The following is a 288,358-nucleotide window of genomic DNA, read 5'->3' as shown; positions in this document are numbered from 1 at the left end:
TAAAGGCACAGAGAAGGTATAAAGAATTACTTGAACTCAGTAGGAAATTATTCTAAAAAATAAACAGGGCTTTTGCCAAGAACCAAAAAATACAAAGCGTAATATAAATATTCTGTGTCCTTTTCAAGAAATGGCTTTCTGTCCTTTTATTCTTTTAATGGCTTCTACTTTCTATTCACTCAAAATTACTCATACAAAATCCTCTTCATATGGGGTTGTTAATAATGTTGTCCATCTACAAGCAAAAACCTCCACATACAAATATACGCATTTGGCATTTCCTCCTGGTCTTTGCTGGATACCTTGTGTGGATAGATGTCTTGATGCTACACTGCTGGGATCTAACACCAAAGAATATCTTTGTTCATGTACTTTTTTTTTACTTCTTCTTTGAGAAAGATGGTAAAATATGCTGGAACCACTATGGTTTAAGTTTGTTTGAAATGGTATGAGAAAGACAGATATGGAACGTTGAAAATAGCCGTGTTAATTAAGAAACACACCAATGTAAAGAACTGATCCTACAACCTACAGAGATACAAAAATAGTACCATTTACTTCCCTGCTTCACCCCAAATTTTTAAAAATACTGTATTTTTTAATTGTATTAAAAATATAATTTGTGTTCTATTAAAAATATTGATCAAAGGCCTACCTGTCCTTCTTTGGTGTTGTCTCAACCTTCTGCATAGAAAACTATTGTTGAACATGTGGCTTCCTGTACCCTCACAGGATTCTGAGACTGAGATTTACGGATGCATTTGCTAAGCTGAATATGCATGCATGTATTTCATATGATGAGATTTAGGGCTTGTTGAAGCATAGCTTTCTCTCTGCAAGTGCTAACCTAAGAAACTCTGAATATTTGAAGTTCATTGTAGGTGGGCCTTTTCTTCACTTTCAATGGCCTTTCTGTTAAGGAGCTTCCTGGTCCTCTTTCTGCCTGGGTCCCACGGTAAATTAAGAAAGGGATGAGGGCAGGGGGACACACACCACCAACTCAGCTAGTGAAACAGAACATGGTGCAAAGTCTACCAAGAGACACCTCTTTCCCATAGCCCAGACAACATTTTTCTATGCAGAAGGTTGAGGCAATAACTATAACACTTTTGATATCTGGAATGTCAGGCGTCCAAGTCTGTCATTCTTCAGAATTGCTTTGGTTATTTCTGGCCCTTTGTACATCTCTATGAATTATAGAATCAGCTTGTCATTTTCCACAAATAATTCTGTGCTTAACATTTTCAGGAACTGCCATACTGTTTTCCAAAGCAGTTGCAACCTTTTACATTCCCATCAACAATGTATAAGGGAGCCAATTTCTCAATATCTTCATCAACACTTGTTATTGTCCTTTTTCCTTATTGTGATTTTTATTTGCATTTCCCTAATGACTAATGATGAGTTTATTTGGCTATTTATATTTCTTGTTTGGGGAAATGTCTATTCAAGTTATTTGCCAATTTTCAATTGGGTTATTTGTCTTTTTATTGTGGAGATATAAGAGTTCTTTATATAATCTGTATACTGGACCCTTAATAAATATATGATTTGCTAATATTTTCCCTCCTTCTCACTTTCTTGATAGTATCCACTGAAATACAAAAGTGTTTAGCTTTGATGAATTCAAATTTATCTTTTTTTTTTTTTTTTGGTTCTTTGTGCTTTAAATTTCACATCTAAAAAAACCATCCAAGGTCATGAAGATTTACGCTTATGTTTTAAGCATTTATAGTTTTAGTTCTTATATTTCGACCCATTTTGAGTTCATTTTTATATATTATGAGGTAGGCATCCAATGTCATTCTTTTGTGTATAGATGTAAAAAAAAAGATCAGAAAAGACATACTGATAGAATGATAAATACAGCACAGGAAACTTTGGGTGATGGGTAAAATAGAATAAATAATCCCACTGGAGAAGCTAAAGATATCACAATTTCACTATTCTGTTGAAAGATGGTCAATTAAAACATGACTCACAATTAGTGATTTTAAACTAATTTTTGTAGAATTTCTGATATTATAAATGTGATATAAGCATAACTCACATCCTTTTCAGGTACACAAGGAAAATTTCCCATGCTGGATCATAAATTGAGTTTCAATAAATATCTAAAAATTGAAATCATATACTATCTATTCTCTCACCACAAAAGAATTATGTTAAAATATCAATAACAAGTAGGTATTAAGAATATCTCCCCAAATATTTGAAATTTTAACAGTAGAGTTATGAATAACCAGTGGCCTAAGAAGAAATAACAAGATGAGAAAATAAATAAACACCCTATCAAAATTATTGGACGCAGCCTCACCAATACCTGAAGGGAAATTTTTAACTTTAAATGCCTATGTTTAAAAAAAGGAAGAAAAGTATAAAGTCAATAATCTAAGCTTGATCTTGAGAAGCTAAAACAAAGTAGATAAAATAAAACCCACAGTAAGCAGAAGGATGGAAAAATGTGAAAATAGAAATCAATGAAATAGGCCAGGCAGGGTGGCTCATGCCTATAATCCTAGCACTCTGGGAGGCCAAGGTGGGAGGATCGCTTAAGGTCAGGAGTTCAAGACCAGCCTGAGCAAGAGTGAGACCCCATCTCTACTAAAAATAGAAATAAATTAGCTGGACAACTAAAAGTATATAGAAAAAAATTAGCTAGGCATGGTGGCGCATGCATGTAGTTCCAGTTACTCGGGAGGCTGAGGCAGAAGGATTGCTTGAGCCCAGGAGTTTGAGGTTGTGGTGAGCTAGCCTGATGCCATGGCACTCTAGCCCAGGCAACATAGCAATACTCTGTCTCAAAAACAAGAAAAAGAAAGAAAGAGAGGGACGGAGGGAGGGAGGGAGGGAGGGAGGGAGGGAGGGAGGGAAATCAATGAAATAAAACCTATCAGACTAACAGTAGACTTCTCAGCAAAAACTTTACAAGCAAGAAGGGATAGGGGATCTTATTGTTAGACTTCTTAAACAAAATAACTGTCAGCCAAGAATTTTATATCCTACAAAACTAAGTTTCATGAATGAAGAATAAATAAAGCCTTTCCCAGACAAGCAAATGCTGAGGGAATTTGTCACCATGAGACCAGCCCTACAAGAAATGCTCAAAAACAGCAGAACATAAAAGTCAGTACTCACCAATATGAAAACACTCAAACATATAAAATTCACAGGACCTATAAAGCAGTAACACAATGGAGAATACAAACCAACTAGGTAACAATCAACATGATGACTGGACCAGTATATCACATATCAATAATAACTTTGAATGTAAATGGTCTAAATGCCCCACTTAAAAGACATAGATAGGCGAATAGATTTAAAAAGCACAGTCCAAATATCTACTGCCTTCAAGGCATGCACTTAACTTATAAAGATTCTCATAGACTCAAGATAAAGGAGTGGAAAAAAATATTCCATGCAAATGGAAACCAAAAGCTAGCAGAAGTAGCTTTCTTATATCAGATAAAACAGACTTTAAATCAACAACAGTAAAAAAAAAAAAAAGACAAAGGTCATTATATAATAATAAATGGATCTATTGAACAAGAAGATATAACAATCATAAATATCTATGCACCTAACACCAATTGTCCCAAATTCATCAAACAAATACTACTAGACATAATAAGAGATAAGTGCCAATACAATAATAGTCGGAGACTTCAACACTCAACTGACAGCACTAGATAAATCATCAAGGCTGAAAGTCAACAAAGAAACACTGGACTTAAACTGGACTGTAGAACAAATGGACCTAACAGACATTTACAGTACATTCTATCCCAAAACTGTAGAATATACATTCTTCTCATCCACATGTGGAACATTTATATAAAAGGTTTAAATAATCCAAAAGTATTAAGAAGAAAAGAAAAAAAGACAATTGGGACAAACACAAAACAAATAGCCAGATGACAGATTTAAGCATAACCAAATCAATAATCACATTAAATATAAATGGTCTAAGCACCCTAATTAAAAGGCAAAGATTATTAGATTGAATACAAAAAAGCAAGACCTAACTGTACTCTACCTATAAAAACACACTTGAAATACAAAGTCGCATATAGGTTAAAAATAAAATGATGGAAAAAGATACACCAAGCTAGAATGATGATGTTACTATCAAAGAAGATTTTAAAATAAAGAATATAGGTCTATGGGGATAACTTATCAAGACAACATAATAATCCTAAACTTTTATTCACCTAACAACACAGCTTTAAAGTACATGAAACAAAAACATGGAACTACAAGGAGAAATAGACAAAGCCACAATTTTAGTTAGAGATTTCAATACCCATCTCTCAATAATTGAGAAAACAAGTAAACAGAAAATAAGGATACAGAAAACTTGAGGCCCGAGCCGGCGCGGGCCGGAGGCGGCGGCCGCCGTGTCCTCGCCCTGGCGCAGCCAGGCCCTGGGCCACAAAAAAAAAAATAAAAAATAAAATAAATAAAAAAAAAAAAAAAAAAGAAAACTTGAACAACAAAATCAACTAGCATGTCATAACTGACTCCAACCGTATACATTCTTTTCAAGAGTGACCATATTTGGGGCATAAAACAAATCTAAATAAAATTAAAACAATTCAAGTCATACAAACTATTTTCTCTGGGCCAGGCACGGCGGATCACACTTGTAATCCTAGCACTCTGGGAGGCCGAGGTGGGCAGATCGTTTGAGCTCAGGAGTTCAAGACCAGCCCGAACAAGAGCGAGACGCCGTCTCTACTAAAAATAGAAAGAAATCAGCTGGACAACTAAAAATATATAGAAAAAATTAGCTGGGCATGGTGGCGCTTGCCTGTAGTCCCAGCTACTTGGGAGGCTGAGGCAGGAAGATCGCTTGAGCCCAGGAGTTTGAGGTTGCTGTGAGCTAGGCTGATGCCATGGCACTCTAGCCCAGGCAAAAGAGTGAGACTCTGTCTCAAAAAAAAAAAAGTATGTTCTCTGACCACAGTGAAAAGGCATTAAAAGGGACACACAAAAATAGGATGGTAGGGGTTAACTGTAACAGAAAATTTAACATAACTTAGCCTGACATACCCCCAAGTATAAGTTAGCAGTGAGTGTTGTGCAATACTATACCTAGTATTATGACATGCCAAATATTTGTCTCCCTAAACCTCCACTGCTAAAGACTACTTTTCACTCTCGCCCTCAACCCCTGACATTTCAAGCTTACAAGTGAGTTCTTCTCCAGGTCTGTTCCTCTTAGGAGGACAGGAAGGCATTTCTTTCATGTGCTAGTTGGCTCTCTTCATAGTTCACTCTTGTCTACAGTATAATTTGCAAAAACTTTCCAACTTTCTGAATGTCAGTAGCATTGTAGCCTAGTTTCAGCACTGGCGTATCATTTTCCTCTAATTTTATATTCCTTTGGTTGTTTCAATGAGAATTTAAAATGAGTAGCTAAATGCGTACGCTCAAATCACTTCCTTAAGTCATAACCCACATGTCTTTTCTAATAAATAGGGTTTTTTTTTTTTAATTTCAAAGCACCAAGAAATATAGAATTTCACAAACTTTTCCTGGCTCATGAAACTGCATATTTAGTTTTTTCTTTAATCACCTCCAAAAATATAGCTAAAATAAAAAGGCCTCCCAATATATGTGTACCAGAAAAAAATATAACCGTGGAGTTAATAGGCATATTCTTCCTACATTGCCTTAATAAAAATGGAACTGAAGGATTTTTAGAATCATATTATTGTCTGGGAAGCTGAAAGGTAAAGAAAGAAACTTGGGGGAATGGAGGGGGGAAAAAAGGATGAAATTGGTGACAGACCAAATAGCTAAAGTCCTTGTTCAATCACAGCCATAAAACGTGTGCAAGCGCGCGTGCCACACACACACACACATACACACACACACACAGCCTACTTCTTTATTAAAATGCATAAAGCAGCCAGAAGCAGGAGCACCAATAAATTCTTCTGTATAAGCAGAATTTTTTAATGGCTCCCTGAACACTAATAACCACTGCTCTCTTATGTGTATTTGACTCTGTTTAACCTTTTTCTGGTGCTTTTTAACTTCTCTAAGTCAGGTACTAATATGGAACTAATGTGGGGTTTATTTTCCCTATAGGAATAGCAAAAAGAGCAGTGCACATTATCGTAATCATACAAGTCCTCCTAGCAACGGTAGGACTTTAGATCAAAGCCCATACATTATAGCCCAGGAAAAGAATTTAATAACAATTGCAAGGCTAAGCAATCTTGTTTTTCAACATCAGATATTTTATTGAATATTAGTCATGGAAAAAAATACTCTTGGCAAGCAAGTGACCCAGCAGGAGAGAGTACGGACATCCTTTCAGTCCTGGCTGAGTTGCTGTTGGCCTCTTTTGCAAGGATGGCCGTGTAATGACCGACCATCACAGCCTGACACTGATGAAGGATGGCTGGAAATGTGAACCCGTTTTATCTTTGGAAGATGAATTTTTTGGTGGTTTTCACTGCTGGAAATAATAAAATGTAAGTGGAGGGGGAAGGGACAATGTCACATTTCTGATCACATCAAGCGTGCACCTCAATATTCCAGGTTCACTGGGAGCTGCTAACTTGAAATGTATTAAAACATATCCTAGACTCAGCATTTCTGCTTGTTTCATTTAAGGGGGGTGTGTGTGTGTGTGTGTGTGTGTGTGTGTGTGTGTGTGTGTGTGTGCGCATGTGCTTATGATTTTTCTCTTTCAAGGTACCTTGGAGATGCAGCAAACACTTCCACAGTGGAAATGAAAAAGATGCATCAAGATTTTTTTACCCCTGACTTTTAGCTGCTGGATACTTTTCAATTCTTTTATTTTTCAAATACAGAGGTCACCCCAGCATCCTGACAGTGCGGTAGTTGTGTTCCAGCTGCATTAATCCATTTCCTGCTGAGCTTCTACAGAAAGAGGAATTCATTTGACACCAGCAGGGAGAAGACAAGGGAAAAATTAAGAGAGAATGAATAAATATATAATTTAACAAAAGAGAACAGCCAAGAACAAAGTAAATGACTATATGTGGCTATGGATAAATGGGGAGCCCTGAGTCAAATTGTATAGAAAACGGGTACCAGGATCCAACATATATTCTTTGAAAAAAAAAAAAAAGAAAGAAAATAAATGAGATTTTATGGGTCTTCAGTGAAATGTAGCTACTGTAGGTTTTTATCTGGGTCCAATTTAAATACCACCTTGAAATAAGAACTGGCTTCATCACTTCTCTCCGCTGAATAAGGACATACCTACTGAGCAGTCTGTAGCAGTAAAATTCATTGTTTCCACTATTAGCCCAGTTTTTTCCTCAAAGCTGTAGTCAGACATGTGACTGAGCCAGCATGGTTTTAAACCATCACTCTGACACTCTAAATATGTTCTTCCTATTTAGAAATGCAGAATGTTTGCACTTATAATTATTTTCAGGTAGAACACATAGACACAGATGAACTTGGGTAATATCTACCTCTTTTGTCTAAAGCTAGCTGTGAATACTAAAATACCCTCTCCTAAGATACATATCAGCAAGAAGAAAAGTTGAAACACATTCCCTTTTGATTTATAAGATAGCTAGAATATCTGGCATAAGCAGATTTGCCTGGTAAATAAATACTGAAATACTGCTAAAGCAATTTTGAAAATACAGACTTAAAGATATCATTCACAACATGACATCCAAGAAAGAACTTGGAGCTATAGCATTCAGCACGATGCAATTAAAAAGATGCAGGCACATGGCTAATTAGCCAATATGATTTTAACATATATATCTCATTTTCCTTAAATCATATTTATCCAGTAAAAACTTACATCAAAGCAACATATTTATTTTATGAATAACTCCTCTCTCACCTGCACAATTGGAGATTTAATTTCTATGACCTTTCCTTTCTCCCTCCCGTTCTCTAAGAGATCAACAGCAGAAAGGGCTAGAGTGCCATGGCACCAGCCTAGCTCACAGCAACCTCCAACTCCTGGGCTCGAGCAATCCTTCTGCCTCAGTCTCCCAAGTAGCTGGGACTACAGGCATGCGCCACCATGCCTAGCTAATTTTTTCTATATATTTTTTAGTTGGCTGATTAATTTGTTTCTATTTTTAGTAGAGACGGGGTCTCGCTTTTGCTCAGGCTGGTTTCTAACTCCTGACCTTGAGCGATCCTCCTGCCTCGGCCTGCCAGAGTGCCAGGATTACAGGCATGAGCCACCGTGCCCAGCCTATTTTATTATCCCTGGTTTATACAGGAAGAAACTGAGGCTTGGAGAAATTAACAATTTTTTTAAGGTCACATGACCCGTAGTCAAGATTTGAATGGAGACCAGTCTAACTTCAGAGATGATCTTCTCAACCACTCACTTAATGCCTCTCCGATACTGACACATTCTAAGTCAACATACAGGAGTATATGATTCCTACTCACAGGTGTTCCAACATTAATATAAAACTGTATATCCTTCTGTGCATTCTAGAGTCCGTGTTCATCTAAAAAAATCCCAAGGGTCAGTGTGTTACAAATCCTAACTTAAAGAGAATCATTATTTCCAATTTGACCACAAATACCTTCAACCATTGAGATTTTCACTTTCACGTCCTACCTCGAAAATAATCACAGATAGTATCAGTTTCAAAAATGAAGAACAATAACTAAAAATCTACACGAGCCATTTTCTTTGAGGGGAAAAATGTTCTAAAATTTTTCTACCACATAGCTAAATACATATTTCAAAATACGAAAGTCTTTCAATTCCTGCGATGACAATTCTGCATTCCTTCTTAAATGGCCCCACTTTTACAAAGAGCAGATGGAGCAGACCAGCACCATACAGCAATAATAGTGATAATAACACCTTGTGTTTCTATAGAGCCTTTTCTCCAAGGAGCTCCAAGTTATTGGATTAACTCTACCAGTTTCCCTTGCCAACACAATTCCAAATATAATATTACCTTTTATTACTGTGCATTATGAGGAGAGAAAAAGCATTTGAAGTGCAAATAGTATGCTAAAGAACCAACAAATACAGATTATCCCTAATGCAAACACATTTCAAGAAAAATGGACATATTTTAACACATATTCAGGCCCACTATTAGGAGAATTCTTAATTTTTCTTTTTTTACACTTAACTGGATTATTTTTCCATGGCTAATGGTTACCAGTCAAGTTTTAACTATTTGAATGTCTGGTTAAAGCATAAGGAGATCATCCATTTGGCATTTGTCTACCTAAATGTTTTATAAAATTGAATCTTGAGAAAGATTTCTGAATGTGGACAAGCTCTTTTCTCTTTTAATTCAATAGCATCTTAAGAAAATACCCTGCATAAAGGGGAAAAAGATATCCAAGGTAACTGTACTTCCTGAGATAGCTAAGCAACGGTTTTCTTGCAGTAAGCCAAGATTGTAATCCATGAACCAAATAATTTCATGTTTGCTCCTACCACAAGTACTCTATATCATACTGATATATCCAGACATTTAATTTGCCTACACTGTGCTGATTCAAACACAGGGACTGCTCACTTATCCTGACAGCGAAAGCTATTCAAAGAATCAACACCCCACCACCACCACCACCCAAGTTTTTTACCTTTTAGAAAAAAACAGTATAATTATGTGGACAATATGATGCTGTCTGACCCACATGGCTTCTTTCTTCCCAGCAATATCCATGCAAGTAAGAATCCAGACAGCCAGATGTGGAGTGTTTACTTTTGTGATCTCATTGTTTATGACAGTCCAGTCAAACAGAAACTTTTCTGTGAATCAAGCCCAGTTTCCCAGTTACCGAGTATGAATGCTCCTATGGACATCCACTGTAAATAGTTTGACCACATCTGTCACGTGTCTGGAACCGACTTCAGAAGCAAAACGGGGACGTCCAGCATATGGGCTCAGAATTCACAGAAAGTTGTCTCGTGAGGGGAAAGATTAGAATTTCATGATCACAGCAGAGGAAGTTGTTAACTCAGCAATTCCAGACAGAGTGTCCTGCCAAGCAGTGGAGGGTGAATTGGGGGAGACAGAATAGGGTACGAAATGAAAACATGAGACCAGAATGTCAAAAATCAAAAATTAGAGAGGTAAAAGTTAAGACAAAGACTAGATATGCTATATTAACATAGTTTGCATATGCCTATAAAAAAGGAATTACCTGGTAAGACTTTATAGTTAGTTAAGTATCTGAGGGTGGGACCGTGTTCTCTGTGCCCAAGGACCTGCAAGGAGGCCCGTGCAGCTGGGATGGAGGCAGCCCAGGGAAGAGTGGGGGGAGATGAGGATAGGATCTGGAGGGGTCTAGACAGAGTCAAGCCTGCTGCACCATGGCAACAACTCTAGATTTTACTCTGAGAGAACACAGCAAAATAAGCTTTCAGTATGGAAGAAACAAACCTGATTTATCTTTCAAAGAGACTGGCTGCAGAACATCTAGTGGAAGGGAAGCAGGAGCCTAGAGAGAAAGCTACTGCAGCAGTCCCAGCAAAGATGATGAATCTTGGACTCCGTCATCGTCATCAGGAGGTGAGAAGCAGCTGGATCTTGCATCTACTTAAAATTAGACCCAGTGGATCTGCAAATTACTAGGGGTAGTGGATGGCAAGAAAAGAGAGCAGTCAAGAAAGAGATGGAGTGTGTTGTTTCCAAGAAAAAAATAAAATAAAAAGGATAGTTTTAGGGTTAGATTTGTAGAAAGATGACCCCAAAATAGGAACTTACTGGCACCAAGTTTTCAATGTCTTGGCCAAAAAAGAAAAATACTGATGCCAGTAATCTCTTTAGAAATTATTTAACTGCTATATAAATGTACTGATTTGGGAAAATATTATGAGATGCATAAAAGCAACTCAAATTCTATTTTCTTTAGTTAAAGCTTTATAACTCAGCACAGCTGCAGACTGCCCAGGCATAATTATAGCTCCACCTGGCAGGCAGGCCCCTGGGTTGGAACCGTAGCATTTCATTAATAAAATCAAAGAATGTGTGAAATTGTATTTTTAAAACAGTGGAGATGGAAGGAGGCTAGTAGGTGGCAGGCTCTCTTTGCTAGGCCCCAACCACGTGTTGAAGTGTCACATGAGCATCGCCTGTCACCGATGTCATCTTGGCAGGAGAGAGACTGCCCTTACCATGGCATGTTCACGTAAGGCCCTGGGCCTTCTTAAGGTGGACACTCTTGTAATTTCACAGCATTCCAGGAAAAGAAAAGGCACAACCCACAAGCACCTTTATTGCAGTCATGTTCTGCAAATGTCTTTGGTTTCTTCAGACTACCCAGTGAGTGACCAAGGAGCAGCATTAAAAGAACACATGTACAACTGATAACAACTATATTGACCACTATCCAACAATTTCTCATTTATTTCTTCACCCAACTATTTGCATGTCGCTAGACTATTAAATTATTGCATCCAATAACTAGCAATCTGACTCCCAAAAATGACATCTTCAACGACTCCCAGAGCTACCAACAAAATTCAAATGCTTTTTAATGAGAACAAAAAATCTATCTTTATGTTCTGTGGGATCTAATCCTTAATAAAGAGAAGAAAATTTAATTGTATGTCGTTTTAAAGCATCCATCTTACAGATGAGAATAATTAGATTTTGTACCGAGACTCTAATATTATAAACCCAAATATCATTCCTTCAAAGTAAGCAAAGTAAAATATGTTTTTAGGAACAAAAGAATTGATAAACACTATTATATAAAATTATATAGTAGCAGTTGTTAACAGAGCTCTCTTAAAAATCTACAGAATAAGTAAACAAAAATAAGTAATGTTTATGAACAATTTAAAAATTGATTTAATAATTCTATAGAATTCTTTTCAAAAGCCCATAAAACATTTTTAACTAATCCAGTAATAAGTTATAAAGAAAATCATACAACCACATTCGCCAACGAGGCAAAAAATTTAAAAAGTAGCAACAAATGGAAAGGAAAAAAACCTAACCACTTAGAAATCTTAAAACAATTTTCTGAGTAACTCAACATTTAAGAATGAAATTATAGACTATTTAGAAATTAGTGATGTCTCCCACTAATAAGAATCAGAACTTTTTGGAGAAATAACAGATTCCATTTCTGAGGCAGGAATTGTACGAGATAAGCCTGGGACCTCTTGCTGCAGCAGAAAACAAGAAAGCTATGAAAGACTCCAAGAATCACATGAAAAGGACCTCCCACTGGTCAAAGCTAGGACAATGTGAACATCAAAAAAGTCCTGACTACAATAGACTGAAATACATCAAATACAATAAAAATCTATGTATTTATAATAATATTTTAAAAGAGATCCATTCTGGAGGTTTCTAGAGCACAAACTCATTCTGGAAAATGGTAAATAAATTATACAAAAATGTATTATCCCCTTCTCTATGAAATTTATTTCCAGGTAAACATTTAGTTGATATAAAGAAGTAATAGAAGTGAAACTCACCATTTTGCAACCCCTAATATAATGAAGTATCTGGGCAACTCTCATGGCTGGCTGCTAACACCTTTAGATAAGATTGATGAGGGCCGGGCGTGGTGGCTCACGCCTGTAATCCTAGCACTCTGGGAGGCTGAGGCAGGCACATTGCTCGAGGTCAGGAGTTCAGAAACAGCCTGAGCAAGAGCAAGACCCCATCTCTACTATAAATAAATTAATTAACCAACTAAAAATATATAGACAAAAAATTAGTTGGGCATGGTGGTGCATGCCTGTAGTCCCAGCTACTCGGGAGCCTGAGGCAGGAGGATCACTTGAGCCCAGGAGTTTGAGGTTGCTGTGAGCTAAGCTGACGCCACAGCACTCTAACCCCGGCAACAGAATGAGACTCTGTCTTAAAAAAAAAAAAAAAGACTGATGGGAAACCTTATATTGGATGGATTGGGCTGGAAACATCTAAGCCTATGATCAACCTTAATATCATGAGAAGAGAAACAATCAAACATTGTGAGCCTCTCGATATGATGTAATAGAAAGTATACAGAACCACCTATGAGAGATTCTTGCCCCAAATTCTAACCTCAAACCGGAGTCTGATCAAGCCTTTGGTTGTAATCACCAGTTTGCAGCAAGTGCAGGAATAGAGGAACATGTTAAACAACACCACGTGGATACAATCAACTGAGTCCAGAACTGGGAAATTTTACAGAACAAATACTTCATTTATTTACCAAAAAAAATAAAAACGAAGAACAAGGAGGAGGAAGAAGGACTTCTACAGATGGAAAGAGATTTGTCAACCAGATGCCACATGATGTGCTTTATTTGGGTATGGATTCAAATAAACCAACCATAAAAGATATTCAGGAAATAAGTGGGGAAATGTAAACACTGGCTATTAAAGGATAGAAAGAATTTTTGTTACTATGCCACTTGGAGATGAAGTTTATGTAACAGTCTATATCTTATCTTTCAAAGGTACTTTGAAAAGATATAGAATCTGTTAAAGATGTGAATAGAAGTATTCACAGATAAAATGATAAGTCTGGCTTTGCTTTAAAATAATCCAGAAGGCTGTGGGAGTAGGATAGGGATAAACAAGATTGACCATATCTGTTGAAACTGGTGGCATAAAACTAGGGCTTCATGATTCTAATTTCATTATTTTTATATATGTTTAAAAGTTTTCATAATATAAAGGGTTTTTTGAAGACATAAATGACAATGACAATACCACGTATCAAAACAAGTGTGAATAGGCCAGGTGCGGTGACTCACACCTGTAATCCAGCACTCTGGGAGGCCGAGGCAGGAGGATTGCTTGAGTTCAGATCAGAAGTTCCAGACCAGCCTGAATAAGAGCAAGACCCCATCTCTACTACAAAAATTAGCCAGGCATCATGGCATGGGCCTGCAATCCTAGCTACTCAGGAGGCAGAGGCAGGAGGATCACTTGAGCTCAGGTGTTCAAGGTTACACTGAGCTATGATCATGCTACTGCACTCCAGCCTGTGGGACACAGTGAGACCTGATCTCTTAAGAAAGAAAAAAGAAAAAGAATAGTACCTGGCATTTTTGTATCAATAAAAGAAAGAAGCAATAAATGAATAAAACTATCTGGACTGATGCCCTTTTGGGGTTACATCTCAAACTATCTTTTTAATAAATAAACCAACCTCTATTTATATTGTGGCTATTAGTATATTTATATTTTTTCTATGTTTCCTGGAGTTAATCTGAGTCATTTTTATTATCCTAAAAATCATCCATTTTATCTATTTTATTGCAACCTAATAGTATTTCATGTTTAAAATTTTGGTCATGTTTGTGAGTGGGGCCTTTTTTTCAATTTTTTTTTATTTCGACATGTTACGGGGGTACAGATTTTAAGGTTTCAATAAATGCCCTTTTCCCGCTCCCCCCACAAGTCCAGTTTCCAGCATGACCATCCCCCAGATGGTTTTATTTCTTATTTTCTTAGTTATACTTACCAGAGATTTATCTTGTTAATGTTTTAAAAATGCAGATTTTGGGTTTATTTTCAAGTATGTTCTTTGTAAAAAAAAATAATAATAACTGATTTCTATTTTTATGCTGATTAATTTTTCCCTTCCTTATTTTGACTAATTTTGTTTTTATTTCTAGCTTTTAGAGTTGTACATTTATCATTTAAAAAAACAATAAGACATGTTCAGCTGAGTACCTACTAACACTCTTTTTTTTTTTTTTTTGAGACAGAGTCTCATTTTTTTTGCACAGGCTAGAGTGCTGTGGCATCAGCCTAGCTCACAGCAACCTCAAACTCCTGGGCCTCTCTGATGGCCCCAGTGATTTGCATAGCCACACTTTTGTGAGAGCCCCACTCCTCCTGAGTATTGGCTGAATCTAGTGATTCACTTGTAATGAATCACTTGAATATGGCAATAGTGATAGAAGACTACTATTTTTTTTTTAATTTACAAGGTACAAGTGTTTTTTTGTTACATGGATGAATTATGCTGAAGTCAGGGCTTTCACCTGTCACCAGAATGGTGTACATTGTACCCAATAGGTACTTTTTATCCCTCACCTCCCACCCTCCCCCTTCTTGGTTTTCAATGTCTGTTATACCACGTTATGACCATATATAATATATCTCTCATTTAGTTCCCATTTACTAGTGAGAACACGTGGTGCTTGTTTTTCCATTCCTGAGATACTTCACTTAGGACAATGGTCTCTGGTTCCATCCAAGTTGCTGCAAAAGACATTATTTCATTCCTTTTTATAGCTAAATGGTACTCTGTGGTGTATATATACACCACATTTTCTTTATTCACTCATCAGTTGATGGGCACTTAGGTTGATTCCATATCTTTGTGATTGTAAATTGTGCTGCAATAAATATTTGGGTGCAGGTATCTTTTTGACAAATGACTCCTTTTCCTTTGGGTAGATACCTGGGTATTGCTGGATCGAATGGTAAGTCTACGTCTAAGATTAGGTTACAAAGAGATGGCGGTTTCCTCTTGCTTCCTGTAATGGCAGCCAGCCGCCATGTTGTGAGCTGCTCTACTGACAGGCCCCTGTGGCAAAGAAGTGAGGGAGGGCCCTGTCCAACAGGCAGCAAGTGCCTGAGCCTTCAGTCCAACAGCCTCACAAAGAAGTGAATCCCACCAACAACCACGTGAGTGAGATTGGAAGCAGATCCTTCCCCACAGGAACCATCAGATGAGACCACAGCCCTGACCAACACCTTAGTTGCAACCTTGTGGGAGATCTTAAGGCAGAGGATCCAGCCAAGCCCCAGCCCAATTCCTGACTTGAGGAAACTGGGAGATAATAAATGTTTGTTGTTTTAAGCTGCTACATTTGAGGGGAACTGATTACACAGAAATGAATAATGAAGACAGTCCCATTGTTATCAAAAAAAGAGTTAAACTCTATTATGTAAGTGTGTGTAGAGAGAGGGTTGGGAACAAGGACACACAGAGAGATGTCTGGAAGGAAAACCTCCAACTGCTAATGGAGGTTATTTCTGGGGCATGAAATTCGGAGAGAGGGAAAATGAGAATTTTTACTTCCATGTTGTTTGAATTTACTCCAAGAAGCCCTGACTACTCAGTCTACATACCTATGTTTTTGAAAATTTTATGCATAATTACTTTTACATCGTATTCTCGACTCAGCAATAGTATGGTACTGCTCTGAGCTATTTAGCTAAGAGTAGCGGTAGATTTTCACCAACTCATTCACATACCTCCACTCTTGTAGCAAATGGCCTGTTTCCTTCTGCAACACAGACTTCCAGCAATGAAACAGAGCAAAACTAATTAACCCTTTCAGGAGCTGAAACCCTTGGTTTTATCAGATTAAGGAATAAACTTTTGTAAAAAGTGGATTGTAACTACCATTACCACCAATTCCAGTAACCCCAAGTCTCAAATGATCAGAACTCCTTCCATATTCTGAAAAATTTCAATCTTCCCATCTCAGGAAATGCATTAGCAGAGCAAAGGAACCCCTGGTTCATATATTGCTCATTTCTTTCCTTCAGCAACCATATTATTCATGAACAAGTCCAAGAAACAATATGCATCTTGAATTGGATCACTTTTTTTCCGACTGTTATTGCTACTGCCTGAATCCAAGCCACTCTCATTGTTCTCTTACACCACTAAATAGACCACTGCATAGCCCACTATAGAGATCACAGCATAGACCACCATATATACCATTGCATAACCCACAGTACAAACTACTGTATAGACCACTACATAGACCATAGCACAGATCACTGCCTAGCTCACACTATATAGACCATTGTATAGCCCACTGCATAGCTCACTGTATAGACCATTGTATAGCCCACTGCATAGCCTACTGTATAGACCACTGTATAGCTCACTTTATAGACCACTGCATAGCTCTTTCACTGGTCTCGCTCCTTCCACACGTCTCACTCCTTCCACATTTGCCTGCCTATAAATCATTCCTCACACAAAAGCCAGCATGATGGTTTTTTTTATTTTTTTACTTTTCATTTTGAAATGATTTTAGAATTATAGAAAAGTTGCAATAGTACAAGAACAAAACAAAGAATCCTTGTACACCTTTCTCCCAAATTCTCCAGAAGTAGTAACACTTATCAAATTTGCTTATCATGACTCTACATGAAAACACACACACTCACATACATGTTTTCTGAAGTATTGAGGCATCTCCTCCTTTTACCCACAAATACTTCCAGGTATATTTCCCAAAAGCAAGAACTTTCTCTTAATAAAGCTCTATTATCAAAATCAGGAAATTAATATTGATACAATTTCATTATCTACAGGCCTCAATCATATTTCACCAACTGTCCCAATAACAAAGTCATCTTTTAAAGTCAATCGAATCATGCCACTCTCTTGCTTAAGATTCTCCAATGGCTGCCTACTGCATTGTAAGAATATCCAAATTCCTTACTATGGCCTACAAGTCCTGCTCAAGCTCCTGCCTACTCTCCACCCTCGTTTCCTAGCATTTTCCCTGTTCCTCACTTTGATCCAGCCCCACAGGTCTTCTCTCTAGTCCTCCAGCACATCATCTCGTTTCTACCCCAGGGATTTTGCATCTACCATTGCCTCTATCTGGAATGATCTTTCCCACAAATCTTTAATGGTGGAGCCCTTCTCATTGACTTCATGTTATATTGATTTCTGCTGGCATGATTTTTAGGAGGGTAGATGGAGATATTCAATTCTAGATTGATCCTGTGTTCCCACAAGAACACAGTAGGATTGAATTCTCTATACTTTTGTGAATATTTTATTGTATTCAAATTATTTATGAATTGTTAATCAGTATATGGTACATACAGAATATTCAAATTAAATAAAAACCCTCATCTTAAATCTCTCTAGATAAACAGCAATGTGTACTATTATATTGTTGCTCTTAAATATTTACCACAAGTTGGTATCATTAAGTAGCAATTCTTTGTTTCTATCTCCAACATACTAACAGTGTAAAAAATTATGTATGATAACCCAAATGCGAGCTTATCTACAAGTAATTCAACAGTGAAATTTTTCTGATTGGAAGATGTGATTCTAAGGACACAGATAAAATACTTTAATAGTCCTACAGAACCCATGTTAATGTGTACATAATGCCTCTGCATAATGAGGTGTGCTCTAAACGTTGCTCAGAACCACAGCAGCCACCTAGAGTCATAAAGACAGTACCGTAGGAACCCGAAAAGCATGTCAACTGTAAAAATGAAATGACAAGCAGTGGAAAATGATTATTGTGATTATTTGGGGCTTTATGTCATTTCTCTGTAGTGCCGTCCTGTTGCTGCCCTACTCCAGGTAGCAATCTCTCTCCTTCCCACGCTCAGTGACAAGGATTACATGTTTGAATAAAATGTCAACATCCCACATTATGCAGGGTAACGGGAATCCATCATCTAAATATCATTACAATCAAGGACTGTCATGTTCAAGTTCTCCCTCACTATTCACAGCGGAAGGAAACAACATCTTTAAGACCTTGCCTGAATTTTGCAGCTAAAACCCACTTGATTTCAAGGTGACAGAGTGTGTTCATAAGAGCTGTTACCCCCTTGGATAATTATAAAGCTAGAGAAAGGCTGCGAGAGGGAGCAAAAGAAGATTAACACCTCTGCCCACTGCTGCAGTGTCACCGAGACAGGGACACCGGCCACCCAGAAGGAAGAGAGCTGCTGCGATCCCTGCCGACTGGGAAGAAAAATGGAAATAAGGTGGAAGTAAGGAAAGCTTTCTCAACAATTAAAAACACAGAGCTTGCTTTATCTTTTGGAAAGCAACAGCTATTTGTGTGGCTAAGAACAGAGGGTTTTGAATACTGTCAAGGGCACAACTGCAAATTGTGAGTTGGTTGGCGACATCAAAAGGTACAAAGAACAAAGGGATAAAAATAAACAAAAGGATGGTGGAGATGCAAAACACAGGGGACCAGGGATAGGATTCACATCTGGCGTTGGCACATGCACAAGCAATGGAGAAACTGATTAATTACTAAAGGTCTGCCACTCTGTTGTCATTGCAGAAGATCTCGCTCAGCCGGTGGAATTCAGAACTGCTCCTTTCAGTTTAGTTCAACTCAGAGAACACATTCTAATCCATTGACTTCTGAATCCTAACCCACTGGGATATGGGAAAGAGACAAGCAAACTTTTTGTATTTATTTTTTTATCTCACTCGTTTAAAATGTCTATCTTGTATATGTTATAACATGTATGCACTCTATCAAAACGATATGTAGATGGCTAAATACATAGTGAAAGTAAGTGATCAAAAACTATTTATTAATAAGTGGGACTCTGGAGGACATGTTTTACCTGTATTAATTCATTTTAATCCTTACAACAGTCCTATCATTAGAATGTATGACCTACTAAGGCAGGTATTATAACTGTCCCCATTGTACAGATGAGAAAAACTAAGGCACAGGATGGTTAAGTAGTTTTCCAAGTTTCCACAGCTATGAAGTAAGGCACCAATGCCAGACTCTTAAGCACTCCATGATATAGTCTTAAGAAGTCAGGCAACCATGATTGACCCAAGATAAAGTTAAGCAGAAAAGACTGGAGAAGTTAAAATTCCAAGGTCTCCAGTGGGAAGCTCCATCAGTCTGCAAGGCCCCTAACAAAGGGCCACCTCACCCATGAGGGCCAACGTAGACTCAAAAAACCAAAAAGAATCTCTCACGTATGTTAGTCACATTAGTTTGGTTTCATGAGATGGGATTATTCTAGGAAGACAAAGATAGGAAATAAGACACAAAGATTGCTTCAATAAAATATCACCCAACCTGAGCAGCTCACTGTCATATTTTTTTAAATAGAAGCCTTTCCCCGTATGGAACTAATTATCGCCATCTGCGGCTCCATACTTCTATTTCCTCTCTAGCAGCTCGTTCTTCAAAAACTCAGTAGCTTCCTCTCTTTACATTTGTAAATGCTATTGACTATGGATAAAATCCATGTTTACTTTCTATTCAAAACCCCATAGGAAAGCTTGTTTTAATCACCCACAGATGTTTCATTCAGTTCTGCTTAGCTTGGCACAGGACTTCAGAAGGGAAGAAAAGAAAAATCTTTATTTTATATTTCAATTGTAGATTGTTACAGACTAAATAAAATGCCAAATTGTTATTGGAAACAACACAGCCACTGTAATAACGATAGTCGACATCTCATTTTTACAATTATAATTTTTTCTGGCATGTGTTTAACTCAAGATGGTTTCCATATTTTACAAAGGGCTTTCTCCCCCCTTCTCCCTGAATGAACCTTCAGTGAAGCCATAGAACTTTGTAATTTATTTTTAAAATGTATTCTTGTACATTTGAGAAAAATTGAAATTATTGTACAATGTATCATGATTAGGCTTTAAAATAATTTCTACCCTTGTGGTGTCATGTTTTCATATGTATTATCTTTTTCAATTCCTTTAAACTAACCCCTAAGACCATTTCATACACACCTAATACTCTACAGGTCAGTTCTTCCTTGTTTCCCTTTTATTTTTTATTTCTTAACTAAAAAACATTAATTACATAAACATTCTCCGTGAATTATACCTATACTTCATAGTTATTAAATGTAAGGTGGAAAGGCATCTTTCTGGAAGAAAGAGTATTTCTATGAATTTCTGGTAGATTCTCTACTTATCTCCAAAAACTGTGACATGAAAGGTTAATATTCCATTTCTTTATAATTCCACCCCCCTCCAATCACCCAAAGCTCACCTGATTCACTAAAACCCAGAAACTTTTAATGAGGTTCTTTCTGATTTCTTTTCATGCCACTAATGCAAAGAATCAAACTACACTCCACAAGCCCCAAGTCCAAAATTTACCAAATATTTACTGCTTCCTAAGTCCAGCCAATCACATTGCTCCTTTAAAAGCATCTCATTTAAATTAGATTTACATGGCAGAGCTAATAATAAACTTTCTTCTCATTCCAATGTGTTAAAATATCATGGACATTAACTCTGATTGTTTGGTTTTGATTCAGTACACATGGTTTCCATTGAAGAAAAGAAAAAAAAATCTTCTCCAATAAAGATGACCCCAGAATGAGTCCATCTGGCTTAAAGAGGGGTCCAGTTATGGCTCCTTGTAATGGTTTCAATACACATGTCAAGACTCCAGTTTCAATGAGCTGATTTTGCTCTATCATAATTTTGTCTTATTGTTCCTTTCCATCTATCTTTTCAGAATACCTGGGAGATGTTCAAAGAATGTGTGCAATCCTGGCAAGAAGAGAGCATAGATGAGGGGCAATGATTGAGATTGTGTCTGCAAGAAGCTACCAAATCAAATGTTTTGAGTCAATGTAGGGAAGGAAAGAGTTTTCTTTACACAGCCATATTTTTCTGTGTACATGACAGCTCTTCAGAGAACAGCTCTGCAATTCTATACTGACAGTGAGAAAGAATATTTTGCTTTCCCAAATTACCTGACCTACCAGCTATATACATTTAGGATCCAACATCAAAGACAATTAACAAATCCTTTAAAGACCTAAGTGTACTTTTTGATGTCAAGGTCATGCATATATTATGTGTAACTGAGATTATCTGCCTTTAATTAATTAAAGCTACTAGTGGCTATGAATACCAAGTTTTTTTTAAGTTATTGTAAGTCCTTAGTTTCAAAAAAGTAAGTAAAACTTAGTCATCCTTTGGTATCCAGGCACTGCAATCAAGACAAGTGCATTCCTATGAGTCAAAGACAACAAATTGTAACTTACCACACCAGAAGAATAAACAAAATCCTAATTTACAAAGTAGCTACAGTGTTCTTTATGCTATAGACTTCTGCCACTGTTTCCATGGTGATGACACTAAAGTCTTGTCCTTCTGACACACGTGTCCTCTTTACAGAAAAAGGAGAGCTGCAGGACCAAACGCTCACAGTTTCTCTATGCAAATATATAATGTCAGATAACACTTTTACGAACAACAAATACAGGCAGCTAGTTGCTGTGGGAATGAAAACAGAGTGGTCCACTTTCTAAGAAGATTAAGATGAAAAAGGCTAAAATACAAATACTATAAATATATAGGAAAAAACACATTTAGATTTTATGCCATAGTTGGAAGTTGGTACAATTTAGTTCCTTTTTTAAATCCAAATATAAGGTTTTTAAACATCTCAAACCCTGGCACATCTCATTCCTGTGGGTGGATCATTCCAGGAAATGTCAAGAAAGCTCCACCTACTTCTACCAAAAAAAAAAAAAAAAATAGGTGGTTATTAGTTTCTTAATCTGTGAACTTAATCCGTGAAATCACCTATGTAATACCATGCTTCCTTTAATCTAAGATTCCATCAATTATAAGATGCACTATTATTTTATTTATCAAGAAAAAGAAAAACCATGCCAATTAAGCTATGCTAAACAATGAATTGTAAAACGCATCCCAATTTCAGAGATATTAAAATGTGGAAAAAAAAATGTTCGACTTGGATTTGAAGAAATTCAGTGAAATCCTTTCTATACATATATTCACATAGAAACAAAACTCTAGTGCTGGAACTCAATAGGATATTTGCTTCTTAAGAATATCAAATGCATAATAAATGTAGAAAGAAAGAAAAGAAAGAAGGAGGGAGGGAAGGAAAGAAAAAAAAAGAAAAGGCAAAGCAAAGAGAAAAGAAAAGAGCCGGGCTTGGTGGCTCACGCCTATAATCCTAGCGCTCTGGGAGGCCATGGCGGGAGGATCATTTGAATTCAGGAGCTGGTGCAAGAATGAGATGCCGTCTCTACTAAAAATAGAAAGAAATTAATTAGCCAACTAAAAATATATAGAAAAAATTAGCCAGGCATGGTGGCACATGCCTGTAGTCCCAGCTACTCGGGAGGCTGAGGCAGAAGGATCACTTGAGTCCAGGAGTTTGAGGTTGCTGTGAGCTAGGCTGATTCCACAGCACTCTAGTTGGGGCAACAAAGTGAGACTCAGTCTCAAAAAAAAAAAAAATCTCATAGGTAACATGTAAAATTAACTTGTCTATATAGGTTCAGAAATCCGTTTGCATTTTTGAATACATTTTTTTATTATGGCCTTACATGTTTATTTATTTTATTTAGTTGCCTTTTCACTGATTACATAAGTAAGCGGTGCTTATAATTTAAAAAGAGAAACTTTAGAAAATACACAAAAATACGATTATGATAAAGATCTGGCCTTATTTATTTATTTATTTATTTATTTTTGACAGAGTCTGGCTCTGTTGCCCGGGCTACAGTGCCATGGCGTCAGCCTAGCTCACAGCAACCTCTAACTCCCGGGCTCAAGTGATCCTTCTGCCTCAGCCTCGCGAGTAGCTGAGACTACAGGCAGGAACCACCATGCCCGGCTAAGTTTTCCTATATATTTTTAGTTGTCCAGCCAATTTTTTTCTATTTTTAGTAGAGACAGATCTCACTCTTGCTCAGGCTCCTCTCTAACTCCTAAGTTCAAATGATCCTCCCACCCTGGCTTCCCAGAGTGCTAGGTTTACAGGTGTTAGCCACCGCACCCAGCCATGGCCTAATTTAGATCTGTAATGATGCAGGCACAGTTTACAAAAAATAAATAAATTCTCTCCTTTTCTCTTGTCTTGCTCCATAATTCCAGATAGCCTCTTCCCACTCACACAGGTGCTGCTGCTGTAGTTGCTGCTAGAAGCTCCCTCAACCCCTACAATGCTCACCCAGCTTGTAGAGCTTTTGCTCAATTTGCAATGGGAGACATGCAGCCTCAATCCTCTAATTTGATTCCTCTAGAGCAGGCATCCTCAAACTATGGCCCGGCCTGTGGGCCACATGCAGCCTGCCGAGGACATTTATCCAGCCCGCCGAGTGTTTTTGCCGCCACTGCCTGTCCTGCTTAGCAGCTGACTCGTCCCGGGCCCACAGTGCGCATGTGTGGAATGTGCGCCGCACTCTCCAACGGCCCTCCAATGGTCTGAGGGACAGTGAACCGGCCCGTGCTTAAAAAGTTTGAGGACCCCTGCTCTAGAGGAGAGGGAATCGGGGCTGGTTAGAATTCAACAGCATTAGTACTCAGGATTGAGAAATTGCTTCTGGGAAGTTCAAGGTTGACACTTAATATTGTTTCAACTATTTCAACTGCCTTACAGACACAAATGAGAAGAAAGTGGTTATGTTTCTCCTCTGTGTTTTTTTTAGCACTTTCTGGTTGATCCCAAGATTTCACTTTGACTAGCATGGTAATACACATGCACACCTATTGACTAAAACAACTTGGGATGATGAATGTCATAAAAACTCTAAAAACAACAACAAAAAAGTCGGATGATCTGCAAAATCATAACAGTTCTTGAGCCCATCAGAGAGCTGAAGTCATAATGCGACCAAGAAGCCTTTCCAAAGAAAGACTGGACACACAAACCATCTAGCTTTTGACAGAGCAAAGAAGAAAGAGGTGGTCACCATATAACAAGGTAAGAAAAAAATCAGCCAGACCATTAATGAATTCCTAAAGGGCAAATGTGTGCCGGTGTGTCGACTGGAACAGCTTGGAGCTCCAGACACAGGGAAGTTTCCACTCACAATCTCAGTTTCATGAGCCTCTACTAGGTACTTATACTCAGGAGAAAGATGGGGGTCAGGGGCAGGAAACCTGAGAGAGCTCCCCTTCAAGGACACATGTGCTACTGATAGGGATAGGCACTTCCATGGACCCTTTTCTCTTATGAAGCCTTAAGCCACTCAAGAAGGGACAATAAACTCTTTTTCCCCCAGACTCCAGGCAAAGACCCATTGCTTCTGGGAAGTGGTAGAAGTAGAAACTCTGTGTCTATGGAGTAGGGAAACCTTCTTGGGCCCAGGACTCTACAGTGATGACAAACACAGGTCAGCTAATACTAGGAAAGAGATAAGAAATTGTCTCTCACCTAAGACCAAGCACAGATACAAGGCAGAATTTAGCCATCATAGGGAGCAAATGAAGGAATGCTGAGAAAACCCTAATCCTAAGGCCCAGGCATACAGAACCTGCCTAAGACTAAGGCTGGACCACCACAATGGAGAGCCCCTCTGCCCCACCACAAGCCCAATACCAATGAACACGCAGCAGTAGATTAACACTGGGAAGAGCAAGAACATGAAGAGAGACCTCCCCTGTGGCTGAGGCTGGCAGGTAGAACAAGAATACTGAGGAAAAGCACCTAGTACTCCAGATCCCACGCTAAGCACACAGTAATAAAAGCCACCACTGGGAGAATTTGAATCATGTGATAAACCGAAGATAACCATAGCAACAAAAAAACTCAAACCCAGCCCAACCCCTGAGCAGACTGACTCAACCTCCACACTAATGGCATGAAAGAAGCAACAGCATGCCCCTTACCAGGCAAAAACAAATGTCCAGCATTCAATTAAAAAAAAGTATGAGACACACAGAAAAGCAAGTTAAAACATGCCATTATCACATGATCAACCAAGCCAAAGGAGCAACCACAGAGATGGCTTACATGTTGTAACTCTTAAGCAGAGACTTTAAAGTAACATGTTAAAGGAAATAGTGGAAAAGATGGACAATATGCATGAACAGATAGGAAATTTAAGCAGCAACAGATAGGAAATTTAACTATAAAAAGGGGCTAAATGGAAATGTTAGAAATTTTGTAAAAACACATTGTTAGAGATGTAGAATTCCTTTGATAGGCTCCATGAATCTAAAGATTGATAAATAGAAAGTTCCAAACTAAACCATAAAGAGAAAAAAAAAATAATGAAAAGAAGAAATTAACAAATAAGAGAAACAGAGCTATGGGACAATATCAAATGACCTAACACATTTGTAACTGAATTTCAAGAGGAATAAAAGGGAAATAGAAATATTTAAAGAGATAATGGTCAAGAATTTTCCAAAATTAATTAAAAACAACACACCACAGATCCAAGAATCCCTGAGAACCCCAAGCAGGACATTTTTACAAAGGAATAGAAAACAAAAACAAAAGTACTATACATTGTATAGTGCGAATGCTGAAAAAAATATTTAGACAAAGAAAAAAAGAGATACTATATGGAGAGGAAGAAAGCAAAGTAGAAATCTAAAGTTAGCATCACTTACATCATTTAAAACCATAAAAATAAATTGTAACCCTCATCTTGGCATCTTATATTATGTTTTTGATGTTTCCTCAGAATTGTGTCACTCTGATTTGAATGTAGATATTAAGGAAACAGATCTACTCTTATCCTTACATTAACTTTACCTTATTCCCTTGCACAGCATTAGACAAAGCATGGGTAGTCATTCAATAAGCACTCTTGACTTGAAGCAGATTTACTTTTTGTGTGATTTTGTTGTATAGTATCAGTGAACTTTTTTTAAAAACAGGGCATATTTAGTCTTCAAACATACAAGTATTTTTAAATTAACTTTATGAAACTTTTTCATCTTACATTCTCAACTTTTTTATTTTCCAGAAATAAGAGATAAACACATGTGGGATTGGCTCTGCATTTAGCAAAATAAGATCATGGGTCCTTACCGCTCTGATGCTTCCTTTGCCCAGCACTTACATATTGAATTTTAGATCATGAGTACTGCATTCTTCAGTGTATTATCTTGTTCCCTACAATGTCCTATGTGTGCTATGTCTTTTCTTCCACAAGCAGATTACTGATTCTTCAAAATAAGGTATACAATGTCTGTATTTTTTCTTTTTTTTTTTTTTTTTTTTGAGACACAGTCTCACTCTATTGCCCGGGCTACAGTGCTGTGGCGTCAGCCTAGCTCACAGCAACCTCAAACTCCTGGGCTCAAGCAACCCTTCTGCCTCAGCCTCCTGAGTAGCTGGGACTATAGGCATGTGCCACCAAGCTCGGCTAATTTTTTCTATACATTTTTCTATATATTTTTTAGTAGACCAATTAATTTCTTTCTATTTTTAGTAGAGACGGGGTCTTGCTCTTGCTCAGACTGGTTTCGAACTCCTTGAATGATCTGCCCACCTCGGCCTCCCAGAGTGCTAGGATTACAGGCATGAGCTACCACGCCCAGCCACAATGTCTGTATTTTATATCTCCATACACAACAGATGCATAATAAAATGTGTGATCACTCATGTTAATGTGATGAGAAGATCTAGGAATGTCCAGCTCTGCCCTGCTAGGTTTAGGTCCCAGGCCCAAGAAGAGGGAGCCTACAATAAAAGACGGAGTCCATTGCTGATCTTTATCCCAACTTTCATTCATACTCTCAGCTGCTTGCTCCCTGCTGGCCTCAGTGTCGCCTTTCCAGCCTCACTTCTGTGCCAGCCCATGGCTAGATTTGCAGTTCTTGCTGTATTTCCCTCTCTGATTCCCCAACAATCTCTTTATTCCACACGTGATAGCCTATTCTCTTCTCTCTCTAAGCACTATGTTTGTTCAGATATGCTTTCTAGAAACTTCTTTAATCCCCTCAGGACCCCCTCTTGTAAACTGCATACTCAGTTCTAATGCTAGCCCACAGGAGTCAGGCTCTGGACAAGGAATAATCATAAAAGGTTTGAAAACAAATCTCTATATTAAAACCAAAGTAAAAAGGTAATATTATTGGCCATGTAACATGTAAGCTATTCTTCTACTAGGATTATATGTCAGGGAAATGCAGCAAATTTTCACACAACAAATATCTATGAAATCAAAGAACCTAATTCCGAAATTGTTAGTTTAACAGAATGTTTAAATAAATGGAATGTTTAGCCTGCCAACTTCCCATACAAGTAGAATAATTATTTCACAAAACCTAGCAACACTTTAAAGACTAGGATTTGCCAGTGTGTTCTCAAAAAGATGTTGCTCCTAAGAAAATGCCAAGGATCTGAGCTTAAAAGATGAGAAGCACTGAAGTGGCCACTCAATTTCTTTGATTCACCCAAGGCATTCTAATTATTCTTGGTAGTTTATGTTCTGTAAGTCACTGAAAACACTGAGTTAATAAATACTGAACCATTGCCCCTAGGGGAATAAAAGAGTTGGGTTCCTTCAAGCCTTTGGTCACAACTTTTTCATCAATCAATCAATGCATAACCTTATTTTATGTGCTTCTGTTTAAAGACATCTTATTTAATATATTGTTGATTCACTAACATTGAACTTAGAGCCAACAGCACTATAACTCATGCCTAAACTAACCTTATCTCACACAAATATTTTCTATATAAGGCACATCACTGCCTTCTTGTTCTTAGCACCAGATAGCACTTCAATACTGTGATTGAAGGGCATTTTAAGTAGTAAAACCACTAACAAAAAGCACAAACATGTGACAAATATGGTACCAAATAGACCACAAATTTAAAAAATACTTGTTTAGGAGAGTAGAAAAAACAAGGCAAAGCATCATCTTGTTCAACCTCAACTAGGAACAATTCCTTTTATGATGTCTTCATCAGGTGGTCATACAGACTCGGTGATTTCCAAATGCTGGTTCGTGAACCGGCTGCATCCGAACAACCACAGGTGCTCATAAAAATGCAGGTTGGACAGTCCCATCCAGACCTACTAAGTCAGAACCACTGGGATATTTTTAATGAAACTCTCAGCCAGGTTTTCTGATGTATACTAGATTTGGGAATGTAGTGTTAGATCTGAATTATGTATATTTACTGTAGTCTCCAACCTCCCGGCCACGGACGGGTACCAGTCTGTGGCCAGTTAGGAACCAGGCTGCACAGCAGGAGGTAAGTGACAGGTGAGCCATGGAAGCTTTGTCTGTACTTACAGCTGCTCCCCATCGCTCACCATCCCCCCCACCCCAGCCCCCCACTCATGGAAAAATTGTCTTCCATGAAATTGGTCCCTGGTGCCACAAAGGTTGGGGACCACTGAACCCCTCCAAAGATTAGAAAGTCCTCTTCTGGGTTGGCCCATTTCATTCTTGAAAAGCACTCTTTGATTATTTTTTTTCCTTACATCAAATTAGATTCTGCCTCCCTGGGATCTTCTACTCACTTCTTATTTCTTCATTATTTCCCAATACCAAGTGGTCAAGATACCTTGAACTTTGATGACGTCATGATGTGACTTTTCAGCACCCTCAGCATCCTGTTCTGAGAGTGGACACAAAGTGAACTTCAGACATTGTCCTTTGCTGTAAATGAGTTTGCCTGATGCTTTTCTGGAAGTACGTCTGAAGAGAAACACATACCAAACAACGTAGAAAACAGAGTCTGGAACCAAATGGAAAGCAACTTTTGCCTACTTCACATTTCTGCCTAACACCAGCCCCACTTAAAAGAATATGTTTCTCTATTCGGTTGAATAAAAGATTTCAAGTGATGTGGAAACCACAGTTTCTACTATTTACATTTTAGATGTGTTTGACTGAAATTTAAAATTAATCCTTTCAGCTGCCATATTCCATGAGCTAAAAAAATATTTGTATAATATCTCCGTGTAAAATAATGTCACCTTGAGGTCTGTTTAATGTTGCTTTTTGAATAATATGTTCAAACATTCCTGCTAAATGCACAACTTTAAACAGGCTGGATTGAAAGATCTTTTAATATGATTTGGAGGATGAAATCACCAAGTTACCTGTTTTTTCTTTCTTTTTCAATAGCCCACTTGAGATTTACAACTTTTAAATGGAGTATCATTGTATTCTGCTATGAATCAGATGGACAGTTTAACTATTTGGGTGCCATCAGTCTAACCTTTATAAATGCTGGCATTCATGGACGTGACACATTTTTTCATGAATGTGATATTAACATATCCGTAATGTGTTTTGTTAATGTATCCATAATGTTTCTTCAACCCTAATTTCAAAATTTCAGTTTTCTAAATTTCCAGCATATTTAGCTACTGTTAGGTTGACCAAGAAATTCCCATTTTTCTTGGCCAAAATGATCCAATCTAATACTCACTTAATTTGAATTTTAAAAGATAAAGCAGAAGTGCTACCAACTAGCAATTTTACTTCTGCCTTTGGCTGGAATAATTCTCAAATGCATTCTCTACTCTACTAAAGTATAATTTTGTACTATGTATATTATTTTTCATAATTTTGAAAACTTGCACCTATATCTGCCTCTAAAACTATCTTTGCACCTTTTTGACTCAGCTATCCTAAAATAGCCTCCCATACCAACTTTGGAAAACAACAACTTACATGCAAAGTTAGGATAACATTCAAAGGTAGGATGGAGATAAAGGTGTTTTCTATTCTTCTAAATATTCTTTAAATTATACTTCAAGCAGCTTTAGGAATATTTATATAAAAGTACTTACAGTTTTCTCACAATCTGGCATAGGGCCCTAAGGAAGCCAGAAAAATTCATGCCATAATTGAACTATCAAGGTCCAGAAAAATGGCAGTAAAGGGGTAAGGGACAACACGCCTCATTTATGCTTTCTTTATTTCACTCACTGAAGAAGGTATTATTTGAACGTTGTCTAAGAGTTTTGTCAGACATCAACTTTGAAAACCCAAGTCAAATGCATTTGTACCAACATCGAAAGAAAATAAAATCTAAACTAGGGCGAGAAACAACCTTTCCCCCACAACGCTGGAGATGTGTCATTTTTCAGAGTATTATCTGCATGTGAGGTCCTCGCAGAGGTGACTCTATTAGCTCCCCTCACTGTGGTCCAGCAAAGCAAACAACTATCCCATTATCTCATGGCACTTTCTAGTTTGTGTGAAACCAGGAAAATGCAGTTTTGAGACACAGAACATAGCATTCATTACAGGAGAGCTAGTTAAAGGCTGCTAAGGGGCCCTTTGGCTCCTGGGGCTGCCGAGGTATTTGGAGGAGGTCCACGTGCCTGCCCACATCCATTTTGGATGAAATTCTCATTGCAAATACATGTTACCTAATACCCCCAAATATATGAAAGCCTTCCTGGTTTTTACAGTTTATAAGCCCACCTGACAATGAATTCTGTGTGGAAATATCAAAATTCAAGTAACAAAGACAATTTTTGAGACGATCAAAAATAGAAACCATTATCGGAGTATAAAAACATTTTAGTTACTTAAGAATCCACATTTCTAAGAAAAGCAGCCTTATTAAGCGACATTTGCTCAATAGGCAATTTTCCCCATTTAATTTTCATAAATAGATCACTTTGAAATGTATTTCCCCTAACAAAGACTGCATATTAACAACAAATGATACAACATCTTCAAATTTTAATTAATGTCAAGAGCTTTATTTTGCTTCCAAGCAACTTACAAAGACGTGTTATTAATATAATTTCATTTAAGGGGATAGGCATTTGTTTTCTATTTTTAAAAAGGTGGTTCTGAAACTCTGGCCCTGTCAACATCATTTAAACATTCCTGTTCCCTGCCTCAATATAATAAATTGAATCAGCATTTTAATCGTGCCCATGTTTTGTGGTTCCTGGCAGTACAAAAAGATTCTCTGTAAGCACACGACTCCCCCTCCAAAACACCCCACTGTGTGATTAATTACTAGTCTGGAAGATATAAATATGTCTCTCAATAAAGACAGTATAGACTGCTAGAAGCTCTGGCCTTAAACATCTTGGTGGGGAGCCTTAACTTTGCAGACATCTTCCTAATTCAAACAAGATTCTGGCTCCAGCATTCACGGAAAGCTCCACCGTGATACACTGTTCCTTCATTGAACAGCATATTTATTTTAATTACCAGCACTTTGTACATGTACAAGAATCAGAGGAAATCAGGCTTTTTATGTATAAATATATAGAATTCTCAAGGTATCTCTCTGTTTCTTAAGAAAGAAAGAACTGAGAACAGTAGAAAATAACCTTGAGTTTTTTTAAAAAGCAATCTTTATATAAAAGTATTTTAGGTTACACCCTGATATTACTCATGCTTCATTGTGAGTTAAAGATCTGGCCAAGAGACCATAACTTTATAAACGAAGACATGAACCAGCAAGTATTTGGCTATGCATAAGCCTCACATCTAGTGTCTGAACTGAGAAGCCACCATGATTGCTAGAAATGAGAGAAGTTTACAGAAGTTTACTTGTTGGCCACTTCCCCTCACCTCCACAAAGTGAAAACAAGAAGTGACGGAATTCCTAGGACTGTTACTAAAAGTCAAAATAAGGTTAGGAGGACTTATACCAATCATTTAACCAGAAATTCCAACCAAAGTCAACCAACTGGAAAATAAAGATTAATGTAAAAAAAAATCAAGACTAGAAGCTGGCTCTTTTAAACTGGATAATTCTCAAGTGTAAATTTTTGGTTTAATAGTTTGCATTAATGATGATAGCATTTATTGCCACAAGTGAATACCACATCCTCAACAACCTTTCAATATGTTTTTAACACAGGGGGTGAAGGAGGATAAGATCATCATAGATCATTCTGGCCAGTCTAGAAATCGAGGCATCATGTTTCTAACCATTCTATTTGAAACAGAATGAAAGAAATCCATTATATGTTCTGCCATGGAAAAAATACTATTTGTACTCAGACTTCTACTCTCCTACTATTTATATTTTTACCTGACCCTCAAAGATAGATTTTTTTAGCACAATCATCAAATGTAAATGAAGGATTAAATTACTCAGCAAACATGAATCTGAAGTGGAGTTATGCAGTAGACTGCAAAAATGGCCATAATTTCCCAGTCTTTAAATCTGGGCTGGTCTTGTAGCTTGCTTTGACCAATAAAATGTGCAAAAATGGCAGTATATCAATTCTAATCTTAAGCCTTAAGAGATCTTGCAAGCTTTCACTCTCAAATTCTTGGAACTCTGTACTCACCATGGGAACAAATCTAGACTAGTCTCATCCAGATTGAGAGCCCATGTGGAGAAAGGCCCCAATCATCCCAGCTGTCCCAGACGTGGCCATCATAAACCAGTCAGCCCTCACAATCTGTCAGCAGACAATAAGTACACAAGCAACCCCAGACAAGATTAGCCAAGGTTGGCCCACACCAGAAGAACCACCCAGCTGAGCACAGCCAAAATTATCAACCTAAAAATTAAGCGGGTACTTTTTTAAACTACTAAGTTTCAGGGTGGTTTGTTATACAGAAATAGAAAACTGACACAGGTTCTATAACCTGTAAGCTAGTTTAAGTTTCCCATTATGCTCATAGCCTTTACCAGGTACTAGCATACATACTCTGTTGACCTAGTTTCTTTGGAATTCTGATACCACTTTCTTTCTGTAACAAAATTAAGCACTTAGCTAACTTATGCCCTATATGATTTTGTAAGGTATATCTAAGTATTTATGTTTCATATACAAATTCCCCATGTTTTATATTAATTTTTTATTATCCAACACATTAAAACACTTGGCTTGATTTTTAAGTAGCTAAAGTTTGTAATAAGACCTTTAAACTTCATGTACTAATATTTTCTTATTTGTAACATATAAATAATATTGGCCTGTTTCACCACAAGGGAGATTGAGTAATTTTTAAACTTTCACAACCCTTTACAAAATAATCTATAATAAATTTTATAATAAGAAAACAAAAAACTAGATAAATTTTAAAATTTCTTTGTATAGCAAAAGTCACCGAAAAAACACAATTAAAAGACAGTGTCTGGGAGAAAATAGTTCAGATATACTTAACAGAGGAAGAACTAAAGTCCATAATATACAAAGAGCTCCTATAAAGTAATAGAAAAAGGCAAACAACTCAACAGAAAACTGAGAAAAAGATATAAATTGACAATATTCAGAAGTACAAATTTAAAAAAACTGAAAAGATGCATAATCTCACAGATAATCAGGAAAGTGCAAATTAAAATAATGATATGTTTTATCTATCAGATTATTAAAAAGTAGAAAGCTTAAATAAGATTCAATATTGGTGAGTATATATGAAATTAGGTTCTCTCACACACCACTGATAGGAGTATAAAGTGGCATAGATTTTAGGAGGACAGTGGGCTGTATCTATCAAAATTTTAATTAGGCACAGATCTTTTAACTCAAAAATATGTACTGAAACCTTGTTTTTAGTATTTAAAAACTAGAAACCTGAATATCCATCATAGTAAATATTGACTCATCCATTTATAGAAAACGCAAAAATTTAAAAAAATTGTTATGAATTTCTATGTACTGACACAAAAGATCAAGAAATATTAGGTTTAAAAGGCAGTTTTCCAAAGAATGTGCACAGTACAATACCATTAAAAAAAAATAAATAAGTATATAAATACAAAGAAAAAAGTCTAGAATTGTACACCCTAAAATTGCAGCCATGACCAGTTAACGGGATGTGGTGGTGGGGTGTTTAGGATAGTGAAGGAAAACAATAATTTTTATATGTTTATGTACTGTTTGAATTTTCTATAAGTATGGATTTATGTGATATGTATGTAATGTATTTATATTGCACTTACCTAGGCAGCGGAAGGAGGCAAAGGAAAGATGGATTCAACTAGAAAGACCCAAAGAAAGAGTTGGGTCTTCATGGAGAAAGTCTTCACTTTTACCCTGGTTCAAACCAGGGGCGCAGTGGGCGTTGCACTTGGATACAGGCACATACTAGCATTGGGCGCTCCTGTGATGTGACGTCCTCCATGGCAGAGAAGAGGAGACACCAAGCAGCAAGCTGTGCCAGGGAGCCCATGTTTGGCCTCTCAGGAACACAGAGGAGCATCCTCCAGGAGTCTGGAATCAAGAGGAACAAGATGAGCCTTGGAAAATTAAACTTGAAGATGGATACAAACTGGATCAGAGGAGAGGCCACCTAAATAATAACAAAGCTAGCAGCTACCCACTACCAAGCAATCTCCCTGTGCCAAGCACCGATGTCTTCCACACTCTATGTCTCACTTCATCTTCACAACAACTCTAGGGTGTTTGCATTTTATGAAAGGGCAAAATAAACTTAGCGAGGTTAAGAAAATGAGCAAGGGTCACAGCTTATACATGGCAGCACTGGGGATTTGAACCCAGTTCTGTTTCATTCCAATGTCCATGAACATGGTATGCTCTCTCCTGCAAGAGAGGCAGAAAGGCTGCTGGGTTGGCAACATATGACTATATCCTTGCTGTATGTATTAATACAGCTAAAGATATAATAGATCAATCAAAATGTGGAAGTCTATGGTCCTTAAGGGATATCTCCACTATCTTTTGTTATTTTGGGCCTGTTCTGAATTCATACAATCTATATGATTGATACAGGCATTGTTGAAGAATATATTTATTACAAATCTGTTGCAAACACAGGCCAATTGTATTTCCCCTACAGACTCAGAGTTAATACATAGAGAATTAGGGCAAGTGGAGTGGGAGGGAGGGTACTGTGTCCTTAAGGTTGAGAAAGAGATTTGAAACAAGACTGATAAGACACACTGATGGGAAAATCATGTCCATGTTTATCTGTTGTATATTTTGAGGGTCTATGTAGAATTTTTTTGAAGAATGGGTACCACTGCTTTAAACAAAAATGTTTGGACCCCAATGAGGTAGAAAGTAACGCTCTGTTCAGCTGTGTAATGACTATTGAAAATAGTCTTGGAATTCTTTGGAAATCAACTACAGGCATTTGTGGCTCCAGCTGACTGAGACATGTGGTTGGGAATAATTTCCAAGGATTTCTCCAGAGTGGCTCTATCTAGTATTCTCTTAAGGATTTAACTTATAACCATAAAAGAGCCCTTATAATTGAAACCATCACCCCTAACTCCAATCCTAAACTCCAATGCATTTAAGCATTATAAAAGACATAAAAGGAATATAAGGTTTTCTGGAAATGCCAAGCAATCCTTTGGAATACAGGTGTGTATCAGGGTGCAGAGGTAGTGGTTATCAGTGTAGCTCCAGACCCCAGCCATCTTGGTTCAAACCCTTACTGCTGCTCCTTACTAGCTGTGTGGTCTTGGGGAGGTTACATAAAGCTCTCCAAGCCTCGGGATTTTTATATGTAAAATGTAAACCACATAGGATCATGGTGAGCATTAAATGCCGGTGCTTGGTGCCAGCTAGCACTGAGTGAGCCACCTCAAACGTTAGCTTACACGTTATCCCAGTGGAAACAAAGTTTCGAAGAACAAATGGAAAGTGATTTGGAGAACAGAAAGCAACACAATGCAGGGAGGGCAAGAAGTGATCAGAAAATAGGGGGAGTGAAGAAGGGAGATGGGGAACTGAAGGGGCTTCACGATCTGCTAAGGTTTGGGCTTCACTCTGCAGGGCATGGAGATCGATCAAAAATTATTTAGTAATTCACTTGTGTGGAAAAATATACATTAAGTGCTTACTCTGTGCCAAGCACCGTGGTAGTGGAAGAAATAAGAAGGTAAATAAGGCAGGATTCCTGCCTTCAAAGAAGTCAATTTAGAAACAGAGACAGAGACAAATCGTTACAGTCCTAAAAGATGGGGATTATAATGAAAGAATGCACAAAGTGCTACGAGAACATAGAGGCTAACGTGACCAAGTTTGGCAGAGAAGGGAGAAATCTTCCTGAAACTATAACTGGTAGGTCAGAGAGGGTATTGTCCAAAAAAAAAAAAAAAAAGAGGAGAGATGTTTAATAAATCTAAGATGAAGAGAAGAAATATTTTCATCCAGTGAGGAAGTTTAGAATAGCTGGGACTGTAACATGTTTGCACCTTCAGGCATCAGGCTGAGCCTAAAGTGATAAACCTTAAAACTCTGCTTCCTCAGAGTCCCACAGGCCTCTGAAAGACACAGAGGAAACAGCCCCAGTTGCTTACAGAGCCACCGCTGGAAGAAGTTTGCTCCCCTGAAGCTGATCACTGCTTTGACTCTTAGGGAAACCTTCAGAGAGGATGTGAACAAAACTTCTCTCTTAAATCCTGTTCATTTGAGAAGTTCACCATCACTACCACATGAGGATGGGATGATCTGCACATCCGCAAATGGAAAGAAATAGAATGAGGATTACAAAAATTGTATGTGGCATATTGTTGAAGGGGGTGGTAAGCTGAGTAACACTCCTCCCAAAGATGCCCACAGCCTAACCCCAGGACCTGTGAACATGTTACCTTACATAGTCACAAGGACTTTGGAGATGTGATTAAGGATCTCAAGAAGAAAGACATGAGATGACAAAAGCAGAGGTCAGAGCGATGCACTGTGAAGATGAAGGAAGGTACCAGGAGGAAGGTACCACAAGCCAAGGAACACAGGCAGCCTCTATAAGCCAGAAAAGACAAGGAAACAGATTCTCCCCTGGAGCCTCCAGAAGGAACCCAGCCCTGCCAATACCTTGAACCCCGTGAGATGCATTGCAGACATCTGGCCTCTAGAACTGTAACAGAATAAATTTGCCACTAAATTTATAGTCACTTGTTATAGCACCAATCAGAAACAGATATGGGGAAGAAAGGTTTCCTCCAAAGTCCTCAAAACCCAAGCAAATATTATTTCATCAATCCTCCTAACATTCTAGAGAGGAGAAAGAGAAGATTAGAGCAAGTCGTTCAAGAAGAAAGCAAATAAATATCAGAACAGGGAAAAAATATCCAGCTTAATACCCAAAGGGAGACGTGACTCTCCCAGCTCCAAAAGCACAAGGTCTCTGGAGGACTCCTAAGCTTCATCTGAGCAAGAGGTTAAGATTCAACATGTGGGGAAGGCCAGGAATTTCATTTTGGTGATTTCCGAGGATTATAGTGAGAGATGCCCCACGTTCGGTTAACCTCACTGCCCATGGAATAACACCCAGAACACAGGAGGTAGTACAAATTGACTCCACAGCAAGGAGGACCCAGCTCCTCCCCAGATAAAGAGAAAGCATACTGGTATTAGCCACAGAGATGGAGAGAGAAAATCCTCTTCCCCACCCAGAGCAGGCAAAGTTTGTGCTAACGTTTATGGGAGAAGAGGGAAAAAGCAAAGTCGGGAAGAAAATGCACCTACATCATTCACATCCCCAAGCAAATAAACAGACTAAGGGCTCTAGGGAATGCCAAATTTAGTTCTTTGCTTCATTCCCAACTTGCAGAGCCCTTGAAAATACATCTAAATGTTATCATCAATAACATCACCTTCTAAAATCAACACCTTTTCATTTGTGAATTTTCTTCCCCATTTGACCACGTGAAACCTGCAAGTTTAACATACACCAGGAGAGGAAGGCAACAAGGTAGACAATCTCCAGCTAAGAAATTTGAAAAAAAAAAAATATATATATATATAAATAATAGAAAAAAAATCAACCTTTGATGAAATAATTGCTTCTGCTGTTATTTTTTGCTATTGCTTCAGAAATGTTCCCTCTCTCTCTCTTCCTTTCTTGTCCCTATAGCGAGGTGCCCTGCTGTTGTGCAGATGAAAGGTCCAGACTCTTTAAAATTTCATGCAGAGCTCTTCACAACATCGAAGCTTTAAAGGCCCTTGGCAAATTCAACATATTGTTACACTTGATGGAAGGAGATAAAAATTACATGCAAAATATACTGTATATTCATTGTCTAGAAATACTATAAAGTTACAGCTTCCTGTATTGCACTAACAGACACAGACATGTATATTCTGATTTCAGTCTTTAGAAACACAAAAGATGCACATGGAGTGAGTATTGTGGCAAAAATAAGAATGAAACTCAAATCTTCCAAAGGTTAGATTAGGGTCCTAGGATGTGTGAACAGTTTTGTTCAATTTTCCTAAATTGCTTTAGATACGTGAAACATATTTAAAAGACACCAAAAGATAGAAAGAGAGAGAGAAAGAGAGAAAGGATTTTCTAAAACTTGTATATATCATGGGGTTATTTGCCCTAAGTCATCTTTATTTTTATATCTCTGTAAGAAAAATATGGGGATAGCTGATTTATGTATAAAATTATCTTTAAAAAAAATAAAGAGCTAGAACTGTAGACATTGGAATGAGGGGACACGGTGACTCAAAAGCAAGTTTGTCAATCACGACTCTTTGAGGTTTTAACTGTAATGGGTGAACTGTATTTTAAAGTTTATTTTAAATTCACAAGTCAGACATCATTAACTATACATCTGAGTTTTCGGTTTGTGCTTTATTGCAGCTATTTTTATGTGGCCCCATTGAGCCAGACTTATTCATTTGTATTCATTTATTCTCTTCTTTCAAACATGCATTGGCCACCTGCAACATTGCCAGGCACTGTCCTAGGTATTAGGGATGAAAAAATGTGGTCCCCACCTGCGGAGGGACTGCGATACAGTAGAAGGAGACAGACACAGCAAAGAGTACGTACAACAAAGACTTCGTGGTCCTACGGCAGAAGTAGGTGTGAGATGTCACGGTGGGCACGGGAAGTGTTTGATTTGTTCTTTCTGGAGGAAGAGACAAAAAACATCTCTAGGGGTCAGCCCTCGACCACAGACTTAAAAACCATCTAGGTGTTGATGAAATAAACCAAGGCAGTGGCAGTAGGTAGGGAAGAGAAGACAGATTTCGGAAAAATCAAGAGTATAAAATCTACAGGACTTGGCTACTGATCAGAAGCAGAAAGGAAGAGGAGTGAAGGATGAATCCCAGGTTTCCAATATTGGAATCATTCACCAATTCATTCATCGTTTCTAGTTATTTACTACCTAATATGTGCCAGGCCCTGTGTTTCTAAATACTGGTGACACAACAGTAAACAAATCACAAAAGAACCCAACTCTCCAAACATAACAAGGACAAACAGAAAACTAACAAACAAACTAGTAAGGAATATTAAGTGCTCTGCAGAAAATAAAATAGGGAGTGTGAGAAAGAGTAACCCAGGGTGGGAAGGCTGCTTCATATTGGGTGGTCTAGAAAGGTCTTCTCTAAAGAAGTGGTGCCCAAGTCAACACCCAAAGGCTGGGGAGAAGAAAGCCGTGCAAAGATCTGGGGGAAGAACATTCTGGAAGAAGGAATAGCCAGTGCAAATACATGAGGAAGGGACAAGGCTGGAGGGTTCAAGGACCTAGAGAAGGCCAAGTCTGCCAGAGCAGAGAGGCAGGATGAAATTACAGAGGTGGGCGGGAGGGCAGAGCCAGATCATGCCTGTTTTGTTTTGTTTGTTTGTTTTATTTTGTTTTGTTTTGAGACAGAGTCTCACTCTGTTGCCTGGGCTAGAGTGCCATGGAGTCAGCATAGCTCACAGCAACCTCAAACTTTTGGGCTCAAGCGATCCTCCTGCCTCAGCCTCTTGAGTAGCTAGGATTACAGGCATGTGCCACCATGCCCAGCTAATTTTTTCTATATGTTTTTAGTTGTCCAGCTAATTTCTTTCTATTTTTAGCAGAGATGGGGTCTTGCTCTTGCTCAGGCTGGTCTCAAACTCCTGAGCTCAAACAATCCATCCATCTTGGCCTCCCAGAGTTCTAGGATTACAGGCATGACCCACCGCATGACCCACCGCGTCCAGCCTATGCTGGTTTTATAGGCCAGGGAAGGCACTTGGATTTTCCTGTAAATATAATGGGAAAATATTGTAGGTTTTAAGTAGACGAGTGTCAAAGATCATTGGGGAAATAGATTAGGAAGTAAAAGGCATCAGAGAGGCCAGTTCAAAGGCTTCCAGTGACCTAGACTGGAGATGACAGTGGCTTGGACCACCGTTCAAGAAACAAAACCAGCCCAGATTCAAGGGGGTAGAGAAAGAGACTCCATTGCTTGATGGGAAGAGCAACGATATCACATTCCAAAGGGGGCGTGGATGCAGGGAGGTGTGATTCACCGGGGGCTGTTATTATAAGGATCAACTACAGACACCCACTAAATTAGACTAGCAAAGCCCCACCTTAAATAACACAAGCTTTTGTTACACCATAATTATCCTGTCCACGTGTAAATGGTTCCTCTAAAACTGCTTGAAAACAATTCATTTCCTTAATATCACAGAGACTCGCAATTGTATGACGCTATTCATTCGTTCAGTAGCCCAGAAGCATTACGGAAGTAAAATTCAATATCTCCCAGCAAGTCTCAGTCTCGGAGATCCAGATTTAGATCACAGCAGTCCTGTAAAACTCAAGGACAAAAGAAGAGGTTTCAGAAGAGTCTCAGAGAGTTCTCAGCAACTTCACAGAGAAATGGAGAGCACAGCTGGGATGGGACAGTCTTCTCATGTAGAGAATAGCCTGTCTGTCCTCATTCCCACCCTTTGGGTAACAAGACAGGTGGCACCTACGACCTCTCCTTCAGGAACTTTTCAAAGGTTCATTAGCTGCTCACCTTGTCAACAGAAGTGGCCAGGCCTTCTGTGTAGGATCTGGAATGGGACGCCGAGGACGGGGCCAGGACTCCTCAAGGAGAAGATGGAACCCTCTACCTGGCTTTTGTCTCCATTTCGACAGCTTCTGATGTAGTGGAGTCAAGTTAATGTGATTTGTATTCTGTGTATTTGTGAGATGTACTAAAGCAATACATATACATACATGTCGCTGTCCAGAATGGCTCTTAACACATAGTCCTCACTAGGGAAAAATTCTATTCATGTCAGGCCTCAAAATCAAAAAGTGGTATTTGATAATACTTCTAACCAATTCATAAGGCATGTGAGACTGACCTCATTGGTGTCTCTTGTTAATGTAGGCCCTATTCACAGAAGCTACCTTGTGTCACTGCGCCCCCTGGAGGTGTGCAATGTGGCAGCCCTGAGTGTCAGCACTAGATTTAAACTCCAAGTCCATCTGGCTCTAAAAGCCTAAGTTACTTGTGCTACATTAAACAGTGATAATAAAAAGAAAAAACAAGGCAAAAAAACTGAAGAAATGAAAAAAAAAAAAAAAACAGTGATAATAAAGCCAGAGGTATGAATCTCTGATCACAGAAACTGAAGAAACAATTAGCTGATTCAAAAAGCATTTGACTTTCTCAAGGGCTCTGAAATCACCCCCTGCACATCTCTTCCAGTTCCAACTCTCAGAGGAGGAGCACAGCAGTGGAAACTGCCTGACTATGCTGTGTGGCCTTGGGCAAGTCATTTTACTTCCCTGGGCCTCCATGTCCTCAACTTTCATGGGGAGAGTTTCATAGTTGACAACTCTTAAGACCAAGAGTGTCTATATGAACTTGTGCATGTTTATATGAAAAGCACTCTACCAAATATGTACACTCTTTAAGGATAGATAAATATTTACAATGAAAACATGACCATCAATTTCAATGCATTTTAAGAGCATACACCTCATGTTCATAAATTTTTACTTTGTTCTACTGTTTCTCAACAGCAACTTCCACTTGACAATATATTTAGCTTAATTTCAAACATATTTTAGTTTCAAATTTGTATGTTTAGTATCTTGGCGTCTCAGAATTTTTTTTCTTCATTTTCCTATGAGACTTTAAAACTTTACTTACATTATCTAAATTATGAGCTGTTTCTGCCATTTTTTTTTTACTCTTTTTTTTTATCTTTGTTATAGTTACGGAAGGAATTACAGGAACTATTCTCAATGTCAATCAGTAGTTTTATTATGCAACAATGCAAATTATTACATCTCCATCAACGTTAATAAGTATCAGTATCTAAGCAGTGAGCATTGTATATGTTTTGCTGACACGCTCTACAAATGAGTTTTGTGTGTGTGTGTACATGAATGGCCTTTCCATGAACTTTCAAGATTTGATCGTTGATCAAGATAGCTACAAGATAATCAGTTTAGGCAAAATCAAATGTTAAAATTGGTCATAATCAGTACTAACCATATACTAAAATGATAAGATGATATGGAAAATTTTCATGAATTGTAAAATATTATACACGTTCAAATACTATTATGAAATTTAGGTAACTGCCATATGTCTCCAGTGTTTAGCTGATGAATAAATCTCTACAATATGAAAAATTCCAGGGGAGAGGCAATTGAATAAAAGACAAAATAATCTCTAAAAGAAAACTTAGATAATATCTGAAAATTTGATGGGTTTTCATCTGCAGTGAGTAATAAGAGACACGCTGGCTTTTACTGAACTCTGAGGTCCCAGGTACAAAGCTAAAGGCTTTACAGCCATCATAGACTTTTAATTGTCACAACTGGTTTTGTCATTTCAACTTTCCTACTCCTTAACACATGTGGAAACCAATGAAGTTTGTCCCACTGCTAAAGGCCTGGAGTTACAGAGTCAAAGAGATCAATATCTCAGACTTTTTGCCCAAGAGGCTCACGAATTGGGGAGATTTTGCCTAGGAAATCAGTGATCTCCCCATTTAAGAGATGAAAACACTGAGCCTTGAAGCATGAACCAATCTGTCCAAGATGGTGCGGAGACCAGAAGCCAAGAAGTCCTCAAAGTTAGATTTTAATCACTCTCCTGCAGTGGCTGCCACTGTGAAAGTTTATCAAAAATCTTGCCAGCAATAAATGAGAAATTCAAGGAACAACTGTTAAAATACTCAAGACTTTCCTAAAATGAAGCCTGTTGAGAAAGCCAGACCATGTATGTTGTTTTTAATCATTGCACTTGTAAAACTATGCTAGTGTAACTTCTCCGGCTCAGGAATCAGGCTGTTTTAAAAGCCTCAGGACTTGTCCTGAAATATTCCATGGGGTCCTTCTCTGCCTAATTCTTGCCAAATCTTTCTTTGTTCCTATTAGTATTAATAAAATATTAATATTAATGCTCTACCCCATATACTGCTAACAACAGAAACATATTATACAACTGATACATGCTGCAAAAAATAATATTCACATGCAAATATACAGAATTATAATTAACTTGGGGGGGCTGAATAGATACTCTGTATTCAAAAGTCTCCTTTCAGTTCATCAGATAATAAAGAACACACACTGAAAGAATCACAGAAATAGAATGTAGCCTCGAGTTATATCACAAGGAGACAAAAAAGAAAACTCTCCGGATAAGAAATTCAGGTTTATTTTATCTTAAATCAGACCAAGGGGATTTAGGTTGCTTTTTTAATCTACTTGTGCATAATGATCTCTCAGATTAATCATACTGTTTAATAGAATATTATTATTAATTAGACATGTCAGCGCTTCAGGCAGAAAATTATTGGGAAGTAAAAAGGTCTATATTCCAAAGGCTCATAAGAGGAAGATTTCCACTTCTATCACTGCACATCTCTTTCAGTTCCAACTCTCAGTGGAAATTCCTCAATGAATTCAGTCCTTGTAACAATAACATTTAGAAGTGTTTCCCATTTAAGAGCTAGCTGAGCTAGGGTTTGCCTTGTAAAGATATTTTCTATGTTATTTATAAGCCAATTACATGTTCTTAGGGCATGTGGGTTCAAAAGAAAGCCCTTCAGTGTTGCCAGGATTTTTATCATCTCCCACTAGGGGTTCTTAGAGACTGAGACATGGAGGAGAACACTGGGGCCATCAGTTTTATCCATCAGGCTGACATCCTCTAAGTCGTTCTCATTTCCATCTGGTCAGCTCATACAGGTCACTACTGCTTCCTCCCCATACGCATAAACACTCTAGCCCCAGAAGAAAACTCTACTGTTCCCCCAATAGGCCAAGATCTCATGGGGCTCTCTCTGTACCCAAGCAGATATTTCTTTTTAGGCTACCTGAAAGACACTTCTAGAATCATATTGCTTTCCAGGGCTCCAGTGTAAGAACGACTCCACAGGTATCTTCTGTCCCCAGATTCCTCAAACTTATGATTTGATTCTATGATCCACCCACCTACCCCTCTATCCTCTCTTCCATCTTTAGCACCCTAGAAAATGATCAAGCCTCCCATTTAATGGTAAAAAATAGAGGCTAGAAGACCCAAACGTCCTCATCTTCTGCCACACCGGCCAATGGGTTTCCCCAGCTATAAAATCCACCTCTTTCCTCGTACCCTACATCTCATCTCCACCCTGCTCTTCAGGAATCTCACCTCATCCACTGTCTTTCTCCTCTGTACCTTCCTCCTCCTGTCTCTTGACTCCTTCCTTGCAGATTATAAAGTACGTGGCTGTCATTAAAATACACACACAACGTCAACAATAAGAAGCAGCACACACAAAACTCTTCCTTTTCACTCTTATCTTCCCTTCCTAGCTATACTTCTTCAAAGAAAACAGCGAGACAAAAAAATTATAGACGAGGACCATGTGTGTAGACCCTGAGATGAAAAAGAACAAAGCCCTTCAAGAAGCATAAAAGGTATGGCTGGGCAAAACATGACGGGCAAGTGGAGGGAACAGACAGGAGCTAGATAATGCTGGTCGCATGAGCCATGAAGATGTTTAACTACTTTGTGAGTTTCTTTGGAAGACTAACTAAGACTACATATATTAAGTGCCTCATGCATGCAATAAAATGTAGCCACTTTTATTATACGACCCTGAGTGTCTTCTAACTTCATTAGGGTACCTCCAAGGACACAGAAGTGAGAAAAACCCCTCTGCTACTTGGCTTGAAGTCTAATTGAGGATGCAGGCTCAAGACAAAAATCTCTCAACTCTACGGAGAGGGCTCACTTGGAAGTGTTTGGAAACAGTAATGGCTACACGGAAGATATATATATAGTACAATCAACATGTATCACACATAAATAGGCACAAATAAGAAAAACTAAAACTTGCTCTGAAGCTCCTATTCTGGCAGATGGAGGCTCAGTGTGTGGAGTGAGAAGAAGTCGGGCCAGAACTTGTCAATTAACCATGACTCAGGCTTACAGGACAACTAAGGTGATCCTTAGGTGATCCTGACTGAATCCTGGACTGGTGGGAAAAAAGCTAAAAAAAAAAAACATTGGGAGAATTAGTGAAGTTTGAATAGGCACTGAAGATTACACAGAAGTCATGTGTCAATGTTAACATCATGAACTTGATGTGATTATGTAAGAGAAGATCCTTGCTCTTAGAAAATACATACAAAAGGCTAAGGGCGTAGGGGGTGCAGGCACGGTGGCTCATGCCTGTAATCCTAGCACTCGGCCCAGAGGCCGAGGTGGGTGGCTCACTCAAGGTCAGGAGTTCAAAACCAGCCTGAGCAAGAGTAAGACCCCGTCTCTACTAAAAATAGAAAGAAATTATCTGGACAACTAATACATATATATGCATATATAAAATTAGCCGGGCATGGTGGCACATGTCTGTAGCCCCAGCTACTTGTGAGGCTGAGGCAGAAGGATCGCTTGAGCCCAGGAGTTTGAGATTGCTGTGAGCTAGGCTGATGCCACGGCACTCTAGCATGGGCAACAGAGCCAGACTCTGTCTCAAAAAAAAAAAGGCTAAGGGGGGAAAGGGCATGATTTATGCAACCTACTTTCAAATGGTTCAAAAATTAATAACGTGTGCATATATAAAGAAAGATAATGCTAAAGCTAAAGAGGTAAATTGGTGTATCTCAGGATATATATCCCCTATATCTTAATGATATAGGGGAGCTCTTCATATTATTTTTGCAACATTTGTGTTTCAAAGGTTAGACCCTGAGCTATCCTCTCGGTCCTCAGTGCCCTGTTGCCCCCTTGGAGCTGCCTCTTCCCATGCTGACTGCTCTGCACTGCCACCTGCTGGAGACCTTAGTCAGTGGGAACTGTGGTCTGTTCTCAGACTGTTGGGGTCCAGTGGGGTTTCCCCATCTTTGGTCCCATCTCAGCACTTGCCTTTTGCCTGTGGATCATGTGAAAGGAGCAATTGGGACAACCGAAGTCTCTTTTCTCTCTACACAAAGACTGGCTCTCAAGATGACTATCTCACTGTGACTTCCAAGAACCTAACTTGAGAGTCAGAACGAAGCAATGGCTTGGTTGTTCTAGTCTTTCCCCTTTCCCCTGGGACTCTCAAACCTGTGCTTCAAAGAAGGGTATGCCTGGGGCATCTTGGTTTTCAAAAATAAAAAAAATACCCACTTAATATTTTCATAAAGAGAGCTCTTACATATATTTACCATTTAAAGAAATGAATTAGTCCCAACCCTTATTTTATACCTCTTCACTTTATTTTCTACTTCCCTAGATGGTACAACCACAATTAACAGTGAGAATAAAAACCCTCAACACTTCAACAGTCATCAACTACAATCAACAATGGCTATACTAAATACAAAGTGCAAAGTTTCTTCTGAAAGGGGTGAATTTTATACATATAATTTTTTATAACTCTATTTGATAAATGGCATGGTGATTCTTTATATAGTTACATTTTTAATTAAAAAACAATCCTACCTTGCACATGCGTATCACTCATTTTCACAATAACTAAAATACATAAGCCACAGCTATGGCACCAAAGCAAAGCATCAAATTGTAGCATGAGTCTATGAGCCTTCCCTCCACCATAATAATGGGATCAGAATCAAAATCTTCATTTCCTGCATAAACTAAGTGATTGTCACAGTCCTAAATGTGTATGGAAGTTGTCTACAGTGTTCAACAATAATCAAATAGCCTAGAAAGAATTTAAGGTGGTAAAATTATAAGAATGTGCATAAAGAAGTTCAGCTGCCCCAAGAAAGCATCCAACTCTCTCACAGGGGAAACAGATCTGTAAGACTTTCATTTGTTAGAGTCTTGGTTGGGTATAAAGTCACAACAACGGCCTAGATGCTGAGAAAATGAACATGGATGACAACTTCTCTTCAATGTGCTTGGTTTGCGTTGGTGGTTTAGTGGTGAGCAAAGTTGCCTTCCAATGTGCCTGGTTTGGGCTGTTCACCTCTCGAGCCCCTCTTCTGGGATATATTAATATTTTTAAGTGTCATTTTATGCTTACAAATCCCAGATGCAAAGAGAAAACTAAGAATTTAAAACCTTATTATTTTTGAGTAATAAATTTTGAGGTCTTTGATTTCCTTGAAAAACCTGAAAAAAAAAAAAAAAAAGATGACCTTGCTTGATTTGTGTTAGGTGTGCTATTAATGTTGTGAGAAGAGCATTTATCCTTTGAAGCACTGTAGATGCTTCTAGAAAAATGGACTTAATAAAGGTATAGAAGAAACTTTTAGGTTAACTGGAAATATTCCATGGCTTCTCTTTTTGTATCCTACTTATATGAGCAATTTTATCTAAGTTTATTAAACATTTTTCTTATGAACTAACATAAGGCTTGAAAAATCTTATAGAGCAAATAAAAATTCTCTTCCTCTTAAACGAATGCCCAGAGAAAGCAGTCTAATATTCTCCAAATGATAATTTTTTCCATAAAGAACAAAACTGTGAACTTTTTTTATTGAAAAAGAAAATTTTTCATTATATTTTTGAGCAACTAGGAATAAAGAGTTATAATGAAATTTTCTTGGTGCTTTAACATTATAACTTATCATGACTCTAAAAATGTACCTATGTATATTAAGACCGTATTTTATAGGATTATGTATTTTAAATTATACACAAAATAGACACAAGCACATGCCCTAAGATTATTAAACTTTACAAATCTACTCGTATGTATTTTCTCTTTGTCTTTTTTTTCTTTTATAAAATTTCCTGGTTTTGTGTTCCTACTATACCTGATCACAAGGTAACCTAAAACACGTTTAACTTTAATAACTTTTACACATTCATAAATATTTTTAAGCCCCATAAATGTTTAACATTAGTATAGTATATCAAAGTACCATGCTTTTCTCTGTAAATAAATCATTTCTAATCTAAAGACTTGAGGGCAGGGGGTGGGAGGGAGATAGAACACCACAAATCCCTCTGGCCAGTGAATCAAAAGACATTCCCAGACATTAACTTTTCTTTCCAAATGTGAAAAACATATTCAATATATATCTTATAATAAGATGTTTTCCTCATGTTTCCTTTGAGTAAAGTCTACCCGGTGCATTCCTCTTCACATTGTGCTATGAAATTCTTAGTCAACTTTGTCGTTTTGGGGGGGTTTTTTTTCCCCCTGCAAAGGGCCGCCTGCTGGCAGGAAGCCAAAATTTCTGTGCTATCACTCACTCCACCAAGACTAACCATGCTAAGATCAAGCAAAGATGAGTTATAATGTAAAAGAAAAATGAAAAAAATATAAATTATACAGATGGATACACACACACACACGCGCACACACACACACACACACTCTGCCCATTACACTACTTCTAAAGAAAAACAGGTAACTCCCACTGTGTTTTGAAAAGAAGACAGATTGTGAAAAAAAAAAGATGTAAGGCAGTCACAGGATTACAATGCACTTTGAGGACTGCTAAATGGTCTATAGCTTAAATTTTTTTCCCCCCAAACTCATGTGGCCATCTGTATCTGTAATTAGGAGTGAAAACAAGAAGAGATTTTCCAAGTAAACCTTTCCTAAAGTCCCAAACTGTCACAGTACTTAAAAGAAAAGGTGCAAAATGACCTGTGTGTTTCTGGGTAGCAACAAACAGCACATATGGGCGGTCACGTTGCTTATATTTGCAGCATGCAAGTTACTGATGTTAGTTACACTAGCATCGCTCCAGCACAGGGAGCCGCCATGTTACCACCGTGATATCTTTCTTGCATCTTTTTGCCTCGCTCATCACCAACTGACTATGCTATGTCCACTGATGATGTCTGTAGCTGTCAATCATTTTTCTGTATAAACATCCTCTTTGAATCAATATTTTGCCACCTCAAGTGTTGCACCCCACATCTTTTGAGCAGCACTAACTACTACTTCAAGAGGACAACCACCACTACAAACACGGTACTGAGGCAATCATTTGATTCTAAGCACACATTTTAATTTCATGCTCTACAGGAGGGAACCACTATCGACCTTAAACAAAAACTGAGTCTTTAATGTTTTATTGATAGGTAGGTAGGTAGGTAGGTAGGTAGGTAGGTAGGTAGGAAGGAAGGAAGGAAGGAAGGAAGGAAGGAAGGAAGGAAGGAAGGAAGGAAGGAAGGAAGAAGGAAGGAAAGCAGGCAGGCAGGAGATATTCAGTTGATACTGGGTATTCAAGGTGCATTCAACCTCCAAATCTCAGTCCTACAAGTACCTCCCCAACTGCATTTTTGTGAAAATAAACTGAATTTGCCAAATGTCTCCTCCTTCCCTCGCATATCCTGTTGTTATCCGGCACAGTGAGACCTCACATGTTAAGCCAACCCTGTTGTAATTGCCAGAAGAGAGAAGCATTCTGTTTTTGATATCACAGATTTAGATGGCTTTTGTAGCACGGCCTATAATTTAAATCTCACAGAACAAATAAAGGACAAAAGAGGGGCGGGGGTGGAAAACCAGTAGGAAGCAGTGAAGAATAAAAACTAACGTGGGCAGAAAAATGTGTGAATGTGTATGTATGATCAGAACTGGCCTCAAATCTGTTATGATTTTTGTTTTCCTTTGACACGGGCATGCTTTACTCATTGGTGGAAACATCTAGTGAAACGTTGGTCTTTTCCTTTTCCCTGTACATAGTAAGGGTCTAAAGCCACTAGTCAGCGAGGACAAGCCGCTTCAGTCACTGCTAACAGTAGCACAGCCACACTAAGTTTGGCAATTAGAAGCTCTGATCTAGAAGCCAGAGGAGCAGAAAGCAGCAAGCAATGCTGAAGGACCACCGCCCAGAAAAATCAGAGAAACTAAAACTCATCCACTGCTGGAACTTTATCTAAAGGAGAACAATGTTTATATTTTTAAAAGCATGTATGGTAAGGAAGGTCAAACCCTCCTTCCAATAAAGACTTTTTGTGGAAAATGATATTTACATCCAGACTTTCCTGCCCTCTTGTGGAGAAAATACAGAGCTCTCTATCCATACAAATGTGACAACGGCTTTCCAAAACTTGCAGATGGCTTTTTCCATGGTAGTTGTGATTTACTGTCATGGTTGGATCCTCTGATGTTCACAGAACTTTATTAGCTATGAAATGTTTACCAAAACAAAACACAAAATCAGAATAACAAAATAGAGCTAAATCAAGTGTAACACTAATGAGAAACTATCTAATTTAGGACAAGGGAAAAACTGCATTGATTAGAGGTTTTTTTGAGACAGAGTCTCACTCTGTTGCCCGGGTTAGAGTGCCATGGCTGCAGCCTAGCTCACAGCAACCTCAAACTCTTGGGCTCAAGCAATCCTCCTGCCTCAGCCTCTCGAGTAGCTGGGACTACAAGCATGCGCCACTATGCCTGGCTAACTTTTTCTATATATTTTTAGTTGGCCAATTAATTTATTTCTATTTTTTAGTAGAGACATGGTCTTGCTCTTACTCAGGCTGGTTTCAAACTCCTGATCTTGAGCGATCCACCCACCTCGGCCTCCCAGAGTGCTAGTATTACAGGAGTGAGCTGCTGTGCCCAGCCTAGTTATTAATAATACTTACACATATAAATAAATATATTCCAAATAACTAGCAAAGTAAAGAGAGAGAAACAGAAGAGTTTTCAAAGTGGCCATCCAAAAGTTCTGGTCCCAAAGAATGGCCCAGCGTCTCTCTCTTGTAGGGGACGTGGCATACTGTCACCCAGGCAGGGCCAGCCTAGGATAGGAAACACACAGATGCCATCAGCAACTCCTGTGAAATCAGAGAATTACCAAATTTCTTTAGGTTGCTTTGTTTTAAGAAAGTTGGTTAAGTTGATTTAAATTGACACAAGGAGATGGGCTGACGGTCCCAAGACACACATGCAATGCCTAGCTCCAATTAATGGGCAACTTAGGCTGTGGTTTCGGCACAAATCTGCCCTGGCCATCCACAAGAAGATGCTACATTTCAATTTATTGATCATATGTTCTGAAATTATCATATGAAAGGTGCTACAGTAGAACCCAAAGGTTTTCTTTAAAAGGTCTTATGGCCGGGCGCGGTGGCTCACACCTGTAATCCTAGCTCTCGGGAGGCCGAGGCGGGCGGATTGCTCAAGGTCAGGAGTTCAAAACCAGCCTGAGCAAGAGCGAGACCCCGTCTCTACTATAAATAGAAAGAAATTAATTGACCAACTGATATATATATAAAAAAAATTAGCTGGGCATGGTGGCGCATGCCTGTAGTCCCAGCTACTCGGGAGGCTGAGGCAAAAAGGATCGCTCGAGCCCAGGAGATTGAGGCTGCTGTGAGCTAGGCTGACGCCACGGCACTCATTCTAGCCTGGGCAACAAAGCGAGACTCTGTCTCAAAAAAAAAAAAAAAAAAAAAAGTCTTATAAGTTGGTCTTATAAAAGGTCTTATACGTTTTTTATAATAAATAAAAAATTTATTATCTTAAATAAAATTATCATGGAAATATCTTAACTTCTGAAAGGCAGAGTGGTTTATTGTAGATAGAATTTTCCCAAATTAGAGACATTAAGATGGTCACTGAGCACCTGTAACATGGTGCTAATGGCCAGGACAACACAAAAGAAACACAAATCATGTCAGCCTAGATACCACTGAGGATTAACTGTAATAAAAAAGAAAAAGAAGGAAGAGGGAAGAAGGAAAAGAAGAAGGAAAAGAAACACAAATCACGATTCCTGCCTTACATCACTAGATATTTACCCAAGAACCAACCATGCGCAAGGGCTCACTCCATCTGGGGAGACCAGGTCTACACAACAGCTGGGCAGCACAGCCCAAATGGGCAAAACACAGAGGGGATCAGGGATTCCCCAGTAGGAAATAGGACCTGGTGGGAGAGTTTGAAGAGGGAGGAGGAAAAGAAAAGCCTGCTGCATGCAGTCCAAAGACGGCTAAAGATAGAGCATGTTGGATTTGAAGGACGCCCAAGACATGGTTCTCTAAGTAAAAAGTGCTTGTCTCCAAAGACAGCAGGACAGGTTGCACAGGTAGCCTGGAACCAGGCTAGCAAGAGCGTGGGCTGCACCATTGTGATCTGGATCTCATCAGCAGGAAGCCACAGTGATGACTGGGTAGGGGTCTACTGATGACATTCCTGCAGATGAATCTGAAGGGAGTGTTTCTAGTGCCCCAAGTGTGGAGATTCGCAAGGAAGGGAGGCTGCCTGGGTAATGATTAGAGTTATCAGGGCTGAGCTAGAGGAGAGGCAATGACTCCACAGTGGCTGTCTTAAAAGATGAATTAAGCACGGTGACTTCTTGCCGGATTCAAAGAAAACAAAAAAAATGTCTAAGGTTCAAATCCCAAGGGGATAGTGGGACACGACAGTGACAGAATCAAGAAACTGGGTGAGTAGAAAATTCATGTACACAATGTTCATGGCCATTTCTAAGGTCAGACCTAAATACTGCTGTATAACAGTGGCAACATTCCCTCCAAATTGTTTTTTTTTTTTAATAAACTTGAAGTCAGATTATAGTTTTTAAAAAATAAAGTTTTTCAAACTGTTTTCTCTTTTTAAAAAAGAGACTCCACAAAGCTGTAGTCCCTATACCCTCCAAATTTACCATTTATCATAATTAAACACCCACAAAATCATATTAATAATATACCAATAATTCATGAATACTGTATCTTTAGTTATTTATTGATAACCTAAGATATGCCTAGCGCTGTATGGGTATAAGGAATTGAAAAAATAAAATGCAGCCCCTGACTCCAAGCAATTTTTAAGCTGAAGAAGAAGAAGACAGGTACATAAACTACTATAAATAGGGCAGAATGTAGTCAGTGCTGTCTTCTTTTTCTTTTAATTAATAATTTTTCAAAAAAAGAAACATCCACCTCTACATATCTATTTTTTTTTTTTTTTTTTATGAGACAGAGTCTCGCTCTGTTCCCCGGGCTACAGTGCCATAGCAGCGTCAACCTAGCTTACAGCAACCTCAAACTCCTGGCTCAAGCAATCCTCTTGCCTCAGCCTCCCAAGTAGCTGGGACTACACTCAATTAATTTTTCTATTTTTAGTAGAGACGGGGTCTCGCTCTTGCTCAGGCTGGTCTCAAACTCTTGACCTCAAGCAATCCTCCTGCCTTGGCCTCCCAGAGTGCTAGGATTACAGGTGTGAGCCACCACACCCAACCTCAATTCTGTCTTAAAGGTAGTATGAATAAAGCACATAGGAAATCAGAGGAAAGAAGTCATTCCAGCTAGAAATCAGAGACAAGAGTGTATGTTCTGGATCTTGAAAATGAGAGAGCATGAATGTCTCTCCCAACCCTGATGGCCCAAGATTCTCTGTACAAATGAAGGGAAAGCCCATTCCAGGTTGACAGAGAAGCTTTTTAAAGATAAAAAGGCAGGAAAGAAAGAGTTCAGGGTACAAAACACGGTAGATAAATCACGAAAGATGAACCTAAAAAGGTAGGCAATGACCATGATGGTAACAGGCTTTGACTGGCAGATAAACAATCACTACATAATTCCACAGGCCAGGACAGCTACTCAGGAGTTCAAACAGGATTTGGGCATGATGGGATATAACCTGTATATAATTCAGCAAATTCAACGTTTCTTAGTACACTTAATCTAGCAATAATGCATTTGAAACAGGGGGAAAACAACATTTGCAACAGGTGAGTAAAGGTAAGAGAAATAATCATCTTAAGGAATCACCATCAGAGTCTTAAAACAAACGTGATAAATAAACTGAATAATCTAATATCATTTTTCTCAAATAGCCATCATGGTCTCAGTAATAAGGATGAAGGACTGCAGGCAGACTTCTAGCAGCATTTAAATCAGGAGAAACAAGCAGGATTGCTCCAGGCTACAATTTTTCATTGGAATTCCCAATACCCAGGCTGATCTTCCAACTTAAGCTGCCAAAATAAATGGATATAACCTTTTAGAAGAGTTCAGAATTGAGCCAGTGAGGTCAATTCACGTGCACATTAGTGAACTTTTATTAGTGAATATCACAGCCCAAACTAACATTTTCATTGCTACAATAGCAACTCGTCTGGAAGCATATAAATACTGTTTATTGGTTGGAATATAGTTCTTTCATGCTCTCTGGCATTCTCTCCACCTAGGACTAAACTCAAAAGATGAAAGCAATCTACTTATTCTTGGTGAGCCCATGCCCAAGGCCACCCGTTCAATTCTTAATTATAACACCAAATCACACTATTGCAGTCATTAGACTCATGGGATAGTATCGCTCTACAAACCCACAATTAATTCTTTAAATGTAAATTTTTTGGAGTATGTACAGGTAAAATCCCATCACAATGAATTTAATTATAATAAAAAGATGTGGGGAAAGATCTGTGTCTCAAGAGAGTGATGCCCCTACCAATGGAATGATTTCCACAACTACAGAATGATTACTAATCCTCGACGTGAAATAATCATTTCTTTTGAAGGGATTCTATCTCCTTCCAGTATAAGGGAGACGAAGATTTTTCGTTTGCTCTTTTATTCTTCATCGAGAAATAATTGCCCTTAAAAAATACACTCCATGTGAGATTAAGGTAGAATTTTAAATCGGTTAAAATTAAAATCAGCAATAAGTTACTGGCTTTTCCCCATAAAATTTGCAAATATATATTTTGATGGTAATAACAGGCTTTAGAGAAGATGTGGAAGCGTGAACTGGAACACTCTCTCTGGAGGGCAATTTGACAGTATGGATCTCAAGTGCTAAAGTGTACATAATTCTGATTAAGCAATTCCATTTCTATGAATTCATCCTAAGAATAATAATAGATATCAGCAAAAATTTCGTTTCAAGGATGTTCACTGAAATGTCATTTATAACAACATAAAATGAGAACTACCCATCAAAAATGTCTAATTGCTTAAATGAATTGTAATACATCCATATAATACGCAGCTACTTAAAATGATGTCAAGAAAACCGCCAACACTGTTGAAATATAGATTACAAAACAGCGCAGTGTGACTCTGCTTTTGTAAAATATACATATCTGACTTTTTAATATAGAATAAAAGACTGAATAAAATAAACTAAAATGATAGCACTGGTTTTTCCCTGGCAGTAGGTTCAGAAGTAGTTTTTATTTTCTTTTTATTTATCCATTATTTCTAAGTTTTATTCGATGAATACTTATTATTCTTATAAAAAAAAAAAGGAAAACAATTTTTTTTTAAAAAGCTATCCTTTTTCCTTTGACTCTTCATATACCCCACCGTTTCAAAAAACCCCTCTGGACTCTCAAACAAACCACCAAAAAACAAAATACAAATATTATACAAATAAAAACGTATCAGAACAGAAACATAACTCAATATTATTTCTTCATTACTCCTGCTCGATTTAGAGTACTTGATTTCATTGTTCATCACGGTGAGTCTACCTTCTCTATAGTTTCTATTGATAAGCATTGTATTCTTCTGACATAGACTCTTGATAACAAATTCTAATACAACAAAAGTAAGTTGGACTGCTCATAATTCTACAATAAGAATTAACCTTTAATATTATTTACTTGTCAAAGCTAGATAGACAAGAGGTCACTGGTGAACAAAAACAACGGTAATACCTTTGTAAATTTGGCCCATCATATGATGGGAAAAAGCAAAAAATTATCTGAGTCTATGAGTTCTTCTTTTAGAGCTTTAACCCAAAGAGCTCATCTTAATAATGCCCCTGGTGGCAGGTAACATTTAATTTTTCTGTGTCACTGAAAAAGAATTAGATGTAAAACTCAGGTAAGAGATTAATATTTCACACCCTGAGGCTAAATACTTCCACATGAATATTCATAAAGGCCTAGTCTGAGTGAAATCTCATGTGAGTGTAGATTTAAAATGCTTCAATCTTTTTACATAGTTCAGAGACTGGACATTCCAGAGAGAGAGGCAAGACTTTGGTCAATTAACAGGCGACTTACCACAGATCTAAATATGCAACTAAGGCAAAAAGCATGTCTCACCTACACACATACACACAGAGCCCACATACCTACAGCCTCCTTCTGAAAGCCAAAACCAGGCTTTCTTTTCTCTTGGGCTCATGTTGGTAATGAAGAGAAGTGTTGATGATCACTAGGAACAGAAAGTGTGGGTTACTCCCTGAGGCTTCTGATGCCTAACTATGTGCGTGTCCTCTCCTAGGTTTCAAGGGGACTTGGGAGGAAGCTGGGTGCTATGGATTGAATGTGTCCCTTCTAAAGTTCAGGTGTTGCCAACGTGGTAGTATTAAGAGCAGAGGCCTCTAAGAGGTGATTAGGCTATGAGGGCTCCTCCCTCATGAATAGGGTTAGGTGCCCTTATGAAGGGCTGGATGGAGGGAGTTTGTCCCTTTTGCCCTTCTGCCTGCTGTCGCGTGAGGACACAGCAGCCCTCCCCTCCGGAGGATGCAGCTTTCAAGGTGCCATCTTGGAAGCACGGAGCAGCCCTTACCGGATAGATCTTGGGCTTCCCAGACTCCAAAACTGTGAGAAATAAATGTCTGTTCTTTATAAATCACCCCGTCTCAGGTATTCCATTATAGAAGCACAGAATGGACTAAGATGGGGGAGAGGTAGTAGGGACAGGAAATACAGAAAAGGAATAGTAGGCAGGATCATCTTGGCTCTGGTTGGATTCACTTCCTTGTAGGTCCCCCCCACCCACCCCAGCATGACTGTGGACTGGTGCCCACTTAAGGTCCAAGGCGTCAGATGAATGTCCTAACTCATCCTCCCCCGTGACAACACTGCTCTTGGTCCCCAGTAATAATTCATACCTTAAGAAAAAGGAAAACCAAACAGAGTTGCTATGGTCTGAATGCTTGAGTCCCCTCAAAATTCGTATGTTGAAACCTAATCACCAAGGTGATGATGGTGTGAGGAGGTTGGACATTTGGGTGATGACTGGGTCTTGCAGATGGAGCTCTCATGAATGGGATTAGTGCCCTCGTGAAAGAGACCCCAGAGAGCTGCCCCATCCCTTCTGCCACCTGAGGACACAGCTAGAAGATGCTACCTATGCCCTAAGCAGACACCGAATCTGCCAGCACCTTGATCATGAACTTGCCAGTCTCCAGAAATGTGAGAAATCAATTTCTGTTATTTATAAGCCACGTGATCTATGGTATTTTGTTACAGCAGCCACAAATGGACAAAGCTGATTACTCAAAGAACTCTCTTAAGCCTTCTGGAACAAAGCCTGACGTTTTATAAACATAAGCCAGTGAAAAGAAAAAACAAAACTAGAAATAATAAGGACAGAACTAAAAAGGTAATGAGTAAAAATAAAAATTAAGAATAAACTGCCTGGCCAGGCAACAACCAAGGCAGCTAGGGAGCCTGATAACAGCCAAAGAGTGCCTTCAAAGTGTAAACAAAAGAGGAGAAAAGTTCAGAGTGCTATCCAGAGTGGTGAAGTAATAGAAGGAAATTTAATCAACATAAAATGTAGGCCTAGGGTAAACTTCCCAACACATCTAGGGCTCTATAGCCTATTCTCCCCATGGGGTAAGGAGTTTTTCCCTCTGAAGAACAAAACATAGCAGGACCAATCAGTAGATAATACTCTTCATGGAATGATCCTGCCTCTCATATCCAGACTATATGGCTAAATAAATACATATACTATGTGAAGCTTCTTCCCTCATCTAAGACCTGAGATGCAGTTCTCACATCTGGCAAGACCATAGGCAATGCACAGCTTCCCTGCGTTAGTGCTTTTATTCCTCCGTCATCCCAGCCTTGCAAAGTACTCCGTTATCACCAGACACATAAATGTCTAGGTAAATCAATTTCAACAATGTTCAGAGGGTCAGATGGCAGAGCAATATGCCTCTTCTCTGGAGACCTGCTTGAGCCCCGAGTTCTGTTCACTTTCCTAGTTCTGACGTCCACCATGGTGCACACCAGCAGAGCAGAGAGTCTTGTGGCTCTGTGTCCACGTATGAATCTAGACCAATAGGAATGAGGTCAGGTCACATAGAAACACAGGGAAGCGGCCGGGCACAGTGGCTCACGCCTGTAATCCTAGCACTCTGGGAGGCCGAGGCAGGCAGATTGCTCAAGGTCAAGAGTTCCAAACCAGCCTGAGCAACAGCGAGACCCCGTCTCTACTATAAATAGAAAGAAATTAATTGGCCACCTAATATATATAGAAGAAATTAGCCAGGCATGGTGGCTCATGCCTGTAGTCCCAGCTACTCGGGAGGCTGAAGCAGGAGGATTGCTTGAGCTAGGCTGTGAGCTAGGCTGATGCCACGGCACTCACTCTAGCCTGGGCAACAAAGCGAGACTCTGTCTCAAAGAAACACAGGGAAGCAAACTGAAGTTCAGGGCTGGGGGAAGATGGAGGAACAGAGCTTGCATTCATTGGGCAAACATTTATGACATTTCTACTACAGGCCAAACTCCAGAGAAGCAAAAGTGAGTCCTCATTCATCTAGCAAGAGAACAAGTGAACACACAATTAACTGTCACATAATGTGACCACACTACAGTGGAGGTAAGAAGACAAAAAGATATGATACATAAAATAAATGCTAAACAAAGAAACTAATAAAACTCATAGTTCAGCCGGGTGCCATGGCACAGGCTTGTAATCCCAGCTACTTAGGAGGTTGAGGTGGGGGGACTGCTTGAGCCCAGGAGTTGAAGGTTGGCCTCGACAACATAGTGAATGAAACCTCATCCCTCTTAAACAACAACAAACAAAAACTTATAGTTCAGTGTAAATAATTATTGATTTTCTTTTTTTATTTCAAAATATGAAAGGGCACAAATGTTTTTGTCACATGAATACCTTATATAATGCTTAAGACAGGGCATTTGATATGCCTACCACCAGAATAGTGTTCATTGTACCCAACAGGTAAGTTTTTATCCCACACCTGCCCTCCCACCCTCCCTGCTTCTTGGTTTCCAATGATCTTTACATCTCTTTGTGCTGTTGTATACTGATTCTTTAGCTCCCACTTATTAATGATAACATACGGTATTTGGTTTTCCATTCCTGAGATACTTCACTTAGGATCATGGTCCCCAGTTCGATCCAAGTTGCTGCGAACAACATTATTTTATTCCTTTTAATGGCTGAGTAGGACTCGATATATATACCACATCTTGTTTATCCACTTGTGTATTGATGGGCACTTAGGTTGGTTCCACATCTTTGCAATTGTGAATTGTACTTCGATAAACATTTGAGTGGGTATCTTTTTTGTAAAAATGACTTATTTTCCTTTGGGTAGATACCCAGCAATTGATTACTTGACCTAAATGGTATATTTATTTCCTTGAGGAATCCCCATACTGCTTTCCATAAAGGTTGTACTAATTTGCAGTCCCACCAACTGTGTAAGTGTTCCTTTCTCTCTGCTTCCATGCCAAATCTATCGTTTTTTGACTTTTTAGTAATGGCCATTCTGATAGGGGTAAGGCAGTATCTCATTAAAGTTTTTTTTTTTGTTTTTGTTTTTGAGACAGAGTCTCACTGTGTTGCCCAGGCAAGAGTGCCGTGGCGTCAGCCTAGCTCACAGCAACCTCAAACTCCTGGGCTTAAGCGATCCTCCTGCCTCAGCCTCCCGAGTAGCTGGGACTACAGGCATGTGCCACCATGCCTGGCTAATTTTTTTTTCTATATATTTTTCAGTTGGCCAATTAATTTCTTTCTATTCTATTTTTTAGTAGACACAGAGTCTCACTCTTGCTCAGGCTGGTCTCAAACTCCTGACCTTGAGCAATCCGCCCACCTCGGCCTCCCAGAGTGCTAGGATTACACTCATTGCAGTTTTAATTTGCATTTCCCTGATGATTATTGATGTTGAGCATTTTTTCATATGTCTGTAAGCCACTTCTCTATCCTCTTTTGAAAAACTTCTGTTCCTGTCTTTTACCCAATTTTAGGGGGATGTGTGTGTGTGTGTCTGTGTGTGCACCCGTGCATGCACTACAGGGGTGGAATGGGAAACTAGAGAAATCCTGATAAACAGCAAATGGACATGGATAAGGTACTAGAGAGGGCAGCCCTGAGATGGATAATCCCAGAAACCCACTAAATGGACTGGGTGAGAGCAGAGACCACAACGACTGAAGATGCTCATAAGGAGAACCAAAAAACAAGATGGGTAGGTAGGATGGGCTGTGGGAGAAATGACAAGAAAAGAGAATGAGACCCAGTGTATCCATTCAACAACATTACCAGGTGCCTGCCAACACCCTAGTTCAGGGGAGAAGTTCCTGAGAGCAACCAGGGGTAATCACTATGGGCTGGGGCTCCCCGGGATGAAACTGACGATCTTGGAAACAAAAGGAAACTGCAAGAGTGACATGACTTTAACACGGGATTTTGATTCAACATGAAAGGGATGCTGCAACAGGATGCAGGAAAACAAACTGATCGTGGCTTGATTTTTTTAAATATATTCTTATTCTTTTTAAGCTCAAAAAGATAGAACCACATGGTCAATTATATTCATGTCATATCTGTATTCTTGATGATGCAGTAGCTTGCAATTCTGATCTCAAGCTAAGAGACTATGCATTAGGCCGGGCATGGTGGCTCACGTCTGTAATCCTAGCACTCTGGGAGGCCAAGGCGGGTGGATCGCTCAAGGTCAGGAGTTTGAGACCAGCCTGAACAAGAGTGAGACCCTGTCTCTACTAAAAATAGAAAGAAATTAATTGGCAAACTAAAAATACATAGAAAAAATTAGCTGGGCATGGTGGCACATGCCTATAGTCCCAGCTACTCGGGAGGCTGAGGCAGAAGGATCACTTGAGCCCAGGAGTTGGAGGTTGCTGTGAGCTAGGCTGACACCATGGCACTCTAGCCCGGGCAACACAGTGAGACTCTGTCTCAAAAAAAAAAAAAGAGAGAGAGACTGAGCGTTAGCTATATTAGTGTATAGTTTTAGTGTTGTTATTTTTTCAACATTGCATTTACAAACTACCAAAAAAAAAAAAACCATTTAGCCAGATATTCCATCTTATGATTCAGATCTTTTGTAACAGAAAAGCCCACTACACCCACAAACATGTCTAATAAAATATATCATGTCGTGAGAAAAACACATTAGAAAGGACATGAGCATTTTATTCATCACCCAAGAAAAAGACTTTTTTGAAAATGCAGAGATGGAGGGTACAGTGGCTTCCTTTTATACATGTGCTGACTTCTGCTGTCTGCTGCTCTCATTTGTCAGGTTTCTTAACGTTCCTCTTAATACAGTATCTTTATTTAGTTCTCCCAAAGGAATATCAGCAATTTGTGGGAGCAGGAGGAAAACTTTCTGTCAATTCTGCATAATGACCAAAACAGAGTGATTGAATTACTTAATTGAAGCTCTGTAGCTTGTAATGAGATGCATATTAAGCCATGTGCATTGCGGAGCCAGCAGTGGGTGGGTGTTCGTGCAGACAGTATGAACAGAAAGCCAAATCATTTTCATCTTTCTGTTTGCTTTATTTTTCGGAGGCTCACACAATCCACAAGGGATTCCCTCCTCAACTCTGTCTTGGTCAAAGGGTGATGGGGGGAGGAGGGTAGACGTAACTAAAACACAAGCATGTAAAAGCTTTGCATATAGATTAAGAGTTTTATAAACCCATGACAATTTTTATTAGCCCACAAAATCGCTAGCATTCCTGCCCTGGCCTGTTGGCCTCATAGCAGAGCTACAGCTGAGGAACGCACAACTGTACTTCCAGAGTGTGTGGTATGGCGCATTAGTAAGATTCTAGAACACGGCTAATGTTGAGCCTGTCCCCAAAGCTTCCTGCTCCAGAGTCTATGGGTCCGTACCTAGTTGGCTGGCTGCAGTAGGAAGTGTCCCAATGCAGTCTAAGGGATGTGAGCCAAGACCACAGATTCAAGTCAGCTACACACTGAGATGGTCACACGTGCTCTTGGCCTGGGACAAAATTACTGTGTCTTTTGGAAGATGCTGGGGCTGAACTCCCTAACCCTGGATGCTTCTCAACCCTCCCGTAACACCAGATAGGCAACACTTTCATGTTATCGTATCCATTTTGAGAAGACTCAAGTGCAGAATGGTAACAGCAAAAACTTAGCGGAGATATTTAATTTAGGAATACAGTAGAAATCCTATTATCTGATTCAGAGCTGGTGTCTGCCAGGTTAACTAAAAAATAATAATAATAATGATTAAAAGGAGGAAAATAACTTTTAAGTAAGTCCATAACTTAAATATTTTACTTTAGCCTAAAATGTAAATATACACTCATTTAAGAAAATCTAATGTTGATTTAGTAGCGGATGGAATACTATTGTCCTCCTATGGTTCCTCCATTGTTTAGTTACCATATTTTTGTCCCCTAGATTCAAGTTGTTATGCAATATACTGTAAAGTGGGAATTTTCGAGCCACAATGTGAGCAATTTCTATCTCTGTATCGTTCTTATCTTCTTCTCCGTGTCCAACTCCAGCTTTTCTTGTTGTGGCATATATGATTTCTGCATCACCCACAAGTACATTTCCAACGAGTTATCACTCCCAATCATTTGTCGTACACTGTCTCTCCCCCTCCACCAAAAAAAAGAAAAAAAAAATCACCAGAACCTTTGATATATTTGAGATCATCTAGCTTATTAACTGTGTCCTTTATTTTCTTCTGCTACATTTGGATTTTCTGCAGTAGTAGTCAATTTTAGGCCAGTTTTCTCCAAAATGCAATATATGCCGAACTAGTAACTATCTCATTCCAACACTACATTATAAATAATGTCTATTACATTGGTGATTCTTGATAATTTTGTGTTACCTACACTTTTAGCTTTTTTTGTTTCCAAAAATGAAGTCAAAGTTTTACTTGTATTATTATATAAACCGTTCAAGAATTTCTTAACCCATGGACTAGATCAAGAATATTACATTTGTTGGGGAACACATGGCATTTATATCCTTTCCAGGATCCTCAAAATTGAGATATGAAGGAGGGACAGCTAGAAGGAGCATAGGGATTTTTTTAGTATTTTTTTCCCCACATACGATGTTTTTTAGAAAATATACAACTTCATACAAAAACAAATTCTTTGTCCAGAGTTCATCCACGCCATATTTTGTGAGTTGCAGTAAAATGGTAAAGACAATTCATACTTTTAAACATTAGGATTTGATGGTTGGTCAATAACTTAAAGTGGTAATCTTTTATATTTTAGAGATAGAGTCTCGCTCTGTTGCCCAGGCTGGAATGCAGTAGTGCTATAATGGCTCACTGCAGCCTCAAATTCCTGGGCTCAAGCGATCCTCCCACCTCAATCTCCCAAGTAGCTGGGACTACAGGCACACACCACCATGCCTGGCTCTAAAGTGGTCGTTTTTTAAGCTCCACATCCAAGTCTGCCAGCCACTGCTATGATGTCATTTCTTTGGATCTTGATGACTCATGCTCTGCTTTTTGTATCATTGTTTTTGTAAGTTAGCATCTAACACCTCAAGCCTGTTTATCCATATTATACATATATTTATTACTAAAACATTTTGATAAATGACTTGCTCACCTGTAGATAACTGATCAACGGGTCATTCAATGCCTAATTTGTCCTCTCTACTGCCCAACCTGTGGATATCTTGATATTTTCCCCACCAACCAAGCCATCTATCATTATTTTCTACCAACAAACTTCTTACATAAAACCAAAGACCTTCTCTTTCAGTGTAAGTCCACCAACTGTATCACACTATCTTGCTTGTGTGAGCTGCATCTAGGATACATTTTCTATGACTTGTAGTTCATTTACTTAAAGTACATTAAGAATGTAGAAGGCATTTGCACAGTGAATTAACAACACAATACTTTTGAATGTGTGATGTATTCCAATGTTAAACATCTCATTTGACAGTATTTTTAACATCGTCCCTTCATTGAGCTTTTCTAAGGTTACCCAAGGTAATTTCCATAGAAACAACGACCCTTGTACACTCATAGTTCATCGACTTACATAACATTTAACTAACTTGCATAATTATAATGTCAAGTAAAACTAGCATAAAAAGGTGAGGGAACAGACTTGACTCTGGGCAAGTAGAAAACTCAAAGGATGGGCACAGAAGTGCATGAGAGTGGAGCTGGAAAATTCAAAGGATGGGCACAGAAGTGCACGAGAGTGGAGCTGACTGGCTGCAAACATGCATAGGTGAGCACTAATCAACACGCTTTAAGGAGAGAATAGTTATAATGGGATCAACATGCAATACTGTGATTCCTCTTAGTAACTAAACTGTTTCTGCAAATATGTCACTATCCTGAAGCCAAGTCATGTGGCACCCCAAGATGACATTCTGGAGCCTAAGTTATTACTTGGGAAGCTCCAGAATTTGGGGTCTAAACTACAGTATTCAGGCAAACCCTGCAATAAAATACTTAACCCTGGAGCTCAGCCAAAAGGTAGTTTTCAAAAGGAACGGGGTATATCAAACATGTGCTGTTACAGTACTTAGAACACAACCCACAAACAAAGCTATCTTGGAAATAATGCTGGAATTGAAATTACAATTAGAGGGAGAATCCATGCTTCCAGATTAGCCATTTAAAGAGTTGAAATAAACAGTGGAACCATAGGCTAGTCCATTGAATTAAGGAAGTCTGAAATGCTCCCATGCAAAGTTATAAACTCAAGACCCACATTTCTTTAGAAATTAGCAATGTTTTTACATGAATAGAAATGTAAGAGCCACCCTGCTGATTACTTCAAGGTTTCTGCCTTACAATAAGTTAGCATGTACAGAACTCTATTATGTGACATGTACTCTATTTTGAACTTCATACAGATTATCTCATTTAATCCTGATGAGGATTCTGCAAAGTGGGTTTTCCCCATATGAAAACAGCATTTGCCTAGGTGTTCACAGTTAGCAACAGGCTGGGGTGGAGACTTGAGTTCAAAGGCCACACTATTTTTAGCAACATTCCACTCTGTTCTCCTGTCCCTCCATCATACATGCTCCGACTCACTCAAAACTTCCTTCCAGTATGACCAACAAGGAAATCTCCAACCACCACCAATCATTTAGGGAAAATCAAAGCTATTTGTACACACAATCAGTTTAAATTATTTTCAACTTTGGGAACTCTTGAATGAAAGATGAGTTTGGGTTTGAAATCATGGGCATAAAGAAAAGACCACCAAACTAACATGCAAATGAAAACGTTTCTGTCTCCCAAAACAAAATATTGAAGAAATTAAACAAAGAAAAATAAACATATATAGCAGACAGAACCTTTATGAACATTAATCTAGCCTTCTTTTTCTCACGTATGAGATTTGAATGAACACTTACTCATTTTCTCACCTTTGAAGGCAGCAATAATTACCTCACACTACCACGCCTGCATCTGTGGAAATTTCTAGAAAGATTTATCACTTTGCTTTCGGGGTCAATTAACAGAATAGTTTGAGATACTTCTAAAACATTTTAAGAGACAAAAATTGAATTAAAAATATCAGCAAAAAGCGACAAAAAAAAAGGTAGCTTTCCCAGCACTTTTCTTCTTACATTTTTTTCAAGTAAAATAGATGACAAAAACACCACACTTAAATCAATCCCAAATTATCAAGAAGCTCATCTCTTTTTCTTTTCTTTAAAGCTAAATTCAAAGAGAAGTTGCTCCTATATTTTAGCAAGGAAAGCTCACATGGAGGATTCTTTGGCTTAAAAATCCATGGAGGCTGATTCCATTTTGGGGGAACTTCAAAAAAAAGTTTATGTCTATGCAGTGGTTCACCTAAAAGCAGATCCCGAGAAAAGGCTGCAGGTGGTTTATTTGAGAGGAGGCCCCAGGCCTATTGGAGGGTACATCCATGAACAGGTTACCTCTTAGACATCTGGAGCATCATCCTGCTGGGACCCTCTGAGATATTCCACAGCAAACACCTCAGAACTGACGCACGCAAGGACAGGGAAGTGGAGCAGTTGTCTATTAACTCTCATCGCTCACTGGCTGAGGATTGAGCGCCAAATCCACTCCACCCCAGACTTCTTAAAGCCTACACCTGTACCCAGCCTGGTTCCTACAGGGAAATGTTAAGGAGCTGAGAAGCTCAGCGTGCCTGGAACCCGAGCTCAGCTGCAGGCTGATGCCAAGGGGCTGTGGATGGGGCAGCAACAGTGTCTACCATTACCTGTGAGTAGTTTCTCTTGGGCTTCCTCATCTCGAAGACGGAATCTGTTTTTCCACTGTGCATCACAGACCCAACTGTTTACAAACTTGGCCTACCTAAATCAGATTCCTTGCCAATAGAAAAGACTAGAAACCCTGAGTAACTCTCCCACTGCAAACAACTAAAAACGATGGGTATAATAATTGTAAACAATTATTATATGCATACCTGAGCTGATGAGAAAAATTAACTGTACTGATCTTGAGGTTGGGAGTATCTATTCAATATTTGAAAATAAACACAATGAATTAATTAATAAATTAGTTAAGCCCTGGAAAGCCACATAATAATTTCTGAGAACATTCACACAATCCTTCTACTTTCGTTTTAGACATTCTAATTAGGTCCAGTTAGAGTTGTTCACCATCCAAGATTTACAGGGACACCCAAGCAGTTAAAATTGTACTCAAGTACAATTTTCAGAATGTATCCTTCAAGATAATGAAAGTCTCCACTTTATTACAAAATGATCACTTAGTCTACCATGAAATATCACAGATCCGTGCATAGCCACTAACCCAGACTCCTGATCTTGAGCTCCTCTCTCTGTTGCAACTACATGTTCCCCACCACCAAAGTTGCTCCAGATCATTTTCTCCAGAGAAACCGCCACTCTGCTGAAAGGGGGGAGAAGGAGGCGCTACCTGGCTGACATCTGGGGGTGAAGGGTCTAACTGCTCCTTTGAAGGACTTTTAACAAGTCCCACTGCCCCTCCCTGCAGCCTCACACTCAGGGGTTCTTGCTGCCTCAAGTGCCTGGCCCCTTCTGTGGTTCCTGGTGAGAACTGACTAGAGTCCAGCTTTCTCTGTTCTTTTAAATTAATTACCACTTTTCCATTAACTTTTTAGCCTCGATGTTGAGATGACAACTGCTGTCCCTGTTGTTCTCTTTGTCCTTATTTATTCTTTAATTGTCATTTTAACAGGGCTGAAGAGGGACCTTTCTAACATTCCAAAAATCCTGAGTTCTCATCTGGCCCCAAGAATCAGGAAGGACATTACAGTCCCATGATTTGCAAACATGTTCCCTCCCACAGTCACACTACTATCCATGAAAGGGGGGGCTCATAGGAAACCCCTCAGATGTCAGTCCTTTTTCTGTCACTCATTATGTGATCTCATCAAGTCAATCAAACTTTTCTCCCCAGTGTCATCGCCACCCATCAAATGAAGGCAAAGGTCAATAAAGCAAAGATTTCATCAAGAATCAACCTAGGCCAATAGAATTTAGAAATGAAAATATATTTGAATTCTAAAATTCGAGAATTTCTTATTCTAAGACCCAGGTCTAAAACAATTGGTGCTAATTTTCCCCCAAGAATGCAATACAGACAATTAAAATTAATGGAAGCAAGAACAGTATCATGCCAATCAGAAGGTTTTGCCCAAGGTCATTCAGGATGAACTCAAGGGTCTTTCTTGACTAGTGAAGCTCATTAACATTGGGAACAGCTGTTGAGTACAGAACCAAATGGGAAAGGGCCTCCCGGAGCAGAAGGACACCCATCTATTGTATGGGCGACTTTGCCACACTCTCAACAGTCTAGGGGAAAGACAAACTGAGAGAGCATTTGATATAGAAACATTACTTCTTTTTTTTTTTTTTTTTTGACAGTGTCTTGCTCTGTCACCCCAGGTAGAGTGCAGTGGCGTCAGCCTAGCTCACAACAACCTCATACTCCTGGACTCAAGCGATCCTTCTGCCTCAGCCTCCCAAGTAGCTGGGACTACTGGCTTTTGCCACAATGCCCGGCTAATTTTTCTGTTTTTAGTAGAAACAGGGTCTTGCTCTTGCTCAGGCTGGTCTCGAACTCCTGAGCTCAAACGATCTGGCCACCTCTGCCTCCCGAGTGCTAGGATTACAGGTGTGAGGCACCGTGCCCGGCCATTACTTCCTATTAATTGAACTTTATTTCCCTACTTTCAACCTCTTTTAAATGGAAGAGGGAGGAGGGAGATTTTTGATGTAAAATTCCCCTTAAAAGTCTCGCTATTTACAGAGCTTATATAACACAAGGAGTATCTTAAATATCTTTATAATAAAATATTTTCTTTGGAAAATAAATCCCTAAAAAGTAATTTTGTTCTACCCTAAGAAAAAAATAGTCATTCTACATTTCTGTAAAATATAATTCATCATTATTAAATTACCAGATTACATGCACAATTAAACTTATTTATTAAACAAGACATATGCCAACAACTTTGCAATAATCCCTTAAACCATAATAGCAGATTTTTCAACTTTAATAACAACATCATGCAGCTAATACTCAAAAGACTAATTTTAAAAGTAAGGGCATTTGGTAATTGAAACTGAAATTATACAATTAAGCACTTGAGTAATTTAAACATGAACATAAGTGTCCTGACTGTGTTGCTCTTGGCTTTTAGTCAAATTTACTAGTGCCAGTTAGACTTTATCACTCTAATTATTTCTGCTCTGTATCAGATCTGGCTAAATAGAAATGGAGAATTATTGGAAGTACTTTTTTTATTACTCTGTCTTTTCTGCTTCGAAAACACATAACTATTAATATAGTCTTCTTCTAATTAAAGCGTTACACAAATAATCAAGAATAACCCCATGATTCTTAACAGGACTCCACAGAAATTCAAAAAGAGATATTTTATTGGTATACTAATTTCCAGAAAGAGGTGCCAAAGAAAAAGTTTTAATATAAAAAGAAAAGGTTCCAGTGAGTATGTTTGCCTTTAAAGTGTTTTTAAATAATCACCTCCCCCATTCTATCCATCTTCCTTTCTTTCCACTTTCTCTATCAAATATAAAACCATGTGTTAGCCTCATCTCCTCACCCCTAGGAACACTCTAAAATAAAACAGCCTGTCCCCTTGACAATGAAAATGAGAACCTCTCACCTGGTAGAAATCATCTCTGTGGTTTTTATTATATGATTAAGACTTTTGAGATCACAAAATTACAGTGGGTTTTAGAAATGGTATTTCTTAAGTGAATCGGCAAAGTTGTTGAATTTTTAAAGGTGGCAGATCAGAAAACAAGAAACGTTGTGACTATCCCAAAACAGGGACAGGGTTTGAAACAGGAAGAGGCAGGCAGACTTGCCTCTGAGCAACGGAGGGAATGGATAGAAGGCACTCAGGCACCAAGGAGAGAGGGTGCCCACATCAAGACCTCGTCGCCGCAACCATGTCTAGAGGCACAGGAGTGGGGGGAAGGATATTCTGGGCTCAAGGAACTGCCCAGGTAAAGGTACAACATGGGATAAGAAAGGATAAGCCTCGCAATATGGAGCCGGTGTCTGGGGCCTGCGAGGAGAGGCTGTAATGGGGGAAGCTAAACACTCAGGCACAGTCTTGATCACAAAAAGCCTTGGATTCCAGGCGAAGGCATTGGGGTTTTATCCTGAAGGCAGTGGGGAGTCACTGTGGGGTTCTTTAAAACAGTAAAGAGCATGATGGGATTTGCACCGATCCTTGGGGCAGCAGGGTAAACGTTCGATTGAAGCAAACTAGATTGGGGAAAGGGAGGACGTGTGTTATTATAGAATAGTCCAGTACTGCACTTGGCTGTAGTCCGGGCTGCAAAGAGTGAAAACCAGACCCAAGACAGCAGCAGTAGAACAAGACCCAAGACTAGAGTGCAAGATATGTAAGCAGCAGACAGTCCAGTCGTGTGTGGCAGATAAGGGCAGGGAAGGATCTAGTTTCTGATTTAGGAGATTCTAGATTCTGATTTAGGAGATTCTAGATTCAAGGTTTTCCTCCTTCGGCCTTGTGATGCCAACACCATGACTAACTGCCTCCCAGGGCCCTGCCCTGTCAATTACCCTTTTTCACTCCTGTGACCCTTTTGCCTATAAGATTCTCAAGCTTCTCCCATCCCGAGAAGCAAAGATTTGTTGCACACCTACTCTGCGCCCATTGGTCCCCAAGTTAGCTGGAGGAGTTAACAGTGAGCAGAAATTGTTTCCCCCAAACTCTGCATTCATCATCAGGGCTGATCAAACAACATCAGGCCCTTTCAGAAATGAAGCCTTTTTGTTTAGAAGTAGTGATGGCAGCCACCTGTATGAATATTCCATCTAGCAAGGGATAAGGCTAGGGACAGATGACATGTCAGGGATCCTCTTGAGCCATGACAAGGTGGTACAGGTCCCTGTCAAAGGTGCTTGTTCCAGAAAAGGCCCAGGGATCAAAGGAAGTCATCTGAACATACAGGGGGTGTCATACAATAGTCCCTCCCCCCATGTCTCAGCTCTGCTTTACATTCAGCAAATACCTCCTATGGGCTTTTCACGTGACATGTGCATTGCCAGGCTCTGGGGAGACAATAGTGAGCAAAACAGACCCAATTCCTGCCACCACGGTACCTAGAGTTTCTACACCAGTACTTTCGGTTTCACCATCATAAGCAAATGCCAGCTCGCCACAGTGGTCTCTTTCTCGTGCCAGTGTGAGACATCAGAAGCAGGAATTTTTCAACAGCTCATTCTCTCCCACCATCCACTCATTAGAAGTGAGGTCCGTGATAGTAACATTGTTATTTTTTAAAACGGATTGATCCTATACATGCTGTTTTGCAATCTAGTTCTAGTTAGCCATAAAGATACATTTATATTAAAGCCTAACAAAGCCGGGCGGGGTTGCTCAGGCCTGTAATCCTAGCACTCTGGGAGGCCGAGGCCTGCTTGAGGTCAGGAGTTCGAAACCAGCCTGAGCAAGAGAGAGACCCCGTCTCTACTATAAATAGAAAGAAATTAACTGGCCAACTAATATATAGAGAAAAAATTAGCCGGGCATGGTGGCGCATGCCTGTAGTCCCAGCCACTCGGGAGGCTGAGGCAGTAGGATTGCTCGAGCCCAGGAGTCTGAGGTTGCTGTGAGCTAGGCTGACGCCATGGCACTCACCCTAGTCTGGGCAACAAAGCAAGACTCTGTCTCAGAAAAAAAAAAAAAAAGCCTGCTTTGTCGAAGATTAGTTAGCTATATGAGGATGGTTTTATATCTGGGTTCTCTGTTCTGTTCCACTGGTCAATGTCCCTGTTCTTGTGCCAGTAAAAAGCTGTTTTAATGACTATAGCCTTGTAGTATAGTTTGAAGTCTGGTAAATTGATACCTCCTATTTTGTTTTTATTGCCTAGGATTGATTTTGCTATACAGGGTCTTCTCTGGTTCCATACAAAGCATAAAATCATTTTTTCTATATCTGTGAAAAATGATGATGGTATTTTGATAGGGATTGCGTTGACTCTGTAGGTCACTTTGGGAAGTATAGAGATTTTAACAATGTTGATTCTGCCGACCCACGAGCATGGTATATTCTTCCATCTGTTTATGTCCTCTGCTATTTCCTTCTTCAGTGTTTCATAGTTTTCCCTGCAGAAGTCTTTTACCTCCTTAGTTAAATATATTCCAAGGTACTTTATTTCCTTTGTTGCTATTTTGAAGGGTATTGAAAAGAATTCTTATTCAATAAATGGTGCTGGGAAAACTGGATATCCACATGTAGAAGACTGAAACAAGACCCACACCTTTCACCTCTCACAAAAATCAACTCATGGTGGGTAACAGACTTGAACCTTAGGTGTGAAACTATTAGAATTCTAGAGGAAAATGTTGGAAATACTCTTCTAGACATTGGCCTAGGCAAAGAATTTATGAAGAAGACCCCAAAGGCAATCACAACAGCAACAAAAATAAACAAATGGGACCTAATGAAATTAAAAAGCTTCTGCACAAAGAAACTGTCAAGAGAGCAAACAGACAACCCACAGAATGGGAGAAAAATTTTGCAAGCTACACATCTGATAAAGGGCTGATAACTAGAATCTATTTAGAACCTAGGAAAATCAGCAAGAAAAAATCAAACAAACCTATCAAAAAATGGGCAAAGGACATGAACAGAAACTTCTCAAAAGAAGACAGAATAATGGCCAACAAACATATGGAAAATGTTCAACATCTCTAATCATCAGGGAAATGCAAATCAAAACTACAATGAGATATCACTTAACTCCAGTGAGAATGGCCTTTATCCAAAAGTCCCCAAACAACAAATGCTGGCATGGATGCAGGGAGAGAGGAACACTCCTACACTCCTGGTGAGACTGCAAACTAGTTAAACCTCTGTGGAAAGCAATATGGAGATACCTCAAAGCGATACAAGTAGATCTACCATTTGATCCAGCAATTCCACTACTGGGTATCTAGCCAAAAGATCAAAAGTCACTTTACGAAAAAGACACCTGCACTTGAATGTTTATAGCAGCACAATTCACAATTGCAAAGCCGTGGAAACAACCCAAGTGCACATCAATTCATGAGTGGATTAATAAAATGTTGTATATGTATACTATGGAATACTACTCAGCTTTAAGAAACAATAGTGATATAGCACCTCTTGTACATTCCTGGATACAGGTGGAATCAATTCTACTAAGGGAAATATCTCAAGAATGGAAAAACAAGCACCACATGTACTCACCAGCAAATTGGTATTAATGGATCAACACCTAAGTGGACATATAGAAGTAACATTTATCGGGTGTCGGGAGGTTGGGAGGGTGTAGGAGGGGATGGGTATATACAACCACAACTAGTAAGATGTGCAACATTGGGGGATGGACATGCTTGAAGCTCTTATTCGAGGGGGGAGACATGGGCAATATAAGTAACCTTAACACTTGTACCTCCATAATAAGCTAAAATTAAAAAAAATTAAAAAATAAAAATAAATTTAAAAAGCCTAACATAAAAGTCCAAAAAGAAAGAACGATTCTCAATGAGTCAACAGTTAGTAACACCAGGAACTCAGAAACAAGGAAAACCAGTCCAGGCAGGATGATGAAAAATGGATGAATGGATGAGCAGAGTTCAGATACCGATGTGACTCATATGGGCATTAGGAAATCAGGCTAAGAGAGCAGGTAACAGAAGGAAATGAGCATGAAATAGTACAAACTAGAAGAGATCGAACTTAGGCAAATGATTTCAGAAGAAGGATGAGGAATAAACAGCCAAGAAGAGAGTATGATACCAACAAAAACATCATATGAAACAGCTGCTGCTGCCCAAGATCTGAATCACTCTAAGGGCGGAGGTAGGTCAGGGCTTTTGGGTGTAGGAATTCCTTGCTGGAGATACGAAGAGGAAAAGGAAGGGAAAAAAACCTTTGCCAAATTATGTTCTTAAACAGTCATGAGCAACCTTTTATAGGCTAGGATAATTTATGAGACATGGAAAGATTTATGGGCTCCTTTTACAAAATAAAAATAGCTGTATTTAGTCTGGGTGGGGGATGGGTAGAGTGCATAAATTCTTAAAACCTAGGTTGTCTACTTTATTGAATAGAATGTCATGAAAAATAGTTCTACTTTTCAACCACTAAATTCTAATATTTGTGCATATTTGAGAAATGCAGATACAGAGGTAGTTTTCTAATCTTGCTTTTTGCAGTGAGATTAAGAGGCACATGACAGAGCCTGAGGCTGTGGGTTGCCTTTGTGTCCTACCTACCATGCTAGACAGTTTATATTATCTCATTTAATCTTAGAATAATACTAAATATTGGTCCATCATCATCTCTATGCCACTGGCTATGTGACAAAAGATGGAATACCTATATGTAGTGTGTAAACAATTGTTCTTCCACAAAGATGAATCACTAGCTTATTTCAAATACTCCTGGATCCACCTTGCTCAGCTAATGAGCAACATCTGCTAAAATTAGCATATAAACACATAGAGTTCCAGGATATTACATACTTTTTAAAAATCCTTTGGCCATATAAGCACCTTCAAAGATTTCAGATTAAATAAAAGAATTGTCCAACCAAGAGAAACCTCAAGCCATTCAAAGTTATTACCAAGCAAAATTGTAGAATCACTTTCAATGGCACATTGAAAAACTAAAGTCTTCTACAATTAAATATCCTTTCCCCCCAAAAAAATCCCTTCCGGGATTAACATACTGCAACATTTCTGTGTAGTAACACTAAGAAAATTAAGATCTGAAGGCTTGATCCCAGCTATTTTTAGAGGGGAAATCAGGGAGTTAGTTTATTTTAAGAATTCAGATCAGGAACCACACAATTCGACATTCACTTCTTCATCCAAAGGTCACTAAAATGCATATGTCAGACATCCGCTGCTTTCTTTTTAAGAATGCTGAATTTGAAACCCAATAAGTCTAAATGCAGCTCTAATATAATCTACAAATGACCTTACTAAGTCTTTCTACATCCCATAAAAGTATATTAATTGTATCATTTTATTTAAGTTCCCAACTTGCTGTGATGTATTAGCATATTAAAATTAACTCTGCAGGCTCTAATCATTTCACCTTCTGAGCCAACTTACCGGGACAAATTTGATAAAATTATAGGACCCTCTTGTGGTGTTTCCTTCATACCCTACTAGGATGGTTTGTAATATTACATTTTTTTTTAAAATCTCCTTCCACTAAGATCAGTGGATAACTAATTAACCTTTTCTAAACCCTAATAAAATGATGGAGAAAGTAACAGGGCTACCACCAGATTGTGAGAACCAATGAGATATGTGGCATTTTACCATAAATTAAGACTATTTGGGGCCATCCATATTATTTTTAATGGAAGGAAAACATTTCAAAGAAATATTTTCTATAGATTGGTCTACATAGCCAAATTAAAGTACACAACTCTGAAATTACTCACTGGGTTTTTCATTTGCTTTGCCAGCAAATTCAGATAAATGAAGAGGGAAAATGGTGTTTTTTGAATGGTAAACCAATCGTAAATTCTTCTCAAATCAGGAAAGAAAAAGAATGTAGGTAAAATTTAAATGCAATGATTTTTTCCCTTATAATTCATCCAGCTTTCTTCTAGCAGATCCAATTTAACTGTACACAACTGTCATTACATCCAAATACCTACCTTTTCTTTATTTTTATGATTATTTTAATTTTATTAATGTTTATAATATAATTTAGCAAAATGAGTAAGACTTTTGGGCACACCGACACAAACCTCTTTCTGGCTTTATTTCTTTTTTCCTATCTTTGGTTTGCTATTCTACACCTCAAAAAAAAATCCCCTATTCCCACCTCCCAATTAGTGAGGACACTAAGTAATTTTCATCTTGTTCTAGAATAAGCTTTTGTCAATAAGGCAAGGAATCGTGGAATGGATGAATAAGTGAGACTACCCATAATATTTTGGAGATCCCTAAAGTAATTCCACTTAGGTCAGAAGATCTCATAATATATCCTGTGATCTCACCGGAAGAAATATTAATAGAAAAAGATCTCGCCTATGAGTTAATATATCCACTGTCAACAAAATGGTAATTTCATATTCAAAGAATGTCCAAGTACCTCAGTAAATAACTAGAGAATCCAACCAGGATATTTTTCAGATTCGTTCCCCTTTGAGCTCAGTAGCACTGCAGTCTAGCTCTGGTTCAAGCCAGTAAGCAATTCTAACTGATTTACAATGAAAATATCAAGAAGCTTTGTTTCAATTTAGTTCAGGTTCAGGTTCAATAAAATAACAGTTCTAGTTCAGTTCTGGGAATGTGGGAACATATTTACTAGTTTCTGATTCACATTCCATTGGCTTCCTGATTATAATTTAAAATAAAGAACATTGGATTGTACTCCGTAAGTTATTCGGGCAACATTTTTGGAGCTCTTATTCTGTTCCAGGAACTGTCTTGGATGTTGAAATACAAACACAAATAGAGCAAAATTTCTGCCTTAAAGAATATCATAGTCTAGCCAGGAAACAGTCAACTAAACAGGTGTAATGATATGGATCCAAGTGCATTATCCTAAGATTGGCAATAAGAATTTCTTTTGAGGGGATAACGCCTGGGTTTAGAAAATGACTCAATGAGCCCCTAGGGTTACAAGTCCACCAAAAGGCATCCTAAAATAACAAAAAGTGGTCATTAAACCTTCTGAAGTCAGTGGGTCCTAGTTTCCCTCTTCTGGGTTGAGCTCACTATGCAGTTGGAGGAGCTATCCAGATTGTTCTGCATAACAAAGACCAGCATTTTAGGGTCCCCAGGGTGCAGGCAAATGTGTAAGAGAGAAGATAGGGCCACAGTGCACAACTTCAGGGAGCACCAGGTATCAGACTCTAGGAGGTGAACGGCATCCTATCCCATACTACCCAGCAGCCCCACAAAAGCCAGAGCAAGTGGACATTGCTGAACCATCAAAGAAACCCCAGTGGCCAAGAAGAAATTTGGGGAGAGAGCAGAAATATAATATCTAGAAGGGATTTTTGTAATCATTTGCCTTGAAGGATGATATAAACTCTTCTTCCACCTCCCCACAAAAAGTCAACGTCTTTCCTAATACTTTCCTATACTTGAACTTGACTTTGTACTATTGGTTTTGTTTCAGTGTAGCAGGCGACTGGGGTGGTATCATCTGGGGCTTTGTGGAGGTGACAAACCAGAGCTGAACCTCACGTCCTCTCGGGCCCATGGCAGAAACTGATCGTGATGATGCTGGACCCAAAGGACGGGGGGGAAAGTGGATATCTGAGTTACACAAAGTCATAATTTAAAAAGTAATAAAAGCTGAAACAGAGGAGCGTTGAGAGAACAGAAAAGGAAGTACCTGCTTTGCCACAGGGAAAAAGCAGCATCTCGGGGAAAGTGACCTTTAAACTGAGTCTTGAAGGATGAATAACAATTATCCAAGAAAACAAAAATGGGGAAAGGTGTCGGCAGAGACAACAGCATGAGCAAGGGAGGTCATTTAGGGATAGCCAACAAGCCCAGCGTGGCTGGAGGACAAGGGACCTGCTGCTCCATTCTATGCCATCGGAGGGTTTATTTCAGCAGACTGTCATCACTTCCCAGCTTTTGGCTAAGATCAAGTGTATTTTAGCAGACTGTCAATAACCCTCAGTGAAACCTTTCGTTACACACCATTTACATGCTGATGGGAACAGGTGTCCCTGTGTAGCTGCTACCCCATGTTTCTACTTTTACAAAACTTCTTGGGAAAGATTTGCTTTCTCTCTGCAGTGGACTGTACTGCTTGTCTCTCTCGATACTCCCTTCCCTTCCCCACTCAACCCATGGCTCCCCTGCGGACAGAGGGACAGCCTGTCCCTGTGGACAGAAGGACAGTTCCATGGAATTTGAGCTCACTTGGGTGATGTGTCTTAAACAACAGAACGCGGACAGAGGGACAGCAAGCCAGTTCCAAGCCAAGGCCGTGTGAGGCATCATGTCTTTTTTCCTGTCCTTCTGCCCTCTGCCATGAGATGAGAGTGTTCCACTCAGCCACAAGTCCCAGGAGGAGACGACACATTGTTATGGCTGAATTGTGTCCCCCTAAAATTTATATATTAAAGTCCTAAGCCCCAGTAACTCAGAATGTGACTAAATTTGGAGATAGGGCCTTTAAAGATATGATTGCATTGAAATGAGGCCATTAGCGTGGGCCCCAATCCAACCTGATTGGTGTCCTTATGAGAAGAGGGAAACGTGGACACGTGCAGAGACACCAGAGAAAAGACCACATGAGGACACAGCAAGAAGGCACCATCTGCAAGCTAAGAACAGAGGCCTCAAAAAAACCAATCCTGCCTACACCTCCATCTCAGACAGCGGAAGTAACTTGCTCAAAGTCGCACAGCAGTAAGTGGCAGAGACGAGACCCATTTCCCAGCAGTCTCCTACCACCGTCCATGAGCTTAACCACTGTGGCCTCGAGAGGTGAGGCACTAAACTGCCTCTTCAGTGACTCTGGTATTCCCTCCCTGGTGCAGAGCACCAGCAAGGCAAACATCACAGGAAGACGCCTCCCAGTTCCAGCACCGGCGAGGCCCTACCCTGGGCCTGACCCAGCCACTCTCTCCATCTGCCTCTGGGACTGCACAAGCCCCTTGTCACTCAATCTCTGTGCATGGCTTCTGCTCCACCTCGACTTTAGCTCCCATCTGCCTTGGGCTGGCCACGTGCTGACTAGGCTCCCGCAACCCTTGACCCTTTAGCTCAGCCTCTTCCCGATAATGACTACGGCTCTGTCTCGAAGTCACATAGCCTTGGCTTGGTCGCTGGCCAGCCAGAGGAAGGCTGGCCTCGATGAGGTGTCCATGTCGGAGCCAGTTACCTGCTCTGGGTGGAGAGTTAGGTTCACATTGCAGAGGAGATTAGAACCACTTAGGCTAGAAAAGAGAAAATATAAAAGGGAAAGTGACAAACTATGGAGTAACCATCCAGGAAGAGACTTTTTACTCTCTCCCTAGCTTTCTTTCCCTTAGTGGTCAGATGAGACGGCCACATCACTGACTATTGGCCCAGACGCAATCACGAAGGTGGGCAAAAGATTTCTTCCCAGGTGAGGTGGTGGCTTTAAATGATCTCTGATCCCTATGAATATGTGGAAGACTAAGGATTAGTTGAAAATGTATGAAATGCACCTTAGATAAGTATTTTAAACATTCTCAAAAATACCAGCTTTCAGATTGTTGCAGTTTCTTTTCCCCATCACAAAGTGCACTCAGATGGTATTTGCAAAGGCACCAGAGACAGTAAGGGAGATATTGTACAGCAGAAAGAACTTCACCAACTCCCCCATTCAGTGACACTTGTCACTCTAAAGGTCATGAGTCCCTCCTAATAAAATAAAATTAAACTCCACCCACCAGACTTACAATTAAATGACTTATTAATAATTTCTGGATTCCTTGAATGCCTCATGTTATAAGGGATCTATGATCACCTGTGATTGAATTCCAATCAATGAAATTTATCTACTATGGATAACCAAGTTAGATGCTATATGACACCATACACAGGATACAAAGATTAAGAATCACACTAACTTCCTAACTTCCAGGACACAACATCCCTAGAAATAAGGCATGTTCATGAATAACTAAATAAAGAATACAGGCCAGGTGTGGTGGCTCACCCCTGTAATGCTAGCACTCTGAAAAGCCGAGGTGGGAGGATCGCTTGAGCTTGGGAGTTCAAGACCAGCCTGAGCAAGAGCAAGACCCTGTCTCCAATAAAAATAGAAAAATAAACCAGGCGTGGTGGTGCAAGCCTGTATTCCCAGCTAAGTAGGAGGCTGAGGCAGAAGGATACCTTGTGCCCAGGAGTTTGAGGTTGCTGTGAGCTAGACTGATGCCACGGCACTCTAGCCAAGGGAACAGACCAAGACTCTATCTCAAAAATAAATAAAAATAAAGAAAGAATACACTGTAACACATAGGGTACAGTAGGAAAGAAGGAGGAGTTTATTCTGTGGACTTGTACTCAGGAATTTGAGAACCGTTCTCTAGAGTGATACAATATGATCTGAACCTTACAGAGTGGTAGGAATTGGCATATTCCACGCAGGCAGCTTGAGCAGAGGCACAGGGTCAAGGTATTGGAGGACACGTTTAGAGAACAGCAAACAGTCTGGCATGGCTAGAAGATGGAATGGGTGGGAGAAGAAGGAGAAGGAAGGAAAGATTGATGGATATAAATTTTAAACGCAGGCTGGGGGACCTTGACTTAAAGATGTTATAATTCCAAATGAAAAAGGCATCTATAATCATAATAATGAACTTCAAAGCAAGTCTACCAATCACTGAGGTTAAAAAGTGCAATGATGTGCCCAATATTTGGGTTTAATAACCTATTTCTAAAGTCAACAGGGAAGACCCTTGCAAGATCCCATCCCTACCTTCAAAAACACCACACACAACCCCCCCGGGGAGAAGGACGGAAGTGGGCATCCAACGTAAAGGCAATAGGTTAAACAAACCTTTTTGTGGCCAGGAGCAATGCCCTTGCTTGCCAAAAGTGCCTCCCAAACGATTTCACCCGTCCCACATGTGACCTGACCCCAAATAACGGTCTCTTTCTCCACTCTCATGCACAAGCAACAATAAAAATGTTGGGCACACTCAGTTCAGCGGCAGCACCTAAATCTGCCTCTCATTTTCCTACCGCTTGCCTGAAATTCCAGAGGAAGGGGTTATTGTTAAACAGCAGCAAGCGGTATTCTCACAGCAGTGCACATTAATAACAATTCAGTGTGGTGTCATGGCAGCCTGAAGGCTCTTAGCTGAATTTATTTGAAAAATAAAGTTTGTTTTTTTTTCCCCCCAAAGATCTTTACTTAAGTCAGCATGGAACTCTTGTAAAGATAACTACCAATAAGTCACAACTACCCAAGGAGCAGTCTAGTTATTTTTTTAATTCACTGCTCACCATGACAACATAATAAACACACCTTTAGAGCCTCATACATGCCCAACTATTGAAAATGTCATAGTTCCTCCTTCCTGGTGCTCCCAGGCATAAACTTCAACTTCTTTTTTTTTTTTTTTTTTATTCTATGAAATGCTAGTGGGTAAAACATCCATTTTCAACTGCACGTTCCTACTAACACTTTTGTGATAAGTTAGCAAAATAAGCCTTATTTCGTAATTCACTAATCATTACTAAGCTTTCTTTTTATTTAAAAAAAAAAAAAAAAAGCCATCAAGCCAATATGGTTTCCACATCTGTTTTTTCAATTCTTGTTTGGAGCTCTGTTAGATGTTCCTGCATCCTTTCATAAATGACTAATAGGAAAGATACAAGACTAATAGGAAACACAACTTTATGCAACTTCACTGACGGTTGGTTTCAGTTAACAGCTGCTCTTTAAACTACCCAACATAAAAGCATACATTTTAGGGAGGAAAAAAAAATTGACCCCGAAACTGCTTCATAAAATAAAGTATTTCATTTTTCAAAGCTTTAGGATTATTTGAGAGGCTACAGTACTAAAATGCCCCTAGAGTTCTGTTGTTTTTTTTTTTTTTTAAAGAGAGAAAGTTAAAAGTTTCCACCTTTAAATATCAGAGACTAGAGATTTTACAATACAATAAGTGTCAGAAATAAAATGAAATTCCCTTCAAAGCCATATAAAAAAAAAAGTAAGCCTCTGTAAAAAGTTTTCCTTCCAACAGTGAAGTATGAACTTAAAATCAGAGCAAACAGTTATGATCGTCTCTCTGCAAAGGTGCCCAGACGTCCACATTTGCCAAAACTTTAGGCTTCAATGTGCTCAAGTTGGTGATCATACTTTCTTCTGCTACCCAACAGATGTTCCCTTCTGGTTAAGAAAGTACTATAAGAAATACACCATGATGCACAGTGTCCAATTTCCCAGCATCCTCCAGGCAGATACAGTCCCTTGCTGATGTGCAGTCTACAACACAAAATACATAAATGCCTTCTTTATTCAAATTAGCGGTTTTTTTCCCCTTCTCCATCCTGTATCTTCTATAGCAACGAATTTCTTTTAGAGGCAGGGGTGGAGATGGAGACTAACTTTGCTCCGAGAAAATGTTAGGTGGGTTTAAGAAGAATGTCTAATGGTCACTATCTCCCGGAGCATAAAAACCCATCTCTCACTAGAAGCTACTTGGTTGACGCATCTCTCTCCATGAAGCCTGCCAGGGCCTCACATACCAGGGGTGGTTTGCTGTCTCTCCAACAGGGATAATGGGCTTTGCAGCACTTTCGCCAAATTACTGACAGAAGGACCTATTTCCCCTTCTGTGAAAAGAGACTGATAGTGACAGAAGAAAGAGAATAACTTTAACTGCTAAATTATACATTGCAAAGAACGAGGAGATAAATGAAACTCCCACATAACACGGTTCCAAATTCCTTCCCAGCTAAAAGTTTGCAACAATGGCCAACAAGTCACAAAAGTACCCGACCTGAATTTTTTTTTCTTCCTGAATTTGTTATAGTCTCTGCCTTACTACTGTCTTTTGAACATACTATTTTTCATCAATACATCAACAAGGATAATAGTTAATTATTGTACAATTGGGAAATGTCAATTTTACTTGAGCACACTTGTCTTTTTCGGAGACCAAATTAACTTCGTAATTTGATCCATTAGGAATAACATTCACAATTTAACGTTAGTATTCATTTTCCCTTAAATATAAACATTAACGTTGTCTCTGGTTCCAAATCACTGGCATTTTTTCCCCAGTAATCTTTATGCCCAATACATTGTCATGCACAGGTGAGTGGTTAATAAATACTATTGCATGATGGATGTACTCAATTATAGAATATTCAAAAATGCTACATTTTTTAAGTCTCTCACACAGCAAAACTGTCATAGTCTTTATGTCCAGCTTAGTTCAACGCCTGAATAATTCATTTCAAAAATCCACAAATGTGTAATCAAAGCTCAGAGATAGCTTACAAGTGTCTCTGTGTATCATACCTGCCTACAACGTAAAACACAAAATAAAAGTGAATTGAAAACAATGCATCCTGGAACTTGTTCTGCTTTTCAGTCTCAAAATTCAGAGGAGACATTCTTTGCTACCACAAGAAACCTAGGATTCCAAATCCAAATTTTATGATCATTATTAAAGAAAACAAATAAAAACAAAAAACAAAAACCCTACATTATTTAATATTCCTTTCCATTCTCTTCCAAAACAAAAGAGAGAGCACACACATACATACACACACACACACACACACACAATGTATTATTCCAAGTAAACTGGGAATTAATTCTATACATAAATATGTTGGCAGCTAATTGTTGTGTGTGGAAGGTAAACACGTAGCACCATTCACAACCAGGTGTTCCAGGTGTATAATCAATGTTTTCATGTTAACAATTTATCATTAAGTGTGGACGGGCTAGTGCCAAGCTGCCACCGGAGAAGCCTGGTGTGCCCAAGTTTAGAGGACAGGGAACAGGGAATGTGTCTTGGTTATAGAACAAAAGAATTCGTTTTATCACTTGCCTTTACCGCTGGAGAAAATGGCTCCCGGTGTGCAGAACTCCATGATAAATATACCCCCTCTAGTTCTTTATTGCCTCTGTAAATCACAGGACTGACAGCAGTTAATAAGAAAAGCTTTTGAGTGGTTTTGAAGTTTTGCTTTGTACAAATAAAGTCTCATATTAAAGATTTTGCTAGTCCTCAAGGTGCAGAAAAAGCAGCACTGGTAGACCTTCCATACTTTTAACCGTTTTGTCTCCTTTTTTTTTTTTCTATTTTGTAATTTTCAAAACAAAAAGAAAAAAAAAAAAAGAAAACCTTTCACACATGCACATTGGAAAAATAAAAACAGATCGTAGTCAAAATGGCTTTGTAGACTTTCAGAGTGGCTGGCGCAATTGAAATTACAATCTCTGCTAGTTTTTATAAGCTGGATATTCAGAAAAATACCAGAAAAGATATGTGGTGGAAAGAAGGTTGTTCCAGTAGATTTATTATTACGGTTCTGACCATAATTGTATGCTTTCCCTCTTTTAGCCAAAGCAAATTTTGGTTCAGTGCCGAGAACGAGAACTCTAAATTCCACAGAATCGATCGGCTGCCAGTTCAATCCTGGGTCCCGGGATCCTGAAATTCTGAAATCATATTTCAGGATATAATTGACGTTAAAAGGACTAACAACGCTATCTCACCGAGTAGCCCTTTTTCTTCAAGGAGTTCAAAATACTTTGCTGTAAGAACCTTACAAAATCCTAAAGGACAGGTTTTATTATTTGTACATTCTTGGGGACGAAGCTGAGATACAAACAGCAAGGACTGTCCTTTTCTGGTTATTGCTAAATCCTCCACTGAGCCAAAAACAGGACGAGAGTCAGGAGGCTTCTCACAAGACCCCACTTATTTTACGGTCCACAAAATAAGAATTTTTGAATGCATTTTTCTGACAACCTCTCCATGGTGGAGTGAAGAAGGGTTGGTAATTCATACACATCGGCTGACTAACTGTCTGTGCTCCAGAAATTGGCCAGTTTACAATCTGGGGTTCAACTTCACTTTGCCTCAAGCAACAAGAGCAAATAAAAATCGGACTTTCAAATTATCTACTTGTGGCAATTTGCTGCTTGCTAGGCATGAAGTTAAAGGGGCATGACACGAGCTAATTTTAATGTAGATTTTTTTTTTTTTTTACAGCATTGGGATTAAGTACACGTATCCTAGCAGTGTTTATCGAGGGCCAAGATTTAACATTAGGATTTCATTAAACAACCTTTTACTGAAACAAATTAGAACTAATGTTCCGGTGGTTTTGTTTCCTTTCCATGGTTTGCCTTCTCCTAGTCTAATTCTGTCCAATTCTTTCCAAAGCAGATTTTCTTAACCCCTCTCCCATCCCACATGAATAGGCATGAACAAGGAATGCATATTCTTCCAGGCCTCTCTGCTGAGATCTCCAATCTGAACAGGTCACCCTGGGAGTAATCGGAGGCAGTCGGCAAAGCAGAGCTTTAGTGGCTCAAATGCAGCGACTATTCCTGAACCGCTGGAGGCAAAAGACAGATGTGTGGTTCTCTCCCCGACTCTCCTCTCCCTCCATCCAGAGATTATTCCCTGAGGCCCAGGACTCCACTCGTGCCATGAACGCCTACGAAATACTGCGATATTTCTCTGGAAGGAAAACCCATGTTCTGTCTGGATTACCAGGGTGAATTTCCTTGAACATCTGATTGGGTTCACTAGCAGAAATCTAGTGACCCCTTGGACCTCCGGGGACCTAAAGGATTCATAGAAGAAGTCAGGTCTGTCCACATGTCATATATGTATGGTCAAGGGAAAGTGTTCAAGGGAACTTCCCTGTAGCTTGATAGCACACTTCACATTCAGGAAGCTGGCAAGAGAGAATGGACGCTAGGAACCATGGGTATTCGTCAGATTTCCTGGGGTTTAGAACAGTAAGACCCATGTCCAACGAGACTTTGGTGTTAGACAGACATAGGTGCAAAACCAAGCTTAGCCACTTTCTAACGCTGTGACCTTGTAAATAACTTGATGTATCTCAGTCTCTTTAAATCTATCTCATGGGATTGGTATATGATAAGGTTTATAAAGCATTTGCAAAGTGCCCAACAGAGAAGGTACCCAATAAATCGCTCATTAATGTATTCAACAAATATATGCCAGCAAGAGTGCTTTACGTACATTGTTCCATATCATCCTCACAGCAATTATGTGATTGGCCCTTATGTAAAAGAGAGGTGGGAGGTGCATTTTAAAAGAGATCCCACCCAAAAGGGTCAGGGTATGCCACTAGGAAGAGATGGACCCTGGGATGCAGTCAGAGTAGAGGCATGTGGCCTGCAGTCAGCCATTCTGCCAGGAGGAACCCCAAAAGTGCCTCCCCAGAGTCAGCACTGAGCATCTGCCAAGCCCAGAGAACACCACCAGCAAATCAGGACAGGATCTGCCGAGGAAGACGTCCCCATCCCTTGCCCCTTCTTTCTTCCCCCTTGAAGCTCCCAGCTGGAGTGAGATGGGTAGAGAGGAGAAGTACCAGGAAGAGAAATGGAGATGTCAGCTCAATCCCACTCCTACTGCAGGCCTGTCTGCCTGGAGCAAGACTGAGCTGGGGGAGAAGAGTGGATTGAACTTTGAATGAAGGTCAGCATATTACATTGGCCTGGTCATTTCTGTTACTGAAATTAGATCATTCTTATGACTAGAAATAACTATTCCTATGACTAGAATAATTCCTGATTTACTCAAATTATACTGACAGTCACTTAGATTATCTGGGATGCACCTTCTTTCCCACAAAAAAATAATAATAAAATAAAATTTTTTTCCAGATAATCTGAATTCACCCCAGGCAAACATCAAGCCATGCCTTCACTTCATCTTGCATGGATCCAACCAAAGATAATAAAAGTGTTGTGGGTCTTGAGAAACCCAAATGTTCCTGTACTTTGCAACTGGGTATAAGGATATTAAATATGGCCGGGCCCAGTGGCTCATGCCTGTAATCCTAACACTCTGGGAGGCCGAGGTGGGGGGTATTGCTGGAGGTTAGGAGTTCAAGAATATTGAATAATTTCAAGTATTTGCAGGTCAGAAGGGAGCAATTCAACAAGAGCCCACCAGGGCTTCAGAGGTGTTGGTAATATTCCATATTTTGGCTGGGAGGCGAAGATATTTTATGCATTTCATTGTTCTTACACACATATAAGGATATATTAAACAGTTCATAATTAAAATGAAAAAAGAAGGAAACAAAACAAACAAGACCTTTATTTTTATAGAGCTCACTCACAAATTTCAAAAGCAGCTTATGCTTTTGTATTGCTAGTCTACTTCTGAATGCCCGTCTCTATAGCTGTTCAAGCTCTGTTTCAAAGGGTACCTCCTTGAGGCCTTCCCTGACATCTCCTCTCCCCTGTCCCGTCACTCCTGTGTACCTGGCCACAGCCCTTCCGTGGGACATGTACTGTACACGTCCAGCCTTCACTGAGGGAAAAGACATCATCTTGGTGTTCTTTATATCTGGGACACCTACAACAGTGTCTTGCATATAACAGACACTCAACACAGCTTAAATGGTTTCATATTATAACATATTTACATAATTTATAAAATAATATGGACTAGTCATTAATGTTAACAGCCATATCTGGTTTTCAGCTTCAAACAGATTAATCCTATCCAGATGCTTCCAACATTGCCAATATATTCGAAATGATGCCTATCAGCATTTTAACTAGTTTTCTTTCCTTGCCAGTGAGTAATTGCCACAACTGTAGATATGAGCTCATTTGAAGGAATGAAAAGAGCTCTCCCTAAGATCATTTAATAGACCCATGCATAATTATCAATTTCCTCTCGAAGCTAACATTTGCTAAAAGAAAAGGAAAGATTCTATTAATGATCAAAACACTTGACTTGCTGGACCTATTCCATTTAATGGGGAAAACTCAGTTCTCTGCTCTTGGGTTACTGCCAGGTACTCTTTTACTGGGAATCATTCTAAACTTCTAATCGCCGTTCAACTACCATCTGCCAAATCATACACAGGTATTGATATTTGCCGCTCTACAGTTAAATTACATCCAACGTCAATGCAATCAACTCATTAGCGGGCTTGTATGAGCTTCAGCACTCACTGCCCACTCCTGCACCTCTTTGATTAAGCGGTGTATGGACCATATTCCCCATCTACCCGCTCATCGGCTCAGTAATACTGCTAATATAGAATCAAATGAGCAGAAGAAGAAAGTGGTGAAAAAAAACCCGTGAGCTCCTTGGTTCCCTCTTATGTGGAATATCAATATACTATAATCTAGCAAGAAAAGCAAATTAAATTACAAAATTGCTTAGAGAATCATTTTCACTGAAAGTCACAAGAGGTCGTTCAAAAACAGGGTAATCGCCCCTGGATCACATTTTGCTAGCATTCTTCCACCTTCCCTGCTACCTGAGATTTTAAATCTTTCTTGCTGATGTGAAAACCATAAGCAGACCTGTAGTGTGAATGATACATGAAGAATCTGAATGCTAGAGGTCAGCACCGCTTACTGGTACGCTGCCCACTGCTCCCAATTTTATATCTCTTCTGTCCCTCAGTTATTGCCTGACATGATTTAACAACTGTAATTCCTTATTTAACGATGTCAAAGGTTTTTAGGAAATTGACTGTATTTCACCAACGATATATTTCTTCTTGATTACGGAGTGGTTAAAATGATTTTAAACCAAGACAGCAAAATAAAGCAGTAATAAAATCAATAAAAGGTGCTTAAAACATTCCTTCTATTAGGTAATGGCATTTAAAATATCCGTAGCTTGTAATGGCACTTAGGATATGCCCAAAAATCAATGAGCTAAATTACTTATTGAACTAGTTAATTTGAACATTGAGTTTTTTATGTATATTGATAAAATGGGCTTACAGAATACTCCTGGCAAGTGGCAATACGACGTTCATGGTCAGATGTCTCCCTCTGCTGGAAAAACAAATGAAACAATTGCTTCCAGCTGCAGAACAAAAAGATAAAAAATTAACAGATGTAACCTCAAAAAGTCCACAAGAAGCTTCTGAATCTTAAAAGTCCCCAGAAATCCAAGGGAATAATATGAAATCATTAAGAATTTAAAAAAAAAAACCACACAGCTTATAAAACTGTGGTCATTAACCTGGAATGTGGTATTTTATATTCAGTATCAAATAGTGGATGAGAACAGAAATTTAATTATTTCTAAACTTTCTTAATTTTCTAAACATCCTCCTCGTGGTTTTGGGGCAGTATATTATTAGAAATAAGATTCTAAAAGCCTAGAGGCCTCACTCTTTGATGTTAGAAAAGGGTTTGAATTTTAAACGAAAAAGTATAAATCTCTGCTCAAGGAAAAGTCCACTTTCTTAGCAGTTTCATTTGATCAAAATCAATTTAGAACTATCTTTGTAAATGAAGGATTTTGAGAACTCAAGGTATGAATCCACTAAACAGCTTCACATGCCTCTTCCTGCGTGGGGTGGTGTAAAGATTTCCAATATTATTGTTACCATTTTTTTTCAGACATCCACTATTTAAAATGCTAAGTACTTTGTTGAAAAGACTCTTTGCTGCTTTTCAATTTCTCCCCCTGCCAGTTAGCTCTAAGCAGGTGTTAGAGTTCTGAAGAGCTTGCCTCTAGACTTTTAACTCGAACTGCAAAAGGGAGCTTCAGAAATTATGATAAAAGGTATTAAGAAAGAAATGAGGGTGAGGAGGTTATCTGACACACACCTAAAATTGTATATAGTACCATTCAGAAAAAAAAAAAAATCACAGCTACCCAGAATATACCATTTTGGTTTTGAATGGTTTCATTAACAGCAACCTATATATTTTTCACTCTCATTTCCACACATTTCATTATATCCAAAACAATGGACATGTATAAAATTATATGCTCTGACAAGAGAAATTTTTAATCAAGGAGCTTTTCTCATTCTATGAATATATGAGTTTGGTTTGGTTGTGTGTTGTTTTCTCTTTGTGTGTACGGAGATGAACCAGGAAACTAGGAGAATATTAATTTTTTTTGCATGCTGAAGATCACTGACCAAAGCATTAGGGATATACTTGTGAAACATAGTTCCCAAATTTCATAATACAGCTAACCAATGTCTGACTCTTGTTAGGTGCAGACACTAAAAAGATGACTAAGTTATGGTCCTGGCCTTTACATAAACCCCAGTGCAGAAGAGGTACACATCAAACAGACCGGTACTACCAAGCATGGTGAGTACTATAACAGAAATAAGCACGAAGTGCTCTCAGAACCCAGACGACAGAGGAACCAACTCCACCTGGGTAGGGCAAGGAAAGCTCCAACAGAAGAGATGACTTTCTGGATGGGTCCTGGTACATAAGGGCTTCAACTAAAAGAGCAAAGAGAAAAGCAAATGGTCGAAAATAGCTGAGATGGTTGGAATTTCAGGTGGGTTTGGCAAAGGGAGAGAGCAACAGGAAATGACTTTCACAGAGGTTGGTTGAGCCTAGGTTGGGAAGAGGCTTGGACACCTTCCTAAAGTTCAGATTTTATCCTGCAGGTTGGAAAGGTTTTGGAGGATTTTAAGGAAGTAATCCTAGCACTTCACTTTGAGGGGGGAAGGAAGGTGAGCAATGTGGAAGACAGCTTGAAGGTCTCAGCTGGAGGCAGGTGAGAGGTACCTGCAATGCTCTAGTTGAGAACCAATAGAAGGCACTGCAGATGACCACTGAGATAAGGAACAAACTGCAGATACTAATATTTATAAGACTTGAGAGGATGTCAGTGGTAACAAAGCATTCCTACAAAGACTTTTGCCCTTTCCTATTCTTGCAAAGAGCAAAAAATTACAGTTTATTGGTAAAAGCATTGCTCTCTTGCTTTTTTTTCAGCTTTACTGGGGTATAATTTTTTTTTTTTTTTTTTGAGACAGAGTCTCGCTTTGTTGCCCAGGCTAGAGTGAGTGTTGTGGCGTCAGCCTAGCTCACAGCAACCTCAGTCTCCTGGGCCCAAGCAATCCTGCTGCCTCAGCCTCCGGAGTAGCTGGGACTACAGGCATGCGCCACCATGCCCAGCTAATTTTTTCTATGTATATTAGTTGGCCAATTAATTTCTTTCTATTTATAGTAGAGACGGGGTCTCGCTCTTGCTCAGGCTTGTTTCAAACTCCTGACCTCAAGTGAGCCACCCGCCTCAGCCTCCCAGAGTGCTAGGATTACAGGCGTGGGCCACCGAGCCCGGCCACAATGTAATGTTTTAATATGCATGTATATTCACAATGTATATTGTAAAATAAATACCACAACCAAGCTAATTAATACATCCATTACCTCATCTATGTAGCTACCTTTTTGTAAGTGCGGTGAGAACACTTAAGATCTACCCTCTTAACAAATTGCAAGTATACAATACAATGTTGTTAACTATATTCTCAAAACATAAAGTAGACTAACTTCAAATTGCATTGACTCCTTCTCAGTCGTTTTTCTGATTGCATTAAAATCCTTCTTAAGTTTATACTCATCTTCAACCAGATCAACTATGCATGCATGTGCTCAAAAATGGAAGGTACATTTGAGATTAGGATTATGATTGATTTTTTTTCTTCCAACAACTATTACTGAATATCACTGCCTTGGCTTTACAGATTAAAAATAAATGCTTCTTTGGCTTACTGATTTGAAAAAAAAAACAGGAAAGAAAAAATATCTCTGTCTTTAAAAAAGATGAAGAGCTTTGCCTGTTTTCAAACCTTACACTTGTTTTGATATCACATCCATAAATCTGCATCTAAAAGTCAGGTAAAACTGAGAAGGGAAAAAAAAATGTTTGATTTTACACAGTCATTAAGAGTGGCCCTGAAAAGAATCAGAATGGCATGGCAATGTAAGGGCAAAGGGAATTTTCATTCTACCTTCTGAAATTGTGATCATTTGAGTTACTAGAAGAAACTGACCATATAGACAGATCAATAGGAGAAAAAACATATGAATTTATTACACACACATGTTCGGGGATCCCACAATGTATGAGACTCCAACAAGCTCCAGATGGTTGAAGTTAATGTCGAGTCCTGAGCTACAGAAAGATACAGGGGATTGGAGTTTCTGGGGGGTAATGGCCACAGGTTATGGGAAGTTGAGGGGAGAAAACATGGGGTGAACAAAGCCCATATTGTTATGTAGATAAAGACTTTCTGGTAGCAGTTCTCAGAATAGGTGATGCCCTTAAATCTCCTTTCCTGTGAGTTAATCTCTCCTGTTTGATGAGATTATAGGCAGGGGGCTCATGACAATTGCATTCCTTCTGGAGGAACGTCCCTTAGTCACCTAAGGGAACTTCAGAGAAAGCCCTTCTTTGAGCTTAGAGAAGGAAAGAGGAGCAGACACAGGGAGCAGCAGAAGGACAGACAGACCTTGGTTCTCCTGTGGTTCAAAGCGCTCAGCGTGCGGGAAGCAGGAACACCATACATTTCCTGAGTCCCAACAGCAACAAAAACAAAAGCGACTTCTAGACATTTTGAAACCTTTAAAGAGACTAAATTACTTGTTTGCTTATTTATGTTAATTTAATGAATTCTTTTTATTAAAGCAGAAAGCATGCATAATCAAAGAGAAGGTAAATTCAAAATAAAGGGTTGGGGAGGCTCAAAGCAAAGTGGCTCCCAAGGCTGCCTCTGACCTCCTGGGTTTTCTTTTTGTAGTCAGCGGTTATAAGTGTTCCTGTACCAATCTTAAAGTGTCTTGTTTTAATCTCAGCAGCCTCTAACACTGATTCAGGAAGAAAATTAACTCTTCAGATGGGGGATTTCCTGCGGTCTGTGCGCTGTAGTCTCTCTGGGTTGCATCCAAGAGAGGTGAACTGCGCTCCATCGTGGCGGCCTTATAGGCTCTCGAGGCACAATGGAAAATGATTTTCTAACATAATTTTACCATGCAAGGGATCCTGTGGAGAGTTCTATTTCCTGGATATGAACTAGAAATTGCTGTAATTTTTTTAGTTCTTTTTAATTTGCAGTTAAATGAAATATGACAACAGCGAGAGGAATAACAACTATGCAGGTATCCAAGGCCAATGTGTAGGGTCGGCGCTTGTGTGAAGCAGAAAAACAAAGGAAAACCTCTTTAAACAAACCAAGTTTGTCTGCAAAAATTAGCCACTGGAAAATCAAAATGGTCGTAAATATATTTTTAAAAAAATAAGTAAATAAATACCTTTTAGGAAAGGAATTTTAAAAAAATACAATCTTCATAGACTGAAAATACCTGAGGGAAAAGATAAGGTGTAAAGAAATACTCAATACACACAAAAGTGAATTTCAACTCTTATTCTGCTAGGTTACTTCAAATATAAATACTAGGTAATAGAAACATAAAATTCTTAAGAACTGATAAAAAATGTAATAATGACAATATCCCCACACTCTAATGACTGCCATGTCTAGTATCTATTGAGTTCTTACTATGTCCCAAGAACTATGCTAAGTTCTTTATATCACAGGATGGACTTTTTTTTTTTTTTTTTTTTGAGACAGAGTCTCACTCTCTTGCCCCAGCTAGAATGCCGTGGCCTCAGCCTAGCTCACAGCAACCTCAAACTCCTGGGCTCAAGCGATCCTACTGTCTCAGCCTCCCAAGTAGCTGGGACTACAGGCATGTGCCACCATGCCCAGCTAATTTTTTCTATATATATTTTTTAGTTGGCCAATTAATTTCTATTTTTAGTAGAGATGCGGTCTCGCTCTTGCTCCGGCTGGTTTTGAACTCCTGACCTTGAGTGATTCCCTCTCCCCTTGGCCTCCCAGAGTGCTAGGATTACAGGCGTGAGCCACTGCACCCAGCTAAGGATGGACTTGTTTTTGCCTGTTCGGTATTCATTCCCCCTTCTGATGACAGCATCCCCTTTGTCCTTCCCCACTCCATGTGATCCTGATGAGCTAAGCCACCACACTTGCCCCTCCCCCAACTGACCCCAAACTGGACAGTTAGAGAACTCTACTCCCCTGGTCTCAGTGGCTAGTTCAGGGATGGCTTCTGGCCCTGCAAAGCCAATCAAGTTTCATAAATAAAGGTTTGGAGTTCACGGTATACTCTCACTGAAAGATGTAAAAACCTGGGACTCTCTACAGCCATCTGTTTCCCTGTCACTGATAGGAAGTTGGTCTGAAAATGGAGCTGAAACACCAAAGGATGCTGAAAAGTAGAGAGAGAAACGTCATTAGAGTCCCCTGTAACTAGCAGGGCCCTTGGACTTCCCTGCAATATTAAATAATGAACTTCCCTTGGCACGTCAGCAGGTTTGAGTGGGGTACGACCACTAGCAATCAAGAGTGATCTAGCTGATATGGGGACATTAGTACCCTTATCTTTTGTACCATCACCCCCTTTTATATTAATAGACGAGGAAACTGAGGATGTTGCCATGCAAGTCTGTCTGCTTGAGGAGGCTGCAGTATTAGTTCTATATTCTGCTGCCCTGCTAGTAGGACTATCTATTTTCAGTGATGTCCACTAACAAATCAATAATAATAATAATATATAACTATATAAAAAGGAAAACATAGAATAGTGAAAAAGTGAAATATACGACTCACTGTTGCCATTCAAAGATAACCATTAATAAGAATGTGGTATATTTCCTTCCAGGTTTTTTTTCCTGAAGCATTATCTAGTAATATTTCATATTAATATTTGAATATTCAGAGTACTTTTTAAAAAACTGGTACTTCATATTTCTTATGTTTATTAAAAGTCCTGGCAGTCCCCTCCCTGTCAGCAGGGATGCCAGAGAGCCCGGCGAGGTGGGGGCACACGGTGGAGCTGGCAGGGGCGACCTGTGCAAAACAGGCTGGTGCTGCTGTGCCCTGTGTGCTCCGGGCCAGGCTGCACCTCTGGCTGCAGCTGTGATCCTTGCTGCCTGCTCATGCCCCAGGGCTGGCCCCGTGCCAGGGGAAGCGACACAATAGGCTCTCAGTACATGAGCTCCCCAAGATAAATGACTAGATGCAGGTAGTGTGCACCAGCTGCACAGAGAGGAACCAAGTAGATACTCACACTTTGCATGGATTATCTAAGAGAGAACACTGGGATTTAGCAGAGAAGTGATGGGAAGCGCTGAAAGCAAGATGGAGAGGGAAGCGAGGCAGCTTTCCCGGCCAGGAGAGGCTCCAGGTGTGGGGAAGAGGGAAGAGAGAAACCCCCAGGGCCCCACACTCCCTCCATGGTATTTGACAATCTTAGCTATGGGAGAACCCCTTGCTCCCCGCAGGCCTCGAGCCTAACGTAAGAGCTGCCCAGAGATTGTGCAGAGACTTTGCTCCAGCGAGGGAACACATGTGAAGTCCCACAGGCATCTGAGCCATGAGCAGCTGCACTTTGGTGCCATTCTGAGAGCCTGGCCACCAAAGTCCTGCATTCTGTCCTGCAGCCAAGCTGGGGATGGTGCTGCCACTGCCCCCAGCAAGCCAAGGATGGAGAAGGGAGGCCGGGCATATCCCCTGCTGTGGGCTGCTATGGGACCAAGGCACAAGCTAACTGTACTCCCTACAGCTACCTCCCTATGCTGCTCCAGGTGAGAGGGGTCCAACCTCCCTGGTGGCAGACTCACAGTGCAGCTGCCACTGCCCACACCTGAGCATTCCCGCACTAGCCTGGGAACCACCTTTGCCTATCACAGGAAACACATGAAGGCACTACCAGGGGCCTGAGGAGAAGTCTGTGGCCCAATCCCATCCCCCCAGTACTCAAGCTTGCCACCCAGGGGTCTGGAAATCACCCAGCCAAGTCTATCATCAGTGACACCTGATCACTCCTGGGAGGGCATGAGGTCAGGCCAACCCAACCTGCTGATAACGTCACAGCTGGCACCCACCCACATGCACCACCAGCAGGCCAGGAGCCTGCCCCACCCAACATGCCACAGCCACTGCCAATGCCAACAGGGACCACTGGGATTCCAGTGGGTCACTCCACCATTGTTACTGTCATTGCCCACATCACACCAGCTGCCCAAGGGCCCAAGCATCTTCCCACATGCCCAGCACACTGCTGCCACTACCAGCATCCAAACAAGCCACCTTGAAGCCCAAGAATCAGCTCTCCTGACCCACTAATGCTGGTGCCAGCATAAGCCACTCTGGGGCCCAAGAACAGCCTATTGATGCCACCACCAGAACCCAAAGACCGGCCCACCTGGCATCCAAGTCCCCAGTAGAACTTCACCACAGCGTCCATTAATAACCATACCCTAAGCCAGGCGTCCTCAAACTATGGCCCACGGGCCACATGTGGGTGTTTTTGCCTGTTTGTTTTTTTTACTTCAAAATAAGATATGTGCAGTGTGCATAGGAATTTGTTCATAGTTTTTTTTAAACTATAGTCCAGCACTCCAATGGTCTGAGGAACAGTGAACTGGCCCCCTGTTTAAAAAGTCTGAGGACCCCTGCCCTAAGCCAATGAGGAAACCATAGATAACACTGATGAGGTTTACAATAAAAGAAATCATACATAGATCACAATACTGCAGGCACTCAAAATCAAAGCCTACCCAAAAACAACATATATACATCTTTGAGGGAAGAACCTCCCCTACATAAGCAATTTCAAAAAACTGTAAGAAGCGACACAGAACAGATTTCAACATAAGGACTTAATTTAAAAGTTATGTTATCTCAGGAGGTAAGAGCAATCATCTGATAGTCAACTAAAAAATATTAAAAGAAATGTGGAAAATCCAAAGCAATGTTCCCAAAAGTAGGAAGAATACATGTAATGAAAATGATCGGTAGGACCCAGAAAGAGTATCAAAAGTTGCCTCATCACAAGGGAAGGAAGCTAAGATTCAGAGCAAAAGTGTCCTCATCATTTTTCAAAGATGCAGAGGTCAGGGATCCTGAGTAACTGTAGGACTCAACCACAAAATGTAAACTAATTATGACTATAGTTAGTTATGAGTTTGGGGGATGGAAATAAAAAATGAGGTGTGCCATCAAGTTGAGTAATCCCGAAACAAAGAGACACCATGGTCACTACTACACTATGAAATTAGGTTCTTCAAAACTTTCAAATATTAGATCTAGAAGAATCACACACCAAACTGTTACTGGTGATTATATCTAGGTGGTTGGATTATGGGAGATTTTTACTTATCAAGTTTTATATTTCTATACTACATGAAGTTCTAACAGTGAGTACACATTACTCTTAGAAACATACATTTTGGCTGGGTGCGGTGGCTCGGGCCTGTAATCTTAGCACTCTGGGAAGCCAAGGCAGGAGGATTGCTTGAGGTCAGGAGTACAAGACCAGCTTGAGCAAGAGCGAGACCCCATCTCTACAAAAATGGAAAAAATGTTAGCTAGGCATCAGTGTGTGCCTGTAGTCTCAGACACTCAGGAGGCTGAGACAGGAGGATAGCTTGAGCCCGGGAGTTGGAGGTTCCAGTTAGCTATGATGATACCACTGCCCTCTAGCTGGACAACAGAATAAGACCCTGTTTCAAAAAAAAAAAAAAAAAGGCTGGCTGCAGATAGAGGATGGGTATGGGAGGTCAAACTGGAAGCAGGAAGACCAGTTAGGAAGCTAATGCTGCCCTCCCTTAATAAGAGGTATAACAGTTTGGACCACAGTTAATACTATTAATAGTTTTCTCTATGCGGTAAGATTCTAAGAGATTCTAATTTTTTTTTTTTTTTTTTTTTTTTTTTTTTTTTTTTTTTTTTTTTTTGAGACAGAGTCTCACTTTGTTGTCCAGGCTAGAGTGAGTGCCGTGGCGTCAGCCTAGCTCACAGCAACCTCAAACTCCTGGGCTCGAGTGATCCTTCTGCCTCAGCCTCCCGAGTAGCTGGGACTACAGGCATGCGCCACCATGCCCGGCTAATTTTATATATATATATCAGTTGGCCAATTAATTTCTTTCTATTTATAGTAGAGACGGGGTCTCGCTCTTGCTCAGGCTGGTTTTGAACTCCTGACCTTGAGCAATCCGCCCGCCTCGGCCTCCCAAGAGCTAGGATTACAGGCGTGAGCCACAGCGCCCGGCCAGATTCTAATTTTTATTTATCTGAATATTCTATTACACGATGATCATAGGTAGTTTGAATAATTTTTTGAAGTTCAAAGTCAATTTCATAGTGCTTCAGTGACTCAGGCTAGAGACCTCCAATAAGCTTCCAAACAACTTGTCTAGTCTGTACAACTGCAATGTGAACTCAATGGGAAATAAAACATAGCACTTTATAAAGTCTGAAATTCAACACCTTAATGAAATTAACACAGTTTTTTTTACCTCTGAGAGATGCATTCAGGAGCTAGGAACTGGGATCATAGAAATCTGGCTTGATCCTTAATGGCAACGTGATCTTAAAAAGGTCCTTTCCAATGTCTGAGCCTCATCATTGTTTTCCATTTCCTTCCTATAACAAATTGATCATTTATATAATAATTACTGAGTACCTCCTATGTGCCAGGTAGTTTTCAAGACACTGAGATATAAAATTGAACTAAACAGGAGCTTATATTCTAATGGGGAGAAAAGACAATGAATAGGTAAATTCTACTACTATTCAAACGCGGTTAAAAAAAAACAACAAAAACCCTCTACATAAAGCTAAAGCGGAAATATATAGGTAGTAGAGAAAGATGGAATTTTAAACAAAGTAGTCAGAAAAAGCCCACCATGGGAGCAACATTTGAGCAACAATTTCTATTTGTAAAATAAGAAAATACCTACTTCATAAGGTTGCTACAAGCCTTGTTAACACAGCATGGGCCTCACCTGCAAGCTTGTTAAGACTGCCGAGGTTCCATTCCAGACCTACAGAATCAGAATTTGTACTTTAACAAGGTCTCCAGGTGATTTCTAAGCATATCAAAGTTTGAGAAGCATGGATTAAAAGGCTTAAATGTTTGTGAATGTCTATACCAAAGCTAGCATATGACACTCAGTTGATTCAATAATTCTTGGTTTTCTTTCCCTTGATGTGACCCTTAAAACTTTCTAATTCTAATAAAAAATAAAGATAGCATTAAGCATCTCTCTTACTAATTTTGAATGAGTAAATCCTGCCATTACTTCCTCGTGGATCTAGCAGACAGAAGGCATGGAAGTATGCACATGCAGACACATTAAAATTCCTGACTCTGGCTCACTCCTGTAAACCTAGCACTCCAGGAGGCCGAGGCGGGAGGATCACTCAAGGTCATGAGTTCGAAAGTAGCCTAAGCAAGAGCAAGACCCCATCTCTACTAAAAATAGAAAGAAATTAATTGGCCAACTAAAAATATATAGAAAAAATTAGCCGGGCATGATGGTGCACACCTATAGTCCCAGCTACTCGGGAGGCTGAGGCAGAAGGATCGCTTGAGCCCAGGAGTTTGAGGTTGCTGTGAGCTAGGCTGACACTATGGCAGTCTAGCCTGGGCAACAGAGTGAGACTCTGTCTCAAAAACAAAACAAAACAAAACTAAACAAAACAAAACAAAACAAAACTCCTGACTCTATTAAGGTCATTCCTTCCTTAGTAGTCAGATCCCAGTCTAGTTTTTGATAGTGTTTTTCACAATCCACAGGCAAGAATGACACGGAGATTGTATATGTCCCCTAACATTTGGAGATCAGGAGTCTACCTTTTTTTTTTTTTTTCTTTTTTATCAGTATGGCTGAGGGAGAAGGAGTCTACCGTAAAAGGATAAGAAGCCAAACTGTTGAGGAAAATCCTGTGGTAATATAGGAAAGATAAAAGCTGTTCAAACACATGACAAGCAAAAAGTAAATAATTCAAGGTGCTAAAGTATTGTTTTTGTTTACAGAAACATCAACTTGAGACAAGATATAATGTAACCTGCCTCCTTCTCCAAGTAAGTTTAAGCCCTTGTTTCCTCTATTTCCCCTTTTAGTCTTCCTTTTTCTCTTTCCTAGCTAAATATCACAACATACTTCCTCATTGCCTTCCATTTTTTCTTCAACCCTTAGGTAAATTTTGATTTGAAAAGCCACCTCTGTGGTCTGACGCTCGGCACAAATCTCGCTCCTCTAGCGGCCCTAGTTACACAGTAATATAAAGACAGGTGGAAACCTGCAGGTTGCCACTTTATCTGCAAAATGTCCACAGTAAAGATAAAGGAGAAATGCCTCCCGCCATGACAATGATGAGATAAATTGCCAATTTACATTAAAATCATGCTATAATGTTAGCGACTTCAAGTTCCTCTAAGAAATCCCGGAGGATTTTGACTTGAAGCAAAGGTGAACATTTTCTGGGTGGTGGAAATATAAACTTACTATTTACTTATTTCTAGGTATTTTTCTATATTCTTCAAGAGGGAGTGTGGGTGAGCTAGGAAGGAACTGAGGCGAAAAGCCGCTGTAGGGGACAGTGCAAGGGACAGTGCAAGCCAATACCAGGAGGTCAAGCTTTATCAGCCGCCAGTGTCGCTTTGGCTTTCAAGTCCAGGGAAACGCCAGGCAGGGGACCGCGGGCGGCCCCGCCTTCCTCCACAGCGTTCCCCTTGTCGAGATGGCGGCCGTGGCGACAGTCCGGGCACGCCGCGGAAGGCACTCTGGGAGCGGAAGAAGGAGGCCGCGCGGCTGCTGTTGAACCGGAAGAGGAGGAGCTGGGCCTGGAGGAGCTGCTACCGGTATTTGCGGGTCGCGGGGAGCCAGGCCTGGCGGGCAGGGAGTGTCGCGATGCCAGAGCTGGCGGTGCAGAAGGTGGTGGTCCACCCCCTGGTGCTGCTCAGTGTGGTGGATCATTTCAACCGGTGAGCGGGCGGCGCTGGGTGGCCTAGCCGGGCTGGCGGTGCGGCCGCTGCTGAGTCACTGGCACGCTGGGGATGGCGCGGTGGCCGCGGGCGAGCTGGGGACGCAGATGGGGCGGCGGGCGGCTGACTGTCGACGGGCCCAGACCAACCTCGGCTTACGAAGCCGAAGTCACCCCAGCATCACGCCCCTGCCCCAGCCGCCACCCACGGCTCTGGGCTCTCTGTTCCTTTACCAAGATCTGGACGATGCCAGGGTGTGGGGGGCGAGCTTCAGCTGGTCTTGACCCCTGCCCACAGGTCGGTGCCCATCTGTCACCTCGTCCGCCCCTTTTCACCGAGAAAACTCGGTCTCGTAGGAAGGCGCTTCAGACTCGCGCTTCTGTGCTTTCTGAAGGCTGTCACCGAAATTCTGTTCTCACCGCCCCCGAAGCGCCTCCTGGGTGGGCCGAGGTTTTAACCTGTGAAAGTTTCTAAGTGGGAATCTAGTTTGATGATAGCTTAAAATGTAGATGAAGTGTTTTTCCTTTAAAAACGAGACCACTTGAAGATTTTGGCGTTAATGAATAAGGTAAGAAAACTTCACAGGACACTTAGTGAGTTCGTTGTTTGAGGGTGTACATCCGCCACCCCTTGCTTGTTTTGGAGCTGTTCATCCTGCTAGACCTGTTGCACGTGTTCGTAAGTTTTATAAGATTATTACTTGAATTGGCAAATGGGAAGAGCAGTTGGGAGCATCTGCTGTAAAGTTATGGCTGCTAAGTATCCATTCTCCCGCAACTTGCTTTGTATAGCTAATTCATCCAGAGCCAGAAAAGGACCCTCAGTCTACCAGGATACGTGGCTTTTCTACTGTACAGTAATTACTGTTTTTCTCCCACGGGATACTAGGGGTGCTAATGGGCAAACACCATTTCAGTTGTATTCAGGCACTTGTTAAGAGCTCTAGCTGCCATGTCAGATAAATGCAGGGTTTTAAAAAAACACAAATGGACTTTTGTAGACCAAAAGAAAAGCCCATGAGTGTAGAAGTTTCTTTGGAAGTGTGGAAACTCAATTCTTTATGTGTGTTAAACTCAGTACCCCCCTCCAAAAAAACTTTTCACAGTCCCAAGTAATACAGAGTCACCAACTCTCTTTGATCCAAACCCCAAATTTCGTTAGCATTTATAGAGTTGCAAACTATATGGTAAGAAAAATATTACAATTAAACCAATGTTAAAATAGCAACTTTTGAGGAAATGTAGTTTCCTATGTAGTGGCTTTTGTCTTTCCTTAGCATAGAATTGTATTGTTTTTGTGTCTCACGTTTGCTACTGGTTAAAGAATTCTTGAAGACCAATGAAAGGAGAGTATATAAGCAAAACACTTTGTAAACTCCTTAGGAGAAAATCACTGGAGGGATTTGAAATGAAGATAGAAATTCTGCAGTAAAATCTTACTCATTCAGTCCTCCTTTGTGTGTGATGAGTCACCAGCTCTTTTCTGATTTCTGTCTAATAAGAAGCCTCCAGACTTCACAAAGAATAAATTATATCTAGTGGGGCTTTTAGACGTTGAGCATATATTCCGGAGGAGAATTGGCAATCCAGAAGCCAGGCCATAAAACTGGTTCTACTCTAGCATCTTTTTCCCTGAAAAGATTTGAGGATGGGGAAAGTTTAAAGGAGAAAGGAGAGCTGCAAAGAAAAGGTTAAATGTGGTAGTATAACTTAAATGTGTTTTTGCAAGTAGTGGTCTAAACTCCTAAGGTCTGGGAAGTTTTCATTTTAAATTTCTGCAAAGTTTGAAATTTTTCCAGGAATGTATTACTTTGCAGTCAGTGGTAAGTAAAAACTACCAGTGTGGCCGGGCACGATGGCTCACGCCTGTAATCCTAGCAGTCTGGGAGGCCGAGGCCGGTGGATTGCTCAAGGTCAGGAGTTCGAGACCAGCGTGAACAAGAGCGAAACCCTGTCTCTACTATAAATTGAAAGAAATTAATTGACTAACTAAATATATATACACATAAAAAAAATTAGCCGGGCATGGTGGCGCATGCCTGTATCCCAGCTACTTGGGAGGCTGAGGTAGAAGGATCGCTTGAGCCCAGGAGTTGGAGGTTGCTGTGAGCTAAGCTGATGCCACGGCACTCTAGCCTGGGCAACAGAAGTGAGACTCTGTCTCAAACAAAAAAAGATTAAAAAAAAAACTACCAGTGTGCATTAATACAAAGTTCATGAATTATCCTTTGCATTAAGAACTAACCTAACCCTATTATTAAATATATTTGTTCAGGGAGATTAGTTCCCAGGTAAACTAAATTGTATCTATTGATGTTTCCCATTAAGTATGTAACTATTGAGTTCACATTTCCACACCTATCCAGAGTGATCATCTGTTTTCTCATTCAGAATCGGCAAGGTCGGAAATCAGAAGCGCGTTGTTGGTGTGCTTTTGGGGTCTTGGCAAAAGAAAGTACTTGATGTATCCAACAGTTTTGCAGGTAAAAGACACAAATTGTACATTTTTCTGAGCATGGTTAAAATAAGCATTTGTTACCATTTTTTATTACATCTCAGAGATTCTATTTCAGACTTGCTGAAGTATAGAAGAGAGAGCTTACAGGCTGTATGTTAGACCAGACAGTAAATATTTTAAACTTGCAGGCCATGTGGTCTCCATTGCAACTGCTCATCTCTGCTATTGTAGTACAAAGCAGCTATAGACAATAGGTAAACACATGAGTATGGCTATATCCTAGTAAAACTTTATAAAAACAGGCAGCCAGTGCAGTCTGTCAACTCTTGCACTAAACTATTTATGGTTATGGGTAGGCAAGGGGAGAGAAGGGGAACTTTGCCCTTTTACTCCATATCATGAATCTTTATAAGAATGTATCCATGTATTACTTTTATGATTAAAGCAACAACAATAGGCCGGGCGTGTGGTGACTCACGCCTATAATCCTAGCACTCTGGGAGGCCAACGCAGGCAGATGGTTTGAGCTCAGGAGTTTGAGACCAGCCTAAGCAAGAGACCCCCATCTCTACTAAAAAAATAGAAATTATCTGGACAACTAAAAATATATAGAAAAAAATTAGGCGGGCATGGTAGCACATGCTTGTAGTCCTAGCTACTCAGGAGGCTGAGGCAGGAGGATCGCTTGAGCCCAGGAGTTTGAGGTTGCTGTGAGACAGGCTGACGCCACAGCACTCTAGCCCTCGCAACACAGTGAGACTCTGATTTAAAAAAAAATAAAAACATAAAAAATAAAGCAACAACAATAAAATAATTGCCAGCGTGACATCTATACTAGAGGTCACTAACTCCAGTGTCTGAAAGGACCAGCCAGTAGTGTAATTTGCCAAATGGGAAATAATAATTAGGAAGTGGTGGGGCTTTTATAGAACTGAAGAGCATGGTTCTTTATCAAGAAGGCTGAGCCAGCCCCTGTCTCCGTGTAGTGAGTAGTTGCAGGGTCTTCCATTTTTTTAAGGGAAGCTCGAAGTCTGGATTTTTGTTTAACCTCTCCCAGTTCTTGAGAGCAACTCAAAAAAGTTGGGGGCTAGGCATGATGGCTCACCTAAATCCTGGTATTGTGGGAGGGTGAGGCAGGGGAGGACTGCTTGAGGCCAGGAGTTCAAGACCACCCTGAGCAAGAGTGAGAACCCTGTCTCTATTAACAAAACTAGAAAATTTAGTCCCAGCTACTCAGGAGACTGAGGCTGGAGGATCACTTGAGCCCAGTAGTTTGAGGTTGCAGTGAGCTATGATGATGCCACTGCACTCTAGCCTAGGTGACAGAGTAACACTCTGTTTCAAAAAAAAAAATTGTTTTTTAATGCCATTTTGGATAAATTAAACATCCGAGTCAGATCTGGCCTAGGGTCTCTACTTGTGACCTGGTTTCTAGTAATTTCTATCAATAACCCTAAACTAAATCTTTTTTCTTTAGTACCTTTTGATGAAGATGACAAAGATGATTCTGTCTGGTTTTTAGACCATGATTACTTGGAAAACATGTATGGAATGTTTAAGAAGGTCAATGGTATGTCTTGATTTTCTTAGATGTTAGAGCATGGCTGTGTGTGTGTGTGTGTGTGTGTGTGTGTGTGTGTGTGTGTGTGTGTGTGTGTGTGTGTGTGTTATAACTATTTCCTTTAACGTCAAAGGCTCTTTCACTTATCTAAACTTAAATAAGACTAGTGGTAAGAGAGGATTGAGCATCTATCTGTCACCAGTATTTTTTTCATTTTATTTCATTACACCAGCCACGTTTTAGAAATGTTTATTCCCACAACATTCACAGTTGCCATTTATGTGACATGAACTTGCATTTGTTTCTGTATTGCCTTAGATTTGTTCTCTAGTTGTCCCATGTATGACTGGTTTCCTAAACTACTCTGGGATATATCTGTCTCTAGATTTCCCGTTCTGCTTATTTTCTGAGAATTGTTTTTGAGTTTTAGGTGTTATAGGTATGTCAAGGTTTAAAATAGAGGTCTAGAGTTTTCAAAAAGAGGACAAAACCACTGATATTTTTATCCTGTTTGAGGGAATTGTATAGATCTTCACAAAACCATTAAAACCCACTAATTTTTTCCTTCCCAGCCAGAGAAAGAATAGTTGGGTGGTACCACACAGGCCCTAAACTACACAAGAATGACATCGCCATCAACGAACTCATGAAAAGATACTGTCCCAACTCAGTGAGTGCTCTCTGTTTTTAAAGCTCTTGGGTGATATTTTTTCCCAACCAACTCAAGTAACCACATCCTAGGAAGGATTTGGGTAATGAATCAGTTCTCTGTTCTTTCTTCATAAACTTGTGTCAATTTATAGAGTTCTATGAAGTATACAATAACTTAATATATTTAGTAAATAACAGTTAACACCTGCTAAGTGCCAGGTATATGAATTATCTCAACTAATACTCTTTTAAAAATGGGAAAACTAAGGTTTGGAATGCTCAGCAGGTCTGGTATGTGGCAAGACTGGGGTTGAAATTTTCGCTTTCTTGATTCTGATGTCCCTGTGCTTAATAAGCACACTATGCTGCCCCTCAGCCTGTTAAGGGGAAGGAACAAAGAACAGAGCACATGATGAGACAATTTGAAGTATAAACTCATTTTTGCTAAAAATTCTGGCTCGTTTCTCACTGAATGAATGAAATCATTAGAAGAATAGCTGAAATTACCAGGTGCAAGGTGGTTTGCTAAGATGTATTTCTCTGCCAGGTATTGGTCATTATCGATGTGAAGCCAAAGGACCTGGGGCTGCCCACAGAAGCATATATTTCAGTGGAAGAAGTTCATGATGTAAGTCACCTTGCTGTGAGTCTAGGAGATTAGATTTGCTACTTCTTGGGTGATTATTTTTTTCTATTTTTAAGTCAACAAATCCCTTATCTCTGTGTAACAAAGAGAAAAAAATGATTTTCCTTAAAAAATATTTAGTGGCCACCACAACATACAAACAACTTCGTGATAATGCCCCGGCAGACTATCACTGAATATCACCATGGTGATTTTAGCTGTGAAGGCGAAGCTTTCAAAGCAAGCCTTCCCCTCTTTTCCAGGGAAAAGTCTCAATAATGCACCCCCCTAAAATGAGCTGACTTAAGACAGGAGGCTCAAAATATGCAAAGGAACACATGTCAGTTTGTTTCACTTTGTTTTAAGTAAATAACTATAATTAAGCCTTCTCTCCCAGGATGGAACTCCAACATCGAAAACATTCGAACACGTGACGAGTGAAATTGGAGCAGAGGAGGCTGAGGAAGTTGGAGTCGAACACTTGTTACGGTGAGACCTTAGCACAGCATTGCAATTGTTAGCTGCCCGAGAGGCTGCACAGTGTAAGGAAACCTATATCAGGAATATGGGGACCTGGGTCCTAGTCCTGGCCGTCCACTAACGATTCTGAACAAATCACAGTCCCTTTCTGGAACTTTGTTTTCTTGCCTATGTATTGAGATGGTAGAACTAGGTCATCACCAGTGTATCTTAAGTTAAAATATATGACTGTGTGGTTAACACATCTTGTTCAGAAACTATAATGTCGACTGTGACAGGAACAGATGTGTGAAATAAATGCAGCCTGCATGCTCCACTAGATGTGATTTCCAATGAGTGTGGCCCATTGTCTGCAGGAAAGCTTCATCCGGGGATGGGTTTTAACATCCTTTATCTGGCCAGGTGCGGTGGCACAAGCGTGTAATCCCAGCACTTTGGGAGGCCAAGGTGGGAGGATCACTTAAGGCCAGGAGTTTGAGACCAGCCTGGGCAACATAGCAAGACCCTGTCTCAGTCAGTCAATCAGTATGAATAAATAAATAGTCCTATATCTATAAAACCCTTATTTCAAAAGCTCATAGTTTTTATCAACTGATGAGTAATTTCCAGTTTTGAAAACTGCTACTGATTGAAGCTTCTCACAACATCCTAGAGACGCAGGAGGTGAAAATGCCATCCTTTTTAGAAACAGGGAAGTTGAGGTAGAGAGCTTCCTAACACAGGGTTACCCAGAAAGTTATTGGCAGATCTGAACTGTTGACCCAAGCAGTCTTTGTTTTTAAGCGAAAATGGCTCCCTTTTAGCTTTTTATAATCATCTTTTGAAAAATGTCCTCTGGTGAGAAAGATAAAATATGTGCCCCAAGTGAAAACAAAATTAAGGCAATTCATACCCAAATCTTTATCAAATGGAGAAGTAACACTTTTCTTTGGAAAACTTTCCCCTCCCAACAAAGCTGGGTGTTTTCTTAGGATAGGAGAACTCACATGCTAATCTGGTGGCCTCATGCTATTTCCCACCCTGACTGGGTTCTTCCAGAGACATCAAAGACACTACAGTGGGCACTCTCTCCCAGCGGATCACAAACCAAGTGCATGGTTTAAAGGGACTGAACTCCAAGCTTCTGGACATCAGGAGCTACCTGGATAAAGTAGCCACAGGCAAGCTGCCCATCAACCACCAGATCATCTACCAGCTACAGGACGTCTTCAACCTGCTGCCGGACGTCAGCCTGCAGGAGTTCGTCAAGGCCTTTTACCTGAAGACGAACGATCAGATGGTGGTGGTGTACCTGGCCTCGATGATCCGTTCCGTGGTCGCCTTGCACAACCTCATCAACAACAAGATCGCCAACCGGGATGCCGAGAAGAAGGAAGGGCAGGAAAAGGAAGAGAGCAAAAAGGATAGAAAAGATGACAAAGAGAAAGAGAAAGATAAGGAAAAGAGTGATGTGAAGAAAGAAGAGAAAAAGGAGAAAAAGTAAAACATGTAGCTTTTTTTTAATTTGTAAATTAAAATCTTATAAACTAAATCAGTGTGCTGCTAGAGGGTTCTTTTTCACTTTAAGTGCTTGTTACAAAGCTGTCCTGATGAGAGCTCTCTGCCTTCAGTCACCCTTGCTGTGGCAGTACACGGAAGTGAACGGATGGAGGGACTGATCTCGAACCTGAACTGCAGCTTCAGCTGCTGAGAGTTGGGGATGTGCTAGCTCAGGCTGCAGATGGTGTGAGAAAAATGAAGAGAAATCAACATAACATTTTTGGTACTCTTCATTCTTTTATCTATAAAACCAGGAGTTGAATTTTCCCCATCTTGAAGGACTCTTGGGATCTGGTTCTGGTAATTAACAAAATTGCTAAATGGAATGCATGAATTCCATATGTTCTCTGCCTCCTAACAGCTTGAGGTCTGACCCTTCTGAACTCCGTTGAGAATATCATACTACGTTTGGACCCGCAGCTCTGGCATTCTCAGGGCTTGGGATCCAGCTCCATATATTGTTTACCTTCAAAGACACAATTAAATGGCTTGGTTTTTACATCTGCGTTCTAGTCGTTTTTGACTTTGGGAGTAGTGATCCGTTGTTTTCAGAAGCAACCAAGGCAGCTTCAATGAAACTGCCTTAAGGAATTCTTTTTAGTGTCTTTTATGAAAGAGAGGGTCTCATTCCTTCAAATAAAACAGGCAGACTGCTATAGTGAGGAGAGCTCTCCACTGAGCCCAGAAGACCTGGGTTCTAGTTTGTGCCTTGGAGTCCTCATCTGTAAAGTAGTGGGTTGCAGTCATTTCTGTAGTCCCCAGAAGAGTTTTTCAAAAGAGTCACATTCATTTACCACTGCAGCAGGTCTTAAGTACATCAGACCACAAGGTTAACAGGCGTGGTACTAAGAGTGAAACAAAATTTCCCCTAAATAAGTGCACAGGACTCCTGGAGGAGCAAATTAAATAAAGTACTTAGGCCAGACACAGTGGCTCATACCTGCAATCCTAGCACTTTGGGAGGCCGGAGGCAGGAAGATCACTGAGGTCAGGAGTTTGGGACCAGCCCAGGTAATAGTGAGACCTCACCTCTATGAGAAATTTTTTTAATTACCAGGTTTGGTGGCAGGCACACACTTGTAGTCCCAGCTACTTGGGAGGCTGAGACAGGAGCATCGCTTGAGCCCAGGAATTGGAGGTTGCAGTGAGCTATGAATGTGCCACTGCACTCTAACCTGGGTGACAGTGAGACCCTGTTTCAAAAATAAAATAATAATAAACCAAAAAAAAAATAATAAGGTACTTAATCACTTGACATACAGTGGTCATGTGGATATTAGTTCCCTTTCTTAAACAATGAGAGCCTCCTCTTAAAAGTTCTTTAATGTACTCTGGGTTATCAATGTTCAAAGATTTAAGAATTCAATAAAGTAGCACAAAAAATCAGTTGAATCTCAGAAACCACTTCATGAGGTTACAATGCCTCAGTGCTCAGAAGCATTGATTTTTAGTCTATAGACCTGCCACAGAGCTGGGTGGTGGAAATTTGGGAGTGGATTTGGATTGAGCATCCCTTATACGAAATGCTTGGGACCAGAAATATTTTGGATTTTGGAATGTTTGCATTATACTTAATAGCTAAGCATCTCTTATCCAAAAGGTCCAGTGAGCATTTCCTTTGAGTATCATGCCAGTGCTCAAAATGTTTGGGATTTTGGAGCATTTGTAATTCTCAGATCAGGGATACTCAACCTGGAGTAAGGTATAAAACAGCTCTCATTCTACATACGTGGACACTTGTTCCCCTCAGGGTTCATTAAGATTCTGAGATAAAAAGAGATGCTAAAGGGAAAACTGCAAAGAACAAAGTCTTACTTTTTCACCAGTGAAAAGTCAGATGCTTGTATCTAATTGCACAAAACATTTGAAATACATATTTTAAAACTTACGATATATCTAAAACCACCAGAACATTGAAGAAGCTTTTGAGATTTAGTTGCCATGTTTAGAATAGGCTGCTGTGAGACAGAACCTGGACCACTAGCCCTCACGGGGGTGGCGGGGTGGGGGTGGGGGGATAGACAAAAGGAAAACAGGCATGAGGGAAGAAGCCAGCATGCGACAGTTCTGAGGCTTCAGGCAGTGGGATGTGGAGAGGTATCCTAAGGAGTGAGTCCTGTATCTAAGGGTTGAAAGTGAGTATACACCTGAATTGAGATCACACAGAATTCGGGTCTGCCTCTAATAGCATCATTTGGACCAAAAGGTTTCCCTAGGTTCCCGTGAAATAGCACAATGTCATGGGCTTTTAAGTTTATCACAGTTTGATGAATTGGAATGTTTACTGCACATCTAAGAACACGGGAGTACCCAGGCCTTGTTATATTTAATAGTTTGAGCCACACAGGGACAAACTTGACTTATACCTTCCTAACAGGGTCTTCAGTTCCTACTTCCAAAGGAAATAGCTAGTAGCCTGCAGATTCACTTAGGCACATTTTTAAAGGCAAAACTGCTGCCATCATGTGTGTGGGGAAGCCTAGTGAGGCTACTGTTGAAGTCTTGCTTATACAAACAGCAGCTGGCTGCACTGCAAAACCCATGGGCCACACCTAAAATAAACCCTTATTTATGTAGTCTGGCAGTCAGGAGATGAGATTTCTAAGTAACTTTTGTTTTTGAAAACATTGAAGAAGTCTGCTAATCCCAAGCCTGCATCTCATCTCCATAGCTGTAACCACTGGTTTCACTTCATTTCCTGACACCTTCTAGAGTGTCTTGTTACTGGGTTCAGGCGGATCCTGTTATACACGTTACAGAGGATGGTATTTACTCCTTACTGGTTTTCTGTTTGAAAACATCTGATGGGCTGGTTATCCTTAATGAAAACATATAAACTGTTAGAATTGGAACAAGAGCTTTGGACCAACCAACTAAATGCTCTTTAAGACAGTCAATCACTAAGGGGACAAAACAGAAGTCATCTTTACTGAGAGGCGACCAAATTATTTCTCCATGTGCTAGATGCAAATTAAACCTTTCAAGGAGGAACTAGAGACCCAGAATTTTACTCCAATTTCTGGATGACTCTTCAGCTATGAGAATTCAACCATATACAATTATTAATGACTTAATACAGGTCCTTATAAAAGAATGAAATATCCCATTCAATGGGAAGTTATGAACAGGCCTTTTCTTCTACAACTTCCCTACAAGAATATAATATGTAAAACATATATATAAGATATAATATTAGAAAACTTGAGAATGAATTAGGGTTGTTTGTTAAACTACAACATGCTAACAAAACTACTTCTATCTGCCCTGCCCTGGAAAATGAGAAGGATATGGACATGTCAGGAAGGCAGAGAAACATTTGATTCGTGTGACCCTCAAAAGAAAATGTGTACAACTTCCTTAAGCAAATTCATTAGAAATATTATACATAATATAGACAATAATATAAACCAGTACTGATTTGTACAGTCCTATGCCATTCAACTCAGCATTACCCATTTTTGCCTGGGAACAACACAAAGTTGAGATCTTCCAAAAATGTACTGGCTATTTTTGATGGGGGACTAGATAAAAATTGACTTGGAAATTGGGGAAAGAAAACAGGGAAAAGAAAAGAAGAAACTGGAAGTCAATGTTTCCAGGGCTCAAATCAAGAGATTTTCTGCTCTTTGGAGCCAATCTATTCTTTGACACTAGATGGCGCCATTGACTCAACTCATCTCTTGGCAAGAGAAATGTGATTCCCAGTTCAGCATAGCATTGAGAATGTCCCCAAAAGTTGCTTCCTGACACTTCTCCTCTGGGCTGCCACCATCTCAGCAAGATTTTGAAGATTTTGAAGAAATCACCTTGTGGGTTCGCATGTATGTGGCCAAAGGAACAACTTATGTTTTCTAAAAAGCCAAGAATATATTTCTGGTACCACTCCCTTTCTTTTGTGATTATCATTTGTTGAATTACTAGAAGATGGCAATTCTGGCTGAAAGGACTCTTATCAATTTATTTGGATGTAGACAAATCTATCCAATTTTTGCCTATTGGTAGTACTTTTGGATCATATTTAAGAAGTCCTTGACTGAGTGCAGTGACTCACGCCTGTAATCCTAGCACTCTGGGAGGCCGAGGCGGGCGGATCGTCCGAGGTCACGAGTTCCAAACCAGCCTGAGCAAGAGTGAGACCCCGTCTCTACTAAAAATAGAAAGAAATTAATTGGCAAACTAAAAATATATAGAAAAAATTAGCCGGGCATGGTGGCACGTGACTGTAGTCCCAGCTACTCGGGAGGCAGAGGCAGAAGGATTGCTTGAGCCCAGGAGTCTGAGGTTGCTGTGAGCTTGGCTGACGCCACAGCACTCTAGCCAGGGCAACAGAATAAGACTCTGTCTCAAAAAGAAGAAAGAAGAAGTCCTTTCCCAGCTCAAAAACCCAAATCTATTCTCATACGTTCACTCCATGAAGTTTCTTCCTTCTCTCCAGCTGTGCATCCAACCTATGTATATGTGCTCCAGCTAAAGTCTGATGAATATTAATATAATTTGGGTGATCTTTCCATTAAAATAATCAACCAGGAACCTCAGTTCATGTAGTATCCCCTCTCTTCCTCATTTTCAATCCTGACTTCATCTCTCCCTCTCACCCCTCAGCACATAAACACTCAACCCTCTCCCATCTTGCACGCACATCCCTATGAATCCTAATCATCATCTCACGACTCTATCATCATCATCACTTTGACATTTGCTCTCTTGTTCAATTTTTTTTTTACCTTTATCCTGATTTCCACTATCATTCTAACCCCTCACACATACACACACACACACACACACACACACACAAACTGATAGCCACTAAAATGTGTTAATAAATTTCCTCCAATACGAATGGATCCTTGAAGAACATACGGCATAATTTTGCACGTGCTTTTGTTTTAATTTATATATATAATACTTCCCTTTAGATCTCACTCTTTCCTGCCTTTACTTAAAATTCAAAACTATGTTTTAAAGATCTATCTTCATTGCCGTATGGATAGACGTGTTTAGTTCACAGCTTCTAACTGCTTGTAGGAGAGACAATACTGTGTGTTCCCAAATTCTGTTTCATACCGCAAACTCTACTTCCCACACATTTTGCTATAGAGAAGGCCATGGGATTAGTCCAATACAGTGAAAAAATGTGAGTAGGCCGAGACAGGGAAAAGGCCTCTTCAGCCTCTCGTCCCGTCTTGGTGACAGAGGAGGGCCACGAGGAGATGGAGAGTCACACAGGGTGTAGCTTAATTGCTGAGTTTCTTAGGGAGAATCCATGGCCCAGAGAAACACTGGCCTTGCACTAGACTTGATGTAAGCAAGAAATAAGGCTTAAGCGTGGCCAGGCACGGTGGCTCACACCTGTAATCCTAGCACTCTGGGAGGCCGAGGCGGGCGGATTTCTCGAGGTCAGGAGTTCGAAACCAGCCTGAGCAAGAGCAAGACCCCGTCTCTACTATAAATAGAAAGATATTAATTGGCCAACTAATATATATATAGAAAAAATTAGCCCGGCATGGTGGCACATGCCTGTAGTCCCAGCTACTCGGGAGGCTGAGGCAGAAGGATTGCCTCAGGAGCCCAGGAGTTTGAGGTTGCTGTGAGCTAGGCTGACGCCACGGCACTCACTCTAGCCTGGGCAACAAAGCGAGACACTGTCTCAAAAAAATAAAATAAAATAAATAAGGCTTTCGTGTGTTCGGCCATTGAGATTTCAGGTTGGCTGGTATTGTGATGTGCCTTAGCCTGCCCTGGCTGGTCCACTGAGGCAGGGGAGTCCACCATAACCGTCTGCTATCCTAGTGATGGGTACCTACCTGGCTTGCCTCCAGCTCTCCACCACCAAAATCAAAGCCACCACATGTCATCATAAGGACCTGAGCAAGAGTTTCTATGGAGCCCACACCTAGCAGTTTGCTGGACCACAGAATACAGGCGTATTTAATGTCACTAGGTACCACCAGATTGCACTCTCTCGTGGCTGTAGTCATTTGTGCTCCTGCTCATGGTTCCTGGGGGTCCCCACAGTACAGCTCAGTGGCTCAGACCATGGACTCTGGAGCCAGACTGCCTAACTCTGAATCCGGGACGTACAACTTACTCGCTGTTAAGGCAACTCTCAGTCTCAGTTTCCTTCTCTATAAAATGGGAATAATAAAACTACCTACTTCATAGGTTTGTAGGGAGAATTAAACAAGAATATTACCTATAAGGGGCTTGGAGCAGAGCCTGCACACAGCAGATGCTATGTGAGTGTCGTTGCTATGGTCATTATTATTATGCCTGCCAACCTAACACTGCGTCATCCAACTTTCCAAATTTTATCACTCTTATGAGTGCAGTACATTCCAAAGTTATCTCCATATACAACTTTTTTACCTGTGGCCATGTTCATTTTCCCTTCTGTGAATTGCTACTTACATCTTTTGCCCAGTTTTTTTTTTTTTTTCTGTCAAGTCTTTTCCTTTGCAGAAACCCCATGAATATTCAGGATGCAGCTCCTGTTTCTGTTTTGTGTGTCAACTATCTTCTCTCAGTGTCATCTGTTAACTTTATCTGTAGGGACCTTGATGGAACAGAAATCCTTTATTTTGATACAGAAAAATCCACCAATTTTTTCCGTATGATTAGTGCTCCGTGGATCCTATTTAAGAAGTCCTTCCCCAGCTCAAAGTCCCAAATCTGTTCTCAGACATACACATCGATTAGCTTTATATTTTCACCTTTTATATTAGATCTTATCCTCCAGTTCAAGCTTCGAGACTTTTATCTAATCTCCCAATTTTTAAGCCCAGCCTTCTGCCGTCCCTTGGGTCCCCAAGCCTTGGGCCTTAATCAACTTGAGGTCTGGTGCAGTTGGGACAGGGGTGGGAAACCAAGTTATGTGGGGTCTATGGGGGGACCTGGGTGTCCAACTCCTCTGTATACAGACTTGTGACCACTCCACTAGTTCTAGCCCCTAGTACCACCCTTGCCTTCCTGCTGCCCCCAAACCCTGAGTCTCTCAAGGGTCCTGCTGGGCACGGTGGCTCGTGTCTCATCAGCACCCGCTCTGCAGTGCAGCCTCCTGCCCTGCTTGCTCAGTTACAGCCCTCCGCCTGCTTTCTACCTTGCAAAACTACATCAACCAGCCTCATCTGCCATTGAATCCTCTTATGATCTCTTTGCCCTTGTAGGTTAAGACCTTTATGAAACTCCCCTTGCCTTGTTCATGGTAAGAGATAGGAATTCAACTTCGTTTTCTCCAGCATGTTCGTCCCTGCCCCAAACATTTACATCAGAGTAAATGGTGCCATCATCTTCCCAGTTTCTCCAGCCAAAAATCTAGAATTCATCCTTGGTTTCGCTCTTTCCCTCACGCACCATCTCCAATCCACTGGCAAAACCATGTCAGTTCTACCTCTACCTCCAAATGTCAGCACAAGTCTCCGTTTTCCACTCGTGCTCCATACTTTAACCAACGTGAACCTGTTGCACGGAGCCAGCACACCATGACTATAAAGTCCGAAAGTTCAGGTGTGAAATGGATTCTCTCCCAGAGGAAACCAGGCTTCTACATCCACACCCCCCACGGCCCAGATGCTCACGATGAGGCCACCACTGAGGCAGGAGCTGTGCCCCAGCCAAGCCCAACAGGAGTCCTGGAGCTACAGAAGGGTCCTTCAAGCTAATTTACCGCCATAACAGCACCGTCCATTCTCCTGCTCACCCTATAATTACACAGGAAACGGCCCCAAAATTGTCCTTGAGAGACTGTACATGACTTTTGCCAACTGGGCTTGGCTGCAGGCCCAGACAAGCATTAATGACATCCCAAGGCAGAGAGTCGCAGTCGCAGGGTAGGGAGGACCCGAGGGCTCTGGGACCATTGGTGCTGCAGGGCAATGGTGTCAGGCTGGGGACGGGGACTGGGGCTGGGGTTAAAATTACTCCCATGTCCGGGATTCTCTTTCCCCAAGAAAAGGAAGAACAATGATACTGCTATCTTTCTGCCTGTCTTCCTGGTTAGTGTAAGTTTTTTATTTGTTTGTTTGTTTTGATCTACAGATAACTTGATGCTGTGGCTCTTTCATTTATTATATAATATTAATAAAAACCATGGCCACGCTCAAGAACCAGGAAACGGAAGAGATGCTAATCCAAGGACATTTAATCTATCTAGGGTGGTGTATTAGCTACCTATTGCTGCGTAACAAATGACCATAAAATTTAGCAGCATAAAACAACACACATTTACGATCTCACAGCATCTATGGGTCAGGAACCCTGGCACGTTTACCTGGTCCTCTGCTGGGGCTGCTCACAGGCTGCAGTTGAGGTGTCAGCTGGGTTGTAGTCACCTCAGGGCTCAGCGAGGGAAAGACCCGGCTCCGAGCGCACGTGGCTATCAGCAGGATTCAACTCCTTGTGGGCTGCTGGACTGAGGGCCTCAGCTCACTGCCAGCTGTTGGCACATGACTGCCCTCAGCCCCTTGCCATGTAGGCCCCTCCAACACGGCCACTTGCTCCAGCAAAACACACGTGCCGAGAAGGCAAGGGGGAGAGTCAGGTGGCAGAAAGCAGGTCATAATCCTTTGCAATTTAATCACAGAAGTCACATCTCGTCACCTTTGCCATAGACCACTGGTTAGAAGCAAGTCACTGGAGCAGCCCACACTCAAGGGGAGGGGCTCACCCCTGGGTGTGAGCACCAGGCAGTCAGCACTGCGGCCACCTAGGGAACCCAGAGGGTAATCAACAAGAGCCTTAATTCTGGTGCCTAATTAATATCTTAGAATGAGGATAACGTTAGTGGAAAATGCAGAAGTGAAAGATCCCTCTTGTTTATAAATAGAACTATCTATTGCCACCACTGTCTTTGGAGACAACAAAGCAAAGCAAACCCGTTCTGTCCTCATGGCCCACTTCCCGACCCCAGCCACCCCAGCATGAGGACGCCAGTCAGTGCCCTTGGAGAGGTGGGGTGCAATGGGCTTCATCTGGCCTGATCAGCAAAAACTCCATTCTCATATGTATTTTCCTTTATTTTCTCCCAAGACCCCATTAAAATGACAGTGAACGAATATAAAACTGTTTCCATTTTGCTCTAGCCATTTGTCCCAATTTGAGAGGTCGCATCAGAGAGGTGGACAAGAGAGTTCAACACATTTCTGGAAGGTATAAAGCAGGAGGAGTGGCCTGGGTGGAGGGAGCCCTTGGCCAAGACTTCCGGTGTAAGGAACTTAGCCAAGAAGGGCTCTGAGGCCGGGCGCAGTGGCTCACGCCTGTAATCCTAGCACTCTGGGAGGTCGAGGCAGGCGGATTGCTCAAGGTCAGGAGTTCGAAACCAGCCTGAGCGAGACCCTGTGTCTACTAAAAATAGAAAGAAATTAATTGACCAACTAAAAAATATATATACAAAAAATTAGCTGGGCATGGTGGCGCATGCCTGTAGTCCCAGCTACTTGGGAGGCTGAGGCAGGAGGATCGCTTGAGCCCAGGAGTTTGAGGTTGCTGTGAGCTAGGCTGATGTCACAGCACTCACTCTAGCCTGGGCAACAAAGTGAGACTCTGTCTCAAAAAAAAATAAAAAATAAAAAAGAAGGGCTCTAGTGAGCCCTGCAGAGCGGGGAGAGGCACAAGGCAGGGGTAGTAGCAGGCAGTTAGTTGGAAGTCAATATAATAAAACATCAAGCCCCCTTTGGGCCCTTTCTGCAGAGGTTTCCAGCTGCATGCTGTCCTCCTCTGCTCCCCGGTGGATCTATCAAAGAAAAGTTAACTGAGAGCAGATTAACCATCTCTCTCTCCAGCCCAGCTCAAGTGACAGCAAAGAAAGTTTTAATGTAAGAGGATTTAGTGATGGGCAAGGACGGTTAACAAGGTTTGAAATGGTGCAAACCAGGTAGAAGAGTGTTAACTGCCAAGCAGGATTTTTAACCCAAGACACTGCGGAGGGAGACGTAGATGAGAAGTGAGCCCAGTCCTGCAGGACCCGAGGGACTCAGCACTTGGAGGCAGCAGGAAGGCGGGAGTGAGGGGGGAGCTAAAAACTGGGGTAGTTACAGGTTTCTGAACAGAATGGTGGGACACCCAGGTCGGTCCTCCCCCGCGCCCCACACAGCCTGGTGACCTCCCCACTCCCAACTGTAGGAGACCAGAGGCTGAGTCAAGCTCCAGGCTTGGGGACCCCAGTCAAAGCAGAAGGCTGGGGGAAGATGCAGGGCAGGAGAGCAGAGAAAAGGTAAAGTCCATGGCCTGGGCTTTGGGAGCCTTGGTTCCTTCCTGGTCTTTGTTCCCAGGAAGCCTGCCAGCAGGTGTCCCCAGCTCAGGCATTTCCTCCTCCGAAGGCAGGCAGCAGAGGATCCATCTCTAGAGAAACCAGCCACCTCAGAGACCCTGAACAGTGATGCTTGGAGCCCCAGAGAAAGGGTCTGCTTGCCACCAAATCCCTCACAGCAAAGACCAGCAAGCAAGACCCACCCATGTGTCTCCCACTGAACTAGCAAGAGCCAGACGTGCTGAGTGAGGGGTTGTTCTTTCGCTCCCTCTCCTGTGCCAGGGCTGGCCCGCTTCCTCCTGTCCTTCTGGGCCACCACACCCTGGAGCTTCATCGTGAAATGGCAGAGTGGGGCCCTGGCCTACGGTGACCTGGGAAGATCACAGACCCAGTTCAGAACCACGTGATGGGTATGGCTTGGTGAGTTTCCGCCTCCTTCGGCCTCCATCGTTGGTTCTCGAAGCCACAGCCCAGGGCACAGCAGCGGCAGTTGGCTATGGTTTCTGCTTGCTGCTTGGCCGGCTTCGATGAATGTCCCGTCTGTGCTGGACCTAGTCAGACCCCTGCAGCCCGCAGCGGCTGAGCTCTCAGCCCCACTGCCAGACTGCAGGGCCACCGCTTCAGTCTCACCCAAGGTTTTGCACTTTTGTTCTGTTTCTGGCCCATGGAATTATTTATCTTGTCTTTGAAGCAGTCTTTTTGTTTCTCTCTTCTTACATTTTGTGTCTTTACTCGGAGCATTTTGGTGGAACCCCATGTTTTTATTTCTAATAACTTTTTTACACCAAAAAGGACCAGGGCTTCCGGTAGAGTGACTGATTCCCTGTTCTGGGCAAGGGAACTAAGGTTGGGAATAGGATATCTTGCAGGCCATCAAAGGGTGACAACAGAGTCAAACTGAAGGGGCCAAAATTATAATGAGCATCAAAAAGAAAATAAAGAACGCAAAGGACTTGAACAGACATTTCTCCAAAGAAGATGTACAAATGGCCAATAAACACACAAAAGTATCCTCAATATCACTAGAGAAATTCGAATCAAAACTACAATGATAATCTGTCATGGGATTAAGAGGGAAAAAAACCCTACCAGGAGATACCACCTCACACCCATTAGGATGGCTACTATCAAAAAAAACAACAGAAAATAGTAAATGCTGAAAAAATTAGAACCCTGTGCACTGTTGGTAGGAATGTAAAATGGTACAGCCACTGAGGAAAGCAGTATGGCAATTGCTCAAAACATTAAAAATAGGATTATTGTATGATCCAAGCTGGGTGCCAATGATGTGCACTTGTAGTCCTGGGTACTCAGGAGACGGAGGCAGGAGATCACTTGAGCCAGGAGTTCTAGACTAGCCTGGGCAACATAGCAAGACCCCCCATCTCTTTAAAAAAAAAAGTATCTAACAAAGTGACTGGCACCTAATAGGGCTTAAAAAAAAAAAAAAAAGGTGATCCAGCAATTCCACTTCTGGGTATACCCAAAAGAACTGAAAGCAGGGTCTCAGAGAGATGGTTATACACCCATGTTCATAGCAACCTTATTCATAATAGCTGAAATGTAGAAGTGACCCAGATACCCACCAACAGATGAATGGATAAGCAACATGGGATCTATACCTATCATACAATGGAATAACATTCAGCCTTAAAAAGGAAGGAAATTCTGACACATACCACAACGTGGATGAAACATGAGGACATTATACTAAGTGAAATAAGCTGGCCACAAAGACAATACTGTATGATTCTACTTATCTGAAGTCCTAGAGTAGTCAAAATCATAGAGACAAAGTAGAATGGTGGTTGCCAGGGCGTGGGAGGGGAGGACGGGAAGTTGTTTAATGGGTACAGAGTTTCCAAAGAAAAGAGTTCTGGAGGTGGATGGTGGTGATGGTTGTACAACAAGGTGAATGCATTTAATACCACTGCCTGCACATTTAAAAATGGCTAAGTTCTCACCAAGATTTATTGTTAAAAAAAAGAAAAAAAATAAATAAAAATGGCTAAGATGGTAAATTTTGTGTTATGTGTATTTGACCACAATAAAAAAACTAAACAAACCAAAGACAATGCATCACTGAGCCCAACTAGAGTTAGACCTTGAATCCATGATAATGTTTAGAAGATACAAGTAACAGAAAGTGTACCGAAGAAAAATCAATGCTCCAGTCTGTAATCAATTGGTTGGAGCATGGACTGTAGGAAAGTGGGTTTCTGACTGTGGTACTCGAACCAACCTCAGAATCAGAAGTGGCTGGAGAAAAGGTAAGATCAGATCCAGGGGTAGACTGTAGGGACGTGAGCTTAGGGAACAACTTTGGCTACTGGCTTAATTCTCTTCCCCAAGATGAGGCTGGAGCCTTGTTGATGCTTAGTTTGGTTCAGGCAGCAGGAGAGGCTGCTATTTGTAAACATGCCTTTAAATGTAAGCATGCAAATCTTTTTTTGTTTGTTTGTTTGTTTATAAAGAGTCTCACTCTGTCACCCAAGCTAGAGTGCAGCAGTGCAATCACAGCTCACTGTAACCTCTAACTCCTGGGCTCAAGTGATCCTCCCGCCTCAGCCTCCCAAAGTGCTAGGACTATAAGCATGAGCCACACACAGATTCTTTAGTGTGTTTTTCTAGAAAGGTGACATAAGCTCCAAGATGGAGAAGGGCCATGGTATAGAAAGAGCTGGGCTTACCAGATCTGGTGAGGTCCCACCTTATATAAAGTCTTACTGGCACCTGGGAGCCCCACTGGGGACTCTGGGCACGAAAGATAGTCATATCACTCTCCACTTCCAAAATTATTTTCTATCTTATCTTTGGCTAATTATATCAGTAAATTATTATAATTTCTAGGGATTTGGCGGGGGGAGGGGGACTCTAGTAACTATAATAGAACTAGTACCTAGATGTTTTACTTGAAACATTTCAGAGTAAGAAAAAAATTAAGAATGTAATAAAAGCAAAGAGAGGTAATTAGAAACCACAGAGGGGCCGGGCGCAGTGGCTCACGCCTGTAATCCTAGCACTCTGGGAAGCCAAGGCAGGAGGATAATTTGAGCTCAAGACCAGCCTGAACAAGAGCAAGATCTCGTCTCTACAAAAAACAGAAAATTTAGCCAGGATCCAGGCGCAGTGGCTCACGCCTGTAATCCTAGCACTCTGGGAGACCAAGGGGGGCAGATTGCTCAAGGTCAGGAGTTCAAAACCAGCCTGGGCAAGAGCAAGACACCGTCTCTACTATAAAGAAATTAATTGGCCAACTAATATATATACAAAAAATTAGCCAGGCATGGTGGCACATGCCTGTAGTCCCAGCTACTCGGGAGGCTGAGGCAGGATTGCTTGAGCCCAGGAGTTTGAGGTTGCTGTGAACTAGGCTGACGCCACGGCACTCTAGCCCAGGTGACAGAGTAAGACTGTCTCAAAAAAAAAAAGAAAAGAAAAGAAACCACAGAGGGAGAGATCCAAGCAAGAACTAGTTGCATTATATTATTTAGTAAATTGTATTTACATGATCATAGCAATAGAAACATTTTTGTTGCATGTCAGCTTTTAGAATAAATCTTTGGAGAAAGGAGGGAACATTTCATTCTGGTTACACAATAGAATATAAATGTTAAAACCACTCTGATTGTGTGAAAGTCAAAGGCAGATCCGATGCCCAGAGGGCAACCAGAGACCCGGGAGCTCAGATCAATTCACAGAGGGGGCAGCCAGAGATCCTGCCCAGTGCTGAGGGTGGCCAGACAAGAACCTGTATGGCAATTTGGTAGGACCTACTGGAATTTTCTGAAGTGTATCTGGAAGGATCCAAAAGAAGCCAGCAACAACAGCTGCCTCCAAGAGGGATCGGGGTGACTGAGGGGCGGAAGAATAAGGGAGGCCTTTCACTGCAGACCCTTCACATCTCTGAATTCTGAACCTTTTAAAATTTTGTAAATAAAAATAGAGGTGCATAATCAACAATCCAACTTCTAGGACTGTCCTCTACCGGAAGAGCAGCACCGGCCCACAGACCTGCCCAAAGCCGTTTACCGAAGCTTTGCAGCCACCAGCGTCCTGCTGGACACAACCTCGACGCCCCTTAGGAAGGAGATGGGCGTATTCTAGAACCACCACGATATGGAATATCACACAGTAGCTACAGAATTAAATAGATCTATATTAACAGGCATGGAAAGGTGTCGCATTTAATGAAAGAAGTGAGTTGTTCAACATGTATAATAACCCCGTTTTGGTATGTTTTAAAATCCGTGTGTACGACTTGCATATACACACAAAATAGTCTGGAAGGACCATGGCCAGCTGTGCACAGGTTCTTTCTGGAGAAAAGGGTGGGGAGCAGGATTTCCACTTGCGCATGTCTTACTTGAATTTATTACGAGATGTCTGCACAACATGGACTTTTTTCAATGATTTGTCAAAACGTAATGTTGATCTACCACGTGAAAGGCAGGTTTTGGGGCTGGTGGGCATGAGCACAGCTGATGGACTCCAGGGAGCTCTGGACATCTCTACCTCCCTGAGAAGAGGCAACCAGGGCTCCTGTGGTCCACATTTCCGTGTTGAATGCATCTGGCCCCATCAGCATGGTGACCTGCCCCAGCTTTGAACACTTCACTGGCAAGAAAAGGGAGTGACAAGTCCTTGTGTGACCATGAAGTCAAGATCAAGTCCCTCTGCAATCATGGAACTTGTGAAACCCCCATAAGTATCTCTTGAATGAATGACTGCCCAGAACACTCTCCCCCAAGCCCACCCAACCTGCAGCTGGTCCTGGTCTGCTGCCCACAGCAACTGCTGGAAGAGACCCAGGCCTGGCAGGGGAGGCACAGGATGGTGAGAGGGTACAGTGAGACAGCCGACCGAGGGCTGAAGCCAGTGATCCCTGGACAAGGACTCAGCCGCCCTTCCCAAAAGTAGGGCTGCCTTGGTTAATGATGCACATGTTTCTCAAAATGAGCATCTCCACCTCTACCCGGGTCTGGAGGGTCTATGGAGCCCAGAGGCCACCTGTCTGGAGGACAGAAGTTTTGCAGACATCCACACCAACACCACCCACAGCTGCTGATTGTTTATTGCACAAGAAACTGGCAATATCGAGGCAGGGGGCGGGCATTACAAAACAACCTGCTGACCAACCCAGTGCTACCGAAGGGCATTCCGCACAGACACTTCAGTTATTTACACGTAGGTACGCACACACACATGAACACTCATGAACACCCGCAAGCCTGAAGCTTCCAAACCTCGAAGCACAGCTCGCGCCCCAGCCCACCCGACAAAGCGGCCTGTGTGGGGACGTGCCGTGGGGTGAGCAGCAAATGACAGTGGGACAGAGCAGGCTGAGCTGCAGCAAGCTGGGCCGCTCAGACCAGCACACGCGACAGGTGGACACGGGCTGTGCCTCCACAGGCCTCGGAAGGACATGGTCTGGGGACATGAGGCTATCCTCAGAGGGCTCCCATGACCAGCCTGAGGGCCCGTCTGGGGTTCTAGGAAGCTGGTCTGCATCTGGCGGTCGGCACTAGAACCCAGGGGTCCGGACTGGGGTCTCTGCTACTCCAGCACCCCGCGGGAGCACGTTCTTCACCTTGGAGATTTCTAGAACCACCACATTCCCACATCAGGGGCTGATGGGAACTCCCCAAATCAGGTCAGGCTCTGCAGCAGCTCAGGGCCCTTCCGCTGGTTTTCCTTTCCTGCATGCAGATAAAGCCTCGCATCTATGCAGGATGAGCTCTTTCAGCCAGCCAGGCCACAATGCATCCTAAACAGGGGACTACGGCCCGCCGGGAGCTCCAGGGGCTGCCCGGGTGACTGTATCTAGCAAAGGGGCTTCTTCTCTATCGAAGGTGGCAAGGTTAGGAGTATCGCTCAGGACACCACCCCCTTCCTCTCTGCCAAGCTCAGGGACTAGGCCACACCGTGAGGACGAACTGCCATGTCAGGCCTGCCTGAGCTCACAGAACTGCTAAGAGGGTTCCTGAGACGAGCGGCTGTTTGGGAAACTCTTAGACCCAAGCAGCTGGGTCCCTTGAGGTCCTGGAACAGCTGGGGTACCAGCTCCTTGACAGAAAGTGAAAGCAGCACACCAGAAAACCGAAAGCAACCCTACACACAAATGCTTCAAGTTTATGAACAGACAAAGGGAGTCTGCGGGAGTTTGCTGTTTCCATTCCACGGGTGCCCAGGCAGCCTGGACTTTGTTTACTGAGAAAGAACGGACTGGCCACCGAGTCCTGCTGCCCTGCTGGCTGGAACCCACCAGGGACAGAACTAAGATCGGCCCTGATCCAGAGTCCTCGCCCGCACACCTTCATTTCATATGGATCACCGGGAAAGTTCTATTTGAGACAGAACCTCTTTTACTGGCAGAGACCCTTGGCTTTCTCGGTCCCGAACAGCTACCCCGAGTGGCCAATCTCCTTCCCGCCTAACCAGCCCACCCGGCCCCGGGCTCCGGCCACAGCCCCAGACAAACCCCTTCCCTGGCACACTCACGCACACCCAGGCTTGGGCCCGGGGAAGGGGCAGAGTTTTGCAGAGAGGGTCAGCCCTCCGGACTTCACAATGGGTGGTGGGGCCAAAGGTGACTGGGGGCTTTATTCCAGACTGCCACCCGCAGGTGGCAGGGCTGCAGGGCCTCCTGGGGTCGGGCTCTTCTGCCACCAGCGTGATGACAGGGTGATCCCATGCAGGGCCACTGTCCTCGGGGACCTCCCGAGGGCTACACGGCCAGTGGCCTCTCAGGCAGGGAGGACTCAGGACTACGTGTGTGCTGGGGGGCGTGGGGCGGCGGCCTCGTTACTCCTGTCCAAAGCCCTCGGTCTCCTCGATGGCATACAGCAGCTTCTCTTTCAGCTGCTCGTAGCTCTTGTAGGGTGGGAGATCCAGGCGGTTGAAACTGTTGGGAGGGAAGCAGGACGCTTAGCAGCCCTGGCCGGCTGCAGGGGGCCACAAAGTTCACGCCACTGCCACGGGCTGACACAGCAGGCCCCCACGGCACAGGCACCTGGACCACAAGGGCCGGGGAGGGGCCAGGACAGCTGCGCAGTGGGGAGGAGCTGCACAGCCATGGGTCAGAGGCCCGAGGTGGTTGTAGCCCGGGCACATCACAGCCCCATCTTGCCAACCCAACACCCCAGAGCCACAAATGGCTGCCAGAGTCAAGGCTCGAAAGTGGCTGCCCCCGCTGGGCTGCCCCAGGGGGGCGTCTGGTCTATGAGGCTCCCCCATCTGCCACCGAGACCAGCAGGCTCACCAGGTGTGGCTTCTGGGCAGCCAGGTCTCCTTGCCAACCTTGTCAATGCAAAACTTCTGTGGTCCGTTGCTACCTGTCACCCAAGATCAAACACATCGTAAGTCAACAGACACGTTCCTCCCAAAGCAGGACCCTCTGGCTCCACCCACAGACAGGCTCAGCCCCAGGACGAAGAGGTCACGACAAAGAGTCCACGGCTCTCCCCCCCCCCCACTGACCTGCTTCCAGGAACACACTGTCCTCACCCGCAGCCCGGGCACCAGCAGGGCAACGGAAACCTACCGATGAGTTCGGCAAAGCCCCCAACAGGCAGGCGGCAGGTTCCAGTCACAAACTGCAGCAGCCGGATCCTCTTCTCGTTGTCCATCTCCTTCACCACCTAGAACGCCACACATCAAGGCACATGAGGTGGCCCACTTGGCCAGGCCCTAGCAGGGAGCTCCCCAGGTCAGTGGGTTAACCCTCTTTGGGGCTAAGAAGACAAAGCCAGGTCGGGCAGGGGGTGAGAGCCACCAACCTGAGAAACCCCAGAGGTGCTTTCTTTAAGAGGTTGTCTCTGCAGAACATTCCCACCAGTCCACAGGCCATCGCTGGGATTGGGGACACCTCAGGCCAGGTACTCTCTTCCCATCCAAGTTCTGCTTTTAAAAATATGCTAAGGATGGGAGTGACTACTTAATGGGCATAGGGTTTCTTTTGGAGCAGATGAAACGTCCTAGAACTAGACAGTGGTGACATTTGCACAGCACTGTGAATGTACTAGAAGCCACAGCATTTTTTTTTTTTTGAGACAGAATCTCATTCTGTTGCCCGGGCTACAGTGCCATGGCATCAGCCTAGCTCACAGCAACCTCAAATTCCTACCCTCAAGCGATCCTCCTACCTCAGCCTCCCAAGTAGCTGGGACTACAGGCATGTGCCACCATGCCCGGCTAATTTTTTCCTATATATATTTTTAGTTGTCCAGCTAATTTCTTTCTGTTTTTAGTAGAGACAGGGTCTCGCTCTTGGTCAGTCTGGTCTCGAACTCATGAGCTCAAATGATCCACCCGCCTAGGCCTCCCAGAGTGCTAGGATTACAGGTATGAGCCACCAGGCCCAGCCAGAAGCCACAGAATTGTGTATCTTAAACTACTTAAAATGGTTAATTGTATGTTATGTAAATTTCGCCTCCACAAAAATTATATACACAAAGAATATGTATGTTACATTTATTATTTTCTTATGTATGCTGAACTTCATAATGATAACAGCAAACCCATATATATAAAGAAATTCATTCAGGCCAGGCGTGGTGGCTCATGCCTGTAATCCTAGCACTCTGGGAGGCCAAGGCGGGCAGATTGCTCGAGGTCAGGAGTTCAAAACCAGCCTGAGCAAGAGCGAGACGCCGTCTCTACTAAAAATAAAAAGAAATTAATTGGCCAACTAATTTATAGAAAAAAATTAGCCGGGCATGGTGGCGCATGCCTGCAGTCCCACCTACTTGGGAGGCTGAGGCAGGAGGATTGCTTGAGCCCAGGAGTTTGAGGTTGCTGTGAGCTAGGCTGACGCCATGGCACTCACTCTATCCTGAGCAACAAAGCTAGATTCTGTCTCAAAAAAAAAAAAAAAGAAATTGATTCATTATATCCAAGATGATAGCTCATTCAATTTTTCTGGAGCCAAGGGACTGCCTTCCCATCCTATTTGGCTGGAAGGGGACCACGCAAGTGGCAGTTTTACTTCCTACCTGCAGGTCATCCCCTGCACACCAGCTGGCCCAAGGCTGACCACTGACAACCTCCTGTCACATGCACTGGCCACAAACCAGCTGCAACAGCCTCCATCCACCCCAAGGCTGGGTTTATCATCTCCTTTTGCAGGTTGAGGGGGAAGGGGGACGGTGGGGAGGGGCGAAGGTCAAAGACAAAGGGTTACTGAGCTTGGGGTCTAACTGGGGCACCGGGACGCACCTGCCAGAACCACTGGATCTGCTTGCTGTTCTTGGTGTAGTGCCGGTAGATGGTGTTCTTCTGCCAGTCGCTCATGTCTATCTCTTGCATGCCGCACAGCATCAGCTAGGGCAGGGGAAGGCCGTCAGCACCCCAGCTGGACCCTCCCCATGAGGACTCACCAGCAGATGGAACAGTCCCAAACATTTCCAACTAGCTACTGTTGCTCGCAGCTTTAATAATACAGATAATGCAAGTCTCTGCTTTCTTAAAACAAACATCCAGGGAAGGGTGGGTAATGAGGATAAAATCAAACCTATCTGCTCTGCTGGAGCGGCGGTTTTAGGGGTGAGTTTCTGTGGGTGTACAGTGAGCACATCCAAGAGCAGGGTCACCCCGGAAGCAGGGGCTCAGGGTCCCAGCAACCTCAGACACTCACCTCCAGCTCCTTCTCGTCAAAGTAGCGCAGCCACTCGAGCGGGGCCACCTCGTTGAAGCCATCCAGGAAGGCTTTGGTCTGCTCTTCCACGCCTCGGGTGAAACGCCAGTCCGTCAGCAGCCTAAGAGCAAAGACCAGCCATGGTGGAGCCCGAGACCACGTGGCCGTTAGTACACAGGGCACCAAATCAGCGGAGAAACTTCTGGCACACCTAGACCCAGTGTGCTGAAGGCCCCAGAGCAGAAGCTTGAAAAACTCAGAGTGACCCGGAGATCACAGTCTTTGAAATCACCCTCCACCCCCTCCACCTGCTCCTCCTGCTCCTGCCGCCATCACCGACCGACTGAACCTCAGACATGTGCGAGTGTGGAGGTCACAGGCCAGACCAAGCAGCCTGAAAGACATGCATGGGGGAAGGTGCCCCCAGCACACATGGCACAGAAGTCCTTTCTGTCAGGAGGAAGACAGACACACCTAAGTTTGATACCTCTTCAAAGAAATTCAGCCCCGTGATCTTCCCATGTAGCAAAAAACAGCAACCTGAGGTCAAGGACAGAGGATCTGGAGCTCTGGCTCCCTCAACTCATGTCATCAAGTGACTGGCACCAGCAGCTGCCATCAAGGCAGAGCCAAATGGGCAGGTCTTGGGTCCGGAGTGACCTACAGGCCACACCTCAACACAAGAGTGGGGAAGCCTTTCTCTGCAACCCGCCGGCTGCCCTTCCCCAGCCCTTCCCAGTCCCTGAGCATGGAGCTCCCCAGCGCTTGAGACCTACATGATGTACTCCTCCTTGTTCTCCTCGGTGACACGGATGCTCTCGCCACCTTCCTTCAGCTCATGGGTTGTCACCTTGCCTAGGATCTCCATGTCCTGGATGAAGTACAGCTCCAGGCCACACTCCTCTAGGTTGTTTTCCCTGGGGACAACACACCAAGGGAAGACGTCTATCTCAGAGAGTCTCCCTCAATCCTGCACCATCACTCACTTTCAGTGCCCACGAGTCCCCAAGGGCTCACAAGTGGCCTAGAATCCTGAGCACAGGACAGTTCCCGGACACGAGGAGAGAATTCTAGAACTGCCCTACAGGAGACCTAGAAGCCTCTCCTCTGCCCAAGCTCTCACAAAGATGAGTGCTCAGGGACCTTCCTGGCAGCCACTGGAACCCACTCCCCAGCCGGAGACCCAGCTGCTTGCAGGACAGGGTGACAGAAGGAACCCACTTGATCCAGACAATGGAGTTGTAGAATTCGGGGTCGATGGATTCCAGGTCCTTCAAGGTTGGTCTCTTGTTGAGCATCCGCTTGTAGAACGGGAGGGTGAAGCCCGTATCGATGAACTTGCCATGGTACAGAGCCTGGGGAGGGAAGAGGCACGGGAGAGAGGTTTGGCCTTCCCTGGACACGGCCCACAGCAGGCTCTTGGATTCGGTATCAAAACCTGCCCCCATGACCTGCCTTCCCTCCCTGCTAGAATCTCAGGGGCCTGAGGGGAGAGTCTGGGAAACTGCAATACTATTGTCCCACCTGGGACGTTGGGACAGACTCCCATTTCACACTGCAGATCCAGCCTGCCTGGGAGCCCACCTCTAGGCCCGCTGCCCACCCCGCATGCCTGCCAGGCTGGTTCCCGGTCTAGCAAAGGCCTGCCCCACAATCACAGAAAGGACTTGTTCAGAACAGCTCCCGGTGGCAGCCTTGGCTCCCTGGCACTCAGGGCTGGGTGGCAGAGGCAGCCAAAAATAATGCAGACGCCAATGGTGGCGAGAGTTGGCGGCCAATGGTGAGTAATAGTCTAGGGTTTTACTGGTCTGTCCTGTCGTGGCTGGGCCAGTCTCTAGACTTCCAGAGCCCAGCACCTTGGCCAAGAACTTGCAGACGATGGGAAGGGCCATATTTAGTCATGGACTTATGGGGACCTCGGGTTCTGGAGGGGAGCTGGGCAGGACACTCGGGAAGTCAGGGGGCGATGTGAAGGAAAGTTAGCATTGAAACATCCCGAACCACCAAACAGGGCAGAAAGACTGTGTCTCTCATGGCCCCTACTTCTCCATCCCGGTTCTCCACACTCCCAAGACACTCAACGGGGCAGGAGCCCCCTTTCCAAACTCACACTGTGCTCCTATTTCTAGGTCAATACAGAAGCTATGACTCCCTCCGCACTGTCCCGACAGATGGTTCCTACACCTCGCACCAAGCCGTCTGCTGGGGTTCTGTGCTCAGCTGGTGCTGCCTCCAAATCCCCTTCTACAAGGCCTTAGTGTCTCAGTCGGACATTTCCAAACGCTGGTGACAGACAGTGGCACCTCCCAGAGACAAGCAGCAGGTGGGCAGTAATGATTTCGCTCGGCCCTGTCATCCCAACGCCCCCAAAGTGGAATGCATTTAACGTTTAGTGACGTCTGTGGCCCAGAGACCCTGGGCGTCTGCTTGACAAGTCCTGCACAAATCAACAGGGGCAGCCCTTTGATACCCTCGGGTGGCCAGTGAGAAAACTCTGGTTTCTCCAGAACTCTCTCTAGCTTTTTGCATTTTTAAGATAGGAGTTCTGTGGGGATGAGACGTGGGGCCCAGAGAGGGAGTGGGGGTCTGCGGGGCCACCCTCCCCGCAGGCTGCCTTTCCCAGAGGCCACGGGGCAGGGCGGATGTCCCTGTGCACCCAGCACACTTCGCCAGAAGGAAGAGGTAGAAGAGACTGGGACTAGGGCCTGCCCCCTGGCGCCCCTCACCATGGCGATGAATCTGCCGATGAAGCGGAAGTAGGTGAGGTGGTCGGGGTTGATGGAAGAGGCGGGGTTGATCTGCAGGCAGTAGTTGTTCTTGCCGGCGTATTCAAACAAACAGTACATGGGGTTGAGCACCTCGTGGGACAGGAGGAAAAACCACTCTCTGTGCCAGAAAAGAGAGAAAAAAAAAACAAGAACAAGAGAGTTAGGACTCTCTGCCAGCGTGGCTCAGGTAGTCTGGAGACACGTGTCCCGGGGAATACAGCCCCGCTATGACCAGGGCTTGGGCCAACCCATACTAACAGCTGGTCAGTGTGCGAGGCAGGCTCAGACCTGGGCAAACCAGGACAGCAACTGCATTTGAGGACGAGGCTTAGGAAAACCTGCCTGTGAACCCGTTGGCTCCCAGGTGGTGCATTCTAGGACCTTACATGACAACATCCGGAGCTTCTAATAGCAAAGGAGCTCCCTGCACCCTGGGCCACCACGCACAGTTGTGAAGGCTGTGCACTGCACAAGGGCACTATGTTGAAGTATCGCAGACCTACGTGTTTATTGTAACAACTTTCCGGTTTTGCTGGTGCTATATGAATAGCAACCACCCTGCTTCCACCCTACCTGGGGAGGCAGCACAACATAAACACATGGTAACTCCTGTGCTCCATGCTGCCTCTACATACATCATAAGCTTGCTCCCAGCAGCTATGCCACGGGCACCTCGATAAGTCCCTTACCCTGCCCTCCCCTCTTCCCAGACCCCGTCACCATGCCCTTCCCCACACTTCCACGCAGTCACGTGACTAAGACCCACGCCTTAGCATCTGTTTGCGCCCTAGGTCCAAGCCTCAAGCCAGAATCCAGAGTCCTTTTGGGCTTGAGCTAAACCAGCAGGGGGACGTCCCAAGGAGGCCAGTCCCCGGCTGCTGGGCTGTTTGTGGCTGGGCAGACGAGGAGTCCTTCGATGCAGAGGGTGCCCCGGTATCCTGTCCGTGGTTCTACCCTGTGGTAGAACAGCATGACGTAACCTACCATAGGGTAAAACCACTGGCAGGACACAGAGAGAGAGACACACACAGGGCGCGAGCCACACCAGAAGCCCACCAAGCAGAGCCTGGAGAGAGGAGGTCACCACGGGAAAAGGACAATCCATCCACGGGGGGTCAGCGCAGAAGGCAACACCACCAGCGAACAGAGGACCAGAAGCAAGTTAACCCCACACCAAGCGAGAAGACGTCCCCCCACCGTGAGGTCACCACGGGCCAGACGTTGCTTCCCTTGGCCGGGGCCCCTCTGGCCTGTGGTCCGAGGCACCGCTTCCCAGAGAGCTGTTAACTTTTGCAGGTGGACCGGGGTGAGGGCAAGACAATGCTCCGGGCTCATTTCAGGGTGAGATCAGTCATTTCAATTTACTGACCCCATGCATGTGACACTCTGAATCCTGAGAGCGGCCCTTTTGATGGTGATACAGCTTATGCACACTGAGTCACCTGACTTCACCTGCTCCAGCTGCCTCAAGATGAGGGAAGCCCAGGGCTGATTTTACGCACCTGTGGCTGGACTGGTTGTTAAAGTATAGAAATAATGTCACAGTGATTGGTAAAAGAGGCACTGTCCTGACCCCCTCCCCCAAGTCTACCTATAACCCCGTAACTATGGGGCTAGTCCTAACCAAGAAGGGGACCCCAGGACCCTGCTCTAGGCCCACTTGTACTGGCCACATGGATTCATTATTTTGAACGTTGCCCGTGCCCACTCCTGAAGATGCAGGACAACTTTGGCAATGAATCTGTGCGAGAGGGACGCGGCTTTCTGGCCTCGGGACCCGCAGCCCGGGGCAGCCGGCACGGTGCAGCCTCAGGGCACTCGAGCTCACCTGGCGATGCCTCCGTAGTCCAGGCCCTCCTCGCCACGCATGATGATGTAGAGCCGGCGGCGCAGGTCGTAGGGTTTCATGTTCATGATCTGGGGAGACAGAGTGTCCGGCCAGTCTGCCACTGTCCCGTCCACGGCAGGTGGGGGGCAGAAAGGGAGATTCTAAGGCCTCCTCCCCAGCCCAATGCCGTGGACATGCAACAGCGTGGGTGTAACAGGCCGCGTGGTAGAAGAAGGGGTGGTGGGCAGAGGGCTCTCGCCTGCCCCTGGTCTTGGGCACCATAATTACGCTCTAACCTGTTGGAAAGAATCCTCAAAAAGTGTCTGCCTGGAAACGTTGATCTTCACGTGGCTGGGCAGGGCATTTGACTGAAAAGAAAATGGAAAAACCTCAATTCTGGGCCACGAGTGGGAATCTGGTCTCCATCTATATGAACGGGCGTCCTCAACACCCCGGGGCCGGGACAGGGAGAGCATGTCCCTGGGAACGGAAGCTGGCTTCCCAGAGACAGCCAGCTCCGGGCTACACCAGCATCTCACCGCCAACTAAGACAGATGTTCTAGCACCTGCTGCTGAGCTGGGACAGCAGCAGAAAGAATTCAATAACCCCAGCTGCCCTTGGGAGTCCCAAGACCAGAACTCACATGGCAGAGGAAACGGAACTGGTGATACTTCCATCGAAAACTTCTATCATAGGCACCAGGGGAACCTTGCTTCGTCCTGGGAAGAACAAAGATGTTCTAGAATCCACGTGATTTCTCAAAGAATGAATGATTTGTCTTTGTTAGCCCTAAGGAAAGCTCCTGCTAGGTTAATTTAAAGATGAGTAAAGGAAGGTATGAAAGAAAGAAAGAGACTGCCATTAAGATCTTTCAAGAATAAAAAGGGAAATCTAGAAATAAAGCCAGGCCTCTTGTGTTTACACAAATACGTCCAGCGTTACTCTGAAGGAACAGGACTGTCCCTGGTCCCTAGCCCCTTTAGTGTGACACCAACACTGGGCACCAGAGGGCAGCAAGAGCAGCAGAGAACAACACAGGCCCCCCAGAGCCAGTGGGACAAGGACGCCCTGGGCCTGTGGCCACTGCTGTTGCCGGCAAAAGTCCTTACCCCGACTCAAACCCTGGGCGAGGATCCTTAAAGGTGGTGGTGCGGGTGTTATGGTCCACGAAGTACCGCACCCCCTCGCTGGTGTATTTCATCTCCCACCCTGGGGGCAGAGCTGGTTCCTGGATCATCCTGAAAACACAGGGAGGGGGTTAAGGGCTATCCCCACCTTCTGGGCCTCAAATTGAAGGAAGCTGGGATCCCCAAAGTGCTGCCATGTCCTTGCTTTCCCCCTTGGCGGGGGGCCTTGAGGATATTTGCCCAGCATGACCCAACTCATGAGGTCACTTCTGCAGTGCACAGAGGTCATTCACTGTCACAAGGCCAAAAAGCCAGCCCTGAGTGGGCAGCATGACGCTGAGCGGCTACCAGCAATGCCGAGACACCAAGCGGCCCGACTTCTCCTGGGGTGTTGGGGAGCCAGGTGCCCTGAACCTTTTTGTAATCAGATTGTCAGCAGCCTGCGCAATCTGTGCAAAGACCAGCAATACCTTCCAGCAGGGCCACTCTCCATCCACCAAGGTCTCTCTAAGGAGCTACATGCAAGCTCTCCTTGGGCCAACACTGCATCTATATTGTGCGAGTCTCGGGGCACCTGCGTGTGGCTAAAGGTCCCCTGGCATCAGCCCTCTGGGACAAAAGCAGTCCAAGGCCACTCAGCCCAAGTGCTTACCCTTGGGTCCGAGGGTCCTCCCATTGGGTAGTGCGAGTGTTATGGTTCACGTAATACACCCGGCCATTGTCCTGTCTCTTCTCTGCCATGGGGGAAGAAAGAGAAAACAGTCAGATTCAAACATCTTGAGTTCTTTCCGTCTGGCTCCGACCCCGTGTGCTGGGTCTGAGTTTCTGCCCCTGTTGCCAACCTGTTAGACACATTTCACTGGCCCAAAGCCTGGCCCACTCACACTTGTCACTGGGAAACAGGATGGACACAGGCCTTCCTTGTCGGGGGTTGGGGGAGGGACAGACACATTTCCAACTAGTGATGAAGCACTTCTTTGGTTGTCTGGTTTGTCGGAGGGAGGGGGTGGTGTGGCGACGGGGACGGAGCAGCCCAGCTGAAACCAGAGGCGTAATTGCATCCAGCTGTGTGCAGCATGGGCGCACCGCAGCCTCCCGCCCGCCGGGCCCCCACCCCCGTCCCTCTGGGCTGATCCCTGAGACTGCTCAGTCCATTGGAGGCAGCCAACATGGGTGCCTCTGTCCCACAGGGAGGGTCCTTGTGGGGTGGCTGCATGTCCCCCCGTACCTCTGTGGTCAGCATTCTGCACCATGGGGCCCCCTCACTCTCCACATTCTCTCTCTTCTGCTTATAGGCAAAGTTCTGTTCTAAAACTCTCAATTCCCAGAAAAACCTCCATCTTGCTTACAAACAAATTATGGCTGGGGCTGTGGACACTCAAAATGCCCATCTTGTTTCCACACGTAAGTGTGTGCTTTGGGACGACAGTGTTTGCAGGGAGGGGGTGGGGCCAGACATACGTTGCTCTGCTCTGGCCTGTCTTTAATCTCTTGCCTATTACTGCCACACTGATGGTGGCTCTGGGGTCCCCAAGGGTGGTAGTCTGAACTTCAGGGACCGACCCAAGCCTGGCCAGTGACTTCGGACCTTGAGAAGGGTTGAAAGGGCCAAGGCCCCAAACTTCAAAGAGGTCACCTTTCCAAGGACGTTCCTAAGCCTTCAAATCTGTCTCTGTCCTGAACACAAATGATGCTAATGGCTCTCCCTCATTAACAGTGACAGCAAGAAATCAAAGAAATAAAAATAATCAGTTCCAGAAGCTACAGAGAACTCGAAAGCTGCAAAAGGAACAGAACTGGGAGGACTAGCACGCCCTCCATCCCCTGCAACAAGAATGAAACTGCACGTTCCCAGGATCAGCCCAACGTCGCGGTCTCTCTCTGACTCTCTGCCTTAACTGGTATCCGTGACTTAACTGAAATTTTCAAACAGGCATTATTTGTCAATCATACCTCAATAAATGTGGATAGATAGATAAAAATAAAATAAAAATAAAGACAGAAGGAAAAAAAAGCAAAGAAGGTGCCGGAACAGTTCCAGAGCCGCCACCACCGCAGCACGGCTGAGTGACCGGCCCACAGAAGGAAGACTTGCCGAGAGGTTTCCAGGGGAGGGGCCGCTCCCAGCCCAGCAGCTACCGCTTTGAACTAGATCCTCCACATCTGCCCTGCCAAGGGCTGAGGCCAAGGCTAACCGCGGGGCCGGGGGATCTGTCCAGCGGGTCTGAGGCCTGTGCGTCATTTCTGGCTCTGCTGCTGTGTGGAAGCTGCTCGTGGCCTCGCTGCTGCAGACAATTTCATTGCAGTCTGGGGGCTGGGAAAGTCCTTAAACGAGCGCCTAGCACAACCTCACTTGAGGGGCGAGCATACTCGGGAGAATTCAGTCAGTCACATGCCCAGAGCCAGGGCTGCATGTGAGCACATTTGGATCTAAGCCAGCCCGAGGGATCCTGGGTCCCAAAGCAGCGTGTGGGGACATCGCAGGGTCCCTCCTAGAGGAGCAAAGGGGCACACCAGCAGACCGACAGCACGCTGCCCATCGATGCAGTTCTCGCCCGGTTTGGCAGCTCATTCTTAACAAGCCCCAGAGAGGCGGCCCCTGCCACAGCCCTGGGGCAGCCAGCACAGAGCCCTGAGGATTTGTGACCAGGAAGACACACTGGCCTTTAGCCAGAATGTTCTTTTTTTCTCAATTTTGGACTATTAGAGTTTGGTGGCTGTTTCCTAACCATTCATAAACAGCACTGCCTCTGGCCGTAGCGCCTCTGTTCCCATCTCAGCTATTTTCACACTTGGCATGTGGAAGCTACTTCAAGTCTATCAGCTGTGTGTAGCTGAAAATCAAGAAATGTGTGGAAGCTTCACGAACTAGTATCTCCCACAAGAAGAACCAAAGGGTCCTGCTAGTGCTCTGGAATGCAGTAGGAACTCACTAAGTGATACCCTGCGGGTTGCAGGGAGTTGATACAACCTCTTAAATGACTACCAGGGAGCAGCTGTGTGCACCGAGAGGCTCCAGCCCAAAGCTGCATTTCCCAGGCAAGGCCCATCCTGTCATCAGCTTCCCAGCACCCTGCTGGTGAGCACACCCCCTCCCAACTTAACGCCACCTACGAACACCACCAAACCAGCACTTACTGTCCTAGGCTGGCCTAACCTATAAATTAAACCCAACACATGCTGATTCCTGCAAACCTCCTAATGAAGGCAGCTCCCAGGGACTCTTAAAGGATGGAACACAACCCTGCCTTGACTCTGAGAGCTACGAAATGCACCAAGTCTCATCCTTTCTAAGGACCCTTCGCATGATCACTCCTTCCTGGAACACCCATTAAGCCTATAACATCGCCTAAGTCATGGGTGTCCGTCCTTCAACTCGGTGTTGGCAAATCACACCAAGGACCTGGAAGGGGTAAGAGGCAGCTGCCGAGAGCAAAGAGGACCCCGCGTGGCGTTATTAACTAGCAACGGTGCACTTCCATGGACCTGTCCGGAGGTCAACCCTCTTATCTGCTTCCCTCTGGCCCCTTTCTTTTTTGCTGTGTCGCAAATAAAAATGTGGCTTCCGTTAGTCAAAAGCGGACTGAAGTCCTCCAACATCTTGACTGCAAAGAAAGGTCTGTTAAGGTAGCTCCTTCTAACCATATAGTCATAGAAGACCTGAAACAGATCCGTTCGGGCATCAGGCAGCATCAACACAGTTTAGCGACGGGATGGATTCTGGAGCAGATACCTTGAAACTCAAGACCAAAACCCAACAGTCCCCCAGCTGCTCGAGGACATCTTTCTCATAGCCTTTAACAGTGGCGGGTGATGCCACAGGGGCACAGCGGGGTTTGAACACTTCCGCAACCTGTAATCACTCGGGCTGGGCATGCCTGGGGGATGCTGGAGAGCGGAGGTGAGATGGAAAACCGAGGCATGGGACCAGGGAGGGGAAGACACGGAAAAGAAGAGCACCGTGGCTGGCGGGAGGCTGAGGGCACAGAAATAGAACTCGGTACTTACCCCAGCCAGGAGGGAGGGGGCCCAGGGGATCATGGTCGGTCGAAGCACTCGAAGACTAAACACAAGAAACACAGCAGAACACAGAGGTTAAAAAGAGCCACTGGGTAAAAATGAATCGATCGATAAAAAATAAAAATGCCAACGGCTCATTTCCATAGTTTAGCACGTTGCAGCGGATGCAGCGGGACCTTAGGTGGCATCCGCTCCTCTCAAAAAGTCTTTTTTTCTTTTTTAAAAGAAAACCCAAAAAAGAACCCTGCACATGGAGGGCCCGAATGGGTTTTGGAAAGGGGAGGAAGAGGTATGCGGAGGAAGGTGGAGGCGGCCGGGCAGGGCAGGGCAGGGCAGGGCAGGACTGGGCAGGAGCGGGCTTCCCAGCAGGCTCGGCCCGGTGCCTCTGCTCGGCTCCCGCTCGCCGCGGCCAAGGCGACTGAAATCACCACCACCTCCAACTTTCTCCAAGAACCACACACAGGAGGGGAAAAAATATCGCAGGCCTTTCCAATGAAATCATTCCCACAAGCCCTGCCCACGCCCAGAGCTTCCTGGCTGGGGCCGGGCCCTCCTCCCTCCACCTCGGCTTCCAGCCCCCACCTCCCTCCGGGGTGTGCAGCATCCACCCAGACTGAGGGCACATTCATGCCCCCAGCCCCTCACCTCCCCCAGGAATGTTTGCCTTCCCCTTCACAAAGCACCTTTATTCTGCCCAGGCCTGAACCTGAAGTTGCTCAGTGTTCTGTGTTTGCCGGTCTGGGGGAGGTGGGGCGGCAAGAGAGAAGGGGAGACAGGAGAGAGAAGGGGGGACCGGCTCAGGGACTTCAGGGTCACTATTTACATTAGAAGCCCCCCCCCTCCCATCCCCAGCCTGACTCTGCTTGGGGGTCCCCGGGGAAGGGCTGCAGTGGACCGGAGAGTTCTCATATCCTGCAGGGAAAGGGGGGTGCTGTCAAAAACTTTTCATAGTTAAATAAAACAAGTATTGTTCCGCTCTGTCTTTCCTTCTTTCCTTTTTTTTTTTTTTTGACTGAAACATTTTTATTTCACTTACTAAAATTTAATCGTTATATGAGGGGATCAAGTTCTAACTGCAGACTTCGGGCTGCTGGGCTGGCCCCGTCTGGGGGTGATGGAGCCACACACGGGCAGGGGCATGAATGGAGCTCAGTCTCAGCTTGAGAAAACATTGTTGGGACTTGACTGCCAGCGAACCCCCTTCCACAGCCCTCCCTCCGCCCCTCGCTACAAGGACAGAGAAACTTTCTTTCCAAGGTGGCAACACAGGCTCCTCTTCCAAGCAAGTTCCAACAAAGACGTTTAAGTCTGGAAACCATAGGTCCCCTGATGGGACAGAGCCCCCTTTCAGCGAAAGGGCTCCTGCCTACGCGGAATGGAACCGCGCGAAGGTGGGGGCAGCCGACCTGGATTTCAGGCGCTTTACCGTCAGTTTCACGGAGGTGCTTAAAATCTCCGTCACAATTCACAGTCGATCATTACCGGAAAAAAAAAAACTCCCCAATTTGCAAAAGCCATGTTGGTATGTGTTTGTGTGTTGGAGGGTTGGGGAAACAGGGTACAAGCATCTCATAAAACCCAGGTTCCTCTAACTTTGTTTTGTAGTCAACACATAGTTGTTAAAACATTCGGCAGGAGAAGCGAAGGAACCAACATGAAAATGCACGTATTGCAGACACCGAAGACAAATGAAACACAGTTCTAAGCACTGAGTGACAACGATGGCCTTGAAACAGAGAAGAACTACAGAAAAGGTTATTTTAAGAAATTGAAACAAGAGGCACCAGGTGCAAAATTGTTTGCTGCTTCAGGTCCTGCTTCGGAATGAGCAGATAATCTATAAAGCGTTCAGGAGCTGGGACGGGAATTGCCTTCCTGCCAGGACCAACTGGGCCTCCGTGGGCGCCCAGTCCCCTTCCACTTAACTGTACAAATTGACAAGACCAAAAGGCCTTTCTTGACGGCCTCCCTGACCAGCACTGAACCAGGAGCAGAAAATATATTTATCGGCCCCTTTCTTTACCCTTGCCTTCTTAAAAATAACCCAAGGTTTATACAATGTTGGTTCTCTTTTGTTAGAGGGGTTTTTTTAAAAAATTGTCTTTGGTGTCCTCCCATCCTCATTCTATCAGAACTCCACCCTCCCTAACCTGTAAGAAGGGGAGGGAAGAGGCAGATGGGAAAGGAAGAGACACCAGAGACTGATGAACACAACCAGCACGTGAAATCAGATCCAATGGAAGCCAATGCTCATAATGATCTTACTTCTTATAGTCAGAGTGAAACACTTGACTCTTTTGGATATTTCTTCCCTGAGATATACAGTACCACTTGAAAAATAAGAAAAGAAAGCCAAAAGGAAGGAAGTAAACAGATGCCAAGGAGAACCAAAAAATAAAAGCTACACATCATGGCCAGAAAACCAAAAGCCAAAACCCTACACCTCCAATAAGCCAACCCACTGCCCCTTCCAGCACTGGCCCTGAGATGAGAGATCCCAAAGTGCTGTGTGGGGCACAAGGGAAAGCACACAGACAGGAGTAAGGGGGGACTGCAGCCATGTGCCCAGGAGGGAGATGCTGGGATGTGCAGGTAACTGTAAGACAGAAGATGATCCCCTTTATTACTAGAAGAGAAAGGAGCGCTGCTGAATCAGTCCCTGGGTTGGGAGATCTGGGTGCAGCCCCAAGCCAGAGAGCTCACACGAGCGCAAGTCCCTCGGGGACTAAGCACCAAGTTCCAGTAATATTTTAAGATACAAACTCAGGAATAAAGAATGTCTAGCAAATACAGCTGAGGGCAAGAAAGGTTCTGGGAAGGGCATGAAGGTTGCCATGTCCAAAGCGGGCATCGTTTTTTTAGGGAGACACCCAATGGACGCAGAACAAAACCCAGGTGGCTTGAGAATTCAATCCACAGGGCTCTCTGCAGAGTGACAGACACGTTGTATGTTTCTGAATAATGCAATTTGGAGTCTACACACTAAGAGCCACAAAATGATTTGTTTCAATCCTGTAGACACTGTCTACCTCCGTTAGTTACCAAGGGAGGGACAAAGGGAGAGTAAAAGAAGAGGTGCTCCAGGGGTCGGGGAACATGTGATGGTCCTGTCACAATGGCACAACATGCGTGGCTATGCCAAGCATCCTTGGTGGCTCCCAGCAGGAACACGATAGAGGGCAAAAGGAAGCTGCAAGGGTGAAACAATTGACAAAAAATCATGCATGAGGATCATAAGCAACTAGCTTCATTGGGGAGTTAGGAAAGGAAAACTGGGCAGAAATAAGGGGAACAATAATGCAGGGGAAGTGGAAACGGTGTGTGCTGAGGCTGATGGCAGCAAGGAATGACAGGAGGCTGCAACCTGGGAGTCCCTTGATTGTCATCCCCAACTGTAGTTCATGTTCTCTGCAGCGCAGGGAAGAAGAACAAGGTCTCTGTTGAAGCCCAGCAAGGGGAGGAGGGAAGCCGCTCATGTAGTATCGGCTCTCAAATCTTCCAAGTCAAATCCTGGGCTGGAGCCAAACCCCAAAATAACTGTATGAAAGCAACCCTTCTTACCCGTAACCAGGACATGGCACCATAGCAAACAAGAGGGGAAAACCAAATCCAGAGCAGGAGGAAAATCAACAGAGAGACATTGAAAGCAGACCAAAAAAAGATTCCTACCACGTTTTTCAATCTGAGTCTTGTTTCGTGTAGAAAAGGTAACATCACCTCTACGCAGAATCTTCCTATCTATCCCCACTATGCTGGGAAAACCATTTAAGGGCACTCAGAAAGAAAACCTTTTTAGTGTTTAATTTTTACTTCTAGGGAACCCTCTAAGTCAAAGTTTTACCTCTATGAGCCCAGAATGGCATTGCTAAAAGAAGAGAGGTAGGCGAGAGGAATGAACGCTCCAAAATCTGTGAATCTTTCCTTTCATACACCAAACATCTCGGTCAACCTCTAGAACCTACTTGGTGGGTCATATGGAAGGGAAAAAATTCCTTTAATGAATTTTTTTTTTTTAAATTAGAGAAGCTGGATAATCAGGGAGACAAAAACCACATGAAACTCCTAAAATACGTCCTTGTTTCTAAGTCAAAGGACAGACAGGTCAAAGACGACCTTCCCCATTTTGCAGCCACGGCTACTCAAGAAAATAGCAGGCAAAGTCGTCGGGGCCCAGGTCAAAAGGAACAATCTCTGAAATGCAGAGAATGACCAGACTCCATCCACTATTGAAACATGCCAGAACTGGATGCTGGGCACATGTGACCGGGCTAGGGGTGGGAAGCCTGGCATGAGAACATGAGCACTGCTGGTAGGGATAAGTCACTGGGCACAAATTGCAGAGGGACACCACTGTTGACCTTGGAGGAAGCTTACAAGGACAAATGCCATGCTTTCTGCTCACCCACACTGTATGACGAGCAATCAGCCTCCACAGAGAGAACAGGTGACAAACTAGCCAAGGGAGATGCCACGGTGACTTCTAGTTAATGATGGAGTTCCTGCTTGGGTGAGCAGAGAGAAAGCCACAAATGAAGGCAAAGGTAACAATGAATGCTGCTTACTTTAAATGGGATTAAAGATTTTTCTGAGCATCTAACTAGGGTAGTATCCAATGTAGAAATGGGTAGTAGGGTTAAAATTCATTTCAAACAGAAACAATGTCACACACAGTGATGAGGGGTCAGGATCCAGCCTGCATGACAGCACCACACCTGCGCCAGTCCTACTGTGGATTCCAGCCTTCACGTTCACGGTGCTCTGAGAAAACGCAATCAGAACTCCAGCCTAGGAACCCACCTCTCCCTGCCAAAGAGGCCGCTCAGCTGGGCTCCCCCCAGCTCTAGGTCACTGGTGGAGGCTCCAGGAGGTGGGGCTGGGAGGGTCCCTAAAGGGACACAGTATATGGGACCATTAGACAGTGAATTTGGGACCAGAGCACCCTGAATTCTGGACTAGAAAGTTTAAAATGTTATTTTGTAGGTAATGACCAAGAGAAGGTTTTGTGCCAGTAAAGTGATACAATGATGTATTTGAAGATTGCTCTGGTGGGAAACAGGCAGCTGATTGGCAGAGAGAGAGGCCAACAGAGAGAACAAGGCAGAGGCTGCTCTAACAATTCAGATGGGAAGTGGCAGAGGAAAATATCAGACACAATTCGGCTGAGCTAGGCCAGGGGTCAACAAACTTTTCCTGTAAAGGGCCAGACAGTATATGCTTTAGGCTTTGTGAGCCATATAGTCTCTGCTGTTACTACTTAACTCTACCATTGTACTATGAAAGCATTAACAGTCACTGTGTAAACTCTTAGACATGCCTATGTTCCAATAAAACTTTATTTATAAAACCAGCCAGTGGGCCAGTTTGGCACAGGGGCTATTGTTTGCTAACCCCTGATCCAGATGGATTTTAGAAGGTCTTCGATCCTTGAGAATCTGTCAGGTAACAAAGATTTACTGAAAAACAGCAGCAGCAATGGAAAGAGAAGAACTGGGGTGACTGCTTTGATCTGAGATGTGGGAGAAGTCAAGTTGACCTTCAGGTTTCAGGTAAAGGAAAATGGACTTGAATGGAAGGGACATAGAAGAAAGCTAGTCTTGGAAAAAAGATGGTGAATTCTGTTTCAGAGATGTTGATTCCTTAAACACAGAGGCTACACATGGAGTTGCTAAGTTAGAAACACTGGCATTTGAGGAATTTCACTGTGATGAGTAAAATCTCCTCTGCTCACCAAATAGGTCAACAGAGAACAGTGAAGCTCGGGGAGGCTCCCCTGCCTGGAGGGAAGCCCCTGCCCTCTCACCTGGTAGAGAAATCTTTGGCTGAAGTGCTGCATGGCCCCCTGGAGCTGATTCCGCTGCGACTGCCACTGCTCGTAGTTGCGCACGTACTCGGCTGTCGGGCGCTGCCAGGTGGTGGTCCGGGTGTTGTGATCCACATAGTAAAACCTGCCTCGGGGATCTGTGCGTTTTTCCCAGCTGGAAACAGTAAACTCAGGATGAATATAGTGACCACCCTGCCCCCAAATTACAGAAGAATCTCAGGATGACTGGCAAGGAGGGACCAGGGGAGGGCAAGGGATAGTGTCTGGCATGGCCCGGAATCCCAATCACAGGGGCTTCTCGTGCTTAGATGTTATAGCAGACATCTGTGGCTGCCTCCAGCCACCAATCCCTCCTTGCCATTACATCCTGATCTCCATTCCAGGGACGCATGCGCTTCTGGGGAAGCTGACTCTGTTCCCGGCCCCAGAACTGAATGGTCAACTGGACCAGTAGTGGGCATGTGATCTGTGCCAGGCCAATCAGGGCAAATCTCAGGCTTTTTACTACAATTTCTAGGAAAAACGTATTCTCTCGTCTTCTCCGAGTTATGATTCAGTCCGGGGGGGTTGGGTGGGGTGGGGGGAGGGGCTGTTGACTACCATTTTGGACCCATATGCAGTATAAAGTTGACCCAGTAGATGTTAGGGTAGAAAAACAGAAGAAAACATTGGTTACACTGTTGAGCCACTAGCTCAAGCTTTACTTGAAATCGGGATTTATATCTAGAATTTTCAGTTACATCAGCCAACAAATTCCCTTAGGCCAATCGGGACACCAATATTTGTAATTTGCAACTGCAACTCTTCTGATATAAGGTGCCAATGAAAACACACTATAGGTCATGAGAGGAAGACACAGTCCAGACAGCAGCAGGACTCTCCACATTACCACCTTCCCAAACTCGGCCCTAAAACACCCACGGGCAAGGCAGGACTGGAACAGGCGGTAAAAAGCCCCAACTGTGCTTGGTAGGTAAACTCTCAAACACAAGGGAGAAGTGATCAAAAGAAAACAGGAAAGGGAACTTTCTAGGGTGATGGAGGTTTTCTCCGCCTTGATGGGTGTGGGTTCCATGGGTGACAAAACTCATAGCCTGTAACACCTGAGGTCTGTGCATCTCACAGTATGGAAATTACAACCCAAGGTGAAAAAGTGAACTTGAATCTAATCAAGCCTCCATATCTAGCTACCAGTTGACAGGAAAGACAAGGGAGAGAGGAACATGTTATAAAACACCACAGGGTCACAATCAGCCACATCCAGAGTGTGAGAAATTCTACAGGACAAATGCCCAGTTTCTGCAACAAATACATGGCCTGGAAATAAAAAATAAGAAAGGGCTGGGAAACTTACAGACCGAGACAGACTTAAGAGACGTATCAGCCAAAAGCAACGTGTTGACCTTGGGTTTGGATGTGATTCAAACCAAACAAGTACAAAAACGTATTTAAAGACACTTGGGGACAACGGAACACAAGCTGGGTATGACATGACATAAGGAATGTGATTGTGTTGGGTGGGATAGTGGTATTGTGGATTTTTATGTTTTCTTTAAAAAAAAAAAAACTCTTCTGTTAGAGACATATGTGACATATTTATAGGTCAATGGATATGATGTCTGAGATTTGCTTTAACATTCATCAGCCCCTGGGAGGTCAGATGAAACAAGCTGTTATTAATTGTTGGAACCAGAAGAGGGTGACAAGGGATTCATTGTACTGTTCTTTCAGATTTGGTGTATGCTTGAAATTTTCCATTATAAATCTGAAAAACAGGGAGGAAAATGGTGAAAAGAAGAAGAAAGAGGTACCAACTGAAGAAACAGGACAAAGCCAATGCAGAGGGAACCCGGTGTGGGTTATTTGTTCCCTGACCACTGTCTCATTTCATCTCTGAATTCTCTTCTTACGCACATGACTACCGTGCTTCATCTGGTACCTGCTTTGATTTTCTGGGTTCTCCTCCTCGCTGACTTTTTGGCCACCTTTCAATGACCTTTTTAAACTCGAGGCACCCCTAAAAATGGCTTCCCCCAAGCAGCTCCCAAGCCCCACAGCCAGTTCCCAGAATGGACCACTAGACGGCCTCGCTTTCATGACCGGCTGTGACTGTGCGGTCAGGTGAGCGCCACAGCTCTCTCCCCACACCTGAGCCTTTCCTGGATCCCTCGGGCCCTCATCTCTCTGGATGAACACAGACCACTGCCATACCACTGCCCGAAGTCAATCACTGAGCCCAGGGCTTTTGTGTTCTCTCCCTGGCCTTGGCTCTCCATTTCTATGTCCACATCTGTGTCTCCTCTCCCGTGGACTACTGTGCCTACCGCAGAACTAACCTCCCATGTCCATCCACCCTTAAACAGCCACCGGAGTAACCCACTAGACTGCTCCGTGGGTCCCACTCCTGCCTAAAAACTTCAATGAACTCCCAGCCGCCCATGAGTCAAAATCCTTTAGTTAGTATTCTAGGCTCACAAATATCTGGAACCTTCCCGCCTTTCTCATAATTTCTCTAGTCATTTTTATTTATTTTATTTGTTATTAAAGAAATCATGTTTATATAGCTTTAAAATGCAATGAGAAACTGTGGTCTCCTGCTTCACTACAGTCTTGTTCCCTAAAGCCAACTACTTTCAACTCTCAACTGCTTCTGCTAATATATATGTATGTCCATGTCCCTACATAACATGTCTGTTCCATATTTGATGATTTTTGCCATATTTGATATTACTTATGGACTTTCCACTACAAAAGATGAGGATTTAGTTATTGTATTCCACCATCAATCCACACACTGCTGTCTCCTCTCCTCATCCTCCCAGTATGGAAAATCATCATTAAATCAGTATTCAGCATTCATACTATGATGATGTAGAATACTACAAATACATTTCCTGACTTATAATAATGTTTTGGTATTTTTTCTGAAGGCAAGAACTTCCTTGTTTCCTTCTGCTTGGATTTCAAGAAACTGTCACTAATTCCCCCCACAATCTGGGCCAGGACAGGTGTCACCTCCTATGGGTGGCATTAATCTCTCAGCCACATCTCTCCTTTGTTGGAGGTGGATGGTTGCATGTCCACATCCCAACTGCTTGACATTACTGTCCTGACTCATCTTCCCTCCTCTTCTCCCTGAGAACTCCCATGCCTTTGAGGTGAGTTCCCTGTGTCCTGCATCCCCCGTTCCTTCTTTCTTGGCCTCTTCTCATTTGGCAGAATAAATCAACTAGTAGCTTCCGAGAATGGATGCACCTTTCTCAGAAACCCAGCATGTCTGAAGATGCCTTTATTTCTACCCTCATGCTATAATGTTAAAATGACTAAAAGTTGATTTCATTTTCCACCAGAATGGTGACGATCCTGCTCTGTAGCTACAGTCGAGAAGGGTGGCATTCTTGAACCCTGCCCCTTTCTATGAACCCTGGTTACTCTACCTCCCGAGAAGCTTTCGAGATCTTCTCTTGGCACTAGGAAATTCCATTAGCTGTGCCTTGGGATGGGTCTTTCTTCATCCTCTGGGCTGGGCATTTGCTGGGCCCTTGGAATCTGGACATTGTATATTTCAGTTCTGCCAATTTTCTTTCTTCTTTTCTCTCTCTCTTTTTTTATCATTCCTATCATCTCATTCTCTATTCTTTCTTGCTAGAACCACATTAAGATATTTTACTAAAAGCTCTTGTTTTCTGTATGGTCCATTTCATGGCCTCCTGTTCTTGTTGCACAGATCCTAACTCTTTGAGGATATTAATTATAATTTGGTTTGCTTTTCTCATTTTTTTTTCTAGCTCTCCATATTGTTTACACCAAGTTCCCTTTTTCCTGTCTGCTGATATTTGGCTATTTGTTCGTGTTTTAAGAGTGAGCCACTATGGCTGGGTGCAGTGGCTCACACCTGTAATCCTAACATACTGGGAGGCCAAGGCAGGAGGATCACTTGAGACCAGGAGTTTGAAACCAGCCTGGGCAACACAGTGAGACACCACCTCTATTTAAAAAAAAATTATTTTAATGCTTAACAGATTTTTTTTTAATTTAAGAAGTCCATGTTTAACTTTGGTAACTTCATTTGACTTTAAGTCAAAGTAAAAAACATAAGCCGAGCATGGTGACTTTAATTCTACCCCTTTGGGAGGCCAAAGCAGGAGGATAGCTTGAGTTCAGGAGTTCGAGACCAGTCTGAGCAAGAGCAAGATCCCATCTCTACTAAAAATAGAAAAATTAGCTGGGCGTGGGGGCACATGCCTGTATTCCCAGCTACGTCAGAAGCTGAGGCAGAAGGATTGATTGAGCCTAAGAGTTTGAGGTTGCTATGTGAGCTATGATGACGCCACAGCACTCTAGCCTGGGCAACAAAGGGAGACTCTGTCTCAAAATAAAAACAAAATAAAACAAAACAGAGTGGGCACTAATGATGACAGATTATGCGTTTCCTCCCCAGAAGGTAGGGGAAAAAAAGGAAAACCCAAGCACTCCAACGGAAAACTGAAGCTGTAAGCAGCCCATCCACGGAAATTTGTAGGGCCAGAAGATGAGGTCGTATTTGCATGGCACACGCCTGACAGTTGAACCAAACAAAGCACAGGGGCTCTCCCAAGACTACCAACTTCCAACAGCCTTTCCCTCTGCAAACTTAGGAAGGGGAAGTGTGCATGCTTTACATAGGAGCCTTTCATGGCTGCTATACTGGGGGGTGGTTCTCTCTTGAAAGCAGAATACATTCCCTTTTGAAAGCTCTCAGGACCAGGAGACACATGTGGAAAGAACTTTCTGTCCCTGGCAGACAGGGAACCAAACCCCTTCTCCTTGAACTTGGACAGTCTTCCCTCACTTGGAAGCCTCTCTCATCCTTTGGTTTTGGAGAACTCAGAGGCATCTCCCGAAGCCCAGATGAACGAGAAGCGCTCTGCCTTTAGGGGCAGGTTGGGCACGGGGTGCAGTGAAATGTATCAGCGCTCCTTCTCTCTTGGCCTCTCATGCCCCTTTTGTTTCGAAGACATCCTCTAAAAATTCTAGACTGTCCTAAGAAACAAGAGCAAAATTAAGTGGATAGGAAAAGCAATCAAGTGACCCATGATAAATGCCACTCTACTCTGCTATCTCTGCAGAAAGGGACCGTTTCAAGAAGCCATTGGTTGACCCTTTGGACCAGTTCTGGAGGCTCAGGGCTTGCTGGTTCATGCCTTACCCTGGAGGAAGAGGCCGCTCCCAGGTGGTGGTCTTGGTATTGTGGTCGACATAATAGACACGTCCGTTGGGCAGCTCTCGTTGTTCCCATCTGAAAAATAAAGTCCAGGGAAGCATGAGATACTTGGTTGAAAGGCCCTGTTAGAAAGGAAGCCCTTCACCGCTGGCGTGGCTAACTTGGGGGAAACATCAAAGATGAAGCACAATTTCGACCCAGTGGTCGAGCCAGCTCTGTGCTGTTGCAGACGGCGCCACCCAGCAATGCTAAAAGTGCCCTTCATGGAATCAATGTACCAGGACACACCACAGATGGCTCTAAATTCCCCTAAATGAACCGTATGAATCCACATTCCATGGATTTTCCAAATCAGTATTTCTTGGCCATTTGGAGATCAAAGATCCCTTTAGGAATATAATGCAAGCTGAGGATCCTTTCCCTCCAAAATGTACTTAACTACAAAAATTTCTGAGTTTCATGGACCTCTCTAAAAGGTAATCTATGGACCCTCCAGCCTTTTTAGCCTACACAACCTGCTGAAGTCATAAACTACATGACTACTCCTGTTCTCCTAGCATTATATATATTCATGATCACATTTATTTTTAAAATACAAGATTCATTTGCAGAAGATCACAGCATACTGTTATTTATTGACTACTCTGTCCATGAGGTCGAGTCTGTGTGAAAGTTAATATAAAGATCAGGGTGCTGAGGGTAGCTTGTCTGTGCTAAAGGAAGAAGGACAAGGTAGCAGATGATTTAGAGACAATCCCTAAGCATGGTCAGTAGAAAATATAGCCAAGGAGAGCACCTAGTCCCACACCCCCGTTATTCACACACAGTCTGACAATAACTCCACTTACCCAGGATATAGTAACCTATACATAAAGGATGCAAAAAACTTATTTATATAATGCTTACTGCTTTATAAAGGATGCTAACAGTCCTGTGAGCCTTTATGCTTTACATTGATTTTACTTATTTATACTTTTAGGTACTGTCTAGGGGAAATTGGCCTTTTCCAGAAAGCTACTATAGTCTGTTCTGCTGTAATGTTTGTTCTGAAAATGCAAATTTATTCCAATGCTATTGATATATGAGGGTACAACATAAGCATAATGTGAATTCTGTGTTTAATTATGTAGGACTTTGGGGGGATATTTTTCTTTTTTAGAGATGGGGTCTTGCCATGTTGCCCAGACTGGTCTCAAACCCTGGGCTTAAATAATCCCTGGTAGCTTTGGATTACAAATATGTACCACCATGCCCAGCTTGTATGCATGATTTATTTATTTATTTATTTATTTTGAGACAGAGTCTCACTTTGTTGCCCAGGCTAGAGTGAGTGCCATGGTGTCAGCCTAGCTCACAGCAACCTCACACTCCTGGGCTCAAGTGATCCTTCTGCCTCAGCCTCCCGAGTAGCTGGGACCGCAAGCATGAGCCATCATGCCCAGCTAATTTTTTCTATACATATTAGTTGGCCAATTAATTTCTTTCTATTTATGATAGAGATGGGGTCTCGCTCTTGCTCAGGCTGGTTTCGAACTCCTGACCTCGAGCAATCTGCCCGCCTCAGCCTCCCAGAGTGCTAGGATTACAGGCGTGAGCCACCGCGCCTGGCCTGTATGCATGATTTTGTCTGTGAGAAACTCTAGATGCACACGGAAACCTTCCCCCAGCTAAACCCAGTCACACAAGAATGCACAAAACCCATAGGCACCTACCAGCTACCTCAGTTTACCACATATTATATGCCACACTATCCATATCTGGTGTTAAAACTCCCATCTGGTCTCAAATACCCCTCCTTGCACCACTTCACAGTAACATTCACAAACTCCAACCCTCCCAATACCTGCTTCCACAAGCAAACTGCAGGTCTTCTCAAGGGAAGATATCATACTTATCGTAGACCACAGTGATACTAAAAGAAAAACTTTAGAAAAAATAAAATTTAACAGAGTTTATTTGAGCAGAGGAGGGATGCATGAATTGGGCAGTACTCAGAACAAAAAGAGGTTCAGAGATCTTTGCCCAGCAGTGTGAACAGTGAGTTTTTAGAGGCTGAAATGGAAGCAAAGTAGATAAATTATCTGAACAGCTACACCTAGGTATCTGCCTTACTCGGGCATGGTCTGTTCAGAGGACTGCCTGTGAATGGCTGAAACCCAGCTATTTGTTACAAAAAATATACTCCTAATTTAGGTTTTGGTTTGTTTACGCACTAAGTCAGGTTGCTGCTTGTTATGTAAGAACTCAAAGCACGGAGACCATCTCAGGCTAATGACTCTTGCTTATTTAGTTAACACTACAAACACCATTAAAATACGCTTGGGGGAGCCGGGCGCGGTGGCTCACACCTGTAATCCTAACACTCTGGGAGGCTGAGGCGGGCGGACTGCTCAAGGTCAGGAGTTCGAAACCAGCCTGAGCAAGAGCGAGACCCCGTCTCTACTATAAATAGAAAGAAATTAATTGGCCAACTAATATATATATAAAATTAGCCGGGCATGGTGGCGCATGCCTGTAGTCCCAGCTACTCGGGAGGCTGAGGCAGCAGGATTGCTTGAGCCCAGGAGTTTGAGGTTGCTGTGAGCTAGGCTGATGCCACGGCACTCACTCTAGCCTGGGCAACAAGCGAGACTCTGTCTCAAAAAATAAAATAAAATAAAATAAAATAAAATAAAATAAAATAAAATAAAATAAAATAAAATAAAATAAAATAAAAAATACGCTTGGGAACATTTTCTCTTGTGGTTACTCTTGCTTGAGGCTCTGACTGATGAGAATCCTGGGATTTGACCCAGGCATCCCGGTTCCTCCCACTGCAAAAGGAAGATCATCATCATTCAGTATTTTACGAAAAGGGCAGGATCTGGGCAAAGTGGCCAGATGAAAGGGCACACTACTGGGTGAAGTTAAAGATTTCCCTCTGGATGCCCTTCTGAATTAAAGATGAAAAAGGAACAATATGGTCAGCTCAGGAGGCTGAACCCCATCTCATTTCTGGGGTTCTGCAGGGGCCTTCCAGCACAGAAGGCAGGGTGGCTACCATAGTTTCTCACCGATCCTCCAAATGCCCCTGTCTGCATGGTAACAGAAGAGCAAATCCGATGTCCTCTTTATTCACCTGAATTTGGAAATGAGGAGAGTCCTGAGAAAGATACTTGACTTTGAAAACTGGAGCACCTAGAGCCAACAGCAGCAAACCACTCTTTCCTAACGTTGCTCCCGATACGATTTATGTAGCTGAGAACTCTTCAGCATCGCCTAAGAAGTCAGCTAAGAAGTCCTTCCCTTCCTTGAAAACAGGGGTTCCTTGGATAGTTTCATGGCACAAAAGCCCCACAATATTCATTCTGTAGTGTGCTCATTTTGCAGTCAACATTCAGAACACTGTCCATGAGTGGGCTTCTCCTTTTATAAAGACAAAATATCTATTGTAGCAACAGGAGATAAAAAATCACTAACATTTTTCTTTTGTTCCCCAAATTTTTCTAATAAAACTTTCATCTTATAAGCAGTCTCCACCTTTGACTTCTTTTATATTTCATTTGAGACAAGAGGAAAACTTTGGCTTTAATTATACTTTGGCTAATGTTTTGATTTGAAAATAGGATCACACTTCAAATTCCATGAAGTTGATAAATGCCTTTAATTGACACTGTGGCATTCCCACACACTGTTAGACATGAAATCGGTGTTACGTCCTCTTGCCTTGCGTTCAACCATTTCAGTGGGGCTTTAGAGTGTGCAGGCCCAGACAAGATCTGCCCTTCCATCTTTGATCGCAGCTGATCCCAGGAATCAAAGTCTGTCTGTCAGGGACCATTATTGTTCAGCAAAGCTCAATGTCCTTCTGTGAACCCTCTCAATGGGCTTAGCTAGAAAAATAGCTACCAGAGGAACAAGACCTTTCTTCCATTGCGTTTTTTGATATCTACATTTTTCCTTTCACAATTGGACCCCTGCTCAGATGAAATGTCCATGTGGGTCCTCCCTGATCCATGACCTGGCCTGCTGAGAACTCCCACTCCCCCCTCACCTGCACGGCTATTCAAAATCCATACACACCTCTCCCCTCCATTCATCTCGCACAGTTGGTTGATTCTGTCGTCAACCCAACAGGCCTCCCGGTTCCCATTCCCCCTCGGTCGTTGCTGAATGACATAGATGAAGCCTCTGACTGTCTTGGTTTGGTCCCCCCATGCCAAGAAAGTGGCACTGGCATCGACTTTTAATCAGCATATCCCTGTCAGGGGTCAGGCTCTGTCCCTTAGAAGCATCTTCTGCACACAGAGATGAAAAGGCTTTTTAATCAAACTACCCATGGGTCTCCATACTGCATCTTGGTCACGTGGGTCACATCCTCTCTCCCTGAAAAGCTATCTTTGATGCTCTCGGGAACAGTGTTCAAAGCCCCAAGCTTGTTTCAGGTCCCTACCCAACACATTGCTCCTTGGCCCTCAATGAGTAACATTCAGTGGGATCGTGGACCACACAGGGTCTTTGTGTTTAAAAGTACTTAAAAAGTAGTCTCCCATTTCGATTAATCTTAGGCACTTTTTCTTCTGCCTAAATTACCTGTGCTGCTATGGATTTTAACTGCCCTCTATTCAGTGTTATATCTTCCACCCCTACCGCCAATTCCCTCATGATAGCCATCATTAAAAAGGCAAAGGCTAAAAAATCTCTATCTCGTTATTAGGATGACATCAATCATCTCTCTCCTATGTTATCTGAAAGGACATTGTCTGGTCTCCTGAAACACATTTGCTTGTAGAAGGTTCCCTAAAGGTCTTCAGGAAATTCATTCTCAATGATCCACCATTACCGTGTGTGTTCAGCCCTCCTTATCAACTTATTTCTTGGTCAGACTCCCCTATGATTGAAGAAGATATTACCATTTTACCAAGAGTAGGGTTAAACTAAGAAGGGATTAAAGCCGGGCAAAGAGTTCAGGTGTGTATCAGAAGTTCTTTAAATGGCCCGTACAAATTTACATATCACAATGTTCAAAATTTCAGTCTTAGTAAGAGCATTATTAACTTGTGTTCATTAATTTCCTTGCTTTTTATTTACACAGGCACTAGGCATTAGTAAAACTATTAATAACGCTCAATCAAAATCCACTCTCTCCATCAGAAAATAAGATCACACCAAAACCCTTAAACACCCTTAACCACTTCGATTTGAGTGTCGACTATAGTTGACAGCCACAGATGAACATGCACAGCTAAGCATCGACTTTAGCCAACAGCCGTGATATGACTTTTCTAACTTTTCATTTATCAAAATAAAATTGTGAACATTTCAACAAAATGTAATGAAAACTTGTATGTTTATGCACAGCACAAACTATCATGCTGACTATGAGTGCCGGCTGTGGGCAAGGTTTCGTGGTCGGTGAGCGACATACTTAAGTGGTTAAAAAAAGATGCCTTGCTGGTTACTTAGACAAAAATTAAACTTCAGAAGAATACACTGGAAGTATTCAAGTGTTCTCTCTCTCTTTCTCACTGTCTTTTATCCTTCCTTCCTTCCTTCTTTCTTTCCTTCCTTCCTTCCTCCCTTCTCTCTCTCTTTGTCTTTCAAGACAGAGTCTCGCCATGTGGCCCAGGCTGGAGTACAGTGGCACGATTATAGCTCTATGCAACCTCGAATTCTTGAACTCAAACGATCCTCCTGCCTAACTTTCCCAAGTAGCTGGGACTACAGGCATGCTACTACACCCAACTAACTTATTTTTTAATTTTTTTTGTAGAGATAGGGTTTTGCTATGTTGCCCAGGGTAGTCACGAACTTCTGGCCTCAAGCAATCCTCCTGTCTCGGCCTCCCAAAGTGCTCGGATTATAGGCATGAGTCACCTCACCTCGCAGTATTCAAGTCATCTTAAAGCTGCCTGTTTACAAGTTCAAATTCGCTCAGGTAAAAACTACATGAAATTGACATTTTCTTATTTTATGCTCAGAACCAATGCCTCTGAACCAAGTCCTATTCCCAAAGCTTTGGCCACTTCCGGGGTGAAACGTAAGATTTATTTCCTCTGCAGGGATATTTTCAGGCTGTTTTACGAGTCCAAAATCTGTGTGCAGTGGAACATGTCTCCTGCTCACTGTGTTCAGAACTTCAGTAGGTCCTTTGTAAACTGGGAAACAAATGTGTTAAATTCAGCCCTTCCCCCAAGGACCTTTCCTGAAATATGGAACGAACCTTTAAACCTGAGCACACTGACCTCCTTTTACTAACTCAACAACCGGCACTTTATACCCTCCAAGCACCGGGTGGCATAGGAGCCGCTACGGAGGCTCCTGAATTCAGTCTGTTTTTCTTCTCCTTCTTCTTTGGCCATTCCTTTCTCTTTGCCTTGGAAAAGTCCCCAAAGCTGTTCAGTGGAAACTGGCAACATTAAAATATAAGCTTTCATAGACATACAAGACAATTCCTTCTGGAGATGATGTATATTTAAAAAATTCTTTTAAACATCTTTGCAGATAAACAGATGGCAACATAGAGAAATAGTTACTCTCGAAAACAGGCAGTGGGAACAAAAATGGGTATACTCTTTCCAAAGGGCAACGTGGCCAAAGAACTTTTACTATAGGAATATCCTTTATTTGTTTTCCTTGTGAATACTCCTTAACTCAGTAACTTTACTTCTAGGACATATACTAGGATATAATTAGGTGTCAAAGACTTAGCTATAAGTACATCTGTTACAGCATGTTACAGAAGTTACAGAAAAATTGGAAACCACCAAAAGGACCCAATGTGGAGGATTAATAAGATAAATTATGTTATTTCTCTAATGAATATTCATTCACTGAAAATAACATTATAGACAAATATTGACTCATTCAGATATTTACAATATATTGGGTGAAAAAAGCACATTTAAAATAACATCCCTAACATAATCAAAATTTAGTTTAAAAATGACATACTGTTTTTTATCAAATCTAAAATGTCACCAGTTGTAAAATTATTTAACATGCTATTAAAAAAGAAAAAAAACACCGCCAATTAAACTATGACACCCCATTGCTTATAAATTACATCCTGATTTTAAAGAAGTTAAAATGTAAAATAACATGCATATCAGAATCAACAAAATTTGGAGTGTGTGTAAAGCTTTTACCACTTCAGAATAAGGAAAAATTTTAGAGAAAATACAAAACGCACATGAAAGAGATTTTAAATATGGCTATTTAAAATTTTTAACTCCTATAAAATAAAAAGCACCATACACAAAGTGAAAAGACAAGCTATGAGCTAGGATAAAATATTTGCAATGCACATAATTGAAAAGTGATTTAGAAAAAATTTAGATTTATGCTAGATTAAAGAGATTAAAGAGAAAAAAGATTGCAGATTAAAGAGAAAAAAACAAATATGACATAAAAAAAATGGACAAAATAAATAGGCAGTTCACATAAAAGGAAGCCAAAGAACCAAATAAAAACATGTAAAAAGAAATTCACCCTCAATGGTAATCAAGGAAATTTAAATTAAAACCTCAAAGAAGAGCTATTCACACCCATCAGACTGGGCAAAATGAAAAAAATCCGACAATACTAAGTTTTAGCATGAATGTTTATGCATGTTCCTGGGGGTATGAGTTCGTAAGGTGACTCAAGAAAGTGATTTCATAGTATCTACTAAAATAGAAGATCATTAACCCCCTACACCACAGAAATTCCAGTTCCTATACATACCTTAAAGAAACAAACATTTACACAAAAAGGCATGCACAGAAAAACTTTACTATAGCATTATTCATCACTGTAAAGAAACAAGTGAATGGATAAATTTTTACCTATTCATACAATGGAATACTATATAGCAGTATAAATGGATATCCCAAGTTCCCAGTATCTGTGTACACAGGGGATGGGATCAGAAAGAGCTCACGGGACTCTCGGCTGTACTGGTTACCTCTTATACATCAAGAGATTTAAAAAGGGGGGAGATCTGCAGCAAAGGCAGCACGATGCTAAAATTTGATAAAGCTGGGCAGTGAGCCCATAGGTTATTTCTTATATTATTCACCATTCATTCTTATCTTCATGCTTACAATATTTTATAATAAAAATAAATAATTACCCTTTTTTTTGGACATAGGGTCTCATTCTGTTGCCTGGGCTAGAGTACAGTAGTGTGATTATACCTCACTACAATCTCAAACACCTGGGCTCAAGCAATCCTCCTGCCTCAGCCTCACAAGTAGCTGGGACTATAAGCGTGTGCCACCATGCCTGGCTAATTTTTCTATTTTTGTACAGGTGCGGTCTCACTGTGTTGTCCAGGCTGGTTTTGAACTCCTGGCCTCAAGCAATCCTCTTGCTTCGGCCTCCCAAAGTGCTAGGATTACCTATGAGCCACTACACCCAGCCAAAATAAATTTTTAAAAGTACATACTGGTAAGATTATCAAATTTTGACAGATGTGTGTTTAGATGTGTGTGTTTGCATACGTGGTCAAATTGCTTAAGGTTTCCTCACTTGCAAGATGAGGACAAAAGGAACTCCCTCAAGGAGTGTTGTGAAGACTACATGAAATAATCCATACACAATACTCAGCAGTCGCCAACAAACTATAAACATTTACAACACACAGTAGCCATTATTAATGAACATGAAAAAAAATACACAAGGTACATAAAAATACCAATGGTTAAATCTGGGTGAGTGCTTATTACTGCTGTTATTATTCTTTCTTCTCCTAATGTTTTTTTTTTTCTAATTTTCCACCAATGGGCTTTTATACTAAGACCAAAAAAGAAACTTTTTAAAATTTGAAGGGCTACTGAGAATGTGAAATCTTTTTTCCACTCATTCAACAAATACGTATCACTCCATCTCCTTGGACACCAAGCACAGTGCTAAGTGTTGGGAGTACAAGGATGGACAACAATATTCCCTGCTCTTGAGGAGCTCTCATGGAAGTGTAGTAAAACTGAAAATTAATAATTATGCATGAAGACATACATAGGGAGGGCAGAAGCCCCTCATGGTCCAAACCCTGACAACAGTAGAATCTTGGGAAATAACAGCTTGTGTTCTGAAATGAGGATGCCACAAACATGGCTATTGGGCATGACCTAAGCATGTAATAATCCTTGCCCAGTTAAGAACAAAACCATATTCAGCACAGAAAGAAACAAACTGAGGAAAGACACAGATTCTCCCAGCATAATCCTTTAATCTGCAGCTACTCAAAGAAGAGTCCATGGCCCAGACCATTACTGTTCTGCGGCCAGGAAAGTACTGAAGTTTCTAAGCATTTAGACATTTTTCTATCAATTTGACATTGCCAGACATCTGAACACGTAGATTTGTCTCATGGAACAGAGTAAAGGACAAAGAGATTCACAAGGCCTGAATATTAAAAAATATATCAAAATAAAACAACAACAAAAGAAATGGTTCTTCAAATAGTTTTGAGAAGCACTGTTTTCAAACTCCTTGGGTAAGGCTCCTTGGCTAGTGCTGAAATGGAGTTTGGAATGAAATTTGATGGCAGCGGCTGGTTTATAACTTAGCAGAGAAGCTCCACATTCCAACATCTCTGAGAGTGTCCCTACAAACAAAACACCAGAGAACTCTTACAAGGTTGTCACCCTTGCTAACGTCCCCAAGGACCACCTCTGCAAAGTGCCTCTGCAGCGCCATAACTGGGCACAGGGGCTCGGGGAGATGGCAAATCCGAAAGATCCAGAAAACACCCCTCCTCAATTAATTCAACTCTGAGGCAGGAAACGGGGCAGCCAACGACTGCGAGAGAAAAAGGATGGTGTGAAACGGCTGAGCTGAGGTAAGTCGGCGGTCCAAACACAACGCCCTCCGTTATGTAAGAAACCACAGCGGCGTGCTGGCTGCCAAGGCCAAATAATGTGCCTCTGTGTGTGGGGGACTGAGGGAGCTGCAGCGACTGGGACACGCTTGGAGTTTATCTAAGCCATGTACACACAGTCGGCTCATTCATAAGGAGCACCAGGTCCCCAAAGCGAGCTTGGCGCTGAGAAAAACCAGATATGGGGCCAGCTGACCAAAGCAGCCGTGTTTCCCAATGCCCGCAGCCTGGACACTGTCTCACTGTGTCACCCGAACCTTCCTGCCACCCCTCTTTTCAGAGACACATGCAACCTGAAAACTCCAATCCCTTCTAGTTGGCTTCTTACATGCTAAGTAAATTGAAAGTCACAGAAGGCAGGAGGGTATAGAGACGGGGAGAGAGGAAAGGGATGAGTAGTATTGTGCTTGGACTTGGGCAGCCCAAGTTTCAGTAATCCTCAGTTCTTAAAACATATAGATGTGTGTGATCTTTTACGATCGGAGTCTCATCTGCTGCCAATTGCAAAATAAGAATGTGACAACCTGAAAAACAGACCCAAGGGACCCCCAAAGAGAACATGCCCCCACGGCTCAGTAAAGGAGACAGAAGGAGTTGAGAAGATAAAGGTGGAAAGACACAGAGTTAGCTGGAGGCCTCAGAAAGCAGTTTAGCTTAGCTCAGATATGTTCAGCAAGGGGAAGCCACGCTCTCGGCATCCGCCAGCGCATGGGGGTCAAACAGGGAAGAGCATTCTGATCCACATGAGACATGTGTTTGAACCCAGAGCCAGTCAACCCAGGGAATGATGGCATTAGGATTGACTTTGCTCTTGGGAATAAAAGGCAATATTCCTATCGAATATTCCTTCCAGGCATCAGAAAAACAGAAAACACTCATCCAAGTCCAGGAAAGAAGGAAAAAAAAATAGATGGCATGTAAAGCCCAGCAGGGCAGAGACACACAAAACGAGCATGAGCAGGTGTGAGAAGAGCTACAGTGCAAGTACACGGGATGGTTTAACCTTGTCTACCAGGGATCAGGAAAGGGGTCCCAGGGCAATTACCGAAGAAGCTGATACTTGAATGTGTACAGGAATTAATGGAAAACGGCAAGGAAGGCTGCAGAAAGAGCAACCTGCATGGGGGAGGGTCTCCAATCTGGAGAGAGGGTGGTGTATTTGCCGAACTAAAGTCAGTTATTATGGCTGGAGCTTCCAGAGCAATGCAGAGAGACGATTCCATGGAAGGCTTGAGGGGTCGGTGGGGTCATATCATGTGGGACTTTATTAGGCCTTTTTAAGGATTTGGGAATTTGTCCCCAAAGACAGTAAGAAGCCACTGCAGTCTTCTAAGTGGCGAAAGGTCATGCTCAGAGTTTTATTTAAAGACGTTAAAACGGTTTGGGGAAGGGCAAGAACAGTCACTTGAATGACAGATCACAGTAATTTGGTCTGGAATATTGTAAAAGCAAGCAGCAAAGTGGGCAGATTTGAGAGTTATTTAAGAGCTGGAATCTTCCTTTCATTTAACTATTTCCTGGAGTTCCACTACATGCCTGGTCCTGGGCATACAGGACCAAGAAGAGAGACACACTTCCTGCCTGTACGGCACTTCAGTATGGTGGAGGAGGCAGCCACTCAATAAATCATCATTCAAATGACACTTGCAATAAATGCTAAGAAGAAGTAGTATAAGAAGCTGAGAAAGTACAACGTGGAGGGCCAGAGGCAGGGTGTGATGACTGGACGATGTCAGGGAGAGGTGAAAGATACATGGCCTGATGTCACCTGGGTGGACAATGGTGCCACTAGCAGGAGGGAGACCAGATTCTACCCAGGATGGGATGAGTAAGCTGATACGTTCCATTTCAGACAGGTTAGGTTAAGACCCCCAGATGGAGCTGTTCAGGCAGTGGGTCAGGAGAGGAGTGGGCTCAAGATACCGACATGGGAATTGGCATCAGATCCCAGAGGAAGGCAAGGGAATGGATGCACTGACCCAGGCAGGGGCTCTGGAGTGACCAGAGCCAGCACTGTAAACAGTCTGAGTGCAAACACCATTCCTTATTGAGCACTTCATTTGCCATGCCCAGCCCTGGACCTGACGTCTCTTGAACAACAACGAATATTTTGTATAATGAAAGGATGAATTATGCAAAATCTCTAATATATAACTTGATCACTAGTAGATGCTCAGGTGAGATGCTGCCTTTATTTATCCTCTTGAAAGACAAAGGCATTCTGCAAATCCAAGCGGATGCATTTCCTAGGTGATTGCACTTGAATGCCTCTGTCACAGCACACCCTCTCCTGGTATTAGAATTAGAATGACAGATTTCATTCTCTGATGGGTCCCCTGACTCCGGAAGCCAAGACACCAAGGGTAAATTAATAACCCACCTTGCCTGAGTCTTCCAAACTCATATAAATAAATTGGGGTGGGGATGGCAGGCCTATGAACTGGAAGGGTCACTTGCAGATGTCATGCCCTCACCATCACACACTCAGCAGTGCTGGTTAAGCCTCAGGCCCTGAGATGGCCCACAAAGTGCCAGAGTACTCCCAGTCGTCTTAGCGATGGGCACCTGGAAGCCCGCGTGGGCTGGAGAACGAATCTCCAGTAGCCTGCTCTGGACTGTTACATACATTAAAGCAGGGAGCCACCTCTCCAGACTCACATATGGGCCCCCTCATGCTCTGAATGCTCTATGCAGAAGATGCTCCTCAAACTCTACCTCAGAAAAGTATTTCAGCCTCTGGCAGGAGGAGGGAGGAGAATCGCCTTCCTTGGGCCGCCCAATCTGCCAGACTTAGAATAAAGAGCGTTTTCAGAGCCTGGAGTTTTCCAGCTGCCTGGAAACAGGAAGTGCCCAATCCCAAGAACAGTAACCCTCACACACGCCCTACATAAAGACATGTTGAGCCATTAGTTCTAATTGCCTGTGACTGACACAGGAGTGAAGCTGGCCTTCCAGGCATTTGCTCAGCGCAAAGAAAACAAACAGCTCACAGGGGACTTGGGCGGCCATTTTCTCTCCTTTCTGCCAAAATGATTCCACTCTGTTCCCCCCAAATTATAACATACAGATTTGAAATTATAAACCCAACAAAGGTCTTTCGAGTATTCCTTACCACATACGAAAGAGAAAAGAAATCTCTGTGGGGGAATAGCTTTATTCCCCCACAAATGGTTAGTAGTCTTTTCACAGATTCCAAAACCTCCCGGAAAAACTTTTCAGAGCTGCCGTTCAAGACCGCTAATTCTCTCTGGGTTTGAGTTATGAAGAATTATTTGTAATAATTTTCAATTATCCAGCATACTGAGTCATGAGTTACGTAGCGTGCCAACTGCTAGGCATATAATACATATGCGGTAAGAATCACATATGCCTTCAGATTTAGGATATTTGTTTCAACAATTGGGTTTTTGAAAGTGGCTTGAGAACAACACAGCACATTGTACATCAAGCAACGGGCCTTATGTCCTTCCTTCTCCTTCATGAATTATAATGGCTCAGAGGACACACACACCGCCAGGCCAGCATCAGCCAATCACTGGTGACGGGAGCAATTGGGACTTGAGTTTCCTCCATACAAAACAGCTACCCAGGGTGGATGGACGGCGGGGCTGGCCCTGGCCATGATCAATAGTTGCTGAGATAAGATGCATTTCTCGGTTCAGAAGCCTGGTCTCCCTCTACTGCTCCTTCACAACCACTTCAAAAGTCTCACTCACCAGGTGTGATGCCCACCATTTGGAGAGTGCTTCATGTTCACCATCTAAGTTGAGTCCCTCAACAACCTGGAGAGAGATGTGTGAGTATCTCCACCTTATGGAGGGGAAGTCCCTTGGCCACAGTCATAAGGAGGAGGGTGTGGATTCAGACCCAGAACTATGTGATTCCCAGGAACATGCTCTTAATCTCCACTTACTATGGAGCCAAACTTGAACTTCCCTTTGGCTGACGAGGGCCATCTGCTTATCATCCAAGGTCTTTGCCATCGAATTTAATTCTGAACTAAAGGATGGCAAGAAAACTTACAGCCCACGTTAACATCTGCCCTAGCTACGGGAAAAACATACAGCACCATTCAGAGCCTAAAGCCCAAGTCCTCCATAGGCTGATAAGATAAAATTCAAGAGAGAAAAGCTGTTTCCTAGGCAAGATCTAGGCAAACACCTTCCAACGATTCAGGAAGGCAAAATGAGCTCCTTGTTCCCTGAGAGCCACACTCTTGGAGTCAAGCTGCTCATTTCAAGTCACAGTATATAAGGTGGCATTGATTCCACCCCAGGTGATTTAGATTCTTTTTAAGATTTATGCAGAACAAGCAGTTCTTCCACACCTCCCTTGCTTCTGTGCCCTGCAGCCTCCCCAGAGACCTCCAGCCGCTGGGTAATAAATAACCACGTTGTTTCTGCTCTAATGAAGAAGGCCTTGGTCTTTGGGGCGGAAAGAGCTGTTGTGGGACGGAAGGCTACTCACCCAGCAGGCAGAGCATCGGGGGCCTGGGCGGCCGCTGGGAGCTGCTGTGTGCCCGAAGTGCTGGGTTCCTCTCCTTCAGCCGGTGTGGCCGGAGCAGGGAGAGATGTTGTGTTGGGGTTCGGGGTCACATTCAAGGCTGTGGCAGATGTCACGCTCACAACAGAGGTTTCTTCAGCATCGGTGGCTGCTGTGGATTCATCATTCACTGAAGATGCACAAATCATACTTTAAAGTTTCAACTAAGGATGAGAACTTTGTTTATACTTACGAGGCTTTTCGTTTAATGTGTTATAACACAGTATCCACAATGTTACCACCCTACCTGTATTGGGCAACAACAAAAAGTTTTACAAAACATAACTTTGGAAATTACAGCAAGTTAATAATGCCTGTCCAAAAAAAAAAAAAAATCAGGGGATGAGTCTGAAATAAATGTATTAAATACTACCTCTTTTATATAACTTTATCAGGTCTTTCTAACATACTGCGGCTACACTCATTGCTATAAAATAGCAGGAAAGAAGAACGTAACAGGAAAGTGTTGGTGTTAAATGGAGCAAGGTCAGGTTCATAGGGTCATACCCTTTTCTTTAAATTTACCACCTGTCTGCTAGACACCAATAGCACCTTCCTTCAAAAACCTCCATACACTGTAAGAGGCAGAAAACTTACAATAATGTGCTTGTTCTTTTAAAGACTCATGCTCAGAGTAGAAAGCAAGGATTAATACCCTAGATGAAAAAGAAAGATCTCCAAAGCTAAGGGACTTGTCTCTGAGATAACAACAGACAGACAGTGAAATATGCTAGTCCCCAAGTCTCCTTATTTCTCCATTTCTTCACTTCTTTGATGATCACTTATGGTCACAAGGACCCCAAGGCATTGCAATATTCTCTAACTCAAAAAGGATCAAACAAGGTTTCAAAGGACTGTAATTCTTTGAAAATGTATAAGCCATATGCAGAGAATTTTCCACATATGTGATAGCATATGTGTACATTTACATTAGAATTTCACAGGAAAGCTCCTTAGTCACCATTTAGCCTCAGCTGCCTCTTAATCCAAAATTTCTTTTTGTAGTTTCCCTAATAAATGGCTATCCTGATTCTTCCCGAACACTTCTTCTGACAGGGAGCTTACTACAGAATCATCCCACTGCTGAACTTGCCAGAAAGTTTTTTTTTTTTTATGTTCCTCAAGAAGAAAGTTTCTTCTTATCCTAAGCCGAATCCACAAGCTGGCCTGAGTCCTCCCACCGCTATTCCCAAAGCAATTCAAAGTAAGTATTTGGCCACTGTTTCTCATTAGCCTTTTCTTTTCCAGTAAAAAGGCCTACTATTTCTTAAATGTTTCTAGGCCATCCCTTTCCTTATTACCTGGCTCCCCTCTTCTACGTATCTTCTACTGCCTCTCCTACATGATGATATCAGGACATGAATGTAGTAAATCAGATACCACCAGACCAGCAGAATGAGATGGGCAATTTAAATGATGCGAGTTGACATTTGTGGAACACTAGCACATGGCAGGCAAGGTGCAAAGCACTTTGGATTATCTCATTTAAGCCTCATACCAATCTCTCAAGTTACATCTGACAGCACCAGGTACAATCAGTACCTCCCATTTTACAGTCAAGGAAACTAAGGCTTGAAAAGGCTAAACAACCTGCCAAGGTGATAGAGCACCTAATTCCCACCCTGCTGTCTGGCTCCAGAGCTTACGCCCCTCACTCACTCTACTTCTCTCTCTCTGTACATACTCTAATTCAACCCAACGTTATAAAAACTCTGAGTAGCCACGTGATCCCACAGGAGACTGGTGGTCCACTGAAAATAATATTTCTTCATAAGATGAGATGGATACCAAGCCCGATCTTAACAAATGGGTGTGAGCCTGATGCCTGAAACTACCTATGATTTATTCACTGGGTCTCTCCCCATTATGTGAAATGCTGTCTGGTATACAGGCTAAGTTAGTTGTTTAATAAATGACTAAATCTTGTGCAATTAATGTTTCTCCAACAGAAACGCATGGCTTTATATTTATATTCCCATTCTACGTCAGCCAAGCTAGTAAAACACAACAGATGGCGATTCTCTCTATTCAAATCTATAAATTTTACTCAACTCCAATTTTTTAAAAATATCATGACTTTTTTGCAGAGCTAGATGGATTTATTCTAAGAATATATAAAGATAAACTGAAATATGCAAGAATAGCTGTAAAAATTCTAAAGAAGAGTGTTAAATGTACATATAGGAGGAATTTGTTCTCTAAAGTATTAAAACATACTGTAAAGCCACAACAATTAAACCAATGTGGTACTGACGCACAAAGGTGTCAGATAAACAAGAAAGTTCAGAAATTGACTTAAATCATTAAATAGTTCATTTGGAGGTTGTAAAATCGTAATATCCTAATTCTATCATGCCCTTCTCGCTTATTAGCTGGAATACTTGCGTCAAGAGAAACTTCCTCTTATCAACCATCTGGCTACCTTGAGAGTCAGTCTGGGAAGGAAAGTCAGGAGAAATGCTTGATTCTTTCCCTTTGCCAGTTTCCAGAATAATGAGGTGATTTTCTTGTATCCTCTAAAAAATAAACAATAAAGGTTTTTTTTGTTTAAAAATCCTTATGAGGTAGTGGACTTAAACATATTTAAAATAACTTGATCCACAGCGGTAATGTTCTTATTGATATTAAAATGGTCCCTATCCTTGGCTAGATGTAGCCGAGGGAGGTGAGGGGCACACAGTTCTTCAAGTGGGCTTCAAGTACTACAGAAAACTTCCAAGATAATTACTAAATGGGAAAGTGCAGAACAATGTACATAATGTTCTATCATTTCTGTGTGTATGTGTTTGTCTGTATACGTACACACGTGTGTTTTCAAAGAATATACACACATATGCTTGTATAGTCAATAAATATCTTCGGAAGAATCACACAAAAGATAATCGTGGTTGCCTCTAGGGAATAACTGGAAGGCTGACAGAATAGGAAAAAGGCATTCTTTATACTGTTTAACCTTTTATACATTTAGAGTTTTAATAACATACATGTACTATTATTTAAAATAATTACCATGAAATTACTGACCAGGAAAAGAACAAAAGCAGAACCCTACCGATGGAGAAGACCCTCCCACCAACACCATTTGGATCGGACTGTTCAGGCAGCTGCAGATCTAGTTAGAAGGGTTCCCACAGGACTGCAGATGTCCACGGGGCCATCCAGGAGCCTCTGACTGACCAGAGTAGCTCAGCCATTTAAGAATTTGTGCTACACCTGGAGTTCAGATTTGGAAACCAAGAAATATGAAAACCAGACGTCCTAGCATCAACAAGCTTTGCATGCCCATGCTTATACTCTTCTGCTTTCAAAGAGTGTGTGTGTACGTCTGTGTGTGTATACTTTTGACTGTGAGAGCTTAAAAGAACCTCAGAGGGAAATCCACCCCATCACAGCTTATAGCGACAAGAAATTAAATTCCAACAAATAGTTCCTGGCCCATGGTCACCCTGGTAAACCAGTGACAGGGCACCATACTCAAGCACGACGGGGTTTCACATAGAGAGAAAAACTAGATTGTCAAAGACAAGGTGTTACAATTTCATTGTGCCTTAGAGAATTGCTGTTATTTTATATTTTATGTTTATTCAATATAGCCAATGTCCCCTAACTTTTAATCCTAATTACTTGATATATACACCTTATCTCCCCTAAAACAATGCACGCTTCTTGAAAGCAAGGACAAATTTGCTTTCCTCACTGTTCACTACACTTCCACTCTCTAACTCCTGTGTTCTTGCTCTGTCTCCTTGCTCCCATCAGCCTCTTCCCCAGATGCCCTCCCAACCTCTGCAGCCCAGAGCGAGCGTCCACCTTCACACAGCCCACAGCACCTGTGGTCTCGGCGACTGAGCCACACAGCCCCTGTGACATCTGCTGTATTGTACTTAGCTGAGGTGTGTTTTCCACTTTTTTCCCTAGAACAGATTACAGGGCGGAGGCCTTATCTTATACCTCTTTACACTGTTCATGGTGCTTAGCAAAATGGCATTTGAGAAATATTTGTTCAAAAACTACTTGCTCGGCCGGGCGCGGTGGCTCAAGCCTGTAATCCTAGCACTCTGGGAGGCCGAGGCGGGCGGATTGCTCGAGGTCAGGAGTTCAAAACCAGCCTGAGCAAGAGCAAGACCCTGTCTCTACTATAAATAGAAAGAAATTAATTGGCCAACCAATATATATATATATGAAATTAGCTGGGCATGGTGGTACATGCCTGTAGTCCCAGCTACTTGGGAGGCTGAGGCAGAAGGATTGCTTGAGCCCAGGAGTTTGAGGTTGCTGTGAGCTAAGCTGACGCCACGGCACTCACTCTAGCCTGGGCAACAAGCGAGACTCTGTCTCAAAAAAAAAAAAAAAACTACTTGCTCAATAAACCTAATATCTAGTGAAAGAAAGATATTTGAAATAAAACCACTCGACGTTTATGTAACAATATCATTTGTAAAACAGTTTCTTTAAAACAAAAAAGTTTTACTTTGGAATAATTCTGGATATACAGAAAACTTAAAAAGAACAGTATGCCCTTCATCAAGTTCCTCCTAATATTACTATTGTACATAACTATGGCACATTTGTCAAGGCTAAAAAAAAAATTAATTAGTATATTACTATTAACTAAACCCCAGACTTTTTTTGGATTTCACTAGCTTTTCCATTAATGCTCCTTTTCTGTTCCAAGATCCAATCCAGGATCCTGCATTGCCTTTAGTAAGTTCACTTTTATTAGCTCGTTTATCCTCCCAATGGCCTTATGAGGAAGATATTATTATTATTCCCATTTCACTGAAGACAAAACTGAGGCTCACAGAGATGATTCACAGAGGGGCCACGCAGTCAGCAAGCAGAAGCAGTAGTCAAACCCAGAACACTGTGAGATAAAAGAGGGGGAGAGGGAGATGAACATGGCACAGATAGCTTCCTGTACAGGATTTAAATCGGGGTGCTTTCCTTCCCATGCAGGTTCTGTGGTAAGATGCACGGGCCCTGGTTCCTGCAACTGTGGGTACTTCACAAGGTTCCCTCTGTAATGTTGGTAAAACATTCCGACTTTATGAATCTCATATTCATGCAGGACTGAGACATAATCTAGTCCCAGCCAAAAAAAAGATCAGGAATTGGAAATACTTTTTCTTAATCTTAGACGTGCTGCCAGCTCGCTGTGGGTTCCAAGATGCCTAGGTGTGTGTGGCGTGGCACAAGCTCGTGGTGTGGTGTACGCTCAGGTCTCTGCAGCCTCTACACTCAGGCACGTAGAAGGCCATGGCCAACAATAGAAGCTTTTTCTACTGAAGGTCAGCTCAAAACACAAGATCCACAGTAAAGCAGTCAGTATCTCTCACCCATGCAACACAAAAACATACCCTGCCATAAGAACAACCAGAACTAGAAAAACACTTTATAATTAACGTGGAATGGGATGAGTGAAGCTTACATAAAGAAAAGGTTAAAACATGGGGGGAAAAAGGAGAGAGACTTAAAAATGGACAAAGCCATACCATGTTACCTGATTGATGGGAAGGTTAATATATACATTAACGTAATTCCTACTTACATTCCACCATGCTTCTAAGAATTCAAAAATGTTCATAAATTTGAAAATTTATGAACTATTTAAGAATATCACAGAGAAAAGTGATCAGGTAAAACTAGCTCTTCTAGACATTGAAAAAATACTCTAATACATCAATAATCAAAATTATATGGGACTTACTCAAGGCAAGAAACAAATTCTCACTGTATATAAAAATGTGGAGATAAACACAAAGTAAAATCACAGTGAAAAAAGAAACTGGGCCGGGAGCGGTGGCTCATGCCTGTAATCCTAGCACTCTGGGAGGCCGTGGTGGGCGGATTGCTCCAGGTCAGGAGTTCGAAACCAGCCTGAGCAAGAGCGAGACCCTGTCTCTACTATAAATAGAAAGAAATTAATTGGCCAACTAATATATATATAGAAAAAATTAGCCGGGCATGGTAGCGCATGCCTGTAGTCCCAGCTACTCGGGAGGCTGAGGCAGGAGGATTGCTTGAGCCCAGGAGTTTGAGGTTGCTGTGAGCTAGGCTGACGCCACGGCACTCACTCTAGCCTGGACAACAAAGAGAGATTCTGTCTCAAAAAAAAACAAAAAAGAAAGAAACTGTTTACCTAATGTCTCTGTGATAACAAATCCCAATGTAGGAAAAAATTAACTTAGACCTAGCTCTCATTTTATGTATATATGCCTAATATGATAATATGTTATATATAAATATATATATTCATAGTGATATTATATACATTATAGTCATGCATATATCATATATCACTATAAATTCCAAGGGGATATTTATTTATATTTGGCATACATCATAGGGAATGAAAGTAAAAGAAAACAGAAAAAAGTATTTACCCCATTTACAGACAAGACAACTTTTTCACTTATTGAAGCAAAAGGCAAAATTATACATATTTTAAAAGTGCTCAGGCACAATTATTTTTACATTTTTTAACTCCTTTTCTATAAAAGTCCCACAAGTAAAATAAAATAGAAAACACTGATATAGGGGGGAAATCTATAATCATAAATATAACACATAAAACTGGTACCTAGACACTTCACATTCATTAGGATGGCTATTGTCCAAAAAACCCCAGAAAATAACAAGTGTCAGCAAGGACATGAAGAAACTGGAAGCTTCATGCATTGCTGCTGGGAATGTGAAAAAACATAGCCACTGTGGAAAACAGTATGGAGGTTCCTCAAAAAGTTAAATACAGAATTACCATATGATCCAGCAATTCCACTCCTAGGTAGACAACCAGAAGAACTGAAAGCTTGGACTCAAACAGGTATTTGTACACCCATGTTCACAGTAACACTATTCACAATATAGCCAAAAGGTGGAGACAACCCAAATGCCCATCAGTGGAGGAATGGATCAACAAAATGTGATACATACATACAATGGAATGTGATTCAGCCTCAAAAAAGAAGGAAATTCTGATACATGCTACAATATATAGGAATCTTGAAAGCATTATGCCAAGTGAAATAAGCCAGACACAAGGGATAACTTATTCCACTTATATGAGGTACCTGGACTAGAGAAATTCACAGATACAGAAAGTAGAATAGAGATTACCAGAGACTAGGGGCAAGAGGGGAATGTTACTGTTTAATGGGCACAGAGTTTCAGTTTGGGATGATGAAAAAGTTCTGGAAATGGATAGTAGTGGTGATAGTCGTACAACATGTGACTGTACTTAATGTCACTGAATTATACACTTTCAATTATTTGAATGGTAAATTTCATGCTATGTATATTTTATCACAATTTTTAAAAATTGTACCTAAAATATATTAAGAGCTTATATAAATCTCTAAAATAAACTTCTGCCGGGCACAGTGGCTCATGCCTATAATCCCTGCACTTTGAGAAGCTGAGGGGGAGGATTGTTTGAGGTCAGAGGTTCAAGACCAGCCTGAGCAAGAGCAAGACCCCATCTCTACTAAAAATAGAAAAAATTAGCTGGGCATGATAGCATGCACCTGTAGTCACAGCTATTTGAGCCCAAGAGTTAGAGGTTGCTGTGAGCTAGGCTGATGCCACTACACTCTATCCCAGGCAACAGAGTGAGACTCTGTCTCAAAAATAAAGTAAACTCTAAATCTCTAAAGGACAATCAAACACTATAAAAAGAGACATAGAAAAAGAAAAAAAAAAGACACAGGAGTAAAGAATCAGTTAAGCAACCAGTAACTGAGAAAATGCAATGAGGTTAAACCATGAGGTGGCACTTAATACTGTTAGCAAAAATTATAAACCAATATATATATGGTTGCAGAAAAAAAATAAACCTTGTATACCACTTTATGAAAATTTTACACTGCTTTGGACATATGACTGATCCTCTTGGAAGGCAATCTGGTAATATATATTAGATCTCATTTTTAAAAATTCATATATCCTTTCATTCAAAAATTTCACTCAAGAAGAAACAAAGGTGTATGCAAAGATGCATATGGCAGGATTTTGTTTTACATTAAGGAAATACACAAGAATTGAGAAAATGGTTAATCAATTATGGCATATTAATTGTGAAATAGTATGAGGTCACTTTTAAAAAAGTATTTAATAATCCAGAAGAGCACACAGAAACATGCAACCATGTATAAAAAACTAACAAAGTAGAAAAAAACATATCCATGCTGCTTAATTATATCTACATGAAATTATTCCTAAAGATAAAAGCTACGTGCCATGCACCACACCAAGCACTATGTGGTTTTATATACAGGCACACCTTGTTTTATCACACTTCGTTTTATTTATCAAGTCTATCAGTGCCATTTTTCAAACAGCAGGTGTCACTTCATGTCTTTGTGTCACACTTTGGTAATTCCCACAATATTTCAAACTTTTCATTATTATTATAATATATCTATTATGGTGATCTGTGCCTATTGTTCTTTGATGTTACTAATACTATTGTAATTGTTTGGGGCCCATATAAAATGGCCAATTTAATCAATAAATGTGCATGTTGTGACTACTTCATCGACCAGCTATTTCCTATCTCTCCCTCTCCTCTGGCTTCTTGGTTCCGAGACACAAAATATTGAAATTAGGTCAATTAATAACCCTACAATAAATAGCCTCAAGGTTTTCAAGTGAAAGGAAGAGTCATACATCAAAAGCTGGAAATGAGGAAGCTTAGTGAGGAAGGCATGTTGAAAGCCAAGACAGGCTGAAAGCTGGGCCTCTTGCGCCAAACAGTTAGCCAAGTTGTGAAGGCAAAGGAAAAGTTCTTGAAGGAAATTATAAGTGCTACTCCAGTGAACACACAATTGATAAGAAAGCAAAACAGCCCTACTGCCAATAGGGAGAAAGTTTGAGTGGTCTGGATAGCAGATCAAACCAGCCACAACATTCCCTTAAAGTCAAAGCCTAATCCAGAGTAAGGCCCTAACTCCCTTCACTTCTGTGAAGGCTGAGAGAGATGAGGCAGCCACAGAAGAAAAGATGGAAGCCAACAGAGGTTGGTTCTTGAGATTTAAGGAAAGAAGCCACCTATATAACATAAAAATAGAAATACATTCCTTGGCTGGGTGCAGTGGCTCGCACCTATAATACTAGCACTCTCGGAGGCTGAGGTGGAGGATTGCTTGAGCTCAGGAGTTAGAGATCAGCCTGAGCAAGAGCAAGACCCCATCTCTACTAAAAATAGAAAAATTAGCTGGCCGTCATGGTGTGCACCTATAATCCCAGCTACTTGGGAAGCTGAGGCAGGAGGATCAGATGAGCCCAGGAGTTTGAGGTTGCTGTGAGCTATGACGATATCATGGCACTCGCCCAGGCAACAGAGAGAGACTCTATCGAAAGGAAAGAAAGGAAAGAAAGGAAGGAAAGGGAGGAAAGGGAGGAAAGGGAGGAAAGGGAGGAAAGGGAGGGAGGGAAAAGGAAAGGAAAGGGAAAGGAAAGGGAAAGGAAAGGGAAAGGAAAGGGAAAGGAAAGGGAAAGGAAAGGGAAAGGAAAGGGAAAGGAAAGGGAAAGGAAAGGGAAAGGAAAGGGAAAGGAAAGGGAAAGGAAAGGGAAAGGAAAGGGAAAGGAAAGGGAAAGGAAAGGGAAAGGAAAGGGAAAGGAAAGGGAAAGGAAAGGGAAAGGAAAGGGAAAGGAAAGGGAAAGGAAAGGGAAAGGAAAGGGAAAGGAAAGGGAAAGGAAAGGGAAAGGAAAGGGAAAGGAAAGGGAAAGGAAAGGGAAAGGAAAGGAAAGGAAAGGAAAGGAAAGGAAAGGAAAGGAAAGGAAAGGAAAGGAAAGGAAAGGAAATACATCCCATAAGGCTATAGCTGCTAGACAGAGTGACTGCTCTTACAGATCTGGTCAAAGTCCATTGAAAACCTTCTGAAAGCAATTACCATTCTAGATGCCATTAAGGGCATGTGTGATTCATAGGTGAAGGTCAACATTGTCAACATGAACAGGAGTTTGGGAGAAGTCGATTCTGACCCTCATAGATGACTTTGAGGGGTTCAAGACTTGAGTGGAGGATGCAGAAGTGGTAGAAATGGCATGAGAGCTAGAATTAGAAATGCAGCCTGAATGCGTGACTGGATTATTTCAATCTCATGATAAAACTTGAATAGTTTGCTCATCTTATGGATGAGCAAAAAAAAGTAGCTTCTTGACATAGAATCTACTTCTGGTGAAGACACTATAAACATTGCTGAAATGACAATAAAGGATTTAGAATATTACATAAACTTAGCTGATGAAGCAGCAGCAGGATTTGAAAGGATTAACCCCAATTCTAAAAGTTGTTCTACTGTGGGTATTATGCTATCAAACAGCACCACATGCCACAAAGAAATCTTTTGTGAAAGCACAAGTTGACTGATGCGGCCAATTTCACTGTCGTCTTATTTTAAGAAATTGCCATGGCCGGGTACGGTGGCTCACGCCTGTAATCCCAGTACTCTGGGAGGCTGAGGTGGGCGGACTGTTTGAGCTCAGGAGTTCAAGACCAGCCTGAACAAGAGTGAGACCCCGTCTCTACTAAAAAAAAAAATAGAAAGAAATTAGCTGAACAACTAAAAATATATAGAAAAAATTAGCCAGGCATGGTGGCGCATGCCTGTGGTCCCAGCTACTCGGGAGGCTGAGGCAGAAGAATTGCTTGAGCCCAGGAGTTTGAGGTTGCTGTGAGCTACCTGACACCACGGCACTCTAGCCCAGGCAACACAGTAAGACTCTGACTCAAAAAAAAAAAAAGAAAGAAAGAAATTGCCACAGCCGCCCCAACCTTCAGAAACCACCACCATGGTCAGTCAGCAGCTGCCATCACTGAGGCGAGACCCTCCACCCGCAAAAAGAGTATGACTAACTGAAGGCTCAGATGGTCACTAGCATTTTTTTTAGCAATCAAGTATTTTTAATTAAGATATGTACATTGTTTTTTAAAGACAAAATGCTATTGCACTCTCAAAAGACTACAGTATAGTATAAACATAACTTTTGTATGTACTGAGATACCAAAAAATCCGCGTGACTTGCTTTATTGTGATATTTTCACTTTATTGCAGTGGTCTGGAACTGAACCCACAATATCTTCAAGGTCTGCCTGTAATTTAATCCTTATAACAATTTATGAGATATATACACTCTTGCCCTAATTTTATAAATGAGAAAGCGAAGGCCCAGTGAGTCACTGGGCCTTATACACATACTATACATCAGCAGTCAGGACCCGACCACAGCCAGCCAGCGCGACTCCTGACTCATGTGCATGGAAATTACATTTAGAGGAGTAAGAGTTGTAATTGGGGGGGGAGGGTGGTAAAGTTTTCAATAAAAAATTAGAAAGTAAATCATTCAACACAAGTCTCAATGAAGTGCTACGCCATTAGTCTATTTCTCGATTCCACCACTTCTAAAACTTAGAAATATAATATTTATACAGACAGGCTGCCATTCACCCTCATTTTATAAAAATGGATACTTTTACGGTTGAGACAACACACACACACAAAAAAAAAACCACCTGGAACTCGGCTCTGGTTTTGCCCCAGATTTCTTTTTCATGCATGAACTGCAGCACGCAGCCAAAAAAGCTTGCTAAATAAATCTTGTGTGTCTGTGAAAACTCTTCCAGGGCTCACCACCACCACGGCCCTGGAACCGCTCCTCACGGTTCTCACAGCAGCTCACTGAGGGATGAAGACGTCCTCACTCACACCCGCAACCCCCTTCTGGGCCCGCACTGCCACAGACGGAAGCTCCTGCCTGCTCCTGGCAGTAAAAATGGCGTCTTTCTGTACCCTTGGCATAGACATTCTAGAGCCTCTACAGTCCAGGCTGCCTGTGAGGTAAAGGTGAACCATCGTCACAACAGAAAGGGGACAGATGGAAGCCAAGGCCCTAGTGTTCTACTGAGCACAAATCCCTCAACTACAACTATGGCCGTCCCCAGATGGGTTTTAAGAAGAGGTTGGGCATTCAGATACACCACCACAAAACACTTCCAAGGCAGTCTTGGGTCAGAGACCCCAGGATTCCTGAAGACCTGCCTGGCACCTGCCTAGTCTGCTAGAGTAGAATGTTCCTAGAGATATGGATAATAAGGAAAGGCGGCTCAAAACAAAGATAAGAGAAATATATATCTGTTTAAATGGCTAAGGAGAGTGACTCAAAGACCATCATCACACAAAGTCAATTTATCCAGAGGTGTCTGTGTGTGTGTGTGTTTGTTTGTTTGTTTGTTTTGAGACAGAGTCTCACTTTGTTGTCCAGGCTAGAGTGAGTGCCGTGGCATCAGCCTAGCTCACAGCAACCTCAAACTCCTGGGCTCAAGCTATCCTTCTGCCTCAGCCTCCCGAGTAGCTGGGACTACAGGCATGTACCACCATACCTGGCTAATTTTTTCTATATATATTAGTTGGCCAATTAATTTCTTTCTATTTATAGTAGAGACGGGGTCTTGCTCTTGCTCGGGCTGGTTTTGAACTCCTGACCTGGAGCAATCCGCCCGCCTCAGCCTCCCAGAGTGCTAGGATTATCGGCATGAGCCACCACGCCCAGCCTACCCAGAGGTTTTTAAGACTAGCAGAGATGGCTGAAGAAACCACTATCATGCTAACGTATGCCCCTGGAAGAAGAAAGTGGTTGGTAGGTTGGTCATGGCATCCGGGAAACAACTGGTTCAGAAAGCCAGTTCTCCTCCCTACTGGTAAATCCTGGCCCTCTTCCAAGAGCGACTTACTGTTCAAAGAGAAGCGTGTTTCTTGGTGCTCACAGAGCTAAACATGGTTCTCTACGACATAGCTCATGGCCACCACCTCATCGTCTCCTTCATACACACGGGAAGGCCAGGCCAAGCTACCACTGGATATTCTAGAACATGTACATGGAGGTTGGCACAGGATCACCAAGCAGCTGCTAGGACTTCTCACCTACAGCTCCTCCTTTTCCCTAAGGTCCGGGACAAGCTCGTTATTAATTCAATTCCTTCAGGCAGGTCCCAAACTCTGGGCAGGAAGTCGGGACACCATGCTGACAGAGAGCCTTGCAGGACACAGGCTGCTCCACCCCATGGCCCATTGCAGACAACACGGTAACCAGGCAACATCAGCTACCAGAGGGACTCTGAAGTCCCCAGATGGTGCTGCCAGAGAACCGAAAGTTATTACAAAGTAACACAAATAGATTTCTTTCACTCAATAAGTCTATCACACAGCAGACAGTTAACAATGCCATGACTATGCTATTTGAAGAACTACTGTTCCAGGTCTCTTGGCCCTCACACCACACCTCTGCCATCACAAGCATCTACAAAACCATCTCAGTGTCACTTACCAATTCAAATACCTGCATTCCCCTACCTACGGTTTATCAAAGCAAACGTCCATGTCTCTTCCAAACTGCCCCAAATTAAGATAAATTATCAAATTACCAGGAGTCACTAAAGATCTGACACAGTCTTTGAGAAGTTCAGAAAAGGTCCTGAATAGGTCCTTTTTTATTCTATTTATTTCTGACACTGTCCCGATGAGCCAGAGAGAGAGCCGGAAAAAAATGATTTGTTTTGAAATCGGTCCTTCCCATCCCACTCACAAGGAAGTAGAGTCAAGTGCAGAGTTGCTCTGTGAGGCTGTGGACAGGACTAACTCTGTCCTCGCAAATGGGACCCTCACTGGCACGGCCATGGCACGGTCCCCCATGGCGGCAGTGTGGCTTTGCCGCCCTGGTCAGCATCCCAACCCGTTCAGCCATGGTGCCACCTCCTCCAGCTCAGCCCTTGGCAACAATACTTAGCCCTCTTCTCCCCTAGACTGATGACTTCATTAAGTTAAGGAAATAAAAAATGCGTCCTGTATAAATAAGATATCCTCCCCCACATGAAATCCAATGTTGATAAGACGTGGAGAGAAAAACAATACTTTTTAATTCTGAGCAAGGAATATTTTAGAACAGTGCAATAATGTGGAGGCTTAATCTTGGCTCTACAGAATAAGCTAGAGAAAGAAGAAGATGGGTCCCAATAGCAAGACTGATGGATTCAAATCCACTTTAGTCTTGGAGATTTCTCTCGCCCACCTTTTATTCTGGCAGGGTAGAGAGAGCCCCAAGTCCACGTAAGAACAGGGTAGCACCCACTACCTCAGTGCAGGCTGGCATGCTGTGCCACTACTCACCTGTGCCATTGGCCAAGCCACTGTGGCTTGAGTTCTTTCTGGGCTGGCGGTGACGGTTCCTAGCGCCGGGGCTTTGCTCGCTGGTTGCTGTGGTTGTTCTGGCTGAACCACCTGAATGTCTGTGCGTCCTGGGGGTTCAAAGTAGAAAGCAGACAGATATAAGTCACTGTGAAAAAGAAAGACTTGTTTTCTGCCTAAGTCATCATATTCCCTCTCTCACTATTTATTGGAAGCAAGGCATTTAATAGCCTCTCTAGTTTTTGACTCTAAAGAAGCTGGCTCCAAGCAAAGAGACCCAGGGAAGCTTCCTTCCCCGTGAAAGCTCAGAAGACAACTTTGTGCAAACTTTTCCACTTGAAGTAAACAAATCCGGAGTGAACTGCCCCTACATCTGAAACAACTGGCAAAATATCCTGTGACTATCACATTATTTTTATTGGGCTCAAATGCTAGAAATAAACAAGAATCACTAGACTGCCTACAGATGAAATATTTCTCCCATTAAGCAAAAAAAGCCCAAAATGCATCCAAATCAATTTTCTATATAGCTACAAAGATGACTCTCTTGGGAACAGAAGTGAAAGGGCATTAAACAATTTTAGTCCATGTATATATTTTTGAGTTTTAACTAGTAAAGATGACTCAACAGTCCACCCAAGTAAATGAGAACAATTCAGAAACGGATCGAAATTACAAAGAAAATAGTAGGATCTAGCACCAGAAAAACCTATTTGACATCTTCAGAGAACACAAGGCCACTTGTGTTCTCCAGTTCCTTGTGTAGCTTGACTTTGCTCACTCAGTGAAAGTGTCTAAGCTTCCCAGCCCTTCGGTTCAGCTATTTCTGCTTCACCAAAGCCGATTATTCTACTACTTAGTAATTACATACTACTTTGCAACAATGAGATGGTTTAAATACCAACCATTTCGTGAAGAAAAGACTGACTCTCCCCAGGCAAAGAAACAGAGGCCCAGGGACAATTTACACCACATGACATGGAGCAGTAAGATTACTCTCAACAATAAGAGTAATAATAACGACCATAAAGGTATACAATATTCATTGAGATGTAACATTATGTTCCAGACCCCATGTGTGCAATGCACTTTAAATATACTTTCTCATTTAACATGGGAACCCTAAAGGTACCTTACTACTATTATCCCCATTTTACATCTAAGAAAACAGACACAGAGAAGTTCTCTCGGAAGTAAGCAGGAACAAAGATTCATATCCAGGCAGTGTAATGTCAATAGTCCATGCACTCTGGCTGGAGGGTAGGGTGGCAAGCCTGGACTTAAGCTGAATTCCTCTTGGGCTATTCTTTCACCAGTCACTTGGGCAATGGTGAGATTAAGACCTATAACCGAAAGTTCCCAATGGCAGGACCTACACCCACCAGAATGTCCACACTGGTGAGAGTCTCTAGCCCAGTGTGTTGGCATAAGCCTGCCACAAAATCAACAGGAGGTTTCTAGAAAGAAACAGATTTTTCTGACAAGACAGACACAAACTAAAATGTTAACACTGATTATCTTTGGATGTTGGGAACATGGATGCTCTTTTGTGCTCTTCTAGATTCTTCTTGTGTCCTTTTGAGGAAAAAAAAAACACAAACTTCTTTTAAAAGAAAAAAAGTTTTTCTTGAGCCAGAAAGAAAAAAAAAAAAAAAAAAGAAAGAAAGAAAGAAACAAAGACAAAGCTAGCGAACTCTGGAGTCCTTCATACCTAAAGACTGCGTGGCAGTTAAAAATGGAGTGAGCGAACGACTGAGCTGTGGAAATAAAGATTCAATTTGGACTCTCTTTTTCCATCTTATTTTTCCCTGAGCTAATTTCATAAATCAAAAGCTGTCAGCCACACCTCAGTCAAAGCAAAATATTTCAAAGTCCCCACTTCATGGGAAGAAATGTTAGCATTAAGCATTTTACCACAACTCCTCATCGAAAGCAGAAAGAGCACAAACGAGTTCCAAAGAGACAGGCGGTCGTTAGCAAACCCGTGGCTGTGTGTATGTGTGTGTACGTGGTGAGGGCAGAGAGCTTGAGAGAGAGAAAAATGGTTAATAGAAGGTTTATTTCGGCCAAGAATCCCCTTTGGAAGACAAAAAGCCGCTGTGATTTGGGACTCACAGCCTCCAGGAGAGGGCCGTACCCCTCAAGGAGCAGCAGGCCACGTGGGCAGCACAGAAAATGCAACGTCAACCCCACTGGACACACGGGCCGTGACAAGTCCATGATTACTTGCAGCCTCCGGGGCTCCTTGTCCCTCTGCAGAGCAGCTGGGCATGACAACAGGGTGGGTCCCCTTACTCTCCTGGCCCCTCCCTCCCTTCCCCGAAAGGCCATGCGGCCAGAGTTGAGAGAGAGACTTTCAGAAATGTTTAACCACTAATGATAGCAGCTGACCCCGAATGACAGGCTAGAGCGGGGCTGGGATTAGCCCGTAAACCATGGGCAGCTGGGACCACTTTACGTGAATTGCCACCTCCCTGCCTGTGGAAAGCCCGCCCCCCACATGCACATACCACACATGCTCCAGACTCCCCTGGTGCCCTAACTGTGGAGCTCCAAGTTCTTTGCTCTTGTATTACCTTGAAAATAAGACACTCAGAAAGAAGAGAAGGCCTCAACATTTGAGGGTCATTTCCTCAAGCTGTTTCCTCTCTTGGAGAACTCTCTCAACCCTTAAAAGATGGGATCCTGTAGTGATTAAAAGCTGGCCCAGGGGCTGAAACCACACATCACCGGCCAAAATGGCACCGGCACAAATGCGAGCTGATGGGGTGAGTTGAGCCGGACCCTGCCACATACAGCCCGGCTCAGCTCTGCCCATGACTTCAACCTTGGCCTGATCCCATTGGGGGGCACCGTTTAGAGGGCAAGGAGTAGTTATGCAGACCCTGGGGCAGTCAGAAGGGGACTGAACGGCCGTGCCAGTTGGGCCAAACTCCATGCATGGTTTCAAGTCACCTCACTACTGAAATTCAGCTCTCCTTACAGCCTGCCCTTCTCGGAAAGCCAATGTGTCCTGCTCCAAGTCCCTCTCTCAGAAACCAAAGCATCCCTAAGGAAAGCCACTTAAGGCCAGAGACCATGGTCCTCAGAGCAGTTCTGATGCAGATGAGGTCCCCAGGAGACGGCTCCTGGCTGTCCCTTGGCATCTAAGCTTTGAAATTCACAGCACTGGCCTCAGACCTCAGCTGCACCCGGACAGCCAGAGACTTGGGTGCCTTGGGATATCTTGCCTCGTCTTTCATGAAGGCCACTAAATTGTACTCAAGCATTATTTTCTGAGTGCCAGGCCCTATTCTAGGGCTGGCAACAAAACAGAGTCCCTGACCTCAAGGAGCATACACCTTATTGGAAATTCAGTGATTTCTAATTCTGCTCAGGTGCAAATTTCCATCACAATACACCATGTTTGTATGTGGGAGCCACTCAGCTAGTGCATGAGCCTAGTTGACGACGTGGCAGTGTCCCCTCAGTGCAGCCTGCTGACCATCATCATACAAGCACTGGTTCCATGAGGAGTAATTAAACAAAAAATAATTTTGTTTATTTGGTTAAAAAAAGGAAGCCTTGGTTGGGTGCAGGGGCTCATGCTTATAATCCTAGCACTTTAGGAGGCAGAGATGGGAGGATCACTTGAGGCCAGGAGTTCAAGACCAGCCTGGGCAACACAGTGAGAATTCATCTCTAAAAGAAATTTTTTTTAATTAGCTAGGCATGGTTTCTCGTGCCTGTAGTCCCCGGCACCCAACTCAGGAAAAGCTGAAGCAGGAGGATTGCTGAAGCCTGGGAGTTTGGGTTGCAGTGAGCTGTGATTGTGTCACTTTACTCTAGCCTAGGTGACAGAACAAGACTCTGTCTAAAAAAGAAAAAAGGAAGTCTTGTCAAACAACAATATGGATCTACTCACTACTACTGAACTATACACTGAGAAATGGTTAAAATGGTAAATTTTGTTATGTGCTTTTAACCACAATTAAAATTTTTTACAAAAGGAAGGAAGGGAGGGAGGGAGGGAGGGAGGAAGGGAAGCCAAGCCTAGCACTGGTAAAGTAAGTGAAAACAAAGTGAAGGTTCCAAAAAAGTAATGGCTCTCAAGCCAGAAAATACATTTTTTTGCTAAATTAACAAGTGGAATTCAAAATTTGGTGGAGGCTTAGAACTTGAGACTGATAAATCTACCATATACTTTATGTAAAAATTGATTATTTATTTATTTATTTTTGAGACAGAGTCGCACTCTGTCACCCTGCCTAGAGTACAGTGACATCATTGTAGCTTACTACAATCTCAAACTCCTAGGCTCAAGCGATCCTCCTGCCTCAGCCTCCCAAGTAGCTAGGACTATAGGGGTGTACCATAACACCCACCTAATTTTTCTATTTTTAGTAGAGACAGTATCTTGCTCTTGCTCAGGCTGGTCTTGAACTCCTGACTTCGACCAATCCTCCCCCCCTTGGCCTACGAGAGTGCTAGGATTATAGGCTTGAGCCACTGTGCCCAGCCTAAAAAGTGATTTTAAAAAGCAGTTTATTCCTACAACTCAACAACAGCAACAAAAAGAAAAACACCTGATTTGAAAATAGACATAGATCTTGAATAGACATTTCTCTAAAGATGACACACGATGGCCAACAAGCACATAAAAAGACACTTAGCATCACTACTCATGAGGGAAATGAAAATCAAAACTACAATGAAATATCCTCTCACATCCATTAGGATGGATACTGTCAAAGGAACAGAAAATAACAAGTGTTGGCGAGGATGTGGAGAAACTGGAACCCTTGTGTGCTGCTGGTGGGAATGTAATATTATGCAGCTGCTGAGGAAAACAGTATGGTGGTTTCTCAAAAAATTAAAAATAGTGGGACTGCAAACTAATGCAACCTCTGTGGAAAGCACTATGGAGATACCTTAAAGAGATACAAGTAGGTCTACCATTTGATCCAGCAATCCCATTACTGGGCATCTATCCAAAAGAACAAAAGACACTCTATAAAAAAGATACCAGCACTCGAATGTTTACAGCAGCACAATTCACAATTGCAAAGATATAGAAACCACCCAAGTGCCCATCAATACGTGAGTGGATTAATAAAATGTGGTGTATGTATACCATGGAGTACTATTCAGCTATAAGAAACAACGGTGATATAGCACCTCTTGTATTTTCCTGGATGGAGCTGGAACCCATTCTACTAAGTGAAGTATCCCAAGAATGGAAAAATAAGCACCACATGTACTCACCAGCAAATTGGTATTAACTGACCGACACCTAAGTGGACATATAGGAATAACATTTATCGGGCATCAGGCAGATGGGAGGGATGGGTATATATATATATATATATACACATAATGAGTGTGATGCGCACCTCAAACTACAGCCCGCTGGGTGTTTTTGCCGCCGCTGCCTGTCCTGCTTAGCAACCAACTTGTCCTGGGCCCACAGTGTGCATGTGTGGAATGTGCGCCGCACCCTCCAATGGCGCTCCAACGGTATGAGGGACAGTGAACTGGCCCCCTGTTTAAAAAGTTTGAGGACCTCTGATCTAGAGGATGGACACGCTTGAAGCTCTGACTCCGGGGCGGAAGGGGAGGAAAGGCAACGCGTGTAATCTAAACAGTTGTACCCCCATAATGTGCTGAAATAAAATAAATAAAATAAAATAAATGAAATAAACTAGCATCCTACGATCTAGTAATTCTACTTCTGGGTACGTACCCAAATGAATTAAAAAAGCAGGGTCTCACAGAGATATTTGCACATCCATGTTCATAGCTGCAATGTTCCCAATAGCCAAGAGGTGGAAGCAACCCACCATCAGCAGACAAGTGGACAAAAAAATGAGGTATATACACCCAATAGAATATTATCAAACCTGAGAAACGAAGGAAATTTTGACACATGCTACAACATGAATAAACCTTGAGGACATTATGCTAAGTGAGATAAGCCAGTCACATAAGGACAAGTGCTGTATGATTCCACTTATACGATATTTAGAGTGGTCAAACTCATAGAGTCTGAAGGTAGAATGATGGCTACAAGGGGCTGGGGAGAGGGGGAAATGGGAAAGAAATTTGTAGGTGAACAAAAATATCTAATAAAATGTGAAACTTTTTATAAAAAGTATTTTGTGACTTTATCAAAATTTAAAACTCCTTCCAAAGACACTGTCAAAAAAATAAAAGTCTCATCATATATAAAGATCAATTTAAAAAATGAAAAAGACATTCCATAGACTGCAAAATATGTATCTGTTAAAGGACTTATATCTAGAATATATAAAGAACTCCAAAAACTCAAGAATCAAAAATTAACCCAGTATTTTAAATATAATCAAAAGATCTGAACAGACACTTCACCAAAGAAGATCTACAGATGGGAAGGAAGCACCAAAAAAAGACGCTCAACATCATTAGCTCTTAGGGAAATGCAAATTAAAACCACAATGAGATCCCATTACATACTTATTAGAATACACCAAGTTTTTAAAAACTAACAGTAACAAGTGCTGGGGAGGATGCAAAGTGACTGGAAGTCTCCAGGGACGTTGCTGGAGGGAATGGAACATGGTTTATTCACTTTAGAAAACAGTTTGGCAGTTTTGGGGATTTTTTTATTGTTTTTTTTTTTTTAGATAGAGTCTCACTCTGTTGCCCAGGCTAGAGTGCCATGGTGTCAGCATAGCTCACAGCAACCTCAAACTCCTGGGCTCAAGCAATCCTTCCTGTCTCAGCCTCCCGAGTAGCTGGGACTACAGGCATGCGCCACCATGCCCGGCTGATTTTTTCTATATATTTTTAGTTGGCCAATTAATTTCTTTCTATTTTTAGTAGAGATGGGGTCTCATTCTTGCTCAGGTTGGTTTCAAACTCCTAACCTTGAGCAATCCTCGCACCTCGGCCTCCCACAGTGCTAGGATTACAGGCGTGAGCCATTGCACCGGCTGGAAGTTTCTTATTAAGTTAAACGTGTATTCAGCACACAAACCAACAATCCTACCCCTAGGTATTGATTTACCCATGAGACATGAAAACATATGTTTACACAAAAACTTGAAAGCCAATGTTCATGATGACCATATTCATAATTACCAAAAACTGTAAACAACCCAAAGTCTTTCAACTGGTGTCTGAATAGACAAACGGCGGTACGTCCATACAGCCGAATACTACTCAGCACAAAAAAGGAACAAACTACCTATACACGCAGCAACACAGATGAACCACAAATGCACTATGCTAAGTAAAAGACTCAAAAGGCTACACAGCTTAACACCCATTTTTATGACATTCAAGAAGAGGCACAACTTAGAGAACAAAAATAAGTGTTTGCCAGTGGCGAGGGGTAGAAGGAAGGGTGGACTACAAAGGGGCCCAAGGAACTTTTTGGGGTGATGAAACTTTCTAGATCTGGATTATGACAGCATTTACCTGGCTGTATGCTTCTGTCAAAACTTATAGAACTATATGCTAGAAAGGAAAAATTTTACTATTTATAAATTGTACCTCAATAGATTTCATAATTCAAAAAAGCGATTTCTAGAGTGAGAAAAAATAAATGTAAGCAAAGGCTTTCAAAGGCAAGTAATTTATGGTGAGAGGATCTGCTCAAAACAATAGAAAACAAGAACCTTGATCGAAATGTGATTTAAGTAAAATACCAAGACTCCAAGACCCTACCAACATTTCTGTATTGATGAACGTGGAGATTCTTTAAAACTCAGGGAACACAATTCTCCCAAATGTTAAGAATCCATGGCTGGCTGGATACCAGGTGCCAGGTGTGCTTTTCTATTTTGACAAAAGAAATCCAGAATACAAAAGGGAGGTTCACTGACCCCAGATTCAGGCCCATTGGTATTCAAGTTCAGCAAAAGAGAAGTTTCAGAGTGTAACAACTGATTAGGGGTTTTCTTCCATCATAAATAAAACAAGCACAGAAGTTAAAATTGCCTGATACACTTAAAACTCATCTCACTTTCCAATCCAGGGAATCGATACTTGCCTGGGATTTCTAGAACCTAGAGGAATCCTGTCCTCAAACTCTGTCCCTCCTCTGCCTACTCTTAACTGGTCACTGTCTTTTAATAGCAACATGGAAAAAAAATTGAGTGGAACTGGGCCAGGTTCCAGCAAGACAGAACCAGCAAGACCCAGGCACTTAAAATAGAAGCATGGAAAAGAAATGGGAAGCAGTGATGGGAAACAACTAGTCTCCTCCACTCAGAGAGATGTCGATACAGCAAACCTGCTCCCACCTCTACCCTCCTCAGTTCTTCCTCCACACACAAATGTAGGTTAAGAAAAAAACAGAGGCCGGGCGCTGTGGCTCACGCCTGTAATCCTAGCTCTTGGGAGGCCGAGGCGGGCGGATTGCTCAAGGTCAGGAGTTCAAAACCAGCCTGAGCAAGAGCGAGACCCCGTCTCTACTATAAATAGAAAGAAATTAATTGGCCAACTGATATATATATAAAAAAAAAAAAATTAGCCGGGCATGGTGGCGCATGCCTGTAGTCCCAGCTACTCGGGAGGCTGAGGCAGGAGGATCGCTTGAGCCCAGGAGTTTGAGGTTGCTGTGAGCTAGGCTGACGCCACGGCACTCACTCTAGCCTGGGCAACAAAGTGAGACTCTGTCTCAAAAAAAAAAAAAAAGAAAAAAACAGAGAGGGGAGTAAGGAGAGAAGAGAATGGAGAAAGGCTTAATTAGAGTTAAAATGGGCCCATTCTAGCCATTGCAAGGGTAATTTACGGCTCCATTCCACACCCTACCTTCAGGCTGCCAGCCTCCCAAATGACAGGAAAGGTAAAAATAAAACTGCTGCCAAGGCTGTTCTAAATTACAGAAAGACAAATGATTTTCTTTTGCTAGTCCTGGAGTAAAGAGCAATCCTCTCCACGGGTGGTAGATTCAACTAAGAAATTCATCTTAAGAGGGAAGGTTCAATAAGCTGTGGCTCATCTCATCTACTTCCAGGTTGGATGTTGGGCTTCACTGGAAAGAAAGCTCAAACAGCCCCCCAAACTTGCAAGAGAGTTCAAGTCCAGAGGGGCAGTGTTCCATCTGCTCAGTGCTGGAGTTGGTGGCTTGGGGCTCCTTGAGTAGAGATGACAGCACACGGTTGCTCCTAGGACCTGAGGTCACCTGAACCTGAATTACAGGCCATGGGATATTGTCACAGCTCAGGAGACAAGCACTGCCGGCCATCAACCCCCACTAACACACAGGAGGAATATGGAGCACCAGCGTGCACAGGTGGACTTTCCCACTGGTATCAAACCATGTTTGAACCCGGCCACTCACTGCCTCCCTGTGCGGCAGCAGCCCCACAAGGGATACCCAGGACCTTGAAGGAACTGGGGACTACAGTGTCTCAGAGCATTATTTCCAAGTGTTCTGTCTCGGAGCATTATTTCCAAGTGTTCTGACATGACAAATCATAAAGGCAGGACTTCAGCAGGTGTGAGAGGTGAGCTCCAAAACGAATGAGTCCAGTGGACATTCCTCAAGATCTCTCTCAACTCCTACTGAAGAAAATTCAGATCCTTTACTCATCCATCTACTTGCCTGGAGTATACTTCCAGGACTCTTCCTCACCTAGCTGGCTTCTAAGCCCAAATCTCAGTCTAAATGTCCCTCGTCTCCCAGGCTATTGTAAATTCCCTTTCGTTCTCCCATGACATCTAACTATGGCACTGCTATTTGGAATTATACATATATTTTTACATGTTTATTTGTTTAGTGTCTGTCTCTAATCAGGCTCGTGAGGGCAGGGCCCATGTCTGTTTTGCATACCTTTGTATACCCAGCACCTAGCATGTCCCAATGAATAAAAGACACAAACTGTCAGGTCCCAAAGCACTCTTGGGCCTGGAATCTCTAGTACTTTGCATGTTCTTTCCAATCCAGTACTTATCACCTCCCCCACCGCTTTAAAGAAAGGAACCCAAGCCAAAACATGGAATCCATGGTGTCCCAGGTATCGGACACAGTCAGAGCTACCGTCTTCCAGAAAGCCTGGCCCTAAATGGCATGTGAAATCAGCCTCTAATATCAGGATCCAAAAATAAAAGTTATTTCATTAGACTCATACTGTGCCCACATACATACTTACTAAAATTGCAATGCTATCTCCAAGTCCAAATTTTATTTGGCACGTTTTTGTTTTGTTTTGTTCTAGCTGTAATGTTCAAGCACACTCCAACACCAACAGGAAAAGACTAGGCAAGTGATTAAACACGGGGATTGAGAAAGAGACATCTGCAATAGGCAGAAATTCTAAAATGACTCCATCCCAAAGATACCCCACTCTAACACCTAAAGCCTGTAACTATGATGAGACATCACATCCTAGTTATGTCACGGGGCACAGCTAACCTTAAGAAAGGGTGATCGTTCAGGTGGGCCTCATCTAATTACGTCATCTCAAAGCTGAGTGCTTTCTCCTGCAGGTGGCAGAAGAGAAAGCCAGAGAGATTCAGATCACTGGAGATCTGACACACCCTTCCTGGCTTGTAGGTGCAGGGGGCCACATGAGAAGAAAGGCAAGTGGACTCAAAGAGCTGGGAGAGGCCCCAGTTGATGGTCAGCAAGGAAATGAGGATCCCAGTCCTACAACTGCAAGTAACCGCATTCAGCTAATGACCTGAATGAGCTTTAAATCAAATTCTTCCATAGAATCTCCAGATCTGAAGGCAGCCTTGCCAATGCCTTTAATTCAGCCTTGTGAGACCCTTAAGGAACAATCTAGCCAAGTTGTCCTGGATTTACGACCTACAGAACTGTGGGCTAACAGACAATGTTGTTTTGAGCCCAAAGTTTGTGGTGATTTGTTACACAGCAATGGAAAACGCATCCGATTAAATGACAATTTCCACGGAAGAAGACATAACTCTCAGATGCTTGCGTGGCGAGGTAACAGGCTCAGCCCAACTCCTTCTGAGCACCCACAGTTCCAGAGGGCCCCTTACAGGCATGGCATTGCTGTGTGGAATCCAGGGCCCATCTCTGAGGGCTGCATTCCAGGGATCCTAATGTTCTTAGGAGACACACATTCCTAAGATTCAACAATCACTTGGGAATTTGAACAACTATATATAAGTGAGACATCACTGTTCCTAGAGGATAAGTAACATTCTTTTCTGGTAGAGTTAAAGTACATGGACTTGACACGTACTTTTCCCAAACAGGATTTATTTATGTGTCAACGCTCCTCTGATTCCAATATTAACCTTTAAAGTTGCAAGGATTTGAAAAGAATAGTCCACGAAAAGTATTCCATATGGAAATATCAGTCATGAAGGAAAAACAGATGAAAAGAGAGAGGCCGAGCAGGCGGTGGGAACCCACCACACTCTTGGCGGGTAGGCAAAGCCTTGGAAAGCGCGAGGCAGCTCTGATCAAAGGTGTCCCCCACGCCCTGTGCCCCTGAAACCATCCCATCTCAGGAGTCGGGGCGCCAAGGAATGAAAACCAGTAGCCAGACCCACCCCAAAGTTCTGGCAAATGAGGAACGGGAACACAAGACTCTTTCAACTCAACAAATATTTACTGAATTGCTGCTACGTGCAGCGAGGCACTAGTCTAAGTCCCAGTAAGGACACAAAGATGAATGAAGCACACAGGGCTCGGCCGCAGTGTTTGGCGAGAGCCTCAGTACCACTCCCCCCAGAACCCTACTCCCCAAAAGCAACAAACTAGATGGAAGGAGTAACTCCTCAGGAGTCTCCAATTCCTCACTCTTTTCTAAGTATAAGGGAAAAAAATGTATGTCTGGATTTAAAATTTTAAAAAAAAAATTTTACAGTTTTAAAGGTAAAATTTTAAAGAAATGGAACAAAATCAACCTGGTCCTCATCTCCCCTTCTCCTCTACAAAAATAACAAGTATTTGCACCACATCCTACTCTAGGTTTTCGCTAATTTCAGTAAAAATGTTTTGCGTTGTTTGGTCACTAAAGAGTTGCACTTTCAAAGGCCATTTGTAAGCACACAAAGTAAACCCAACACATGGACATGCTGTAAAACTCAGCATAATGCCAAACAAAATCTACACAGTTAGGCAGCTGGTGAATAAGTTCTTGTTCTCTTCACACCCCTGGATGCAGAATTTCACACTCCATTATCAAATAATCAGAGACCCAAAGATACCTTCCACTCATCGAGACTTTCCTTTAAAATGCAAGCCAAACACAGGCTTAAAGTGGAAAGTTAGAGACAGAAGACAAAAAAGGCAGGACAGATAGAAATTAACAGGCAAGAGGAGGAAAACAACTCCAAAGATACCAAGAATAACAAGAAACATAAATGGGCTGTGACAGTTTAAAATCATATTGGTGTGTGTGTATATATATATATACATATATATATATATTTTTTTAATTAGTTGTCCAGCTAATTTCTTTCTAGTTTTTTAGTGGAGAAGGGATCTTGCTCTTGCTCAGGCTGGTCTCGAACTCCTGACCATGAGTGATCCTCCCGCCTTGGCCTCCCAGAGTGCTAGGATTACAGGCGTGAGCAACCGCGCCCAGCCCATGTTGGTTTTTTAAAAATCCACTTAAATTTTGTTATAGGACACACCACCAAAAATGTTAAGTACCAAAAAGGCCGAAATGAAGTGTATGGAGGAAAAACATGCCAAGCAGATACAAAACAAAATGAAGCTGGGGTAGCTAGGCTAATGTCAAACCAAATAGATTTTTTCCAGTGATTTTTAAAATTGAGGTATAGGCCGGGTGTGGTGGCTCATGCCTGTAATCCTAGCACTTTGGGAGGCCGAGGCAGGCGGATCGCTCAAGGTCAGGAGTTCGAAACCAGCCTGAGCGAGACCCCGTCTCTACCAAAAATAGAAATAAATTAATTGACCAACTAAAATATATATATAGAAAAAATTAGCCGGGCATGGTGGCGCATGCCTGTAGTCCCAGCTACTCGGGAGGCTGAGGCAGTAGGATCGCTGAGCCCCAGAGATTGAGGTTGCTGTGAGCCAGGCTGACGCCACGGCACTCACTCTAGCCTGGGCAACAAAGTGAGACTCTGTCTCAAAAAAAAAAAATTGAGGTATAATTTACATACAGGAAAATTCACCCTTTGTAAGGTTACCATTTGGTGAGTTTTAACAAATGCGTGCAGTTGTATTGCCATTATCGCAACCGAGACACAGAACATTCCCAATGACCTCCCAAAATTTCCTTGTGTCCCTTTGCAGTCAATCCTTCTCCCAACCCCCAGCTACTACGGATTGGGTATTTGTCCCTAGAATATTGCCTTTTCCGGGATGTCATATACATGGAATCGTACAGAATGTAATCTTCTCTGTCTGGCTTCCTGTGCTTAGCATAATGCTTTTAAGAATCATTTATTGTTTAGGCTGTTCCCTTGTATAGCTTAGAGCAAATAAAACTTTTGTCTTTTTAGAGACAGGGTCTCACTGTGCTGCCCACACTGGACTTGAACTCCTGGGCTCAAGACATCTCCCATCTCAGCCTCCTGAGTAACTGGGACTACAGGCGTACACCACAGCCCCTGGCTTCAGACCAAATAAATTTTAAGAGAAAAAAACATTTTAAAAAGATAGAGAGATAAGTATAGAAGTTCAATCTGCCCATAAGATATATTCCAAACTGTACTCTGGACCCAATCAAATAACCCTGTAACACTGTCCTCAGATACCCTCTTGGTTAAATCCCTTGCCTTCTTCAAATCTTTGCTTAAAAGACACCTTCTTAGCTGCGTGTGGTGGCTCAAATCTGTAATACGAGCACTTTGGGAGGCAGAGGCAGGAGGATCACTTGAGGCCTGGAGTTCAAGACCAGCCTGGGGACAAAGCTGGTCTCTAAAAAAAAATTTTAAATTAGCCCTGTGTGGTGGCCCACACCTGTAGTCCCAGCTACTCGGGAGGCTGAGGCAGGAGGATCACTTGACCCCCAGAATTGGAGGCTACAGTGAGCTGTGATCACACTACTGTATGCCAGCCCAGGTGACAGAGTGAAACTCTGTCTCAAAAAAGGAAAAAAAAGTCACCTTCTCTACGACGCTTGTCTCGACTGCAACCTATTCTTATGGAATACATTTATATATATTTTCAAATGAATCACACTTATTTTTTAAATAATAAAGATCAGAAACAGGGATTCCACATTACTATAGAAGCCAAGGTACAGAACGTTTCTAGAGAGCACAAGTCCCCAGTATTAAACCTGCAGATAGACTGGGTGGGCTTTTGTGGCTGTTGCTTCAGCAGAATGAGAGGCAGATGCCAGATGGAAGTGACCCAGTAAATAAAATAAAATCAGGCTGGGAGGCCCAAAGAACATTGAGACCAACACCTCCACTCTATTTTCGGTAAGTTAAAGGTGCATAACAACTTCATGAAACCCAGCACATGTGAAGCGTAAAGCTACATAAATTCTAAGTGTTACTTCTGTGGCTATTTTTATCTAACACAAAATCAAAAACCTAAATATAGACTCACTTCAGTGTTTGGAAGGAGTCATTCCATTTAGGCTACAAAGATGCCATCCTAAAGACCAGTCCCTAAACCAAACCCTAAATCACCCCCTCCACAGCCCTTGGCACTTTCAAAAGCAGCCACTCAGTTCCAGTACAATCCTAAAGGGAAAGTCTAACCTCATCTCACCGAACCACAGCCACAAACACATGGCCAAAGTACCCCCTGTCCTCGCCATGCACATCTGTCCAAAGCATGTGCAGCCAGTTCTGTGCCGGTCCTCCATCAGCACACGGCCAGGCTCTCACAACCAGAAAGTCATTTCTCCATGACCCATACTCTTTTTATTGGCTTCTCCGTAAACCCTTCTCCTTTTAATCACTATTTTCTAGGACTAAGAAGTCCTAGAATCCAGATACATATATGATTATACTAGAAATATAACTCCTGTGCCCTGAACCGTGGTGACCCTTGTCGTTGGCCCTGTTGTTGTTCACAGTCAGGAATACAGTGTCTTGCTCTGTGTCTCTTAAGTTGGGTTTTCATTCCACCTTCTGCGGATACCCTTTCAGAGGGATGACTCTGCTCCAGACCCATACAGTCCCAGTGTTCCATAAAGCCTGCCAAACACCGACAGCCGACCATCAAAGGGATGTGACTTTAAGTGACAGCTTCCTTAGCTCTTCCCCCCTTGTATCTCTTGTCTTGGTGAATGACATCACAGGTGAGGAGTCTGGGAGCACCCCATTCCTCCCTACCTTCAGGCCTGTCTCATTAGTCAGTCACCTGGTCCTGCTCCATTACATCTCTTAGGTTATTTCTCTGTCTTCTATCTGTCCCGCTACTGTCCAAGGCTAGTGGTCAATTCCAGCCTCACCAGTGCCTACAGGAACCCTTTTGGTCAGTCCCTGATTCCAGTCTGGACCCCACTGTATAAGACACTCCCACTCTCTTCTACTCCACGTGGCTCCTTCCTTCCCACCTCTTACCCTCTCCCCCCACCTCCAATTGCAGGGACTGGAAGACTTCCAGACTCCCTTGCAGGAGATCTGCAAAGCAGAAGGAAGGCAGAGCCATTTGCCTCATAGTGGGGGTGACTGGCAGGGTCTCCAACAGACTCCAAGTCTCACTGCCTGGACACCAACTTCACGTGTATAAAGCGGTTATAGAGGCAGCAGCAGTTTCCCGACATCTGGATCACAGCTGCAGGGCTGTGAGCTTGAAACCAAAGAGCCCAGGGGGACCCCTCACTTCTCTTGCGCCAGCCCATCCAATGACTTTTGTAAGCATCTAATTCCCCATATTAAATCCTTTTCTGTTCAAAATATCTAGAGTGGTTTCTGTTTCCTACAATGAACCCCAAGTGGTACAGCTTCAAATTCATCCATCAGACTACTTTCCTAAATAACTCACCACAGAAATAGTATATCCTACCCTTGCTCAAAACTCAGTGGTTCCCTGTCTCCAAAGAATAAAATCTAAAAGTCCTCAATAAAACATGAAAGGCCCTTTGTGAACTGGTTATCTTCTTACTATCTCCCACAGCAGGGAACAGCAAACTTTCTGTAAAGGGCCACATGGTAAGTGTCACAGGCTTTGCTAACCATATGATCTCTGTTGCAATGACTTAATTCTACCCTTGTAGTATGAAAGTAGCCATAGACAACATGAAAATGAATAAGTCTGGCTGTATTCAAATAAAATCTTTTTTTTTTTTTTGAGACAGAGTCTGGCTCCTGGCTCCTGGGCTAGAGTGCCATGGCGTCAGCCTAGCACACAGCAACCTCAAACTCCTGGGCTCAAGCGATCCTACTGTCTCAGCCTCCAGAGTAGCTGGGACTACAGGCATGCACCACCATGTCCAGCTAATTTTTTCTATATATATATTTTTAGTTGTCCAGATAATTTCTTTCTATTTTTAGTAGAGACGGGGTCTCGCTCTTGCTCAGGCTGCTCAAACTCCTGACCTCAGGCGATCCACCCACCTCGGCCTCCCAGAGTGCTAGGATTACAGGCGTGAGCCACTGCGCCCAGCCTCAAAATTTTCTTTCCAAAAACAGGTAGTGAAGAGAATGAGAAGACAAGCCTTGGAATGGGAGAAAATATTTTCAGAACATGTACATGATAAAGGACTGCTATCTGAAATAAGGAGTTATCCAAAATATACAAAGAACACTTAAAACTCAACAATATGAAAACGAACAACCTGATTAAAAAATAGGCAAAAGACCTGAACGGACACCCCTTTGAAAAAGATATGAAAAGGACTCCACATCACAGGTCATCAGGGAAATAAAAATTAAAACAATGAGATATCACTAGACACCCATTAGAATGGCCAAAAAAATCTAGAAAACGGACAACATCAAATGAAGATGTGGAGCAACAGGAACTCCCACTCGTTGCTGGTGGGAACGCAAAATGGTGCAGCCATCCTGGAAGACAGTTTGGCAGTTTCTTACAAAACTAAGCATGTTCTGACCATGTGACCCAGCAATTATTGTTTGTTTATGTCTACCCCATGTGAGGTGAAAACAAATGTCCACAAAAAACCTGCACACAGGATGTTTCTAGCAGCTTTATTCATAACTGTCAAAACTTGGAAACAACCAACATGCCTTTAAGTAAGTAAATGGATAAACAAACTGTAGTACATCCATGCAGTGAAACGTTATTCAGGGGTAAAAAAGAAATCAAGCCATGAAAAGACTTGAAAGAAACAGGAATGCATATTGTTAAGTGAAAGAAGCCTGTCTGAAGAGGATATATACTGTATGATTGCAACTATATGGCCGTCTGGAAAGGGCAAAGCTATGGTGACAGTAAGATCAGTGGCTGTCAGCGGGGTAAGGAGGAATGACTACATCAAGCACAAGGAAGTGAAACTACTGTATATGATACAGTAATGGTGGATACACATCATTAAACAGTTGTCAAACACAGGATGTACATCAAGAAGGAACCCTAGGCCAGGCACAGTGGTTCACACCTAAAATGCTAGCACTTTGGGAGACTGAGGAGGGAGAATCACTTGAAGTCAGGAGTTCCAGACCTGCCTGAGCAAGAGCAAAACCGCGTCTCTACTAAAAATAGAAAAAATTAGCCAGGTGTGGTCATGCCCACCTGCAGTCCCAGCTACTTGGATGGCTGAGGCAAGAAGATTGCTTGAGCCTAGGAGTTTGAGGTTGCAGTGAGCTATGATCATGACACTGTACTTGAGCTGGGGTGACAGAATGAGACTGTGTCTCAAAAAGAAAAAAGAAAACAGGTCAAATGTGTGAGGTCTTCCCCAAAGCTCCCCAGGTAGATTTAGGTAAACTTCCCACTTTGTTCCTGTTGCATGTGTATACACCACCACTATGAGATCCATCACACTAGACTGTAATTGTCACCTACATATCTGTTTCCTACTAGAGAGACTCCTTGACGTCAGGGACCATAACTTTGCATCTTTTTATCACCAAGACTTGGCTCAGAGCCTGGCATTCAATGTCTGTCAAATGAATATGCCTTTAACTACCCATATCTGCCTTCCTTCCTCCTAGTTCCTAATCAGCTTTCTGGAACCTACCACAACTCTCTCAGATCATACAGAAGAAATGCCAAATAAATACCTATGAAACAAATGGATCTGAATAAATAAGTGCATAATAATGTATTGTCATCATTTTAATTAATGCATAATTAATAAATCAATGTATAAATGAATGTGTAATTAATCTCCATGATTACTTTTCTCTCACTATTTTCTCACGTTTTTTAGGTTTTTTTTTTGTTTTCTTTTCCCAAGAGACAAGGTCTCACTACACTGTGCAGGCTGAAGTGCTGCTATTCACAGGCATGATCATAGCTAACTGCACTCACTCAAACTCCTGGGCTCAAGCGATCCTCCTGCCTCAGCCTCCCGAGTAGCTGGGACTGTAAGCGTGTGCCATTGTGCCTAGCCATGATTACCTTTGGATGTCTAGCTTTGAGGATGCAGTGGGGCCCTTGTCCACTGTCTTAAACCTATTCCTTATTTATCAGCTACTCAGAAGAAAGCCCTACCCACAAGCTCCCTGTGAGCAAGGACTGTGTCGTGGTTATCAACAAATGAATAAATGAATTACACATATTGCTTTTACTCCTTTCTCTTCTCCGGCAATAAAAATGAGGCTATATATAGCCAGACTTTATAAGCTATTGAGTGGGAGGCTGGAATGAAAACAGCAAAGATGCTAAATTCAGATTCATGCTGATAGACAACACAATCACGTACCCTTTAGTCATCTCAATAGATGGAGGGGCGGGAATGGCCAACAGTGACTGAGAGAACGGCCCAGTGCCCGCGGGCAGGCTCAGCTCCTGTCCATCCCTCCTTCCCAGTTAGCTTTGCTTCCCAATTCTCTCCACGCCCTCCCAGGACTTCCTGAAGTGTTCCCAGCAGACTCACACCCGGCTGAGTTTATTTTTCTTTCCTTTCTGGGATGGGCTGTCTGCAGACACAGCTGATGAGCTATTTAGAGCTCACCAGAGACCATGGGCTTTATAAGTCTCTGAGATTACAGAGCTTTTAAGTCTTCAGAGGTCATTGTGCCAGGGCAAGCGAGCTAATAATGTTGATATGTTTTCATCAAAGCAGGACAAAACAGAACAGTAAAAGAGGGAGAATGAAAACCATCGTAAGAGGTTCTGAAACTTTTCCATGTAAATGAAGCCCTGGGAGGAGTGTGTTAAAATGCAGATTCTGGCCAACATTAACCAATACTGACGAGTGACATGGGACATAGGCAAAGTCAAGGCTCCCAGACCTTCTCTCTCTCTCTCTCTCTCTCTCTCTCTCTGTGTGTCTCTGTCTCTGTCTCTCTCTCTGTGTCTCTGTCTCTGTCTCTCTCACTCCTGCACATTCACATGCACTCTTATACAAAATAATTTAAATACATGCACACATAAGGAAGATAAATTGTTTAAGCCTTTATATGTAGCTTCAATATCTCCAACACAGCTTTGAAACCAATTAGTGAAAAGCTTCATGAACCTAGAAGTAAATTCAACACATTCTTCCATTTTTTTTCTGTTCCATTTCTCTGCATGACTATGGAAAATTGACAGGGATTCCAGACAGAGGAGCCAGCTTTTCAAGCCAGAAGAAACCTTAAGGCTGTGCTTGGAAGAGCAACGTCACACACAGACAGTCCTATGGGCTTGATTTAACCTTAACTCCCTGCATGGTTTGGGATCTGATTTGTTTGTCCCCACCAAAACTCACGTTGAAATGTGATCCCCAACATGGCAGTGCTGGGAGGTGTGGCCTAGTGGGAGGTGTTTGGTCATGGGGGTGGATCCCTCATAAATAGATTAACGCCCTCTGCTATCTCAGGAGCAGGTTGTTAAAAAGAGTCTGGTTGAACCAGGCGCGGTGGCTCACGCCTGTAATCCTAACACTCTGGGAGGCTGAGGTGGGCAGATTGCTTGAGGTCAGGAGTTCAAAACCAGCCTAAGTGAGATCCCGTCTCTACTAAAAATAGAAAGAAATTAACTGACCAACTAAAAATATATATACAAAAAATTAGCCAGGCATGGTGGCGCGTGCCTGTAGTCCCAGCTACTCCGGAGGCTAAGGCAGGAGGATCGCTTTAGCCCAGGAGTTTGAGGTTGCTGTGAGCTAGGCTGACATCATGGCACTCTAGCACAAGTAACCAAGCAAGACTTGGTTTCAAATAAATAAATAAAATGAATGAAAGAATGAATAAGTAAGTAAATAAAATAAATAAAGTATGAAAATAGGAGGGAATCCAAATCTAGGAATCACTACTCAAATTCTTAATAAAAGCCAACCCCTTACCCTTGAATATTCCTCCCCTCAATTAGTGAAATGTCAAAAGACCCAAAACCACTTCCTCCTGGTGCAGGAGCTCTTTTTAGTCTGCTCCTGCTCTTTCTCTTGAGACTGTCCTTTCACTTTCAATAAAAAAAGCCGTAGCTTGCTTGGCTTACATGGTGCATCCTGAAATTCTTTTCTCCTGACAATCACTGGGAACCTGGGAAAAACTTCCACTCAGAGGCCACCAACAGAAGCAGCAGGATGCCCTCACCAGATGCCTATCTTGGACTTTCCAGCCACCAGAATCATTAGCCAAAACCTCTTTTCTTTATAACTTACCCAGCCTCGGGCATTCTGTTATAGCAACACTAATTGGACTGAGACATTCCCTGATTTCATATAATAGCTGAGGAGGGGGGAAAAAACTAAGAATAAGCTAAGAATAAGAATAAGCAAATCACAAAGGAGCTCAGATATCCTGGCTTTTCACTCTTCAGTCTGGAATTCCACAACCATTTCTAACCTACAGGTAACTCTGAAAAGAGCTGCCAATACTAGTGTGGACCCCCTATATGGGCTTCTTTTCCCCTCCACATACACTTCCCTACTGGGTCTCCTTAGCTCCCTGAGCCAGGTAGCCCGAGACACTGTAATGAACCACTGGACAATGGAAAACAGTATTTCTGCAAACTCCCATCCATTTTCCACATGCTGATTTCTGCTCTCTGAGCTTCTCACAGTGCTCACAGTTCTAGCTGCCTATTTCATAAATATCTCTCATGTCACAAAGACTCAGCCCACTGTAGAGGGTACAGTGACGAACTTGGGTGCTTCTGGCACGCTTTGTGCAATGTGTGCCCAGTTCCAGGCACACGCTAGATCTTCACAAGCTGAACTGATGTTGGCAAGGTTCCCAAAGCCAGCCCTCACTCCAGCAAAATAAAAGAAACACTGAGCAATCCTTAAAGGACATGGTAGGGACTCCCAGTGCCAACTAGCGCACACTCTCCCAGGGGCTTCATAATATCCCAGGGATGCTCTGCTGCTACAGTGGAACGAGGAACACTGGCCAAGGACACGGCGCAGGGTGGCACATTAACAGGCAGGAACCTGGGGTGCACCATGTACTTGTCTCTACTCCAATCAAATACCAAATAGTGTTAATCAGCCTTCAGGTCACCAAGATTAATGCTATTCTCATGCGTTTTCTGGAGGTGGCTAGCTATTATCTGGAACCCACTCCCCCAACTCCCAAACTAACTTCTGAGGCCTGAGATTTCTAAGTGATAGCAGTGCAGCCTAAGAGGCTAACGTGAGCATAAGTTTGGAATCACCGGCTACACTGCTGCATGTACGAACCAGGTAGAAGAAAAACAAGTAGCTATTACCAAGGCTCCAGAAATCCTAAAGTCTGAAATCTATCTGCCTTGAGACCAAACAATAATTTCACCAACCCAATAACATCACTGGTCAGTTTCCTTAGGTTGGTAGATGACATGTTTTAATTTTTTTCATTGTGAAATATACCATGTAAACAAAGGAATATATTAAATATATATTCAGTTTAAAGAGGAATGATAAAATGAACAATCAGGACCTCATCCGGGGTAAGAAATAACATGACCAGTGCCTTCAAAACTTTCTCTGTACCCTTTCCCCATTACACCAGTCTCCTTCCCCCCAAAAAAAACCATTTTCCTGAATTCAAGGTTAATTATTCCCATTCATTTTTTGATAGCTTTACTACCTGCAAAGCTATCGATAAAACATGTATTGTTTAGTTTTGTACTTGTAACTTTCTATACCTGCCATCATCACACTATATATTTTTTTCTGTGACCTGTTTCTCTTGCTCAACGTTATATATCTGAGATTCCACCACACTGATGTAACCATCTTTCACCCATTATTACTACAGGACAGTATTCCATTCCAGGACTTGCATACGACAATTTACGCTATTAACTGAGTGCATACCAACACGGTCTGTCTGCAAACAAATTTATGCCACGTGAATTGTTGGTGGCAGTCCCATCCTGGCTTCCACGTGGCAGACTAGATGATGAAACAATCAGAGATGTTTCACCTGATGATTTACTTTTGAAGAGAAGGCGACACCCCACTAAGAAACAGAGGTTTGGGACCTGGCCTAGCAAGCGAATGGCAGCTCTGCAGTATGAACGTGGGCAGCTGAATCCCTAAGATAAAACCCTTTCACAGTTGTAGTTCCACAGCTCTATAAAGCAGGGCAAAGGAGGAGAGGAAAGTGCCGCCCTGACGTCACAGCTTTCCCCTTCACGGGCGCGTCAGAGCACCTTTGTTTGATCGTGGTGAACAGCACCCAAGTCCAAGAAAAACCTACCCTTCAGACGGCAAAAGCTAAATATTTAGTCTGGAAGGCAGCAGGCAGAAGCCCATCATTCTCTCTGCCCCCAGAAAGCCGGGACAGCAGAGGACTGCCCTTGAATCCCAAAGGACTGATTCATCACCTCCCAACTACGGTCCTTCATGTCAACACCTCCCTTCTCAGGCTTGGGGATGGAGAGATGGGGTGCACAATAGACAGTATCCACACACAAAGAAAACCACTGCCACCCTCCCTGAGAGCTCCTAGCACACAAGACCTGACACATCTCATCTCAGTGAGTCCCTACAATGACCCCATGAGGCAGGTGAAATCCCCACCTTACAAAGTGAAAAAACTGAGGCTCCGAGAGGTTTCTTGACTTGCCCAGTATCACACAGCAAGTACAGGACAGGCCAGGATTCAGTCTACACCTCCCGATTACAAAGCCCCACACTCTCATCCCGCAGACCACCAGCGAACACCCACAGCTGTTAGTACAGGTGCACAGTGACTTCAGACACGCCACAGCAAAGGGGAAGAGGGTTCTTTAAAAGACACTGCCTTTGGGTGATATGTTCAGAAGTCGTTCCCGCTGAATGGCAGAGGTTCCATGGGAATGCACAGTAAATACTTAGAGGGCAGAGACCTATGAAAATTCAGAGGCCACGTGTCCTAAAATGCTGCAGCAGACAGCAGACCAGGAAGGGCTCCCAGAGCTTGTGTCGTCTGGAAGGCACTTTGCCCACCAGTAACCACAAGCACTGAATGTCTACTATGTGTGATAGGCCCGAATGTATCTGATTTTCTGTTGATATCTGGCTGCTGTTTTTAATTTTTTTATTTGTTTGTTTGTTTTTGAAACAAGAGTCTCACTCTGTCACCCAGGGTAGAGTGCAGTGGTGTCATCATAGCTCACTGCAACCTCAAACTGCTGGGCTCAAGCTATCCTCCTGCCTCAGGCTCCTGAGTAGCTGGGACTACAGGCATGCACCACCACAGCTGCCTATTTTTTTCAATTTTTAGTAGAGATGGGGTCCCGCTCTTGCTCAGGCTGTTCTCGAAACCCTGGGCTCAAATGATCCTCCACCTTGGCCTCACAGGGTGTTAGGATTACATGAGTGAGCCACTGCGCCCAGCCATGGCTGCTGTTTTAACAGCAAAGAGTCCTCAACACAAACAACAATAAGCACGCATTGTCAAGATCTATAAATTTCAAGGTTGATCAAGTAGAGAAATTCAGAGACCAATAAATAGGTCAAGAATTTAGGTTCAAACCTGTTAAGAGCTAGACTCTGGCTTTGAGCCCAAATTCAGTGACATCAGTGTGACTGACACAAACTCTCCAGGTCAGCTAAGAGCCCCCGATGGCAGTGACTGGTGCCAAAGCTAAGAAGGTGTCACTCTCCGAAGAGTGAAATGCTCCAGTGTTCCTCACCCCATGCTGTTCCCGCTGAGAGGTTCTGTCCCCACCAGCTGGGGATGTTCATCGTTCCTCTGTGGACACAAGATTTGCCAGTTATACTGCTGGTCCTCACCTTGTGGGACCAGACTGTTTATCCCATCTTGTACGTCATCCAGCAAGTCACGGAAACGTGACTGGTCTTCAGCATAAGAGGCAACACCTTTGCAGAGACTTGGAGAAAAGAGAGCAGGGAAACGGCACCTCTGCTTCTAATGACGCTATGGAAAAAGATCCAAACGTCCCCTGCCCTTTCTTGCTCTGGCGCCAGCCAGTCACTGAGACTTCAAAAACCCACAAAACCACCAAATCTGGAGAAGCTAACAGCTGTCCCCAGGAGATCTTTCAAGATGCTGTGGCTGGCCAGGCGCGATGGCTCACGCCTGTAATCCTAGCACTCTGGGAGGCCGAGGCGGGCACTCCGGGAGGCCAAGGCAGGCGGATTGCTCCAGGTCAGGAGTTCAAAACCAGCCTGAGCAAGAGCGAGACCCCGTCTCTACCATAAATAGAAAGAAATTAATTGGCCAACTAGTATATATATTAGCCGGGCATGGTGGCACATGCCTGTAGTCCCAGCCACTTGGGAGGCTGAGGCAGTAGGATTGCCTGAGCCCAGGAGTTTGAGGTTGCTGTGAGCTAGGCTGATGCCACGGCACTCACTCTAGCCTGGACAACAAAGCGAGACTCTGTCTCAAAAAAAAAAAAAGATGCTGTGGCTATTGGCTCAGTTTGTCAAATCATACTCAGTTTGTCAAAGCGTGATTCCTTACTCCCTTGGATCTGCTTGGGAAGATTTTTTACTACCAGTTATTCACCTACACACCGCAGATAATAAAGATTTACAAACTACATTTAAATGATTCTTTTCCTTAAAATTTCCTTAAGACGTCTGGGGATTTTGCACATTATAATAAACAATAAACACAGGTCCCAACTCCCTCCCTGGTCTCTCTAATACACATAAAGCGATTCTCCTCCCTAGAAATTCAGTTGCCATGGAAATGAGTCTGCACCATTAGCACAGGTAGAAGTTGGGAATTTCAGTAAATAAAATTACATCAGCTGTGATACGTATAACAAGTATAACACAACTCAGACTCTAAGCATAGGAGGTTTTAACCAACACTCCAAAGGGAACCAGGGCCATCCCCCAAAATAGAAATGCACAGACAATGTCACATACAAAAAACCACTGCCCCAAGCGTTTCTATGTGTGTCCTGGAAGAATGACTGTGGCCAGAGCCCCTGACATACAAATAAGCAGTCAAATTCTCTGTTTGACAGTTCCCTTTATCCAAACAACAACTCAGCCAGTCTGAATCCTCATCAAGGAAGCTCCAACCGTTCTAAAGAATCATGAGTTCTGTATTCATCTCTTGGCCTCCTTAACATGTTATGTCAGTTATAAGATCCCTGGAAATTTCCAACAGTTTTTAACATACATTGTGTCTCTCGCCATTTCCCAGTGTGATTTCAATAGCTTTAAGCATCTTCCCAGCTCCTTCTCATCAACGAGGGGGTTCTTACCGGGATCTCCCACCGAAGCAGTTGGTGCTGGGGGGCTGGTGCCGGTTCTCCGGAGCTACCGCTGTCCCACTGGACTCCCTCGAAGGCGGCTGTGATCCTAGAAAGGGGATGAATCACAGAAAAAGACGGAAATGTTGAGAAGCTCAACCCTTGAGATTTGGCTGCCAGGAACAGAAGCCCCTGTGTGCATCAGAGTTCCCCACCGTGGCGGGATAGGGAGTGGGGACATCTAGCAAGCGGCAGTGCCGGGCATGAGAAGGAACAGGGACATTCGTGTGAGAGCTGATGCGCGCCCCAGAACAATGGGCCTCCAACCTGGGAAACAGCTTCTCTTCTCCAAGACATTCAAGAACGTCCAAGGTGCTTGCAAGCACATTGCCTTACACATGAAATGAACTTCACCCTCAAAAACGTGAGATGGAAGACAGATGCCGACCAGGCAAAGTGGGGGCAAGGAATGGGGGGCATTTCTCCATAGCACAGCCAGAGAGCTTTTAACCAAATCACATCATGATAGTCTTCTACGAAAATCCCTTCAACGGCTTTCTGTTTTTCAGCATGAGCTTCCAAATCCCTACAGAGTTCTCTGGCCCCATCTCCGTCACTCTCCTTCCCCCCGTGACCTACCCACACCAGCTGCCTCTAAGCCATCCCTTTACTCCACACCCTGTCTAACCACTTCAGACTTCAAGTCTCAGCTTCCTCAAAGAAACCTTCCCTTCTCATCTAAACCCCCCAGTTTAGATAAGATCCCCCTAAAGTTCAGGACTCTCATACCACCTAATCTTCATTCATGGTTCTTGTCACAATTACAGCTGTGGAATTATTCGTGTTTACTCATTTGATGCCTAACTTCTCCTGTCCCCAGCCCCCACCAGGTAGATTATAACCTTCAAGAAGTGGAGACCATGTGAATTTTGCCCACTGCCATCTGGCTAGCACCTGGTCTGAGACCTAGTACATACCAGGCATTCAATGATGTATGTATATATTGAAGGACTGAATAAGGCATGTTTTTTTCCAGGCATCAAAAGCACCCAAGCACTGCTCAATCCAATTGAAGGATTCCTCTTGGCAGTCAAGGCCCATGCATCCACCGAGATTCCACCCAACTGCCCCTGAATTCGAATTCAAATTTCACTCCTGTGAAGCTACAGAAAGCCTGTTTGGCACCTGGAAATTCCCATCATTACATCACATCTAACAAAACACTTAATGAGAAAAATTATAGAGAAACCCAACCCATTTCAGACCTCAGACTTCGTGAAATAATTTCCTGCTAGACCCAAAGGTGACTAATTTCAGACTAGATCAAAAGAAAGACACTACCAATGTTCAGGACAGAGCTGGAAACAAGCTCCAATCTCCCTGCTGCTTTCTGTATTTTGCTAGTGTGTATCTCTAGAAGAATACACTGGCCCCTTCCCAACAAATCACTCTTAGCCTCCCTAGGAAGTTCAACTATATTAGGAAGGGAAAAAAAATGGGCCAAAGTCACATTTGATAAAGACATTTTGTTTTCCAAAGTCCATGTGGTTTAAAAAGATGTTTTTCCCTCTGCTGTCAAACCAAACAATAACACACTTACAAAGATGACATTTATTGTGGCCCTTGGTCAGAAAGCAGTCCTTGAAAAATCATGTCATGCTTTTGATCCGGAATGCTAGGAAGAGTCAGGGCTAACTGTGGGCCAGGCTGAGCGGTACCCAAACCAAGATGCCTGGGAGAGATCCAGGCTCTCAGCACCTCCTGTCTCCTGCCCAGCCCCGCCCCGTCCCGGCACAGCCCCGAGGAGCAGGGCGGCACTCACCGTCTGTCACAGCACTGCCATTAGGCACACTTCCCAGATCAACAGTTGGCCCGTCCAGGAAAATTGTCAGCTCTCCGCCCGAGACAACGCTGCCTTTGTTCTCTGTCTGCAGGTTCAGGGTCAGCTGCGTGTTCTCCACTGTTGGGCACAAAAGGCAACATGGATGGGACTAAAGCGAATGCACCCCGGGTTAAGATCCTCTAAAAAAGAAACTCCCATTGCATGTACTCTGGCTTCCCAGAGAATGCTTTTCTGCATCTTCAAATTTCTCTCGTGGCATACAAAAGAAAGCGGGAAGGAATATATCTAATGTTATCATTGTTGTACTAGGCAGGTGACAGACAATACCCTAAACACTTTCTATCACAAGGTTAGCTACATAATTTCAAACTTACTAATTTGTTTGCTTCTACTTGCGACAGTGTGCGAAAAGAGAGGGCTAGTGATGGCGTACAGAGGAAGATATCAGTTGCAAGTGGCATCGCACCACCCATAGCTACAGGTCAGCAAAGCCCAAGGAAATGCCAGCAAGAGCCATCTATCTCTAGATGAGGGATGGCAGAGACTTGTTAGTTTCTTATTTGTGTTCAAACATGTTTTTTAAATTTTCGATCCTGAAAATATATTGTCTTAAATAAAGGGAAAAATTTAAAACAATACAAGTTCAATCCAGGCTGGCCAGCCCCATGAGTCACAGAAGGAGAGAGGGGTGGGAAGCAGCCCGGGGCATCCAGCACCATGGGCGAGTGGCAGGAAAACAGAACAAGCTGACACCAGGCGGGAGCACCAAACCCTACGCAGGCTAGAAACCACTGCTGCCACACGCTGTTGACCCCACCACTGAGCTTGGCCACACCAAGTAGCTCCTGTCCGGTTAAGCATTCAGGCCGCACTAATCCTTCAGTTCAGTGCGGTCCAGTCAGGGGCCATGGCCTCCCGTGTTTAATAATCACCGAGAGAGCTGGCATTTTAAGAAGATTTCTACAGGGTCCGTAGTTCCTCCATGCTACCCCACACCTTACAAAGCCAGGTCAGGGAAGCACCACATATCTGAACCTCCCCTGTCACCTAACCACCCACCACCCACCCACTCTGCCACATCCTTTTATTTCTTAGTTGCTGCTGTATTTTTTAATTAGCTATCTTCCCTGTTTTCTAGAATAAGACAACGTATGTTGAATTAAGTGTCTCCATAAGCACTAAGGTAAATTGGGCATTTTCTAGAGATAACCGACCTTCTCCCTACCAAAAAGCCTGCTCCAAATCTAAGAAACAGACAAAGCCCTTCAAGAACTTAGCAGAAAAGACTGCATCAATTTAAGGATCTATTATAATAAGGTAGAAAGCAGTTACCCTCCAGGTGCAAGCCCTCTTAAGCATTCCGCCTTCCCCAGCCTCTTTCCTGCCAGGGAGCTCCCCAAATCCTTTCTGGGTCTGCTGTTATTTTCAGTTAGCTTCACTGAGGGCCTTGGTAAGTTCAAATTTCCACAAAATAACACCAGTAGTTTCCAGCAGAAACTAGTTCCTTCAAAAGCCAAGGAGTGTGGGAAGGAACTGAGGCCTTTCAACTGCCAGCACCACTTGCCATCCTTGGAAGGGGATCTTCCAGCCCCAGCCGAACCTTCAGATGACTGTAGCCCAGTTTCTTGACTGCGAGCTCATGGGAGATCCCAGGCCAGACTGCCCAGCTAAGCCGCTCCCAAATCCTGACCCACTGAAACTCTGAGATAAGAAATGTTTATATATTTCTTTTAAAAGTCAAGGAGTGTCTCCCTCCTCCATAATGCTCAGGCCCAGTGGCAATACAGCACAGGGGTTCATAGGGCAGGTGTTGTCAGGCTTTCTGGGTTCAAATCTCAGTTCCACTGCCTAAGACCTGTGCAGCACGAAGCCAATTACTTAACCCAGGTGTTGGTCTCCTTACCAGCAAAACAGGAGTAATCACAGCACCTCTGCCAGAAGAGCCTTGTAAAGAATTAAACAGCACCTAGTAAGCTCCTAATAAGATATCACTTTTATTATCTTTCTTGATTTTAGACTGAAGAGCCCTGATTTCTCTGGGTCTAACTTCTCATTCATTTTATAGTCACTCTTCTCTTGACCTTTCTGAGACTTTTTTAGGTTGTAGTAACAAACTCCACAAAATTCTCCAAGATAAGCCACTAACCATCACAAAGATGAACTCTCTTCTCATCTTGTTTCTAGGATGCCACCTAAAGATTTCCAGCCTTTGGACTAACTACAACACCATGGGAAGTGTGCTGGAGGAACAGCATTCCAGAAAGGCTCCTTGATTCCTTTCTTGTTATCTCAAAGGCCATGATTTTATAAATGGAGTGTGGGTATGTTTTTCCATCCCACCTGGATGGATGATAATGGTCAACAGGAAGGAGAAGGAACCCAAGGACTCTTGCTACAGATTTTGGCCTCCGAGACAGTCACGTTGCTAGGGCCCTCGGGAAGAAGCCAGGGGCATAACCAGAATTTTTCTCTCTGTTGTCTCATCTCAAGGATCCTACTTAGCTCTTCTATCTAGTTTATCCACTAATCGTCTCCAGCAGAATCGTGACATACTTGTAGGCTCAGAAATGACCTTATAGCCCTTTGAGACACATATTACCTTTAAAAAGAGCCAGTGAGGGGAGGGAGATTCTTTTTTCTTTAAACTAAACTTTTGAGAATATAACCCTCCACTGTTCTCTTTGAGACCTCTGACTGCTACCATCACAGCCAAGTGGACGGATTTAGGATCGTTGAGAACAAGAAAACCTGATGCCACATGTTTCCTGATGTAATGGAGTACAAAATGTCACTTTTAAAGTCCTCTTGGGGCACGGTGGCTCACACCTGTAATCCTAGCACTCTGGGAGGCTGAGGCAGGAAGATCATTTAAAGTCAAGAGTTCAAGACCAATCTGATCAAGAGTGAGACCCCACCTCAACTAAAAATAGAAAAAAATAAGCTGGATATGGTAGTGCATGCCTGTAGTCCCAGATACTAGGGAGGCTGAGGCAGGAGAATTGCTTGAGCCCAGGAATTTCAGATTATAGTAAGCTATGATGACACCACTGTACTCTACCCAGGGTAACAGAATGAGATTCTGTCTCTAAATAAATAAATAAAGTCCTCTTGCTAAAAGCATTTAACCTGAACCTAATCAAGCTTCTAACTCACTTCCCAGTTCTCATGAACTAAGGGGATAGAGAAAGAGATAAAATGATACCATGAGGAAGCAATCAGACAAAGCCAGAATGTGGGACTTCTATACCATAATGGGGTGGGGGCTGGAGTGGAGGATGGGGCAGGAGGGAGACTTTTCTAAATTTAAAGAAACATGAGAATGAATCATGCTTAAAGAAGAATGAATCATGCTTAAAGAATAATTCATGCTTAAAGAAGCATGAATCTTGACTAAGCCTTGCTTTGAAAAAAAAAAAACTCTTAAGACAACTGGAGAAATTTGCATGCAGACTGGATATTGGATGATGTTTGAAATTATTATTAATGTTCTTAGGCTTAATAATGCTACTACAGTTTTATATAAGGATGCTCTTATCCTTAGGAGAGGCAAGAGTAGATTATGATGACATCTGTACTTCTTCTCAAGTGGTTTTACAGGAGAATAGGCTGAAGTTTTTAAGAGTAAAGTGTCATGATATCTGCAATTTACCTTCCAATAGCTCCAGAAAAAAAAAAAAAAAATGCACCCAGCCACACATTCACACATATATATAACAAAAGCAGAAAAATGTTAACAAGAGCTGGATCTACGTGGAGAGTATTTGGGTATTCATTGTATCACTCGTTCAATTCTTCTGTATGTTTGTAAATTTCATAATAAAAAGCTGGAAAAAGGTTATTTTTTTAATTGGCAAGGCTATTAAAAAAATTAAACCTCTGAGAACAGAACACCCCATTATTCTCTATTAAAAAAAAAAAAAGAACACCTGAGCCAGGGCAGCCCTACAATGCATAATGGAACTAAAGAAATCATTAGCTAACTGAGTGACAGACTTGAGCATACAGGGAGACTGAAAAGGCGTAAGTGTGGCTGGAAAACATATACTGGAATCTTAGCTATAAATAGCAGCCGTAGCCACCTTACCTCTGGGGCCCTCTGGTTTCACTACAGCCACGCTGACGAGGCTACAAAGACCCTTTCTCCTCCAGCATGTCATCCTATTGCCTTTTGAGGCATTGCTCAAAAATCAAGAAACCCATGAAAAAGCGGGCGTAGTGAGTCCATCTCCATAACTAGAATCCGACTTAGCATGGGACACTCACTAACTCCTCTGACCTCATCGGGCCCTGTTCTATCTGCATTCATGCAGCTCATGTTTGTGCTTTGAAAGCACCTACGATTCTAGTCACTGTGACTCCACAGGAACAAGACAGACAAAAAATCTGTGGCCCTGGGATGTTTGTATTCTAGCTGGGAGAAAAAGACAATATGCAATTAAACAAAACAGAAAATGCATCACAGCATCTGTTAGGAGGTGGCAAGTGGAGCAGGAAAAGATGAAACGAGGAAGCAGGTGAATTTGGGGTGGTGAGGACAGTGTCCCTGAGAAGGTGACAATTTAGCAAAGACTTAAAGAAGGCTGGGGAAGCCATATGGGTATATCTGGAGGAAGAATATTCCAGGCAGAGAGCAATACACACCCAGAGGTGCTAGGTGGGTGGCGCATGCCTAGCAGGTCTGAAGGGCGGCGGGGGGGGGGGGGGGCAGTGTGGCTGGGCAGGAGGGAGGGAAGAGAGAAGCAAGGGGCGAGGGCAGCAGGACACTGGAGCCCCCAAGTAAGGCCTTAGAGCCCTTGCAAGGTCCTTGGCATTGACTCTGCGAGAGATGGGCACCATTAGAGGGAGGAAGGAAGCGGCCTGACTCCCACTGTAGCATAACCACTCTGGCTGCAGGAGGAACAAGGGCTGAAATAGACCAGACCAGGTAGGAGGTCACTACAACAGTCCAGGCAAGAGCAGATGGTGGCTTGGGCCAAGGCAATGGCAGTGTCTTCCAGGAACGCAGTGTCTGAGAAGACTCCACCCTGGCCTCCTCCCCAGCACAGGTTAGGAAAGACCCCCAACTCCCACCAAGCACATGAGCCAGACCCCACAGACCCACTGATCTCTTGGAATCAGAGCTTTGGGCAAATCATAGGCAGGGGCTGCAAAAAGTGTCCATTTAGAGCATGGCTAGAGGAAGCCAGAATCAATTAGGACCGAATGGAACATATATAATGAAAATATTCCGCTGGCAAGAGACTTAAGTTCCATGGAGACAGCCAAAGGCTTGAGCTCATGCTAACTTCAGCAATCAGCAAACACACTTCTGCGGTTATAGGATTGCCTCCTTCTGTTCTAAGTACCAACTGGTTACCGATACCTTATAATCCTACTTAACAGAGGTCGACAGGCAGCGGCGAGGCTGGATATGAGAATCTAGGGGAAAAGACCCAGCAAATCTCAAGGACCGTGCCAGGAGAGCCCTTTGAAAGCCAGCACACCCAGAGATACAGCCAGACACCAGGGACCTCGGATAGCAACGCCCACCACCACGCCAGAGAGGGAAAAAAAGAACCCAGGTCAGTTTCAGCCTCTAGCCCTGCCCACCAGTTTACAGGAAACACAAAGGGACAGAGAGACACACTGAACCACGCTTCAGAGAGACACATGGCAAAATGCAAAATGTGGGGAGCTGTACAGGACACGCTGTCCAGCTTCTTCAACATTACACTGCAAGGGGCGACAAGAGGAAGGAAACCGTTGGGTTAAGAGAGACTTAAACAATCAATATTTTCTGTGGTTTCTGACTCAAGCGACCCAATGGGAAAAGACAAAAGCAAAAGTTTATAAGATGGAGGGGGAAAACTGAAAACTGACTAGATAGTTGATGATATTCGATAGTGACCATTAAGTTTTTCAGGTTTGAAACTGGCATCACAGTTAAGGTTTTCAAGAGTCCTCATCTTTTAGAGATGCATACTGAAATATTTGTGGATGACATATGTCTGGGATTTATGTAAAATTAATCCAGTGGGCTGGGCAGGCAGTTCGATGAGACAGGAATAGCCCTTTGTGGACAGCCTCTGAGCTGGGTGATGACACTTAGGGATTCATCGACTATTCTTTCCACGTCTGTGTGTGCTTAATGTTTCCTGTAATAGTTTACCCCCTCACCCACCCAAGCCAGCCTACCTAAGGCAGAAACAGTGACTATAAACTAACTAAAATACTTACAAGAATTCAACATGACCAATACAGTTTGAAATACAAAAAAGTAGAAAATACACCAGCCAAGCTGTTTGGGGAATAACTCCTAACTCTTATTTTTCCTCCCTTCAAAGCCTCAGATGTACAAGTGGGTTCAGGTTAATAGTTTCCTATTGAGAAGAGCTGGTACATGCAACAAGGATGAGTAATATTTTTCTAAGAGTTACTTTTTTCTTGACCTGGACTTTTTCATATGTTGTTTGCATATTGTACTAATAAACATAGATAAATAGTGCATCAGAAGTTGCCTTCTTGATGCCAACAAAAGGAAAACCTGCCAAAAAACCATGCTACCATAATGCAATTCTGTTATGAAATCCAGAACACTTGCCTGGGCGGTTTCATAGCAGTATATGAAAGAACTTTCTAGGTTGGCGTCTTTTATCATCACTGTCCCTCCCCGCTCCCACACCACCATATCATATATGTATGTAAACACATCTTTAAAAGGAAAAATCTTTTTCTGGTTTTTTTTCTTCCTAATTCAGAATACAAATGTAAGGATTTCTGAAAATTTGAGAAAAATGAAATGAGACGCAAAAGTAGGACACTTTTAAGAGGGACCAAGTACTCTAGGATTAAGAGTCTCCAAAGCCCAATAAAGACGTGATTGATTTGGCCTTAACAGAGCGGCTCGGTGGGACAAACCGCTTCTTCCTGCCTCCCTCTGCCCTCAATCCCATAGGCCCATCAAAAGAGAGTGAAAATAAGCACTGCCTTCATTAACAGGTCCATCCGTGCTCGCTCTACACAGAACTGCAAAACACTGGTGCACAGAGGAATGGAACGAGAGGAAATTCCAGAAGGGCACAGAGTAAACAGTCTCCTTTCCACTCCCTGGTTCCCTGTAACTCAGACGTGCACAGGCTGGAGTCCACTCAGGTTTAAAGAGAATGCTCTTTCTCATTCCCTTTGCAGTGGAAGAAGCCAGGAGCTTCCAGGATTTACTGTTACGATGTCTCTTCGGCTTCCAATTCTAGCCAGAGCCTAACAAGAAAAAGTCTTTTCAACTAAGCTAGGATCAGGTTGTAAACACTGGAATTCTTGTTGGGTACCAATGTCGACTCTGTTCACCCCACCTACCCTCAGCCCCCAATACTCACACCTTGGTGGGGTCTTCCCAGAACATGGGAGTATAAGGGAATCTACCCTTTATCATCTATAAATTAAACTTTTGTTTTGCTGGGGGTTGCAGTAACTCTTCTAGAGAAAATAGCTTCATTTTACAAAGCTGGTTTGTAAATTTTTCTTTTACTCTCTTTCTTGTTCATTTATTCAAGAAACATTTACTGGGTACCCACACTATCTGCCAGATACTGCTATAGAAGCTAGGTTATAATGGAGAATGGAAACAGACATAGTCCCTGCTGTTTAGAAACTTTACAATCTGTGGGACAAAGAGAAGGAACTAAATAATCTCACAAAGAAATGTAAAGTTGAAACTGTGAAAAAAGATTTCACATAAGCAATATACAGACCCATGAGTAGCCAGACACTTGGCCTGGTCAGGGAATCAGGAGAAGTTCCTAAGGAACTGACAACTCAACCTGAAGTTTCAAGCACACAGCTAACAGCTTACAGGGTGGGGCACAGAGGAAGACTGTTCCAGGAAGGTGGAATGTCATGTGCAAAGGGCCCTGTGGCACAGTGAGCTGAATGCATTCAGGAAACTGAGCAGAGGTGAGTGGAACTGGAATGGAATGTCATCCAAAGGAGGGTAGGGGAGAGCTAAGTAGTGGCCAGACCTTGCAATGCCTCATGGGCCAGTTGTGTTAACGAGTTTTTCTCTATGTTAAGAGCAAGAGCACGGTACTCATGGGTTTTTAATGAAGGTGTGACAAGATCAGCTTGGTGGTTTCAAAAATCATTCTGTCCGCAGTGTGGAAAACAAGCTGGAGGGAAGTGAGGACAGATACAGGCAGAGCAGACAGGAGGCCACAGAGGAAAAATGTTGGCAACCAGGAAAGGACTAGGGTAGGATAAATGGAAATGAAAAAAGTGGGAAGACTTGCAAAAGTAAACACCAAGAGACCTGAAAACATGAGAAAAGAGAGTGGGCAAGAGAGCTGGAGGTATCAAAAACAGCTACTGGGTTTATTTTTTTTTTTAAACAGAGTCTCACTTTGTTGCCCAGGCTAGAGTGCTGTGGCTTTAGCCTAGCTCACAGCAACCTGAAACTCCTGGGCTCAAGCGATCCTCCTGCCTCAGCCTCTTGAGTAGCTGGGACAACCAAAGCACGCCACCACGCCAGGCTAATTTTTTGTTTCTATTTTTAGTTGGCTGGCTAATTTCTTCTACCTATAGTAGAGATGGGGTCTCGTTCTTGCTCAGGCTGGTCTCAATTCCTGCCTTCAAGCAACTCTCCTGCCTCGGCCTCCTAGAGTACTACAATTACAGACGTGAGCCACCACGCCCGGCCTCCTGGGTTTCTACTAATAACTCACTTAACTGGACAAATGGAGGAACTCTACACATTGAAATATAGAATACCAGGACAGGACCAAGTCTGGGGAAGAAGGGATGAGTTCAGATTCCAACATGCTGAGGTGCTTCCAATAGATCCACAAGGAAAGCCCAAGACAGTCATCAGACACATGGGGAGGGAGCTCTAGGCTTGTGATTCTAATCTGCGGCACACAGTGGTCACGGTCAGAGAGGAGGTACAGGTGAAGAAGAGCACAGAATAGTCAAATAAATGAAGCACTTTCAATAGTCAAATAAAGGAAGACAACCTTGCAAGGAAGATGGAGAAGGACAGCCAGAGAGAGATGTAAATCAGGAAGGACAGGCAGGAACAAGTGGGCTCTCAGCTTGGATGGGGAGACTGCCCTCAGACAGGAGAAGGAAGAGGGACAATAAGAAAGGGGAGGGTGGATTAGGCACTCGCACTCTCATTTCAGAACACGACCGGTTCACCTAGCACACCCATCCCTATTTCTCGGGATCAGAGTCCCAGGGTTGCACAGCCGAAGCCCACACAGTGACACATTTTCTTTACTACAAAAAGTGTAAGGCCGGGTGCGGTGGCTCACGCCTGTAATCCCAGCACTCTGGGAGGCCGAGGTGGGCGGATTGCTCGAGGTCAGGAGTTCGAAACCAGCCTGAGCAAGAGCAAGACCCCATCTCTACTATAAATAGAAAGAAATTAATTGGCCAACTAATATATATAGAAAAAATTAGCCGGGCATGGTGGCACATGCCTGTAGTCCCAGCTACTCGGGAGGCTGAGGCAGGAGGATTGCTCGAGCCCAGGAGTTTGAGGTTGCTGTGAGCTAGGCTGACACCACGGCACTCACTCTAGCCTGGGCAGCAAAGCGAGACTCTGTCTCAAAAAAAAAAAAAAAATCAGTGCATAGGCATACATGCCTCAGTGCTGGTTATTCTTCTCATTCGTCCCGGCAACAAGGTACTTACTGTACAGTCTGTCCAACCGACAGAGGAGAACCCTTAAAACGAGATACAAAGGCTTCATCTGCCTTGGTAAATCTCACTGTTTGGCAAGCCACGGCATATTTTAAATTTTTAAAACAGGCTTAGGGGAAATAAATACAGATCTGAGAAAGTGAAGTCTTTAGAATAAATTGTCAGTTCACATCAGCTCCCGCTGCCTTGTCATTAGAGCTCCTCATCCTCAAGGGGAGGGAAAGCCCTCAACACACCATCCATCTCCATCCCTGGACCCAGCCCAGCTCCAACAGATCGTCCATTCTCTGTGCCCGCAGGGAACCACAGCCACCACGCCACCCCGCCCTGTGCCCAATATCAAAGCCATGTTTATAAACACCTCTCACTGAACAAACCTCCTTTCAAAGGTTCTGTAGGAACCCTCCTAGAAAATTATTTTTCTGGTTAGAATTCCACTTTTAAAAAATTCTCTTTTGAAAGATTGGTTTTTTTTAAGAAATTATAGTTTCAAAGAGGAAAATATTATGCTCCAATTAAGATGTGGATTATTCCCAGATCTAGGGTTCACACACACAAAAAAAAAAAAAATAGGAAGAAATACAAAAAATAAAATAAAAATAAATAAATATAAAAAAGAAAAAAATTTTGTTTATAAAAAAATTTAAAAAGAGGTGAATTAATGATTATAAAGAGTGTACAACAACATACAAAATTATGCATACTACATAATGTTAAGTTTTAAAAAATGATATTATAGAATGCATCTTATTATTAAAACCCTGTATAAATAAGTATATAAAGGGGCAAAGAAATAAATGAACCAGGAAAAAATGATGTTGTGTCTGAAGACCAAGATTATGAAATGAAGGTTTCTTTTTTCAATTTCCATTAACTGCATAGTGGGTATATCTTTTTCATAATTACCGTATCAGTAAGACACGTATAGGAAAGTGTTGACAAGCGAAATGACATGATGTCTAAGATTTTCTTGCAAATATGCCCACAGAAGGTGAGGGGTGAAGGCCAACTCGATCATCCTGAAAGCTTAGTAATGGGCACAGGACGGTTCGTTAGACTATTCTCGATACTTTTAATGTTTGAAATTTCCCGTAATAGCTTAAAAATTTTTTCTCACTTATGCTATATAATATTGTCTTGACAGTACATCCTTTATTATTATTTTGTAGCAAGTGGATACAATACATAATATTAACTTAAAAATAAAAACACACTCATTATAAAAAAAATTCAAATACCGAAAAGTGAAATATGATACCTACTCCACTAACACGTACATTCCAAATCCCTACCCTGTGATATCACCACTTTTGGCAACTTTGTATGAAGTCCTTGTACCTGCAAACACAGCACAAACACACAAATACAAACCACACATGCAGAACTGAGATCAACCTAGACCCAAAGTCCTCCCCTTAGATTTTTCACTTGATGCAATCTACGAATCTTTTCAAATATATACAGAAGCGATCTATCCATTGAAGAGGGTTTGGCAATTCCTCCCTCTAAGAGACTGAATTTATGTGACACGTGTAAATAAACAATTAAGAGAAGGAGAGAGAAAGGGAGGGAGGAAAGGCACAGACACCACATTCTCAGAAGCATGTGCCTTCCTGTCCTGTACATAACAAACAAAACCCCCAGGCCAGGCACCAAGGTGAAAGTCCCACTCTGTACCTAGCAGTGGCACTGACTTTGCCACTCCTGTGGTGGCGGCACTCTTATTCTGTCCAGACTGCTAGACAGACTCACTGTCCTTCCAGAATAAGCCTCCTACACTAAGAAACTCTCCCAGAATCCCAGCAGCCCAGAGGCAAAGGGACAATCAAACACTACAATGAGATCAATGAGGTTTGATCTTGACAACATTCCGACAGCCGCACCTCCTCCCCGGGACACTGGAATGGACCATCCGGAGGGAGCCGTTCTCCCGTGACTGGCCAGAGAGAGGCCCAAATATCAGGTAGAGCATTTCAGTTTTCTTTTTGGCAAGGGGAAGGCAACAGCTCGAATCCAGGCAACAATCTCATTTTCCTATCACTGAGTCAAGGCCACCATGTCATGCTGGCAACAGCAGTCAGTTTAGGACCTGAATTTCGACATGGCTGCTGAGAAACAGCAGACACAGGTGCTCGAGGAAATGGCCCTGTGGTGCTCGAGGAAATGGCCCTGTGCAAACAACACAGTCCTTGCACAAACAATAACCCGATTTGGAGGAGACGTTTCCCAAGTCTCCCTCAAGTGACTCAACCTCTATTCCTGCACTGTCCAAAGTGGAAGTCACAAGCACCCAGCAGCCCCTGAGCACTTAGAACGTGGCTGGTCCAGATTGAGATGTGTTATCATCAAAAAGACACACCAGATTGGAAAGGCCTGATGCCAAAGAAAGAATGTAAAATATGTCATTAGTAATTTTCTTTATATTGATTACATGTTAAAATAACACTTTGGATATGTGGAACTAAAATACATTATTAAAATTAATCTCACCTGTGTTTCTGGTTTTGTCTTTACTTCTTTTTAACGTGGCTACTAGCAAATTTTAAATTACACGTGTGGCTCAAATTATATTCCTACTGGACAGCACTGATCTAGTACCTGCCTCCTCCCTGCCATCCTTGGTCATGGTCTTGCTGCTCTGTCACCCACCCTGCCTGGTTGGCCCTGGGGCCTTCTGCATGACTTCACTGCAGCCAGTTCATTCCTGCCTCTAAGCTTCCCACATGTGGTTCCCTCAGCCTGGACTGCTTTCCTCCTATTGCCCTGGGCAATTCCTTCTCTTCCTTAGGCTACTCCCAGGAAGCCTTCTTTGATTGCAACACATATTCTGTGCACCTGCTAGGCTAAGTCCCCTGTGTCGTGTCGCAGGGCACCCTGTACTTTGCCCCAACTTTTCTGTCTCAATGGGAATAGTTTGCACCATATGTCTCTTCAATGTCTGTCTGTTTTCCTCTCTAGATCCTGAATTCCGGGAGGACAGCAACGCTGTCTGCCTTGTTCGTGCTGCTCAAAGACACTCACGGCGTGAATGCTGGTAAACAAATGGCAGCCCTGTCCCCTGCTCCAGACAAGTCTCACAAGCCAAAGAAAATGCCCTACAGAGAAAAAGGAAATTTTGTCTCACACAAAACCCCTGATGCAACACTGAGAAATTCTTAAGGCTAAGAAGGAAAAAAAGAAAAGGGGGGAAATCAGGCATTGGTCACCTACTCTAGGCTAAAATGCAAATGCTCACAGTATAGAAAATGCAGAACCGCCTCGCCAGGGATGGAATCACACTTTGCTCAAATACATGTTCCCACAAGGTGGACCAGCTTCCAAAGCCAACACCCTCACAGAACACTGTAGAGGGAAGGGATTTCTGACAGAAAGCTTTTCTTCTTTCTGCAAGTGAGGCTTCACAAGGCAGCCCCTCAGCTGGTGACGCGGGGAGCAGGTTTGTTTGAACATTCATTGCAGGGCCTGTGTGTTTACTTTGTGCTACTCCTGGCTTAAAAGGACCTTTTCTTTCAAACAGCTCTCGGCTGATACTGAAGCCATGAGGTGGGCCCGGGCTGTGACTTTCAGAAGATGGGGGGGGGGGGGGGAGCGCAGGGGGAAGGGGCGCGAGTGGGAAGGGGTTGCTTTTGGCTTCTTCGGGAATTCCTTGAGGTCCTGGCTTGGGCGTATCTGCCTGAGGTGAAGGATGATGGAAAGCAACACACAGTGAGCATTTCAGAGACTATCAAAGACACTTTTACATCCCAAAGCCTGGCATCTGGTGCCAATCACAAAAACAGTAGTCACTGAAGTGACTGTAGCCTGATGAGGGTGAAACGAAACAAAGGCTGGCATTTGGGGGCTGGGACCCACAGCCTCCCCCAAGTGGGCACCTGGTGCTACGCTGGACCCACTCTATGCCTCAGAGATGAGCCCAACATGGGCCACAGTGACCTAAGTCACAAGAAAAGACGTTCATCCTCACTAACCAGAGGAGAAAGTAACTCTTTCAAGGCATCCCAGGTGCTGTGTGTGGTGTATTAGTGTTTTTGTGCTGCAGGCACAGCGTGGGGATGGCGCACAAGCGTGAACAAAATTCACAAAGTGCCTGCCCCTCGGGAGCTCACGTTCCAGTTTTGGAGGACAATAAACAAGAAGAATAAACACAATATGCAGTATTATAAGGAGATGACTGCTAAAAAGAAAATAAAACAGAGAAAGGAAACAGGGAGTGTCGGGGAGGGGTAGCCACAAATCAGACAGCTTTGCACAGGCCATGATTTATCATATCATGTATGTATGATTCCTATTCTATGAAATGTCCAGAAAAGGCAAATCTTTAAAGACAGAAAGGAGGCGTGGCGTGGCGACTCACACCTGTAATCCCAGCACCCTGGTAGGCCAAGATGGGCGGATCGTTTGAGCTCAGGAGTTTGAGACCAGCCTGAGCAAGAGTGAAACCCCATCTCTACTAAAAATAGAAAGAAATTAATTGGCCAACTAAAAATATATAGAAAAAATTAGCTGGGCATGGTGGTGCATGCCTGTGGTCCCACCTACTAGGGAGGCTGAGGCAGGAAGATTGCCTGAGCCCAAGAATTTGAGGTTGGTGTGAGCTAGGCTGACACTACGGCACTATAGCCTGGGCAACAGAGTGAGACTGTGTCTCAAAAAAAAAAAAAAAAAAAAAAAAAAGACAGAAAGGAGATTCCTGGTTGCCAGGGGCTGGGGTAGAAATGGGAATTAACTGTAAACAGGCATGGGGATCGTATTTTATGGTGATGATGATACAACTCAGTAATTTGGTTTTTTAATTCACTGAATTGTATACTTTCTTAAAAGGCAGTATGATCAAGGAAGGCCTCACTGAAGTGACATCTGAGTGGACAGGAAGGGGAGAGTGTTTCAGGAAAGCGGTGAGGCCGGTGCAAAGGCCCTGAATCTCCAGATGGGGGAAGACGTCAGGAGCGGGAGGGGGGGGGGAATGGCTGACATGAGGTATCAGGGGTGACGGGAAGCTAAGAAGGGCCTTCTTGGCCAGAAGGAAGGACTAGAGTTTTCCCCTTAGTGAGAAGGCAACCCACTGGAGTAGTGTGACTTATGGTTTGAATTATTCTGGCTGCTGGGTTCAAAAACATATTGTAGGAAGGCAAAGATAGACACAAGGAGCCCCATTAGGAGGCCTTTGCAGTTGAGAAGTGACAGTGACTTGGGCATGGGTGACAGCAGCAGTCACAGTGAGAGATGGTCAGAGCCCAGAATGTACCTTCAGGGTAATGCGGACAGGAGTGCCAATGGACTGGAAGGCAGTTGTGTTGAATAGTGAAGTCGAGGAGGACACCAAGGATTTTAGCCCAAGCAACACAGAATGGAAAGCTGCAAGAGGCGGGTGGCTCAGACTTTAACATGTTCATCTGAGGATGCGAACCAGATGGAAATACCATCTCTGGTTGCCAGGGGAGAGGCCCGGGCTACGAGTCCTAGGTGCACAGATTAAAGCCACGAGGCCAGGCCGGGCGCTGTGGCTCACGCCTGTCATCCTAGCTCTTGGGAGGCCGAGGCGGGCGGATTGCTCAAGGTCAGGAGTTCAAAACCAGCCTGAGCAAGAGCGAGACCCCGTCTCTACTATAAATAGAAAGAAATTAATTGGCCAACTGATATATATATAAAAAATTAGCCGGGCATGGTGGCGCATGCCTGTAGTCCCAGCTACCTGGGAGGCTGAGGCAGAAGGATCACTCGAGCCCAGGAGTTTGAGGTTGCTGTGAGCTAGGCTGACGCCACGGCACTCACTCTAGCCTGGGCAACAAAGTGAGACTCTGTCTCAAAAAAAAAAAAAAAAAAAAAAGCCACGAGGCTAGATGTGCTCATGAAGGGAAGGAGTACAGATCCACAAGTGGACACAGGACTAAGGTGACTCGGGGCGCCCCCAGTGCTCAGAGACTGGCAAAGAGGAAAACCAGCAAGTGAGACAGAATAACAGTGACCACAGAAATAGACAGAAAAGCAACAGAGCGTGGTGTCCTGAAAACCAAGGCGTGAAATATGTCAAGGAAGAGGGATCGATGAGTTGCGTTCAGTCTGTGAGGCTCATGACTCGAGCAGGAGAGCTAGCGTGGTGACATGGAGGTCACTAGCAACCTTGGTGCGAGCAACTGTAGCAGAGCAGCAGGGCAAAAACCCAACTGGAGGTTCCTCAAGAAGAAAAGGGAGAGCAAAAATGAAAAGAAATGCCAATTAAAACAACAAAGAGAAACTGCTTTGTCCTAACAGTCTGGCAGAGGTTAAAAAGATAAGACAATACCTAGTGCTACTGAGGGTACAGGAAAACAGGTAAGTGTGCACACTCACAGTGTGTGTATAAATTCGTTCAGATTTTGCAGTGGGCACAGGCAGCAGGCACCAAAGACTTGAAAAGCTGGGAGTGAGTGGGGGAAGGAAAGGGAGAAATAAAAAAAATTTTTTAATATTAAAAAAATTGTTTTTTACTTAAAGTGCGCCTGCTTCTGACTGAGCAATTGCTTGCCCGGGAATTTACCCTAGGGGAGAAAACGGATAGGAGCACAAAGGTATCTTTATAAGAATTAACAAAAGTGCTGCTTAGAATAGTAAAAAAGTAGAAATAAACTATAAAAGATTGGTTAAACCATAGGTGCATTCATACAAAAAAAAAAAAAAACATAAACCATTATTGCAGCCATTTAAAACTGGTCTAGTTTCATTGACGTGGAAAAAACTGGGTGGAAAAAACCAAGTTACAAAGCAATATGTATAATGAGTTCCCATTTGGGAAAAAAAAGGTACAAATACACACGTACAATACAACCCCTGCTATACAACCTTGAGCAAGTTACACAACATCTCTCAGCCTCCATTTCCTCATCAAAGGGAATTGCAATACCATCTACCTTATAGGCATGGAAGATTAAATGAGTTTATACATATGTACGGAGAGACAGAATTGAGACCAATGCCTGACATATACTAAATACTCAGAATATTTTTGTCTTTTTAGTTTAACAATATGCATGAAATAATAATTGGAAAAATACTAATATTTTTAATTTTAGGAGCATATATTGCTGTGGTAGACTACAAATGACATAAAATTTTACATTGCTTTTATAATCAGAAAAAACATTAATGATAATTTTGAATTTCAGGAGCAAGAAAAAAACTCTTCAGAATTTAGTATCACTGTGAGCATTCCACAAGATTGGAATAAGTGGGTCTTGGTGATTTACCAGGTTTATAAAAATAACTAACTGGCTATGCAGGAATGGTTTAGCCGTTTCTGCATGAGGTCTGTTCAAGGCACTGGGGTTTGTAGCTAAGACAATATCTTCCGACCAGCTTTACAGGACTGTCACAGGCTGCCTTTCACTTTTGTCCCTTGCCCGCCTCCTCCTCAGCTGAAGAATGGTGAACAATTTTTCAAATTTAAATTTAAAATTGTTTTTAACTGAAGAGCAATGCTTTAAAAATTTTGCTCTCTTCTCCTTCTGACTCAAGTTCTAAGGTTCAGCAATTTTATTTATCTTTCAGTTGAAAAACTGGAAAAACAGTGCTGTGTTTACTTTAAAATAAAATGCATGCACTGTCTGTCAGACATGGCTCCTCAAGACCCACGGCCCACCTACCAGAACACTCCATCCTTGCAGAGGAGCTAGGGAGGAGGCCCTCCGCCCATGACTGGCCTATCTGTTCTTAGAACTTGAAGTGCCATAATAATCCTTTGCTTAAAAGATTTTTAAATAAATAGGGAGCTGTTCTCTTTCTCCTTTTCTTTCTGTTTTTAAATCTGGGAGACACACACGGGCAAAGAAAAGAGGCATACATAGAAAAAATGGAGAGTAAAGTGTAAGGAACTTTTCAAAGCCTACTTCATTTTTCACACGGTATCAGTACAGCAATTCTCGAATTGCCTTGTATGCATGATAGATGAGAGGGAATGAATAAATATACGGATGATGTTGAGAGCCAGGGTTCTCATGTGCAGCAGAGGAAGGTGAGGAAGGACCTTGCAGGGCTGAATTAGAATTCGAGGTTTCAGTACGAACTCATGGTGTTTAATATATAGATAACAGAAAGAGATATTTATGTGTCTATATGTAAGTATAATGTGTGTGTGTATGTATGTGTGTGTGTGCCTGTGCATTTATTTAAATCTGCTAGGCAGGCTGGGCGCAGTGGCTCACACCTGTAATCCTAGCACTTTAGGGAGGATCATTTGAGATCAAGAGTTGGAGACCAGGCCGGGCGCTGTGGCTCACGCCTGTAATCCTAGCTCTTGGGAGGCCGAGGCGGGCGGATTGCTCAAGGTCAGGAGTTCGAAACCAGCCTGAGCAAGAGCGAGACCCCGTCTCTACTATAAATAGAAAGAAATTAATTGGCCAACTGATATATATATAAAAAATTAGCCGGGCATGGTGGCGCATGCCTGTAGTCCCAGCTACTCGGGAGGCTGAGGCAGAAGGATCACTCGAGCCCAGGAGTTTGAGGTTGCTGTGAGCTAGGCTGACGCCACGGCACTCACTCTAGCCTGGGCAACAAAGCGAGACTCTGTCTCAAAAAAAAAAAAAAAAAAAAAAAAAAGAGTTGGAGACCAGCCTGAGCAAGAGCAATACCCCCATCTCTACCAAAAATAGAAAAAAATTAGCTGCACCAACTAAAAAAATATATACATGGAAAAAAACTAGCCAGGCATGGTGGCGCATGCCTGTAGTGCCAGCTACTCAGGAGGCTGAGGCAGAAGGATCGCTTGAGCCCAGGAGTTTGAGGTTGCTGTGAGCTAGGCTGACGCCACAGCACTCTAGCCCAGGCAACAGAGCAAGACTCTGTCTCAATCAATCAATCAACAAATGAATCTGCCAGGATAAATGAAGTCTGATGAGCCAGGAAAGTTCTGAAGAATAACAGTGAGAAGACATACATGCAACTTGATGTCCACACTCCCTACAATGAAAACAGTGAGAATGGGTAATATTCAGCAGGAAAAAATACAGATCCCTACCCCACACCATAAACCAAAGTGAACTGCAGACTGATTCAAGGGTTTAATGTCTAAAAAACAAAATAATGAAAAACTCGACTCATATTGGAGTGGAGTTCCACTCACTCTACTCAAGGTTATATGACTTTATTTTTTCCCAAGTGGTTAGCTTAGCGGTTCTCAAACAAGCATGTACCTAAATCCCCTGGAGGGTTTTTTTAAAACACAGATTGCTGGGCCCTATCCTCAAAGTTTCTGATTGTGCAGATCTGGGATAGAGCCCAAGAATTTACATTTCTGACATGTTCCCAGAAGACACCCGTGCTGCTGACCTCAGGATCACACTTCAAAAACCACTGGGTTACACTCTGGGAGGCCAAGGCGAGCAGACTGCTCAAGGTCAGGAGTTCGAAACCAGCCTGAGCAAGAGTGAGACCCCCGTCTCTACTATAAAAATAAAAAAAAAGAAATTAATTGACCAACTAATATATATAGAAAAAATGGTGGCACATGCCTGTAGTCCCAGCTACTTGGGAGGCTGAGGCAGAAGGATTGCTTGAGCCCAGGAGTTTGAGGTTGCTGTGAGCTAGGCTGACGCCACGGCACTCACTCTAGCCTGGTCAACAAGCGAGACTCTGTCTCAAAAAAAAAAAAAAAAACCACTGGGTTAGCCAATGGTCTCAATGCCTGCGTCGGCCTTTCTATTCTGATTTTAAATGCCACCTTCTTCATGTATTAAATTCTATCTGTACTAGATTATGTTGGGATAAAAATATATGAGGAGAACATGTCAAAAGGCTATAGGAGGCCGGGCATGGTGGCTCACGTTTATAATCCTAGCACTCTGGGAGGCCAAGATGGGCAAATCATTTGAGCTCAGGAGTTCGACACCAGCGTGATCAAGAGTGAGACCCTGTCTCTACTAAAAATAGAAAGAAATTAATTGGCCAACTAAAAATATATGCAAAAAAAATTAGCCAGGCATGGTGGCACATGCCTGTAGTCCCAGCTACTTGGGAGGCTGAGGCAGGAGGATCGCTTGAGCTCAAGAGTTTGAGGTTGCTATGAGCACAGCTCACCACGGCACTCTAGCCCAGACAACAAAGTGAGACTCTGTCTTAAAAAAAAAAAAAAAAAAAACTATAGGAGCAAGCTTAAAGAGGCACCCACTGGCCAAGCCAGGGATAATCTGAGCATTAAACTAACAACAAAAATAAATTATAACCCATGGAATGAAATAAGAATCCAATAAGTTGAGATTCAAAATAAATACCTATATACATGCATACAGGAAAAGAGAAAGCTCTTCCTTGCAGTATTATACCAACTAATAAAGGTATTAATAGAAGGAATGATGAAATTAGGGAAAAAGGTATAACAATCACAGTAAAATCCTTACTGGCTGTAAAAACTAGTAGGGGAAAGTGTGATGAGGAACAGATATACATACACACACACACAGTCTCAAAATATCTCTCCATAAATTACTTTTTAATTGTAAAGGGAACACAGTAATTTTGCAGTGGAAAAACCTGGCAGGTAGCACCTCAATCAAATGACCAAAGTTAATGTCATCAATAATAAAACAAGCTGAGTCATGCACTTCCTGATATGATGTGCTGAGAAAGACATAACATCACTTCTGGGATGTTCCTGCCAAGAATGCACACCATGAATCTAATCCTGAGGAAACAGCAGATAACGCCAAATTGAGGTGATTCTACAAAAAATGACCTGTATTCTTCAACAATGACAATGTCACGAAAGGAAAAAGAAATGCCTGAGAAACTGATCCAGACGTAAGGAGACAAGACAACTACATGTGATGCATCCTCTTGCATGAGATCCCAGACTGTGACAACTGCAAGATCTCAACTGGATAACAATATTGTAAAAATGTGAAATTTCTTGGTTTGATTAATTATACTGCAGTTATGCAAGAGAGTATTCTTCTAGGAAATAGATACTTAAGTATTCAGGGATAAAGAAACACCAGATTTGTAATTTACTATAAGATGACTCAGAAAATAATTATGCATGTATATATATTAATATTAGATGAAAAAAAAAAAAAAATATTAGATGAAGACGAGGCAAAAGCAAATGTATCAAAATATTAACAGTTGGGGAAAGGACATAGAGGAGTTCTTTGTTCTATTATTATAATTCTTCTCTGAATTTGATGTTTTGGAAGAAAAAAATCTACTTCATGTTGCATTCCCTTCCTTGAAAGTAGGAAAATCTGATAATGCCATAGTCTGTAGTGTTGATAGGGCTACAGGAGGAAATGAGTCTTGGACTCTACCTGCTACCAGCTTAGAGTAAAATTAAGATCCTCCAGTGGGTGGGTACAGATGAAACACATGCCGATAACTACTGAAGATGGGTGATATGGCCATGATGTTTGAAAATTCCTCTAATAAAAAGGTATTAAAAAAAGAAAATCAATAGGCAACCTTCTACAGAGAGATGACCAGAACCACCTTTAAGAGCTAAACCAGCACTTTTGGTCAAGTCCTCTTTGCAGCCATAGCCAGACCAACGTCCCACAGAAAGTCAGCCAAAGTTAACCATATGCAACTGCGGTACTTGAGTAAAAGCCTCCATCATAGCATCCCTTTGCCAAGCGGAGGCATAAAATAGCCAGCTGAGTTTCCCCATCAACTTCCAAGTCTACCCAGTGGAAACAAGGAAGCAAATGAAAGAACAAATTATGGCTGGGGAAGAAAAGAACGCCAGGTAGGGCAGCCACTGCCCATCGGGTCCTTTCCCAGGAAAAGCTGTTGCAGGAAGACCAGGCCACGGTGACCAGAGTTACCTAACATGCTGTGACCCACTTACCCTACATGACTGTACTCATGCTTAGACACCACTCTGGAAATATTACCAGCCCAGCAGCTCCTCACAAAGTACAGGGGCCAAGACAGTAGAGCTGAAACATTCCATGTTAAGGACAGCCTCACCACTCCACCACCCCATAGCTTGGGCATTTGTCCAATCTCAGAATTTATCTCCCGGAACAACCTCAGAACTGCCTCCCCTTTGGGCAAGAAGTTCTCACATCAGGAAACAGGATCTCTGTTATTCATATCTGAGATTCAAACCTCCCAATCTTTGGGAAGAAAGGCATCAGAGCAGACAGAACAACTACTACTAGTAGCTACATAGTTCTTACACCTGTCAGGTACTGTTATGAGCTCATTTGCTCTCAAAACAACATTATGCAGATAAGAAAACAGAAGTGGACAGAGGTTAAGTGACTGTCCAACGTCACAAAGCTGGTGGAACCAGGATTCAAATTGAGGTGGTCTAACTCTGGAGCCTGCGTGCTTTTAACCACTTCTCCACATGACAGATTTGCAACCACCAGAAATAGCCTTGCTTTAAATAGAAGGCTTTATGAAACGTGGCTGGACTTTCGCATATACAGGCTACGCCACTGTCATCCTAGAAGACTTGTTTTTCTAAGAAAAAGCAGCCCACTGCCCTGCTGCAACCCATGTTTTCCATTACATGCTGATCCGACATGCCTACTACCCAACCCAGCCACGTGCACAGTGTGCTCCGGCTGGTGCCAGAAGGAGTGGTACGAGCTACAACCGATACCACAAGCAATATAACCACTGGAAAACAGAAAAATAGCCTCCTAAGTAACTCTAGGCTCAAAGAAAAACTCACAGCAGTAATTACAAACAACAAGCAGAACACCGCAAAATGTATGGGATGGCACATTGGGACAACACTAGAAAACTGATGGAATCTACTACAGCTAAACAGACACCCACCCTACGAACCTAGGTATGCATAGAACCAACAGAAATGCACACCTTTGTCCTTCAAAGTGTACATCATAAGAATTCGTATAGCAGCTTGTCCATGATGGCCAAAAACTGGAAACAACCCAAATGTTCACCAGTGGGAGAATGGACAAATAAATGGTGGCATATTCATATAACAGAACAAAACTATTGACACAGGTGAAAATAAAGATGAATCTGAAAGACATTAAATAACAAGCCAGGCAAAAGAAAATATACAGCATGTTCTCATTGATATGAAATTCAAGAATAGGCAAAGCTAACCCATAGTGATAGAAGTTAGAATAGTGATTATCTCAGGGTGGAGGGAGGGGATGATAACTGGAGGGGACGTGGGGAGCTTTCTGGGGATACTAGAAATGTTCTACATGTTGATCTGAGTGATGATGACACAGATACGAACAATGTACACATTCAAGCTGTAACACTTCACATTTGTGCACTATACTTTGGAAGAAAAAAATGTGAATACCCAAAGTAAAAACTAAAAGACAAGTTCAAAGCAAGAACATTTTCATGATGAAACAAGAAAGGACAAAAATAAATACAGTAAGCTTTCAACTCCAAAAGCTATAAACTGACTGACTGACTGACTGACCAAACAAATAAATCAATCAGATCTAGGGCAAATATAGGGGAAAAGTTAATAAAATTAAAAGCAAAAATTAATATTTGAAAATATGACATAATTGACAAATCCAAGACATTCTATAAAAAGTAAATTAAAAACCAAAAGTTAAAAACAAAAAAAAGTATCACTTCTTGGACTTTTGGCTAAGCAACTGTAAAAACAAAAATGTTTAAGCTAGTCAAGAAAAAAATTGGGAAAACCCACAAATATAGAAAATTTAAAGAAAAATTATAAACATTTTCTAAAAGGAGAGTGGCTATTTAAAATCCTTATTGTAATACATTTGAAAGTCTCATGAAATGATTCTCTCAGAAAGAAATGAATTAACAAAATTGACTCAAGATGAATCAGAAAAGCTGAACAAACCAATAATTATGGGAGAAAAAACTGAAAAAGTCATCAAAGAATTATTTCAAAGAAAGATGCCAGACCCAGTTGGTTTTATGGGTGAACTCTTTCCTGCACTCATGGAACAGATAATTCCCATGTTATAGAGTCTGTTCCCTAACTGGGCAAGCGTTTCAATTTACTTTATAAAATTAGGTTGGCCTTGCTTCCAAAACTGACAAAAATAGAGCAAAACTACAGACAAATCTTACTGATGAAGAGAGATGGAAAACTCCTTCCTACGCAAAATATTAACGAACACTTCTAACAAAATTTCCAAGGAATAATCTACCTTGAGTAATTAGGTAGGTACATTCTAGAAATTCTTATATTGTTACTATTAGGAAATTAATAGAATAAATGAAAGAAGAAAAATCATGTAAATCATTTCAATTGCTGCTTAAAAGGTATTTGATAAAAAGTCAACACCCTTCCTGATTTTTTTTCAAAAAAACAGCAAGAATTAATAAAGCAAAAAGATGCGTTACTGACACCCAGCCTTATACCTAGAGATAAATTACTAAGTTACTAGAAGCATTGCTCCAACACCATTAAAAAAAAAGTTATATGCAAAGCAACTAACAAGAAAAATAAGTACACCAGGCGTGGTGGCTCACACCTGTAATCCTAACACTCTGGGAGGCAGGAGGATTGTTTGAGCTTAGGAGTTCAAGACCAGCCTAAGCAAGAGTGAGACCCTGTCTCTACAAAGAAAAAATATATATATTAAAAAAAAAAAAGAAAAAGAAGTATAATTATCTCTTAAGATGAGTAAAATTATCAGTGTTAGAACCCACATAAATATCAACCAAAAAAACCCAAAAGAAACTACTGAAAAACTATACTGAAGAATTCAATAAGCTTGACTGATTACAAAAGAAAATGCAGAAACTAACAGCCATCTACCAACAATTCTGAGTTAGAAGACAGACTAGAAAAAGATCCCTCTGGAAGTAAAATCAAAACTTTTTAAGAATTAACACAGAGTCTATCTAAAGATAAATTCAAAAATTACTTGAATGCATTTAGACACATTGCATGTTCCTGGATAGGAAGATTCAGTACAGAAATTCTCCATTAAATTAGCTTTACATATGATAGGATTTTAATAAAACCTCAAGAGATTTTTTCTGGGGGCTATGGAGAGAACCTGAGAAAATTTAAAGTTCATCTGATGATGTTATATATGCAAAGAAAAGAGGCAAGAAGGCCGGGCACGGTGGCTCACGCCTGTAATCCTAGCTCTCTGGGAGGCCGGGGTGGGAGGATCGTTTGAGCTCAGGAATTTGAAACCAACCTGAGCAAGAGCGAGACCCCGTCTCTACTATAAATAGAAAGAAATTAATTGGCTAACTAATATATATAGAAAAAATTAGCTGGGCATGGTGGCGCATGCCTGTAGTCCCTGCTACTAGGGAGGCTGAGGCAGGAGGATTGCTTGAGCCCAGGAGATTGAGGTTGCTGTGAGCTAGGCTGATGCCACGGCACTCACTGTAGCCTGGGTAACAAAGCGAGACTCTGTCTCAAAAAAAAAAAAAAGAAGCAAGAAGATTTCAGGGGAAAAAAAGAAAAACCTGAACTGCCAGACATTAAAACATAATGATACAATAGCTAAGACAGAGTGATTTGAAAAGGTTAATAAAACAATGGATGAAATGGAAAATCACTAAATAGGCCCAAGTGTACACATGTTTTTAATATATGCTTAAAGTAGCAACTTCAATCACTGGGGAAATAGATGGATTATTCAATAAGTAGAGCTAAAGCAATCAGTTCGCTACTACAGAAGAAAATAAATTAGATCCCTAGTCATACTCTACCCAAAAACTAATTCATCCAGATGAAGAATTAAATGTGAAAAAGTAAAATCACAAAGAACTAGGAAAAAACAGAAGTACCACATTTGCCTGATCTCAGAATGGGGAATGCCTCTCAAAGCATAAAAGAAAACATTGAAAACATAAAGGGTGGCAGGTTGGACTATAAAAAGTTTAAAACACATGTTTGGAAGAAGGACAAATAAAAAGAAACAAAAAAACTACAAAGTTCAAATGGAAATGAAACAGTGGAAAAACCTTTACAAATTATAAAACAAAGAATAATAGCCTTAACATATAAACAGCACTTCCAAAACCAAGAGAGAAAAACACACGCTGCGGTATAATGAGCAAAGGACAGGCAATAAACACATTTTTAACTGATCCACTATCTTTCCACAGATCACGGCATTAAAAAAAAAAAGGAGGGTGGATGTGGGCGTTCTCAGAGACATAACAACCCCAGACGCAATGAGTAAGCCTTCCCAAATCCAGGTTCAAGCAAACCAACTGTAAAACGACACCTTGGAGACGAAGGGTGACTGAATAGGAACTAGGTATTAGGTATAATAAAGAATTCATGTCAATGTTGCTAGGTGTGACAATGGTATGTATGGTAATTATGTAAGAAAATGTCCTTTTTTAAATGAGATGCACGCTAAAGAATCTAGGATAAAATGTCAGGACATCGATAATTTACTTTAAAATACTTCAGCCTTACTGAGAAACCAGAACAGAGCAAAAAAATAAAACATAAATTTAAACAAATTTCAGCCAAAAAAGAAACAGGTGGCACAAATCTGGCAATAATGTTAATAATTATCAAATAGGGGGAAAGATCCTTTGTTTTTAAATAAATAATATCCAATATATGCCAAGGTACAATAGAAACCAGCAATTTCAGCCACTGTGGATGGGAGGGCAAATTAGAACAGATTTCACGGGACTGGAAGCATTTCAGATTTCACATTTTTTTGGATTTGGGAATATTTGCATATACTTAATGAGATATTTTAGGGATGGGACTCAAGTCTGAACACAGAATTTAATTATGCTGTTCATGTATGATCTCAATTTTATTTCCCTGACATCATAATTATTGATATATGTCTACACACGGAAAAAATTCAAAAGGGCATTCCTCAAAATGTTACCAATATCCTACTGAATATTTTTGAGGGAATTTCATTTATGTTTCATATACACTTTATACACATAGCCTGAAGGTTATGCAATAGTTTTAATAATTTTGTGCATGAAACAAAGCTTTCGTACACGGAATCATCAGAAAGCAACTGTGTCAAATGTGGAATTTTCCACTTGTGGCATCCTGTCAACACTCAAAAAGCCTCAGATTTTGGAGGATTTCAGATCTCGGGTTTTCAGATCAGGCATGCTCAACTTGGAGAACTTTCTGGAGGATAACTTGGCAACATGTGTCAAAACCCTTGAAAAATGTCCACGGTTCAATAATTTATCCCAAGTAAATTCTCAGCAATGAGCACAAAGATTTGTAACCTTCTAAGTTTATCATAGCATTATTTATGACTGTGAAATACTGAAAATACCCAAATGTTCAACCATAAATTTTCACACAGGTGTATGATAGGCTTCAAGCAGTCATCAAAAACTGAATTTTAGGCCAGGCATGGTGGCTCACGCCTATAATCCTAGCACTCTGGGAAGCTGAGGGGGGAGGATCTCTCAAGGTCAGGAGTTTGAGACCAGCCTGAGCAAGAGCAAGCCCCTGTCTCTACTAAAAAAATAGAAAGAAATTAGCTGGACAACTAAAAATATATCCAAAAGGTAGAAACAACCCCAAGTGTCCACTGACAGATGAATATATACAAGGTGGTATATCCATAAATGCCCAGCTACTTGGAAGGCTAAGGCAGGAGGATCACTTGAGGCCAGGAGTTCAAGTCCAGCCTATGCAACATAGCAAGACCCTGTCTCAACTTTTTAAAATATTTTTTTTAAAAGTTCATAGAGATAAAAAGTAGAATGGTGGCTGCCAGAGACTAGAGGGAGGGGAGAATGGGGAATTATTGTTTAATGGGTACAAAGTTTCAGTTGCACAATATGAAAAGAGTCCTGAGGATGGATGGTGGTGATGGCTGCACAGGATCAATGTACTTAATACCTCTGAACTATACACTTGGCCAGGTGAAGTGGCTCATGCCCGTAATCCTAGCACTCTGGGAGGCCAAGGTGGGAGGATGGATTGAGATCAGGAGTTTGAGGTTGCAGTGACCTATGATGATATCACTGTACTCTACCCAGTAAAAAAAAAAAAAAGAACAGTATGCTTACAATGATTAACATAATAAATTTTATGTTATGTGTACTTTATCATAATTAAAAATAATAAGGATATACTGATACAGGCCAGGCATGGTGGCTCACACCTGTAATCCTAGCACTCTGGGAGGCCGAGGTGGGAGGATCTCTCAAGGTCAGGAGTTTGAAACCAGCCTGACCAAGAGCGAGACCCGTCTCTACTAAAAATAGAAAGAAATTAATTGGCCAACTAAAATATACAGAGAGAGACAAAATTAGCCAGGCATGGTGGCACATGCCTATAGTCCAGCTACTCGGGAGGCTGAGACAGAAGGATTGCTTGAGCCCAGGAGTTTGAGGTTGCTGTGAGCTAGGCTGACACCAAGGCACTCTAGCCTGAACAACACAGTGAGACTCTGTCTCAAAAAAAAAAAAATATATATATATATATGTATATATGTATATGTGTATATATACATACATATATATATATACACACACACACACACTGATACATTTTTAAAGATAAAAGAAAGGCATGTTACAAAATAGTATGTTCATGTCTGATCTCAACTTAGGTTTCCCTGACATCACAAATATTGATATATGTCTATCCACAGGGAAAAAAGCTCATCAAAATGTTACCAATACCTACTAAATAGTCTTGAGGAAAAAAATGTTAACAATAATTATCACTAGGTGCTGTGCTGATGGGTAGATTTGTTTTCTTTGTGTAACTATGGGGCTTTTCTGTAGTTTCTCATTTCTACAATTACTTTTGTTAATCAAAAGCCACAGTATGTTAACTAGACAAAGGAAGAAGGAAAAAGACACTCAGACTGGGTGCCTTATCCTAATGTGAGAACATCCACCAGTATATTTCCAAATCACATAATAAATATCATTTGATAATCGAATTATATAAAAGGCAGGCTAGAGGTTTGGGAAAATAAAGACTGACTCAGAAGAAGACAAAGCATCAAGAGGTTCCTGCAGAATTAAAATAGAGGCATATCTGTTTTGAACAATTCCTCAGGCCACAGTGAGTTCTGCACATCTCTGTGTGCCCAGAAAAAAGGAAAAAACCAGAATAGGCTCAAACACCTTCCAAGTGGCCCATTGCTTGAAAAAACAGACTCAGAAAGAAAAGACTCTTAAGCCAATGCAAGGCTCTCCCTGGGACTGAACACTCCCTGCCCCCATACATCTCTTAAGCTAAATCCACTTTCAGAAAATATTTTCTAGACAGCAGACATCAAGAGAGAAAGGAGCCTTTCTTTCTGCGGTATTCGCTCACCGCACATGGAATGCTCTGAATAGAGGCTTTATGAGTGAGGGTCCAAATACCACAGCCACGGGTTATGCCGCTGACCACAAACAGCAATAAATAGATGTGCGGATCTATACGTCCATGCAGCACAGGCACCCTGGATAACGAAGCTGAAGCTTCAATCACATTCCAACACCCAGTACATGTTTACCGAGCACCCACTAAGTGCAGGACACTATTCATAACGCTGTCCCAGACGGACACACACACGCATGCACACGTGCACATAGACACACAGCTCCTTTGTTCTGTTCTAGGGCTCAGGCTGGAAGAGCAATGATTTAGGCTGGAGGCATTTGACAGTTTCATTCGACATATCGCACATCATGTCCTGGGTTGGGAAGAACAGCAGACAGAGGGAAAGTTCCTCGCCCCCGTCACCTCTCCCAGTAAGGGCCAGAGGAAACACAGCACTGCAGCCCACCACAGAGGCCCTGGACAACAGGGGCTGATCTCTGCAGTGGAGGCAGGAAGCTCTCAGCCCACTCCACAGCCTGAGCACCCAAGGGGAGCAGAGCCACCGCAGCCCCTGTTCCCAGGAGCAACTGCATCAATCACCAGGTGTATCTGCCAGGCCCTCCCCACGCCCAGCAATGACTCCTGCCAGCGCCCCCCTCACCATACGTACTTTTGCCTCCATTGTTCTTCAGGACGTTGGAGAGGTTGACAGAGGCCGTGCCTAGCAGCTCATTTCTCAAGGTGTGGCAGCTCCAGACCTTCAAATCTAAATGACTCTGGGCCGTGACATTCCTGGAAAACAAGTACTCGATTCATCACATCCAGGCAGCAGATCGGTCATTCCTATAACTTAGAAGAAAACGGCTAAACTACACTGCTGACATCGTGGCGGCAGAACCAAAACAGGAAGACACCCACATGTCCCCTTTCCCTCCACGAAGCTGACCCTGTAACCCTCTAGCTAACAATGGACACTCTATGAGCTCAATGATATAGGAACTCCTACAGCGAGGCCCCTTAGGTACCACAGGCAGAAGAGGCTGAGGCTCCACCAGCACCCTGTGCCTTCCACTGCCCCCTCGGAGCACCCTCTCTCCTTTCCCCAGCTTACTGCATCCAGAAAGAAGGAGACTGTCTCTTACAAGATGATGATCTCATTCCAGAGAAGCTCTGAGCTCCCAATGCGCTTCCCAGTCTTCTTGGTCTCACTGGGGAGTCCATCCACCGCCACCTCCACGTAGGAGTTAATTCGAGGTTGACGATTATGCACCTTGGGCTTCGCTGACACCACTGGACGAGAAAGAAGAAGTCCGAGGAGTCAGAGGGTTTCCAGATGCCCCCCTGTGGCAGATGTTCTGGCTCTTTCTGGTTGTTTCTTTGAAAAAAATTAATTTGTTTTGTCCTGATTCTCAAAACTTTTTATTTTTCTCTTCTCTCCAGCTCCTCTCTCTAAAAACTTTTTAAAGAAATATGAGTATATAAAAAAATAGAAAGTAAAAAAAAAAAAAAAAAATCACTCCTAACCTGAAACCATTGGGATAATTACTGTTAATTATCATTACCAATTTAACAATGGTAAATCTCCTTTCAGACTTTCATCTTTTATTTCCTCAATTCTTTAAAAATTATTCTCCCCAACAAATCCATCTTAAATGTCTGCAATCTAAGCCTATAGTATAGATATGTTAACTATTCTTTCATTGTTAAAAAGAGTGCTTATAATTTTTTGCTCTGGGAAAATTACCCTGAATGTATACATTTGCATGCATTTCTTGAGTATTCCTCCAAACGATACAAACATTTTTTAAAGTTCTTAAAACTGCTTAATTCCTTTCCAAAAAAATGTAAACCCGAGCTGACTCCCATTGGTACAACAGGAATATATCCATTTCACCAAATACTGCAGAGTGCTGAGTACTAAGCTATTTCACTTTTTGCAAATCACAAAGGTAAAAATAGTATAAAAAGAATAGCTAACCTTTATTGAGCATTTAATACAGACACTATGCCATGTACACATTATCTAACTGACTCCTCTCAACAGATCCATAGGCAGGGAATATATTATCACCTCCCTTATCAGGGAGGAAACAAGCTTGAGAAGCAAGGTCATTGTCCCAGGCAAGTGAGCTACAAGCCACAATGTGCACCCAGCCAACCTGACTCTACACCATGTTGTGTGTCACTATCAAACTTTGCTCATTTGTTCTCTTGCTATTCTTCAATTACTAGTGAGGCTGAATATTTTTTCCATGCACTTATTAATGATTACATTTCCTCTTTGGCTCCTAGCCTTCATGTGGCAGCATTTCCCACGTGCATTTGGGCTCAGCAAGCCAAAGACACACAGAGCACAAAGCTAAGCAAGGATTACACCTGAGAGCTAGACAAGTGTCCTCATGTCATGTGCATTACCTATGGTGGGAATTCCAGGTCCTAGGAAGAAACACATCTAGACATCTTCCATCCTGTGTCCCAAATCCAAGCATGATGTCCCTTGCCAATAATGGCAAGACTACTCTAGCCTGATCCCCCCTCTGTTGAATATTAGCAAACCTCTCCCTCCCAGGCCCTTCAGACAGTCCTATCATGGCCTGCAACTTGGCAAAGATGAAATCCACCTCCAGGTTGTTTTTTTTTTTTTTGTAATAACTGTCTTCCCCAGGCCCCAAAGGAACTGTAGGAAAGAAGCCAAGAAGCAAAAAGCATAGTTGTGGCTAAGATTCAGAAGCAACAAGGGATGGTTCTAAAAATAAAGCTTTGTGGCCCTGAGGCATGGCTCAGAGCAGGAAAATGAGGGCCAGTTCTTTACACATGGACTGAGGTTAAATGAGGCCACCTGGTGGTGAGAGAGTAGATCTGCAGGCCTTTTACTTAAAAAAAAAAAAATAGGGACTACACGTTTGGACAGGACAGTTTGTCTCACGATTTTTCCACTGTGTGATGGCGCAATAGTAGAAACTGTACTTTGAATTCTGAATTTTGATCTTGTCCTAGACTAGACATATGCAGTATTGGGCAGCAGCAGCGAGCCACAGCTTCTGGTCAGCCGCATGATGATGGGGGCAAACAACTGACACTGTCGTATGACATACTGTGTTCCCAGATGATTTTGCCCAACTGTAGACTGATGTAAGTCTTCTGAGCACATTTAAGGTGGGCTAGGCTGGCAGGAACCTGTAATTCCAGCACTTCCAGAGGCCAGGGCAGGAGGATTGCTTGGGGTCAGGAGTTCGAAACCAGCCTGGACAACATAACAATACCCTGTCTCTACAAAAAATGAAAGAAATCAACCAGGCACGGTGTCACTGTAGTCCTGCCCAGCTACTCTGGAGGCTGAGGTGGGAGGATCCCTTGAGCTCAGGATTTTGAGGTTGCTGTGAGATCAGATCACACTACTACACTCCAGCCTGGGCCACAGATCAAGACCTTAACAACAACAACAAAGTGGGCTAGGCTAAGCTACAATGTTCAGTGGGATAGGTGTATTCAATGCATTTTCAATTTACGATATTTTCAACTTAGGGATTTGTCGGGATAGAACCCCATTATAAGTCAAGGAGTATCTGTACTTATCATTAGAGACCTATAATTTTGAGCTGGACAATCTCTTTCAAATCAAGAAATTCAAACTCTTTATTTCATAGTTGGGCCAACTAAGATTCAGGAAGGTGAAATAACTTATCCCAAATCATGGAGTGAATCAGAGAAGAGCTAAGACTGGAATCAAGTCTCCCAGCTCCTATCAACTCCACTGTGGTGTATCCTTTTTGTTGCCCTGTAGCTTTTTTTTCCTTAGAATTTTGTTTTTACTTTGTTACATTTTGATATAATTTCAGACTTACAGAAAACTTGTATGAATGAATAATACAAAGAATTCCTCAGTCACCCCATATTAACTTTTGACTATATTTGCTTTATTATAATTTTTTCTCCCCTAACTCAAATTTTGCCAACTGTCCTATCAAAGTCCACCACAGCGAAAGAGAAAGGAAAAATTGTTTCTGGTCCAGGACCCAACAACTTAGGATCGCATGCTACATTTAGTAGTCTTATTTTGAAGTTTCCCATCTATAGAAAAGTTGAAACAATAGAACAAATATTTATATACTCTTTATCAATTGTTACCCATTTTGAAACATTTGTTGTGTGTTGTATATGTACGTATGTATCAGCGCTGTCCAAGAGAATTTCTGTGATAATGAAAATGTTCTAAATCTATGCTGTCCAAAACATTGCTATGAGACACATGTTGCTAGCGAGCACTTGAAATATGACAAGTGCAAACGAGGATGTGAATTTTAAATTTTATCTAATGTTAATTAAAATATAAATAGTTCTATGTGGCTACAGTGGCGACCCTACTGGACAGCACAGGTTATAAATATATGCCATCTATATGCATGCATGTATGTATGTATCTACACCGTTTTTTGGAAAACCATTTGAAAACAAGTTGTAGACATCACGACAGATCAGCCCTAAATGCTTTCAGAATGCAACTCCCAAGAAGGAGGACACTGTCCCACCTAACCACACCACCATTGTCATATCTAAAAAAATTGAGTCACTACCTCTTATCATCTGATATCCAGTCAAAAACCTAATTTCCCAAATTGTTGCAAACATATTTTTACAGCTGCTATTTCCCACAATCCAGGATCCAATCAAAATACACAAAACGCACGTGGCTACTGTCTCCATAACCTTTGAAAATCTAGAACACCCTCCCTTGTTTTCCATGACAATAATTTTGAAAGACTTCTACCGGCTATTTTATAGAATGTGCCACATTCTGCATTTTTCTGATTGTTTCTTCATGATTAGATTCACTTTAAATATTTTTGTCAGGAATACAACATAAGTTACGTCATGTACCTCTTATTGTATACCGTATGCTAGCCTCCTACTGGGGATACTAAGTTCAAGTCCTTGGTTAATGTGGAGTCAGCCAGGTCTCTCTACTATAAAGATACATTTTTTTCCCTCTATAATCTATATTAATGGTTAATCAGTGGAGTGATATTTTAAATATCTGTTATTCCTTTTTTTTTTTTTGAGACAGAGTCTCGCTTTGTTGCCCAAGCTAGAGTGAGTGCCATGGCATCAGCCTAGCTCATAGCAACCTCAAACTCCTGGGCTCGAGCAGTCCTCCTGCCTCAGCCTCCCGAGTAGCTGGGACTACAGGCATGCGCAACCATGCCCGGCTAATTTTTCTATATATATTAGTTGGCCAATTAATTTCTTTCTATTTTTAGTAGAGACAGGGTCTCGCTCTTGCTCAGGCTGGTGTCAAACTCCTGACCTCAAGCAATCCGCCTGCCTCGGCCTCCCAGAGAGCTAGGATTACAGGCGTGAGCCACCACGCCTGGCCTGAATATCTGTTATTCTTAAAAAAACAAGCCCAAGTACATCTTCCATTGTCCATGGAGGTAAAAAAGAAAAAAAAACAACAAAAAAAGCCAAAATAAAGGCCTCAAGATATGAGCAACTTTATCTACAAAGTCTATTCACTGCTTTATGAAATATAAATATCAGTTTATTATATATGGAATCACGTCTTCAGGTAGAACGTAGCTTTTGAAGTCAACAAGGCAAAAATCACATAATACCAAAATAATACCCTTGCAAAGCTCTTAAGAAAGCACCACAATAGAGTCTGGCATGTTGTCTTTCAACAGGCTCCCAAGAGTCTGTTTTTTGCTTTGTTAGGCTGTATTGTTCAGGGTTCAATTTTTCACTGTTTCTTGAGTTAAATATCAAATAAAATAGCTGGCTTATGTTTAAGGGCCTTGAGGTATTTCAACATGTACCTTAAAACTCTAGGATCACACTGTGGATGGCACAAGGGAACTGAGGCAAACAGAAGGCACTATAACACCCCCACATCACACTGTCGGCTCTCTCAGCGCAGTGCCTGGGAAAAAGAACCACCCATGCTAGGCCGGCGCGATGGCTCACACCTGTAATCCTAGCACTCTGGGAGGCCAAGGCAGGCGAATCACTCAAGGTCAGGAGTTCGAAACCAGCCTGAGCAAGAGTGAGACCCCCCATCTCTACTAAAAATAGGAAGAAATTAATTGGTCAACTAAAAATATATAGAAAAAAATGAGCCGGGCATGGTGGTGCATGCCTGAAGACCTAGCTACTTGGGAAGCTGAGACAGGAGGATCACTTGAACCCAGGAGTTTGAGGTTGCTATGAGCTAAGCTGATGCCACAGCACTCTAGCTGGGGCAACAGAGTGAGACTCTGTCTCAAAAAAATAAAAAATAAAAAAAATAAAAAGAACCACCCATGCTACTTAAATTGTTTTTATTTCTCTCTTTCTCCCCCATTTTCCTGGATGGTATTATCAAATCTCTATAAGTTAAATGATCATATACTGAGATCTACCTGTATTATCAAGTTATCTCTTTCCACACCAGTAAAAAAATCTACCTTGAGGAAAGACAACAGAGAAACCTTTAGAAATAAGCATGTGTTCATGAACAATATGATCCCAAGACAGGGACCTTAGGATGTTACCAGAGTCCATGGGCAGGCTTCTGCTTTGACCTATCCTTGCTAATTATTAGCTGAGGTAGTCCCAAGTTCAAAACCAAATCAGTTCCCTTTAACCCATCTCCCTACTTAAAAGGGTTGGAGCTGCCATGAGACTCCAGGAAAAATAATTCAAATGTTTCAAGACTACAAAAAAAAAATCAATAACTCAATAGGAAACAGGCAAAGAATATGACTACACATTCCAAAATACACACCATCACGGTTGACTCTTGAACAACACAGGTTTGAACTTTGAGGGTTCACTTATATATGGATTTTCTTCCACCTCTGTCCATACCTAAGACTGCAAGACCAACCCCCTTTCTTCCACGCTACTCCTCAGCCTACTTAATGTGAAGACCATGAGGATAAAGACCTTTATTACTTTATGGTAAGAAGACAGGCTATAACACACATATCATTAAAATATGCGTTACTCGACTGTTTATGTGATCAGTAAGGCTTCCGGCCAAGTCAGCTACCAACAGTTAAGTTTTGAGGGTCAAAAATTAGACGCAGATTTTCAACCGCATAGGGCATCCCTAACCCCCACGCTATTCAAGGGTCAACTGTATAACTAAAGAAGTGGGAAATAAAACTACACTGAGAAAATAAGCTTTTACCAATCAGATGGGCAAAAAATAAAAAGCCTGACAACACACTGTGCTGGTAAAGTTATGGGGAAACAGGCACTCTCATACATTGCCAGAAGAGTATTTCTTCCAAGGAATGCAATCTGGCTTTCAAAATTACAAAAATTCATCCCCTTGGATACATCTTGGAAGGGACACACAAGAAACAAATAATATCATTCCTCCAAGCAGGAACTCGGAAGGGCTGGAGGAAAGAATTTTGAGCCACATGAATGTACTAAATAAACGAGTAACATTTATATGTCAAAAATACTAACAAAAAATATTGTCAAGAAATATAATTTTGCCTCCAGAGGGCCATGTTGAGGAATCTGAGCTCAGACTCTGAGTGGTGCTCGCCTATCCCGGGCATCTGCTCAGTCCCATGACTCCTGCAGAATGCCAGCGACTGAAGCAACATTCATTCAGGCAGTATTTATTAAGGGCCCACTATGTGTCAGGCACTGTTCTAGTGCCTGGAGTATTGAAAGTGACCAAAACAGACAAAAATCCCTGTTCTCGTGGAGCTTACATTCTCAATTTGAAAAAGATTGTTGATAAATGAAATACATTAAAAAAATGTGAGTATGTTAAATAGTGACAAGGACTGAGAAGAACAGCTGGAGAGGAAGGTGGCTTTAGATGGGGGGTCAGGAAGGCCTCATTGAACAGGGTGACTTTTGAGCTAAAAGCATTTTGCTCAGAGGGAGCAGCAAGTGCAAAGGCCCAGAGGCAGAAGCCTGCCCGGTGTATTCGATGAGAGCAAGGAGTCCCACGTGGTTGGAGCCCGGAAATGCCAAAGTAACAAGATCCAGCTTATGGCCGGGCATGGTGGCTCACGCCTGTAATCCTAGCACTCTGGGAAGCCGAGGCAGGTGGATCATTTGAGCTCAGGAGTTCAAGACCAGCCTGAGCAACAGCGAGACCCTGTCTCTACTAAAAATAGAAAGAAATTAATTGGACAGCTAAAAAATATATAGAAAAAATTAGCTGGGCATGGTGGCACATGCCTGTAGTCCCAGCTACTTGGGAGGCTAAGGCAGGAGGATGACTTGAGCCCAGGAGTTTGAGGTTGCTGGGAGCTAGGCTAACACCACGGCACTCTAGCCCAGGCAACAAAGTGAGACTCTTGTCTCAAAAAAAAATAAATAAAAATTTAAAAAAGATCCAGCTTATTCTTTGTTTTGTTTTCTTTTCTTTTTAGAGACAGATTCTCACTCTGTCATCCAGGCTGGAGTGCAGTAGCATGATCACAGCTTACTGCAGCCTCCAATTCCTGGGCTCAAGTGATCTCCCCGCCTCAGCCTTCCCAGTAGCTGGGACTACAGGTGCATGCCACTACGCCCACTCCAGCTTAGCTTTTAACAAGAACATTGACTGCTCTGTGACTAACAGGCTAAAGGAGGCTAAAGAGCAGAGCAGCAGACAGGCTGGGAGGCTACTGTCTCAAGGCAGGGTGAAGATAATGACAGCTTAGACTAGGCTGAGACCGTAGGAGTGGTGAGAAATGGCAGCTATTGGATACATTTTGAAGACAGAGCAAACCAGATTTGCTGATAGGTTGAATACAGGACATGAGAAAGAAAAGTCAGGAGCTCAGTTACAGATATGTTAAATTTACATGTTTACCAAATATTCAAGTGGAAGCAACAAGTTGGCTACTGGATATAAGAATCAGGAGTTCAGAGGAAAGGCCCAGAGGGAGTGACCTTATATTGGTGGCATTTAAAGCCATAAGGTTGGAAGAGATAACCTAGGGAGTGACTATAAACAGAAAAGAGTCCTTGGGTATGAAGAAATCACCATTTTAAACAATTTTAGCCTAAAGTTCCTTTTTTTTTCCTTCTTCTTCAAGTTATTTTCTTTCTTCTTCAAGAATTCCAGCTACAGGGCCTGGCACAGTGGCTCACGCCTATAATCCTAGCACTCTGGGAGGCCGAGGCGGGAGGATCACTCAAGCTCAGGAGTTCGAAACCAGCCTGAGCAAGAGTGAGATCCCATCTCTACTAAAAATAGAAAGAAATTAATCAGCCAACTAAAAATATATAGAAAAAATTAGCCAGGCATGGTGGCATATGCCTGTAGTCCCAGGTGCTCATTAGGCTGAGGCAAGAGGATCACTTGAGCCCAGGAGTTTGAGGTTGCTGTGAGATAGGCTGATGCCATGGCACTCTAGCCCGGGCAACAGAGTGAGACTCTGTCTCAAAAAAAAAAAAAAAGAATTCCAGCTACAATATGACAATCCTATGAGGATGAATAGCTACACTGGTAAGCTATTTTACAAAACTTGGCTCGCCAGGTGTGGTATAATTCCACCTCTTCCCCACGGGTACGGTAAACGATTCACACAGTGCCACTCACCTTTCAAAGTAAGCTGAGACTTCTCGAAAGGCAGGGCCACTCCTGCCCGGCTGGAGCTGGCAGATGCCATATCATCACCATGAACCTGCAAGACAAACAGAGCAGTGGGTTTAGAGAATATCTGATAAGACGACTGAGGAGCTGAACTCAATTTTAACATTTAAGTTTAAAGAAACAGAGGCAAGAAAACATAAACATCCAAGCAACCGTGGCCACGCTACTTCAGACAGGGTATTGTCTGTCTTCTGATGACCCTTGAACCTGGATAGGTCTTGGATGGTCTAGGAAGGACACAGGACTGTTACATGTTATAACAAAGTGTGGAAGAGAGCAAGGCTAATTACAACATCTCCAAAAAAAAAAGTCACAGCTTAACAATACAAAGACAATTTAATCTAGTGTGTTACATGAGAGGCAAGTTTTTTGCCAATATCATGAGGGTCTCTGGCCCAATGAATAGAGTTTGATAGTAATCCTTGCTATCAGTATAATGTAAAAAAAAAACAAAGAAAGAAAAGACAACTAATCCAATTTTTTAAATGGGTAAAAGATCTGAATAGACATTTATTCAAAGAAGACACCCAAATGGCTAATTAGCACACTAAAATAATCTCAACATTAGGCATCAGTTATCTCTGTCTCTGTATCTTGACTAAACGCAGAAATCTATCTTGCACTTTGAATGGATCTTTTACTCACATGTGATTTTGGAACACCATCATTTGTCATTTGGAAAATATTAGTTCATTGAGTTATGCAGATACGCCAAATGTTAACACATTTCATTATGCAATATAAAAAAATTATATTTGTGAATGTCACCACTAACTTCATCAGACAAGTCTTTAAGCATCAGGAAGCTGTTGAGCTCTTGGTGGTAAAATAAGTGTTCCAAAATTCTAATTTCACTTAAAAACTCATATTTTAAGCCGGCTGCCATGGCACATGCCTGTAGTCCCAGCTACTCAAGAGGCTGAGATGGGAGGATCGCTTGAGCCCAGGAGTTCAATATCAGCCTGGGCAACACAGAGAGACCCCGTTTCAAAAACAAACAAAAAAACACCCTTATATTTATCATAGGCAGCAAATACTGTCAGTGGTTTTCCTTAAAGTGTCAGGCTCACTTCGTTCATTTTCAAGAAAACGTCTGCCAACCACGCAAATCTAGTAACGTTCATTTGTCTACTAGTTTTTTGTGTGTTTTCTTTTAAGTAGAAATGGTATTTCACCAAAAAAGCAACTAATCCAGCTCTCAATCCAAACAACCATACCCCTGCTTTCTCTCGACACATGGTCAAACTTCAACGTGCAGCAGAGGAGCTTTGGGCGTATTTCCCATTGCAACACACAGAGTATTATAATGAATGTGCTCAGGAGTCAGGACTTCATCCAATTAATAAATGTTACTGCTTCATCAAGGACATTCTTACATGAAACTGGCATTTTCTTTTCTTTCTACTGAGAGCGTTTTGTGGTGAAGAATACCATGGCAACAGCACGGCCTGCTTCATGCTGGCCCCGGCAGCGTTGCCCACCTTTGCTTTTGCACCACCAGTGCAAATGGCATCACAGTGAAAAGGCAAATAAAGAATTCGTGTTATTAGGAAAATAGTTTTGACCTTGCAGAAGACTAGACGAGTCTCAGAGGCCTCCAGATGCCCAAGGATCATACTTGAGGAATGCGGCTGTAAAAATACTGTAAAATTCCTGTTCTAAGGCCGGGCGCGGTGGCTCACGCCTGTAATCCTAGCTCTCTGGGAGGCCGAGGCGGGCGGATTGCTCGAGGTCAGGAGTTCGAAACCAGCCTGAGCAAGAGCGAGACCCCGTCTCTACTATAAATAGAAAGAAACTAATTGGCCAACTAATATATATAGAAAAAATTAGCCGGGCATGGTGGCACATGCCTGTAGTCCCAGCTACTTGGGAGGCTGAGACAGAAGGATCGCTTGAGCCCAGGAGTTTGAGGTTGCTGTGAGCTAGGCTTACGCCACGGCACTCACTCTAGCCTAGGCAACAAAGCAAGACTCTGTCTCAAAAAAAAAAAAAAAAAAAAATTCCTGTTCTAATCAACATCATTAATACCTTCTTTCATTCTACATGTATACAACCTCTCCCCCGACTTCCTATTTTATTTTATATTTTATTATTATTATTATTATTTTAGAGACAGGGTCTTGCTATATTGCCCAGGCTGGAACACAGTGGCTACTCTCAGGTGCAATCATAACTCGCAGAAGCCTTGAACTCCTAGGCACAAGCAATCCTCCTAACTTGGCCTCCTGAGTAGCTGGGACTACAGGTGCATACCACTGAGCCTACCACCTGATTTCCCATTTTAAAGAGCTGTTCAGCCTTAAAACATGGTTATTAACTCACCATGTTACTCTAAGAATAGAAGCCCTTTATATGAGAATGAAATGTAACTAACTAGCAAAGTATTAATAACATTCATTTTGACATTTTTCCATAGTTAAAGTCAAACGGTTTTGTGCTTTAAGATTTTCAGTGAGCTAATCAGTCTGTGTTTCTCCCCGTGTAGATATGTTAAATAAATTTTGATACCAAAAAAAAAGATTTTTAGTAAAACAAAACAGAATTTGTCTTATTTGTAAGATATATCCAGTTTCCAAAAAGATGTAAAGTAGCTTGTTTTTTCTGGACTAGTCTATCATAGGCATTTCACTTCAGCGGAAGCCTCTGAAAACATTACTTAGAGCAAAAGGAATATAAAACCAAAGCTCTTCCTACCAAGGTCTCGAATGATCTCTGCATTACTAAATCCAATGGTGACTCTCAGTCCTCCTATGGGACTACCCTATTGGCGGCATCTGGCACAACTGATCACCCTTTCATCCTGAACCCTTTCTTCCCTTGGCTTCCAGGACACCGTACCTGCCTGATCCCCTGTAGCCTCCCAGGCTGCCAGCCTCAGACTTCTTTGAGAGCTCCTTTCCCCTCGTCAACCTCTGACCATCAGAGTGTCCCACACCTCAGGCCTCAAGCCTCTTCTCTTGGCTATCTCAGCCTGTCTTGGGCTTTAGATCTCATCTACCGCCTGACAATCCCAAATTCAGGTGTCTAGAACCTCAGACTCTCAGATCCACTGGCTTACTGGCAAGGTGAGCTTCTGATATTCCCCTCCATCCTGCTCCCCCAGTACTCCCCAGATTAGCTCGTGACAACTCCTTCCACCCAGCAGTGTGGACCAACATCCTGGGACTTATCCTTACTTCCCCTTTCCTCCTCACACCCTAGATCCAATCTGTCAATAAGCCCAATGGTTCTACTTTTAAATATTTTCAAATTCAACCATCTTAACACCTGTACTGTCACCACCTGAGCCCAAAGACCGAAGGTCTCTCACCTGAATTACTGCTTTTTCTGCTTCTGTCCTTTGCCCCTTTCAATCTAAACTCTAAATTCGACAATCAGAGTCATTTTTTAAATTATATGTGAGACCATGTCACTGTGATGTCCGAAACCACCCCACAGTTTCCATCTGCTTGGACTGAATGTGTCCCCCAAAGTTCATGTTTTGGCAACTTAACCCCCAATTCAACAGTACTAAGAGGTAGAATCTTTAAGAGGTGATTAACAGATTAATGTCATTACAATGGGTGTGAGTTCATTATCTCAAGAGTGGGCTGGTTATAAAAGCGAGTTTGGCCCCCTCTTGTTCTCTCGCCCTTCTGACTTCCATATGGGATGACGCAGCACAAAGCCCTTTGCCAGGATGTGGTCCTCTTGACCTTGGACTTCCCAGCCTCCAGAACTGTAAGAAATATATCTCTTGTCTTTATAAATTACCTAGTCTCTGGCATTATTATAGCAGCACAAAACAGACTAAGACACAGTCTAACACAGAGTGAAAGTCAAAGTCCTTAAAATGACCTTCAAGGGCCCAAGCAATATGCTCCTCGAACTTCCACATACTACTCTGACCACATCGGCCACTTCCCTCCCCACTCTGTCCCCCCACACCAACTCCCTTGAACGTACACACACACTCCCACCTCTGTCTTTGCACCCCCTCATCTAGAATGCTCTTCCTCTAGCTGTCCACATACAGGGTTTATTCCCCAAGTGCCATCAGGCATTTACTCAAAGGTCTCTTTCTTGAGCGACCTTCCTTCCCTATTTCACTTTTTGTCCTTTATCACTGGCAATGCCTCATACCATATTTATTTGCTGTATTTATTGCCTGTCTCCCTCCACTAAAAGGTAATTTTCTCGAGGACCACGATGTTTGTCTCACCTGTTAGCCCTACAGCCCTAGTGTCTAGAATGGTACCTGGTTCTTGGTAGGAACTCCATAAATTATTTACTGAATGAATGAAATTGAACACCAATTTTCTGAAATTTCAGAAGATGATATTTTGACTCCCCTAGACTAAATTTGTTTTGGTGAATCAGGAAAAAGACAAACTCTCCTTGCTACCCATCAGATTAGAAAGAGATGAGAAACCTGACAATAAGTGTTGGTGAGAAGTCTCACACAATTCTGCCAAAGGGGCACATTAGATGGCATGTGACAACCTCCCATAGAGTTAAAGACACATACATTGTACCCCCCAGAATTCTACTCCCAGGCATTTGTGAGAGGAAAATTCTCCAACAAACACAGAAGAAGCCATGTTTAGGGATGTTCATGAGATCGATGTTTATAATAGCAAAACACTCTAAACGATCTCAGTATCCATCAATCAGGAAATAGATGAATTGTGGTATATTTCTAAAATGGAATGGTATACAGTAACTGAAATGTATGAATTCAAGCCACATGTACAGATCCCAAACTATAATGATAATGGACAAAAAAAAAATGCAAGTGACACCCTACGTACAATATGATGCCATTGGTATACACTTGAACTTACACAAAACAGCTCCATATACTACTGTGGACACACAAATGTAATAAAAGTATAAAGCATGGACAGGCAGGAACCATCCCAAGTTCAGAATAGAATTTCCCTCTTGGGTAGGGGAATTGGAGAGAGCAGAAAGACCAGGGGAACTTCAACTGTCTCTACAACATTTTATCTTTTAAAGAAAAAAGTTCCAGAGCAAATATGGCAAAATGTTCGTATTCATTAAATCCAGATGGTGGTTTTTATGACTTTTTGTTATCTTAGTCTCTGAACCATTTTATATGTTTGATCTTCTTCATAATTGAACAATAATTTTAAGGGAAAAAAGATCATATCTTGAGTAATGAAGGGAACATTAATGATTATAAAATAAGCCTCAGGGTTTTTAGTAACTGGAATTAAAACACTAAAAGCTGGAAATCCATTATTTATAGACTTTACAAATGAAAGAATATTTTCAAAATCTTGACATCTACTGGGATTCTTTCTTTCCTAAGGCAACTCGACTATCGGTAGTTTTTGAACTAGGTTGTTCTCCTGAGCTTTAGCTGTTTTTAGCCTTCGGTCTTAACTCCTAGAGAATGAAACCTGAAGCCCCCACATGGCCTATTAAATGAGAGAAAGACCAAATCTCTTGATCTACACTTCATGGCCCCAAAACTAAATCAATCAGATGCATTCTAAAGAAGCCTTGGAAGCAACAAAGCCAACTGGGAAAAACAGGGTAGATACCACCACCAAATATTCTTTCTGCAATGTCTTTCACACTGACAGCCTTTGTTTACTAACAGTGATCCATGATGTTACTGAAGCTTTGTCTGGAGTTCCAGATCCAATTAGCAAGATACCACCCTGACATTTTACAAGGTAGGTATTTTGAATCGTAAAACCTTTGCAATTTACATATAAAGAAAAATAACCCTAACTGTAGAAGTTAAGGAAGATCCCATCCCAGTCCAAATACTTTAAACCTATTAGCTTTTGCCTTGGGGTCCCATCTTATAAATGGTTCCTCATGTGTGTTAGATCCAAATTCCCAGAATTTACACTATACCTGTCTCAGCAACACAAGTGGATGACTCTGTACGCGTACTCAAGCAATTATTCCCCTGCTAATAGCAACAGAAAGTATTTGCATACAAATTACTCCAAAAAAAACTGAGTTAGCATAAGTCTGGGGCAGGCAGGGGAGGGAGGGAGAATAATGTTTAAAATATCATCAACAGTTATACGTACACAAAGACTTTCATTACTGAAGGGAGTAATGGATTTTTTGGGAGGGGGAGAGAAAGTCAAAACTTCTCCCTGTACTATGTCTGGTAGATTTACCCAAATTTTTCAAAAAAAGAACCCAAATAACAGATTTCCTCTGAATTTATCCTCTATATAAATCTTGACAAGCATTTTATTTGTCTGATGTTGTTTGAAACAGAGTCTTTCTCTGTCACCTCAGCTAGACTACAGAGGCATCATCATAGCTCACTGCAACCTCAAACTCCTGGGCTCAAGCCATCCTCCTGCCTCAGCCTCCTGAGTAGCTGGGAATATTGGCGCCTGTCACCATGCCCAGCTAATTTTTTTTTCTCTTTTTTTTTTGTAGAGGCAGGGTCTCACTCTTCCTTAGGCTCGTCTCAAACTCCTGACCTCAAGTGATCCACACACCCCCAGCTTCCCAGAGTGCTAGGATTATAGGCATAAGCCACCACTCCTCGCCTTTGACAAGCATTTTAAAAAATAAAATATAAACTTATAGAGTAGAAAATATCAAAACACATCACAAAGGAAAGCATTATTTTATAAAACAGTTTTTCAGATAAATGTATTTTACATATACATGTCCACTGGCTTACGATATAAAATGTATATCTTACTAAAGGTTTCAGTCAAAAAGCTTAAGAACAACTAACTGGTCCACAACAATCCCATATTAGGTAGCGTTTTACAGTAGAGAGATACAAACACTGCAGATCCCAATAAGCAAACATTAATTGGAGACTAACTTCACTCAGAGAAAGGTCATCAGTTTATTACCATTTTATTTTATTTTTTTTTTTTTTTGAGACAGAGTCTCACTTTGTTGCCCAGAATAGAGTGCGTGCCGTGTCATCAGCCTAGCTCATAGCAACCTCAATCTCCTGGGCTTAAGCAATCCTTCTACCTCAGCCTCCCGAGTAGCTGAGACTACAGGCATGCGTCATCACGCCTGGCTAATTTTTTCTATATATATTAGTTGGCCAATTAATTTCTTTCTATTTATAGTAGAGACAGGGTCTCGCTCTTGCTCAGGTTGGTTTCAAACTCCTGAACTCAAACGATCCTGCCCGCCTTGGCCTCCCAGAGAGCTAGGATTACAGGCGTGAGCCACCGCACCCGGCCTTATTACCATATTAAATCTGAGAAATTTCTCACAGCTAGATAAAACAATTGCTAGGGCTTAGATTAAAGGCATTCATTCAATCATTCAACAAATATTTATTATGCCTCTGTTATATACTATTTACTGGTTTTGGTGTTAGTGATATACTGGTAAATAAAACAGGGAGGAAAAAAAAATAAGTCCCGTCCTACAAGGTTCTGGTAAAGAACCAAGAAAAGATCTCCTCCCAGCTCTGGTAATAACCAGAGTGAACTACGCTCTTAAGAGTGGCCTAACCCTCTGGGAGGGGGAAAGACTTTACCAGAGCTTTCTCCCACCTGGTGGAAAGAAACGTACCTGACTCCAGCCCCTTCTAACCTTCCTTTCTCACTTAACGGGAGAAAAACTGCCAACACTAATGAAAGTCACAGCCCAGGGACAGAGGCCCACTGAGAGACTGAGATTTGATCATGAAGTTATAAAATGCTTGCCTTCCCACACACCTTCCCAACCAGGCTCCAGTATAATAACAGGGAATTATAGCTGAAACAGCTGAAAGGCTCACACTCTATTTAAGAAGGAGTTTCTAGGGAAGACCAAAGACAACAGCAGAGACAAAAACAAGGACACTAGAAGAATGTGAAGCCTCTGGTACCTACACTTACAGCTATCATTAAACACGGACCAATTCCTAGCCAGATTAACATTAAACCCCATACTAAAGCCCTATTTACCTATTACCCAATGCAGCATGTCTAGCTTTCACTGAAAACTTACAAGGGAAGAACAAACGGTATGAAATAGAGACGAAGCAAGCATTGGAGCCAGACTCAGATATGACACATTTTAGAATAAACTGGGAATTCAAAATGAGTATGAGTAATATGTTAAGAGCTCTAATGCAAAAAGTAGACAACAGGCAAAACAGATGGGTAATGCAAGCAGAGATACAGAAACTGTAAGAAAGAATCAAAAGAAAATACTAGAAACCACAAACAATGTAATAGAAACAAGCAATGCCTTGATGAGTTCATCAGTAGACAGGACATAGTTGACTGGGTTCAGGACACGTGATACCCCAAAATATGACACCTTAGCATTTGAGAAAACAGCAGAAGCAGTAAAGTCATGAAACACGCTCACTTTCCACCCTTATCCCCTGAAGCAGGTCATAAAACCTAGTAAGGATTTTCTGACCACCTTTGAAACAGATCAACTAACCCTCATTTATCTTTTTTTTTGAGACAGAGTCTCTATCTGTTGCCGGGGCTAGAGTGCCGTGGCGTCAGCCTAGCTCACAGCAACCTCAAACTCCTGGGCTTAAGCAATCCTCCTGCCTCAGCCTCCAGAGTAGCTGGGACTACAGGCATGCGCCACCATGCCCGGCTAATTTTTTCTACATATTTTTAGCTGGCCAATTAATTTCTTTGTATTTTCAATAGAGACGGGGTCTCGCTCTTGCTCAGGCTGGTTTCGAACTCCTGACTTTGAGCGATCCTTCCGCCTCAGCCTCCCACAGTGCTAGCACTACAGGCATGAGCCACAGCGCCTGGCCAACTAACCCTCATTTAAGAAGTGCTCTCTCTATACCCCAAGGAAAGGAACATCCTTATCTCTGGAGACACAGGGACACAGAGAAAAATCTGAACAAATAGGACTTGTTAAATTTCCCCTAGTTTATTACCATTAGATCATACCCCTCTTGTCCAATCATATTTGTCCACACTTGATCAAATCTAAGCATAAAATACATAAGTTTACCTGTTTTATCAGGTCTTCATTTCCTTATGATGGCTCCCATGTCGTGTAAAATTTATATTAAATAAATTTGCATGCTTTCCTCTCATTAACCTTTCTTTTGTTCTAGGGGCCTCAGCCATGAACACAGGATGAGTGACAAAAAGGTATTTCCGGCCGGGCACGGTGGCTCACGCCTGTAATTCTAGGACTCTGGGAGGCTGAGGCGGGAGGATGCGTCAAGGTCAGGAGTTCGAAACCAGCCTAACCAAGAGTGATACCCCGCCTCTACTAAAAATAGAAAGAAATTAATTGGCCAACTAAAAATATATAGAAAGAATTAGCTGGGCAAGGTGGCGCATGCCTGTAATCCCAGCTACCCAGGAGACTGAGACAGCAGGATTGCTTGAGCCCAGGAGTTTGAGGCTGCTGTGAGCTAGGCTGACGCCACGGCACTCTAGCTCAGGCAACAGAGTGAGAGTCTGACTCAAAAATAAAAATAAAATAAAATTAAAAAACCAGAATTTGCAAAAGGTATTTCCCCTTCCCTACATGACTGAAGAAAGAATCAGTGAGCTTGGAGATATGTCGATAGAAACTACCCAAATTGATATGCGAAGAGAAAGAAGAATGGAAAAAAAACAGAACATACAAGAACTGTGGGACAATTTCAGAATTTGCAAAATACACATAACTGGAATACCAGAGAACACGTCACAGAAGAAATACCTGAAGTGAGCCAGACACAATGGCTCACACCTGTAATCACAGCACTTTGGGAGGCCGAGGGGGAGAACTGCTTAAGATTAGGAGTTAAAGACCAGCCTGAGCAAGAGTAAGACCCTGTCTCCAAAAAAAATAGAAAAATTAGCCAGGCGTGGTGGCGAGCGCCTATAGTCCCAGCTACTTGGGAGGCTGAAGCAGACCAGGAGGATCGCTTGAGCCCAGGAGTTTGAGGTGGCAGTGAGCTATCACTGTGCCGCTGCACTCCTGGTTCAGCTGTGAATAGCATTTATAATCATAATAGTATAAGCACCTTAATCAAAAATTGCAATATGGTTGTAATCAGAAAGCAGAGTCTCCATCTGGTGGAGACTGGCCAGGAAGAGAGCTAATCCTCATCTTCCATGGTTCAAAGACAATAGATAAAACTAACAAGGGAAGAAATTAACAGTATAAGGGTGTCATTTGGAAATATAAAAGTCAATACCAGAGGAGAGCAAAAATAGTTAAAAGTCATTGCCACTATGGAACAAGAACTAAGAATTAAAAAGGACAGAGCAAGGAACTGTTGTTGCATTATAAGCCTTGTGATGCTATTTGACTTTTTAACTATGGCCATGTATCATCTGGGGCATAAATAAAATTTTAATTCAAAGAAGAAAAGACTTCAACTCAGGCCATAGAAAGATACCCTTACTTCATTTTACTCAGAGCATGAGCACACCCTGTCTATATTCAATTTGTGTAGTGGGCTGAACTGTGGCCCCCACAAAGCTAATCCCTAAGCCCCCAGGACCTGCAAATATGATCTTATTTGGAATAGGGTCTTTACAGGTGTAATTAAGTTAGAGAATCTCAATATTCATTCATCCTGGATTTCAGGTAGGCCTAGTGTCCTTAAAAGATACAGAGCTAAGAAGACAGAACCGCAGGGGAGGACATGTAAGGACAGAGAATGAAAGAGTGCAGCTCAAGCCAAGGAACACTGAAGACATCACAAGCTGGAAGAGGCAAAGAATTCTCCCCTGGAGCCTTCAGAAGGATGAAGCCCTGTTGACACCTTGATTTCAGACTTCTGGCCTCTAGAGCTGTGAAACAATGAGTTTCTCTGTTGTTTTAAGCCACCCAAGTTTGCAGTAATACAATTAATGACAAAGGCTATAGGAAATGTGGATTTCAACTGACATCAGAATGAAACTGGCAGCACACCCCTGGGATGTCCAACGCCCACACCCACCTGCACCCAAGCTTAGCTTCCCTTAAGGAAATAACCGCTGCAGTCACAGGATGCACGGTCTTGGTAAAACTGCTGTTTGTTTCTTAATTGTGAATTCCAGATACAAAACAAAAATCCTAAATGTATCACTCTGCTTTATTTCATCAAAAAGAAAATGAGTATTTTTCATGGTCCACTCTAAAATAATTTGTTGATGCCACTAGTAACACAACAGTTGATTCGCTTTTGAATTTGAGAATGAAGTGCTTGTTTTAATGAAAAGTGACAGAATGAAGCAAGAAGGGCTATCTCAGAAGACTAGCAGGTGACCCGTGTCTGGTTTTCACACAGAGGACTCCTTTTCCCTGGCTTCCCTTTTCGACTTTGTTAGGCCCTTCCTCCTCTCCACTGCCTTCCTTTTCCTTCCTGTGAGGTAGGCAAGCCCCCGCCTCCCTGCATGGATACCACTGCTGGGCTCACTTCCAAAAGAAGAGCTGTCCTTGGGCTCAGAATTAGACGGTAGCATGACCTGAACTACAGATTCCAGGGTTCATCAGCTCTGCACTGAAAGGAAGAGATGGTGGCCCTACTGTGAGGCACAGGTTGACAGTGCTAACCGCAGGAAAAGGTGGCAGAGAGGAGGCAAGAATGAGGAGGCCAATAAGCATCTAGAATGAAACCCTCAACAGCCAGAACTTCAGGTTAGGGACATTTCCCAGCCAGGAACATGTGCAGAAACTCGGAGCCCAAGACCCAAGGTAACCTTTCCTCCATTAACATACATTAGCATAGTAAAAATCACACCCACCAGCACCATGACAGTTTACAAATGCCATGGCAACCCCTGGAAGTTACCCTATAAAGATAAAATTGAAGAGGGCCCTTAGCTCCAAGCACTCTCCACTCTTTTCCCAGGAAAATAATGAATATTCCACCTACCACTTAGCAGATCATAAGACATAGACATAAAAGTAGAAGTGTGTTAAGACCCCAGGGTAGAAGTGTGTTAAGACCCCAGGGTCTTCTCCACTGGCAGACACAGACCCATTTCCCCTCCAGAAACATACTTTAGTTTTGTATGCTTGAAGCCTGCAATCAAAATGCTTGTGTGGAAGTGCTAAGTGTCTGTCATCACTCAGTGGCACCAGCCCTGCTTGTGATTTTTCCAAACAAGGAGCCAAAGAACCAGGGCAACAACTCTCCAACACAAACACATCTGACATCACACCTTTACTTGTAATAAGAAACTATTTTTTTTTTAAAGTTGCTGGCCATGGTGGTACGCACCTGTAGTCCCTTGAGCCCAGAAGTTGGAGGCTGCAGTGAGCTATGATCGCGCATCATAGCCACTGCACTCCAGCCTGGGCAACAAAGCGAGAACCCTATCTCTATTAAATTAGTTAATAAATTAAAAACTTTTTGAAAAACCCAGATTTCCTTGCCTATAATCCACTGGCCATTAAAAGAGAAGAAACTATTAGCTAGGACAATAATTCCAGAGTCCTTCTCATTAGAACAATTAAGCATTTTGAGGGTCCACGTACTGGTTCGGCATTTCCAGAGACATCCAGAAAGACAACAAACATCTATCATGGTCCTTATTGGCTAAAAATACTTGAAACACCTGAGATCAAAAAAGCAGGAAGAAAATGTTTTTTAAGGTATCCAACTGGAAACAACAGGAGAGGCTGAATGAGGTGACAGCACAGCAGCCAGGAGACCGGGCCTGCACAATGACAACCTTCACGACAATGACAACCTTCATGTGCCCTGCGCAGGACACCAAGGGCACATTCGAAACAGGACTGCTTCATTCTTTCTAATTTATTATTATTCCTGAAATTCACACACCATAAAGTCACCTCTTGTAAAGCATACAACTCAACGGGTTTTAGTATATTCACAGAGTTGTACAACCATCGCCACTAATTCCACAACATTTTCATCACCCCCAAAAGAAATCCTGTACCACACACAGTTACTCATTTCTTCCTGCCACCAGCCCCTAGCAGCCATTATCTACTTTCTGTCTCTACAGATTTGCCTATTCCAGATATTTCAATATAAATGGAACCACACAATATGTGGTCTTTGGTGATGGGTTTCCTTCACTTAGCATAATGTTGTCAAGGTTTATCCTCATTGTAATATGTATGTAACAATACTTTATTCCTTTTTACAGTTAAATAATATTTCATTGTATGGATATATATTTTTCTTATCCATTCATCAGTTGATGGACGTTGGGGTTGTTAAGAAGGGTTGATTCTTGAAGCCCAGGGACTACAAGGGTGGAGGGCACCTTCAGCAGGAGGCAGTCAGCCCTGTATGGCTCTTCCAGCCTCTTACTTATCCTGTCCCGTCCTGAGCCAGAGTCAGTTATTCAACAGATGTTCTTAGACCCCACTTTGGGTGAGGCCCTGAGACTACAAAGTGAATGCACCACTTCCAGGAGCTTGGATAGCTTGCTCTGAGACAGCTTTTTTTTTTTTTTCTTGGAGACAGGGTCTTGCTCTCTTGTCCAGGCTGAAATACAGTGGCCTAATCATAGCTCAGTGGAACCTTGGACGTTTGAGCTCAAGCCATCATCCTGTCTCAGTCTCCCATGTAGCTGGGACTAGAGGCGTGTGCCACCACATCCTGCTAATTTTTAAATTTTTTTGCAGAGACAGGATCTTGCTATGTTGCCCAGGCTGGTCTTGAACTCCTGGCCTCAAGTGATCCTCTTCCTTTGGTCTCCCAAAGTGTTGGGATTACAGGCATGAACTACCACCCCGGCAAAAGATCCCCTTTAAATAGATCCTTGAAGAACTTGTGATGGGAGAAAGCAAACACACATCAGAATTAGCAAGTGACAGCTCTTGCAGTAGCTGAAGCACCTGATCACTCTCATCATCCTACACCTGTCAATCTTCTGAGGCAGAGAGATTTAACCACTCATTCACCTCTGAGTGATACTGGGCAAGTTACCTACTGAGAGGATGAAGAGGAGAAAACAAACTCAGTTTCTTCCTACTATACTCTCACAACACAGAATACTTCTGCCACCAGGATGCATGGGGGTATATCCCCACACACCAAGCAAGTGTCCAATTCTGCAACCAGTGGGGACAGCCTCTGGGTGTGCGGGTGTCCTCCAGTTCAATTCAGTCCAGACCCTGCCTACCTGGAAATAGTGCAGATCCCACAGAAGGAGGGCTCAGTCTCACAAGAATGTCAGGCAGATGCCAATCGCAAGCCTCAGGCTGTTTCATCTGCACTTCTGCCGGCTACAGATCAGGGTTCCCACCACTGCCTCCTCAGGTTTGATGACTCTGCTAGAGCAGCTGCAGAATCAGGGAAACACTTCCCTTACATTTGCCAGTTTCTTATAGAGAATGTTACAAAACATACTAACGAAGAGATGTGTAAGGCAAGGGGCAGAGAGCTTCCAGGTCCTCTCTAGGCCTGCCACCCTCCGGGAAAGTCCATCCATGTGTTCAGCTACCCAGAAGCTCCTCAAACCCCGTCCTTTAGGGTTTTTAAGGAAATTTCATGACGTAGGAATCATTGGCTATTGGTGATCAAGTCCCTCTTCATCTCCCCCTCTCTCCTCCCCATAGATGAGAGAGAGGGTAGGACTGAAGGACTCAACCCTCTGATCTCTTAGCTGGTTCCCCTGACAACCAGGCCCCACCCAGAGGCTACCTAGGAGCCCCAGCTACCAGTCAATTCATTAGCATACAAAAAGACACTATCAATTGGGAAATTTCAAGGATTTTAGGAGCTGTAGGCCAGAAAACGGGAGGAAAATCAAATATGTATATTTCACAATATCACACTTACCCTCTCTAAATCTGCTTTCTCATCTGTGAAATGAACCCAATAGTATTTAATAGTATTTGCTTTATAAGATTATGTTACCGATTAATTGAAATCAGGTAAAGCAGACAGCAGATAGTAAGTGCTCTTTGAGTATCAACTGCAAACTACTTCTTTTTTTTTCTTTTTTTTTTTTTTTTTGAGACAGAGTCTCACTTTGTTGCCCAGGCTAGAGTGAGTGCCATGGCGTCAGCCTAGCTCACAGCAACCTCAATCTCCTGGGCTCAAGCGATCCTCCTGCCTCAGCCTCCCGAGTAGCTGGGATGACAGGCATGCGCCACCATGCCTGGCTAACTTTTTCTATATATATTAGTTGACCAATTAATTTCTTTCTATTTATAGTAGAGACGGGGTCTTGCTCTTGCTCAGGCTGGTTTCGAACTCCTGACCTCGAGCAATCCACCCACCTCGGCCTCCCAGAGTGCTAGGATTACAGGCGTGAGCCACCGCGCCTGCCCAGCTTGCAAACTACTTCTTGATACTAAATTTCTAGGCTCTGGGATTGCAGGCATCTCAATTCCTAAAATTCTTTGACCCAGCTTTGAGGCAAGAAACCAACGAACACAGAATCTCGAGATGAAAAAACCTATGTTGATGAATCCGCCAGGGAGAAGCAGAAACTCCTCATTGGTACCAAGCTTTTATCTCTAATTAACCAGCTGTAGAAACAGGCAGAGCTTCTTACAAAATCAACCCTGCATTCACTTATTTTTTCTTTTTTGGAGACAGGTCTCACTTTGTTGCCGCAGCTAGAGTACAGTGTTGTCATCACAGCTCACAGCAACCTCAAAACCTGAAACTCCTGGGCTCATATGATCCTCCTGCCTCAGCCTCCCAAGCTGCTGGGACTACAGGTGCACATCACCGCACCAGCTAATTTTTCTTTTTTTGCAGAGGTGAGGTCTCACTCTTGCTCAGGCTGGTTTCTTGAACTCCTGAGCTCAAGCGATCCTCCAGCCTCAGCCTCCCAGAGTGCTAGGATTACAAGTGTGAGCCACCGCACCCGCCCAGTGCCACTTCTTGAAAGATGTGCAAGAGAAGGATGTGACCAAGATCCCTCCTTCCCTCCACTCTCACACTTCTCCAGTTCTATCCAACCACTGGGCTGCTTTCTTGGCCTCTGTCCTCTGTCTAGCATTGAGTTATCTTTCATTTTCCAAAGTTCCATATTGAAAAACAATCAAACACAATCGAACTTTGCCAAGGGACATCCTTACAAAGACTAAACACATTAAAAAAAAAGAAAGAGGGAGGGAGGAGGTGTATCACTGGAAGCACAGTGGAATCATGGGCCAAGAATAAAAGAGCCTGGCTGGGAAGCAGGTCTCATGACAAAACAAGCAGCAAAAGGCATGGGTGACTTGAGGAAGAGGACTGGCCCTGGGTAAGACTGCCCTGTCTTGGTACTTGGTATCTTCCTAGAAGTAATTGTTAATAGTAGTAGTGATTTAAATCACTGAAGGTTTATTTATAAGCTGGGGAGGGGAAAGAAGAGCAGGAATAGGGAACTGCAACCTTCTGGAAAAAAAGAATCTAGTTGGAATCTAAAAGAAACAAGATCTCTTTTCTTCCCACCTCTCAGGAATTCCAGAGTCCATAATAATCCTAAGTGACTCAAAGTCACTCAACAGAAGCTCAATGATTTGATTCCAGCGGGAGTTTATGTCCATATGCCCACACCACCTCTTTCACTAATGACAGGTGGCAGAAGAACCAGATCTAGACTCAGAGACCAAGACACAAATCCCAGCTCTTTCATTTCTTAGCTACATGACCTCCTGAGGGTCACTTCACCTCAATGAAGTCGTTTGTTTTCAATCTCTAAAATGGTAGCATACCTGACAACATGCATTCAGTATGTGTTTTGTAGAACCAATACATATTTTCAACATTAAAAACCCATTATCCATCCTTCCCGGAGGTCTCTAAATTGGTTGCCAACCCAGAAAGCCAGACTAATTCTAGAAATTGGCCCTCAGATTGATTTCGGCGGCAGCACTACAAAGATGCAGGGTTGGAAGAGCAGCCTCCTGAAGAAAGAAGAAAACCATTAGCTTGTGGTTTTCAAAAGGGTCTTTAAACGAAAAGTGAAAAGGAGAGAAAACCAAGTTCCCAGAGACACACTACAATGCTTTGTTCTACTTCACCTCTTATAATATACACTGAGATTTATTTCAAAATTTAATTTCTAGCAAGGAGCACTCTCGTTAGATGTGTATCCACACTACTCCTGTGGTGAACTCGTTCACTCTCTTAATTCTAAACACTATGCACATGCTAACAGCTTGCACATGTATGTCTCCAGCCTACGCTTGTCTCCAGACTTCCAGATCTAATTGCTCACAAAGTCTCCCCTTGGATTCCTATTAGGTGTAACAAAATTGAGCCCCAATCCCGCTGTTCCTACAGCCTTCCCCCTCTCAGTTAATGACAACTCCATTCTTCCAGTTGTTCATGCCAAAGACCGTGGAGTCACCCTTGACTCCTTTTTTCCTCTCACACCCCACATCCAATGCAACTCATCCAAAAATCCTGCTGGCTGGACTTCAAAATAGACCCAGGATGCATGTGTCACCTGGAATATGGCAACAGCCATAACGTATCTCCCTGCTTCCATCCTGGCCGCCCTTATTCCCCTCCACAGAGCCACCAGAGTGAGCCTGTTAAAATGCAGGTTGGATCGTGTCCCCTCCACTGCTCAAACCCGTCTAATGGGCCAGGCTCGGTGGCTCATGCCTGTAATCCTAGCACTCTGGGAGGCTGAGGCGGGAGGATTGCTTGAGGTCAGGAGTTCAAAACCAGCCTGAGCAAGAGTGAGACCCCTCTCTACTATAAATAGAAAGAAATTAATTGGCCAACTAATACATATAGAAAAAATTAGCTGGGCATGGTGGCGCATGCCTGTAGTCCCAGCTACTCGGGAGGCTCAGGCAGAAGGATTGCTTGAGCCCAGGAGTTTGAGGTTGCTGTGAGCTAGGCTGACGCCATGGCAGTCACTCTAGCCTGGGCAACAAAGCAAGACTCTGTCGCAAAAAACAAAAACAAAAAAAACCCTCTAATGGCCTCCAACTCATCCCAAGTGTAAACCAGCACCATGACAATGGCCTACGAGAGGCCTTCGACAACCTGCCTATCTCCCTCCCACACACAGCACCACTCTGACCTCCTCCTCTCCACTCCCTGCTCGCTCACTCCCCTCCTGTCACACTGGCCTTCTGGCTGGTCCCCAAACCCACCAGGAGTGCTCCTTCTTCAGAGCTTTTGGACTTGCTGTTTCCCCTGCCTGGACCCCTTTCCCCACCCCCTTCAGCCACATGGTCCTCTCCCTGCCCTCCTTCAGATCTTAACTGTCACCTTCCAAGGGAGGCTTTTCTAAGGATCCTATTTAAAACTACAGCCCCACCCACCACCCCACATCCAACTTCCTTGCTTTATTACAATATGGGTTTTACTTAGTTATTATTGTGCCTTTCCCCACTAAAATTTAAGATCCACAAGGGGCAGGGATTTTTGCCTTTCTTATGTACCTCTATTAACATACCTCCGGCATTTAGACAGCTCTGTCCAGTAGAAAGAAAACAAAAGCCACAAATACAAACCACATACAAAATTTTTTAATTTTCTAGGAAACACATATTAAAATATAAAAAGAAAAAGGTAAAACTAATTTTAATTATATTGTATTTAACCTGATAAATCCAAAATGTTATCATTTGTAGCATATATATACCATATTTATGTAATCACTTACTATAATATAAAAAGTATCAATGAGACATTTTACTTTTTTTTTCACATTAAGTGTCCAAAATCCGGAATGTATCTTGTGCTCACAGCATAGTGTTTCTAGGGGACACCATACAGCACAGTGCAACTCTACAACTCCTGGTAAAAAGTAGGTCCTTATAAATATTCATTGAATTAACAGAATGTTTACCCAGGAAGTGGCAGCTATGAAATACTACAGGTTTTTCTAAACTTCAGTTACTTACATTCTCTAGTCACAATTTTTTTCTGTAAGCTAAACTACATTTTCCTCCAAATGTCATACTCTATATACTTGAAAAAATATTTACACATAAACCTTTCTATCACTTTTATAAAAGAAAACGAACAGGTCTAGGGATTAAAGGCCTGGACTTGCCGGGAGGGCGTGGTGGCTCACACCTGTAATCCTAGCTCTCTGGGAGGCCGAGGAGGGAGGAGGGTGGATTGCTCAAGGTCAGGAGTTCGAAACCAGCCTGACCAAGAGCGAGACTCGTCTCTACTATAAATAGAAAGAAATTAATTGGCCAACTAAAAATATATAGAAAAAATTAGCCAGGCATGGTGGTGCATGCCTGTAGTCCCAGCTACGCGGGAGGCTGAAGCAGCAGGATCGCTTGAGCCCAGGAGTTTGAGGTTGCTGTGAGCTAGGTTGATGCCCCGGCACTCACTCTAGCCTGGGCAACAGAGTGAGACTCTGTCTCAAAAAAAAAAAGGCCTGGACTTGAGTCCCTGCTCAGTCATTTACTAGTTCTGGAATTTTGTGTGTGTATGTGGTTTTTTGTTGTTTTTTTTTTGACACAGAGTCTCACTCCAATGCCCTGGGTAGAGTGCCATGGCGTCAGCCTAGCTCACAGCAACCTCAAACTCCTGGGCTCAAGCGATCCTCCTGCCTCAGCCTCCCAAGTAGCTGGGACAACGGCATGCGCCACCATGCTCAGCTAATTTTTTTTTTTAGTTGTCCAGCTAATTTATTTCTATTTTTTTTAGTAGAGACAGAGTCTTGCTCTTGCTCAGGTTAGTCTCAAACTCCTGAGCTCAAACGATCCTCCTGCCTCGGCCTCCCAGAGTGCTAGGATTACAGGCATGAGCCACCATGCCTAGCCTGGAATCTAAAGTAAAGACTTCACCAGACCTCAATTTCTCCATCTGTGGAACAAGGACAATACTAATCTTCACAAGATCATAGAGAAGATTTAATGATTACAGATGAATTTGAGGTTCAGGGGGAAAAAGAGATTAAATGAGATGTTGGCATAAGTTCTTTATAAATGGGAAAAAAATAATTAAGGGAAAGACTGAGAAGTCAATCCAAGCCTTTCTCTTATTCCTATCATTTTCATATAGACCAATAACTTAAAATGGCAAGCTTGTAAGAAAAAAGAGAGGATAGAAGATCTGGGTTCAAACTCCTTGTTTGCCACTTACAGTTGTGTCACCTTTAGAAATTCATTTATTCTACACAACTGTATCAACTCCCTTTAGACAGAAAAAAAAAAAAAAAAAAAAAAGAAAGAAATTCATTTATTCACCAAACATTTATCAAGTGCCCACAACCTGCCAGGCACTAGGCTAGTATCCAAATAAAACATGAAACCTGCCTTTGAAGGATCTGCAGTCTAGCAGGAAGAAAGAGACCAGTAAACAAGAAAGAGCAATAAATTGTTTTAAAAAATCAAGTCATCTCTCTTAAGTCTGTTTGTTCCTTGTGAAATGGGAATAATACCTTCCCCACCTAACTCACAGGGCTGCTACAAAAATTAACTTTTAAATTGTTTGCCAAATACTCCAAGAACTTGAACTCATAATATATTAACAAAGTACTTTTTTTGTCCCCCTTCTTGTAACCCAAGACGACTCTGGCTCCTGAGAATGTCCCGTTTGAACATTCATTCCAGTTATACTGCATTCTTGAAACTCGTTTCACTTCTGCAAATTTTAGTAAACATTAAAAGAAAAGGAGGATGAACAGCTGTAACAAGTATTTAACAAGTATTCAATCTCCAAATCATGAACCAGGTCACAGTGCTAAGGAACACAACACAGACCTCTCAGTCACCCTAACTAGTTACAGTTTGTCAAGATAAAGAGTCACATGCTAAGAGATGCTGAATAATTTAAAACGAAGAAAGAGGAAAAGTCATAAAGCAGTGTAAGTAGACACTCCTCTGTCCAAGATTTCAGCAGTCACTATGTTGCTGAGGTAATGCTGGGCTACGTTGCGGTCAATAGTTCAGGCTAAAAAGCTATTTTGCAGGCAAAACAAAGTGCCCACATTTATTTTTTTTAAGTCTTGAGGATGACCTGATCAGGGAAAGGAATCTCAAAGAAAGATGATCTGAAGGGCTAAGTTCCCAAGAAGTGGCAACCATACCCAAGCAGGACTAAGTGGGTGCGACGAAAGCAAGACGATCAAGATTCCCTGATCCCTCCTGAAGTTTAAAAACTGAATGGGACCGAAATCAGAGTCTCGGGTAGCAATCATTTCAAAAGAGGAAGGAAGGAAGGAAGGGACTCTCAGACGCGGTTCAGGTAGCATCTTCTTCCTGAGTTCTCCCTTTCTCCCAAGCCATATGCCCAGTCTCAGGCACCCCCTTCCAGCTCGGTCTCAAGTCGCCCCCTCCTCAGGTCCCGATCCCTCCACAAAGATTACACTCCTCCATCCCTGGGCACCTAAGCTCCTCTCTCCTTCCGGAAGGACTCGCTCCCGTTGCACCCGAGGATGCCAGGGCGCCCACTTCGGAGCGGCCCCCGCTCGGCCCCGCGGCGCGCCCACCCAGCTCGGGCGGGAGCCGGGACACCCCTCCTCGGAGGCCGGAACCGCCGCGCCAGGCCCCTCCCACAGGAAGCCGCCGCCCCCCGGCGCCCGGGCCGCGCCGCCCCCGGCCCACCCCGAGCCGCCCGCCGCCCCCGGCCCGCCTCGCGCAGCCCGCCCGCCGCCGCGCCCCCCGCGCGGGCGCCCGCTACCTGCCGCGGCCACAGAAGCGGCGCCCAACTCCTCTCCCACTTCCGCCTTCCACCGCCCGCACTCGGGCCGGGGTCACGTGACCACGCGTGGTCACCTGACCCGGAAGAGGCTGGCCGGGCTCACAGGTGCGGACAACCTATGCCTGGCCTGGGAACCTGTAGTCTGGGGGAGGCCCTCTTATCACTTGTGTGTTTGGAAGTGGGAGGCTTTCGGGTCGCTGGGTGGTCCCCGAGCAATCCTGTAAATTGAGGGCTCGCTGAGTGCCAGACGCTTCTTTTACTCAGCCCATGAACCCTATGCAGGCGGGGACAATTACTAGCCCCATTTTACAGGTGAAAGAAGACCTTCAATCAATTAAGTCAAACATTTATTGAGCTCCTTAAGTAGGGCTGTCAGATAAAATACAGGACACGCAGTTAAATTTGAATGTCAGATAAACAACAGTGGAAAATGTATGTCCCAAATACTACAAAGGAAATAGTTATACTTAACAAGTATTTGTTGATTACCGGAAAATCAAATTGAATTGAGCGTCTGGTATTTTTAAGTACTGGGAACCCTACGCCTATGCCATGCCAAGCACTGTTCCAAGATCTAGAAACACAAAAATCCTGGCTTTTGCGGAATATCTGTTCTTATGACATGAAGCAAAATTAGAAAAGCTTCAAAACCCCTGCCTCAGGTCCACAAAAATGCCCCACTACACCAAACCAACCCCATTCCCTTAATCTACAGAGTACGTAGAACTTTATGAGTTAGCAAAAACATTTTTTTTTTTTAAGAGATGGGTCTCACTATGTTGCCCAGGCTGGACTCCAACTCCAGGCGTTAAACGATCCTCTTGCCTCAGCCCAACCTGAGTAGGGGGGACTACAGGTGCAGGGCACCATGCCTAGCCAGAAATATTTTAAATCAACATTCTTGATTTGTATTCTGGACCCTCAGATTTCACAAGCTGAATGTGAATAAAAGCTCAATTTAATCACCATTGATTAAAATTAAGACTCATCATCTAATTAGCCTTAAGGACTGTGTACTAATTATTCTGTTATTTTGGGGTCTTTGAGTTTGGATGGATCCCATCATGCATACAAATCAAATTGGTTGAACACTTAGTCTCTACTTTTCCTATTCCTATTTCAAATCCAGGAGACTGACTTTCACAGAGATATAGCCTTCTCTTAATACATTAAACCCTATATTCATGCCATCCATAAATTTGTACTTTCCTAGTTTCATTGAAGGGGATTTTACCAATTCTATTCTAGAGGAATTTAGGGCAGGCTTCCTTGATTTGGTGGCATTAGACTCAGTGTTCACCAAAGGGGAGAAGGGACCAGGCAAAGAGCATGCATCGTGCATCAAAGGAACAAAAGCTAATGTACTGACAAGGCCCTATGTGATCCCTCCCACACCTCTGCCTTATTTCTCTCATCTCATTTCCAACTACTCTTCCCCTTATCACCCTGTTTCAGCCACTATGGCCTCACAGCCTTTGCACTTGCTTGTCCCTCTGCCTGGAGAGCTTTTTCCCCAGATATCTCTTTCAGATGTTTGCTCAACTCTCTCTCTCAGTGAAGCCTTTCATGTTCACCCCATTTAAAATTATAACTCATCACTTCCTTCCCCTCCTACCAGCCTACTTCCTGCTTTATTTTTTCTCTGTATTTCCTCCAGACTTATCATAATGTGACTTTTATAAGAATATGTGAATATATGTATGTTTCCCACTACAAGAATTATGAAGACAGGAGCTATAGTCCACCTTCTACAACAGTGCCTCGTCCACAGAAGACCTCAGTTTGTTAAATAAATTTTTTTTTTTTTTGAGACAGAGTCTTAATCTGTCTCTGGGGGTAGAGTGCAGTTGTATCATCTTAGCCCACGGCAACCTCCCCCTTCTGGGCTCCAGCGATCCTCCTGGCCTCAGCCTCTCTGGTAGCTGGGACTACAGGGGCAAACCACCACACACTAATTTTTCTATTTTTTTGTAGAGATGGGGTCTCACTCTTGCTCAAGCTGGTCTTCAACTCTTGGCCTCAATCCCACCTCGGCCTCCCAAAATGCTAGGATGACAGGTGTGAGCAACCACACCTGGCCTAAAGATTTTATTAACATTTATTGAGCACCAAACTCATTGCTATAGATCCTATGATATACAAGATATTTTTAAAGGACACATAAATAGTCTAAAATATGTCATCATAAGTGTTCCCAGAAAAGTTTAAAAGAAAATTGATATGCTTACATAAGGAAAAAGACCCCTAAAACACAGTCCTGGACATCCAACCTGTTTAAAGTAGTTTACTCAATTAATACATTGCAAGGCAAAAATAATAACTGTTCATTGAGTGACAAAACTGAAATTTCTTAAGTGTAGTGAGAAAAAAGTTCAAATCTGTCCTTGGGGTGGGGTGGGGGGATCTGATTTGGATAATTCAGGACCAGATTACACAGGAGGGAACAATTGAGCTGTTTGTTAGAGATCAAGTACACAAGAACTGGCTGGCAGAATTTTCAGGCAGAAGAAAAAACAAGGGTGAAGGCAGATAAGAAAGATCAGGACATCTCCAGGAAAGTCCAAAAGAATTCTAGGGACATTTACTGATTTCCTCTGCAGTGAGTTTTTCTCTCCCCTAGCCCACTGTTGAAGAAGGATATCCTTTGACACCCTCTACCTTTTCTGGTCCTGGAAGTGAACTCAGATCTTCACTGGCACAGAAACAAGATCTTTCTCTTTCATGGAAGGCCTCACACGTAAAAGTTGACATTCTCTCAAAGAGAGTTGTCTTTGACATGTCGAGTCCTTCTGTGTGTGTTCAAAAGTGTTTACTTGCTGTTGTAAACTTTTAAAAGCCACCATAATTTTGTGATGGTGTGTTACAATTTCTTCACCTTTTTTTTTTTTTTTAAAAAAACAAGAGCTTCAAAAAATTATCTCAGGGCCAGGCACGGTGGCTCACACCTATAGTCCTAGCACTCTGGGAGGCCGAGGCTGGTGGATTGTTTGAGATGAGGCGTTCAAGACCAGCCTGAGCAAGAGTGAGACCCCGTCTCTACTAAATATAGAAAGAAATTAGCTGGACAACTAAAAATATATAGAAAGAAAAAATTAGCCGGGCATGGTGGCACGTGCCTGTAGTCCCAGCTACTCGGGAGGCTGAGGCAGTAGGATCACTTGAGTCCAGGAGTTTGTGGTTGCTGTGAGCTAGGCTGACTCCATGGCACTCACTCTAGCCTGGGCAACAAAGTGAGACTCTGTCTCAAAAAAAAAAACAGAGTGAGACTCTGTCTAAAAAAAAGAAAAAAGAAAAATATTTTAAAAAAATTATCTCAGGAAGTCAGTTCACCTCTGAAACTCTGTCCCCAGATGTGTCCTGTCCTACCCACAGGCACTACCCCCCAGATCCCCTTAAACACTTTTTGGATTTTCACATCTCAGTATGTTTGCCCTGGTGGGCCTCCAAGATCCAGCTCCAAATTCATAAATTCTGTAGGTCTAGGACACTACACAAAATATCATTTTGTTTGTAGCTGTTATGTCAGCCAACCCATGGTGATATAAATTAGCTCTCAACGTATGTTTGTTGAATAAATGGGAGTCCATCTAAGGCTTTGAAGGGCTTGGAGACTGTTACAGGGAAACAGAAAAGGAATTAAATACTATCTAAAACACCACAAAAAGTAGTGTCCCAAAACCCTTTAAGTATTCTTAGTGTTTACCAGAAAATAAATGACTCAAAGCCTGATCTTCCTCCTCCTGACTATTCCCCTACATCAGTGGTCCTCTAAGTGTGGTCCACAGGTCAGCAGCATAAGAATGGCTTAGAACTCATTAGAAATGCAAATTCTCAGGTCCTGTCCATACCTACTGAATCAGAAACTGAGGATGGGGTCCAGTCACTTGTTTTCCCAAGCTCTGCAGGTGATTCTGACACAGGCTCAAGTTTGGCAATCGCTGACCTAGATCATCATTCTTCATTCTAGGGTTTACAGAGCAATCCCTACCAACTTTATTACGGAGTCTTCCATAGTAAATCTATTTTATAGAGTACATTTCTCACATTGTCCTTCCTCTTTTAGGTCAACATGGCCAATCAATTGGAGAAGTAAAAATTAGAGACAGGAATAGCAGTATTTGTAACTTTGGGTCTGCAGGCTGAGTGAAAAAAAGGGGGGAGGGAAATAGCAGTATTAAAGGAATTACAGTTTTTGGGCAAGACATGCCAAGTGATTAGAATAATGGGAATGGATGTGAAAGGAATCCACACATCACAAACATTCCAGAGTGGCATTTACAAACTTTACTGAGAGGAGTGAGGGTGGAGATGGGATGACTCAGAGATCCCTACCCTGAATGCTTTTGTTGGTAATGTCTTTAATAAAAATGGGAACGCTGGCCGGGCGAGGTGGCTCACGCCTGTAATCCTAGCTCTCTGGGAGGCAGAGGCGGGCGGATTGCTCAAGGTTAGGAGTTCGAAACCAGCCTGAGCAAGAGCGAGACCCCATCTCTACTATAAACAGAAAGAAATTAATTGGCCAACTAATATATATAGAAAAAATTAGCCGGGCATGGTGGTCATTGCCTGTAGTCCCAGCTACTCGGGAGGCTGAGGCAGCAGAATCGCTTGAGCCCAGGAGTTTGAGGTTGCTGTGAGCTAGGCTGACGCCATGGCACTCACTCTAGCCTGGGTAACAAAGTGAGACTCTGTCTCAAAAACAAAAACAAAAAAAAATGGGAACGCAAGTGTAGAAAGTTTGAGGGGGGCAGATAATTATCTCAGTTTTAATCTTCCTCTGAGTAAAGTAAACTGAGTAAAGATACCAGTTTTCCAGATGGATGTTCCCAGAAAAGGTGGCCTGGGGAATAAGACACAGATTGGACATATATTTTGGGAGGTGTTCTTCCAATGTGATCATTGAAGCCTGGAGGATAGACAGTATTTCTGGAGGAGAGAACTTAGATAAACAAAGGGGCCAAGAGAGTTTGGTGGAAGCATGTGTTTGCAATGCAAGAGGAAGAGAGCGTGAGAAGCCATCAGAGAGACAGGGATACCAGGATGGTGAAAAACCACGGAAGTCAGGCAAGGAGAGGCAGTCCAGAAAGAGGAGATGGTCAGTGATATCAAATCCTGCAGAGAAACCGAGAAAGCTCAGAAATAAGAACCAAAAAATTGATGTAATAAACTAGAAACTGAGAAATAGCCTCCAACCATGCTCTGTTAGGGCAGGTAGCACAGGCAGGATGTAGAGGTTGAAGACACTGAGGAGTGACAAAGGTGTGACAGAAGATATTTGGGGAAGGAAAAGGAATTTGGGTAATGGCTGAAGGGGACCCTCAGTGCACTGAAGGACTTTTGAGGGTGTATAGATAAATTACAATTGAGGCATAAATTGGAGCGAAGACCTGATAAAATTTGGATAAAGATGCATGATTGAAGATTCAAGTCAACATTCAGCCAAAATTCACTAGCATGTAATAGGCCGGATCTCATAATTATGGAATCTCAGATTTGAAAGAAAATTTAGAAGTCATTTAATACCCCTTCCCCTGGATTCAGCAAGAAATTATGTGCCTTGTGGGAGGTGAGGTGAAAATATTAAGATAAATAAGCCTGTAAACCTAGTACTTTGGGAGGCTGAGGCAGGAGCATCACTTGAGGTCAGTAGTTTGAGACCAGCCTGGGAAACATAGTGAGACCCTGCCTCTACAAAAAATGAAATAAAAAAAAAGTATCCATCCCATATGACTTGAAGTAATGGTCTCCAAAAAAAAGAAAAAAGAATTAAATTAATTAAAAAAGAAAAAATTAAAAAAAAAATTATCCCTGCGTATAGTCCCATCTTGGGAGGCTGAAGCAGGAGGATCACTTCAGCCCAGGTGTTCAAGGGTGCAGTGAGCTATGATGGTGCCACTGCACTCCAGTCTGGGCGACAGAGCAAGAACTGTCTCTTAAAAAACAAAACAAAACAAAACAAAACAAACCCAGGACATAAACCCTGGCCCCAAGTTGCTCAAAATGAAGTGGAAGTTATCTTTCTAGGCGTGATTTAAAAAATAAAAAAATTAAGTGGATGTACATAAGCAGCAGTCGGTATGATATAATGGATAAAAAAGGGGCTCTGAGTTAGTTTCTTGGGGTGTCACCTTGTTAACAAAACCTACTCACAATGTTAGCCGGGCCTATGTAACTTTATCCCTTGTCTATAAAATAGTACCTATCTCACAGGGTTGTTGTGATAATTAAATTAGGTTATCTGCATTGACTAACTTCTAACCATGCAGATATGTTCGGGTTGTACATTTAAAAGTAAAAAGGGCGCTAAGGAGAGGAGGCTCAAGTTCCTCAGGTGTACCCCAAGGTTTGACCCCGCCTACACCTCCCTGGCCGGGGTGGAGGCGTCGCTGCGCATGCGCGCGAGCAGCCCTGAGCTGGGAGAGCTGGCGCGGCCGCCAGGAGGCGCCGCTAAGTCGCGGCTCTCCTTCCTGGTTCCCAGAGGCCTGGATTGGGAGGGAGGGGCGGGCGCAAGTTCGGTGCGCATGCGCCCTGCCTACTCGTCCAGGCAAGATGGCGCCTGTGGAGCACGTTGTGGCGGACGCTGGGGCTTTCTTGCGGGACGCGGCTTTGCAGGTACTGGGAAATGCAGCCCAGAGGAACCTGGTCTGGGTTGGCGTGGAATCGGGAGGGTGTGAGCTGGGCCGATCTCTCTGCAGGACATCGGCAAGAACATCTACACTATCCGGGAGGTGGTCAGCGAGATTCGGGATAAAGCCACGCGCAGGCGGCTCGCGGTCCTGCCCTACGAGCTGAGGTTCAAGCAGCCCTTCCCCGAATACGTGCGGCTGGGTGAGTGCCTGTGTTCCGGCGTTGACGGGAAGCTGGGGCCCGGGGTGCATATGGGACTCGCTCGGGTCTGGCTGCCTTAGCAGAGCAGAGATTTAGAGACGGCACTTTCTAGGAGATCGTGGTGGGAGATAGGCCTCCTGGTTCTGGAGGCAGCCAGGCCTTGCCAGTAACTAGCTAAATGCTCTCGGGTCTATCACTGCAAAATGGGAATCATGATAATATCTATCTCTGGGCTTGCTGTGAGCATCAGTTAAGGAGTATGTCACTCAGCGTTGTTTAGCGCTTTGTAAGCACACAGTAAATTTGTAGTAATTTAAAATAGAGGAACCCAGATCTCTTAATACTTTCATCTATTTCTTTTTAGTAGATTAAGGTGATGACTGTTTTGGATACAGAGGTCAGCCTCAACTTAAAAAAGGGATGCTTTTTAGGTTTTGCATTCAACCTGGAAGAAAACTAAGTAATTATTTCTTGACTTAGGAGTCAGGAGTCAGGGTTGTTCTCTTGTTAGGGTCAAGGTGATGATACCCAGGAAAGGCCCTCAGTGATTTGAAGTGTTTTAGAGGTTAGAGGCTGATAGATGTTACCTACTCTGTGACTTATATAGCTTTCCTCACCAATTTAATGGCTGTGTGATCTTTGCCAAGTTACTAAATGTTTCTAAGGAAATACTAATACTATTTCATAGGACTTGGCAGAGGGTGAAAAAAATTAATGTGTAAAGCTTTTAAAACAGTGCCTCATACACAGTGTAAGTCCACAGTAAATTGTGGCTGCTGCTAACTCATGTCTGTTTTTTAGGAAATGTGAGTAGTGTCTTTATTATTCCTTGTGCCAATGTAGTAGAAAGCATCTTTCTGTTAATGTCAGGAAACTTCAAGTGTTTATTGTCCGTGTCTCAGGAGAATAATAATAATGACAGCTGGCATTTACTATATATTAAGCATAGTGAGATTTTTTGTTGATTTTTTTGTTGGTTTTGAGACAAGGTCTTGCTCTGTTGCCCAGGCTAGAGGGCAGTGTTGTCATACTTCACTGCAACCCAAAACACCTGGGCTCAAGCAATCCTCCCATCTCAGCTTCTCAAGCAGCTGGGACTACAGGTATGCAACACCACACAGGCTAATTTTTCTATTTTTTGTAGAGACAGGCTCTCACTATGTTGAACAGGCTGGTCTTGAACTCCTGGCCTCATGCAGTCCTCCTGATTCAGCCTCCCAAAGTGCTAGGATTATAGGCAAGAGCCACCACATGAGGCTGATGTTTTTTTTTTTTTTTTTTTTTTTTTTTTGAGACAGAGTCTCGCTTTGTTGCCCAGGCTAGAGTGAGTGCCGTGGCGTCAGCCTAGCTCACAGCAACCTCAAACTCCTGGGCTCGAGCGATCCTTCTGTCTCAGCCTCCCGAGTAGCTGGGACTACAGGCATGCGCCACCATGCCCGGCTAATTTTTTATATATATATCAGTTGGCCAATTAGTTTCTTTCTATTTATAGTAGAGACGGGGTCTCGCTCTTGCTCAGGCTGGTTTTGAACTCCTGACCTTGAGCAATCCGCCCGCCTCAGCCTCCCAGAGAGCTAGGATTACAGGCGTGAGCCACCGCGCCCGGCTTGATGTATTTTTTTTAATTGTTCATTATTTGTTACAAACATCTCAATATTTTTATTTCTTCATAGACTATAATTATAGGCTCAGCATCCCTGATCTAAAAATTCTGAATCCAAAATGCTCCAAAATCCGAAACTTTTTAAGTGCAGACATGACACCGTAAGTTTCTACAACTCAATTTTGTGCATGAAAATTATTGAAATTATTGTATAAAATTACCTCAGTACAACTCCTCTGCCAGGCACAGTGGTGCGTGCCTGTAGTCCCACCTACTTGGGATGCTGAGGCAGGAGGATCTCCTGAGCCCAGGAGTTCAAGACCAGCCTGGGCAACACAGCAAGACCTAGTCTCTTTTTTAAAAGCATGTAAAATTACCTTCAGGCTATATCTATATATAAAGCGTATATAAAGCATAAATGACTTTTGTGTCTAGACCTGGATCCCATCCCCAAGACACCTCATTATACATATGCAAATAGTCTGAAATCTAAAAATACCTGAAATCTGAAATATTTCTGGTCCCAAGCATTTTGGAAATGGCATATTCAACCTGTTGAATTAACTTTCTATTCCATTTTGGAATGTGATTATCTATCCTGTTAATCTACATTGTTATACTTACAATCAAAGAATTTTAGAGCTGGAAGAAACTAGAGCTTCTAATGTAATACCAAAGCTTAAATAAGGAACGCTCATCATTGTGCTACCTTTCAATGACTTTCTGTTAACTTTGTTCTGCTTCTTCTGCTCCTACTGACATGAATCATTGTGGTGGAGCATAAATTTCTCAACTATGAGTAGAAAAAAGATCAGAAAATGGATGAAAGTGTTAAGGTTTTTCATGGGATGCTGATCCTTTCTAAATTCTTTGATAACTTCCAATGGATTTATCCTAGGTCATGTGGCTTTGTGCCTCTAACTGAGACTGGAAATCTTTTGTTTACAGTGACTGAGTTTTCAAAGAAAACTGGAGACTATCCCAGTCTCTCTGCCACAGATATCCAAGTGCTGGCACTCACCTACCAGTTGGAAGCAGAGTTTGTTGGGGTATCTCACCTAAAACAAGAACCAGAAAAGGTAAATTAAGCGGGTTGGTTTTTTAAAACCTTAGGGAAACTATCCGCTATATAAAAGTAGGGAGAATAGTGTGATGAGCCCAGTAATCCCCATCATTCCACCTCCCACTGTTATCATCTCACAGCCGGTCTGTTTTCTCCTATACTGCCCCACTGCCCCATAAGGACTCTTTAAAAAAATAACCTCAAAGGCATTATTATTATACCTACACAAAATTAGCAGTAATCTCTGATACCATCAAATATCCAATCAGTGTTCACAATTCCCAATTATTTTGTAAATTTTATTAGGAATTTGTTTGGGCCAGGCGCAGTGGCTCATGCCTATAACCCTAGTACTCAGGGAGGCCGAGGCAGGAGGATCACTCAAGGTCAGGAGTTCAAAACCAGCTTGAGCAAGAGTGAGACCCTTTCTCTGCTAAAAAAAAAAAAAAAAATAGAAATTAATTGGCCAACGGAAAATACATAGAAAAAATTAGCCAGGCATGGTGGCACGTGTCTGTAGTCCCAAGCTACTCTGGAGGCTGAAGCAGGAGGATCACTTGAGCCCAGGAGTTTGAGATTGCTGTGAGCTAGGCTGACGCCACGGCACTCTAGCCCAGGCAACAGAATGAGACTCTCAAAAAAAAAAAAAAAGTTTGTTTGGGTCAGAATGCGAATAAGGTTCATCCATTATAATTAGCAAATGTGTTTCTGTGGGTTTTCGGGAAGAGTTGCTCAAATTTGAAAAATGTAAAAATCTATATTTATTTAGAGGCAGGGTCTCACTCTGTTGCCTGGCTAGAGTCCAATGGCATCATCATAGCTCTCTGCAACCTCAAACACCTCCTGGCTTCAAGCAATCCTCCTGCCTCAGACTTATAAAGTGTTGGAATTACAGGCGTGAGCCCACACCCAGCCTGTATTCTTTTTTTATAATAGAATTCTTTCTGAAAGTAGAAAAGGAAGGAACACTAAGTGCTTACAATTTTTTTCAATCCTTGCTATCTTTATTTTTTTTTTTTTTTTTTTTTTTTTGAGACAGAGTCTCGCTTTGTTGCCTAGGCTAGAGTGAGTGCCGTGGCGTCAGCCTAGCTCACAGCAACCTCAAACTCCTGGGCTCAAGCGATCCTCCTGCCTCAGCCTCCCGAGTAGCTGGGACTACAGGCATTCGCCACCATGCCCGGCTGATTTATATATATATATATATTAGTTGGCCAATTAATTTCTTTCTATTTTTATGGTAGAGACGGGGTCTCGCTCAGGCTGGTTTTGAACTCCTGACCTTGAGCAATCCGCCCGCCTCGGCCTCCCAGAGTGCTAGGATTACAGGCGTGAGCCACCGCGCCCGGCCTCAATCCTTGCTATCTTTAAAACTCTGGGTTCCTATTGTGCTCTAGGGACTTGCCCACCTTGGGTAGGCTGAAGAGACTGATGGATTTGTGCCTGGGTCCCGTTAGCTGTTTCTAGTCCACAGGATTTTGGAAGCCAAATAATTAACTTAATAATAATTCATTTCAAATAATGTTAACAAAGAATGACTTGATCTCCTTTCACTATAGTTTGTCATCAGCACTGGTGAGCTCACATTCTTGTACCACTCAGAACTGTCCTCATTTTTTTTCAACCAGGTTTAGAGTCCTCTAATCCAAAAAGTATAAAATTCTAAAATGCAGACTTTTGCATGTTATCAGATAGTAGATGGAATAATTTTATATAAGCTTTGACTCTGTGCCTACCTGAACCTAGGGTACCTGGAAGTTGGTTTTCTATTTGTACCCATCAGCCCATGACTTCTAAAAATTGCCCTTTTCTGCAGCCTTTTTGGCAATAGTTATTTGTATCAAAAGCTTTAAAACAGCATATCCTTAGACCCAGCAGTTCCATTCTTAGATATTTATCCTAAAGATATAATCAAAAATACTTCTGGGTTTTACAGATATTAATGTTCATGACAGCTATATGGATAAAACCATATTTGGCAAAAACCAAATATCTGAAGTGGTTATTTAGTGGCATTGGGATGACTGAATTTATATATATTTTTTTTATATTTTTCAACTTTTCTGAACATTGGATATCTTTGATTTCAGTAATCAGGGTTAAATGTTTTTTATTTTTTTTATTTTTTTTTTTTATTTTTTTGAGACAGAGTCTCACTTTCTTGCCCAGGCTAGAGTGAGTGCCGTGGCGTCAGCCTGGCTCACAGCAACCTCAATCTCCTGGGCTCAGCGATCCTACTGCCTCAGCCTCCCTAGTAGCTGGGACTACAGGCATGCGCCACCATGCCCGGCTAATTTTTTTTGTATATATATTTTTAGTTAGTCAATTAATTTCTTTCTATATTTTGGTAGAGACGGGGTCTTGCTCAGGCTGGTTTTGAACTCCTGACCTCGAGCAATCCGCCCGCCTCGGCCTCCCAGAGTGCTAGGATTACAGGCGTGAGCCACCGCGCCCGGCCGTTTTTTATTTTTTAAATTACTCTTCCATGCTGAATTTTCAAACTATATTTTGTTGCTCAGGACTGTCACTTTTTTTTTTTTAAGGTTAAAGTGACCTCATCGATTCAGCACCCAGAAACTCCTCTGCACATTTCTGGTTTCCATCTGCCCTCCAAGGTAATTCGTTAGACAAGCTGGGCTCTTGATGTTCTTTTCTGCTACATGTCACGTCTCTCCAAGTTGTGTGTTTACAGTGAACCAAATTTACCTGGATGAATATCATAGTTTGTCCTGCCGTATCTTGCCTGACTTCTGTGTCACATGTGATTTCATTTGTAACCTTCTCACTTTTCAGGTTTTTATTTTATTTTTTTAATTTTCAGCCTAAATCCCCAAAAGACACAGTGGAAAAAGCACACCCAGCCGGTGAGCCTGAGGACCTAGAATTCAATTCCTTCACGTTCTGGAGAAACCCACTGCCAAATATCGATCATGAACTACAGGAACTGCTGGTAAGGCGCTAACTTCTGATCTTATGGCAGCACTGTAGCTTCTCCCCTGCCGCTCTGGTGGGCTAGGAACTTGTGAATTCTGTTGGTGTTTCAGATTGACAGAGGTGAGGATGTTCCAAGTGAGGAGGAGGAGGAAGAAAATGGGCTTGAAGAGAGAAAAGGCGAAGACAGCGATGATGATGAGGGTGGGTGGATAACCCCCAGCAACATCAAGCAGATCCAGCAGGAGCTAGAGCAGTGCGACGTCCCGAAGGACGTGCGGGTCGGCTGTGTGACTACAGACTTCGCCATGCAGGTGGGTGGGGCAGGCAGGGACTGGTCATGGGCTTTATGTCACACATGACATCGGTGCGGTCCTACTGAGGTTTGGGGTGTGTGCAGAGCTGCTTTCCTGGCTCTAGAAACTATTCTCTTTGGTAATTTTCAGTTTTGCTTGGAGACTAGACAATCATATGATATGGTAACAAGATTTATATGGTATATTAAGTGTTTAATGTTTATTATTCATGATCTGTTGGTACTTTTCTTTCAGTGTATATAACATTCTATGCTCAATTAGGTAGTTGGAGAAGTTAGAGAGGATTTCCAGCCCAGAAATGAATATATTCACCCCTGACAAAACAAATGTTGTTTCTGTCAAGAGAGATTGCTAATGACAGCTCTTGTGAAATGATGGGCACAGTCCCCAGGACTGGGTATTAGAAAGAAACCTGGGGCCGGGCGCGGTGGCTCACGCCTGTAATCCTAGCACTCTGGTAGGCCAAGGCGGGTGGATCACTCAAGGTCAGGAGTTTGAAACCAGCCTGAGCAAGTACAAGACCCTGTCTCTACTAAAAATAGAAAGAAATTGCCGGGCGTGGTGGCTCACGCCTGTAATCCTAGCTCTCTGGGAGGCTGAGGCGGGTGGATTGCTCGAGGTCGGGAGTTCGAAACCAGCCTGAGCAAGAGCGAGACCCCGTCTCTACTATAAATAGAAAGAAACTAATTGGCCAACTAATATATATAAAAAAAAAATTAGCCGGGCATGGTGGCGAATGCCTGTAGTCCCAGCTACTTGGGAGGCTGAGGCAGTAGGATCGCTTGAGCCCAGGAGTTTGAGGTTGCTGTGAGCTAGGCTGACGCCATGGCACTCACTCTAGCCTAGGCAACAAAGCGAGACTCTGTCTCAAAAAAAAAAAAAAAATAGAAAGAAATTAATTGGCCAACTAAAAATATATAGAAAAAATTAGCCGGGCATGGTGGCACATGCCTGTAGTTCCAGCTACTTGGAAGGCTGAGACAGAAGGATCACTTGAGCCCAGGAGTTTGAGGTTGCTGTGAGCTAGGCTGATGCCACAGCACTCACTCTAGCCTGGGCAACAAAGTGAGACTGTGTCTCAAAAAAAAGGAAACCTGGGTCCTTGTCATCACTGACAGATCTTGAGAGGCATCCCAAGATGGACTTTCCTTAGCAAAAAAAGCCAAGGATTGTGGGCCACAGTGAGGTTTGCAACGTTCCCTTAACTGTGATTACAGAAGTAAGACTTAGTTCAGTTCTTTAACTTGTTGGTTGTAGAATGTTCTGCTGCAGATGGGGCTGCATGTGCTGGCAGTGAATGGCATGCTGATCCGCGAGGCCCGGAGCTACATCTTGCGCTGCCACGGCTGTTTCAGGTACGTGGGCTCATAATCGGCACCTGTTACCCCTCTTGAACACTCTCTTCTTCTCCCTTCTGTGGACTTTTTTTTTTGACACAGAGTCTCACTCTTGCCCTGGCTAGAGTGCAAGTGGCGTCATCACAGCTCACTGCAACTTCACACTCCCAGGCTCAAATAATCCTCCTGCCTCAGCCTTCTGAGTAGCTGAGACTATAGGCATGTGCCACCACACCTAGCTAATTTTTCAATTTTTTTGTGGAGACAGGGTCTTGCTCTCGGTCACGCTGGTCTGGAACTTCTGAGCTCAAGCGATCCTCCCACCTTGGCCTCCCAGAGTGTGAGGATTACAGACATGAGCCACCACCCCCAGCCTCCTACAGGCTTCTTGAAAGAGAGCCCTGCATTATATTATATATATGTTTTCTTCTACTTCATAATTGCTGTGCAGGCCAGGTTATGCCTCTACCTGGGTACTGAAACCCCTGGGACAAGGTTGAATGTGACTTCCCACCTTACTTCAGCAGCATTGGGTTAAGGACCTGGGTTCTGGAACAAAGAACCCTCATTCTTTAAAGATACTTACTGAAATGTTTGTGCATGGAATGAGTCTGGGATTTGCTTTGATGTAATGCACAGTGGAAGGAGTGGTTGGGCGAAAAGATGAAACAAGATTTGCCATGAATTGATAGTTGTTGAAGCTAGACATGGCGATTCATTGTGTTCTTCTGTCTGTGTTATGCTGGGAATTTTCTATTGACCAAAAAAAGAAAGAAAGTAAACTGGATGCAGAGTACATGGGTTCAAATCCAGATTCTGTCTTCCGCCTGTGTCATTTTACAGAAGTTGGTTAACTTCTCTGTGCTTCACATTCTTCTTAAATAAAATGGAGAAGGTGGTTGTGAGGAAGTAGGAAGATGAATCCTTAGGAACTTAGTGCAGTATCTGGCACATAGGAAGCCAGGAGTTCCTTTGGGTGAACTGTTACGTGTTAACTGCTCTCTTCTCTCCACTTCTTCTCTGACTCTTGAATTGGTCCTTCTTGTGGTGGGCACTGGTGTTCTGTGGGGAGGCCTCTGAGATCCTGGAGACCCTCTGGTTGGAGTAGAAGAGACTTTATGTACTATAGTCTCGTTGGTGAAGTGTGGCCCTGAGGAATTGTACTGGGGTGGCTTTCAGCCATCCCACAGACTCGGTCTCGATTTGGTGGCCATCATGTAGGTCGTCTGGTGGAGCCCTTATTGGAGAGGGCTGTGTGGAACGTTCATGAAGCATCAAGGTGTTGCTCGCTGGGTACCCAGAGCTGTTCCACTGAGGGTAGAGTTGCCTGGGTGGAGCTTTGTTCCCCTGAAGGCTTAAAAATAACCAGTCATTCACGCCACCACTCTCTCTAGCTCTTTGGGTGATTTAATTAGCCTTTCCTCAGAGCTGCCTGTGCATTCTTCTGAATCTTAATGTAATTTTCCTGTTTTAGGCTCATTTGACAGTAAAGCTCCTTGCTTCATATTTCATTTCCCCCATTGTCCTTTCTTACAAAAGTCCTAATTTCCCAAATTAACATGCATTCATAGAAACACCTGGAAATGTTCTCCTTTCTCGTGTGGCTAGCCCCAGTGGCTGCACGGGTTTTTTTTGAGACAGAGTCTCGCTCTGTTGCCCAGGCCAGAGTGCCGTGGCGTCAGCCTAGCTCACAGCAACGTCAAACACCTGGGCTCAAGCAATCCTACTGCCTCAGCCTCCCAAGTAGCTGGGACTATAGGCATTCACCACCATGCCCCGCTAATTTTTTCTATATATATTTTTAGTTGTCTGGTTAATTTCTATTTTTTAGGGTCTTACTCTTGTTTAGGCTGGTCTCAAACTCCTGACCTCGAGTAATCCTCCACCTCGGCCTCCCAGAATGCTAGGATTACAGGCGTGAGACACCACGCCTGGCCTGCACAATTTTTTTGTACAGAATAATTAATGTAGCACCTGCTTAGAGGTACTTAGTTCACACTCAGGAGACTCGAAAATAAGAGGTTTGGCTTCTCCAGCTGCTCCACACACAGCTGTAGTCTCCTGACTTGGGAGTGGATGGAGGACTCCTGAAGAACAGGAACCAAGGCGACTGTTTGGTCCTTGATGGTAGCAGCATTTTTCTGTGTGGGGTCCCCCATGAGGGTTTGAGCAGGTAGGAGAGAGGCAAGGTCTCAGAGTCTGCCTTCAAAACCCACACTCAGTTCAGCCGTGGCAAGTTTTGTCGTGTTTCCTGTGTAATTCATTAGTATGTTCTTGCCACCCACAGAGGCACCTCCTGGGTCAACATTCCGGCTGACATTTGGGGACAAGGTAGAGCTGTAATAATGTGCTCCTTGAGAAAGTACAGTGATGTTAAAAGCATTGATTCTGGAGCCAGTACCTGAGTACATCTGGCACATTGGAGCTGTGTGACCCTGAGCAAGCTGCCTTAACTTGCGTCGGTTTCCTTATCTGTAAAATGGAGATAGTTCCAATCTCACAAGATTGCTGAGATGTTAAATGTGTAGAATAGTGCCTGGCCATGTTCAGTGAGAGTTCATTACTGTTTAATAATTAACAATATCCTACTCATTTTTCCCTCCTGCTTATTCGCTTCTTGTATTACCTTCTCCCCCAGAGGAGGGCAGCAGTTGGTTACATTTTCGGCATGAGGCCGGCGGCCTTATTTCTGTGACGAGTGTGGTGTGGTTCAGCCTTTCCTGGTTTTCTTTTTCCCTCGCCTGTGACTTGCCTTGTGTTTTGGGTAAGGGGTTGCCGCCTGTGGCCCCAACACTAAGCATGTCCTTTGTATCTCCCAGGACAACATCTGACATGGGCCGAGTGTTCTGTTCACATTGTGGGAACAAGACCCTGAAGAAAGTGTCTGTGACCATCAGTGACGATGGCACCCTGCATATGCACTTTTCCCGCAACCCCAAGGTGCTGAATCCTCGGGGCCTCCGGGTAAGTAGCGCGTCTCTTGTTCCCCTCATACCACCACAATTCCACAATTGAAACGAACAGAGAGGACAAAAACCTAGTTGTGTCTGCAAGATGGGAATATTGAAAGCTGGTGACTAAGGCACAAGGCAGATGGGGGAGAGTGTACTACAAGGCCCCCTCGTGAGTTTCTGGAGCTGCTGATCCCATGAGAAATAACTGGTAATTGCCAGCAGTAAATGCTAAGAACTATGTGTGTGGGGTGTCATGAAGGGGGAGATCATTTGGAATGTGGTGGAGGTGAGATTTGTGCAGGAGTTGAAGGATGGGCAGGATCGCAGGAACGCTTAGCCCGGAAGAGAGGCCGGGGCTGGATGTACAGCAGTTGGGGATTTGTTTCACTGATTCGAGAGAGAAGGATTGAGGGACATGTGAGTGGCACTGGTTTCCCCAAGCGGTAAGTGGGCCACAAATGGCATGAGAAGAGTTTTTTTAACTTTTGTATTTTGAAATAACTTTCAGTTTATAGAAAAATTGCAAAAAATTATGCAAAGAATTCCTATTTACCCTTCATCTGGCTTTTCCAGTGTTAATCTTTTCTTTTTTTTCCTTGAGACTGTCTTGCTCTGTCGCTCTGGACAGAATGCGGTGGCATCATGCTAGTTCACATGCTAGTTCACAGCAACCTCAAACTCCTGGGCTCAAGCAGTCCTCCTGCCTCAGCCTCCCGAGTAGCTGGGACTTCAGGCACATGCCACCACATCTTGGCTAATTTTTCTATTTTTACTAGAGATGGGGTCACTCAGGCTGGTCTCAAACTCTTGACCTTAAGTGATCCTCCCCCCTTGGCCTCCCAGAGTACTGGGATTACAGGTGTGAGCCACCATGCCCAGTGGTTACCATCATTATTTTGAGATTCAAATTGTTCTATGCTTGGCCAGTGGGATCCACTTCAAGCCAGCTCTTGTGTCCTTTTGACGTGTCCCAGTTATTTGAACACTTCTTATTTTCTGGCACAGCAAGATGTTCCTAGACTCTTAGCCTTCTCCTGCCCCTGCCCTAGGATCAGCCATTTCTCTTAGGACTGCTGGTTATTTTTAATGGAGAATGTTTCTTAGAAGCAAAAATCTGGGCACTGGGGGTGTGCTCATTGTCATGGAGTGTCATTATTTCTTGGCCCTCAGTGGACAAAGGTAGGAAATATATACATGTGTGTAAATACACACTCGAATATTTTGTATTTCTGTATCTGTGTTAAAAACCATACATTTATACCCTCAGTTTCAGCCCGACACCAGAGTGCATCCTAGCCCACCCTCTTTCCACATTCATAACACCCTTAACACTGTTTCCCTTAGTAGTTATTTGCTCAACCCTAGAATATACCTTGTCATTTCAGAATTGCTAACCCATACCACTTGAAAGCATACCTGCTTATTAGAGTTCTATGTCTGTACATAATTCATTTTTGTCCTTAGCTGAAGATATACTCAAAATACTGTGTTTGGTTTCTTACCTGTGAGTTGAAGTGAGAATCAAGTAAGAGGAGCGTGTCACACGCTTGGCACGTAGCAGGCAGGAAATTACTGTCCATTATTGCCATCTGCCATGACTGTGGATCCCTGTTCTTCTAACGGCCTTTCCTCATCTTTGCAGTACTCACTTCCTGCTCCTAAAGGTGGCAAATATGCCATCAACCCCCATCTCACCGAGGATCAGCGCTTCCCTCAGCTGCGACTCTCCCAAAAGGCCAGGCAGAAAACCAATGTGTTTGCCCCTAACTACATAGCCGGGGTCTCCCCCTTTGCTGAGAATGACATCTCCAGCAGGTCGGCTACCCTGCAGGTCCGGGACAGCACCCTAGGAGCTGGGAGGAGACGTTTAAATCCCAATGCTTCCAGAAAGAAGTTTGTGAAGAAAAGGTGAGGTGCGAGCTCCTGCAGGCAAACCGGATGGCTGTTGTGACTGCTGAGTAGCTCTGGTGTCTTGTTCCCAGCTGTGTTGTCTCCAGAACCTTCTGGATGGAAACAATAGGCCGGCTTCACAGTGCTGCCTCGTGACTTGCCGTGTGTTCGGTTGGATTTGTGGTGACAATGGACTGTCCCTTGGCCTGTGAGCATCCAGAGAGCTGGGACTTGCGCCATGTGAAAGGAAATTTGATGAAAACAGAAAGAACAATGCCCTGGAGCAAGTCTTTAGCCTTTAAAGAAAGGAATTTCCAAATGATAATATTTTTCTAATAAATGTGGTTGCAGGCTTCTGTGTTTGCCCAAACTTTTTCTGCTTTAGATTATTTGAGGGCTACCACTTAAGCTATATGCCAAAGGATCAAGCATTTAGATGTACCTTTTTGCCAGAAAATACAATAACTATGTTACAATAAAACTAAAGAACTATTATTTTTTTAAACCTCTTTTTTGAATAAAAGTTTCCACCATCGAGGAAAGTTCAGTTTAGTCAACCTCCCTTAGGGTCTTTCACCTAAATTCCCCCATCGTTAACATTAGCCTCATTTGCTTTTGCTCTTTCTGTACACACATACACAAAGGGTGTGTCTTCTAGGAAAAGGATGTTCTTTTACATAGCCATGGTATAATTATCAAATTCGGGACGTTTAACATCACCACTTACTGTTATCTGATGCATAGTCAACACTGGAAGTCACTCCATACCAGTTCATAGGAATTTTTCATACTCTTTTCAGCTGCCTAGTACTGTATTGTGAAAAGCTACCAAGTTGCAAGCACTTAACCATGATGCAGGCTATATGCTAAGTACTTAATCTATATTAGTACATTTAATCCATAGAATGTCTTTATGGAGGATGACTGCTATTAATTCAAGCAGTCCTGAACTGTAAGAGGTTAGCTGACTTGCCCAAAGTGATAGCTTGTGAGTGATCAGGCCAAGATTTTAACTTAGTGTATTTGTGCTTTTAAGCAACAAATGTGCCAGTGGAGACGATGGAAAGCAGGCTGAACACTGTTCCTCTCATCCCTGTCTTTGTGAAACTCCCGCTTTGGGGTGCCACATGATAGATGGACACCCAGTTAGGGGCCAGGGTGCTACAGGAGAGGTAAGTAGTGGTCAGCCTAGGATGTGTCCACCCATGCCCTCTGTGTGTTACGTGGGACATACAGAAAGGCAAGGAGTGCCAACAAATTCCCAGCTTTTTAAGTCTCACCGTTTGACTTATGTTTGCTTCAAAAACACTCTTGGATTAAGGTAGGTAGAGAATCCGCATATTTTTAGAAATATTCATTCCCTTGGATGGAAGGAATGGGAAAGGTGGTGGCCACTGTCTCTGACAGGTCACTTGTGGAATTGTAGCTGAATCCAGCTGTACAGTAAGGATTTTCCTGAAAGCTCCTTTGAATCCTGCAGCATAACAGAAGCAAGGGACCAAAATCCTACCAGGACAACCCTTCACAGCCCCAACAGAGTGCACCATTCTCTTCTACTGGTTACGGCCAAAAGAATGCCTATAGGAAAGGCCAAGGGCAGCGCTTTTCGCATGTCTTTGAATACCTTTCTCTTCTCTCTTCACAGTCTCACCCGGTTCCATTCCATACATGAGGCCACAAAACCGGGGTTTGGCCGACAATGCATGTGTAAATAAAGTCATGACAATTGTGTGGTTTTAAAAAAAAACTTAGTAAATCATCTTAAAGTACTAAGAAATTTTAGGCTGGGCACAGTGCCTCACACCTCTAATACTAGCACTTTGGGAGGCCAAGGTGGGAGGATCACTTGAGCTCAGGAGTTTAAGACCAACCTGAGCAAGAGTAAGACCCTGTGTCTACAAAAATAGAAAACTTAGCTGGGCATGGTGGCACGTGCCTGTAATCCCAGCTACTCTGGAGGCTGAGGCAGGAGGATCACTTAAGCCCAGGAGTTTGAGGTTGCTGTGAGCTATGATGATGCCACTTGCACTCTAGCCCAGGTAACTAAGTAAGACCCTGTCTCAAAAAACGAAAACACTAAGAAACTTTAATCTTATAGTCCAGCTATTTTAAAACAAAACTATGGCATTTTCCTTTCTGATTTTTTTATCCAAGTACATTTTTTTTCAGAAACGTAATGATAACTCATAAAAATAGTTAAATTTCTTTTTTTTGAGCAAGTCCTAAATTTTAAAATGAAATGTTAGCAGCCCCTCTCTTCTCCACCAATTTCCATCCATTTCTTTTTGTTGTTGTTTTGGGTTTTTTTTTTTTTTTTTTTTTTGAGACAGAGTCTCACTTTGTTGCCCAGGCTTGAGTGAGTGCCGTGGTGTCAGCCTAGCTCACAGCAACCTCTAACTCCTGGGCTCAAGCAATCCTCCTGCCTTGGCCTCCCAAGTAGCTGGGACTACAGGTGCAAGCCACCACACCCGGCTTATTTTTCTACTTTTTAGTACAGATGGGGTCTCGCTCTTGCTCAGGTTGGTCTCGAACTCCTGAGCTTAAGTGATCCTCCTTGCCTTGGCCTCCCAGAGTGCTAGGATTATAAGCGTGAGCCACTGTGCCCAGCCTCCATCCATTTCTGATCAAATTTGTTTCCTTTAAGCACAAGCAAGTCTTTAAGATAAATTTAAATGTTATTTCTTACATTTCTTACTTTCCTGGCTTACGAAATAATAGCACAACACTGTATGTACTACTGCCTCTCACTGTAGCTGTCCAGAATTTAAGCCATGGAAGAGGCAGTAGAGTATGGCAAGGAAGAAAAGACAGGCCTGGAGGCCAAGCCTGGATTCAGGCCCCTGAACCACTTGGCACCCTGGGGGAAACCCTTTTACTTCTTTGAGGCTCATTTTTTCTCCTCTGCAGAAAGGGAATATCACATCTATTTCACAGCATTGCAGTGAGAAGTAGATAAAATCAGGAAGGCACTGCTAACTGAAATTCTGCATGAGTGTTAATATCCTTAAGTGTTCATTTCCCCCCAAAGAATTAGTGTAGTACTGTCTCTTACACAAAATGCATTCCAAACTTTTGGAACATATCCCTTCCTTGCTTGATGACTTGTGTGTATGTACAGACAGGCCCTTCTACACCTGAGCTCGTAGTGGAGAATGCCTTTTCTACTTTCTGCCTCCCACAGGCTCTGGGGAGTACTTTTAAAAGATAAGCCAGATATGTCACCTCTCTGCTTAAAACCCTCCAAACCAGGCCATGGTGGTGTGCACCTGGAGTCCCAGCTGCTCAGGAGGCTGAGGTGGGAAGCTCTTGTTAAGCCAGGAATTCAAGACCAGCCTCGGCAATATTGAGACACCTCTCTCCAAAACAACAAAAAAACCCTTTGAAAGGCTTCCCTTTTTATTCAGAATAAGAGCCAAACTCTATCATGTTCTACAAGGCCCTGTATCAGGAGTTGGTAAACTTTTTCTATGAAGGGCCAGAATAAATATTTTTGGCTTTCTGGATCATATAGTCTATGTCACAAGTACCTAACTCTGCCACTGTCCACATAACACCTAAATGAAAGATTCATGGTGACACAGCTATTTAAGTGTTCCAATAAACTATAAAAATGGGCAGTGGAGCAGATATGGCACGAACTGTAGTTTATCAGTCCCTGCAATATTGATCTGGCCACCTCCCTTCTCGTTCAAACTCCAACTCTCTCCTCCCACTCTCCCTACTTTATTCTTCTTGTTGCCACTTCACATATTATCTGTTGCCTATTCTGGTTATTATGGCTGTGTCAATATAATATTACCCCAAATCTTAGTGGTGTAAAACTACCTTTTATTAGGCATAAGACTCGGGGGTCAGAGTGTTCCTTATAGGGACAGCTTGTCGGAACTCCATGACATCTGGAAGATTTGGAGTCTGGGGGCCTAGAATCATCTGAAGACTCGTTCTCTTAATTGGTGGTGGATAAATGGCTGTAGACTGAGACCTTAGCTGGAGCCGTCAGCCATAGCACTTACAAGTGGCTTCTTCCTGTAGCTTGGGCATCCTCATGCCATGGTGGCAGGTCTGACTCTAGACAGAGTCCTATCACTTTTTTTTTGAGACAGAGTCTCGCTTTGTTCCCCAGGCTAGAGTGAGTGCTGTGGCATCAGCCTAGCTCACAGCAACCTCAAACTCCTGGGCTCAAGCAATCCTTCTGCCTCAGCCTCCCGAGTAGCTGGGACTACAGGCATGTGCCACCATGCCCGGCTAACTTTTTCTATATATTTTTAGTTGTCCAGCTAATTTCTTTCTATTTTTAGTAGAGACGGGGTCTCGCTCTTGCTCAGGCTGGTCTCAAACTCCTGAGTTCAAAGGATCCACCCACCTTCGCCTCCCAGAGTGCTAGGATCATAGGCCTGAGCCACTGTGCAGGGCTGGGAGCTTTGTTTTTACATATGCCAAGACAGAGCTTGCCTTAACACCAAAGGACACAAGTAAATACAAGTCCTCTGACATATGTGTGACCCGTATGAGAGAACACATAACAAAAAAGAAAATTTTGTTTAATAAAAGTATAGTAAAAAGATGCTAGTCTGCCTGCCCCCACCACTGCCCCCAGATTAAATCATCTATACAGGAATGACTGCCTAGAAATAAACGAATTGTTTTATATTTTGTAGACATATTAAACAAGGATAACCTTTAAACTCCAAAAAAATCCAAAATTCTAGCCCACGATTGTTTTAATTAAATGTGACAGATAATGCATATTACTTGGCTGAAATGAAATCGTTGATTTGGGGTTTAGCAGTGGAAAGACAGTCTGGTCAGATTCTATATTTAACTTGATTTCAAGAGTAACTACAGGGGTGGCTCATGCCTGTCTCAAAAAATATATAAAAAAAGAAAAAGAGTAACTACAGGGTACTACAGAGAATGCTTGTTTACATAAGCAAGTTGTGCTTAAAAGCTTTGCTTGCTAGTTTGGGATATTTGGAATTCCTATTTAACCAAAACTACCAGCAAACAAATGGTCCTTGACTGATAATTTTAACAAAGTGTGAATTCCGTTGTTTTCTTTACTGCGGTCCATAGCACAGTGCTACTGAGGTTTCCAAAAGACCCTCGTGGACGCAGTATTGCCCAAATCCACAGCTAAGCAGCCTATGCAAAGCCCTCCGATGTCTAGATTAATAGCCCCTGAAATTTTTAGATATCTTTACCCCAGCATACACAGACAGAGTGGAAATGTTGAAGGTGTCTAGATCACTGTTTGTGTTTATGTATTTGGAGAAGCAATCCCTTTTGCATAACTAAGACAGTGATGAGACAATAATTCTGTGAGTCAAGATGACCAGGAAGTGGGGGGCACATTGACTGACAGTTGCTTAGACCTCTGCCAATGTTGGGGACAGGATGTTGCTTCTCTTTATACATCCATAGC

At 42.6% G+C, this 288,358-nt stretch overlaps 3 protein-coding genes across 5 annotated transcripts; 2 read left to right on the top strand and 1 right to left on the bottom strand.

Annotated features, from left to right (window-relative positions):
- Positions 1-99,977: 99,977 nt before the first annotated feature.
- Positions 99,978-107,969, top strand: PSMD7 (proteasome 26S subunit, non-ATPase 7). Its single transcript, XM_012742398.2, has 7 exons — positions 99,978-100,157; positions 102,548-102,639; positions 104,092-104,184; positions 104,748-104,845; positions 105,374-105,454; positions 105,849-105,940; positions 106,970-107,969. Exons 1-7 carry the CDS (start codon positions 100,084-100,086, stop codon positions 107,412-107,414), a joined length of 975 nt encoding a protein of 324 aa, XP_012597852.2. The 5' UTR covers positions 99,978-100,083; the 3' UTR covers positions 107,415-107,969.
- Positions 107,970-124,291: 16,322 nt separating this feature from the next.
- On the bottom strand, positions 124,292-264,077 carry WWP2 (WW domain containing E3 ubiquitin protein ligase 2). 3 transcript variants are annotated; one of them, XM_012742395.3, is made up of 24 exons: positions 263,996-264,077; positions 242,500-242,584; positions 234,104-234,251; positions 233,632-233,753; positions 204,077-204,214; positions 202,267-202,363; positions 176,661-176,788; positions 162,424-162,628; positions 148,101-148,190; positions 142,892-143,066; positions 137,080-137,134; positions 133,724-133,805; positions 133,054-133,182; positions 132,588-132,663; positions 132,240-132,311; positions 131,944-132,032; positions 130,074-130,233; positions 128,569-128,702; positions 128,124-128,264; positions 127,348-127,468; positions 126,930-127,034; positions 125,257-125,353; positions 124,975-125,047; positions 124,292-124,617 (listed from the first exon to the last, which is right to left on the bottom strand). In XM_012742395.3, the coding sequence occupies exons 2-24, from the start codon at positions 242,567-242,569 to the stop codon at positions 124,518-124,520; spliced, it is 2,607 nt and encodes an 868-aa protein (XP_012597849.2). In that variant the 5' UTR covers positions 242,570-242,584; positions 263,996-264,077; the 3' UTR covers positions 124,292-124,517. The 3 variants fall into 3 exon arrangements, with proteins under 3 accessions (XP_012597849.2, XP_075851869.1, XP_075851870.1); XM_075995754.1 differs by lacking the exons at positions 234,104-234,251; positions 263,996-264,077; XM_075995755.1 differs by lacking the exons at positions 202,267-202,363; positions 204,077-204,214; positions 233,632-233,753; ... (1 more) ...; positions 242,500-242,584; positions 263,996-264,077 and adding an exon at positions 164,921-165,014 and having other exon boundaries at positions 176,661-176,753.
- On the top strand, positions 130,194-283,306 carry NOB1 (NIN1 (RPN12) binding protein 1 homolog). The gene is made up of 10 exons (XM_075995761.1): positions 130,194-130,197; positions 270,555-270,628; positions 270,712-270,844; positions 273,396-273,526; positions 276,051-276,122; positions 276,329-276,457; positions 276,552-276,752; positions 278,013-278,110; positions 280,912-281,056; positions 282,689-283,306. Exons 2-10 carry the CDS (start codon positions 270,566-270,568, stop codon positions 282,956-282,958), a joined length of 1,242 nt encoding a protein of 413 aa, XP_075851876.1. The 5' UTR covers positions 130,194-130,197; positions 270,555-270,565; the 3' UTR covers positions 282,959-283,306.
- The last annotated feature ends 5,052 nt before the right edge of the window (positions 283,307-288,358 follow it).

Source organism: Microcebus murinus, chromosome 20 (genome assembly GCF_040939455.1).
Source record: "Microcebus murinus isolate Inina chromosome 20, M.murinus_Inina_mat1.0, whole genome shotgun sequence".
NCBI classification, from domain to species: Eukaryota; Metazoa; Chordata; class Mammalia; order Primates; family Cheirogaleidae; genus Microcebus; species Microcebus murinus.
This window is presented reverse-complemented; position numbering and strand designations above follow the sequence as displayed.

What these genes read in the sequence shown, in the direction of transcription:
- PSMD7 (XM_012742398.2), top strand. Translation starts at nt 100,084, where the DNA reads ATGCCAGAGCTGGCGGTGCAGAAGGTGGTGGTCCACCCCCTGGTGCTG. An exon ending in TGTATCCAACAGTTTTGCAG is followed by an intron (nt 102,640 to 104,091) that starts GTAAAAGACACA and finishes TTTTTTCTTTAG; the next exon opens with TACCTTTTGATGAAGATGAC. An exon ending in CAGTGGAAGAAGTTCATGAT is followed by an intron (nt 105,455 to 105,848) that starts GTAAGTCACCTT and finishes CTTCTCTCCCAG; the next exon opens with GATGGAACTCCAACATCGAA.
- WWP2 (XM_012742395.3), bottom strand. Translation starts at nt 242,569, where the DNA reads ATGGCATCTGCCAGCTCCAGCCGGGCAGGAGTGGCCCTGCCTTTCGAG. An exon ending in CCCCCTCCCTCCTGGCTGGG is followed by an intron (nt 133,806 to 137,079) that starts GTAAGTACCGAG and finishes CCCCCATGGCAG; the next exon opens with AGAAGAGACAGGACAATGGC. An exon ending in GACTACGGAGGCATCGCCAG is followed by an intron (nt 130,234 to 131,943) that starts GTGAGCTCGAGT and finishes TTTCTGGCACAG; the next exon opens with AGAGTGGTTTTTCCTCCTGT.
- NOB1 (XM_075995761.1), top strand. Translation starts at nt 270,566, where the DNA reads ATGGCGCCTGTGGAGCACGTTGTGGCGGACGCTGGGGCTTTCTTGCGG. An exon ending in TGCGGGACGCGGCTTTGCAG is followed by an intron (nt 270,629 to 270,711) that starts GTACTGGGAAAT and finishes ATCTCTCTGCAG; the next exon opens with GACATCGGCAAGAACATCTA. An exon ending in CCCCGAATACGTGCGGCTGG is followed by an intron (nt 270,845 to 273,395) that starts GTGAGTGCCTGT and finishes TTTTGTTTACAG; the next exon opens with TGACTGAGTTTTCAAAGAAA.